General features: G+C 38.7%; 11 protein-coding genes and 1 pseudogene across 14 annotated transcripts in view; 6 read left to right on the forward strand and 6 right to left on the reverse strand.

Annotated features, from left to right (window-relative positions):
• Window positions 1-21459: 21459 nt before the first annotated feature.
• Window positions 21460-60850, reverse strand: LOC127650953 (3-hydroxyisobutyrate dehydrogenase, mitochondrial-like). Its single transcript, XM_052136628.1, has 8 exons — window positions 60737-60850; window positions 59515-59675; window positions 59275-59384; window positions 57636-57757; window positions 37652-37785; window positions 37130-37206; window positions 26305-26461; window positions 21460-22589 (listed from the first exon to the last, which is right to left on the reverse strand). The coding sequence occupies exons 1-8, from the start codon at window positions 60804-60806 to the stop codon at window positions 22431-22433; spliced, it is 990 nt and encodes a 329-aa protein (XP_051992588.1). The 5' UTR covers window positions 60807-60850; the 3' UTR covers window positions 21460-22430.
• Window positions 60851-63352: 2502 nt separating this feature from the next.
• Window positions 63353-97856, forward strand: LOC127650517 (tax1-binding protein 1 homolog A-like). The gene is made up of 17 exons (XM_052135974.1): window positions 63353-63461; window positions 64536-64762; window positions 68575-68677; window positions 71150-71340; window positions 71458-71565; window positions 78660-78778; window positions 80930-81020; window positions 81107-81262; window positions 81356-81595; window positions 81734-81916; window positions 82161-82236; window positions 86471-86826; window positions 88141-88227; window positions 91196-91379; window positions 91483-91634; window positions 94755-94840; window positions 95313-97856. Exons 2-17 carry the CDS (start codon window positions 64568-64570, stop codon window positions 95521-95523), a joined length of 2538 nt encoding a protein of 845 aa, XP_051991934.1. The 5' UTR covers window positions 63353-63461; window positions 64536-64567; the 3' UTR covers window positions 95524-97856.
• Window positions 97857-98566: 710 nt separating this feature from the next.
• Window positions 98567-127126, reverse strand: LOC127650796 (juxtaposed with another zinc finger protein 1-like; annotated as a pseudogene).
• Window positions 127127-149677: 22551 nt separating this feature from the next.
• LOC127650679 (cyclic AMP-responsive element-binding protein 5-like) lies at window positions 149678-165562 on the forward strand. The gene is made up of 12 exons (XM_052136268.1): window positions 149678-149772; window positions 151146-151216; window positions 151395-151488; window positions 153324-153424; window positions 155449-155597; window positions 157982-158057; window positions 158727-158807; window positions 160872-161180; window positions 162485-162544; window positions 162697-162918; window positions 163112-163211; window positions 164105-165562. Exons 2-12 carry the CDS (start codon window positions 151163-151165, stop codon window positions 164242-164244), a joined length of 1386 nt encoding a protein of 461 aa, XP_051992228.1. The 5' UTR covers window positions 149678-149772; window positions 151146-151162; the 3' UTR covers window positions 164245-165562.
• Window positions 165563-165962: 400 nt separating this feature from the next.
• LOC127650803 (TLR4 interactor with leucine rich repeats-like) lies at window positions 165963-168980 on the reverse strand. Its single transcript, XM_052136439.1, has one exon. It carries the CDS (start codon window positions 168754-168756, stop codon window positions 166435-166437), a length of 2322 nt encoding a protein of 773 aa, XP_051992399.1. The 5' UTR covers window positions 168757-168980; the 3' UTR covers window positions 165963-166434.
• Window positions 168981-182563: 13583 nt separating this feature from the next.
• On the forward strand, window positions 182564-182923 carry LOC127650856 (proline-rich protein 15-like). The gene has a single exon (XM_052136489.1). The coding sequence runs from the start codon at window positions 182564-182566 to the stop codon at window positions 182921-182923; it is 360 nt and encodes a 119-aa protein (XP_051992449.1).
• Window positions 182924-188330: 5407 nt separating this feature from the next.
• On the forward strand, window positions 188331-199456 carry LOC127650832 (WAS/WASL-interacting protein family member 3-like). Its single transcript, XM_052136473.1, has 8 exons — window positions 188331-188717; window positions 190592-190692; window positions 192771-192903; window positions 193913-194080; window positions 195405-196139; window positions 196298-196441; window positions 196693-196794; window positions 198008-199456. Exons 2-8 carry the CDS (start codon window positions 190603-190605, stop codon window positions 198046-198048), a joined length of 1413 nt encoding a protein of 470 aa, XP_051992433.1. The 5' UTR covers window positions 188331-188717; window positions 190592-190602; the 3' UTR covers window positions 198049-199456.
• A 91-nt stretch (window positions 199457-199547) lies between these two features.
• LOC127650374 (acetylcholinesterase collagenic tail peptide-like) lies at window positions 199548-215888 on the reverse strand. Its single transcript, XM_052135747.1, has 17 exons — window positions 215710-215888; window positions 214861-214985; window positions 214656-214766; window positions 211641-211685; window positions 211496-211522; window positions 208517-208588; window positions 208214-208276; window positions 208004-208030; window positions 207861-207905; window positions 207623-207658; window positions 205789-205869; window positions 204233-204329; window positions 203823-203959; window positions 203551-203670; window positions 203100-203226; window positions 202120-202222; window positions 199548-200901 (listed from the first exon to the last, which is right to left on the reverse strand). The coding sequence occupies exons 1-17, from the start codon at window positions 215810-215812 to the stop codon at window positions 200841-200843; spliced, it is 1380 nt and encodes a 459-aa protein (XP_051991707.1). The 5' UTR covers window positions 215813-215888; the 3' UTR covers window positions 199548-200840.
• A 640-nt stretch (window positions 215889-216528) lies between these two features.
• On the reverse strand, window positions 216529-227927 carry LOC127650373 (protein asteroid homolog 1-like). Its single transcript, XM_052135746.1, has 5 exons — window positions 227878-227927; window positions 221951-223327; window positions 221591-221804; window positions 221087-221279; window positions 216529-219185 (listed from the first exon to the last, which is right to left on the reverse strand). The coding sequence occupies exons 2-5, from the start codon at window positions 223310-223312 to the stop codon at window positions 218834-218836; spliced, it is 2121 nt and encodes a 706-aa protein (XP_051991706.1). The 5' UTR covers window positions 223313-223327; window positions 227878-227927; the 3' UTR covers window positions 216529-218833.
• Window positions 227928-228134: 207 nt separating this feature from the next.
• LOC127651084 (KAT8 regulatory NSL complex subunit 1-like) lies at window positions 228135-240245 on the reverse strand. 2 transcript variants are annotated; one of them, XM_052136807.1, is made up of 12 exons: window positions 238507-240245; window positions 237045-237186; window positions 236886-236959; window positions 235791-235953; window positions 235437-235590; window positions 234591-234785; window positions 233908-234023; window positions 233704-233825; window positions 232372-232495; window positions 232107-232210; window positions 231275-231440; window positions 228135-229727 (listed from the first exon to the last, which is right to left on the reverse strand). In XM_052136807.1, the coding sequence occupies exons 1-12, from the start codon at window positions 240108-240110 to the stop codon at window positions 229416-229418; spliced, it is 3276 nt and encodes a 1091-aa protein (XP_051992767.1). In that variant the 5' UTR covers window positions 240111-240245; the 3' UTR covers window positions 228135-229415. The 2 variants fall into 2 exon arrangements, with proteins under 2 accessions (XP_051992767.1, XP_051992766.1); XM_052136806.1 differs by having other exon boundaries at window positions 234591-234827.
• A 7778-nt stretch (window positions 240246-248023) lies between these two features.
• On the forward strand, window positions 248024-267504 carry LOC127650505 (SWI/SNF complex subunit SMARCC1-like). The gene is made up of 28 exons (XM_052135955.1): window positions 248024-248200; window positions 248860-248979; window positions 249215-249300; window positions 249475-249556; window positions 249634-249726; window positions 249827-249896; window positions 250015-250084; window positions 254449-254524; window positions 255358-255480; window positions 255602-255681; window positions 255834-255955; window positions 256057-256116; window positions 257877-257911; window positions 258005-258117; window positions 258634-258705; window positions 258791-258904; window positions 260075-260228; window positions 260618-260728; window positions 260914-260973; window positions 261073-261331; window positions 261413-261553; window positions 261827-261876; window positions 263865-263952; window positions 264407-264540; window positions 265941-266075; window positions 266667-266826; window positions 266985-267056; window positions 267186-267504. Exons 1-28 carry the CDS (start codon window positions 248024-248026, stop codon window positions 267230-267232), a joined length of 2904 nt encoding a protein of 967 aa, XP_051991915.1. The 3' UTR covers window positions 267233-267504.
• Window positions 267505-268822: 1318 nt separating this feature from the next.
• The window catches only part of LOC127650014 (chondroitin sulfate proteoglycan 5-like), a 37819-nt gene continuing 18283 nt past the window's right edge, over window positions 268823-288358 (forward strand). For all 3 annotated transcript variants that reach the window (XM_052135123.1, XM_052135124.1, XM_052135125.1), the window contains exons 1-3: window positions 268823-269310; window positions 278549-279422; window positions 283840-284028. In XM_052135123.1, the coding sequence (XP_051991083.1) occupies window positions 269217-269310; window positions 278549-279422; window positions 283840-284028 (1157 nt within the window). In that variant the 5' untranslated portion in view covers window positions 268823-269216. The remainder of the gene's footprint in view (window positions 269311-278548; window positions 279423-283839; window positions 284029-288358) is intronic.

The raw sequence follows: 288358 nt of genomic DNA on the forward strand, positions 1-288358 counted from the left end.
GGGCTGCTCAGATTGCAATTATGGATCCCTTATAAGAAAAAAAGATTATCATCAAATCTCAAAATACAAGCTTATTCGAACTAAAAGTTTAATTAATTTCCTTTTATATTGGTATTTGAAACACTGATATATTACCTTGTAAAACATTCAGTACATGAGATAATAGTGAGCCATTGAGTTAAACTTGGATTTTTTTGCAAGAAAAGTGCCATAAAAATTCTGCTCCCTTTCTTTCACTGAATAGTTTCACATAATCAAATAAAACTTTGTATTAGACGAGGGTAACCTGAGAACACACAAAGTGTAATATTTTAAGTATTAAATTTTTATACATTTATGAATAATATAACATTTTAATTATTTAATTATAGAAAAAGTCAACAATTACCATTGGCCAGGTTGATAAATAAGATATTTGTTTTCCGCTTAATCGGTCGGTTAACAGTTGTGTTTAGTGAAATGTATTAATACTGTGTAAAATAGCTGTTTAATTGTGTAAAATAAGTATTTTTTATTATTAAATTCATTATTACATTTCAGCAATTTTTCAGCAAAAATTTTTACTTATTGGATGATGCAAGTCTTCCTATATCTGGTGTAAAGTAAAAACAGCTTTCTACTGTAAGAACTTCATAACTTAGTGGCAGCAGTGTATGGGATGGGTGTGTTTTGCTGCCTCAGGACCTGGATGACTGGCTATTATTAAAGGAAGCCTGAATTTGGCTATAAATCAGATCATTCAAAAGGAGAATTTCCAACCATCTGTGTGTGATCTGGAGAGTAATGTGAAAGATGTAATTAGGCGAAGCAGTAGGACACATCTGAAAGCAAAATCTACTTAATGAATTCTGTCCAAATTTCTGAGATCATTCAATAAAGATCTTGTGTTATGCGAGGCAAGAAGTAAAGGAAGGCTTTTTTGGAAGAATCACAAAATGTTCTTGTTCCCAGACTTTGCGAATTCGACAAGGGAGAAACATGATCGATTCGAGAAATGCAAGAAACTCTTACATCAACGGAAGTTCACTTTTGCACTGATGTTCCTGGCCAATCTGAGAACAGATACTAAGGATTGACATGCCACAAAACATTGACATGCTCACAACAAGCATTGTCCTTCATAAAGTCAATGGAATGACTTTTGTGTAATGCTCTTGATACAGCCGAGTGGAGCTGACTCACTGAACATTAATTTGACCCTCCGAGGAAGCTGAGTGCCTTCATTGTTGCTTTTTGACTTGGATCAACCTAGTGGCTGGAGTTTTTTTTGTAAAGTAATACTCCTTTGGATAAGTCTGTGGAGGTATCTGCACATTCTTTGTACTTATACCTCCTATTGGATGGAGTTTGTTTTGTGGAATATTTCTTGCAAATCATTAGAGAGAGAGTAATTTATATGTATATATATTTTGTGTGTGTGTGTGTGTGTGTGTGTGTGTGTGTGTGTGTGTATGCTGGTTCCGCTAGAGGCTGAGCTTTTTATGTGGAGGAACACACATTCGGGACATTTATGTGAGTGGATGAATCTACATGTTCCTTGTGTTTATCTGCCTAATGGCTGGAGTTTGTTTAATAGATTATCTTCTGTTGTGTAAATCTGTTTTACACATTTTTTGTATAGAAAAACTGGATTTGAGCAATCTGACTGCAAAGTTTTCATGGGGGCTCTCATAGGTGTACATGGACTGTTTGAGTTTAGAGGGATGGTCACCGGTTGGCGCTGTCATGCGCAGGTTTTTCTTTTTTGGTCTGGGTAAATTTCGGGTGTTGATTGTTGCACCAATGTGGAATGTGGTTTTCATAATTTTATATTTGACACACAATTTTTTCTAATATGTCAAAATATAAAATGCTAATATGAGTGGATTATCTCTCCCCATGTGGAATGTGAATGGGTTGGGGCACTCATAAAAAGAAGGAAGGTTATTTCTTTTCTTAAACGTAAGAAATATGATATAGTGTTTCTTCAAGAAATGCATCTTTCTTCGCAGGAAGCTGAAAATTATTACATTGATTGCAATATTGTAATAAAATTAATTGAATTATTACAATGTCGTTACATTGATAAGTAAACATCTACAATTCAAATGTCTTATACAGATTAAAGATAAATTAGGAAGGGTCATTATTGTTTTAGCAGAAATTCTGGGGCAAAGGTTGATTTTGGCAAATATTTACGCAACTAATGTGGATGATCAGGGCTTTTTTTATTGATCTTGAAGGGACGTTGTAATATTGACGCTTCATAGGATGTGTCAAAATCTTGGTCTTACAGATATTTGGAGACTTTTGAACCCATCTGGTAGGGACTACTTTTTTCATTAGTCCATAAGATTTATTCCAGAGATTTATATATATATATATCTAAGTCCCTCATTTCATCTGTTGTTGATTGCTCTATTGGAAACATTTTAGTCTCAGATCACATCCTGGTGAGTTTAGAGGTGTTGCCACATATGGTGAAAAATAAATCATATAGTTGGTGCTTTAATGTATCCCTTTTGCAAAATCCTGAATTCCACCAAATGCAAAAGGCTGAAGTCAATGTCTATATGGAGACCAACTGGTCCTCAGTATCCTCTGTGGGTGTGGCTTGGGAGGCACTTAAGGTTGGATTATACAGTATGCCAAATTCATCAAAAAACCCAAAGCACAAGAACTTGTGGATTTGGAAGGGAATATTAAAAGTGCAGAGGCAGAGCTGAAGCACAGAATGTCGTCTAATGGCCTCAGAGGATTAACCCGACTGAAATACAGATATAATACTATTTTGTCATGGAAGGTGGAGTTTTGGGAATTCAGGACAAGACAGACATATTTTGAGTTGGGGGACAAAGCAGGGAAGTTTTTGGCTAGACATATAAAGCAGAGAGTCTTTTTCTACCATTCCCTCAGTGAAAACTGCTGGTAGTGAAATATTTGCTTTTAAGGAATTCTAAATTGATCTCTATAGTTCCACGTCTTCGTCTACTGATGAAGACATTAGAAACTTGTGTAAAAATTAGAACTTCCTAAATTGACGAATTAGCAAAAAAAAAAAAAACACTCTTGATTCGGAGATAACATTGGAAGATCTTGAAGAGGCCAGATGGTTTTACCACTGAATCTTTTTAGATCTTATGCTACAAATTGGCTCCCCTTTGGCAGAAGTTTATATGGAATCATTAAAGAATGGAACGTTTCCACCAACCATGATGCAAGCCCGGATCAGTCTGATTCTTAAAAAGGACAAAGATCCAAGTGAGTGTAAGAGTTACCATCCAATTTCCCTGATCCAGCTAGATGTAAAAATATTGTCAAAAATTCTGGCTAACTGATTCAGTTAGGTTATGACATCCCTTATACATATAGATAAGGTGGGGTTTATTTGGGGCCATAGCTCTTCTAATAACATTAGGCGTTTCATCAATATTATGTGGTCAGTGGTGAATGTTCAGACTGCGGTTGCGGCCATCTCACTTGAAGCCGAAAAGGCATTTGATATGGTAGAATGGGATTATCTTTTTAAGATTTTGGAAATAAATGGGTTTTGTGAATACTTTTATTAGATGGATTAAGTTACTTTATAGACACCTGGTAACGGCGGTAAAAACAAATGGATTAATTTCTGATTATTTTACTCTGGACAGGAGCACCCAGCAGGGTTGCCCTCTTTCCCCATTATTGTTCTGTCTTGCCCTGGAACCATTAGCAGCCGCGATAAGAAGGGAAGATGATTTTCCTGGGGTGGTGGCAGGAGGTATGATATTGTATTATTCATCTCGGACCCCATTAGACCTATGCATTGCCTCCATAGAATTATTAATTCCTTTTCTAAGTTCTTGGGATACAGAGTCAATTGGTCTAAATCTGAAGCTTTGGCTCTGACAGCATACTGCCCGATAATGGCTTTCTAGCCAGGTACCTTCCAGTGGCACAAACAGGGCATTAAGTATTTTGGCATTTTATTCCCTGGACATTTTTTCTGCTTTAGTTAGAGTTAAATTTAATCCCTTAATAAAAAGATTTTCGAGCGATGTGGGCAGGCGGGCTTCATTACATTTATCTATGATTGGGAAGGTTACTGTTATTAAAATGAATGAAATGGGGTAGCTGTGGCTCAGGTGGTAGAGCAGGTTGGCCACTAATCGCAGGGTTGGATTCCTGGCCCTCATGCCGAAGTGTCCTTGGGCAAGACACCGAATCCCAAGTTGCTCTCAATGGCAGGTTAGTGGCTTGCATGGCAGCTCTGCTGTCATTGGTGTGTGAGTGTGTGTGTGAATGGGTGAATGAGTCACAGTGTGAAGTGCTTTGAAAACCACTAAGTTTAAAAATGCGATATATAAGTACAGACCATTTACCAATTGTATTCCAAAATTTAACTACCTGCTACAATTTTTCTCTGCAGATGTCCCCCTCTCTTGTTTTAAGCAATTTGAAAGCATATTGAAGACCTTCATTTGGAATGGTAAACGTCCTAGATTGCATTTGAATAAATTACTTAGGCCAATTGATAAAGATGGGCTAAGCCTACCCAAGACTTTGTTGTGTTATTATGCATTTGGTCTCAGATATTTGGCTCATTGGTTGCTTCCACCTGAAAAAGGTTACTATACTTGGTGACCTGTATGAGAGTGGAGCGTTGAGATCTTTTGAGAATTTGGTTAAACATTTTTGGATTCCCTGCGTCACCTGCTCTGTATTGTTTTTGGGAATAGCACACACCCCCTAAAGTAGAAGATACTCTGGGAGAAGTGATTACTGCTTTGAAAAAGGTCAAGAGGCATCAGTGTATTACTCTCTGCTAATTCAGAGTCTGGGGGACAGAGCTTCAAATTTATGGGAGAAAGATTTAAATTTAGAATTGGAGGAGGGAGTATGTGCTATGATTCTATAAAATGCCATGTCTGCATCTAGAGATGCAAGGTTTTGCCTTATGCAATTCATAGATTCTATAGGCTTTGTCTTAAAGACACACCCACCCGCTGGCGATTACAGTCAGAATTTGGAGACACAACCTATATCTATTTTGGGGGGGGTGTTAAGATCCAAAAATTTTGGTTGAAGGTTCAGAGTGGTTTATGTGATGTTTTGGGCACTCAAATTTTACTTTGTCTCAGACTTTGTATTTTGGGTGATGGGGCGGTCATACATTTGGGAGATAAACATATAAAAAATTGGGTTCTGGCCAGTATCATGTTTGGCAGACAAACTATTTTAAGAGGTTGGAAATCGGACAGAGTGCCACCATTTCCGGAGTGGTGTGTGGAGGTTGGGATGGTGGCAGCTTTTGAGGAGGTGGCAAGTAGAAGGCTGGGGTTTGGGGACTTGATTGTGAGGAAATGGGGTAATTATTTAGCATTTTGGGGGGACTCTCGAGGAGGGCATAGGGAGAGATAAGTCTAGTTTAACTACGCATTTTTACTTATATATGTAATCATGATAGTTGAGAGTGAGAAACAGATCAATATTTAAGTCCTTTTTAAAAATAAATCTTCACTTTTCACTTTTTTGCTTTTGTCAGTTCACATTCATTGGGCATACTTGCACCTACTGGGCAGGGAGGAGAATTTATAGTAAAAAAGGACATAAATATTGATCTGTTTCTCACTCTCAACTATCATGATGCTTCTGAAGATATCTATTTAACCACTGGAGTCTTATGGATTACTTTTATGCTGCCTTTATGTGCTTTGTGAAGTTTCAAAATTGGTACCATTCACTTGCATTGGGAGGACCTACAGAACCTGACTATTACATTTATATTACATACCTTTTTTTCTCTCCACTTTTCTCCCCAATTTGGAATGCCCCTAAGCGGGGGCGTAGTGACTCGCCTCAATCCAGGTCGAATCTCAGTTACCTCTGCATGTGAGACCGTCACTCCACGCACCTTATCACGTGGCTTGTTGAGCACGTTACCACGGAGATGTAGTGCGTGTGGAGGCTTCACGCTATTCTCTGCGGAATCCACACACAACTCACCATAGGCCCCACCGAGAGCGAAAACCACACATTATAGCGACCACGATGAGGTTACCCCATGTGACTCTACCCTCCCTAGCAATTGGGCCAAATTGGTTGCTTAGGAGACCTGGCTGGAGTCATTCTGCATGCCCTGGATTCCAACTTGCGACTCCATGGGTGGTAGTCAGCGTCAATACTCGCTGAGCTACCCATGCCCCCACATACTGTTTATTAAAATAATTTAAAATGAATGAAAACAAGGACATCATGTATAAGCAAATCTTTGGGCTCTATGTTTTTTTATCATTATTATTATTATGAGATTTTTTTAATCAATCTACAAAAATCTTAAAGGAACAGTTCACCCAAAAATGAAAATTCTCAAAAAATATACTTACCCTTATGTCGTTTCAAACTCGTATGACTTTCTTTCTTTCGGAGAAAAGAAACAAAGATTTTTTGGTAGATATGTCTGTTTGTCCATACAATGCAAGTGAATGATAACCAAATCTTTAAAGATCCAAAAAGTACATTAACGCATGCATAAATGTAATCAGTGGTTTAATCCATATCTTCTGAAGTGATTCCACCGGTGTTGGGTGAGGACAGACAAAAATATAAAAGCATTTCATTCCTTGGCAATCATGATTTCAAGTTTGATTACACTACCTAGAGCCATCTAGCGCTCTGTGCATGCACCAAGCACTAGGAAGTGTAATCGAGCTTGAAATCATGATCGCACCTAGAAGACTGCAAAGACAAGATGTAATGCTTTACTTCAGTAGACATGGATTAAACCACTGGAGTTTTATGGATTACCTTTATGCTACCTTTATGTCCTTTGTGGAGCTTGAAAATTTGGTCAACATTCACTTGCATTGAATGTACAAACAGACATAATTTCTCCATTTAAATATATTTGTGTGTGTTCTGTGGAAGAAAGTCATATGAGTTTGAGATGACATAAGGTTAAATAAATAATGAGAGAATAATCATTGTATTTACAGTTCAGTTCATGTGTAATTATACTGCTATTGATATCACATTAAAGTGTACTGTTGCTAGTATTATTGAAGATACTGTTCACTTTACCAGACTCTTTTATTTTCTCCTGCAGCTGTAAGAGTGAGGCTCAGCCAAAGTGTGCCCATATCATGCAATGTTGTCTAAAATAATTTAATAAGCACTTTATATTATAGGAGTGAGTTATTGTTTTATGATGGCTCAGGGAGCCAATGGCTTTGCAGTGCTCTCCAGCTCTCTCCACACCTCGTTTTATTTCACAGCACTATACTTTATTACATGGCAACCATGCCGCCGAACCACATGGAAACCAAGCCAGACCCTCAGTTTTCCCATCCTTTCCTAGACCTCTGTCAGAGAAATGAAGTAGAGAAGTGTGTATGCAAGTACTGTATGTGTGTGAGGTGCAGCCGTGGGAACAAGTGATATGTTTTTCAGATTTCTGGCCCTTTTACTTGTGTCCGATATGCTCCAACCCCCAACCCCCAGAAGGCAACAGGACAAGGCACACACTGACAGGAGAATCATTGGCGCATGACAAGGGTGTCCTGGTTTCCCCCCTTCACACGCTAGCTGCTGTAAAAGATTCAAGACATGAGCTATGTACATTCAAGCTTTTATTAGATTTGATTAATTTGATACACTTTTATTCTTTCTGTTACCATCACCATTCTGACGGAACAATGCAAGAGTTTTGCAGACCCCAAGAAATTGTCACATTGAAAATGTTGTCATATCGATCTGTTTCATTCACATGACTTATCCCACACAGCAGCCATATTTGTGACCATCCATGGGCAGAAAGCTATGGCGGTGAATGCAAAATCGCTCGAGAAACGATATCAAGAAAACGTCAGTTATTCCTTTTGTTTAGCCAAGTTTTAGAAAACATTTATTTGACTAATAAAAACACTATTTGGAAATTGCAAATATCTTTGCCTGCTGTGGGCAACAATGAAACTGCTTCTTTCCTCACCTAAATGTTGCCGTTAGAACTCAATGCATTGGTTGGCACTGTGGATGCATGATGTTGTTAAAGGAATACAATTATTTAAAATGACTGCTCTACGATTCTATGTGTGAATGCAATTGAAAAATAAATTTGGTCATTTGGTTTTTCATAAGAAAAATTGGTTTAAAGGTTGAAGTTTGAATTTAAAGGGTTAGTTCACCCAAAACTGAAAATTCTCTCATCATTTACTCACCCTCATACCATCCAAGATGTGTACGAATTTATCCGTTGAACACAAACAAAGTTTTCTAGAAGAATATCTCAGCTCTATAGGTCCATACAATGCAAGTGAATGGGTGCCAAAAGTTTAAAGCTCCAAAATCCACAAAAGGCAACAAAAGTACACTAGATGACTTCGGTGGTTAAATCCTTTGGAGCAATATGAAGAAACAGACTAATATTTAAGTCCATTTTCCTTCACTTTTTCCTGTTTTTGATGAATCACAGTCTTTGTTCATATCGCCCCCTATTGTGCAGGGAGGAGAATTTATGATAAAAAAAATTACTTAAATATCAATCTGTTCATCACCCACACCTATCAAATGGTGTCTGAACACATGGATTTAACCACTGAAATCATATTAATTACTTTTATGCTCCCTTTATGTGGATTTTGGAGCTTCAAAATATTGGCACCCATTCACTTGCATTGTGAGGACCTATAGAGCTGAAATATTCTTTAAAAAATCTTCTGTGTGTTCTGCAGAATAAAGAAAAAAGTCACCTGGGATGCCAAGAGGGTGAGTGAATCATTAGAACATTTTAATTTTTGGGTGAACGATCCCATTAAATTGTAAATTTCAAGCAATCATTTACTCACTTTTTTAATGTGTTAGTCAACTACAAAATGACTCAAAATATCCATCCTTATTACATGACTAATAAGTTCACATTTAGTCTGTTGGCATGAATAAAGTCTGACCTTCATGATCTAAAGATGTGCTGTTTATTGACTAACATTAGTAAATACACATTAAATACAGTATATATTGTAAATTGACAATATAGTACTTCATTTATCATCACATTTATCACATACCTCAATTGCAATTATAGAGTCCGGGTGCATATGAACTTAACATTGTTCTTCGTGCATCACCAGTTTAAATGCATCAAACTCTTAAATGTTTAAAAAAAAATGTAAGTTATAAATGTAATTGACAAAGATAATGACAACTGACATGTCAGGGATGTTTAATGTGAAATTTTCAAAGCTTTAGGCAAAACAATTGAATAAATGAGCAAAGAAAAATAAGTGTTACAATTATCCCTGCACTCCCCCTTCATTTCTGTTGCATGGGTTTGATGAAAAGAAGCCATATGGCACTTAAAGTATTACTTTTTATTAATGTTACTTGTTGGGTAAGTAAAGAGTATCATGTTATCAAACGTTAAAATTTCACATCCGATCATGCAGCATAATAAAAGTGTATTGTTTGATTACAAATATGGCGATGTGGTCATACAGTGAGGTCACATAAAACAGACTAATATACTTCATAGAATTGAAGCCTTACAATAGTACATTAAGTGTCAATGCGATTCATTCAAAAGCAGCATCGCAATACATGGACAATAAAAACACAGCCAACTAAAGCCTACACCAGCAAGGCAGCAGGGGACACTCCACCAACCACTGCCACAGTTGAGGGCATAAAGACATTTTTCTTAAAGACATTTTGTATAACAATGCACATTGTAATACACAAATAAAAATGACTTGACTAGTAATGGCAATGACAAAACTTTTGGTGGCACTGTAAAATAATGTTATTAAAGGAAAAGTTCAACCAAAATTTATAATTCTCATCATTTACCTCATCTTTATCTCGTCTTAAACTCGTTTGACTTTCTTTCTTCTGCAGAACACAAAGATATTAGTAGCTACAATGTAAATATAGCCATACAATGCAAGTCAATGGGGTCCTGGAAAGTGTAACCCAATACCAATCATATCGCTTTAGAAGACATGGATTAAACCACTTGAGTCATGTCCATAACCTTTTCACTGACTTTGTTTTTGATGCTTGGAAGTGTTGGTCCCCATTGACTTAGATTGTATTGTATGGCTATATGCACATCATATCTCCATCAAAATATCTGAAGAAAGGAAGTCATTCAAGTTTGAGACAGCATAACAGATTATCATTTTTGGGTGAGCTATTCCTTTAATATCAATGAAATGACTGAAGTGAGCTAATGAAACCCTGCACATGGGTAAACTAAAAACATAAAACAAGGGCTCTGTTTCTAAGAGTATCTTTAGAAATGTGAGTGTACTAAGAATAGATTTATGAAAAGGAGGACTGTTTGCAACTTGAAACAAGGGATGAAAGAAAGAGGGATGGATGCAAGGAGGGTGGATCTGGGTTTCCATCTTTAATGAACAACTTAAAAGATAACTCATTGTTTGCATTTGAGCCACTTACTTTGAGCACGGGAGTCAAGCACATTAAATCATGCACATACAAACACACACTGACTGGCACACACTGGCGTCTCTGTGTTGTGACTCATTCAGAGGAAATGCAAAGCTTTAAGCTTGGCCAGATAAAGTAAGCCGAAAATAGCTAGGGTCTGCGTGTAACATGTGTATGTGTGTTAGGTTTTTATGGTGATGTTCTGTTTGTGGTAGTTGTCTGTAGCTAAGCTGAACAAGCTCTTAACTCTGAGCAGGTTAATGGAACTTTTATGAGTCTCTCTACAATCAGTTGACCTCTTGAGTTTCTCTCTTACTATTTTACTCCCTCTCTGTCTGTCTCTCCTTCTACAGGAAAATGTTGTTTCACAAAATGCCCAATGAAACTGATATGAAATAAAATACAGCAATTCCGACCCCCATCTCTCTATGCTGTAGAATAGACATGGCCCTTAAAAGCTAATTATCAATATTGATTTTAAGAAAGTGAGAGGGAATGAAAAGGCAATTGTAGAACAGAAAGACGGAGAAGGAATGGATGCATGGAACGATAGAAAAAAAGGTGTGCATGTAAGGATGGTAAAGCCAGAAAGGGGGAGAGTGAGATGGCTGAATGGTCTCCAATCCATCTGAAGTTTGACAGAATCAATGAGCTTTAGAGGATAGATAGAGCCTCAAGGTGCTCCACTAGACAAGAGTGTGTATTACTGTCAGTTAGACATGTGTGTGATAGGTGTGTGATTGCGGAGTTAAAGAGGTCTCTTTGCACCTATAAAACGCAAAGGGGTCATTTCTGTCTTGTTTTTTTTTTTGTTTGTTTTTTTCAATTGAGGGAAAAAATACAGTAACAAACAACATTTAATCACCAAGTCAGCAGTTTAGGCCTTCTGTCGGTTCCAGTGTACTCTAGTTCATAATGCTGCATCCATCCATCTTCACGTTTTTACAGATTCAATGCGATCTGTGCTCAAACTGGCTACATAAACTGATTGATGTCATTAGGGACCTTGTTTAAAATAAACTTAAGCCACTTTGTTTGGTGGGTGTCCTCTATATCCAACTTAATCATAACTTAAAAGCCATATGATATAATATTATCTTATTATTTATCAGAGCTAAAATATTCTTCTAAAAATCTTTATTTGTGATCTACAGAGGAAAGAAAGTCACACACATCTAGGATATCTAATGACTAGATAATTTTTTTATTGAGTGAATTATCCCTTTAATACTATTTAAAAAGCATCCCAGGAAGATACCACAAGAAATTGGTTGTGAGAACTCCCAGAGCTTGGAATAAATTGTAATATATGATGCATTTTATTTGTTTAACTGTTTGTGTTGAAATAATTCCTATACTTCAATTTGTGTTTTGAATTGATGAGGTACAGCAAAGTGAATACTAGATTCTGTGTTATTATAATATACCAAAACACACTACTGGTACAAACTACAGTATCGCTTCAAAGAACATTCATCAGGCTGAACAGGCTCGATAATGGGAAAGTGTGTGAATTTGTATCAAGCCAGTTACTTAATAGTCTGTTGATAATTCAAAATATCTCACTTTCAATAGAATTCCCTCATTTAGACTCTTCATTTTCACGTGAATGATCTGAATGCAACCGTTATAAATGAAATTTTATTCTGTAGACAGAACTAATTTATTTCTCCGACAGAAACATTGACAGCCTGATTTGAATTTATTTTGGATGATCAAATAATGTACATGTAACTAGTCAGAGGGAGCTAGCACTGAATACTTGAAAAGCCTTCAGAAGCCATTCTTCATATTCATTGTGATAACACAGAAGCTAATTAGCCTAGAACTGTTGATGTGGGGACCTTTTAACGGTTTCAGGATTGTGGATTAAGAAGCCACAACTTGATCCTGAAGAACTGGCTAATTATAGACCGATTTCAAATCTCTCGTTTGTTGAAAATATACGAAGAATTTCAATCAGGATTTAGGCCTCATCACAGTACAGAGACTGCACTTATTAGAGTTACAATTGACTTGCTCTTATCATCTGATCACGGCTGCTTTTCACTTCTAGTGCTTTTAAATCTTAGTGCTGCATTCGACACCATAGATCATGACATTCTCTTGAATAGGCTGGAGAATTATGTTGGCATTTGTGGAGTTGCATTAGCATGGTTTAGGTCTCATTTAGCAGACTGCTACCACTTTGTCCATGTAAATGAGGAATTGTCAAACCAAACAAAAGTAAAATATGGAGTTCCACAGGGATCAGTTTTAGGGCCTCTGCTTTTCTCCATGTATATGCTTCCCATGGGAGATATTACCAGTAATCGTGGAATAAGTTTCCACTGCTATGCCGACGATACACAACTATATATATCTTCGAAACTTTATGAGATTTCACAATTCATCAAATTAGCAGTGTATCAATGAAATAAAATATTGATTGGCCAGAAATTTCAGAGATACTAATTATTGGACCAAAAAACTATAAAAATAAGCCGCTAAAATATAAATTGGCTCTCGATGGATGTACTGTTACATCATCTTCAACAGCGAAGAATTTAGGTGTTACATTTGATACCAATCCGTCCTTTCAAAATCAAATTACCAATGTTTGTAGAACAGCATTCTCCCACCTAAGAAATATTGCTAAATTAAGGCACATGCTACCTTTACATCATCTTCAACTGCGAAGAACTTAGGTGTTATATTTTATACCAATCCGTCCTTTGAAAATCAAATTACAAATGTTTGTAGAACAGCATTCTTCCACCTAAGAAATATTGCTAAATTATAACACATGCTCTCTGTTGCTGATGCCGAAAAACGAATTCATGTGTTCATGACCTCAAGACTAAATTATTGTAATGCATTACTGGGAGGATGTCCTGCAAATTCAATAAATACAGTAAACTTCAATTGGTTAAAAATGCAGAAGCCAGAGTGCTGATGAGAACCAAGAAATATGATCATATTAGCCCCATTTTATCATTGTTACATTGGCTACCTGTTATATTTCGTATTCATTCTAATATTCTGTTAACTGCATACAAAGCTTTGAATGGTCTAGCTCCGCAGTACTTAAGTGACCTTCTACCATGCTATATTCCATCATGTTCATTACGATCACAAATGTCTGGCCTGTTAATAGTTCCTAGAATATCAAAATCCACAAAAGGAGGAAGATCCTTTTCATATTTGGCTCCTAAACTATGGAATAGTCTCCCATAACACTGTTCGAGATGCAGACACACTCCCTCAGTTTAAGTCTAGATTTAAGACTCATCTATTTAGCCAGGCATACACCTAATTTATCCTTCAAACCACAATTAGGCTGCTTTAGTTGGGTCTGACGGAACCAGAAACTTTGATCATGATCTATAACCTGCAATAAATTGAATTACATCTATGCTTATATTATTTTATTTGTTTCCCTGTCTCAACCTTGGGACTCCTATCCTGAGGTCACCAGAACCGGCTGGATCCAGCTCCATTCCTGCTTCATGTTGGAATCCACTGCTACGTGTGCTGTGCGATGATGACTAAATGCAGCCGGTACCAGCCAAACAATTCAGTATATTATGATGGACTTCAGAAGATGAACTGATGCCAACTCCAACCATAAGACATGAGACACTTCATATGCCATTGTCTGAACCACACCGAACCTCACCGAAATAACCGGCTGGTTTGAACTGCGATGCACCTCACTGATCTCTGCCTTCATCACATTGATGGATTACGATCTTGAAATGGAATACATAGACTATCAATTGCCAACAAAAGCCTTCATCAGCCAATTAACAAGGACAATTGCATCTATGTGAACTTCTGCAGTTAATCCAGGATGGACTTCACAGACATTGGTCATTAATCTTACAGTTCATGCAAAATCTATGTTTAAACAATGTCCCTTAACACTTACTTAGTTTAATAATTTTAAACCATGACTTGCACTATACATAAGTAATATTTACATTATATTCATGATGTTAGCCAGAGAGTAACTGACCACAACAGTGAGCCTGGTTTCTCCCAAGGTTATTTTTCTCCATTAATCAACATCTTATAGAGTTTTGTGTTCCTTGCCACAGTCGCCTTCAGCTTACTCACTGGGGTTATTAATACAATTATTATTTCATTACTTCTTTTATACATGATTAACAATCGTATTGTATCTAATTACACAATGATGACTCATTGACATTATAGACATTACAGTTTTATCTTCTGTTAATGCCTGATCTTCTGTAAAGCTGCTTTGAAAAGATGCGTGTTGTGAAAGTCGCTATACAAATAAAATTGACTTGAATTGACTTGATTTGGATTGAGGACTGAACACATGTAGTTCTACAGCTGAGGTAAAGCAGTAAAGCAAAATTTCAAAAGAATTCTACATGTGCAGATTTGATAAAGCTTATAGTGAGAAAAAGCTGTGTGTGTGTGTGTTTGTTTAGATAGGGAGTGAGAGGGCACCCCCCCTTGCCCATCTATCCTCTTTACCCTCTGACAGCCACACAGGAATGCACTGGCCTTTTCTATTCCAATCAAACCAATTCTATCTATATTTACTCCATCTGCCCAGCCCAATGCTCCACTGAGCTGTGGGTGTGTGCACCAGCTTTAATGGCGCAGGGTCTCGCTGATAGATGAAGATTTAGCTCAGTGGATGAGAGCGCCGAATTAGTGATGACATTGTGACAACCCTATCCCATCATTCCCTGTCCAGCACCGTATCCCAGAGGCCCCTGACCAGTTCCACCCCATCGAGGGTGCATGATGTGGTGATAAATGATTGGGGCTGTGGGAGAAGGGAGAGAGTACGAAGGAGAGGAGACAGCCGTCCTACGGCAAATGACAACACTGTGACCACCTTTATCCTCCTTATCTTTTCTCATGTGTAACAGAATTAAATTATTCAGCACACACATACTCACTATACCTTTTGTCTTCACACAAACAGCTTTTCATTGGTTATCGCTGCTAAACAACAGTGGCTAATCCCTGGATCCATTATCCACAGGCTCTTCCCATCTCTAAATGAGCCAGTTATGGGTCTTCATGTGTTTGTGTTGCTGTGATGAGGCTGAGTTAGCCGAGAAACACTGCAACGGTAACAGATAATCAATGCCGCTTTAGCGCTAAATCACTCGCTCTCTCTTGCATAAATTTTTTACCTTTTCCACAATGTCTCTCTCTCATTTTCAACATCTCATTCCTTCTTACCTCATCCAATTAACGGAGGCATGGATGAACTGCCAAGTCAATTGACCATGAAGCAAACATCAAGTGCAGCAGCAGTGGTATTGGAAACAGTTGTTCTTTCATTACATGATAGCTTGAAGAGCTTTAGTTCCATACTGTGAATTCTGCTGTTAAAGTGACATGCTAAGGTGTATTGATTACCATGTTATATTGCCTAATTTATACAACTTGATTGCCCTGGTTCATCCAACCTAATTAGTGTTGCCAAACAAGAAGCCACCATTAAAGACTGTCAAATTACATTTTTAAACAAAGAACTATAAAGCAAACATTATCAGGGAAATGTTGAGCTCATTCTGAGGCCACTAGGGTGTCACAGCAATGAAAAATGTTCTGATAAATGCAATATCATAGACTCTTGAGATTATTTGTGAAAGCATTTCAGTATTAGATGCATTTACTTCTGACTTTCCAAGTATCACAATGTGTTCACAAAGCATTTGAAACAAAAACAGACACACAGCTGCACACAACTCTGAAGTATTAGCTATCTCCACACTGCTGTGTTTGAAAAGCACTGTGGAATTTTAATGAACTTGTCTGAGCATTAGAGCCAAGCCTGGCATTGTCCAATGAATTGTACTTGCGCATGTAGTACTGGCTAGCAACATGCTAATGTTAGCCTAGCTTGTGCTATCATAAATAGATTTATCATAAATAGATCCACCCCATGGGGTACAGTGTGCTATCAGCCAGTACACTTCTGTCATCATTTGCCAGGCCAATTGTCATGGGAACCGGCTAGCGATGGATTCTGATCACCATGGGAACCAGCATGTGATGGATTCTGATTGGGTCAATGATCACTCTTCCAATAAGTGCAATTAATATAATGCAGACCCTCTGAACACATGCAGGAGAGGGTGATAAATATCCACGGCCATTGCTCGTTACTCATATATAACATAATACATGGAGCGAGAGTAAGACAGCAAGAGGGAGAAGGATTCACAATGCATAAAACTAACCCAAGGCTCAGCAATGCAAAGGCAGACCAAAAAAAAACATTCTAGGATCACAGAATTATACCCAATAGCTCTCTGTAAATAGGAGTACAAGTATATAAAGAGGCATGAGAAAATGAAAGATTTTAAATCATCTCTAGTTAAGATCCCTTGTTGCAATTGCTTGCAGCTTTTAGGTTAACTCACTATCTGAAAATTGCCTTCAAATAGTAAAAGCACATGTCTATTTCTATGAAGACGGCACCCATGTGTTTAGAATCACACATTGGATAGCACCAAGTGGTGCATTGTTTGAAATTACAGATTTCCTTTCAGGACACTGAAAATGCATCAAGGGCTCTTGATTCACTAGCCTGAAGCCCCCAACCACCTCCTACACCTAGGGCACTTTCGCATGCATCTCGCTCTGTAAAAGCAGCAGTTCTAGTTATTAGAGTATGATAATGAACACAGTGGAATGAACTGAGGGCTCACCACAGAGGAATCTAAATGAGTCTACATACACACACATTCACTGGGGAAAGGGCAATTAGTGTAGGCCTTTCTACCTGACCCCCATAACACACACTCACAAGAAGACAGAGAGGGACCTCCCACTCCACAACATGAGTACATATACAGATATGTCGCGGGAAGTGACTAATTGGCTAATCTAGTGCATTTCACACACTTAATCATCTTAAGCGCTTTTAAAGGGCTGAGCAACAGGAATGTAATGAGAGAAAACCATAGACTCCCAGTGGTGCAGAATGGCTCATCCTCCTTTGTTCCTCCAGTACATCCCTTGTTTTCACCCCCAACATTAATCAGCGTTTCCTAAACGCAGATGTTGATTCGCAAATGTTTCTCATCTGTACATCTCTAACAGGCTGCTTTTGGAATGCTGTTTCTGTAAAGATGAAGTATGTAACTTCTGTGCTGCTACCCTAACCACATGGAATTGCAAAAAATAATCATTATTTTCAAACAGATTCCAGAAAACTCTGGAATCTGAGGAATTAACTCTGGAATTAAAACGGAAAAAGAAAATTACAGAAAATAATAAAATTTACGGCTTAAATAATACATACATTTTAACAGATTTATTAATGTAAGTGCTTTTATAAAAACTCCCAAAATCAGTCCCATTCACAATAACCCCATATGCCTTTAAATAAAAAAATTATATTTCTATATTCTTTGCACCTATTATTTAACTACAAAATCTTCAGACATGTTTAGTAAGTTTGGTTCTCTGGTTTGTGTGCAGTTGTGTTCTGCTGTCACTATTGCTTTGGTGGACCTGTTATTAGATAAACAATACAGATAAACAAAAAAAGTTTTCACTTGAATGCCTCATTTCATGACAGATACTGCTCTCGTGCAGTCTCGTGAATGCAAACAGGAGAGCAACGGTCGGTTAGGAGTTTCACTAAATAATACATTTGATTTCAGTTTGTTTCTCACCAAACCTTATTGTATGCTTTTATAAAGTCTCATGAAATAATTGCTTAGACTTCTGAATTATACTTTTGAAGACTGAAGAGGTGGTCACCATAAATTGCTATTGTATGACATCACTGATCACAATTATTTTCACAATTTCTCTTTGTGTTACGAAAAAGACATATGAAGTTATAACAGCACAGGTGTAAGTAAACAATTAATTCACTTTCATTTTGGGGTGAACCATACCTTTAAGAAAAGGAGGGATGCATTGAAATAATTGAGTGGCAATCAATATTATGCCACAAATGCTGTTGATTACATTTGAACTTGTATTGAATATTGATGATATTGGTTTGTTTTATTTCATTCTTCATCGGTAAAGTACAGGGGTATTTTTTAGCAGCAATTTTTTGTCATTTAGACACAGAGTAGACACAAATAAAGGAATATTCAAAATTCCATGGCTTAACACAATCTATTATACACTTTTAAGGGTTTTGTTTATTTTTTGACACAATGTAAACTTCCAGCTGAATAAGCAGTCCAGTTTAGTGAAATGAGGTGGCCCGAGGTTTAATACAGTATATGCAGGGTTGGGGAGTAACATAATACATGTAACGGGATTACATATTTAAAATACAAAATATAAGTAACTGTATTCTACTAGTTACAATTTAAATAATTGGTAATTAGAATACGGTTACATTCAAAACTTATTTTGTTTACTAAAGAGATTACTTTGCATTTTATTGTCATTAATATTTAGTCCTTTCAGATAGAAAACATTTATACTTATAAAGGATGTGATCCAAAGTGCATTTGAACAGCGGTGAAACACTTTCTTATGATGTGTTACATTCATATGAGCAGACAGAGAAGTTTGGAGCAGAAGAAATAGAAATAAACCTTGTGTAAATAAACTATATGCATCAACAGATCTCAGTTTGCATGTCTAAAATGGCTTGATTGGCTAGATGGGTTGAGACACTTAAGATAGTTATGACCGCTGTAGTGGATGTGAGTCCAGGCCCTTCTAAAGGAGTCTATGTCCATGTGTGTGCGAGTTACTGCGGCATACAGACGTCAGTGTGGGCCGGTTTCACCGCTGCTCTCTTTACAGCTTCTTTCATGTCCTGTTAATGAGAAAGCCACAGCACCCAGCATTCCCCTTGTAAACACAGATAAATTAAAACCCAAACATGAATCACACTCAACATGGCTGATGCTCAACAGTTGTAGTTTTTCACCAAGGTCAGACTGGACAGCACATTGTCTGGGTAGCTAATGACGTCTATTCATGGCCCGTCCATAAGTCTATTGCTAATTCATTTGTGTAAAAAGAATAAATAGCTTTATTTGAAACAATCAAGGGATTCCTAATGACTAGCTCATGTAATTCATTAAGTATAGGTGACACAAAATTGTACATTGTTGCCTAACAATATGTACTACAGATGTTTACACATAGCTTTTAAGTTCAAAGAAGAACTATTTGGACTACGAACTCTGTGGTCTATAATTTGATCATGTAAACCAGACTATAGCTCTAATAACTCACATAAATCACTTCCACACTAAACCATTTAAGTTGGAAACTTAAAGTTGGTCATCGAAAGCACTTTCGACAGTCTGTTTTCGGTAGGAGAAAACGCCATTCTAGTTTGGATGAGAGGTGCAAACATAGCGAGATTAATGCGTTTTCAAACAAAAACATATTTGTGTGGATGTTACCTAAATTCTTTTAAATCTCTTTAAAAGTGTGTGTACATACACATCAATATGCTGATACAGGGGCGTAGATTCCAGGTGCAGACCACCCCAATATTAATTCAATATTAATTAATTCAAACAGTACACGCATGTAGAAATATGTACATTTCTATAGGTGTTAATACATAAAATGATGACATTTAAATGCTGTCAGTACATCAATATTGTACGTTTCAGTATTTATGCAAGTGTAAAAGAATGTACATTTGCTAGAACCAAACTTTACCTAAGAATACATATGAATTCTCATGAGATCATGTTGCCAGCCACCTGCATATTCAGTTGAACACATTATTAAACAGATCGAGGAGTCACAGTTAAACAGTTAGTGCACTTATAGTGTGTAGGACTGTCTGAGACTACAGCCACATAACAGCACATCACGAGCGTTGGTCATAAAATTAAGACCTATAATTAAAAGTTGAGGATAAGAGCAGTTTTAGCGACCTCTGCGCTAGTTCAGACTGGGTTTGCCTGTCTGAGGCTGTCTGCAGACACAAACATAACTGCCGGAATAATAAAAACACACAAAACGAAATACCAAAAACACAATTAAAGTGGAAAAAGCCTGTTTTGGGGGGTTTCTGATTGTGCTGATGGAAATAAGGGCATCATTTGAAGAGTGTGACTGAGTGTTTGTGTATGTGTGCATATAGGGCTCAGTGTCTGGACGAGAGCGTTTTTTTTAACAGAACAATGGAAAAGCAAGATGACCACAGAGACAGGAAGAGCAATCCCGACATCAGCAAAGCCAACTGAGGAGGACAGGGAGAAGACACACATACAGGGGATACAGGTAGCCTAATTAAATGTTACTACAACCTTTCTTATCATTTTGTAAACAATCTAGACTCTAATAAGGTCTCCTTTTATAACCATAAATCTTTTGGTTTGCATGTTCTAGCTATCCAATATTGACCTGTGAACTTGAAAGCGGCCAGCACATCCTTACGTAACCCAACCTTCAACCTAATGTTGATTACCACAAAATATAATTTTGATTCATACCCCATTTATAAAAAAAAAGAACAAAATTCACAGTTACAGTAAAGACTTACAATGGAAATGAATGGGGACATTTCTTAAACGTTCAAATACTCCCTTTTTCAGAAGTATAGCTTCAAGACACAAATTGTACTGTATGTATTAACATGATTTTAGTGATAACACCGCTAACCAACATTATCTGTGTAAAATTAGAATGAATATTACAACTTCGTTGCCTGTCAATCCGGTAAGCAAAAATTTTTTTTACACCAAAATCATGTAGAACACAAATTTTATCACACTAAAATCATGTTAACACATATGATGTCTTATGGCAACGTGTATTTTAATGTTTACGTGCTAGCCCCATTCACTTCCATTGTTAGCACCTTAATGTAACTGCAATTTATTTATTTAATATTTTAAATAAATTACAAAATAATTTTCTGTGGTAATCAACATTACACTATGGATTCTGTTGATTGAGGTCTACTTATACTGATCAAAGAACATTTCTTCAAACAGACATTAACACAAACAGGGTAATTTAACTTGCATAAAGATCAGTAATAAAATAATAAAGTAATACATGGCATAAAGGAAGACAGACAAGACAGACTGCTTAAAGAGATGACCGCTCATAACTCAGTTAGGTGTTTAATTTTCTCTTTATTGAGAAAAATGTTTGTATAGAGGACACAACATGAGTCTTGGGTGAGTGTGTGTGCCTTGCACACAGATAGGATCGGTCTCTTTTTAGAGTGAGTCTCAACAGACCTCCATTTAGCAGAGACTATTAACACTGCTCTTAATACAGCATTACAAATAAACATACATATTTGTACATACACACTGAGGAGGGATGGCTTAAAGCCCTTTGTTTAGTGGCCAAAGAAACAGAGACAAGTAGAACAATTATGGTTGGAATCAGTTAAAAGGAAGATGAAAACCTCAAACTGTAAATATGTAAAGTGTTGCTCTCTAGTGTAAATTAGTCAGTTTTCATGTAAAAAGTGCAAACACTAGATGGGATGTGTGGCTTTTTTCTAATTAACAGTATGGATTCAGTTTAAGCAAAACTGATATCGATGAAGTATGTCTTAAAGATCCATTAAAGATAAGTAATAGATCCATTTTCAGCAGCTTTTAATGAGTCAAGACCCAAAAACAATCTAGGCTCACAACTGAAAAGCCCTCATCGGGTCTGCCCAATGTAGGAAAAGGAGGATTATTCTCTTCCAATGAAACAGAAGAAAACAAAATGGACTGTATGTGTAAACATTTGCAGATAACCATTTGATTCAAGCAAGGTTATACATCACAGTAACAGTTTAAACGAGTCATACAAACCTGTGAAGAACAAATTAAAACAGAAGCTGTGGAGTTTGAGGTTGAGTTTAAGAGGTATAGGATCAGACGTGACAGTCACATTAAATCAGGAGCTTTCAAATTTAGATGAACTTTGCCTTCATTTTCATTAGCATCAGGCTAACACAGAAGTATTGGACACGCAATATTCCTTTAAAAAATAGACACACGTGCATATAAATTCTAAACCAGCTGATCACAATGTCCATTTTGCTCATACAGAGTCTGGGCCACTTTCACATGTATTGGGGTTACACAAGCTTACTGTACCCCCTCCTCTCGTAGGAACTGGAAGATGGAGGAAAAGTCTTTGTTAGCATAGCCACGTGCACACATGATGCGGTAGATCTGATGCACCAAGGAGCCAAGAGGAATTGGGGTTTGTGTATTGGTAGCAGTGTTCTGGGCCAAGCCAAGATCCTGTGGACAGAGAGCATTGCCATCCTAATATTTTCTGAGAAATAGGTAGTAATTATATATACAGTGGGGTTCGAAAGTCAGAGTTCACTTCTGCATCACACTACAGCCGTGGCCAAAAGTATTGGCAGTGACATTTTGTGTTTTGCAAAGTTTGCTGCTTCAGTATTTGTAGATTCTTTTTTTCACATGTTTCTATGGTATACAGGAAAACTATGATAAGCATTTCATAAGTTTTAAAGGCTTTTATTGGCAAAAACATTCAATATATGCAAAGAGTCAATATTTAAAGTGTCGGTCCTTGTTCTTCATAACCTCTGCAATTCACTCTGGCATGCTGGATATCAGCTTCTGGGCCAAATCATGACTGATGGCAATCCATTATTGCCACCTTAGTGCTCAGAGTTGATCACAATTTGTGGGCTTCTGTCTGTCCACTCGCCTTTTGAGGATTGACCACAGGTTCTCTATGGGATAAAGATCTGGGGATTTGCCTGGCTACGGATCCAAAATTTAAATGTAATGATCTCTGAGCCACTTCATTATTACTCTTGCCTTGTGACTTGGGGCTCCATCATGCTGGAAAATAACCTGCTGCCAACATTGAGCAAGATCTGCACTGGTGGTGACACGATTCCGTAGCTGACTCCTCAGGAGGAGACTGTCCTGGCTCCTGCTGGACACTCTGGGACGTCCTGAAGCCTTCTTCACTGTAGTTGAACCTCTCTCCTTGAAGTTTTTGATGATACGGTAAATGGTTCTTTCAGGTGCAATATTCTTTGCAGCAATTTCCTTGCATTTGAGGCCATTTTGATGCAAAGCGATAATGCCTGCACGTCTTCCTTTAGAGGTAACCATTGCTAACAAAAACACAATGATAAGAAGCACTTCTTCCCTCCTCTTATAGCAATCAGTCTGCTCTTATAATCCAATCAGAATGATAGAGTGATTTCACCTGACTAGTACTCGTTCACACTTTCCCAGGTGCTGCTGATATGATTAGTGAAATGATGTTAGCTGGTCATTTTGTGCCAGGGCCAAAAAAAGTGAAATTTGGGTTTTTGTGATGAAGTAAATTGTTTTGGCCAATGAAGCTTTTTGCAATTATTTAAAATACATCTGATCACTCTGCACAATAATCTAGAAACAATATGAATCAACACCAGAACAACTGAAGCAGAAAACTTTGCGAAACACAAAATGTATGTCACTGCCAATACTTTTGGCCACGGCTGTAGCTTCATAATATGAGAGTCATGTTTGGTTTTTGATTATTAATAATGTGTGCGTATATATATAAGTATATATATATATATATATATATAGATAGTTGAAGTCATAAGTTTACATATACCTTAGCCACCTACATTTAAACTCAGTTGTTCTCAATTCCTGACATTTAATTGTAGAACATTTTCCCTGTTTGAGGTCAATTAGGATCACTACTATATTTTAAGAATGTGAAATGTCAGAATAATAGTAGTGAGAATGATTTAAGCAAGCTTCATTTCATTCATCATTTTTGAGTAGCCTTCCACAAGCTTCTCACAATAAGTTGCTGGAATTTTGGCCCATTCCTTCAGACAGAACTGGTGTAACCGTGTCAGGTTTGTAGGCCTCCTTGCTCGCACATGCTTTTTCAGTTCTGCCCTCAAATGTTCTATCGTATTGAGGTCAGGGCTTTGTCATGGGCACTGCAATACCTTGACTTTGTTGTCCTTAAGCCATTTTGTCACAACTTTGGAGGTATGCTTGGGGTCATTGTCCATTTGGAAGACCCATTAGCGACCAAGTTTTAACTTCGTGGCTGATATCTTGATGTTGCTTCAATATATCCACATAATTTTCCTTCCTCATGATGCCATCTATTATGTGAAGTGAACCAGTCCCTCCTGCAGCAAAGCACCCCCACAACATGATGCTGCCACCCTCATGCTTCATGGTCAACTTGCAAGCCTCACCCTTTTTCTTTCAAACATAACGATGGTCATTATGGCCAAAAAGTTACATTTTGTTTCATTAGACCAGAGGAAATGTCTCCAATCTTTGTCCCCATGTGCACTTTCAAACTGTAGTCTGGCATTTTTATGGCAGTTTTGGAGCAGTGGTTTCTTCATTGCTTAGCAGCCTTTCAGGTTATGTCGATATTGGACTTGTTTTACTGTGGATATAGATACTTGTCTACCTGTTTCCTCCAGCATCTTCACAAGGTCCTTTTACTTGTGTCATGCACAAAGTAGATGTCCTAAATGACTTGCCAAATCTATAGTTTGCTAATATGAAATCTGTGGAGTGGTTAAAAAATGTGTTTTAATGACTTCAACCTAAGTGTATGTAAATTTCTGACTTCAACTGTATATATGCATGGCACCACATTAAGAGCCTCATATCTCTGGGACATAATCATTTAGAGTCTTAAAAATGAAGATGCCAAAATTAAAGTTTATTTTGAACAAGAATATAAAATGATATCAAGATATATTTAATACTTCTGGAATTACAAGCACTCCAATTTAGAAAAAAAATAAAAAATAAATATTTTTCAAATTTTTGGACTCAATCCATTGACATAAAACGCAACAAGGGGTGCTGAAGTTAGCAGATTTTTGTATTAGACCTCCCTATCTTTCAGTAAAAAAAATCTTTGTAAGGTTATTTTTTAACCAGTTTTGATCCAAATTCATAGGCAAAAATTTTACATTTGACCCCCCCTCTACATCATAATTACTCTGTAATAAAGGCAGAAAATATCGGTTTTGCCGATAGTTGCTTTTTGGAACTATTTGTTATAAGAAAAAATATTTTCCTATAGTTGCCGATATTTTTTAAAATTCCTCAGTGGCAAGTGCTGGAGGATTCTACAATTAGAATGGCTTGGTTCTACAGTTTAATAGTGGCCTCTAGATGTGAAATAAAAACAATCAGATGGGGATTTGCTGTAACTAAATCATTAATCAACATTATTCATCCATATTGTTATCCTCACTTCAATGCATATTTTGATTACATAATCAAGTGTTTTAAATTGAAGCGAGGGCATAGAAAGAAAACGGCAACTATATGGAAACGTGCCCCTTTAACACATGCATGATGTCTACAACTTCATACAGTATCTTATGAATAACAATAAATACCCTAATTATTCATCAAACATTATAATCTGGTAATATACTGCACACACACACACACACACACAAACAGACACACATACATATATATACACAAAATTTGGCAAATACTTAAAATATACAGTAGAGCATTATAATGGAGCCAACTCTCCATCACTGCAAAATAAGAGTCCCTGGTGCACAGGCTAGTTTATAGTTAAAAATCCCTAGTTATGCACCTCATTTTTTTTCTGACAATTATTGTTATTTTGGTTGACTAATAAACTGCATCTGGGATTTTATTTATTTTGGACTTTTGTAGCCTCCATGTCTGTACCCGGCCATCACAGTATGGAAAGACTAAGATGTTGTTTTAAACTATTGGCTGATTAATCGGTTATCAGCCCTTTAACCCATTTTAGTTATCGGTATCAGTAAAATCCACTATCCTCTGCTCAGTACTTATTGATCTGTGGCATTTAATACTTTGGCTTTGATAACTGATTTTAAAATTTTTGTATTTACTTTTTACAAGTTTATATATCATTAAAAGCTCAATTGTGTGCATAGGACCCCTGGATGGGTCGAAAAGCAATTACCCTTTTGCTTACTTTAGCCATTAGAGTAGTGCCAAATCCTCCCTGGTAGTTGTTTGCAGATGGCACTCCTTCCATGACACCTGGGACAGGGTTGTATGAGTCACTGGACCAACATCGCCCTGAGCTCATGTTCAGAATCTTTGCCAGAAGCTTTGGATCCAAACCCAGTCTGAACAAGTGAGAGATAGGAAGAGATCAAAGAGCAGAGGTCATAAAGACTGCTGACCTTAAGGCTTAGGATCAACTCATTCCTTTGTGGAAAAAGGACTTGGATTAAACAGTATTGATATTTAACAGGAGCAGCAGTTCATCATTTTCTTCTCTTTTGCTTGTTGTTCCACACAAACACACACAAATGCAGGGGTAATAAAACTCTGACACAAGCAGCTGTCTTATTATCTCGCCCCCACCAATCTGTCCCCCTGTAAGAGTAACAAGGGTGATTTCAGTGCTGCATTTAAAGTAGAGCTGAATTAAATAGGGTTTGCTGCTTCAACTCCATTATATTCGATTGTGCACCCAAATAATTTTGTATAATAAAGAACAGCAGCAGAAAACTGATAAGCAACTAATTAAATTAGATTACATTATCTGAAGAAAATATGAATGGTGCTTGCCCATGCAAAAGTTGGCCCCTCAGTGCAAGGGTGATATGGATGGTTTCCAGGGCATTCATATGTGGTTTTCAAGATATTCTGAGTGGTTTTTAGCCCATTGCTTTGTAGTTTCTTACTGGCCAACGTATTTGTTTTATCATCCACCAGATGGAAATTCTAAATCAGATCACAAAACAAAAGTAACAGCACACCATTCCTCAACAAGCCATCAGATCTGAGGTACCATTCATGAATCAAATCTGTAAAATAAAATGGCATGAGACGAGTTACATGCTGAAGTTTTATACTTCTGTTTGAATTGCTAACCCTAAGTTGAGTATGAGCAACAACTATACTTGTCTTGGCAAACACCACTAATAAAGAACAACAACATAAAACTGACAGATAGCAGAATGTTTACCAGAGACAAAATTGGGAGGCAGTTGACAAAAGAAAGCTAATTTGAAAGAAAATGATTACAAAGAGAAGAGGGAAATCTAGGGATGATGTGTAACTGGGCAAAGAGTTGCCATCTCTTGTTTTAACAAGAACATAAATAACCATATCAAGTGTGACTCGATCAACACATGCTGGAGTGGTAGTTGTGGTAAGACAGTAAAATGTCTATTAAAGTATGATGAGTGTTTAAGAGCAGTTATACAGTAACCCCACCTGTCTCTCATTCAGGGGACCGTGCCTTCACATACACAAACACTCAGACGTTTATAAATCTATGCAATAATTAAGAGACGAGAACATATACAGTACAGCTGTGAATAAAAGGGATATTTCATTCCCCTATGACACAGTCCATCCCACACCACCTATCTTTACAGACCGTTTTGGAAATTCTAATCTCAATTATGTGTAAGTATGTGTGTGCGTGTGTGTGAGCAAGCTGTTGTGCTACCCTGTCATTTGACAGTTGTTTTTGGGTGGTTTTAATGTCTGTAAACAGCTCACTGACTGACCCCATATCAATCACTTTCCCTCTTTATGTCTGTGTCTCTCGGGGACAACTGGTGACATATGTTCAACATCGTCTCCCTCCCATCCCCCAGCGCATGCTCACGCTCGTGCACACGCACACACGTGCGCGCACACACACACAAACACACACACACACACACGTTCTGGGTCAGTGACTGAAAAGGTTACCGCCTCAATTGCAACCTGGCTTCTCTGCTACAACACAAATCACTCTCTCAACACAAGGAATCAGAGAAAGAGATTGTTTGTGTGTGTGTGTGTGTGTGTGAGAAGGGGAGGTGCCTTCCCAGTAAAAATGCTAAACATAATTGTATAACACACGCTCTGCTCCTATGGACATAATCCAAATCATTTGCACAATTCGCAGTGGGTCAGAACTTTACATACATTAAGTTAACTGTGCCTTTAAGCAGCCTCGAAGACACAAGAAAATGATTTCAAGCCTTTAGACAATTAGCTTCTGATAGGAGGTGTACTAAATTGGAGATGTACCTGAGGATGCATTTTAAGGCCTACCCTCAATCTCAGTGCCTCTTTGCTTGACATCATGGGAAAATCAAAAGAAATCAGCCAAGACATTAGAAAAAGGATTGTTGACCTCCATAAGTCCATAAGAATGGAGATGGGTCGCCCCGTAGAGTCCTCCCAGCTGACGGAGATCCTCCAGTCCCTCGCGGCACTACACCAGAGCCACCAACAAACCCTGCTTGAGCTCCGGCAGGACCAGGATCGCCGGTTTGTTGAGATCATCGCGGGCTCAGGCAGAGGACCCGGCACGCCATCCGAGCCTCCTCAGCCAGGAGGCGCGCCCGGCCACAGCCGCGACCCGGACACCAGCTCCACGCTGCCCCGCCCACGTTACAGAAGATGGGGGTAGCAGGCGATCCTGAGGCCTTTCTGGATTTGTTTGAGTGGGCGGCAGAAATCTGGGGCTGGCCGCATGAACAATGGGCAGCCCGCCTAGTTCCTCTCCTGTCCGGGAAGCTCAACTCGCGGCTCAACAACTGCCGGCAACTAACCTCCTGGCCTATTCAGACCTAAAAGAGCCATTTTGCAGCGGGTCGGTCGGAGCCGGAAGAGAATCGTCAGCTCTTCCGGGGCATGAAGTTGGAAAAGTCTGGTCGCCCGTTAGCATTTGCCCAACGGCTCCGGGGCGCCTGTCGGAGGTGGCTGCTCGGGGGACCGCAGCGTCGAGGGTGTTATCGATCAGGTGGTACTGGAGCAATTTAGTCAGCGGCTGCCCGGAAAACGGCGAGTGGGTCCAGTGCCACCGCCCGGCGTCGCTGGAGGAAGCCGTTAGGTCTCGCAGAGGACCATCTGGCGGCGATCCGAGGGGGACGAGCCCTCTTCTTCGTCTCTCTCTCTCTCCCTTCCCTTGTGTCTGCCCTCGCCCCTCCCTTTGGTCTCTTCTTCTGTTCTCTCCCCAGGGCCTGTTCCTGCCCAGCGCAGGCGTGGAGGGTTCCAGAGACCAGCTTCCCGGCCTTGGGAGAATGTACCCTCCCACTCCCGTCTTTCAGCCGCTCTCCTCCTCAGGTGGGGAGCCCGCCAGCACAAGTGCGGCCGCAGCGCCTGGGCCGGCCTGTTGGAGGTGCGGAGACCGGACCACTTCCGGGATCAGTGTCGCTGATGGAGGTGGGGATGGTGGTGCTGGGTCTCCGGCGTCCGCAGGCTGCCCCTATCAGGCTGGAGCATACCGGATTCGGTAAGGATCAGGGGGTATTTACCAAGCTTTGCTGGATACCGGCTGCAATCAGACCACCATCCACCAGCGCTTGGTTCAACCCGAGGCTTTGGGTTTAGCTAAACTGGTGAGGGTGAGGTGTGTGCATGGGGATGTTCACAAGTATCCCATGTTGACTTTGGTGATTAAATTCAGGGAAAAAAACATAGTGTGGAGGCAGCGGTTAGTCCCGCCTCACCCATCCGCTAATCTTGGGTACCGATTGGCCGAATTTTAAAGATATTTTAGAGGGTATTTGTGCGGATGGGTCCTGCATAAAGAGGTGTCGCGGTGTCGCGATGCTTTGGCAGGGAGGCGGGCAGGGGCCGATCCTCGGCTGCTTTCGGGATGGCGAGGAAAGGGGCGAGGTGGCCGCCCCTCCTCTCAGGGAATTCCCTGAGGGGACTTCCCTCTAGAGCAGTCGCGGGACCGAAACCCTTAAGCATGCTCTTGACCAAGTGAGAGTAATTGATGGTCAACAGCTCCGGCCGGGCATCGCCCTTTCATACCCATATTTTGCCATGATTAGAGATCGGTTATATAGAGTGGCGCAGGGCGGCTCAAACAAAGGAGGAAGTAACACAATTATTGGTTCCACGGAGCCGCCAGGAAATGGTTTTCCAGGCGGCTCACTATAATCCTATGGCGGTCACCTAGGGGAGCGGAAAACACTTCTCCGTCTAATAGCCCGTTTTTATTGGCGGGCATTGGCGGTGGCGTCTGCAGGTGGTGTCGCGGCGTGCCGTGAATGTCAGCTGGTAAACCCACCGGCCACCCCAAAAGCGCCATTACGCCCTCTACCGTGTCGAGGTCCCCTTGAAAGAATTGGGATGGACCTCGTCGGGCCATAGAGCGGTCAGCACGCGGACATACGCTCGTGTTAGTCCTAGTGGATTACGCGAGCGATATCCGGAAGCAGTGCCTCTGAGCAACATCTCCGCGCGTAGTGTTGCGGGGCACTCTTCAAGATAATCTCCGGGTGGGGATTCGAAAGAAATCCTCACCGATCAAGGCACGACTTTTATGTCACGAACACTCGCGAACTTCACGAGCTCTTGGGCATTAAATCGATTCGCACTAGCGTTTACCATCCGCAGACTGATGGCCTAGTGGAGCGATTTAATAAAGCAGCTCAAGAACATGATTAAGTAAATTAGCGTACCGATGACGCTAGAAATTGGGATAAGTGGCTAGACCCCTGTTGTTTGCAGTACGAGAGGTCCCACAAGCCTCCACAGGGTTCTCCCGTTTGAGCTGCTGTGCAGGCGGCGCCCCGTGGTGTCCTTGGCGTCATCCATGGCGTGGGAGGAGGACCTTCTAATAGCAAAAATGAAATTCAGTTACGTTCTCGATCTTAGAGCAAAACTCCACACACTGGGGCGATTAACACAGGAGAATTTGCTCCAAGCTCAAGAACGCATACGCCTGACTGTATGACAGGGGTGCTCGGCTCACGGGAATTTGCACGGGGGATAAGGTACTCGTATTACTCCCAACATCGAGCTCTAAATTACTCGCCAAGTGGCAAGGACCCTTTGAGGTCACCACGACGAGTAGGGGATCTCGATTATGAAGTTAAGCGTACCGATAGAGGCGCGCGTCAAATTTATCACCTCAACCTACTGAAATTATGGAGGGAGGCGGCCTCTGTGGCGTTGGCCACGGTAGTTCGGAGAGGCGGAGCTCGGACCGGAGGTAAACAAAGACTACAATCTTAACACTCCGGTTACTTGTGGAGACCAACTCTCACAGCGGCAACTCACAGAGGTTTCCGAATTACAAAAGGAATTTGCGGATGTGTTTTCCCTCTACCGGGCCGTACAAACATCATACAGCACCACATCGAGACCAAGCGGGCGCGGTGGTGCGTTACGCCCTATCAGCTTACCCGAACATAAAAAGAAAATAATGCGGGAGGAATTAGATGCGATGCTTGATATGGGCATAATAGAGGAATCCCACAGTGATTGGTCCAGCCCGGTTGTTCTTGTTCCCAAGAGTGATGGGTCTGTTCGATTCTGTGTGGATTACAGAAAAGTCAACGCGGTGTCTAAATTTGGCGCGTACCCAATGCCCGTGTTGATGAACTGCTCGATCAGTTAGGTACTGCTTTCGATTTTATTCGACCTTGGATTTAACAAAGGGTTATTGGCAGATCCCTTGACACCAATGTCCCGTGAGAAAACAGCCTTCTAGCGCCGTTTGGATTACACCAATTTGTGATGCTTCCTTTCGGTTTGTTTGGGGCGCCGGCCACGTTTCAGCGACTCATGGATCGGACCCTCAGACCTCACACAGCGTGCGCCGCTGCCTATTTAGATGATATTATCATTTATAGCAATGATTGGCAGCGGCACATGCAACATCTGAGGGCGTCCTGAGGTCGCTGCGGCGGCGAGGCTCACAGCAAACCCTAAGAAATCTTGCGATTGAGCGTGTGGAGGTGCGGTATCTGGGGTTCCACTTGGGTCATGGCCAGGTGCGTCCCCAAATTGATAAGACCATGGCGATTGCGACTTGCCCTAGACCTAAGACCAAAAAGGGGGTGAGGCAGTTCCTGGGGCTGGCTGGCTATTATAGAAGGTTTGTGCCTAATTATTCGGACGTCACCAGCCCGCTGACTGACCTCACTAAAAAGGGGCTCCAGATCCGGTTCAATGGTCGGAGCAGTGTCAACAAGCGTTTATGCAGATTAAAGCCGCACTTTGTGGGGGCAGCTTCTTCATGCACCTGATTTCTCTCTCCCTTTTATTTTGCAGGCGGACGCTGCAGACAGAGGGCTGGGGGCCGTACTCTCGCAGGTGGTGGAGGGAGGAGCCCAGTGCTGTACATTAGCCGGAAGCTCTCTTTGCGGGAAACTAAGTACAGCACCGTGGAGAAGGAGTGTTTGGCCATCAAGTGGGCGGTCCTCACCCTCGGTATTACCTGCTGGGGCGGGCCTTCACCCTCTGCTCTGATCACGCCCCACTCCAGTGGCTCCACCGCATGAAAGATACTAGCGCCCGGATCACCCGTTGGTACCTGGCTCTCCAGCCCTTTAAATTCAAGGTGGTCCACAGACCGGGGTGCAGATGGCTGTCGCCGACTTTCTCTCCAGAAATGGGGAGTGGTAGGCAGGCGGATGGTGCCCGGCCTGAGTCGGGCGGTGGGGGTATGTGGCAGCGGGGCGTGGTCAAGCGCCCGTCCGGGAGAGGAAGCGGTAAGGCGCTTACACCTGAGCTAAATTATGCCTAACACCTGTCTCTAATTCCAGTGAGCACGAGGAGAGCGGCATAAAAGCAGACACCGAGCCTCCAGTCAGGAGGAGACGACAAGCCAACTCAGTGCGCTTGATCAATATTGTGATTTGTAAAAAGAGAATTAAAAGCTTACCTGGTGCTGAACACCTGTTCCCTGTCCTCCTCCTTGTGGGAAGCGTTACAACTACGTTCATCTGTACAAACAATAGTACGCAAGTATAAACACCATGGGACCACGCAGCCATCAAACTTCTCAGGAAAGAGATGCATTCTGTCTCCTAGAGATGAACGAAGTTTGGTGCGAAAAGTGTAAATCAATCCCACAACAACAGCAAAGGACCTTGTGAATAAGCTGGAGGAAAAAGGTTGCAAAAGTATCTATATCCACAGTAAAACAAGTCCTATATCAAAATAACCTGAAAGGCTGCTCAGCAAGGAAGAAGTCAATGCTCCAAAACCACCTTAAAAAATCCAGACTACAGTTTGCTAGTGCACATGGGGACAAAGATCTTTTTGTAGAAATTTTCTCTGGTCTGTTGAAACAAAAATGGAAATTTTTGGCCATATTGACCATTGTTATGTTTGGAGGAAAAGGGTGAGGCTTGCAAGCAGAGGAACAACCACCCAACCGTGAAGCATGAGGATGGCAGCATCATGTTGTGGGGGTGCTTTGCTGCAGGAGGGACTGGTTCACTTCACAAAATAGATGGCATCACAAGGAAGGAAAATTATGTGGATATATTGAAGCAACATCAAGATATCAGCCACGAAGTTAAAGCTCGGTGGCAAATGGGTCTTCAAAATGGACAATGACCCCAATCATACCCCCAATGTTGTGGCAAAATAACTTAAGGACAACAAAGTCAAGGTATTGGAGTGGCCATCACAAAGCCCTGACCTCAATACGATAGAACATTTGTTGGCAGAACTGAAAAAGCACGTGCGAGCAAGGAGGCCTACAAACCTGACTCAGTTAAACCTGTTGTGTCTGGAGGAATGGGCCAAAATTCCAGCAACTTATTGTGAGAAGCTTGTAGAAGGCTACCAAAACATTTGACCCAAGTTAATCAATTTAAAGGCAATGCTAAAAAATACTAACAAAATTTATGTAAACTGCTGACCCACTGGGAATGTGATGAAAGGAATAAAAGCCGAAACAAATAATTATTTCTACTATTATTCTGACATTTCACATTCTTAAAATAAATTAGTGATCCTAACTAAAACATCCTGAACTAAAATAAAGTAGTGACATAAGACAGGAAATGTTTTCTATGATTAAATGTCAGGAATTGAGAAAAACTGAGTTTAAATGTATTTGGCTAAGGTGTATGTAAACATCTGACTTCAACTAAGTGTGTGCAAGTTAATAAAATGGCAGTGAGTGGAAGCAAAAACAGATGTGCAAGTCTATTTAAATAGATGAGTAAACTACAGTAAATGGAGAGGAAATAAACTAAAGGCGTTTGATCACTGCATTAGAAGGGGGAAGTTTTTTTTTAAAGACTTATCTTTATAAACTATACTTCTTGTTCTCATTTCATCTTCATCAAACCTTGGTGATCTAAGGATTAAGCTGTAAACACGTACACTTTCAAGCAAACACACAGAGCCCACAAATGTATTAATGTTTTTAAGAGGCAAAGAACCAGTTTAATACCAAATGTCAATTATCTTTTTAAACATCTGTACACAGGCTGTGTGTGTGTGCACTTGTATTGTGGATGAACAGGAAATTTCAAAGGCTTTTCAATCTCTATTCTGCGTGTATGTGAGAACACCAGCATCATTAAAAACAGGGCTCATTCATGCTTGCAGCTACTGTTTTTAAAGTGTAGACAGCAGCATATGCATGCATAAGTGATGATAGAGAGAGAGAGAGAGATGAGAGAGAGAGAGAGAGAGAGAGAGAGAGAGAGAGAGAGAGAGAGAGAGAGAGAAGGGGGGCTGACCATCTTTTGGGGACACTTCTTTACCAAGCGAAACATCACGCATGGATAAAGATACCCAGTGCTTCTTCTGAGATGACCAAATTAGAAAGAAAAGAAAGGAATAAAAAAAAGGGAGTGATGAAAACAGATAGAACAGAAAGTAAAAAAGATGCAATGTGAAGGGTGAAAAAATATCAATAATCCTCCATAGTGAGAGATGAGATATTCTTTCAGAATGCACCCTTCCTTTCTGATGAAAGAAAATAATAATATCTTCAAATAAGCCAAACACACAGCCTCTTTTACATTCCCTACACAAGCTTTTTGCTGCATGAGAGGAAGCATGTGAGATTTATGATAGCCTAGAACCCAAGGTGTCTCAATGAGTCTGGATAGTCTATATAAGAGTGCATGTGCCTACACACTCCTGATATTCGAGAGAAGAGGGATGACATCACTTGGTGAGCACTACAATTCTATGGCTTCACTTGCGTCATAACCAGTAAATATGAATAGATATGAGATGTGTGTTTATTACCTCCAGACAACTATGGTGGTTAAATCCATGTCTTTTGAAGTAATATGATAGGTATGGGTGAGAAACAGATACATATTTAAGTCCTTTTTTACTATAAATTCTCCCTGCACAGTCAATCTTCACTTTAGGGTTGCATGGTATACCGGTGCTACGGTAGTATTGCAATAATAAAGCTTCAAAATACTGCCGGTGCCACAGAATTCTTTAAACGGTAGTACCGCAAGTTTGTTGCATGAGCGGTAGTAATCATTATTTTTGCTAAAACCTTCATTTGAATCAGACCCATGTCTGCAATAACAAAAAATGTGACGTTCCCTTGACACAGTGCCCTTTTAAATCCTTTTAGAATTTGCCCCTTATATGGTATTGTTTATTTTTCAATGGGTGGTTTTCCCATGCTGCAAACTCACACGTCTGAATCCCAGTGTGTTCATTTGTCGGTCGTGTCTCCTAATGGATTACATGGATTTAACTACACTCTCAAGGTGAAATCGTAAGGATTCATACGACTTTTCTTAATTTGGCTAATTCGTATGATATCATGCGACTGCACTCGTATGAAATCATGCAAAATAGCCAACTTGTAAAATATGTAAACATTTTCACTGGACCAGGTGGGGATCTAAATAAAACTTTGGAGAGTGAGAAGCTTTTAAATAACACAATTCATGAGATTTTGAATTATTTTGGGTTTTGACTGGTGAGACCGATTAACCACAGGAATATTGCAATAAAAGTTTCAAGCCGTTGCCTTTTGAACTGGCTGCTTTGATGCAGCAAAGGTATTAGGAAACAAGTTAGTCCATTTGAGCCTTCTCTCGGTTCATCCATCAGTTATTTTCATCACTTCCGGAGCAACAAGTGGAATGGCTAGTTTCTAAGAACCACTATGGCAAACTGTGTTAAGAATTAAACACACTATCTGTGGTATCATGATACTTTAGCTGGTATAGTATCGTAAGATATGATTATGGTATTATGACAACGCTACTCCACTTCACTTTCACATTCGCCTTATTCTGTTTTCAGTGATCCACATTCTTCATGCATATTGCGCTCTACTGGAAGGGAGAAGAATTTATGGTAAAAAAATGACAAATATTGATCTTTTTCCTCACACAAACCTATCAAAGCATGTCTGAACACATGGATTTAACCACTGGTGTCTAAAGAATTACTTATATGCTCCCTTTATGTGGATTATGCAACTTCAAAATTTTGGCACCCATTCACTTGCATTGTGAGGACCTACACAGCTGAAATATTCTTGTAAAAATCTTAATTTGTGTTCAGCAGAAGGAAGAAAGTCACACATCTGGGATGACATGGTGGTGAGTAAATCTTGAGAACTTTCAACTATCCCTTTACTTAAGTTAATTGAGACTGTCAATCCCTAACATTGTGCCTAACATCTATTTTTGTTTTTAATGGAAGAAAGTCATATGGGTTTGGATTGAGGGTAAGTAAATGACAGAATTTTCACTTTGATTGAACCATCCCTTTTAAATCGCTTTAATTTGAAGAGCCACAGCCAAGAGCAGGGTTTTCCAAACAAGGGTTCTTGAACCCCTAATTGTTTGTGATGGAACTGCAGAGTGTTGCATGTGAGATTGTAATAGAAAAGCCAATAGTGAATTAAATAAAAATGTTTGATGAATAAAGTTATATTTAATCAATCAATAAGTTGCATTTAAATGTAATAAGAAATAGTAATATTTGACAAATATATCATATACCCCCATATATCCTGTAGTTTTAGAAAATAACACACACACACACACACACACACACACACACACACACACACACACACACACATTCACCTAATTCCGAGGTTCATGGTCTCTGCTGTTCCAATCATGCCAATCGCTAACAGCATGTTGTTGCAGATTTTCGCAGCCTGAAAGAGAAAATTACAAAATATCAGTTCAGCCCCATCAGCTATTTAAATGCTTTGAAGTAACACATGGTCATTTATTCACAATGGACCAGGTTTCATGACCCATCTATAAACACATGGACAATCTAATTAGGTAATTTAAAACAGTTTCATTTATTCCTTTGAGTTGTCGATAGGCACACTAAAGCACATTGGCTGCAATAAATTTGAACTGCAATTTCATGTTTTTTGGACATTCTTTGAAGTACCATGTAAATACCTTGCATTATAAATATGGTAAACATTCATTACCATGGTATATCAAAGTACCATGGATGATACCATGTCTGTCACGTGGTGCTGCCACACTACATATTTGAGGGGAGTGTTAGTGTGTTTGCTGCTTGCATCTGGCACACAACATTAGGTAGCAGATGAGAGGATGTTCATATTTGCCTGCATTTACCTGTCCAGTTCCCACTTGGCCACAGTACACTACATTTGCACCCATACAGGTGAGCAACTCCTTGGCAGCATTAAACTCGTCTTCAACTCCGCCTACCATGAAGGTGAGTTTAGCCAGGCTGGCTGCACCAACACCTGAGAAAAAAAAAGTAATGCTAAGAAAATTCAATCATACTGTGCTCAGGACCATTGATTGTCAGCTTTTACTGTAAAACAATGTTTATAGTTGTCGTGGTAGCAAGGTACAATGATAGTATCCATTACTTTAGTATATAACAAGAAACTGAATGATAACCATACTCATTTCCCACAGTATTTACATGTTACTCCAAGACACATTTTTGTTAAAGAGATAGTTCACCCAAAAACTAAAATTCTATTCACATCTAGGATGGCATGAGTGTGAGTAAATGATGAGAGAATTAAAATGTTTGGGTTAACTATCCCTTTAATGTGGGTTGTGGTCCGAGGGAAAAGGATATCTCCTATAAAAACAAAAAACAAACAAAAATGGTGATTACTGATGTTTACATCTCTCAAAGAATTTAACTTCTGAAAATATAAATGTATATAACATACACACAATGCTATAGGAGTATCATACAGAATCAAACGTAATGCTGCAAATTTGAGTTAAGCAGGCCAGGATTTAGTAAACTGTGTGTTGAGGGAGAGAAGGGTATTAATGAGCTGTATGGCACCAGCGGGACAGCATTTGGGGGCTTGCCTTTAAAAGCCGATTGTCCCAAATCATTCCTCACAAGTCTCTGAGGACAAGAGCCCATTGTCCTCCTCCCCACAAACACATACACTTGCGTACAACAGCTGTGCCTGAAGCAACACTCCTCCCCTAAGTGAACACGCCCCCTGAGGTATGAGTGACAGCTCTAAGGGGCAATTAACTTTACACTTTATCATGTTCAATTAAGCGCCACGCCTTGAAGGACCAAGTGTGGCCAATCACGTTAAAGCGTGCCATGTTCTACATGGGAGGGGTCCTTTTCAAGGCATTTGACATAGATATGTGTGTCCGGGGAATTGCCAGATTAGAATGCAATTAAAGCAGTAAAATTGGAAAAAATTTGAACACTAAAACTCATCTTACAACTGGATACAATACGCCCCCCCCCGGTGGTCTGTTTGTGCATGTGTCAACACTAATGAATAGGCTGTTTATACTGAGAAGGTAATAATGCCAAAGTCAATAATTAAAGACCAAGAAAAAAAGAGCTGATGCTAGACAGATAGAGCGAAGCAGAGAGAAAGAAAGAGCAAGGGAAAGGAAAGAGAGAGACTTTATGACTTCCCCTTTAGTCTGCATTGATTTTTGTCGTACTTATCGGTCATCAATAATTCTCTCATTAGGTCAGCGTGTCTGCCAATTCCCTAATGTTACCTACTGCTTCAAAGTGTCAATGTGTGCATGCTTATTTTTAGTTTATATGAATAGGAATGAGTAATAATTTTACCCAAAAAAGTTTTTCAAAACAGTTTTAAAACGCTACATACTTCTACAAGGCACAAATGTGTGCGTGCTTACAGTATATGCCTAGTTTATAATGGGAATGGGTATACACGTTTTGTTTTGTTCTAATAAAACTGGTTGATCACAATGACGCCAACATTAATTAGCATACTTCAAAACTGCATTTTGAAACCCTGCGTACTGTGGCAAAGTGTAAATGTATGCGTGCTTATATGCATAGTTTATAAATAAATAGGAATGAGAATTCATTTTTCAAAAAACATTTTTATTTGTTTGGAAATTATTGTAATAAAACAGGTTAAATCACACATAATGAAGTCTTAACGTTAATTTCAATACTGTATATTTCAAAACTGCATTTGAATACACTACATACTGTCGCAAAGTGTGAATGCAGATATGCTTAGTTTATTTAATTTGTTTTTTTTAAATAAAATATTTAAAAAAAATGTTTATTTGGGAAATTACAGCAACAAAATTGGTTTATTGGTACTGAAAAACGTGGTACTGAAAACTTCTTAACATAAATTATCATATTTAAATATGCAAGTTCATGTAAAAACAATTAACGAAGATAATATACAGTCAGTCAGTCATTATCGCTAAATTAACACAAAAGGGGATCAGGAACCCAACGCGAAGCGGTCCATACATTATTAGAGGGGGGAAGATTTTACAATTAACATTGATTTAGACAAAAACGTTAGTATCATATAAAATAGTCTAACCTTTAAGGTATTATACTTTTGCGTATTGAAAGTAGGTTTGCACCGATCCGATACCTGGATCGGTATCGGCTCTGATACTTACATTTACATTTATGCATTTGGCAGACGCTTTTATCCAAAGCGACTTACAGTGCAATTATTACAGGGACAATCCCCCCGGAGCAACCTGGAGTTAAGTGCCTTGCTCAAGGACACAATGGTGGTGGCCATGGGGTTAGAACCTTCTGATTAAAAGCCCTGTGCTTTAGCCACTACGCCACCACCTCTCCAACATTGCTTTTAGACGGATTGGGAATCATTACGATGAGCCCGATCCAAATTCGATACTGTGTGTTAGTCTTGTTCGTTACTGTCAAGCTAAAAAATTACATAAAAGAACCATAAAAACAATTAAAAGTAGTTCATATGACTCGTGCGTTTTATTCAAAGCCACTTGAAGACGTGCAATAGCTCTGTGAATCACAAAAGTCTGTGTTTAATAAGAAAATATAAAATGCATGCGCAGCTCCAGCGCGTCAGTGAATGGCGGTGCTCGGTTTACACACAATAATTTTTAGCCTTCACACGGTGCGCAATATTTGAGCGCTACTCACTAACAACATCTGAGATGTAGATGCTCAATAGATCGGTTCACTTATAATATACATTTAGAACGGAACTGGAGGTGCATTTGATCAGAATTTGAATAAGAATCGAATTAAACTACTGTAAACTTGCCTACAAACAGACACACTTACAGGACTTCCTGGAGAGTTCAGAATGTCAAAATAAAAGTGTGAGGGTTTAAAAGATAAAAGGTGCACGATTGAGATATATTACTATTATAATATCTTATTTGTTTACAAATTATAATAATATTTATGTTGAATGTGTTCCAAAAAATAACTGTGAATGAAAAGTGAGCTGATATCTTACAACTAAATAGAACAACAAAAAAGGTCTGAATCCTTTAAAGTCCAGATACAAGTTGAAAAGATTTACATGAAAAAATACTGATGACTTAAACTGGAATTACTGTTAATTTTGCTGCTACATTATCCAGTATACTAGTTAACAATAAATGTTTTCTTAATAAGGTATACACTTATATTGAAATAATGTGTAGTTAGAGGTTTGTGTTTCTTTACATATTCCACAGAATAAATGTAAAGATATTCTAAACAGATATACACAACACCACTGGTATCGGATAAGGATCGGCCGATACGGAGATTTCCGATATCGGAATCGGAAGAGAAAAAGTGGTATCAGTGCATCCATAATTGAAACTGTCTCTATTATTGTATTCATAAACACCATCATTTATTTTTTTGGAAAGACTAGCTACATTGACCTATACACAGAAATAGGGAGTAAATATGCTTATGGCTTTGCATTGTACATTGATATTAGGAGAAAACAGGCCTTGTTTTGTAAACTGGCACTTTTATATTAATTTAACAATGCATTTGGTGATTTGGAAACAGTTCTCATAAGTCCAATGAAGACAAATGACTAAACATTGAGTGAAATATCTCAATAATTTGTGGTTTTGAATCGCAATACACCCAAATTAAAGAATCATAATAATATAGTATAATATTGTGATTCCCACCCCTATACATTATACCTTACTTAATAATGATATTCCAGTTTCTTGTATAGATTTGACTGTTGGCTCTTTTTCAAACACATGGACATAGACAGACTTACAGAATGTTCTCTGCAAAAAAAAAAAAAAAAAAGCCAGACATTAAACTCTATGTGTGATGCGAGTACTGACACAGACATATGCAGTTGTTTGTGGTGTCAGGTACCACAAACTTTAATTCCAGCACCTAATTAAATGTTCTTAAAAGCCACTTAAATGTTTTAAGTACTCTTTAAAACATTGAAACATTTCATAGTGGCAGTGTTACATTAAATTACATTTGTGGATACAAGCTTCGAAACACACTCTTTTCCCAGGCAAAATAAGATGTTCAAATAAACTATAAAATAAAATTGTATGAAGAAGCTTAAACCACCTCATCGAGTTGTATGTCTCTGATCCTTTACTGTGATCAGATAAAAACCCCATGCATCTCGTCTTCTTTCTACAAGCCTTACAGTAATAAAGACTCTAGAAATCAGTGCTTTTTCAGACCACCACAACAGACACACAAACCCTCGTCTGTTTTTAAATCTATCAGTTAGCCTCTTGAGCTGATCAATAACTTTTTCTTTTTGACTGTAAAAGCATTGATCGGGAATAGGCAATAGGTATTAAAAAGTGATTGTCCCTTTAAATGGCTGTACTGCCAAGCCATTAAAGAAATCTCTAGAGAACATTCTAGGAACCTTTCTTATTGTGTTTCCAATACTAGAAAAACATTAGGCAAACTTCAATAAAATATTGATTTTAAAGGCGTCATATCAGAGGATGTCAATGAATAATTCATTTTACGATCAAAGCAGCATTGGATAATCGGGCCAATAAATGACCACAGTCCTCCTAATGCCTTAACTGCTCGAACATAGTTAAGGCAGTCAAACTGAATTTTGATAAGTCAATTAGGTCTTTTTTTCATGCAGCACAGAATGTTAAAGCAGGTTTTTTTTTTCTTCTTTTCTTTGGCATTTGATGCAGTGGGAACTTTTATTTACTAGCTTCATGTGGTTAAACCTTAAAATTACCACAAAGAGCAGGCATTTTTCGAACAAATTAAAAACACAGAAATGAAAATAATATATTTTTGTCTAGATATAAAAACAACACATGAGAAAAATCACACAGATTAAAAAACATTCAACAGTTTATCTGCAGCAATGCTAAAATGGCGTACTGACAGGTTCACCAAGGGCAGAGTTTACAAGCCACCACACAAATGCAAATCTTCACACGGTTACATAAGAGTCTTATATAAACAGCGGGAGCTATGTGCTATTGGATCATCTCATTATCTTCATTATTTAGATAAGCAGGACTTTTAATCACCGTGATCCTCGGCACGCGACCACACTATTCCTTAGAGTGTGGACAACAAGTGAAGAATGATCTGGAATCAATTCAATTCCAGGGCAGGATCATCAATATATTGGCTCATAATAAGTGGCCCTTCACACATGCTCCTCCAATAAGTACCATAATGAGCATTATAAAAATATCCAGAAATAGAGGATAAGTACACACCATTTACACAGAAGACTGTTTAAGGGGGAGAAGTGATTTGGCTTTGATTTCTGAGTGACAGTTCCTCAACAAGGGTCATAAGTGCATACTAGATACCACAGAAAAATGATAAGACAGCATTTCATTCACTTTATCTTAATCTAGCAAACCTGTACGAGTCATGTTTCTGCTTCTAAGACTACACCAACATTACAGGTATAATTCAAGCAAAACTTACAAATCTGTCATCAGTAACTCACCCTCATTTTGATTCAAATTTGACTTTATTTCTTGCATGGAACGGATATTAGGTCAAATGTTAGCTTTAATCAACATTCACTTCCATTGTATGGAAAACGTGCAATTAAAGTAAATGGTGACTAAGGCTCACATTCTGCTTAACATCACTTTTTGTGTTCCACGGAAGACATACAGGTTTGCAACATATGCAATTGAGCAAATCATTTTTGGTAATTTATCCCTTTAAAAGAAATACTAAAGAATCTCTCCTCACTCAATGATTTTCAATCAGACTCAACAACATAAATACACACACACACATACGCTGCTATAAGAGGCCCTGTTAGACAGCTGCTATGGGTCTGTTTCCATCTGGAGTTCAGGACAGACACCGACCACCCCCTTCACACAAACGTCTCCCAGTCCCTGGCCTTCTCAGCTAGGACCTTGTTATGCTAATTCCTCTGTCACTCACCTATCTGTCAGCCAGCCTCATCCTCCCGACAGAGGGCAGAGATATTAATGAGGTGCCCAAAAACAGCAAAGGGAAAGCTGATCTACATTATGATATATCTGGAGTCCCACCTCTCCAGTGATCTTGTTTCTGGTCAATCCAAAAACCAACTTAACTATTGTGTGGGGCATCTGCTGTCCATTTACACATTTGAGTGTGTAAAATGTTAACAGGTTAACAAGCTTAATTAAAACCGCAGTTATATGAAATGTGAAAACGTTTTACAGAGATTTACAGATTTACATATAAACAAATGGACAAGTTGTTTCAGTGTTGGAGCAGGTTAAAAGTTGCATTAAAAATAATAATACAAAATATTAATAATGATGTTATAACAAAACATTTGGACATTTAAAGAGAGAGAAAAAAGATGTTACAGATGGTGCATACAGCCGTGGCCAAAAGTATTGGCAGTGACATACATTTTGTGTTTCGCAAAAATTTCTGCTTTAGTTGTTGTGGTGTTGATTCACATCGTTTCTAGATTATTGTGCAGAGTGATCAGATGCATTTTAAATAAATGCAAAAAGCTTCATTGGCGAAAAGACCAGCTAATATCATTTCACAAATCATATCAGCAGCACTTGGGAAAGTGTGAACGAGTACTAGTCAGGTGAAATCACTCCATCATTCTGATTGGATTATAAGAGCAGACTGATTGCTATAAAAGGAGGGAAGAAGTGCTTCCAATAATTGATTTCTTGTTAGCAATGGTTCCTATAAAGAAAGACATGCAGCCATCATCGCATTGCATCAAAATGGACTCACATGCAAGGAAATTGCTGCAAAGAATATTGCACCTGAAAGAACCATTTACCGGATCATCAAGAATTTCAAGGAGAGAGGTTCAACTGCAGTGAAGAAGGCTTCAGGACGTCCCACAGTGTCCAGCAGGCACCAGGACTCTCACCTCCTGAGTGAGTCAGCTATGGAATCACAACCAGTGCATCTGCACACACAGTAAGGTGAAGACGTTTGGACAATGGCCTGGTGTCAAGAAGAGCAGCAAAGAAGCCACTTCTCTCCAAGAAAAACATCAAGGACAGACTGAAATTCTGCAGAAAGTACAAGGATTGGACAGCAGAAGACTGGTGCAAAGTTATTTTCTCTGATGAATCCCCCTTCCGACTGTTTGAGACAGAAGAAAAGGTGAACGCTCTCGAGTCCTGTGTCGTGCCAACAATGAAGCATCCTGAGACCATCCATATGTGGGGTTTCTTTTCATCCAAGGGAGTGGGCTCTCTCACAATTCTGCCCAAAACACTGCCTTGAATAAAGAATGGTATCAAAACGTCCTGCAAGAGCAACTTCTCCCAACGTCCAAGGAGAAATTTGGTGATGATCCGTGCATTTTCCAGCATGATGGAGCCCCATGTCACAAGGCAAGAGTGATAATGAAGTGGCTTGGAGATCATTACATAGAAATTTTGGATCCGTGGCCATGCAACTTCTCAGATATTAATCCCATAGAGAACCTGTGGTCAATCCTCAAAAGGCGAGTGGACAAGCAGAAGCCCACAAATTTTGATAAACTCCGAGCACTAAGGCGGCAAGAATGGATCGCCATCAGTCATTCATTTGAAGTGAATTGTAGAGGTTATGAAGAAAAATATTGACTCTTGGCATATATTGTGTGTTTTTCCAATAAAAGCCTTTAAAACTTATGAAATGCTTATCATAGTTTTCCAGTATACCATAGAAACATGTGAAAAAATAATCTACAAATACTGAAGCAGCAAACTTTGCAAAACACAAAATGTATGTCACTGCCAATACTTTTGGCCACGGCTGTACAATATATATATATATATATATATATATATATATAAATATAAGTGTTAGAATAGAAGTGAATGGGCCATAAATGCTAAAATACAGATAGGTTCGAAAGTATAGTCACAAGACTATACCCAGTCTTATTAATATTGCAAATAATTTTCCCCATATATGGTTAGCAAGTGATTTTTGCGCCCTAAAATACATTACATGTATAATGTTTAATGTTTATGTTGAGGCTAAACTTTTGAAACGATGTGTATTTTATGGACTGGCCCCATTCCCCACCATTGTAAACACGTTGCAAAAATGTAGCAAAAAAAATTAAGGTTTACATTTTTGCTTTAAAACAAAGGAAAAAAAAGGGGACAAGCAAAATAAATTTCTGTGGAAAAAAAAAAAAACATGCTGTAGATTGAGCTTAACTTTTATTGAACCTGGAATATTCGTGAAATAACAAGCCTGAAAAAAAACAAAAAAAAAGTCGAACTTGCAAACTAGCCTATTTTCAAGACTGTTTGGTCACTTGAGTGACGTGAAACGGCACATTATATTCAAAATAAGATTTATCTATTATTTCTAATGCAGCTTAAAAAGTACCATCTGAAAGCTGCAGATTGTCCTTCTGTCCTTTATTAGTGCTGATCTATATAAGGGCCTGATTGGGTGAAGGCACAGTGATGGCTGCCTCATTGAGACGGCTCTCATGCATGCAGTCTGTTATATCAGTGATAATAAATGAGAAGAGAGAAGACAAGAGGATCATGTCACACATTTAGGAAAGGCCTAAATTTACATTGAATAAAAGATTAAATATTATACAACAGAAAGTTCCGGGCATCCAATTTGATTACAGTGTTTCAAGAGTGCTGATAATGGAGTAAACCTAGACAAAAAAAACTGGCCATATTGTGTCTAAAATGCAAGTCAACCGCATTAACTTCTAGTTTATAGGACATTTGTATAAAAGCAATATTACACTCGCAATGGTGTTGTTGTACTACTGATTGTCAGCATGGCTATGATTAGGCCATAGGCACGAGGCTGCAAGTACAACGCAGATATTAATGACAACAGCACTATTGCTTGTGTGATATTGCTTCCTTAAAGAAATTGGATGAAACAAAGGGAAGTTTCACGGTTGATCGTGGATATGGCAACTGACCACGTTACACAAATATACATCATAAGTTACATACGTTAGTACTAAGTACCACACTTGACTTGAGGTAAAGCACCATGGGAGCAACGGCCCTAAAACACAAACTAAACCGAATCCCACCACACACAAAACTGTGACACAAACACTCTTGCACAGAGAGCTGAAGTTTTCCCACAGTGAGTTTCAGAGTGAGTGTGGCCACAATCTCAGCAAAAACCAAGGAATGTGGGCAATTACTGTTAACTAGCTGAGCACTTGTTAGACGAGGCAATGGCCGCCGCACACCCCACGTGATGTTATCTGGGGGTTAGTTGTGGGTCCAATTCCGCAACAGCAGACGGTGAGGTTTGTGCCTTCGAATTTATTACAAATCTACGCAAAAGCGGACAAAGAGAGCGAAACGAGAGAAACACAGTCATCATTTTACGAGTGTATTATTTAAGAAACACAGTCTGATGTGCCAAACCTTAGTGACGCACAGAGAGACGAACACAGAGCCAAGACTATAAAATTATATCAAAAGAAAATCAGCTTTAAAAAATACAACATGATCTCACGCATGCAAATTCTGCCTTCCACAACAGAGACCATATAATCCGGCAGACCATGGGAGATCCTTGGGAATGGTCTGTCACACACAATGGCGTCACATTGGCTGGAGTGCCACCTTCTGGTGAGCTGAAGTGTCATGTTTACTCTGTTTACATGAGCACTAGTGCTGCTGTGTTTTGTGGACTAGTCTGATCCCCATTGTGCTGATAAAGAATAAAGGGGAGTAGGGAACTGTTCAGGCTATTGAACCGTTCACCTATGCACGATATGTTCTGGGACTAAAGAATGCACACTACTCATTTAAATACCGTCTTAAGGGACTGTTCACCCTAAAATGAAAATTCTGTGATCATTTAGTCACCCTCATGTTGTTCCAAACCTGTATAACTTTTCTCTCTTCCATGGAACACAAAAGGAAATGTTTCACCATTCACTTTTATGTAATAACAGATGACAGAATTTAAATTGAGCCATACCTTTTATGTTCATCTTTTCTCTCAGACTTTGAGTCTGACATAAGAGCTGTTTTTTTTTATTTATTTGTTTGTTTATTTATTGTATCAAGTTTGGATTTTATGGCTAATTATCTTCTATTTTTAATATTGTGTTTTTGATCTGATATAACATTTAAGGTGCTCTATATTTACATTCATCTTCATTTGGCTCGATTTTAGTTAGGTCAGATGTGTCAATGGGTAAGCCATGTCATCCCCTTATTCAAGCTAAGAGGACATAATTTGTCACGTGTCCACATATTTGGAAAGGGCCCATCACGTACATTTAGCTGTGATTAAGTGATGCACATAAGAACAGTGAAAAACTCTTTCTTTTTTTTTTATACTACAAACTTCTGTTTTTTACTGAACCCCTTTAGAGGACAGGGCAGGAAATACAAGGGAACGCAAAACGTACTGTGAGGGAACGCAAAACTTATTGCGGGGGAATGCAAAGTGTCTCGAAAGAATGCAAAACTTACTGTGAGGGAACGTGAAACTTACTGCGGGGGAATGCAAATAATTGCAAGGGAATGCAAAACTTACTGTGAGGGAATAAAAAAAAAACTTATAGCAGCAAACGCAAACTAGGAGGGAACTCAAACTAATTTAAGGGAATGCAAAACATATTGCAAAGGAACACAAACTTTTGCAAGGTCACGCAAAACTATTTCAGAAAAAAAAAAAAAAAAAAATCTCACCCTATCCTCTTAGGTTCTCAGTAGTTTTTTTTACATGTCAAAGTACATTTTCTACATGGCAGCTAAAATTTATTTTAAGTCAAAGCTGAGCCAGTGGCTCAACTATTAGTGAGAGTAAACTTTGAATACAATTACAAAACGTTGAAAATTGTTGCACTACATTTAAATATTCTGAAAATGAACCTTTTCCTGGCTAATTTATGGAAATCCGAATAATGTGAAACACAATAAGGCTTTGAAACAGGATTGTGCATTAGTAAAGTTTACCCCTTATGTGTGGTAAGTTCGGTCGACTACCAGGATTTAAGAAGTCATTCTGCCATTGCCCTGTTTTAGACACTTCTGATTTCAGTTCATAGCAGTCATCTCAAAATATAATTTGAGGCATTAGCTTTACCTCTCTCATTTCTCCTTGTCTGAGAACAACTTAAGAAAAAAGTGGCACATCTGACCCCTCTCTCCCCTATTTTTTTTGTTCATGGTGACACTCAAATATGCATAAAATGTTATTGTTACAAGTCTCAGACCCCTTTATTTGGCTTCCACCTAAAAGGAAAGAGGCATATAATCTGAGGAAATTGGTAAATCATTGTAATTGCTAAAAGGGTAAGAAACGATTAGATCACAGTGTAGTCCAATGGCTTGGACACACACCCATTCACTTTTTTATAGCCTAGTCCACACACACACAGGCTTGTCTGCACTGTAGACGCCAATCAGTAAACATACATCCAGGAAACCTTTAATGCCTTAAGAGTGAGGAAGAGTTTTGCAGCTTAAACATGTGCTTATGCAGGACAGTTTCTCAGCTCTTTATGGCCTTTTATCTACATCAAAAGGCACTGGAACTGGGACAGCCAACATTACGGCTCCATCAAAGTGAAAGCTACTGACAGCGCTATCCTCCATTATGTCTCAGGCCATTAAAGGCCCTGTCACAGAGCCTTCACAGAAACTCTGAATAATCTAACTGGGAGTGTGTTTGTGTTTCTTCTTCTCCATTAACTGCATTGGAAAAGATTCAGCTAAAGTGAAAGTCAAACCATTTTAAACCCAAACTCAGAAGATAATTGATATTGAAATAAATTCAATATTACCTTTAAACATTTAACAATTATTTTAATATTGCCATTTTTACAATCGCTTTTAGCTGTTCCCAATGTGATTTTTAGTGAATGCATGAAGTCAGTTCTCTTCAAGTTCACACAGGTGCCCAAGTATAAACTAACTTGAATAGGTGACTCTTTGGTGTAACTTGGTGTGCTTCAAAATACAACATAAAATGGCAATTAAAAAGGATTTGGCCTGAATGAAAAAAAATGTACTTACTGTGTAATGAAAGACTCAATTAACGTTTTTATGTGATGTGCAAAGCAAGTACACAGACACCTTTATTGCCATGCATATTAATTTGGACATAATATCCATTTATTTATTGTACCATATGCGACAAAATCGGTTTGCATTGTATTTATTCGGATTGCTTCTAATTAGCACAGTTTTCTTTTGGAGAAGGACATGTTCAAACACATGCTTATGATTGGATGCTGTCTCTGAATGCGCACTTTTCCTCCATCAAGCTGTTCGCTGCTGTCCGAGTGGATACAAAATTAAGTCATTTCAAGTTCAATCATAACTTCTGTCATTATTTCTGCATAACAGTAACTACACAAATATTAAATTGAGATGTATTTACATAAATATCCCAAACAGAACTTAATGTTGGAAGGAGACACACAGCAAGTTGCTGTTTTAGGTAACAGTTTAATTATGATATTTTAGGATATGTAAAATACAAAACAAACAGCAAAAGTTATCTAAAGAATGTTTTGTCCATCTACAGGATAGGATATTAAATGATGCAGTGCATGCTTAACTTAAACAGCTCCTCAGTGGCTCGACAGAGGTACAATTTCGACATTTTACAAGCAATTTAACATTGAGAAATTTTTGTTAGCCTGTGAAGTTAGCCTGTGATTCTTCAGTTTAAATCAAGTATTATTTAACATTACTGTTGTGTAATTTAACTGATATACTTATATATTATTTGTTTTTCTCCCCATTCTAAAGAATACTGAGGGCTCAAAGGACTTGTTTGGACTAGTTTCCCACCCTAGTTTGAACAAGGTGGATGTATCTAGTTGTTTACATGGTACAAGTTTACTAAGTAACAAGTGTGTGTGTGTGTTTACTGTGAAATTGTCATATATCTTTATTTGATCTAAATGGGCAACATTGAAATGAATTGGTTTTCCCCATTTTTTATGACTTGGATTTTGTTTGACTGCCAAGCAAGTTGAAGAGAAATAAAAATGTCCTGGTAAAACTGTTGTGTAAATGCACAAATTTGATCATTTATAGGGATGTCCTTCAATATACATTGTGAATGTAACTAGCCTTTCTTATATTTCCGTTTCAGGTGTTTGCCGAGTAGCGCTTTACAAACCAGAATATACCAAAAACATGTATGTAGAACTTGATAGGCACAGTCTTTGCTGATGACTTTATATCTCGTCAGAAGATATATCAAAAAAGACTTCTGGTGAGATTCTCTTGATTCGTTACTTAAAAGGCATTATGGTCTTAGTTGTTGAATATTGTTCTGTGGTTCAACAGACCTTGATTTTACACAGAATAATATGAGCCTGTCCCAAACTTAAAGGGATAGTTCACTCAAAAATAATAAAAAAAAACATCTCATTTACTGACCCTCATGTCATCCTAGATGTGTATGACTTTCTTTCTCCAGTACACAAGATTTTTAGAAGAATCTCAGCTCTGTCAGTCCATACAATGCAAGTGAAAGGATACTAACATTTTAAAACTCCAAAAAGCACATAAAGGCAGCAAAAAAGTAATACAGACGACTCCAGTGGTTTAATCCATGTCTTCAGAAACAAATCTTTGTTTATGTTCAGCAGAAGAAAGTTATACACATCTGGGATCGTATAAGGGTGAGTAAATGATGACAGAAGTTTCATTTTTGGGGGAACTTTCATTTTTAAGATGATGATTTATATAAAAAAAAAATACATAAACAAAAACCCAAAGCTTTAATCTTCCATGGAATAAATAAAGGCATACAGGTTTGGAACAAGTGAGTAAATAATTACATAATTGTTGTGTGCACTATTATTTTATGTAGGTGTGTATTTTAAACAGTTTTTAATAAATGTATCTTTAATTTTTCCACTTTTTGCTATTTCTGCATTTCAGGGCTGAAGTTTCAGAAGAGAAAAATGTTGGATATTCACCAGTTGCTCTTTTAACAGCAGTCAGAGGACTCACAGATTCACAGCTATTCACTACAATCTGGTCAGAAATGTCATGGTTCTTGAAAGTCATCACCCACCTGCCCAGACTTTTCAGATATCTTTTTTCGTGTGGACTGATTTATGCATTGGATCTGAGTTACCCAAAAGAGTTTTAAAGACAGGTGGCTCTATAGGTTTTTAACATTAAAGGATGTGCAAAATTAATGCAGCTGTAGACTATTTATCCTCTAGCTGTCAAATGTGTTTATACTTTTTCCCCCCCAAGCTGACAACTGAGCAAAAACATTTACTTGATTCTGTGATAAACTTGGAGGAGCTTGACGAAGTAATTAAGGCCTTGCAAAGGCTCTATGGGCCAGATGGTTTTACTGCTGAAATGTTTTGATCTTATGCTACATAACTGGCTCCACATTTGTTTGAAGTTTATACAGAATCATTCAGAATGGAAAGCTTCTGGCAACTGTGACATGGATCAGTCTGATTCTTAAAAAAGGACAAAGATCCAAGAGAGTTACCGTCCAACTTCCTTGATCCAGCTAGATGTAAAAATATTGTCAAAAACTGTGGCTAACCGACAAAGTTATGACATCTCTTATACATATACAGTGAGGAAAATAAGTATTTGAACACCCTGCTATTTTGCAAGTTCTCCCACTTAGAAATCATGGAGGGGTATGAAACTGTCATTGTAGGTGCATGTCCACTGTGAGAGACATAATCTAAAAAAAGTATTTGAACACCTGAGAAAATCAATGTTAATATTTGGTACAGTAGCCTTTGTTTGCAATTACAGAGGTCAAACGTTTCCTGTAGTTTTTCACCAGGTTTGCACACACTGCAGGAGGGATTTTGGCCCACTCCTCCACACAGATCTTCTATAGATCAGTCAGGTTTCTGGGCTGTCACTGAGAAACACGGAGTTTGAGCTCCCTCAAAGATTCTCTATTGGGTTTAGGTCTGGAGACTGGCTAGGCCACGCCAGAACCTTGATATGCTTCTTACAGAGCCACTCCTTGGTTATCCTGGCTGTGTGCTTCAGGTCATTGTCATGTTGGAAGACCCAGCCTCGACCCATCTTCAATGCTCTAACTGAGGGAAGGAGGTTGTTCCCCAAAATCTCGCAATACATGGCCCGGTCATCCTCTCCTTAATACAGTGCAGTCAGCCCTGTCCCATGTGCAGAAAAACACCCCCAAAGCATGATGCTACCACCCCCATGCTTCACAGTAGGGATGGTGTTCTTGGGATGGTACTCATCATTCTTCTTCCTCCAAACACGGTTAGTGGAATTATGACCAAAAAGTTCTATTTTGGTCTCATCTGACCATATGACTTTCTCCCATGACTCCTCTGGATCATCCAAATGGTCATTGGCAAACTTAAGACGGGCCTTGACATGTGCTGGTTTAAGCAGAGGAACCTTCCGTGCCATGCATGATTTCAAACCATGGCGTCTTAGTGTATTACCAACAGTAACCTTGGAAGCGGTGGTCCCAGCTCTTTTCAGGTCATTGACCAGCTCCTCCCGTGTAGTTCTGGGCTGATTTCTCACCTTTCTTAGGATCATTGAGACCCCACGAGGTGAGATCTTGCATGGAGCCCCAGTCCGAGGGAGATTGACAGTCATGTTTAGCTTCTTCCATTTTCTAATGATTGCTCCAACAGTGGACCTTTTTCACCAAGCTGCTTGGCAATTTCCCGTAGCCCTTTCCAGCCTCGTGGAGGTGTACAATTTTGTCTCTAGTGTCTTTGGACAGCTCTTTGGTCTTGGCCATGTTAGTAGTTGGATTCTTACTGATTGTATGGGGTGGACAGGTGTCTTTATGCAGCTAACGACCTCAAACAGGTGCATCTAATTTAGGATAATAAATGGAGTGGAGGTGGACATTTTAAAGGCAGACTAACAGGTCTTTGAGGGTCAGAATTCTAGCTGATAGACAGGTGTTCAAATACTTATTTGCAGCTGTATCATACAAATAAATAGTTAAAAAATCATACATTGTGATTTCTGGATTTTTTTTTTATATTATGTCTCTCACAGTGGACATGCACCTACGATGGCAATTTCAGACCCCTCCATGATTTCCAAGTGGGAGAACTTGCAAAATAGCAGGGTGTTCAAATACTTATTTTCCTCACTGTAGATATGGTGAGGTTTATTTGGGACGCAGCTCTTCTGATAACATCAGGTGTTTTATCAATATCATGTGGTCAGTGGCGAATGATAAGACTCCAGTCACTGCCATCTCACTTGACACCGAAAAGGCATTTGATATTGTAGAACGGGATTATATTTAAGATTTTTGAAATATATGGACTCGAGAATACTTTTATTGGATGGATTAAGCTACTTTATAGACACCTGCAGGGGCGAAAATTTCATCAAACATGTTGGGGGGCCAATAAACATAACAATTCTCAAGAGCAATTTTTGAAGGGGACACCAAGGTTTTTTTTGTTGTTGCCCCATTTGCATTTGTATTATTTTATTTCTTAAACAATTATTTTAAGAATATATCATTATATTATTTAAAATACACATATTTTTATGATATTTTAGGGGGGACAACCCTCAGATAGGGGGGGTCCTGACCCTCCCGACCCCCCGCGATTTCCGCCTATTGTCCTGGTAGCAGCGGTACAAACAAATGGATTAATTTCAGATTATTTTACCCTGGATAGGGGTACCCGACAGGGTAAGATCCAGGTGTTTTGGTTGAAGGTTCAGAGTCTTGTGTCTGATGTACTGGGCACTTCTCCTTCACACTTAAATTTTGCCCCAGACTCCGTATTTAGGGCGATGGGGCAGTCATCGACATTGAGAATAGACACAAAGAGTTGGGTCCTAACTAGCATCATGATCGCCAGACAGGTTCATTTAAGGGGCTGGAGCGCCATCATTTAATGAGTGGAGCTCGGAGATCGGGAGGGTGGCGGACTTTGAAGAAGGGTCGTTTAGAAGACTAGGAAAATTGTATTTGTTTATGGAAAAATGGGGTGGATACCTGACATTGCTTTACATGTAATTATTATTTATTCATTAATCTTTTTATTTTTGTGTGCGTCTATAATCATGTGTTCATTATATACTCTTATGTGACCACAGGGATGTTTGTTGGGTGTTTTGTTTGGCTATTGTATATGTTTTGTAGGAATCAAAAAAATATATAATTACAAAAAAAATTAAAAGGACAAGTCAAAACTCGTCCTCAACTCTGACACAAAATCTTTCGATTGAGCTCAACTTGTATTGAACCTGCAAGTTTCATACCATCTGCTGCCTCTGTAGTTTCATTTGACAGTCGATGAAAAATTTGAAAATAAAATTGACATTTATAACTGGCATTATACCTAGTTTTAATAAGTTGACCAAATCGACTTCATCTAACATGATATAAACATGTAGGCTAAAGACAAGAAGGCTTAAATGTAGGAGAACATAACTGATTCATGTTAAACTAACACCATTCATTCATGTTAAACACACCATTCATTCAAGTGAGTTTTACATGTGTTTTATTAGGTTTAAATTTATACAGTTTTGTTACGCGAACTTGTTTCAATCACATGGAACCACTGTCCATGACTGAATCATGTTCAGCCAAAGTGCTATTTTTTTGAGTGCATGCTGTGCTAAGTTGCTTCATGGCCGGGACAATCTGGAGCCTTCAGCAAACTGGCGGCACTTTTCCACTGACTTGAGATCTGAACGGTGAAGTAGCTGGTTACGTGGCTACGTGGTAGTTTTATGTGACCACCTCACTTGCACACAAACAAACATGACAAGTCATAGTGTTTGTGTACAGCTTTTACTCCTGTTTTTGAGGACATATTTAAACCTACGAAGAAATGCCATCCAGCATTATAACATTGCTCAACAAGACTGTCAGAGATGACATCTACACTCAAGATGACAGGTAACAATTATTTTGAATACATTTTTTAATATGGCTTAACTAGCTAATAGAGGTGTAAATCTGGAGTTTCATCATGATACAATCTTGCATCGATTCTCTTCCGATGTTTGCTGATACCTCAATGTCTGCAATGACACGATTTCGATTCAGGGGCCTGCGATCGATATTACATGTCTATATTACGGTCAAATAAATTTCAAATGTAAAAAATGCAACCAAAATACAATTTTTATATTTTATTGAGATCACTGAAAAGTGCAAATCCAGTATCCACATTGGGAAATCCACAACAAAATAAGGTACTAAAGAAATAAATACAGAAAATAAATAAATAAATAAATATATATATATATATACACATACATACACACATACACACACACACACACACACCGATCATCCTCAACAGTAAAACTACCTGCCTAATATTGTGTAGGTCCCCCTCGTGCTGCCAAAACAGCACCAACCCACATCTCACCTCAATTGTACAAGGCGGTTATCTGAGTTAATTTTAACCTCATACTCATATAACAATAACTCAATATATAATGATAATACATATTAATATCAATATATAATTATACATAGTTATCTTTAAATATTATATATAAATATAAATAAATATTCAGATAATTAAAATGCATTACATTCTTGTAGCAGAAGAGTTAATCATTGATAAGACAATACAAAAAGCGCTTTAGAATACAATGTATTGTTTACTACCATATTATTGATCATAAGTCAATCATTAGCATACTGTTCACAGCCATCCATTTCACAAGTAAATGTGTCAATCAGTTGGAGATTTATTAAGAGGGTTTGTTTAAGGGCCCGTCAATTTACACCTACGTCAGACGTCTCGGGCGTGTTGCGTAATAACCATAAAATGTTTAGGTCACTGTGTCAAGTTAAATATAGTTTAATACTCAATCTTTAAACACATCTTGAGATCCCTTAGATCGCATTTGCGCTCCTTTGAATGTTCTGAACGCAAGAACGTAACGCATGTTTGTGTTGTTCTGCCTACTGAAGTGTTGTCTTCACTGTATAAACTGTGCATTGCTCATACAGCTGAAATTTCACTTATTGCCCTCTGGAGTAAACGGGTGATTATTTTGATAAAGTCCTGCTTAAAGGTACTCACACACACACACACATTACTCCCATAGGCTGTCATTGGAAAAAAGCAATCATGTGTCAGAGTAATGGTGGCAGGGAAACAGTTGCTGAGACAGGATTGGTCAGAAGCGCTTTTAAGGTGGGGCTTAGTGAAGGGTCAATTCACATTGGCACAGGAACCCGCCCCCAAACCATGTCAGTGGAAAAGGTTTAGCAGAGTACCCACAAGTGTAGTTCATCACATTAACTATGGCTATGTTTCACTAACATCTGATAATCAGAAACTGCAAATAAAAATGTCTTCATTTTGAAAGATACATCTTTTATTTTATTATCTGAAACCTAACAACTTTAGTTTTTTGTTATTAACAATTTTTATTGATTCTATAACAAATATTATCTGGGAGAGCATGGAGATTACCTCTGCCAAGTCAATTTAATACAACATGCAAAAGAAATCTGTGTGTTAAAAGAAAACTTTACCTCAATTTAGGTAACACTATAAACCAGTTCAAGTTTTTCTCATGGACAGATCACCATTTGCAATAAGTTTCAATTATCATAATACTTTGTTTGTTAAATATAGGAGGTGAATATGTGAAGTTGTGACCTTATACATAAGCCGCTTAACCAGTGAACCATCTATTGGTGCTCATTTGTCAAAGGAAGTATGAAAAGTAGTGTCTAAAAGAAGTACGAGTTGCCCAAAATAAATATTTGGTTGTGTACAAGATACTACAGCACTAACCAAGCAGATGGACATGTTCAACACATATGTGAACCTACAGACCACAATAAAAGTAATTACATCTTCACAGTGAGCACTTCCAAGATATCTAAATAAAGTGATCCTGTCAATATAAACTGGGTGTGACATTAGGTTGGTCATACCTCCTGACACTGGAGCATCCATGAACATGGCACCCATCTTTTCAGCAGCAACAGCCATCTCTTTGGACACCGCAGGATCGATGGTGCTGGAGTCAATAAGAAGTGTGCCTTTTTTAACTTTCCTGAAGAGGAAGCACAATATCAAACAAAGGAGAATGTTGAATGACTGTCATTGGAAAGACTAAAAGCTCAGAAATCTTCAAAAGGATGCAAAATCCTTCTGTTGTGCATTCCATTTACAATAAGCACTTAGATATTAAAAAAAACATCACTTAAGTTAGGCATTGTACTATAAAAACATACTGTAAGATTCAGAACTCAACTTCCTCAATGCAAATAGAGCATTTGTTGAAACCCAGCTGCCAAAACGATTCATTCTCTTCTACTTAATAAATATTTGCATCTGACCACCTCCACAAAAACACATCAAATCCTACTTTACCTAATCACTTCCGTAGCCCCGCCCAGTAGTATTGAGCAGTGATATGGCAAGGAGAGAGCACGTCAGTCAAGAGCAGAGACCCAATCATAACATTGGGCGTTTAGTCAAGTCTTAAAAGAGTAGAAGCACCAAAACTAGCATTTCTGACAGAGGGTCAGAATGAGGGTGGAAAATTATAAATTGTACAAATATATTACCTTTTTTTTTTTGTTGTGCCCAAACCTCAAATATGTAACCTCAAGGAACATATTAAAATAAAAAAGGCATGTCATGACCGCTTTAAGGTAGACTTTTTTTATTGTCCAGTCAAATATGTTTATTCGTCCATTCACACATTTTGTTTGTACTGAAGTGTACTGAGAAGAGTTGATCAAAATGGATTACATGTGGGGGCACAGAAAGTATTTGTCCCCCAAGAGCGATGGCATTCGTCTACTTACCCCCTTACTACGTGAAAATGCTCACGAGGTGTTTTTTCTGTCACTCTAAATGTTTGTTTTCCTGACACCCGCAGAAGTAAACTGGACCTGGCAGATCACATTCAGACAGCTATGATACGCTGAACTTTTTTATCATACAAGCATTAAATTGTTATATGTGTAATCCTGTTTTATTTTGTTTTCAACTTGTTAATAAGGTGTAGACATGAAATTTCCAACAGTGACAGGTCGTATTATTTCACATGGAAGCAGGGGCGGATTGGGAAGAGATATCGGCCATGGATTTGAAATAAAAACCTCTTGCTATGGCCAGTCCACCCCTGCATGTTCATAAAGTAAATGATACTTTTTTAAATAAGTTTTTACATACATATTTTACAATTATACAATTTGTCCAACATATTTTAGAGGCTTAAATGTGATTAAAATGGTTGTAAACTGAATATAAAATAAAACATACACTTTCAAATGTTATATGTGTGTGTACAGATGCACCCTTCCCCTGTCCCTGTTTAAACTCAAAGGTCTGCTCACCCCAACAATTACAATAAAATATCTGGATATAAAACGAAGAAACAGAGAATACATGTGAAGTCTTCCACGGATCCCGCGTTTGTTATTTACACAAGAGTTGTGGCAAAAATACGTTGCTGTGGAGAAAGCTGCTTACTGAACAAGCCCCAGGATAGCATTACATTTGGAGGCAAAATGTAGATTTAAGCAGCTATTGCAGAAAGCTTATTCTGTGAGGACTTACTTAAGGATCCCGTTGGGTCCTGTGTAAACCTCTATGACATTGGGACTGGACGGCAGCATGGTGATGATGCGGTCAGCTTTATCAGCCACTTCGGCAGGGCAATCCAGGATCTGAAAGGAACAGCAAGAGCTTACAATAAATCACACAAAGATGTGTTTGATCTAGTCGCAGAAACAAAGCAAAGCATGGAACAACAGCAAGTGATCAAGAGTAGTGTGCATGAGACAGTGGCATTAATACCTGTGCTCCTGAGTCCTGAAGCTCTTTGCAGGACTCTGGGAAGACATCAGTAGCAATGACAGGGTATCCATGCTTTAGTAAGTTTCTAGCCATGGGTGTACCCATGTTACCCAGTCCAATAAAACCCACTGGGGTCTTGGAAGCCATTGATCTACGGGATACTAGAAAATCAAACAAAGAAATCATAATTTACAGTAAAATCTATTTCAGAAATAATTAATAAAAAACATTTAATGCTCAGAGATTCAACTTAAGAGTAGCAGATGCATTCCTGACTTCAGCAAAGTATGTAGTGTAAGCACAAGGGGAATTTCTGGCTACAATGTGCTAAATTTCCTTAAATACACAGAACAACCAAATGGAATGACAATAAGAATTTGGGGATGAATAGTTTGGAAGTTCTGGGGTCACACCTTATCTGCATACAGGAGGTAGGCATTCCTCCAAAATTGGTCAGAATTCCTCTAAAATCTCTAAAAAGGTAATGAGACCTTCATAGTCACACTGAGAACTTTTCAATGATATGAAACATGAAACATAATAATTAGACATTTGTTACCTACAAAACCGCCTTACAGTTTTAATGCAATTAACCATAATGTTACTTCAGTAAAATGGTGTTTATATAGTAACCTGAAAGGGAAGGTTAGGGTTTGAGGTTGGGGTAGGGTGTCTGTGGGACTCTATATAAACACATTGCAGTGATGCCCCTACACTGTTTGTTAGTATTTCATTAAGGTGCAAAGAACTGCACAGAAGATGCTTTTTGAACACTTCAAATTGTCAAATAGTCTCTGCCATAATAGAAATCTGTGACAGGGAGCAACATTTCAATGGTACATCACTGCCACTTTAATAAAAAAATAACCTTTCGAAACACTTGTTTGTATATAATGCACACATGTTAAAGAAGAAATACCTTTACTTGATATGCTTGTGAGCACTTTACAATGGATAAAACCCAGTTCAGTAACAACATTTTACTGTTTAAGAGTAAAATTGCATTTCCACATTGCTTAGCATGGATGATGTATTTTGACGTGATATTTGGCAAGAATCAGTTGACGTAAATCATCGCTGGACAATCTGCAGAAGGATACAGGCAGGGTGACAAACAAACCAGATGGGAAAACTAACATTTCAGATTAACTATTTGCAATGACAAGCGCGCGCTTTGATCCCCTTTACCTGGCAATAGAATATTAATAACCAAATAACGTACCTCGCGTGAGGTCCACATGTTTATAGCACCTTTTATAAAAATGTTGATATCCTCTGAACAAAGCGGCCATGCTTATTTTCCCTTGACCTCAGCGCCTCATTGACAATGTGCGAGCCAAGAATTCAAGGGGCGGTGCTTATGATTGACAGCACAATTTTACCAATCACTGATAAGGAGTTTTTTAGCAACCAATGAGATTGGGGATCTATACTGAGGCGCCGCACAGTTTCTCCCTCTGATTTCTTTGAATGAGATTAAGGTGATACTCATTAGAAGATAAAGAATGTCTAGACGTTTTAGGCTTCTAGGAGTAAACCTTTCCTTAAAGAGAGACAATCACATTTAGCAAATCCAAAAGTAACAGGTAAAATCTTAACATGGATCTAGAAAAGAAAGTAGGCTATTACATTAAATTATTTGACATACATGTGACAAAATGTGAAAAACTAATTAAACAATAAATTCATAAAATACTGGCAATAAATAAATAAAAATCATAAACCATATTTTAGTTTATATTTTAGTTTATTTAAGTTAATTATTATTATTATTATACATTTTATTTATAGTTGCCTTACATGACACTCAAGGACACCTTACAACAAAACAATAACCTTAAACAACAATTCATCATTATTACAGCCTGAACAGACTTAATACAAGCATAAAAGCAATCACATAAAAGCCTGCCTAAAAAGATGAGATTTAAATACCAGAAGGCTTTCACTATTTCTCACATCCAGTGACAATGAGTTCCATAAATAAGGAGCTGCATGTCTAAAGGCTCTAGACCCCATGGTTGTTGTGCGAACTCGAGGGAGAACAAGAGTGAGTGCAGAAGACGATCTTAAAGTGCAAGGAAAAGTGTGGATTTGAAGAAGGTCAAATAAGGGGCAAGATTATTAAGTGACTTGTAATAAAGAGAAGAATTTTAAAGTCAATGTGATATTTAACCGGGAGCCAATGCAGGGATTGTAATATGGGAGTAATGTGTTCAGTTATAGGAGTTCTGCAAATAATTTGTGCTGCTGAATTCTGACCTAGCAGAAGTTTATAGAGAAGTCTTGATGGCAGACCATAAAAAAGAGTGTTACAATAATCAATATGGGAAGTTACTAAAGCATGAACAAGAACCGTGGTGCTCTATACTGAAAAAGCTGGACGAGGTCGATTAATGTTACATTATGTGGAAATATGCATGGCGAATTACATTGTTTTTATGTGGTTCGAATGATAAAGTACTATCAAAGATGACACCCAAACGTTTATCCTGTTTAGCAACAGAGACTGGAAAATCATAAATATTCACTGAGAAACATTTAGACTTTGCCAAGTTGGTTTTTGAGCCAACAAGAAGAATTTCAGTTTTACAGCTATTTAACTTAAGAAAATTTGATGTAAACCACTCTTTCATCTCAACTACGCAATCTGCGAGGATAGATGGAGGAAAAGTAGAGGTAGGTTTGGAGGATAGGTAAACTTGGGTGTCATCAGCATAGCAGTGGAATAGAATACCAAATTTCCTAAAAATATTACCAAGAGGTAAAAGATAAATAAGAGAGGACCTAAGACGGATCCCTGTGGAATCCCATATTAACGTATGAAGGCTTTGATGGAAACTGCTTCAGCTGTACAAATTGAGTACGACCCGTAAAATAAGATCGAAAACAAGTCAGGGCAGTACCCCTGATTCCCATCGATTCCAATCTATACAACATATTATTTATATTTAGTTTCATATGTTTTTTTTTTATTATTAAATAAAGACATTACAATATTTGTAAGAGTCCAGTGTTATTGTAATGCATTACTAATTAAATAACTTTTTAAGTGAACAAAAGTAAATTAAGTACTCTACATTTTTCAGTAATTTAATTACAGTTACTTCTGATGTAATTGCATTAAATACTGTAAAGACTATGAAACAATTTTAGATAAAACAATCATGAATTTAAAATCGTTTTTTATGTCTTAATGAAATTACTGTCTAATGTTAAAATATGTGTTTTCTAATTTAATGTAGCTCCCTTAAATTCTTTGGCCAGTTCATAAATAATTTATTACATTTTATATGATTTATTTGAAAGAATTAAATGAACAGTTTCATGTCTATCCTTGTATTTTTCATCTGGTCCAGGTTGAAAAGAGTTTTAGAAAGTAATTAGTAATAAGTAATGCAATTAATTTTCAGACAAAGTAATTAGTAGAGTAATCTAATTACACTGTAGAAGATGTAAATAGTAGTTAGTAATTAATTACGTTTTTAGAGTAACTTACCTAACACTGTTAAGAGTCTCATTGTTGAGGATTTGTTTTTCTATGCTTTTCAATGTTTCTCGTGTGACTTTGCTTAAAATACCACCCACACTATTTCTGATCAAGAAACATCCCAATTATTAACAGCTGAGCAAATATATAATTTCACCATAACATATAAAGGAACCATATCAGAGATTACAAAAACAAAAATATTTCTATATAATGATATTTTCCCTCATCTTACATTTGTTTTGTTGGGTTTTATCAACAGCCAATGGTTAAACACGGGTTTCTTTGACAGGAAAAATAAACCAATCACCGCGCGGAACTGACCGGAAGTAATGTGACGTTTTCAGATTTCCAAAACATGTTGACACCCGGCTGAGCTACATGACAGCGCTGCGCTCATTCTGCGTTTTCTAGCTATGTAACCAGTTTATGACCTTCTGATAAACATGTATCACAGGTATTACTCACTTATTGAGCAATTTATATATATATATATATTAATAGTGGTTGAATCTTGTAAATGCATGTTTGCATTATACGTGGTGCATCCCGATGAAACGTGGGGGTGGAATTGCAGTGGATTACGCTGGAGAAATCAAAACTCATTTAACCAGCTCATCCTCTGAGCCGACCGATTGATATTTTTATTATATTAGAATATATTGTAAAATTCTTAATAGCACATTTATTTAATCTAATTTAAATGTTGCTGGCTTTAATCCCCATGTTGGCACTTAAAGACTTACCAGCTAGCAATATGAGGATGCAAGTGGAATTTCAATAGTAAGTATGGCACGACTGATGCAGTCATATTGTAACAAGCTGCAAGAGGGGTGTTTGGTTTTATTCCTTTATACTGCGAGTTTAGGCGGAATATGTAAAGTGCTGTATTTTTTTAGGTGTCAAGGCCTCTGTAAACTTCACCGCCATCAGCAGTGCCATTTATGTAGGCCTACTCGGCATCGCCCCATATGGCCTGAAATAGGGCAGGTCTTCTTCATGCAGCTTTTCCCCTCTCATATAATTTCATCATTGCATTTCACCTCTTGTTAGAGCAGAAACATTTCAGCACTTAAATTACATTGTTACATTTCCCCATTATGTAGTAGAATGCCAAGTTATTGGGTAAAACGAGATATATTGCTTAAATGTCATATTGCAATTTTCTATAGAAAATCATTGGCTACAGTAATGACATTACACTTTTAAATTGGCATCAGGAAATACATATAGGAAGCCTCTCAGAGGCGCATTGAACTGTTAAGCAGAAGGTTGTTGGTTCGATCCCCACAGCCACCACCATTGTGTCCTGAGCAAGGCACATAACTCCAGGTTGCTCCAGGGGGATTGTCCCTGTAATAAGGGCTTTGTAAGTCACTTTGGATAAAAGCGTCTGCCTAATGCATAAATGTAAATGTACAATGCAAGGTTTTGTAAAAGAGCATTTTGATAGATTTCAGTTGAACAGTAAAACTTGGTTTCCTTGTCATTCCCTTTCAAACTACTGCTCGCTCTTGTTTTATATTTGCAGGTTGATCACGTGCAGGCACTCTTAAAACACCTATGATGTCATCAGCTTGTAGTACAGGGACACATGCAGGTGGAGGAGGATGTGTTGCCATGGAGACTTCAAACTTCGCCCATGTCATCTTCCAGAATGTTGGAAAGAGCTTCCTCCCACAGGCAGCACTTGAATGTCATTACACACTCACCCCTTTCATCTCTCCTCATCCCAAAGACTGGGTTGGCATATTTAAGGTTAGTACTACAGGTTTTATTCATACCCAGAAATGCACCAAAATCCAGACAAATTCTGAATGACACATATACACACATTTATATTCTTTTCATTGCTTTCAAAAACTGTGCTGTTTTATTTTTTAAGGTGTGCGCATGGACATGAACACCCTAACTATGGAGTCAGCTTGGTTATATATGTATCTGAACACACATAGTTATATGTGTATTTATATACAGTATCTCATGAGGGGAAAAAAACCCTTCAAAACATTAACTTTTACATTTTTCCTCTTAACTCTGTGAACTTTTTTAAGAAAATGTTAGCGCAACTGTTCTCAAATTTTGTAAACAATTATCTCCATCCAGTTTAATCTCACTGTCCTTCTCTCGCTCCTTGCATCTGAAAATCTAATCTCTTTTTTTTAATCAAGAGGAAATGAGAGCACGGAAACTTTACATCTTGTTAAGATAAAATGACAGTTTATGGCTGGTATTAAAAGGCACTTCAAATCAACCAGATATTTCCAGACAGCTTTTAGTGATGGGCTGCAGGGGAAGATGTGTATTGGAAAAAAAAGATGGTTAATCCGCTCAATATCACTCTGTTTTGATGGTTAGTTTACGGGGGAATAGGGTTTCGTGTGTGTTTATTTGCATGTACTTTTGTACAGGCTGTGGGCATTTTATTATGACAACTGTAGACAGCTGAATCCTGCCTTATTTTTCCTTTATTTTCTCTTGTGTTTTTTAGGCAATAAAGTTTGGGTAATCACAGTTTACACCTACCTAGTCTTATTAGTTTCCCTACTGTACAAGATAGACCGTAGGTTGGAAGGATGATCAATAGATTCATAGAATATCTGATGACTCATGTTCAAGGAGTCATTGAGGGAGTATGGGAACTATACCTTAGGAGCTCACACACACACACACACACACACACACACACACACACACACACACACACACACACACACACACACACACACACACACACACACACTATAATACTCTGCAGCACATCTTAACGTGTTTTAGATTACTCAGCGAACCACAGGCTCCCTCTGGTGGTGTAGAGGAAGTACTGTTCCTTTAAGACAGTGCCGATTTGAATAAATGTTTACGTTACACTTTTCTTGTAGTACATATAAGTAGAATTCAGTTCTTGTAAGTGCTTTTTCTTTTAAAAATAAATTCATTTATATTTAAATTCAGTTACAAAATTTAAGGAACTGTATTCCGCTACAGTTACATGAAAAACGTATTTTGATTACTGAAGAGATTACTTTGCAATTTATTGTCATTTGTTTCGTTTAATATTTCGTACTTTCAGATAGAAAACATTTATACTTATAAATGATGCGATCCAAAGTGCATTTGAATAGCGGTGAAACACTTTCTTATGATGTGTTACATTCATACGAGCAGACAGAGAAGTACTTTTGAAGTAAGTTTGGAGCAGAAGAAATAGAAATAAACATTGTGCATATTGTCAGCTTTATGCTAAGCTAAAATGCTATTTCTAGCCATTTTACATGCACATGTTACAGACACGATCATATTTGTTTATCAAGAAAATTCACGTTGGTTCATAATTTCTTTTTTCTAGTAAGACCTTTGATATCAGGGCAAAAATCATATTCTTGATCATTTTTATTTATTGTTTTCCTGTAAAAATATCTAAAAATCCTTAAAATAAGATCAATTTGATTTATCTTGTTTTAGAAACAACACCTGCATAAGATATTTAGGTTTTTCAGAGAATGTATTTTTAACATGTGTCGTACTGTACTGTAAAGTTTTTATGGTCAAAACAAGTAAAAAAATGAAGAAGTAATCAAAAGTATTTAGAATACGTTACTGACCTTGAGTAATCTAATGGAATATGTTACAAATTAAATTTTACAGCATGTAAACAGTAATCTGTAGTGAAATACATTTCAACCCTCCCAACCCTGTTTGTGTATATATATATATAAGTCTTAAGATTTTCAAATGAGTGGTTGACATATGTATAACATGTCCTTAAACTTTAGTTATTATTAGGTTAAAATGTACATATATATTGGAGGGAAATGTAAACCTTAGATCCTGTATGTACCTGATAAAGATTTTTAATCACCTTTTTGCCTTCACTAGTTAATTAAAACTAGTAACAATAAGTTCTATATACTGTATATATATATATACACACACACACACACACACACACACACACACACACACACACAGTATGTATAAATAATCTATATTGACAAATAATACATCTCAGGCCATAGAAACAACATGTATAATAATTATAGAACAATTGGGAAAAACCATGTTTAAAATTGTTTTACAAGATAATTGATTGATTTTTACATATTACGCAGCAAGATATTTATTTATTTTTTAACCCTTGTTTATGCAAATCAGGTCAATAGTTTGTCTTAATACTAGGTAAAAAACAGGGCCATTGGATTTCAGTTAGAACAAACTTTAGTACTCTTTATAAGGAGGATGTTTAGGCATGTTAAAAACAGGCTACCTTTAAGCGATACTAAAAGTGCTGTGTAATCATGCATATACACACACATACAGTAGGTTCATGCACAGACATACAAACACACACACTTAGACAGGTACTATGTAATTAAGTTGTCGCACACATGCCAAGCATGTTCTTATGCACCTGATTTATTGTTACATCAGCCCTTTTATTATTTAATTTATCAGTCCTGTATCTACAAGCATGACTTGTTTGAAACACACAGATACTCTCTCTCTCTTTCCACTTGCTATCATCTTTCATTCTGTGTAATTAATAGGTTATTTCTTCACAGATGACTCTGTGTGCCAGATGAAAGCTGAATACTTTCCGTAAAAGAGATTACAGATATGATATATTAGAATCAAAGTAAATGTCAGATAGAGTTGTGAAAAATCATGATGACAAATTGCTGTCTGTAAATGTGTGTGTGTGTGTGTGTGTGTGTGTGTGTTGCGTGTGTCTTGTTTGTAATTGTGAAATGTAACAGTATGTGACATGTTTATGATAGTGGGTTTGGCCTGAGAAACATTCTCTACTTTACTTCCATCATATTTCAATTAAAAATACATAAAACCATATAGTCACTCATTTGCGGGCACACACACACAAATGTGGGTGATTATGGAGGTGAAAATTTTACATTTGCTTCAAAGGCCGAAAAGATGAAATTGACACACCAACACTTTTCAGAGTAACCACTAAATTTCAGCTGCCTTTGAAGCAAGTGTAAAATTTTCACCCTTTTTTCCATTACGCCTACTTTTTTGAGTCAGTTACACACACACACACACACACACACACACGCATTCTCCCCCTTTCACAGCTGGCAAAGAGGTGCAGAAGGGGGGCTTCTTTATTTCCATAGTATTTCCATTCCTCCTCATGCTTATTGTGATATTTATAACCTGTGAAATCGATACGAGGCTAAACATATTGGGATATAAAATGTTGCTCTCCCTCTGTCTGTTTTGATAGGAAGTAAAAATGGCAATAGTATGCTCATTATTGTTGCCCTTTTTTTTTCCCTGTCTGTTTTTCTTTCCCACAGTCTGTCTGTCTGTGTTTTGGATGGCAGTTCCTTTTAAGTATATATAGTTTCCTTTATTGTTACAGTTAGAGCACAATAGACTAGTGTGTGTTATATAAGTTTTACTGTAACTGTTACTGTTTTCATAGGCCTTCATATTTGTCTTCCACACTGTCGTTTTATTTCTGACTAGTTTCTTTTTTACTGCCTGTGTGTGTGTGTGTGTGTGTGTGTGTGTGTGTGTGTGTGTGTGTGTGTGTGTGTGTGTTTCAGGTGGGCTGGAGCAGTGCAAGAGACTACTACACATTCCTCTGGTCTCCAATGCCTGATAACTACTCGGAGGGATCCACTGTTCACCGAACCATCATCTTTCAGGGTATGCACACACACGCAAAATTAGTTTACTCCATCTAAAACTCAAATAAAAACTCTTTTGAGGATTGACAACCCATTTAAACTCCTATAATGCGATTTATCTCCAAATGATACAGAATATTAATGGGGAAATAATGTAGGGTGGGGCTTCATTTTATGCATCATGATTTGCTTGATTTATGAAAAGGGGGGTGCTTTTTATTAAAGGTTAAAAAAAAATCCACACCAGTGTGATTGTCAGAAAATTATTTTCTGTGGCTGAAAGGGTTTGATAGAAGATATTGAAAGCAAAGCTTTTTTTATAGAAACATGTACTGATGAATTGTGCACAATAAAACAATAAAACCAGGCATATATATATATATATATATATATATCTCGTCCAGCCTCAACATTAGCCACAACATTAAAACTGCCTAATATTGTGTAGGCCCCCATCTTGCTGCCAAAACAGCTCCAAGCTACATCTCAGAATAGCATTCTGAAATGTTATTCTTCTCACCACAATTGTACAGAGCGGTTATCTGAGTTACTGTAGACTTTGTCAGTTTGAACCAGTCTGGCCATTCTCGGTTGACCTCTCTCATCAGCAAGACATTTCCATCCACAGAACTGCCACTCACTGGATGTTTTTTGTTTTTGGCACCATTCTGAGTAAATTCTAGAGACTGTTGTGTGTGAAAATCCCAGGAGATCAGCAGTTACAGAAATACTCAGACCAACCCGTTATCTAATCAGTCAATTGTGCAGCAGCTGTGCAGTGCATAAAATCTTGCAGGTACCGGTCTAAAGCTTCAGTAAATGTTCACATCAACCATCAGAATGGGGCAAAAATTTATTTCAGTGAATTGGACAGTGGGATGAATGTTGGGGCCAGACAGGCTGGTTTGAGTATTTCTGTAACTGCTGATCTCCTGGGATTTTCACGCACAACAGTCTCTAGAATGGCCAGATTGGTTCGAACTGACAAAATCTATGGTAACTCAGATAACCGCTATGTACGGGTTGGCGCTGTTTTGGCGGCACGAGGGGGACCTACACAATATTAGGCAGCTGGTTTTAATGTTGTGGCTGATCGGTGTGTGTGTGTGTATGTGTATGTGTGTATATGTATATATATATATATATATATATATATATATATATATATATATATATATATATATATATATATATTTGACATACTGGTTGTAACAACAAAGACTGGAATACTTGAAGTTTGAAAACTCACACACACACAAGCATACTGGTCAAAAGATCTGAAACACTTATTCTTTATTATAATTTTTTTTTCTCACATTTTAGAATAATAGTAAAGTCATCAAAACTATGGAATAATAGAAATGGAACATAATTGGAATTATGTTGTGACTAAACAAAATACAAAATAAATCTAAACTGTGTGTTTATATTTTAGCATCTTCAAAGTTGTCACCCTTTGCCTAGAATTTGCAGACATGAACTCTTGACATTTTCTCAAGCAACTTTTTGAGGTATAACGCTGGGATGCTTTTAAACAGTATTGAAAGAGTTCTCATCTATGTTGGCACTTATTGGCTGCTTTTCTTTATTATTTGGTCCAAGTCATCAATTTGAAGAAAGAAAAAACATTTTTAATTACATTTTAGTTTTATGATGAAATAAATTACTATGTTGGCACAATTATATTTTTGCCTACAAATCTAATTTCAAACATTTAAGCATACACCTACAGATCAAAAGATTTTTTCAGATCTTGAGAAACATTTCAGTCAAGTGTTTTAAAAGTTTTGACGGATAGTGTGTGTGTGTGTGTGTGTGTGTGTGTGTGTGTGTGTGTGTGTGTGTGTGTGTGTGTATCGTGAATATATATATATATATATATATATATATATATATATATATATATATATATATATATATTAAATGCAGATATAGTGCTGTGCAAAAGTCTTCACCCAAAATATTTGTCTTTAGATGGTAAATAATTGATAAATAAATTTTTTTCATGGTATTATTTTTTTAAATATTCTCACTATACAACATTTTTGTGCCTAAAACTTCTGCACAGTACTGTTTACATACAGCATATGTGTGTGCGTGTATAATGAAGTCCCAGACTGACTCCCAGGGAACACTCAATCTGATAGAACATGTACCTTGATTGCACTGTAAGCTGCTTTGGATAAAAGCATCAGCTAAATGTAAAATGTAATACAAAATATAAAAAAAATTTGATATCCGGACTCTGTGGGGGCCTGTTGCAGGACTCCTTGTTCTACTTCTATTCTATTTGCATAAGTAATGTTTGGAAATCTAAAATTGATATCCTAAAGAGACAATTCATCTAAAATTAAACTTTCTTGCTCTGACCATCCATTGTTTATCAGTGCAAGTTGTGTAGATAACACACTTGGGTGCAGATTACTTTCCTAATGTAATTTTGTTGGCTGTTGTGTAGAGGCAAACAAATACTCTGTATGCTATTCCCTAGGTTATTATGTTCCCCGTAGTGATGGAGAATTTTATCAGTTCTGCTATGTCACACACACGGGTGAAATCAGAGGTGCGAGTACGCCGTTTCAGTTCCGCCCAGCCACACCGACCGGAGAGGAACTACTGACAGTGGAGGATGATGGGAACACTGACATACTGGTTGTGACAACAAAGACTGGAATACTTGAGGTTTGAAAACTCTCTCTCACACACACACACACACACACACAAGCATACACATGTATACATGCATATGTTATTTTTGACTTATTATCTCTGTGTGTGTGTATGCGTGTGCGCGCGCAGCAACGTGTAGAGGAAGTTCAACAGGAGTGCAGAGAACTGCAGAAAGCCCTGCGCCTCCTCACACAAGAGAGAGATCAGCTTCAGGAGAGACAGAGACAACAGAACCAGGTACTTAACACACAATCACATAAAAATGTGACCAACCGATGGAGCTACAAAGACAGCTAATGCAACACTTCTACTTTGCTATCCAAATGGAAACATACCATAGACTTTTATTATTTTTATATCATGCTAATTATAATTGCTATTGACTAACCCTAACCTTACCCCTAAAAGAAAACAGATTGCCTTATTTATAAATCTGTTTTCCAACTGGAGTGTCCCCAAAGGGAGCTTTGATAAGATTTCGCTCACTTTTGGGGACAATTCTGCCCCGAAAAACTATAGCTAAGCATGTACACACACACACACACACACACACACACACACACACACACACACACACACACACACACACACACACACACAAAATAGATAAGCCCTATATATTGGCCAGGTCAATTAATCGACTGATATTTTAAGATTGATTGGCCAACAAACAGAAGTGGTCATTTAGCTATTTACAGAATCAGAATGAGCTTTAATGCCAAGTGTGCTCACGTACGTACGTGCTCAGGAATTTGTTTTGGTGATAGGAGAAACAAGCAAGTGCACACAGAACATTACATTGAGACACAGAATATAAAACAAGGTAAGAGTATAAATAGACATACAAAGCAATAGGATAACATAGAATGGTGTATGTACATGTACAAGTGGTAATATATGCGCAAGGTAGGGGTACGTACATTGATTAAATTAAATATGAGTGAATATTCATATGTACATGACAAATGTATTTATTATTGCACAATGGGAGTCCTGACAGCAGTTTAATTGTGCATGTGGTAAATGGCCTGAGGGTAAAAACTGTTCTTGTGCCTGGTTGTCCTGGCACTGAGTGCTCTATAGCGCCAGCCAGAGGGCAACAGTTCAAGAAGGGAGTGGGCAGGCTGTGTGGGGTCCAGAGTGATTCTACCTGCACATTTGTTCACTCTGGAGAAATACAGGTTTTGGAGGGTGGGTAGGGGGGCACCACTAATCCTCTCAGCAGTCCTGACTGTTCGTTGTAGTTTCCTTCTGTCTGATGTGGTGGCTGAACCAAACCAGACAGTTATAGATGTACATAAGACACACTCAATGACGGCTGAGTAGAACTGAGTCTGTAGCTCCAGTGGCAGGTTGAGCTTCCTCAGTTGGCGAAGGAAGTACAAGCTCTGCTGTGCCTTCTTCACAATGGAGTCTATGTGGGTGTCCCACTTCAGGTCCTGAGAGATGGTAGAGCCCAGGAACTTGAATGACTCCACTGCTGCCACAGTGCTGGGGAGGGTGTGTAGGGGGACTTCTCCTGAAGTCCACTATCATCTACACTGTTTTGAGCGTGTTCAGCTCAAGGTTGTTGTGACTGCACCAGACGGCCAGCTGTTTAACCTCCCATCTGTATGCAGATTCATCACCATCGCGGATGAGGCCAATGACCATGGTGTCGTCTGTAAACTTCAGGAGTTTGACAGAGGGGTCCTTTGCAGTGCAGTCATTCATGTACAGGGAGAACACATCCCTGAGGAGCACCAGTGCTAATAGTGATTTTCCCCAGTCTCGCTAGCCTATCTGTCAGAAAGCTGTTGATCCACCGACAGATTGTGGTTGGCATGGAGAGCTGATTGCTCAGTAAACAAATTGAAGGGGTTTAGCAGGGTCCAGTGATGTTATTCATGTAGGCCAAAACCTATATTTTACCCGAAGGTTGAACACAACACAAAGCAGAGAGGAAGAAGAGCAACAACAACACAAATGTTCCTGCATTCCAAACAGGATAAATCAGCCTCTTATAGGGCACTTATATCACCCAACACCCCTCTTTGCAGTAACATCAGATTTCTCTTTCAAATGACTTCATGACCACGGACGTGTGGGCGACAGATCTGTAGACATTAAGTCCTGTGATTTTGGGTTTGTTTGGGACTGGAATGATGATGGAGCATTTGAAGCAGCAGGGAACTTCACACTGCTCCAGTGATCTATTGAAGAGCTGTGTGAAGATGGGGACAGGGTTGGTCAGGGCAGACTTTCAGACTGGCAGGTGAGACACCATCTGGGCCTGAAGCTTTCCTAGTCTTTGTTTCCAGAAGGCTCCACACATCCTCCTCACAGACCATAAGTATAGGTTGAGTAGAAGGAGGGGGGAGGTGGGGGGTTCCAGGAGGTGGTGTTGTTGTGTGTATGAAGTGAAAATCAGAGCAGGAGAGGGGTGTAAGAATGGGTTTTTCAAACCTATCACACATATCCTCAAAGAAAATGATATATGATGTCACAGTATATGTAAGATTGTCCAGGTCTGTGGCTGCAGTTTCAAAAATACTCCAATCAGTGCAGTCAAAGCAGGCTTGTAGTTCCAGCTCTGCTTCATTAGTCCACATCTTTACAGTCCTTACTACAGGCTTAGCTGATTTTATATTCTGCTTGTAGGGGGAGAAGATGAACCAGACATTGATCAGATAATCCTAAAGCTGCACGTGGGACAGAGTGAGATGCATCCTTTACAGTGGTGTAGCACGTTTTTTTCTCTGGTGGTGCTTGTAATGTTTTGTTTGTATTTTGGCAGTTCACGGGTGAGGTTAGCTTTATTCAAATCTATCAGAATAAGGATAAGAGAATCCGGATGTTGTTGCTCCGTGTCTGTGATGTGATCAGCCAGCTGTTGCAATGCTGCGTTCACACATGCTTGTGACGAGTTGTTAACACACCAGTATAAACGTGGAAAACTGCTGTGGTGTGTAGAAAGGCTTGCAGTTGAAGAGCACTTCTATATGAGGATAGCACATCTTCTTCAAAACTGTTACATTTGTAAACCAACTTTCCTTGATGTAAAAGCATGTTCCAACGTTTTCTCCGATGATTCCGAAACGCGATCAGCACTAAACAGCCAGAGGCATGGCAGATGTAGCGTGCTCTCCTGGATGGCATCATTCAGCTAGGTTTCCGTGAAATACAGAACAGCAGAGTTAGAAGTCCTTATTTGTTTGAGTGAGCAGAAGCAGTTCATCTGTTTTGTTGGTGAGGGTGTGGACATTTGCCAAATTAATACTCAAGCCACATTGACGAAGCTTCACAAGTGTGCTGACGTGGTTCCCTCCCTTGCGTCTCTTGGAGCACTTGTAGAACACCGCTGCACCAGCAACTAAGATGTCCAATAAATGTTAGAATAATCAAACACCGGCAAAAAATTATCAGGAATTCTCTGCCGAATATTCATCAAAAAAACATGACAAAGTAACAAAAATGCTGTTACTTAGAGTGCTGCACACCGAAGCGGTCATCTGTGGCACTAACTTTTTAATATTCTGTGTGCATTTTATTAGCTGTCATTAAACAATCAGCCATCCAAATCAGCCATCCTAGATATCGCTATCACACCAGCCATTTTAAAAACCCATATCGTTCAGGCATTACGCTCAAACACACGCACTCAATGTTTGAGCGGTGTGGAACACACCAGAGATCACAATTTCACAATCTCCACATCAAAGCGTGTGAGTGCACACATTTTTGCTTTAAGACTGTCTTCCAAGTATAAGATGGTTTTGTGTTTGACTGACACTGAACCTACTCCCACAGAGCACTTTATCTTATCAGTTAATGTGTGCATGTGCGTGTGTGTGTGCGTGTGTGTGTGTGTGTGTGTGTGTGTGTGTGTGTGTGTGTGTGTGTGTGTGTGTGTTACTGACCTTCCCCATACAGTGATGTGATTTATCCATACATTATTCTGAGAGTACTGAGGATGATTTACTGAGAGTTAGGGAACAATGAGTGTTTTAGAGAGGGAGAGAGAGAAACTTTTCTTGGCATCTATTGTGCCATGTCGGCCACAGAGAGGGTAGACGTGACGTCAGGCCAGATTAAATAGCCAGGAGTAAGTGTCCACAAAAACCACTCAACAGAAAGGGGGAGACCTGCCCCATCACATTGATGCAATGCCATGTATCTGTCTCTATTTTATTTCTATCCCTATTGCTCTCTCTTCCTCTTGTTTTATTTGCAACTTGGATTTTTATTTGAAATGTTTTCCTGCTGTGTCATTTCTCCTAATATGCTCTCCATAGATAGATAGATTTTCTTTTGTATTGCTTGGTCACTTGTGTGACTTATACTCTATTTATTATATGTGTTTTTGGGGTTTCACAATGCAGTATTCACATTAAGCTGTAAATGTATCCAGAAAACAACAGGATGTGATTCAATTGGTTTCTTAATCTTTTAGTGCCCCCTTGTGTTTCTCACAGAAACCCTATTAAATCTATACTCCTGAATTATATGACCTTGCACAAAGGACAAAGATCACCACAAATAAAACATTAACATGGTTAGAATTTTCTCTCACACCACAACCACACAAACCAATTCATATGCTGTGTGTGAGTGTGTGCTTGGGTTTTTAACGAGGACAATTTTTTAGGTTACAAACTGGTAATTACAAGGGTATTATGCTATAAATGTGGTTTATGAGGACATTTCTAGTGTCCCCATAATTCAAATTTTAAGAAAGAAAAACATACTAAACGATGTCTTATATATATATATATATATATATATATATATATATATATATATATATATATATATATATATATATATATATATGTGTGTGTAAAAATGCAGAAAGTTATTTGTGAGGGTTAAGTTTAGGGTTAGGGGATAGAATCTATAGTTTGTACAGTATAAAAATCATTATGTCTATGGAGAGTCCTCATAAGGATAGCCGCACCAATGTGTGTGTGTGTGTGTGTGTGTGTGTGTGTGTGTGTGTGTGTGTGTGTAATCTGTCAGCACATACATATGAAAATATACTTCCTCTTCATCGAGAGAAAATAAGTGTGTATTATGTGGCTGCTAATTTTACGACCACAGATTTTATATGCGTGTGCTTCAATTCTGGAACATCATCGGCTGTAAAATACCACGAGTCTCCAGATTAGCCTGAGGACAAGGGGTGTATGCATGCTTTCAGAACCAGATGTTGCTGTGATTTACCGATGACGACTATTAATTATGAACCGCCACAACTACAGTGAAATCAAAGCATGCCTTCTCTCAGCATCAAATTGCTGACATCATATTATTTGCAACTTAAAGGTGAATTGTGTAATTTCTCTGCCACAGGCATCACCAGTATAACATAAAACATTTATTGCAAAATGTTGATAAATACAAAAATGAATTTAGCTCCTTTTCTTTAATAAAATGCAAAATTGCAGGTTACAGTGAGGCACTTACATTGGAAGTGAATGTGGCCAATCAGTTTACATTAAAATACTCTTATTTTCAAAAGTATAGCCACAAGATGTAAACAATGCATGTGTTAACAGGATTTTAGTGTTTTAAAATGACTCCCTAACCCTTCAAGTGTAAAGTTATATCAGAGACTATTTAACAGAGACAGGCCACTTCTATTTAAATGAATGGGAGAAATTGAAACACCCAACCAAGAAGCTCTAGCACCCAATTTTTGTTTCTATCTAGAGTGACAGCTTGCAGCTGTGAATTTATGCTGTCGTAGGAGTCCCATTCAAAAATGTCAATAAACTACAGATTTATTAACACTTCTTAAATTAAAACCAGTAATGCAACAACAGGAACGCTACCCATTGTATCGAAGTAAAAGTAAAAAAATGTCATCAGAACTTTTCTTGAATAAGAGTGAAAAGAACCCACCATAAAACATCCTCATAAAAGTAATTTTCTAAAAAGTAAATGTAGTGTGTTACTACCCACCTCTGCATACAAGCGCTTTTATAAAAGTATTAGCCTCACATTTCTGCCTTTAAGTGCCTTACTGTAACCCAGATTTTTTGCTTTTTAAAGAAAAGTTTAAATTACTTTTTGTGGTAATCATCAATATGCCACATACTGTCAGCTAAGTTTAACTTGCATTGAACCCAGAATATTCCTTTAAAATGGGCTGGGAGTAATTTAACATAAAACATTACACCTCACCTTTAATTTCAGTGCTTTTTGTTATCTATGATAGACCGAATCAAGCAAATACCTGCTTTTTTGGTCATTTATTTTCATCTCTTCTGATTTATATCAGAAACTATGTCTAAGAGTCTGTGAGGTTGAAGTCTGTGTCATTTCTCACAGACTAGTCTGTAACTCACAGGTCACACAAAATCTATTGACTAAGCAGAAGTTACTTTTTAAGGCTCAGCTGACTATGTGCCAAGTAATTATGCCTTAAAGGGATAGTTCACCCAAAAATTTAAATTCTCTCATGATTTATACACATTCATGCCATCCCAGATGTGTGTGACTTTCGTTCTTCTGCAGAACACAAATGAAGGTTTTTAGAAAAATATTTCAGTTCTGTAGGTCTTCACAATGTTAGTGAATGGGTGCCAAAATTTTGATCCAAATAAAGGGAGCATAAATGTAATCCATTTGACTCCAGTAGTTAAATCCATATGTTCACACACGATATGATAGGTGTGGGTGAGAAACAGTAATTTAATTTGTTATTTTTTGTCATAAATTCTTCTCCCTGCCCAGTAGGGGGCGATATTCATTAAGACTGTGAATCACCAAACCAGAAGAAGAATGAAAATGTGAAAGTAAAGTGGAAATGTTCTGAGCAGGGAGGAGAATTTGTAGTCAAAAAGGATTGAAATTTTGATCTGTTTCTCACCCAAACCTATCATATCACTTCAGAATATATGGATTTATTTAGTGCTTATTTGGATTTTGGAGCTTAACATTTTTTGCACCCATTCACTTATATTGTATGGACCTACAGAGCTGAGATGTTCTTCTAAAAATCTTTATTTGTGTTCTGCTGAAGAAAGTTATACACATCTGGGATGGCTTTTGGCTTCTGGAGTAAATTACTTTTGCAATTAAACAACAATTTTAAGATATAGCACTAATGATATGATTAAATGTACAGATTGGTTAATCCATATTAACAGTGAAAATGTGTTTGTTTGTTTTTAATTTTTTTTTTAATTTTAGATAACAGAGTTAAATTGACGCTTAGAGTATATAACATTTTGAATCACTTTGGAATCAGTTTTGATCATTTCAACATTGCAATTAGATGAAATACCTGCTTGTGCATTGAGATTGGCTGGAACGGTATGATTGATGGCATTGCTGTCCAATGACAGGAGCTGCAGAAAGGTCTGCGCGAGGAGATGGTGGCGGCCCAGGCCAGAGTAAGGCAGCTTGAACAAGACCTGCTAGAAGTCACGCAAAAGGCCATTCTTAAAGAGGACGAACTAGATTGGTGAGGCCCACACACATATGCACACAACATAAAATACATGTAATAATTTAAAATACACATCAATTTGACATTTTGACAACACACTGCATGGCCAAAAGTAAGTGGACAACTGAAAACCCGTATTAACAGGGAGTTGGTCCTTCCTTTACTTCTAAAACAGTTTCCACTCATCTGGGAAGGCTTTCCAATAGATGTTTGAAAATGGCTGCAGGGATTTGCTCCCATTCAGACTCAAGAGCAGGTGTTGGTTACAGGGGCCTGGTTGGCAGTCTGCATTCCAATTCATCCCAAAGTTGAATAGGGGTTCAGGTCTGGGCTTTGTGCAGGCCAATCAAGTTCTTCCACATCAGACTATGCATTCAATTCTTGCAATTCATGCTTTGTGAATTTTGGAATGCCCATTTTTAATGTTTTCTGCAGAGATTGCATGGCTCTGTGCCTAGTTTTCATCAGATGTTATTAATAGGTGAAGCGGAAGTAGCTATCTTCTTAACTTGAAGGGTTGTTCACAGGTTTTTGGCCATGTAGTCTCAATCTCAAAATAAGAATATATTGCATACCAGGGTTATTATAATTTTGGATTTTTAATTTAGCTTTGACTTTTATTTTATATTCAATTTGTAATTTAAATATAGTTTTGTTTTCACACTTTGTCTGTTAGTTTGAGTTTAGTTTTCAGTGTATTTTATTTTAGTTTTAGTGATTTATGGCACCCAGTGCTAAAGTGTTCACTGGGATCATTTAAATATGTCTAACATCAATAATGTAATTAACATCTACCTCATTAAGGTAGATTGTAAATGTTTCAAATTTTATAATATAGGGTAAAGATAGGTAAACTGGGACAGTTTAGCTTGACTCCTATGTGTCCATACGGTATTTCTTTAAATGGTTCAAAAGAATTTCTAAACTAATCATTGAAAAGTAAACAATTCACTTTTTGAGGTTTTAAATTTATGATTTTACATCAGGATGTGTGGCAGAGCTTATTCCATGACCACCGGTGGGAAAAACAATGATAAAGAAAATTATAGAATTTTGAAGCAAATCTTAAAAAAGTCCAAGTTGACTTAATGTTTGTAAATATTATATATGATGATTTTATGATGTGAAAGAGTGTAAGAAAATATATAAAATGTATTTTCTTTCCAGTTTTGAGTATTTCTTAAAGGGGTCATATAATGGTACATGCACTTTTTCAAGTTGATTGTACTGAAATGTGTGTTGGCTGGGCCTGTACACAACCATCCTACTATGATAAAAATCCATCCAGGGTTTTTGTTTTAATCTCCTTATATATTTTCCCCTGCCTCAAATCGAGCCGTTCGACCGTGTGACGTCACATGGTCGGACGCCCCTCCCAGGATTGACAGCAGTGTTTCAACACAGACCCGCCCTCGCTCGTGAGCGAGCTGTCAATCATAGTCCGTCATCATTGTTGATACACTGGAGCAGAATGGCGCCTAAGCGATTGTGGTGTTCTGTTCTTCGGTGTAATAACGAACACAGCAGTCATTTTGATGTTCCTAAATCTGAACCGCTGAAGACGCAGTGGCTGAGTTTTGTTTACGATGGGAATATTCCCCACGAGCAACGTCAATGCGTTCATGTTTGCGCGAATCATTTTTCACCAGACTGCTTTATAAACGAGGGTCAGTATAAAGCTAGTTTTGCTAAGAAGGGGCGGGGTGACCAAAGCTCATTATCATTTAAAGTCATATGCACTGAAACGGCGTGCTGAAAACGGAGCTGTTTTTGAGCAGGTAAAATTAGTGTTTTCTTAAAATACTAATGAGAATTTTTAATAAAAGTATATTACAAAGTTTTCATTTAGACCCTAAAGATTCATATTAACTTGTACAAAAATGGCATTATATGACCCCTTTAATTTTTGCTTTTGACCAAGGTTTTCCCACCTTTGCCCATATTCACCCTACTGTGTTTTAAAAAAAAAAAAACAATTATTTTATTTTACTAAGTTTTGGCATTATGAAAAAATATTTGTTTTATTTTTATTTCACTTCACAAATTTTTTTTCATGTTTTATTTTTCATTTTAGTTTTAATTAATGATAATAGCGCTGCTGCATACTGTACTTTCAGTCTGAAGGACAGGGTTTACATGCTGAGTTCTGATGTTTTTGTCGTTCAGTTTGAGAGACAAGCTGCAGAACATGATTTCTGAGAGGGACAGTCTTCAAACTCAACTGAAGAATGAGAAGGACGAGAGAGAACTTTACAAAGTGAGTTTCATACTTCCAAAAGTGTGTGTATTTCATTTACAGTGTTAGCATTATAACCGTGTGTGATAATGTGTGTATTTGTACAGTCTCACGTGCGTAGCGCGGAGCTGGAGAACACTAAACTCAGCGCTGAGCTGCAGATGCTGAAGGCGGTAGAGTTGAACAGGGAGGTCAGCATCGCACAGTATCAGGAGGAACTGCACAGACTACGCACAGACAGAGATACACACTCCAAAGATGCTGTAAGAGACAAGCAACATTCACACTAGAAGTGGCGACACAGAAAATTCACAAACGTACCCACATACGTGTGTGTGTTACATGTGTATCTCCAGACTCTTAAAGAAAAGTTGCGTCAGGCTGAGGAGCAGCTCCAGGCCACACGGCAGCAAGCGGCCATGTTGGGCTCTGAGTTACGTGACGCCTCCGGCGGGCGAGATCGCACCATGGCTGAGCTGTATCGCGTCCGTCAAGAGGCCGAAGGCCTAAGAGCCCATTTAGCTGAAGCCCAGGAGGAATGTAGACATGCCCAGAATCAGCTGAACAGGATGAAGAGCCAGGCAACACAGGAAGCGGTAACCACAAAATGTTTTTACTGGAAATTGTGGTGCACCGTGTAACAATATGCAGAAAACATGGTTTGCGTTGATACAATGCAAAATAAAGTGGCTTCACTCTCTCTTTTGTTCTTGCCTTTTTTTATTTAATGTCAGGGCGGGGCTGGTGCGGGAATGGGCGTGGACTCTGAGCTGGAGGCGGAGCTTCAGAAGGAGGTAGAGGAACTGAAGCTGCGTTTAAATATGGCTGCAGAACACTACAAAGAGAAATATAGAGAGTGCCAACGTCTGCGAAGACAAGTCACCAAACTAAGCCAGCAACAGGAGGCACAGCAGGGGGTGAGGAAATAAAATTATGGCTGTGGAGAGTTTGGGAAACCTGTTTGAAAATGTTTTGAAATGCTGTTTTAAGCTGCTGGTGATACAGAATTTGTACCTTGCACTTTTAGGCAAGCTTACTCTTTGTCTTAATTTAGGTCCATCAGTGAAGTTTATTGTGACTGGACCATCTAATATTGAGCCTGTAGACCTTAGTATAGATCAGCAGAATTGTTCTACTGTGACAATGTTATGTGTGTTTCAGGACTCGAACAGGAATGATGCATCTACAGACACCACATTGGAGTCACACACCCCAGATGCAGAGGTGCCTCCTACAGGTAGCCATCATTTGAAGCCATTATGTTCTTGACTGTAAAGGGATAATTCACTAAAAAATGAAAATTCTCTCATGATTTACTCACCCTCCTGGCATCCCAGAAGTCTATGACTTTTTTTCTTCTGTAGAACACAAATTACAATTTTTAGAAGAATATCTCAGCACTGTATGTCCTCACAATGCAAGTGAATGGGTGCCAACATTTTGAAGCTCCAAAATCCACACAAAGGGAGCATAAAAGTAATCCATATGACTTCAGTGGATAAATCCATGTTCACACATGATATGAAAGGATTGGTTGAGAAACAGATCAATATCAGGGTTTGTACAAGGAGCTTGAAGAATGGAAGTCCTGGAAAACCCTTACAAATAGCAATTTTTACCAAGAGGTCCATAAAAAGTTCTGTAATTACAGAAAATCGTTTAATAAATGAAATTTATTTAGAACACATGGCACCTGTTACTTTTGGCAGCGCTCTTCAGAATGGGCCAATCACAATCAATTGTTACTGGAGGATTTTAAAATATATATTGCTGTGGCAGATTTAACAAGTATGAATCATTGCAGCTATAAGTTTTAATTAAAAATAACTCTCCAGAGTGAAAAAATGAGATGAGATGTAAATAGTTCTGTGATTTGAATGCAGATCAATGAAGGATTCAGTTTTGTGAGCCGTCTAGCACCCCCTTGTGTAAAGACAGATTTGTGTCTCACAATTGGGCTGCACGATTATAGCAAAAATCCTAATTGTTGATTATTGCTCTTGATTTTGTAATCGCGTTTATTAATGTCAATTAACATTTTTAATTACCTTGAAGTCACAAAGTAAGCAACCGTGTGGTTCTTCAGAGTAGCAGATTTCAATGGTGGATATGAGCTGCACTCCAAGCATTATATTGTATTGTATTTTATATTGTAATAATGTTTGTTAAGGTAAGGTAAATTACAATTGTTGTAAATGGATATCTTTGGTATATAATAAATTGAATTATTGCTAAATTACTGCTTAAATTGTTAGTCCATGTACAGTAAATAATATGGCATATTCAAACTTATTAACAGCTGATTTAAATTGACCAAGTTACTGCGTTCATTAAGCCCTTTAGTGGCGGGACAGGGGACCATTCATCCCGTTTGATCTTCACTGGTGATCTTGTTCACGCATGATCATCATTAGATCATTTTTGGCCTCAGTGGTTGCATGTTGGACATTTGTGATCGGAGTTTGTGCGATTCGTGAAAATGTTCAATCTACCAATACCAGCTGCGTGACAAATGGGTCTTATTAGAGCAGACACAATAACAATGACGGTGATTCCTGACATATGCTATTCAACAACATGCTATTCAGTTGGTAGAGCGGGTCGGCCACTAATCGCAGGGTTGGTGAATCCCGGCCCACACGACTCCACATGCCGAAGTGTCCTTGGGCAAGACACTGAACCCCAAGTTGCTCCCAATGGCAGGCTAGCACCTTACATAGCAGCTCTGCTGCCACTGGTGTGTGTATGGGTGAATGAGATGCAGTGTAAAGCGCTTTGAATACCGTTAAGTCTTAAAAAGGCGCTATAACTGCAGACCATTTACCATTTAGTCCTCCAAAACACAAGTAGAACAGTAAACTGAATTATTTTATTGCTATTTTGTACAAATCAAATTCACATTGGCCTACTTATTAACATGACAAAACAAAACTGGTATTACATTTTTAATCAATTGTTCACAGACATCGAGTAACGTGACGAACTCTCCCATTACAAAGACTGCTGTCTCTCACTGATGTGATTTACACTGTTTTAGATCTGCTTTTCGAGGCGAGCTCAATGACACTCCGCACACTGTTCTGCTCTCTCACGAATGCTCTTGTTAAAAACAAAGCTGTCTAATCAGCATAATAAATCAATTATTTACACTGTGTCTGTGCCTTGATTAGAACGGGATCATTTTAGTTTTGTCGGGTTGCTCATTTGCAGTGTATTTAACATCTACGTTCAAAGCAAGCGGTGTAATATGCAATGAATCCAAAATATTTACAAAGTGCTTTTTGCTCGCTCTACAGCTTCTCTTCAAGTGTCAGGTGATTTTTCTTCAGTATTAATTTTCGTGTGCTGCGCAAACAGAGCAAGAACATAAAGCAAGCATCTGGGCATTCAGACGATTTAAAACTTGTGCATTAGTATCAGTTGTCATTACAGATAGGACGGAGGACTAATATAATCGGCTCTGATTGTCCATTACCGTTTCATTGCTCAACGGACATGTTAGTGATTGGTTAGAATACTCAAACGCTGCAAAAACACGCTGTAAATAGAAAATATTGATGCAACAGGAGCAGACTTAAACTGAACGCTGTAATAATCAGTTTTCATGATTACATAATCGTGGCAGCCGTAATCGTGATCGCGATTAGTTTTTCGATTAAATTAGTTTTTCCTATCTCACAAAATAGGTTATTTCTGACAACATATAGGTCATTATCAAAATATGTTGACAAACATGTCCCTTAGTCATGAAAAAGCTTTCAAATGGATATTTAAATGGAATAAATAAAAGGAATCATTCTATAGCATAACCTTTAATGATATGAAATGGCTTGACTCTGTTTTTTGAAATTTTTTATAAAATAAATTTGAAATTGCCAATTGCCTGAAAAAATCCTTGTCCCCTTCATCTAGTACACCACTTCTATGACAATTAAAGTTATTTATGGACTTATTTTGTACTTATTTTTAAGAAAAGCCTTAGCAAGTCTGAACAAGTGAGCAAAAAAGCAAAACTAAATTATTATTATTATTAATAATTTAAAAAAGAATGTATGTGCCTTGATTTCATGGCATTGGTGTTATCAATATTTGTTTGTTTTTGTTTTTAAAAAACTATTAAAATACAAAAAGTTGTGGAAAATAGTTTAAGGTCAAAGTTTAGAGGCTGCTTAAATATGCATATAGGGATTTTCCCCAGCATGTTATAAAGTTATTTATTCACATTTTAACTACATTTTCACACAAAATGTTTTGGTGTTGTACCCCACTGAACCCTCCAAATGTGGTGTTGTAACCCATTTAACCCTCATTAGTGTTAACTTAGTGTTAAATTGCTTCATTCGTGAAACAAAAATAAAAAATAAAAGAAAGAACAACAGCCAAGTTGTCCTTTATGAATACAAATTAATGTCAACATGTTTACCCTCAGTGTTTAAAGGAAAAAACTGAACTGAATGGAAAATATCAATATTTTGTAAGTCGTCAACATTTTTTTGAGAATGACTCATTTGCAATTTGGTCAGTTCCTCACATAAATCTGTTGTTCGACTTTAGAAAACATGAAACACAGCACACGAGTCATATGGACAACTGTTTACGGACCCAGTTATTCACTTTTGTTGGAAAGCAAAGTGCATTTTAATGGAGCACACTACAATTGCACATATATTTTGTCATGAATGAACAAAGAATTGTTACTTTGAGAATATGTAAAGATGCACATTGAAATATGTTGTCCTTGTAATAAGGGGTGTTTTATAAAGGTAAATTAACTGAATGAATAAAATATTTTTATTTAAAATGAACAAACAAAACATTTGTTTTAATGACATCTTGAGAATAGTCCTTGAAAACAAATAAAAATGTGCTTGAAAAGTCCTTGTATTTAACTTTAAAGCATCTGTACAAACCCTGCAATATTTATTTGTCATAAATACTCCTCCCTGTCCAGTAAGGGTTGATGTGCACTTAGAATGTAAAGGAAAAGGACTGATCTGTTTTTCACCCACACATATCATATCTCTTCAAAATACATGGATTAAACAACCAGAGTCGTCTGGAGTACTTTTATGTTGCCCTTATGTGGATTTTGAAGCTTCAAAATTTTGGTCACTATTCACTTGCATTGTGAGGACCTACAGAGCGGAGATATTCTTCTAACAAACTTTGTTTGTATTCTGCTGAAGAAAGAAAGTCATACACATCTGGGATGGCAGTAAATCATGAGATAATTTCATTTTTGGGAGAACTAACCTTTTAATATTGCAAGCACTAAAATTGTAGGTGACTTCGCAGTGTTACAGTTGACATGAGGATTGCAGTGGTCTAGGTGTTTCTAGATAGAGGACCAACATACTTAATACTGAAATCAAATGAATAAATCAATCAATAATTACATTTTCCAGCTTAAAATAAAGAACTTAGTCTCTGTAATACTTTATTTTATATTAATTCTAATATACTGTTCACAGATCAATGTCCTGCAAAAGTAAACCTTGTGGTGCAGAGAGATGCAAGTAGACCAAGGGATGAAAATAGACCTGGACAGGAGGGGAAGGAAGAACAAAAGCAGGGGGATGATGAAGAGGAGGAGGAGCAAGATGAAGAAGAGGAGGAGGAGGAGGAGGAGGAGCAAGATGAAGAGGAGGAGGAGGAGGAGGAGGAGCAAGATGAAGAGGAGGAGGAGGAGGAGGAGGAGGAGGAGGAGGAGGACTGTAGTGTGTCAGTAGAGGCTGAGCTTGCATGCATGGAGGAGAAATGGAGAGAGCAGTGCACCATCAGTGAAAACCTTAAGCTCCTCCTTTCCAATGAGGAGAAGAGATTTAAAGTACGTAAACGCACACATACAGAAATGCATGATTTTCTTGTTCCCTCAACCCAACAGGGTTAAGTCAGCCAAAGATGTACACACATTAAACTGCATCCGACACAATGTTTCTGTGCTCACGCAGTGAGGAAAAATATGAGCGCACACAAGCGTACAAACACGCTTGAACATCCATGGGCTGATATTAGGTCATACGCTCTGGTTCATTGAGGTATCACATTTCCGTCAGTCTTGTGTGCGTTTGCACGGCAGTTATAAAGGACAGGGTTGGCCAAGTGGAGAGGAGACTGGATCATAAAAAACTCTTCTTGTCTGAGTATTTGGACAAAGCTGGAGACACCATCAAAGGAGAGACTCTTTTATTTATAGCATGTTTAAACACATGCACACATGTGCATGCACACACACAATAAGACGCGTTCAAACTGAATGCTTTATGAGTGTTTACTGCAGAACAGGGTAAGGGCCCTGAGCAAACCCATTTCAAAAGAACTTCAAACCCAAACAGGCATTTGCACAATAAATAATTCAAAGAAAGAGAGAGACTGTAAGTGGGAGATGCTGTTTTCTCTTTTAGATGAGAGACTTCTAGTTATGTAAACGCAGTGATAAGGTCACAGTCAGCCTATACATATGTTTGTCTTCTTCAGCTATACACATTATTCTAAGCTCCCCTTTAAGGCAGTCATCGACAGTGAAAGTTGCAAGCCCTAGAGACCATCTAAATGGTCTAGGATGGTCCTTGGCGAGACAAACTAAAAGTTCAACCAGAGCCATCTCTGATTTGGACCACATCTTTATATAGGATGGGATATGCACTTAAGGTTCACCCAGATATTCTCATCCTCGTGCACCCCCTTTTTCTCCCCAATTTTTGGAATGTCCAATTCCCAGTTTACACAATATGTCCTCGTGATGGAGCATTGATAACCAAAATATATATGTATATATATGTTTTAGAGTTTCTTCCTAAACCTGGAACTGCTTGCTAATTCATAAAAAAATTCTCATTTAAATTAGTGTAATTTAAAAGCTTGCAATTTGGTTAGAAGTTGATATAAACTCAAAAAAAGGCCAAAGATCACCCCAAAAGCACTACATTCCACATCTTCTAAAGCCATATAATAGTTTAGTGTAACAGAATTAAATTACTGAAAGTCCAATATCTGTAATACTCAAATATCACTATAGTGACTCACAATCCATGTTTACAAACACTTACATTTTATGCTGGGTTAAAGTGGTGCTCTTAGAGTGATTACAAAATGTACATCTAGATGCCTCTCAAAATAAATTCTATGAATTCCTCCTTAGGCTCAGGTAGCAGAGAAGGACAAAGAAGTTTCTGCACTGAGAGAGAGTCTTGTTGTGGTGACCAGGGAGAAGGAGAGACTGGAAGAGGTGAGACCATTTATAAAGCAGTTATTACACCTGTTATTTAATTCTTAGCTGAACCTCAAACCGTAGGGCCTTGCAACATGATCACACAGGAAGTCGGAATGTTGCTTCCTGTTATGCAGATTTACTGACATGCACCATCTCCCATTAGACATTTTTTCATCGGTTCAAGTGTGATTATCTTCTCCTGTGGCGCAACCATAAAGCCTGATTTATACTATGGAAGTAGTCAAACTTTTATCTCCTGGACGAACAAATGCACCCTAGGCAAACGAAGCTGGCATTTATACTATGCGCTGCGTTGTTTTAAAATGAGTTAGTTTAGGGTGTTGTCACTGTGTTTAATGTACCATTCTAGCCACAAATATAGCCAATAATGCAGGGTTTTCTCTCCGTGGACCGCCGCTTTTAGCGCTGTGTTGCTTCTTTGCTTTATTAAACTTGTCACAGAGCCCCTTCCACTTAAAAAATCCAATCACTCCTTTGGTGGTGGGGACATGGTCGAGCGCCGGCTTTTGAATGGAGATCGAGTTCAGGAGATGAGAACGGTGAGGATCATTACCCGGCAATAATTGTCTCTATCAGCTGTTTGTCATTGCAGTGAGAGTTGGAGATGAATTTAAGAGTGAGCCAGACGCCAGTGACAAGAGAGAGAGGAGAGGCATGTAGAGGAGTGTGTGTGCATTATCGAAGCTTCACTGTCTGACTGAAAAGCAGCAGTTATGTTGGCCGCTGAAAAGCAAGTTTGTTTTTTTGTTGTACCAATAAAGTACCTTTTGTGTTGGATCTCGCCATCTCCCACTTCCTCCTCATGTCATAACACTGAACTTGCTACATCCTCCTACTTATTTGTTGTATCTTTGTAGAGTTTGTTTTGCAAATCAGGTAAAAAGTATACTTCTGCACAATCTCTCCAGAGCTTCAGAGTTATTCGTTTTAACAACAGTAACCTTGGTAACAACTACTCAGCTGGCACGCACGATTGTAAATAAAAAGTGCCACATCCAAACCACACCCACGAATAGTTTTAACCAATCATCAGTGCTCTTCAACCATCCGAGTTGTCTTGTGTCAAGAATGTCAGAGATGTACGCTAACAGGTGAAATCTCACCAAATGAACACCTTGGCAGAACAAAAACGTCACTGCATTACATCCTTTAGAGCTAAAAACAACTTACTTTTTGGTGGCCCTCTGTGGGTATGTCATCTATAAATTGGAGCTCAGATGTGGAAGTAGGTATAGCTGCATGCCAGAGATCTCCAAATGGGGTTGGAATCTCCAAAAGGGGTGGGCTTACTCAAGAAGGTGCAGAGTTACTCTAAAAGAGGGCTGGGTCAACTCCAAAAGGCAGTGATACCACACACGGTTAGGGTTATGGAACGGGTTAGGCTAGGGGCTTTCACCCCTTTTTGGAGCTCTGCCTGCAACTATATCCTTCTCCAAATCTGCCCATGCGTTCTAAAATACTTCCCAATTCGGCCACTGGGGGCAATGCTTCGAATTTCAGTAAGCACATACAGAGTTTAGCTAAAGAAAAAATTACATACAGTCCTGTTTCTGAATTCACTATGAGATCAGTCTGGGATATTCTGTTCTAATCAGCCATTTCGTTATTGTAACTGACAAGTTGCAGTTTTTTATCAAATACACAAACATATTGTGCTGTTTATCTTAGGAAAAAATCCATTAAAAAGGCAATATCTTCTGAAGCTGGTATTTATTAGCTTGTGCTGTTGAATGTTAATGGGAATCTTTAAATATGAAATAATTTATTTAGATTCTAAGCTGGTAACATGCTGAAATCAGGTTGAGTGTGAATGTTTGAGCCCCAAGAGTCACAGCTAAATGCCACATTCAGCTCCCTGATTACCCATTAACACTTGTGTTAAATGTGGGAATAATTCCTATAATCATGGCTCACAGATATGGGGTCAAAGGTTTCAGAAAGAAAGGACAAGAAATAGAGTGGAAAAGGAAGGAGAGTTATACTCCATGTCAGTGCCATTTAAAACTGGTAATGTATTATCTTAAAATAGTCTTTTTGTGCTAAAATGGATGGCAAACAAAAAAAAATTTAACATTTCAGTTTATCATTTACCTTCATGCTGTGTCAAACCCAAATAAAATGTTTTTCATGGAACACAAAAGGAGATGCTAAGAAGAATGTCATCAAATTGTAATTTCAGGATCAAATTCCTTAATTTAGAATTGTCATACATAACTGCAGTAACAATAAACATTGCTTTAAGGCCGGTGCACAATGTTAGTAACTACGGCTTGATGCAGCTAGTCTTTGTCGCTACTAGGCATTCTTACTCCTGTCGCTCTTAACAAAATTATTCTGATCTCAAAACTGGCCACAGCTTAAGAAAATCTGATCACAGATGAGATGCATTGCCAGCAAAGCTACAATATCATTCTTATTTGACAAGGAATCATTTGTTTTGCCTCTTAAAAAGAAAATTTCTGGAGGAGAGTTTTTTATTTAAACTGCAGCAGTGCTCAATGCATCATCATATACAAGACGAACAATCTATCAATTTATAAATAAAATTTACTCCGCATGCTGACAATTTCTGAAAGTTTTTCCATGCTTTTTTATTACATCCACATATGTGGTTACAGACAAATGATAAAGAACAATAAAGTCAATGACAATGATAACTTCTCAATCTCTATCTTGCATGCACTCGACTCGCATGACGTATTTGTTGTCGCTGTGAAACATCTGTGAAACGCTGTGAAACATAGCTCGGCATTTGCATAAAGTTAAACTTTTCTCAACTTTGTTACTTCTTGACACGCACGCATCCTTACGCTAATGGCCGCACTTGTTTTGCCGGAAATTACCAGCTCTCAAAAACATTTATGGTCTCCTGTCGCTTTGTGGCTGCAAGTCACTGACAATGTGATCAGAGCTTTAGAGATTGGTTTAAGGTAACCACAGTGATTGTTGGTTTCTTTCAAAGGAGTTGCGGCAGTGTATGAACAGAGGGGCAGTGGCAGCTGGAAGTCAGAGGTTAGAGGTCAGCGGGCCATTGGTGTTGCGTTACCCGTTGCCATACCAACAAGACCCTCCTCCTCTTCCACTGGTACCACAACAACCTGCTGAACTTCAATACGGAAACCCCTATTCAGAGGAAGAGACTCGTGGTAGGGAAGCTCCTCATATTCAATACGTTTTTGAAGGCAAATTGTGGTTGAGTTTGTGAAACTGGATTTTGTAGTCCACTAATCAATGCTGCCTCTCCTTTAGATGGAGCAGATGGGGCATTATCCCCTGAACAAACCTGCCGGCCCCCTCCTGTGGCCCCTCCACCATGGGGTGGTCCTGTGGTCTGCAGCCAGCCTTCACGGAGTCTCAGCCCTCCTGATGGACTGGAGAACCCAGCCGAGGAGCGGCCTAACGTAAGGAACATAAAAGGAGCCTTGTTAAATTGATAGAGCATCTATGGAAATACAGAAACCACCTGCATTACAGCTACTTATACTAAAACAGATCATGTCTGTTGTATGTCCATCCTCGAACACCTAAAACTAGTACTAGATCTGATAACATACATATCTACATTGACGAGGCTTCAATTTGATTTGTGTTTTTTCATATGGACATTGGCATTTTTAGAGTGTTTTCTCATTGGCAATGTGTTGCTGAAACGTGCTCGGTCAGATGTTAAAACTAGGGATGTTAATCATTAATCGATAATCGATTAATCCTTTTTAATAATTTGATTGATTTAAGCTTATCGATTTTCGGTTAATTAATTTCATATGTGTTCAGTAATAATACCTGCAGACTTTGCAATGGCTGTCGATACAGTCGTCTGCCGCTAGAGTGCTTGCGCTGCATGCCATGTCTACATGACAGGAGAAGAACAACAGAGATGAAGATGAAACGGGCTCAATGTAATCAGTGTTGGAGAGTTTCTCTATAAATGAGCATTGTTTTCTGCATTCGCCGTGATGGTGTGTTAAAGGGCGGCTGTGGCTCAGGTCGTAGAGCAGGTCGGCAGTTCGATTACTGGCCCACATGACTCCACATGCCGAAGTGTCCTTGGCCAAGACTGAACCCCAAGTTGCTCCCAATGGCATGCTAGCGCCTTGCATGGCAGCTCTGCGGCCATTGGTATGTGAGTGTGAATGGCACACAGTGTAAAGCACTTTGGTATCCTCTAAGGTTAAAAAAAGCGCTATATAAGTACAGACCATTTACCATTTAAAGTACAACAGGACATCAAGCACTTTTGATCTGCTGGTCTCCTTTTTTCCAATCCAACCTACAATACGTCAGTGATCGTCAGGAAAGCAGATTCAGCTGGCATCTCACCAGCACCAGAGAAACGATAGACTATTTTATGTAGGCTACTGTGTTTAAACAGTGTGTTGTTATTTAATTTCAAATAAAAAAGAATATGTCCAAAGGTCCAAACTATCCCACGATCCACAACGTGAAGTTTTATTGAACTCAAATATGTATACAAGTTATATAATCTTGTTTATAGGCCCGGGTATATCAGATTGTACCCGGCCGACCACGTTTCTTTTCTGAGTGTAGTTTTCTGACAGCGAGCAAATACAAACTTGTTCGATGTATGCCCACTACAGCTGCTTTGTGATACTCTTTTAATATAGTCAATGGCCAGTGCAGGCTCTCTTACCTGTAAGGTGGGACTTCCTTTCTACCTGCATCGACCGTTGGGTGCCTTGGTTGGGCATTCCAGTTTCTCCCATTCATTTTAATAGAAGTGGCCCATCTAATAAATAAATGGTCTCTGATACTACTCACTTAATCTCAGTAACCGTCATATTATTGGGCACTTTCACTCTTGGATTAAATCAATCATGGCTGATTGTGAACAGTGAATTTATACAATGGCATCTGGAACCGAAAACGAATAATTTTGAATGATGCTGCATCCACACAACTAGGTGTCCCTGTAAGTCAAACAAAGTGTAATAATTTTAATTATATTTAAAAAGTAGGCTACATCAAAGTCTTTCTAGCAAGTCAGTCCACTGTCAGTCATATTTGGAATGCTCTTGAGAGGCTAATTCCATTGCTAATGACAGTGCAGCTCCTATCTACTTGAAAGGGGCAACACAGAAATGTCAACATCGTTTGATTACGTAAGATTACGATCAAAGAACATATATCAGATCAGCAATAAAATTTGACAACAATGGAATCTTAAATTGTGCTTCTTTACCTCCGATTACACGAACAAAATTCTGGCTTGTATAGCTAATGCGCATTCTTGAGTTTATTGACAGGTGATGTCTGTATCTAAATGGTGATTGGCTTTTTTACCTGTAAGGTGGGACTTCCTTTCTAAATCGGTTTAGTGCAAGAGCTCCTTGGTTGGGCATTCCAATTTCTTCCATTAATTTTAATAGAAGTGACCCCACTCTACTATATAGTCTCTGGCTATATGCACATATTATTTCGAGTCCTCCTCATGCGTTTTTCGGAATTAACATGAACGATTAATCAACTAATTGATAGTTAATTTCAATGACAATCGATAATAAAAATGTCTACAAATTGACAACCCTAGTTAGAACGACAATCAGCAGATGTTTTTATGACATTTAAAGCTTTGGAATGCAAGCTCTTTTAAGATACTAACTTGATGTTTACACAAGCAAAAATTAACTAATAGAACTCAATGATTTCCATACTATGTGCTTTACAACACACGTCTCATCATATACTGTACCTGTGCTTTTGGGAGCTGTATTGTTAATCGACACACACACATATTGGTAATAATGTAGGCTTTCTTAATTTTAATTATAATAACCGGGCATTAGTATGTTAGTTTTAGTATGTCCGTTATATATTGCCCCTTTAACTACAACACTGTTTTCTTCACAAATATCTTTACATTCTAGTGGTTGCCTTCTGTCTTTTCTCACTCCTCAGCCACCATCACTTTTCTTTCTTTCTATCAACTTTTCCTTCCGTGCTTTCAACCCTTCCTCTTGGTTTCCACCTTTGATTCAAACTCTTTCCCTCCCGCTTTCTCTCTTTTTCTTCTTTCCTTCTTCCCTGCCCTCTGCATTCCTCGCACCCTCAGACCTCAGTTCATAGGTTAATACAGAGGCGGTTAATTTGCATGAAACGGCAATTAAGGCTTTTCTCTTTTGAGCTCGTTAGTGGATTAGAGTGACGAGGGAGAGGCTCGTTAGAGAGAGATGTTGACGAGGGCTATGCTAATTGGCTGGGGGTGCCGGCCTGTGATATTTGAGGGTGCAGATCGGTGGTGACCTCTTTCTTTTTTTTCTCTCGTTTGCTGCGTTAAAAGCCCATTAACCTTTTGCAAGAAGCCGGCTGTGTGCAGACAGGCGTGGCTTTTCGTAGAATGTGTGGGCGTGTTGCGTGTCTGTGTGAGATCTAAGCTGTTATGTCTCAAAAGAGAGGTGACCGTTAAATGTTGCCGCTGTTGAAATATAGTGTTGTTAGGTCTCAGTCAAGAAGAAATTACGTTTATGTATGTTTAAATAATTTTTAGAGAATTTATTTTTTAGGGAGGTGATGGTGAGGCCCCTGCAGTCTGTGATCATCAGAGCCTTGAATCCAATGACAGCCTCTCCAGCTTCTGCTTTGACACCAGGTAAAACTTGCATATACTGTTCACAAGCACCTTGGAAATGTGGTATAGCGTACTACCGTACCATACTGCTTATACTTGACTTTCCATTTCAAAAGTGACTAATAATCAGAAGTAATATCAACTGTAATTTTTAACAACTTTTCCTTTACTCCTTATTGATTAGATTGCTAATTTTCTTTAAATAAAAATGCTTATTTCCCTTTACAAAAAGGGGTTATTTACAACAAAGTAGCATATAATAAGGGGTAAATTTGTAGCAAACAAAACAGTTTGCTGCAATCTATTGCTAGAAGTTTGCAACTCTTTACTGGTTTTGGTAAATTTGCAGTAAACCTTTTGCAAAAATTGACGATTCTAACACTTACAATGGAGGGTTTGGTTCAAAGCTCAAATACTTGGTAAAACAATGAGTGGTGAATTTGCTGCGTTTGCCAGAATTCTAGGTTTTTCTGGTCCTTTTTTCTTCATGCAGAGCTGACGTTCACAAGCGTTGTCCTCTCTGTGAGGTGATCTTCCCTCCACACTTTGAGCAGAGCAGTTTCGAGCGACATGTGGAGTCACACTGGAGGGTGTGTCCCGTCTGCAGCGAGCAGTTTCCTCTTGACTGCCAACAGCAGCTCTATGAGAAGCACGTGCACACGCACTTCGATAGCAATGTTCTCAACTTCGACGACTTTGAATAGAGAGAAAAAAAATATGTATGTCCTTTGCTGCTTTCTTCTTTGAGTTAAACATAAAATGCCTCATAAAATGGGGCTTCAGTGTTTTATTTGACATAAGTTGATGAGATAATTTGTTGCAATAGCTGCACAGCTTCCAGGACAATTCACCAGTCAGAATATATGATTTGCACAAAGATGAGCATTATTCAGATATTTTAACTTCAAAGGGACTGAAAATTATACTATAATATTGTAATTCAGGTGTAATGAATATATATATATATCAGTTGAAGTCAGAAGTTTACATACACTTGGGTTGAAGTCATTAATCTTCATTTTCTAACCACTCCACAGATTTAATATTAGCAAACTATAGTTTTGGCAAGTCGGATAGAACATCTACTTTGTGCATGACACAAGTAAGTTTTCCAAACAATTGTTTACAGACAGATTGTTTCACTTTTAATTTACTATTTCACAATTCCAGTGGGTCAGATGTTTACATACACTGTTAACTGTGCCTTCAAGCTGCTTGGAAAATTCCAGAAAATGATTTCAAGCCAATTAGCTTCTGATAGGAGGTGTACTAAATTGGAGATGTGACTGTGGGTGTATTTTAAGACCTTCAATCTCAGTTCCTCTTGGCTTGACAAAATCTAAAGAAATCAGCCAAGACCTCAGAAAACAAATTGTGGACCTCCAAAAGTCTGGTTCATCCATGGGAGCAATTTCCAAATGCCTGAAGGTATCACGTTCATCTGTACAAACAATAGTATGCAAGTATAAACACCATGGGTTCATGCAAAGATCTTACTTTTTGGAGAATTGTCCTCTGGTCTGATGAAACAAAAATGTAACTGTTTGGCCATAATTAACATTATGTTTGGAGGAAAAATGGTGAGGCTTGTAAGTCAAAGAACACATCCCAGTATGGGGGTGGCAGCATCATGATGTGGGGGTGCTTTGCTGCAGGAGGGACTGGTGCACTTCACATAATAGATGGCATCGAGAGGAAGGAAAATTATGTGGATATATTGAAGCAACATCTCAAGACATCAGCCAGAACGTTAAAGCTCAGTCACAAATGGGTCTTCCAAATGGACAATGACCCCAAGCATACCTCCAAAGATGCAGCAAAATGGCTTAAGGTCAAAAAAGTCAAGGTATTGAAGTTGCCATCACAAAGCCCTGACAAATCTGACTCCCTTACACCAGTTCTGTATAGAGGACTGGGCCAAAATTCCAGCAATTTATTGTGAGAAGCTCGTGGAAGGCTACCCAAAACATTTGACACAAGTTAAATAATTTAAAGGCAATGCTAACTAATACTAACAAAGCTTGACCCACTGGGAATGTGATGAAAGAAATACAAACTTAAATCATTCTCTTTACTATTATTCTGACATTTCACATTCTTAAAATGGTCATCCTAACTGACCAGGGAATATTTTTTTTACGATTTATTTTGTATTAATTTAAATGTTTAAATGTATTTGGCTATGGTGTATGTAAAGTTCTGACTTCTACTGTATATATAATATTATATATATATATATAATAACTTAATAACTCTTTATTTTTAAGCTCTGTGCACTACTGTCAAACTGATTGCGCTTTAAAAAGAGAGTTGAAGGTAGGAGGTTGGTGATTATAAAAATGAAGACCATTTTTAAAGGACCAATGATGCAATGATGTGTCACTTTATTTGGCCAAAAAGAAATGGCCACCATTAATAAACTTAAGAAGTCAAACCCTTGGTCACTAAACAGAGCTGAAGTGACTGGAATAGTGTTACCTTAGAAGCTCCTTTTCTGTGATGCAGCCTGACATTAATACATTAATTTAAAGGGATAATGATGGTTCACCAAAACATTTAATTTCTGTTATTTACGCTCTCATTATACAAACTTGCATTACTTTTTCTTTCATGGAACACAAAAGGATATGTTAGGCTGAATGTTAGGGACTGACAGCCTAAGTCTCAAAAAGTCATAAAGGTTTAGAACATGAGTGACTAAACAATGACAGGATTTTCATTTTTGGGTGAACAATCCCTTTAAATTTATAGCCAGATTGACCAAGTTTCAATGTTTCAGTGCATCATTGGTTCAGACATCTTATATTGAACAATTAAACATTACGATGCATGTACTGGTTTCAGCATTATGTACGTCTCATTTTACTAATACAGTGCACACTTCACAGATTTGATCACGTTCACAGTTGCTGCTTGAAATCCATTTATATGACACAGGTGAGGCTGCTCACTGTAAATGTGACAGCAAGTTTAACTTAGGGTTGCTCTGTGTTTGTATGTGTCAAGTGTATGTTTATTAATAAATTATGCTACAGCTCCAGTTCATAAAATCAAATGTTTGTCCTTAAATTTGTCATTATACATCAACATACCCATACCAGGGTTTTTACACCATTTCAACAATGAAATTGAACAATGAAAATCTGAAAAGAGTGAGGATTAGTGGAATTAATATGAAAGTAAAGAAGCATATCATTTGGCGTAAGCCCCGTTTTACAGTTCAGTGCTCAAATACCTTCAGATTCTGCCGGAGGCCAGGACAGCATGGGGGCAGAGCTTATCCCCACCCAGGACCTAAACTGGTAATGATGGGGTGGAGGGGGCTTAAAAAATGGAAGTATGCAAACTAGGAGAGACTGCTTTGCAGGCCAATAAAGCGGAGGCTGTATAGTGACTGGATGAGATACCTGATATAATGAATCCCGAAATCTTATAATACAGTTCCATTACATTTCCAGTTCAATGTCACCAAGGATTTTTTTATTATATTTGAATATATTATTTATGTATTTATAATTTAAACTATTTTTATCATATAAAATAATTTATTTCAACATATTTTTACATTATTTTTTATTTTTCACAGTGAACAATTTCAAGCTGATTAAACATGCTATAGAAATATCCACTGACCTGGAAATAAATGTTACAATTCCCTGATAAACCTATGCCAGTGCATTCAATGTTGATTTCTGTATGAACAATAAAATCACAGAAGCAGGGGTACCATTTTTTTAGGTTTTCTTTTCTTTATTTTTCTACCATTGTCCGAAGTTTTACATTGCAGCTTAAAGATAAAGACATCTCAAAAGAGTCTCTCATTCACTCACACAAACATTGTACATACATACAAATTGCCTCTGTTCCACAAAACGTTTTCCACAAAAACATACAGTACGAAAATATAATTTCAAAAGCACTTTACAAAAGACTTGCAATACGATACATTCACTATATAGTATATCAAACTCCCTCCAAAATAAATGCATCTCAGTCACATTACTCTACATTTTCAGTGTGAGAACTCACACGGGTCCTATCCATTAACATCATGTTTAACAGGTTCTAGTTTTTCTCAAAGCTGAGACCAAATGACACTGTAGCTGAAGAGAAGTACAAATGTACTAGTTCAGCATCCAAAAATACACACATAAAACAAACATGATGCCGAGTGAATTAGAAAGTAACAGGACGGTAAGTTATCTAGAATGAGTCACTCACGGACAGACACCAAAACATACTCCCTTATCCTGCTCAGAGTTATTTGGCATCTAAATTAAAGTGACTGTCCATTCATTCAACTTTAAGCCTCTTCTTTCCAACTGCTGTCAGTTTTCCCATTTTCCATGATGGAAGTTCACATGACCAATCTGGATATTAGTGTTTAACTGCAGAACCTGATACCCAAGAATAATCTAATGGCCAATCTCAAACTTTTCAAAGAATGAAACCATATGGAATTATCCTATATCGACTGAACACCACCAACTTATTTCTGGAATGTCCAGTCATAGCACCACTAACAAAGTATCAAACAGTACAATGGTATTACCATGGGTTTTGGCCAAGGTGCCATGGTAATACAATACTATGGCATTCTATAAAGTACCTTGGAGAACCATGTAAATACCATGATACACAAGTACAGTAATCATTGGATTCAATGGTAAATGTCAAAGAACCATGGAACTACCAACTGATTCCATCACTATGCCATTGTACCACCACAGTATGCTTCTGTAAGTTTCAGCACCTTACTTTTCACCTCAAGCTTCCTAACTAGAGATTTGGTAGTGCCATTTTTGGTCTATGTATTTAAATTTGACTAGAGTGAACCGAGAAAAACAGATTAGTGGATAGGAGAGCTTACTTGGTCCTTTCTCGGCACCAAAAGAGGTTAAGCTCTTAGCAGTTGCTAGTCTGGCTGACACAGCCTATAACCTTTCACTTTTGTAAACCATGGTATACTTATTTGGCTGACAACAGGACAGATACGAAATAGTTCAAGAATTAAAGTTGGAAAAATTGTATTCAGGCATAGCTATGCATCTGGCACTATCAAACTGTAATACTAACAGTAATAACAATATAAAAGTAATGATCTAATACTTTTGACAACAAAGACTGTAACAATGACTACAAGCCAAGAGACAGCAGAGCAGCTAAGTGATCGTGTCATGCTAGCAAGCCGTAGCCTACAATACAAGGCAAGCAGACGGCAACAAATACTTGTTTACAAATACAACAACACATTAAAATCAAGGACAATGTGTACAAAAAAAAAAAAAAACATCAACGGCAACGACTGAAATAAGGCTGACAGAACCTTACGAGCTAAAACAGACAAAAAATACTGCAAGGCTGAGTACACAAACAGAAGTTTAGGTCCTTTTTAAGGCTGCTCCGCTAACAGGCACCAAACGGATAGCCAGATGTGACCCGGAGTGTTTGGCAGAAACTCCATGTTTCTTCTTCAACAGTGGGAAAGAATTACTTGGCACTTCTGCACTGCTGGCATAACAGCAGGGTGACAGGGCAGAGTAAATCTGCTCCTCTTTGTCTCTCTTCAGGTCGAGGTTACACTTCGACAAATATGTATTTTCATTCAGGGATCATTCTGTAAAACATTGCTTGGAAATCAAATGCAACTAGATACATGATAAACCATTTCTACGCAATGAAACTGCTTAAATGCAATCTCCAGGCAGTAGAAAAGGCCACATGCAGACGATTTAATTTAACACAGAGGGTGCTGCATGCATGCCAGCCGCATGCAAACAAAAACGGGAATGTCAGCCACTTTGATATTCTGTGTGGAATGTTCTGGAACAGAGTGGAATTTCAATGTTTTCCTGTTTCCTGGTTTGTTTGTTTGTTTGAATGTTGGCAGCTGTAGTGTGACCTGAGATCAATATCCTTCCAATTCAGACAATAAAATACTGCTTCTCTACAAAACAAATAAAAATGAAATGTTGCTTTAAAAAAAAAAGTCCATAAAAATGAAATAAACTTTAACTTTCTATAAAACAATATAAAGTTCTGAAAAATATATGATGGAAAATAAAATGTTTGGATAATACAACTCAGCTACTAATATCCATATATAAATGTGTCTTTATATCATTTTCTATGCACACGTGTTTCAACATATCAAAGTATGTTTAACAGGCGAAAAACAATCTGCTCTTCTTTTCTGATTGTAAAAATGTTTCACTTATTTAAAAATCAGAAATGAATATTATTGTCATATCCTAATCTTCAGCAGAGTACTTTCATTCTCAATGCCTTTTCAGTCATCATGTCACTAAGATAAATAAAAAAAAACATGAAAGAAATATAAAGAATATCTTAAAAAAAATAAATGATATACATGGAATGTGCAAATGTACAAGTATATCTACATGCATATACAACCACATGCAAAGAAAAAAGAAAAGCATCATTGAAAAATCTGCATTTGATCCCAGTTTATGTGATCCAGAAATGAAAGAATGTTTAGGCAAACGTGAAAATAACGGGGTGTGTGCGCACGTGTATATATATCACAGAGGTGGGTGGAAGTTGATGGTGTGATGTCTAAGGCCTTGAGAGGTTTTATAGCTTTTCCCACAGCGACACTTGAAGGGCTTCCTCACACGGATCTGCGTCCTGTGCCCATTTTTAGCGTGGTACTTTATACCATTCACATTCTGAAAGCGAGAGTAGGTCGAAGGAACAAAAGAGAGTGAGAAAGAGTCCAAAGAACTCTCCAGAAATAATAATTACTGCAGCTTCCCAATCTGTTATGGGAACAACATATTATAAAATGCCAATAGCATGTATTGTAGGGTTAGTCTAAGTTCATTCTAATTAGCTTCATGTGATAGTTGTGATCTCATAATTTACTCACCCTCATGATATCCCAGATGTGTATGACTTTCTTGCCTCAAAAGAACACATTTGTCGGAAAATAGAAAAATATCTTAGCTCAGTAGGTCCTTAAAATGCAAGTGTATTGTGATCAGACTTTTGATCATTCAAAAAGAACAGACAGCATAAATGTCATTAATATGACTCCAGCGGTTAAATTAATGTCTTCTAAAGCGATATGCACGTGTGACGTAATCACGCTGATATGTTCACGCGAGAACTGCCACACGTGCACCACACCCGAAGAGCAGCGCTGTTTACTGCTGAGCAGCACGAATGCTGTACAGAAGCTAGGTTGGTTTTGGTTTAGATCAGTATTTGTATCCGTTTCTTTCCTCACAATGGTGCGTTTGTGTGCTCATCCTGGATGTCTCAACAGAGAGAAAAACGTGAGATTACATCCGTTACATGCCAACGCGAATATGTCACATGAGAGAACACGTAAACTCCACCCTCACGTGACGAGAACGTGCATACCGCTGCTGACTGGAAGGATTATAGTTAAAAAGTACTTAAATTGTGATCTTTTTTTCACATCAAAAGTGATCGTGCCGCTTTAGAAGACATTAATTGAACCGCTGGAGTCATATTGATAAACTTAATTCTGACTGTTTGTGATATTTGGAGCTTCAAAACTCTGATCCCCATCCACTTGCATTTTAAGGACCTACTGAGCTAAGATATTTTTCATTTTTTCTTCAAATGTGTTCTGGTGAAGAAAGAAAGTCATACACACCTGGGATGGCATGAGGGTGAGTAAATGATGGGAGAATTGTTATTTTTGGGTGAACTAACACTTTAAATTAAAGAGATATTCATCTAAAACTTACAATTCTGTTCATATAATTTACTCACCATCATGTTGTTCAAACCCTCATAAATGTCTTTCTTGTAATGAACACAAACGATGTTAGGCAGAATGCTGGGATTGCCATTTACTTTCAGTGCATTTTTATCCCAAACAGTGAAAATGAATGCGGACTTAAGCTGTCAAAAACGTCATGCCGGTTTGGAACAACATAAGAGTGAGTAAATAATAACAGAATTTTCATCTTTGGCTGAACTGTCCCTTTATCAACAACAAATTGTGTGAGTGCCTTTATGCTCTGAGAGGGTGATTGCAAGATTAGATTCTTTTAGAACTTCTTAAAAGTTCTCAGAAAGACATGATTACAAACATGTGTGGTACCTTATATCTCTTCTTGCAGCCTGGAACAGGACATGCAAAGGGTTTCTCATCGCCTCCATTCATGCACATGGAGCTGAGGATGGACTCTGAGCTGATGGCACTTTCTGTAGTCCAGGACTCATCGCTGTCAGAGTCCTCATACTCCACTTCCTCCTCATCACACTCACTGCCTGGGGCACAACAAGAAAGTTAAACTTATTAATTAGTCATTAATTTGCTTCATATATTTGCTGATGAAAGAGATAATGAGAACTGAAAAAGTAAACGTGCCCTTTGGTCCAATTATCCAATGATTCATCATTAGGGTGCTAATGAGTTTTTTTGGTCAGTTTAGTTCAGACTTAATACTTCTAAAAGAAGTACCACAACGTGAAGTAACAGGCAGTGATCAAGTGTACTTGATAGGTTTTGTTGCTGACTGTTGGCATGTTTATTAGAACAGAACATCAACTGATATAATGGATTTTTTTAAATGTCCAAATGATACAAATTGAGCTGCAGGAGGGGTGGACGGCACCCTGGCAAACTCTCATTTGGTTTAAATAAATAGAAACGTTTGAAGTCCAAACACATACACACCCACACACATTGAATTCATGCGGTTTTAGGTTAAGAGGAAATCTTACTTAGTTAATTTAGGAGCCAAATTATCTAAAAGGGATAGTTCACCAAACAATAAAAAGTTCTGTCATCATTTATTCACCCCCGTGTTGTTCCAAACTTTCTTGGAAAAGGAGATGTTAGACAGAATGTTAGCCTCAGTCACCATTAACTTTCATTGTATGGAAAAAGATGCAATAAAAATTAATGGTGACTGAGGCTAACATTGAACTATCCCTTTAATATGCAAGAAGAGTCTAATTTGGGTAATATTAATTAAAAAACTATGAAAAATCAGTAGCTGTTAAGATATAAATAACACGATTTTCATTGAGAATTAAACCACTAATTTACAGTACACTTAAAAAATAAATTACGTTTTATTTATACATTTATGTGTTGTAAAGTTATTGAAGAATACATTATAATGAATTGAAAGTTATTTTAAGTTATTTTAATGTTTTTCACATATAAATCTACATTTCATGTTTCCACACTCAAATTAAAATAAGATACACACATTTACATTTCAAAACTAAATTCCATCAAATAAAAAATAAATTTAAAAAAAAATTATCAGTAATTTAATTTTTTTTAATATATATATATATATAGTTCAATTTGATGGATATATATGTTATGATAGTTCAAATTTGAAAGAAAAATATTCCAATATATTTGTGTAACATTATACACCTAAACACACACACACACACACACACACACATATTCACACATATATTTGCGTACACATCATACACACACACACACACACACACACACACACACACACACACACACACACACACACACACACAAATAACCTGTTGGTGTACTGCTGCGAAAGGAGGATGATGGAGTAATTGGTGGAGTAACAGGTGGTGTTAGGCTGCCGTTGCTATGGCGAGGAGGTGTGGCAGTATTGTTACGTGATACGCCTCCTATTACGGATATAGCAATTTTGGGTTGGACCTTCTTCTTCTGAGTTTCTTGCTCTCTGCGTGCTGCTTCAGTCATGAATCTAATAAAAAACAGAATACATGCCATGAAAATGTTGTACCTGAGGTTCTAGGAAAGACAGTAGTTTAAACTACAAGACATGATTTAGACATTCATTAAAGTATGTGTCAAACTAAACAGTTATTCTTCTATACCAACCTCCCAAGGACCAAGCAGTTTAAAGGGGAAGTGTAATTTCTGCGACACACGTGGCACCACAAGCAACTACACTTTGTAACAGAGTCCAGGCATTATTACTAGTATAATTTTTCTGCCTTGTATTCAGAGTTGCTGCTAATTTCTCAGAAATTTTAAACTTCCTTAAATTGCTTTAATTCATTTCTAAAATAGATTTTGAAATATATATATAGTTTAGAATGAAAGCATATTTGTCATGAAGTGTGAATACATTCATCTTTTTGTTTAGATCATTAGTTGACAGATATTTCAACATGCGTGTACGCACCTATTAATGTAGCTCAGAGCAACGTATGTGGGCTGCTGTAGTTCCTGCCTCTCCAGAACCCTGGGATCTGTATCTGAGAGTAGGAGAGAATACAAGCACATAAGACTGTAAAATACATAGGACAAAGGTGAAGGAAAAGATGCATGTAGGTGGATAGAAGGGAAAAGTTATACTCTGTATGCATGCAGTATGACCTACAGTGGGAAAAGGGAATTGTGACTCTTGAGCCACATTTTAAAATGTGTGAAAGTATTTGTATAACAAAATATAAAATCAAGTGGTATCTATTTTAAAGAAAGAGAGCAAAAACTTTTCTAGCAAATCATTTCACAGAAAGTAATTTGTTAGGTTTCAAAATATATAACAGATAAATAGTTTAACATTAGCACAAAACATTTTGGACACTTTTGGGTTGTCAGATTTTGTGTAACATAGTTAATATGTAATGAACTACGACTTCATAAAGTGATAGTTCACCTAAAAATGATAATTCTCTCATCATTTGCTCACTCTCATGCCCTTTGACTTTCTTCTGCTAAACACAAAAGAATAATATAGAAGAATATTTCAGCTTTGTAGGGTCTCACAATGCATGTAAATGGGTACTACAATGTTGTAGCTTCAAAATGCACATAAAGGCAGCATAATGTAAAACTTATTCATAAGACTCCAGTGGTTTAATCCATGTCTTCCGAATCAATATGATAGGTGTGGGTGAGAATTTATTCCTGTTTTAATGTAAATTCTTCTCCCTGCCCAGTAGGTGGCGATATGCTTGAAGAATGCAAATCACCAAAAACAAAAGAATGTGAAAGTGGAGATTGATAGTAAAAAAAGGACTTATCTCTCACCTATACTTATAATCGTTTCTGAAGAAATTAATTTAACAACTGGAGTCATATGGATTACTTTTAAGCTGCCTTTGTTTTTTCGGAGCTTCAAAATGTTGGTACCCATACAGTATTCAGTAGAAGAAAGTCTTACACATCTGGAATGGCTTGAGGGTCAGAAATTATGAGAGAATTACATTTTTTAGTTAAATTATCCCTTTAACTGGTAAAAGAGGCCCTTTCACACCAAACACAAATTTTCGCCGCAATTACAATGGATTGCTTTGGGGCCTTGCACACCATGACCGAGCATTCGCACGACAACAAAGCAAGTTTGTTTTTATGGAAAGTATTGTTCCGTACACCCGCCCGGCAATTAAATGGCCAACCAATAAAATTTGAGTCTTTGATCGATTCAGGAGCCACTGAAGTTACCAAAACCAGTGCTCAAGTACATAATACAGATTTGCCCCTCAACATTAAGCATAAAAGTAACTCTGAACCAGCAATAATGATGTGTATTTTACTTACATCAAATGCCTTAAAAACAAACAAAACAAACGTGTGCTTTTTTATTTGGGTTCTCCTAACATGTAAATTATATCACAGCATCTCTGCCTTGCAGTTTTGCCTTTAAAACTTCTAATCTTACATGAGTTCTCTTCACAATAAAAATATTATTGCACCATCTTTGCATTTGAATAACTTTTTTGCCCTCTATTCTTGAATTATTCTAAAGTTAATATTGAGAAAAGTAATCTTTTTTTTTTTTTTTTTAAGAAGAGATCACACTCAAATTTTGTTATTTAATGAAATAAGTGTGACTTAAGCATCCAAAATGTTTTGGGGGGGGTCACTGTATATGATCACATTAGATCAAATTGCAGCTTAAAAAGGTTGCTTTGTGCTTACTGTAAACTTAGTCAAACAAGTAACTAATGCCACACCAGCCCCACCACACTTTTTCCAGTCTGCTTTTTGTGACAGCAGGCAGCTTCCAGTGCCTGAGGCACACCAGCCAATGCTTCAAATGTTCCTCTGCCAAGAGTGCATGTATGTGTGTCCTACTATAGTCTTTCTCCCAGCCTGAGACTGCCCCCATGTGGCAAAGAGCCCCATCCAATGGTATTGAGCAGTATGCCTATTTGCCACTCTCTTATACACATGTGCACACACACTTCCACAACATGTTACTTAATGAAGGCATTGTTTTCTGTATGCGTTTGTGTGGTTGTGTATAAATTGTAGGATGTTAATTGCTGCTTAGAGCTCATTAAAACATATATAGTGCACAACAGACCTCACAAAGAGAAAAAAGACATACAGTGGTGAGTGTGTGAGAGGCTGGCACATTCAGCACAATTATTTGGAGAGAAGAACAGAGTCAAAGAAAAGCAAGGTTTTTGTGTTGAGAATGGTTTGCATTGCATGTGTATGCACAGTTAGAATTGTGTTTAACAGGCATTGTATATAATAGGTCCCATACGTCTAAATGAGGTTTTGCCCAAAGCCATTAAAAGCGTTCCACCATGTTCACTTAACAATTATTCTCCTTTAAAATTAAGCAACTTCAACATGCTCTCTTAATGCTTTTGGAGAGCGTACCAGGTCTTGCATTTAAAAATAAAAACTTTTCCACTCGGTCAGATTTCACACAACTGGGTTGCAAATAAAACGTTTGCAACCCAGTCAGGTTTAAGCATAACATTGCAAATTTTATAATAGTTCAGAACAACAGAACAAAATGCCAAAAAGACTGCAAAAGACAAATACTTTGTACAAATTACACATAATAGTTACGTATTGGTCTATATTGTAAACCACTCCAGAGTGCCACCTGTATGCAGGGGCGGACTGGCCATCAGGAGCACCAGCCGTTTTCCCGGTGGGCCGCGGGTAATTTGGGCCGGCCCACTGCTGTGTAAGTACTGGCTGCCCTGGGCTCCAACATGCCCGCTCGAACCTAATTACAAAATGAATATTCAATAAACTATTATGTAAAAACAGTACAATAGCTTTTATTTTTAAAACTGAAATGTCTTTTATTTTTCAATTTTATACACATCGTACAGCATTTGCATATGTGTGCATTAACTCTGTAACCTCATGTGGACCTCATTACTTGACATACAAATCACAATAATGGTGACAACCAAAGACAACATTAAGTATAAGATGAGCTCTGAATAATCAAAAATGACAAATAACTGCAAGTTACAACAAATACAATAACAGCAGCATATAGAAAACTATATCTGCAAACAGTAAAGCTATGACCAGTACACAGTCATTTACATAATTTATTCATATTTCAGGGGACTGAAGTGTGCCTTGCTGAATAATGCTCACACCTGATAAAAATGCAGAAAATAATATTACTTTGTGGCTATTTAAGTCTTTGAGGCTGTCATAGTTTCCACAACTGTCTTGTGACAAGAACATTAATCTGGTCTATTGCATTTTTTATTATCATCAAACTGTGAACAATGAACATTTGCACATTCTATGGTTCATATTCTGCACATATTTTTCACATCCCTACACAACTGCACATATTTTGCACAACTGTACAGCTCAAACTAAAACCAGTCAGTTTACGTTTTCTCTATATATTGTATCTTAAATATAGTTTATTATTATCGTACTATGTTTATTGTTAGTATATGCATCAAGCACCAAGGCAAATTCCTTGTATGTGAAAACTTACTTGGCAATCAATTCAATTCTTCTTCTTCTGAAACAGCACCTGTCAAAGCATAAGGCTTTTCACTTTTTCTCAAGAATAATCTGGGGAAGGAATTAAAACACTGCAGATATGAAGACACAAACTCACTTAGAGTGAAAATATGAGCAATTCATTGCAAAATATATGCAAAGTTCTACATTTTAAGAGGCATGTTTATTTTGTTTTACATATATTTATACATGTACATATTCTGGCCAACTTTGTTTTCATTTATCTTTTTTTAAAATAAACATTTACACAGTTATGCGAGTAATTGACATGACATTTTAAGCATTGTCATGATCATTGTCCTGCTGTGTGACACTTTTAAAAAACATTTTATGATCATTTATAGCTACAGTATATATATATATATACAAATATATTATTATTATACTTCTTGTTTCCACAACCTCATATTAATGAAGACAATAGTTTATTTGCATTTCTAGAAAAAAGTTGAAAGGTGATGAAGATCTTTAAAGACTTTGAACAAATGCTGACTTGTCACGTCACCTTAAATACACCCTTTCCTCTTGTACTTTCATGTACATTTTAACCCATCATCTGTATGTTGGGAAAAAGTTTTTGGACATGTTATTTGTCTGATCTATAAAGTATTTTCTCTAAACAAAATCAACTCATCACATTTACAGTGGTTTTATATGTTTAAAGTTGACAATTTTGCACTGTGGGACCCGTTGTCATGACTACCAGTCAATAGAAATGTCTTTGGCTCATTGAATTCATTTTCCGGCTCAATTTCAGTGTGTTGTGGGCTGGGTTTGGTGGGCCACTCTGGGACAGAAAATCCAGGGCCACTTTTTAGTCCCAGTCCACCCCTGCCTGTGCATGTGCGCGTGTGCGTGCGTGCCTAAATCCAACCAGAGCTCTCTTTCTTGTGTCTGCATTGCATGGATTAGGCATTGCACACCTCATAAAGAGGACACACACCCTCAAACACACTTTTTTGTGTCTCAGGTGGTCCACAGAGGTGGTCTTCATCAGTGCTTTATTAGTGTTTCCAAATCATTTGACCTGCTGGTGTGCAAGTTAAACACATTTTTTTATTTAATTTATATTATCAACTTAAGTTTCAGAGCAGTAAAACATTTTAGTAATTACCTAAATTAATTACAAAATAATATATTATTATAATATTTTCTTCAATTAATCATTTCAAATGAGATATCACAAAACATGTCATAGTTTTATATTTCACATTAAAGATAGTCCGATACATCCATTTTACTGATTAATCTGTGCCAATAGTTGCTTTTTGGAACTATCGTTATAGGCAAAAGTCTTTGGCGATAGTTGCAGATAATTTATTCATCATTTTGTAATTTCAAAATATGCGTCCCTGGTGTGTTTCGGGCTTGTTTATACTTAAGTCTTGCATAATGCACCAAATCTTGTCATTTTTGGTTGAACAATAAACCTCATCATGGGATTTTGTTAATTTAGGACTATTTGTCCGTGTTCATCATAGTAAGGGAATAATAATACATTTTTATGACATTCCATAAATCCATTTTAAAAACTATCAGCCTTGTCCACCAGATATCGGTATTGGCAAAACCCACTGGAGGTCGACCTCTAATTCACATCCATTGAAAATCTTTAAATTTCAGCAACTTTTTTCTGATATTGAACGTGTGTGTGAGAGAGCGGAGATGGATAAGAAGTGTAATTAAATGTGCCAGGTGCAAAACAGTGTCGGGAGGGCAAAGTTAATGTTTTCCAATTTTATGATTTCCTTTAACCTACAAAATGGAAGCACACAAGGTCCTTCCACAACCACAGGAAAAGTAGCAAGGTAACACAAAACTAGAAACACACACAAGTCATTGCCCTTACACTGCACCCTTCATTTTCACATTTAGGAAAATCATAAACATTCACTAAGAGCCGTCATAATTCAACACAAACAACAAGCTCCAGTTGAAAGCAGCACTTGCCCCTACCAGTAGCATGTAGTATTGCATTTTAATGGGCCATGACCAGTATTCAATCCCTATGAAATCTTTATGTAGGGCTAATAATACTGGGCCCTGTGTGAAGACATTAAAGAACTTTCTGCCCATAAACATGCCCTTTATTCGCAACCATATCATTAAATCCTCACTATAAAACAAATCCTGTTGTTTTTACAACAAGGCAGCTGTGGTTGGCAGAATAATTATGTAAAAAATACAGTAAAAATTTAAAACAACCTGTAAATGTTACAGTTTAAAACTATTGTAATTTACATGACCACGATGGCGCTGTAAAATAACAAAAATAAATTAAATTTGTTACATTTACACAAAAAAAACACAAAAAAAAACCCCACTTCAAACTCGATATCAACCTTCTGAAAGTGTCACAATCAGCTCTTTACTTTATAATGTATTGTTAATCACTGTAGTAATTACAGAAAAGCACACGATGACATTTAGTTCACCAATAGTGACTCTTTCAGGAGCAATGACCAATAAATTCCTTTATTATACAGGAAAATATTTTTACATCTTTAAAAAAAATTTTTTTACAAAATGTTATTGTATTGTCTTTTAAAATATACTGTATATTTTACAGTTACTATTCATTTAATCAATTAAGTTAAATTTTTGCAGCAACTTTTACCATTAAAATTACAGACATTTTTTTACAGTGCTAAACAAACCTTACTGCTCTCCTGTACAGATGCAACACTGCTTTGGGATCAGGTGGATCTAAATTACATAGAAATATATCTGTAAAACAACATTTTATATAGTAGCTGTGAAGAATATGCGATTTTTGAGATGTCAAAGAGTAAATGTGCCACCTTGTGGTGGAGCTAAACAAAAAAACATCAGAAAGCTACATGTGGGTGTCCAAGTTGGTGAGTGTGTGCATCTGTGCCTGAGTGTAGAAGAGCCTGGCATGGTGCAGCAATGTAGGAATGCTGGGTTTGCTTTCCAGACAGCTAATTAAAAAGCAGGGGAGTGTTTTAATGTGCTGGAGAGCAGCAGGTCTCCGGATGGAGGGAACTGAGAGGAGGGGAAGACAGTAGGGGAGGAGAAAACTCTAAACGAGGCTGTAATTACACTTCTAAGAGCTCAGCAGGATATAACACTCCAAACATTTCCGTATGTACACACACACACTAAAATACAAGCACACACATGCAAAGGGAAACAAAAACATAAACATTCTCCCTCACACAAATGCACAAACTATACACGCAAGCACTACAAACAAACCCATACTGAGTGTTGGGTGGGACTAGGAAAGTTGGTATAATGGATTTTCCACTGGCTCTCACTAATTGCCTCATAAAAGGCTTGAAGAGTCATTTAATGCAACTCTCTCTTTTAAACACACGCGCGCGCGCGCGCGCACGCACGCACACACAACCAAATTATAATGATTTGAACAGAGCTGAATTGATTATATTAATGTGTATATTGATCACTTCTTGATTTTAGCCCTGCAGAAAATGCCTTAAGCCAGTCTAAGGTGGTTTTACTGGTCTAAAACTGGTTGGGGTGGTCTAATTTGATGGTTTAAGAGTGGTTTGGGTACTTGTTTGGCTGAGAGGCCAGCTGGCTGACAGCTAGACCAACTGAACAAGAGCTCCACCATGTAGCAAGACAAGCTAAACCATCTTGAACCAGAAAAATATCCATAGGTTAGTCTAAGGGTTTTTTCCCCCCTAGGAAGGAGTTTATTTTACATTTGGAAAAACTATTTTCCATTAATGGGAAGAACACCAAAATTCACCTTATAAGTGAAGAACATTATATACTATATATTCACCATAATATCTTTCAGCAAATCAAAAAGAGCCACAACAAGAACAACACTGTGACACTTCCCGTACTGGTAACAGCAAATGGATTTTGTGCTACAAGCCTGACATCTACTGGCCATTGAAAGTAAATTCGCTCAATTTCTAAAACAGACTCAAAGGCATATTCAAAACTCTGAATGCCTTAGTCATGGCCGGGTCTAAGGGGAGGGGGGGTTTGTCTGTTAGATTTGCGTCAAAATTTAAAGTTTTATATTTAAATCACCCTCATACCATCCCAGATGTGTATGACTTTCTTTCTTCTGCAGAACACAAATTAAGATTTCAGAAGAATATTTCAGCTCTGTAGGTCCAAACAATACAAGTGAATGGGAGCTAGGTCACCACAATTAATTAGGGCATACAAAATAAAATAAATGTAAAAAAAAAAAAAACATATCGCAAATACGATTACAGCTGCCACGTTTATGCATTCATGAAAACTTAAGATTAAGATAAGGCGGTTAATATGTTTAAATGATAAATATGCCATAGTTACTGTACGTGGACCAATCATTTTAGAGGTAAAGACACATATTGCATGTCTGAAGGTAGTTTTTTTTATTTTATACCACCTTTGTCAGGCTTTAGAGGAGTGTTAAACGTGATGTGGATGTGTATTTATCAACCTGTTACATGTCACACAGGCATACTGAATTAAGTAAAAATTTGTTTTGTCAATAGTTCAGAAAGAATATACATATATTTCTAATATTCCACAGATATCCATTTGAAATAACTTTTAGTAGGCCTAACATTAACAACCATTATTACAATACTTAACCTCTTAATCTCTGCGGACACACCCGTGGGGAGGCGCAATATGTTAAGCCGTTTTAACACATAACACCATGAAGTCCCTGTATGCATAAGTTGCACATTGAAAGCTTATAATCTGTCATTTTCAAAGAACCCAATCACTTTTGCATTTATTTACATTAAATAACAAAAATAAGGCCTTCAAAACATTTGTTGCAAATTGGCTCCACCTAGAGGTTACGTTGTAGTTTTATTTTTTTAAATGGAGTATGAAATCCCTTCACAAAGCACTTAAATAGACAAGTCATATATGAAAGCTGTCATTCACAGGAAGGTGACTGTATGGTTTATTTTTTTGCCATAATACAACCCCAATTCCAAATCCAATTCATACTGTCCCAATACCAAAAAGTTGGGACAGTATGAAAAATGCTAATAAAAAACAAAACAGGATATTGGGCATTTCACCCTCTACAGTGCAGAATATAGTAAGATCTGGTCAAATCTTGGTGTGTAAAGGGCAAGACAAAAAACACTTCTGAATGTGCATGATCACGGATCCCTCAGACATTACTGTCCTAAAAAACATGATTCATCTGTAATGGATAACTTTAACATGGGCTTGGGATTACTTTAGTAAACCTTTGTTAGGTCAACACCACTCGCTGCTGCAGCCACAGATGCAAGTTAATACTTTACTATGCAAAGCAGAAGCCATACATCAACACTGTCCAGAAGCACTGCCGATTTCTCTGGGCTCTGTCCCATCTTAGATGGACAGTGGAACAGTTTTTTGGTCTGAAGAATCCACATTTCAAAAAGTTTTTGTAAAACACAGCCGTCGTGTTATCCGGGTGTAAAGCAGTTCAATGGAAAGGAGGAGGCGAGAACCGGCCTGGCGATATAAACAATATTTTAATGATTAACTTAAACAAAAGACAAACACATACACAGGACGGACATGTCCATAAACGATATCTCTCTCGTCGCACCACCGTCCGCAATCGGCCTATATCCCTCTCAGAGGCTTAATTAGCCTGATAAGGGACCGGGTGTGTATCACGACCCGGCCCCGCCCTCCACCCTGTGACACCGGGCCAAAGAGGAAAAGGCCAATCCAAGTTGTTATTAGCATCAGGTCCAAAAGCCATTGTCTGTATGGGCCAGGGGTGTGTCAGTGCCCATGGCATGGGTAACTCACACATCTCTGAGAACCCCATTAATGCAGACAGATATGAACAAATTTTGGAGCAACATCTACTGCCATCCAGCATTTTTTCAAGGGATGTCCCTGCATTTTCCAGCAGGACAACTTCAAACCACATACTGCCCATATTACAAGTGCATGACTGTGTAATCAGAGAGTGCAGGTGCTAGATTGGCCTGCCTGCAGTCCTGACCGGTCTCAATTGAGAATGTGTGGCAGATTATGAAGCGCATTAGATGGCATCAAAGACCCCATACAATTGTGCAGCTTAAGACCTACATAATGGATGAATAGGGGAAAATTCCACTTTCTGAACTTAAACTTGTGTCTTCAGTGCCCAAATGCTTAAGACGTGTTATTAGAACAAATGGTGATGTTTCACAGTGGAAAACACTCAACTGTCACAACTTTTTTGAAGCATGTTGCAATCATCTTATTTAAATAACTGTACATTAAAAAAAATGAAATTCACAGGCTAAAACATCATGTGTAGTTGTAGTGCTTTCTATATAGAAAAGGGTGAATGTCATTTACAAATCACTAATTATTGTTTTTATTAGCATTTTTCATACTGTCCCAACTTTTTCGGAGTTGGGGTTGTACCACAGTTTTAATTATTTTAAGAAATAAGGCATAAAATGCAAAATCTTCTATGCTGCCCATTGATCTGTAAGCCTCAAATAGCCTCAAACTTCAAATTAAATCTCACCTTGGGTTGTTAGCTTTAAAACGAGTTAAAGAAATTACTTGTTTGTTAGCTTGCTTGGGTGAATAATCCAATGTTGTCTCAAACATTTTTTTACAACAAAATATGAAGTCTGGTAGAAAAAGTATGAGAAACAAATCATCAGCAAAATAGGTTCTCATCTATAAAAAAACAACAAAATGATACACATTGTAAAGATGGGATTATCTGCTTTCCAATGACACCTAGATTGGGCTTCTAGAAAATGTATTCAACAAAAAAAAGCGTGGAAGCCCTCAGCACTTCAAAACAGTCTATGGCTGAGCACTAAAATTCATTAGAGCACCAACTACAATTCAGATCAGTATTGTGTGATGGAAGGTGATGAGGAAAAAAAAATATATAGTACTTCCTGCCATCCAGTGCAATAAAATAAAACTTTTTGCTTGAAAATTGAGGACACCAAACTGAAATGGCATGCTTTTAAACTTTGGACAAAACAATACATGCATTTTTCTCAACAAAACAAAATGTCTATCATAAACAATGACAATGGAGTGGTGGTGGTGTAGTGGCTAAAGCAAAGGGCTGTTAATCAGAAGGTCGCTGGTTCGAACCCCACGGCCACCACCATTGTGTCCTTGAGCAAGGCACTTAACTCCAGGTTTCTCTGGGGGGATTGTCCCTGTAATGATTGCACTGTAAGTCGCTTTGGATAAAAGCGTCTGCCAAATGCATAAATGTAAATGTAAATAAATGTAAAACAATAATCGACAATTATTATTTTGGTCTTAATAGTGCAGCTTTAATGGCTGCCAAAATTTTTAAGCTCCAAAAATCACATAAAAGGCAGTATAAAAGTAATCCATGTGACTCCAGTACTTAAATCCATATTTTCTGAAGTAATATGATAGGTGTGAGTGAGAACCAGATCAATATTTAAGTCCATTTACGATAGAAATTCTTCCTGACCAGTAGGGGCGACATGCATGAAGAATGTGAATGATCAAAAACACAAGACGAAGAAAGTGAAAGTTAAAGCAGAGATTGACTGAGCAGGGAGGAGATTTTATAGTAAAATTGTACATAAATATAGATCTGTTTCTCACCCACGCCTATCAAATAGTTTCCTGGGACATTGATTTAATCACTAGAGTCACTTTTGAAGACCTACAGAGCTGAGAAATTCTTCTAAAAATCTTCATTTGTTTTCTGCTGAAGAAAGAAAGTCACACACATCTGGGATGGCATAAGGGTAAGCAAATTATGAGAGAATTTTCATTTTTGGGTTAACCATTCCTTTAAGTACTAAAACAATTTATCTTTCACCAAAGTTTAATTTCGTGTCCTGGTTGCCATGGTTACATGGGAACGGGACAGATGAGGTTTAGTAACCTGCAGCATAAACAAGATGCAATATGCAGATAATGCTAAGAGAGGATAACAAACAAACTCTGACAAATTAACTCTCTGTTGTCAATTGTTTACAATGATGTCATCTTACCTGCTACATGCAATTACAATAGATAGGAAACATACCAGGCACGTTCAAACAGGTTTCCATTGCCAAACAAAAACAACTTGGGCCTACTTAAAAACAGGACGAAATACCCGGAGCACCATCTAGCTGGCAAGGGGAGGGTATGACATTATTCGAAATTCCATTCGGCATAGGGAACCATAAACAGATATACCCAATTAACTTTCTTTTTCAGTCTCTGTCCGTATGTCTCTTTTTCACACATGGACAGATGCAGGTACATGTTTTTTTTCCCAGTCAGTTATCATTAGTTAAAGGAAAAAATATAATAAGATCTTGTATTTTGTATGGGGCTACATGACAGCTTGTTGTTGGTAGCATTTAATAATCCTCAGTCAGAGTACATGTCCACAGATCTTATGATATTCAGCAAACGTCTGTCTTGCCATGAAAGAAAAAAGGTGGTGTCTTTACCACCAGGAGGCAATGTTACTTAAAAGATTAGTTCATTTACACACCCTCATATCATCCCAGATGTGTATGACTTTCATCTGCAGAACACTAGTGAACATTTTTAGAAGAATTTCTTAGCTTTGTAGGTCCATACAATGCAACTGAATGGTGACCAAGACTTTGAAGCTTCAAAAAGCACATAAAGGTAGCATAAACGTAATCCATCATACTCCTGTAGTTTAATCCCCGTCTTCTAAAGTGATCCAACTGATTTCGGGTGAGAACAGACAACTCCTTTACTACAAATCTTGACATCAGCGGTCTACATGTCAATCATGATTTCAAGCACTAGGAATTATAATAGAGCTCGAAATCATGATCATGCCTAGACACTGCAATGGCAAGATGAAAAACCGCTTAGATCAGGGGTTCTTAAACCAGGGTCCGGGGACCCCAGGGGGCCACAAGGAGGTCCTTGAATTTAGAAAATAAATAAATAAAAATTGGACTGGATGGAAATCATGGGATCATGATTATTTTATTCTATAGACAGTTTTTAACCATTATATATATATATATATATATATATATATATATATATATAGAAAAAAAAATCTGCAAATAGGTTTGTGATGAAAAAAATATTTCTTGAACCTTTAGCTGTCATCTTTAGCTTGCTCACTGGGGATTGCGGCTTTTAAACGATACTTTATATTGTGAACAGTCTATACATATACACTTGAATTTATACAAACATTAAAAATGGAAATAAAACAATTATTAAAACAAAAAGAAAACACTATAAATCTGATACAAAATAAATGTATTTTGAGATAATATTTTACAGAAAGAATTTTAATATTTTTTGGCTTTAATACAATGCAATAGAAATTATTATTTTTTATTTCACTTGGATGTTATCTCTGTAAAATAACACTATTTTACTCAAAGTAATACTGGGTCTTTATACATGAAAAATGTAAAGCTGAATTTATATTTATGGAATGGTGTCCCTTGCAAGGGTATCATCATATTGTGGGTCCTTGGTATCAAAAAGAAAGGCATACATATCTGGCATGGCATGAGGGCAAGAAAATAGTGAGAGAATTTTCATTTTTGGGTAAACTGTTTCTTTATGTCCTATAGTCATATGTCTGAGTAAAATTCCAGACTGCAAACTGTAATCTCTATATATATATATATAAAAATAAACACACACCTCGGAAAACTTGTTCAACCTGTATGAAAACAACTAGGAAGCGGAGCTGAAAAAGAATAAATGAAGCATTTCAGATCTCTATTTGGTCAGACAATCAGCCATTTTGACTTTCGTGACAAGGAATGAAGTTGCAAGTTTTATGTTGTAACTGTAACCAAGTTTACTCATCACCACTGAAGATGGACCAGTCCCAAATTTTGAATGCAGGACAAGGCATTTTATTCAATTATTTCAGTGTCTGCTTGAGGCATCATCAATTGGTGAATCACAGACCACATTTTCTTTTTTCAGATTTAGGATTTTACATGTTTCACTAGACAAATATGCTAAAGACAAAAGTCCTAAAATCGAAATAAGGCTTCAGCTTATTTACAGCTCAGCAGTGGTTGCACTTCCTTCGCCAGTTGAGGAAGTTCAACCTGCCACAGGAGCTGCTGACACAGTTCTACTCGGCCGTCACTGAGTCTGTCCTGTGTACATCTATAACTGTCTGGTTTGGTTCAGCCACCAAATCAGACAGAAGGAAACTACAATAGACAGTCAGGACTGCGGAGGAGGATTAGTGGTGCCCCTCTGCCCACCCTCAAAGACCTGGACATCTCCAAAGTGAGGAAACGTGAAGGTAGAGTCACTATGGACTCCACACACCCTGCCCACTCCCGCTTTGAACTGTTGTCCTCTGGCCAGCGCTACAGAGCACTGAACGCCAGGACATCCAGGCACAAGAACAGTTTTTACCCTCAGGTTATTTTCCTCATGAACAATTAAACTGCATCAGGACTCCCCCACAGTGCAATAATATAAATACAAATCTCATGAGCATAGGTAAATTCACATATTTAATTCAATAATTGTACATTCACCCACCTTGCACATATATTACCACTTGTACATGTACATATGCCATTCTGTTATATATCCTATTATGTGTATGTCTATTTATACTCTTACCTTGTTTTATATTCTGTGTCTCACTGTAATGTTCTGTGTGCACTTGTTTCTCTCATCACCAAAACAAGTATGGAAGAACACTTTTTGTGTTAGAACACTTAGCAATAAAGCTAATTCTGATTCAGCATTCTGAACTGTGTAACGTGGCCTGTTGGAGGCAGGCCGCGGTTTGACCCCAAAGTAAAAAGTACACAGTCACATTTTCTCTCTTAGTTAGCCAAAGTGACATAGTAAACAAGTTACATGGGCTACCCAAATGAAGGCCTAGTTGGGCTTGATTTTCCAATTAAAACAAACGTGTAAGCAAGAGTTGTGTGGACAGAAGATTTATTGATATGGTACTTTTGCCGCTGTATTGAATTAACAGTCCTCAACCACAAATGTATTTGTTTATTACATTGTTATAACGTATTCTGTAAGTAATTGTGTAGTTGCAGTTGTGTAAGCCAGTTTGTTTGCCTAACAATCACTTATGAGGACCTTGAGAGCATGAGAACAAAATTTATTTGACCTGAATGCCAAACATTAGAGAAAACCTGGTAAAGCACGATAGTCAAAAGTGGGAATAATATAAATGTCTTAAAGAAAGTGGTCCTTAAGGAAAACCTGTTCCAAAGTGCACACAACCTTGACTACATGTAATTTTCCAGCTGTAATTACCATGACAACAACCAGGGCACACAGTCAGGACAACGCTGGAGTGCAGAGCTAGTAGAAGTGAACTCATAATACTTACAGTTATTGTAATTGCTACAAAAGATGCTCCAGCAACTGAATAAAGAATCTGAATATTTACATGAGGTGTGTTTTCATAATTTGTGATAAATTAGCAGAGAATTATGACAAAGTATTTTAACTTTGCCACTATGTGTTAATATATGATGGTTGTATGCCAAAAAAAAATACGTTAATACATATCTAATTTGTAATATCAAAAACATGTTTAAAAAATAAATAAAAATTTAAAGGGATGTTTTATCCAAAAATGAAAATTCTCTCATCATCCCAGATGTGTATGACTTTCTTTCTTCTGCAGAACACAAATGATTATGTTTAAAATAATATCTTAGCTCTGTAGGTCCATACAATGAAAGCGAATGGGTACCAAAGTTTTTACACCCCAAAAAGCACATAACGGCATCATAAAAGTAATCCATAAATAGTCCATGTTTTAATCCATATTAAAGCAATATGATAGGTGTGGGTGAGAAACACATCAATATTTAAGTAATTTTTCACTTGAAATGCGGTATGCATGAAGATTGTGAACCACCAAAAACTCTAGAAGAAGAATATGCAAGTGATTTGTTTCTCAACCACACATATCAACAGAGGGGTTACCAGGATATCATGTTTGGGGGGGCATTTGGCTTGTTTGGGGGGGCAACATAAACAATTGAAAAAATCGGCGCAAAATTAAGCTATACAACACACAATCTGTTTTAGTGCATATCTTTTTCTAAGCCAGGAACCCAGAGATAGGCACAGGGCCCCTATTAGACTATAGGGCTTAAACTGGATTTTTGTTGTGTCAGACCTCACTCATCTGCTAGCGATGGAAAAATATGCACAAAACAATCCACTTTTAAATTGTAATTTATCATCAGATGCAGAGGCGTTTCCAGCATTGAAGGACATCCGGGCTTAGCCCAGACAATTGTATTTTCACACTAGCAACCACTTCCCTGTAGTCCAAAGCTGGTGAGAGGGTATTCTTTGAGTTTTGCTCTGGCTGGGCCTGTTTCTACAGTTCCTAAATCTTCCACTCTAGTACTATCCTCAACATCCTCTCTCCTCCCTGAATCATCTGTGATGCAAAAGAACAGATACAGCACATAACTTATTGCAAATCAGCTTCAAACAACTAATTCATCAAGTGCTACATATGTCAAATTGTGGACCAATACCATTGAAGAAAATGTATTGGGAAGAGCAGATCAGTGGGATTGCCCTTAGATCTATCATGATTCTTGAATTTTCATGTACATTAACATAAAGTCATCACAAAAGAGTTATATTACAGTGAGTAAAGTGAGGTAAAAAAAAATACTGAATATAAACAATTTCTATTTTTTGACATAAATAGTCAAAATGATGTATAAGATCCTAAGTTAAAGCAATACATGAATGACTTTAGTCTAAGTTCATTGACACACTATGGCATCGAACTGTATATAATTCTCATCATCTCTATGAGAATAATTCATCTGTCAAAATCCTTTCATTAGGATCATTGAGATAAACAATGTTTCACTTTTAACTTTCTCTAAAGTAAAGTGACTTATTAATTGTTCCCAGTTTCCATGCCTGATTCTGGTACAGCTGCTGCTCCTCAGTCTGTTGCTCATCTTTGCTACACTCTACAAAACCATTTAATCAAATCAAAGTGTATATTTCCTACAAACTAATATCACAAAACAAGTCACACATACATTTTATGTTAATGCTTATTGGTTATCCTTAGTGAAAACAACACCTGATAAACAAGTACACCCCGAACTGGGCTCGAACCGCGGTCTCCGGCGTGAGAAGCGACTGCGTTAACTCGGAGCTACCAAACTGCGTCAATCTACACAAGGAGGTTAGAGGCTACAACTCTTGAGGTTTAGCCTACTGTGGGTGAAAGCCAGCTAGATGATGATCTTAAGACTTTAAGGACAAAAACAAATGAGAATTCTTACCCACTGACTTCTTTCGGAAAAATCCCCAAAGCCTCATTTGCTTAATTTTTGCTGTCTTTCCTGCTAATTGCCGTTAACTCGCCACTAAGTAACGTTAGTTGATGTCAACGACTGTGCAAGCTCCTCCTCTACCTGCTGCATATTCAACAGAGAGGAAGAAACGGAGTCGCCCATAGGCTACCGACAGCAAAGAAACTTATTCTATAGGCTAGATTATGGGTATGTCTATTTTTACAGGCTGTATGCAGTATGTGCAAAGCCAAAGCACAATGAAATAAGGCAACTTATGATTCCGGGGTTTACATAGGCTTTTGTCCGGTTTCATATTTGTCAGTCAACTATTCAAAATACATTCGGGGCTACACTCAAACAACAGATGGACAGATTATTTCTCAAATTCTCAGGGGAGGCAGAGCTTATCCTAGGGGAGGCACTGCCTCCCCCAGCCTCCCCCTACACACGCCCCTGCATATCAAATTGCTCCAGATTACATTGATTTAACCACTGGGAGTCTTATGGATTACTTTTATGGTGCCTTGTGATTTTTGGAGCTTCAAAATCTTGGCACACATTCACTTGCATTGTATGGATCAAAAGAGCTGAGATATTGTTCTAAAAATATTAATTTGTGTTCAGCAGATGGAAGACAGTCAGACACATCTGGGATGCCACAAGGGTGAGTAAATGATGAGTGAATTTTCATTTTTGGGTAACCTATTCCTTTAATCGAACTTTATGAAATATTTTTACTAGAAACAAGATCAAATTGAATAAAACTGAAGCTCTAATGCTCCAGCACTTACTTTAGTCTTGTCTCTATGCAAGGTCAAAGTCAATCAAGGTCACACACACACCACACTGTGTGAATAGTGAATTAAAATGTTTGTAGCCATTTTATCAATTACCATTAATACATTTTGTATCAGTCTATCAACGAAAAGCAAACAAATCATTAGTTTGTATCAAACAAACAAACTTACAAACTCATACTAAAACAAGGGTCTGTCACCAGTAATGCTTCAATTGTTGTGTGAGTCTGATTTCCTAAGGCTATGAACGAGAGGAAGAGTTGAAGACAACCATGGGATGTAAATCAGAAGTGGACCGAGACTGTATTCGGCTTTAAGTGCCAGCTTATGGAAGCCCAGGAGTGCCATTTAAAAAAGAATGAAGGAATAAATTATCAATCTACTAATTTGAAAATAAAACTGTGAATAAATACACCAATTTAGCCATGGACAAATAAATAGACACATTTAAATGGGTTTATTTAATTTAGGTTTTAAAATGTAGTTATATTTAGCAATAAAACAGCACCTAAGTCATTTCTAAAAGCACCTTTTAAATTGTATTTTAAAAAGGTATTTGCCCATTTCTTTTCTTAATAAATTTACCAATTGCTTTTCTTCATCCATTTGCCTATGGCTTTTATTTTTCCTTTTTCTGTTCCTTTTCTGTTCCTTTTCTTTCTCCAAATAAAAAAATGCCATTGGACTGTTGACTCATAGGATCAACCAATGAACTTTTGACCCTCTCTCCCACGTGCCACTCAAAGAGGATGTAAGACGGCCTGCCATTGGACGACGGCACGTACAGTTTACGTGATATTATTGGATCTGCGAATCCCACGCAAATGTAACGGATATGAAGCATTTAAGAAGTCACTGTTGCTGTGAAATGCTGAGTGCTACCCTACCCAAGCGTGCACAGTGATATGTGTCCAGGATGGGAGCTGGTAATCCTGATGCGGTCAACAAAACCAGCCTCCCGACCCATGCCCCGAACTGAAAGCATACAAGGTGAGCAAGGGCAACGGCTCGAGTCGCTGGAGAAAGTTAATGGACTTTCTAGAACATATACTGAAGAAAACACACATCACCTTTCAGTTATATCACATTCATTGTATGATCGAGAACGGTGGACTCTCGGAATGACGGTCAGCTGAGGAAACAGAGAAGGCAATATAAGCAGACTTTTGTAGAACAAATGGTAGTTTAAACTAATGTTTTGTATTACTTGTGTAATTCAAAATATATACATATTTTCCATACCAACCTGCTGTGTAAATCGGTTTATAATGTTGCAAATAAAGTTTGTGCTTAATCTTTTGTTTTGATCGTCTTCATAAAAAGGTTTATTGACTGACAGTAGCTATATACACAGTAAATGTACACATTCTTTTATCACATTCCTCTTTTACAATTGTAGTCTGGGTCTTAAGGATTTAACATTTTGAATGAATTTACATTTTAATTGTACCCAAATCGATTGTTATAGGCTAAATTTAATTGACACAGATAATGGCAATTAACATGTCAAAGATGTTTGAGGTAAAATGTTCAAGATTTAGGCCAGACATTTTCTGAGAGAAAAAAAAAAGCAATAACCAACAATTGTTTTTTTACCCATTCACTGCTGGAATTGTGTGAAATGAAACCATGTCACTTAACATGACTGTTTCTGGAAAAAAAAGACCTTCTGGTAGTGTAAATGAAAGATAACACATTATTAAGCTTAATAAACAGAAACAGTTTAGAAAATTTAATTGTGTCCCAGTGCTTATGGTCAATGATCTCACAGTGCATTGCACAGAAGTTACAGTATTTTGGCTTTTTTTCACAAATATGGCAGAGAGAGCATCATACAGCAATGCAACTGGTTAATAGCTATAAGGTCAGGCAGTGCAGAGAGGCAGTTGATTTAGTACAGGATCTGGTGGTATTCTTCATCGGCCTGGTACCTCAAGCAGTGAAGAAGGGTGAGGCTAATGGAGGATACTGTGCGTTTCAGTTCGGGGCACGGGTCAGCAGGCTGGTTCTGTTGACAACATCACGATTACCAGCTCGCATCCTGAACACATATCACTGTGCACACTCAGGTAGTGCTGCATTCAGCATTTCACAGGAACTGTGAACGAGCCACCATTAACTTCTGATATGCGTTGCATCCTTTTCTTATGAGTGTGATTTGCAGATCCAATAATATCACTTACAGTAAACTGATTGTATCATCGTCCAATGACAGGTCATGTGGGAGAGAGGGTGTGCCTTGTAACGGAGTCAAATGTTCATTGGTTGCTCCCACGAGTCAACAGTCCAATGGAATTTTTAACTCGATTCTCAATTGGAGAAAGAAAAGGAAAATAAAGGAAAAAGAAAAGCCATAGGCAAATGAATTAAGAAAAGCCATTGCCAAATACCATTTAAATGGTGCTTTTAAAGTACATTAAGGAGTGCATTTAAAAGACTCATTAATGTACTCATTTATTGCTACACTTAATGACAATTTAAACATTAAATAAATTATTAATGCACACTTTTATTGTTAAATATAATTACATTTTTAAACATGAATTAAATAAACTTTTAAATGTGTCTATTTGTTTGTCCATTTATAAATTGGTGTATTTATTCACATTTTTATTTTTAAATTAATAGATTGATAATGTATTCCTTCATTCTTTTTTAAATGGCACTCCTGGGCTTCCATACCGGCTGTCTAAAATATAGGTTAACCCTGTTAAGCAACAACATTATTTTTCAAACTAGTCAGTATCCAAACCTAGTATTAACTCAAGCAATGCTCAGTGATTACAGTTATATTATCATCATGTTACTATCCCTTAATGATCATTTAAAATCTTGAACTTATTTCATAATCATGCAAGATTAATTTTAACAAGCATCTTCATGTCTGGCAAACTGCCAAGCTTAGGCACAGTATGTGGTCAGCACTCAATGGGATTATTATTGATTAGTAGTATTAATGATCAGTGGTAGGGGGTCTCTCATTGTTGTGTTCATTAAACCAAGAGCACAGGGTTCAGAACCTTTAAGTCAGATCTCTGACCCCTGAGGGAAATCAGGCCAGCTGATCTTTTATGACACTACAGTGACACACACACACACACAAACAGACTGGGGTGCAGGTGTGTTTCATTGTGACAGAGGTCTTCCATGGTGACAGCTGAAGTCACTATGGAAACAAGCTGAGGGAAGCACCGCTATTAGTATGAATATGAGCAGATTGTAAACCACTATATGCCAGCACCTATGAATTCACTCTTTATAAAAAATAAAATAAAAAATACAAAAATTTTGCATCACAGATCTGCAAGTCATACAGATATTTTGGCAAGTACACATAAACAGTAAGGTAAAGGAAACCGATTCTGACATTATACAGAACTCATCTCATTGATTGTCATCCTCACTGGCTATTAAACAATGTCTGTGCTGATGTTCATAATGCAAGTCATCCTATGGAATAATTTTTATTATTTAACGTCCTGGTGAGTGTGTAATGCACACAAAGCATGCATAATTTTTGTGTCATGTGGTTTTATTGTAATTCTATACATGTACTGTATGAATTCTTGCATTTAAATTATTATATATTTGGAATTACTTTTGGGTGGTACTACTGGTATTGTGTGTAAATTATGTGGAGTGTAAGAACATCTGGGCATGAGGACACTCATCTCTTTATATGGAAGTTTTCAAGTTACTCTAGGATAACAATGCATTAGTTATTAGAGTATATTAATAGCCAAAATCTATAATGAATTTGCATAATTTCTGTAAAACACAAACTACAGAACAACTCTAATAGGATCATTCTGCAATATAGTGAATCAGTAACTTGAGATTAGTTTGAATTTAGAATTTTCTTTTTGAACCTTCACGTGAACCAACTTAACAGGCATTCACTCCTGCGGACTTGACAGACAGCTAGAATACACAACACAGGCATAAACAATGGCTCTCCGCAGTGAGCGCTAATTACGGTACATTCAGGCCTAGATTTAAACAGAGCAGAATCTGGGAACTCTGCACAAACCCGTGCACCCGCAGCTGAAACCTGCCTGTGACTATCTATCGCCTTATATTCAATCCGTGCAAATGCTAAAGCTATGTTGTGTTCGTGCGGGAGATTTAACGCCTCACTCAATGCAAACCGGCCAAGCGCGAGACGCACAGACGTGCCTTCTCTCGCGCTCGAGAGCGGCTGGTTAGCGGGACAGGAGGCCGAAACCGGAGCGCGACTTACCGATGTGGTTATCCTCGATGTGCACGATGAGCTCGCCCAGGGACTCGAAGTGCAACCCGCATCCGCCAAACCGGCAGACGTTGGAGAAGAAGGAGGCAGCCGCGACGCCCGTCATGATGGATGTGTTGGCAGAGGTCCGTGAGCTTGCAGACCGGCAGAGGCAGAGGCTGTGCGGGATGGGGTGATCAAATAGCAGGCAGCTTGTAGAAGCAGCAGCGGCGGTGATTGCAGCTGGAGCTGTTTAGACGGCTGGCAGCCAATGGGAGGGGGATGGGAGCAAAGCAGCATGACGGAGGAGGAGGAGGAGGGACCGGCGAAACAGACATGCTGCTGTTCACCTGAGCGGAGAGCAGGACGGGGAAATTGGAATGTTTCATAGTTTCAATAATAGGATTCATAGCTCCTATTATTTACCGTTTCATCGATTATTTCCACGCGTCTTTTGCTAGGTTTATAGAAGGGCTCAATTTAAAAGTCCTGTCAAATGTTAACCTATGCTAAGTTTTTTATTGTCTTACATTTTTTTCTTTATGAAAGTGTCAAATGCTTCTGTTGGTACAATGTTGTGTACAACACAAATGTTGGTACAACACAAATGTTGGTACAACACACAAGAAAGATGAAGACAACATCTTTTGTGCGATGAACAGTATTGGGTGTAATCTGATTACAAAGTTGTTACTGTAATCAAATAACTTTGGGTATTAAAAGTTAAATTACATTTTAAATTCTTGTAATCAGATTACAGTTACCGACTTTTAAAATATATATACCTTTTAAAACATAAATTATGTTAATATGTTTGTATTTCTGTGCCAGCTGAAGAGCATGCACTCCTTAAAGGGATATTTCACCCCAAAATTAAAATGATCTTATCATTTAACAATCCCAGATGTGTATGACTTACAGTGGCATGCAAAGGTTTGGGCACCCCTGGTCAAAATTTCTGTTGCTGTGAATAGTTGATTAGAAGATGAACTGACCTCCAAAAGGCATAAAGTTAAAGATGAAACATTCTTTTCAAAATTTTAAGCAATATTATTGTATTATTTTTATTTTGTACAATATTATAGTGGAAAAAAAAGGAAAGGAGCACCATTCAAAAGTTTGGGCACCCCAAGAGATTTGAGCTCTCAGATAACTTTTACCAAGATCTCAGACATAAATTAGTTTGCAAGGGCTATGGCTTGTTCACAATCATCATTTGGAAAGGCCAGGTGATGCAGATTTCAAAGCTTTATACATACTCTGACTCCTCAAATCTTGTCCCAACAATCAGCAGCCATATTCAAATAATTGAAGCCCACAAAGCGTGAGAAGGCGATAAGCAGATAGCAAAGCGTTTTCAGAAAGCAGTTTCCTCAGTTCATAATGTAATTAAGAAATGGCAGTTAACAGGAACGCTGGAGTTCAAGTTGAGGTCTGGAAGACCAAAAAATCGATCGATCATGCTTTGGGCTTGTGTTGATGCTAGTGGCACAGGGGAACATTTCACTGGTAGAGGAAAGAATGGATTAAATTCAATACCAGCAAATTCTGGAACATCACACCATCTGTAAAAAATCTGAAGATGAAAAGAGGATTGCTTCTGCAACAGTATAATGATCCTAAACACACCTCAAATTCCACAATGGTCTACCTCAAGAGGCGCAAGCTCAAGGTTTTGCCATGGCCCTCACAGTTCCTTGACCTAAACGTCATCAAAAATCTGTGGATAGACCTCAAAAGAGCAGTGCATGCAAGATGGCCCAAGAATCTCACAGAGCTAGAAACCTATAGCAAGGAAGAATGGGTGAAAATCCACCAAACATGAACTGAAAGACACTTAGCTGGCTATAAAAAGCTTTTTCAAGCTGGGATACTTGCCAGGGGGTGTTACCAAGTACTGACCATGCAGGGTGCCCAAACTTTTGCTTAGGGCCCTTTTCCTTTTTGTAATTTTGAAACTGTAAAAGATGGACTTAAATTAAAATTGCTTAAAATATTTAAAAAAAAATGTGTCATCATTAACTTCATGCATTTTGGAAATCAGGCCATCTTTTGCTCACTTAGTTATTTACTGCAACAGTGAATTTAGATCAGGGGTGCCCAAACTTTTGCATGCCACTGTATCTCATCTTTCTGAAGATTTAACCATTGGAGTCTTATGGATTACTTCTGTTTAGTTTTTTTGTTAGGTTTTTTTGTTGTTTTGTTTTGGAAATAAAGGACTGATCACCATTCACTTGCATTGTAAGGACCTACAGTGCTGAAATATTCTTCTAAAATCTTAATTTGTGTTCTGCTTAAGAAAGAAAGTTATACACATCGGGGATGGCATGAGAGTGAGTAAACGATGAGCAAACTTTCATTTTTGGGTAAACTATCCTTTAAGTCAATGTTATTGAGAAACTGGGAAATACAGACTTTTGAAGAAAAAAAATGGAATTTGAGTGGACAACAAAACATTTTCTACCAATGTATTTTAGAATGTAATTTAAGATTACTTTTTCAATTAAGTAATCAGAAAAGTCAGTAATATTATTACAAGTTTAGATAAGTAATTAGTAAGTTGTTGAGAATTACTGTAACTCATTTTACTTAACTTAATGTAAACCCCCATGTTATGTCATGTCTTGTCATGTCATATCGTATGTTTTGCTCTTGTTCTTTCCTTCTACTCTCATGCCATCTATTGGGCCTCTTTTGTTACTTCTCTCCTTTTCCCTCGCTCCCCAGCTGTCTCTCGTCTCCCCCTAATTCTTCGTCTAATTCTTCCCCACCTGATTCCGTTTTCCCCGCTGATTAGCGCTCTACTTCTTTCCCTGCTTTCTCTGCCTTCATTGTCTGAGTCTCACTAGAGAACGCTACACGCTGTTTCTGTCTACCGTCAGAATTGTCGCTGTCCAGTCCTGTCCTGTATTTGTTCCCGCTCCTCTGCACCCCTCTCTCCGTTAACCACCTGGATTTGTGTTCTATTCAGTTCAGCCCTCGCTGCTAGAGGTCTGGTGCCTACGCTCTCCCTCTATCCCTGCCAACCCCAGGGGAATCCACAGCCTGTCGGCGTCACACTGCAAGCCCCGGCAGCCGCCTAAGGGAGGCCCGCTAAGGAGCGCTGAGGACTGCTCCCTTCATTCTTCGATCCGCGCTGTGGATTGTTTATGTTAACCTTTTCGCCTCTCAAGGAGAAGACTTTGTGTTTTGCAGTGATCTAATTTTGAACTTCATTAAAGACTGCTTTCTGTTATATCGCTTTTGGGTCCTCACTTACCTCACAACAGAAGACTCAGACCAGAAATGGACCCATCGATCCCGAATCCTCTTCTGCCGGCTGTCAAGCTCCAAGGGGCGATGTTAGGCAGACACGAGGGGGAGTTATCTGCTGCCTGACATGCTATTGAGGCCCTGGCTGCTCAGGTCGCTGACCTCACCGGTCAACTCCAGACTCTTCGCCTCGACTCTTCGGCCACTTCCAAGTCTTCCGGACCCCCTGAGCCCAGGATCAACAACCCGCCCTGCTACGCTGGTGAGCCCACGGAGTGCCGCGCTTTTCTCACCCAATGCGATGTTGTCTTCTCTCTCCAGCCCACCACCTACTCCCTGAGCAGGGCCCGCGTCGCATATGTGCTTTCTCTCCTCTCGGACGGGCTCGTGAGTGGGGCACGACCATCTGGGAGGCGGAGGCTGACTGCATTAACCACTATCAGGACTTCAGGAGGGAGATGATCCGGGTTTTTGATCGTTCTGTGTTCGGCGAGGAGGCCTCCGAGTCCTGTCGTCACTACGTCAGGGTAAGCGGTCCATCACGGATTATTCCATCGAGTTCGGACTCTGCCGCCTCTTGCGACTGGAGCGAGCCTGCCTTGCTCGCCCGCTTTCTGGAGGGTCTCTGCGCGGAGGTCAAGGGCGAGATCCTCTCCCGTGAGGTTCCCACACGAGTGGATTCCGCGATTGAACTCGCCATCCGCATCGAGAAGAGAATCGACCTTCACCGCCGGACCCGTAAGGCTGATGCTGCTTCTCTCTCAGCCCCTTTCTTCACTGCTCTACCATCCTCCTCCTTGGCCGCGCCGTCTGAGCCCATGCAGTTAGGGGGTATCCGCATCTCGGCTACAGAGAAGGAGCGAAGAATTAACCATCGCCTCTGTCTTTACTGCGGCGCTGCTACCTCGTCACTTCCTGTCCGGTAAAAGCCAGAGTTCACCAAGTGATCGGAGAGCGACTGGTGAGCGCAACTACCCTGGCCTCTCCTTCAAGGTCCTGTTCCACATTCCCTGTCCATCTCCGTTGGACCGGCTCTTCCGCTTCCTGCAAGGCTCTGATTGACTCTGGGGCAGAGGGCTGTTTTATGGACGAGACTTGGGCTCGAGAGCACAGCATTCCCCTTTCTGATTTAAGGGAGCCCTCGGCCCTGTTCGCTCTGGACGGTAGTCCCCTCCCGGGATTCAGCGTGAGACGCTACCCTTAACCCTCACTGTCTCTGGTAATCACAGCGAGACCATTTCCTTTTTTATTTTTCAGTCACCATTTGCTCCTATTGTCTTAGGCCACCCTTGGCTAGTTCAACATAACCCCTCCATTAATTGGTCTAAGAACACCATCCTCTCTTGGAATGTCACGTGTTATGTGAAGTGTTTAACGTCTGCTATTCCCCCCATCTCCTCTGTCTCTCTCTCTCTCAGGAGGAGCCTGGTGATCTGACTGGTGTGCCGGAGGACTATCACGATTTGCGAGCGGTGTTCTGTCGTTCCCGAGCCGCTTCCCTCTCCGCACCGTGCATATAATTGTAAGATCGAGCTCCTCCCAGGAGCCACTCCCCCCCGCGGTAGACTTTACTCTCTATCAGTTCCCGAGCGCCAAGCCCTTGAGGATTATTTATCCGCCTCGCTCGATGCCGGTACCATAGTTCCCTCCTCGTCTCCCGCCGGGGCGGGGTTTTTTTTTGTTAAGAAGAAGGACGGCTCTCTTCGGCCATGCATTGATTATCGAGGGCTGAATGACATTACTGTTAAGAATCGTTACCCGCTCCCTCTGATGTCTTCAGCCTTCGAGATATTGCAGGGAGCCAGATATTTTACTAAATTGGATCTGCGTAACGCTTACCATCTCGTGCGCATTAGGGAGGGGGCGAGTGGAAGACCGCTTTAACACCCGTTAGGGCATTTTGAATATCAGGTCCTTCCATTCGGCCTTGTCAGCGCCCCAGCTGTCTTTCAGGCGCTCATCAACGACATCCTAAGAGACATGCTGAACATTTTTGTTTTCGTTTATCTCGGCGATATTTTGATTTTTTCACCGTCGCTCCAGATTCATGTCCTGCATGTTAGCGCGTACTTCAGCGTTTATTGGAGAATTGCCTCTACGTTAAGGCTGAGAAGTGCACCTTCCATGCCCCTTCAGTAGTTTTTCTTGGCTCTGTTATTTCCGCCGCGGGTATTGAGATGGATTCCGCCAAGGTCCAGGCCGTGCTCGACTGGCCCACTCCTGAATCACGCGTCGAGCTGCAGCGTTTTCTCGGTTTTGCCAATTTTTACCGACGCTTTATTCGTAATTTCAGTCAGGTGGCTTCCCCCCTGACCGCCCTCACGTCCATCAAGATGCGCTTTAATTGGTCCGTCTCGGCCCAGAGGGCTTTTGACCTCCTTAAGAGCCGTTTTACGTCCGCACCCATCCTTCTTACCCCGGATTTGTCTAGACAGTTCATCGTCGAGGTAGACGCGTCCAAAGTAGGCGTGGGAGCCATTCTCTCCCAGCGTTCCGCTGCTGACAACAAGGTCCACCCTTGCGCGTTCTTTTCCCATCGCCTGTCCCCGTCCGAACGTAATTACGATGTGGGGAACCGTGAGTTGCTTGCCATCCGCCTTGCTTTAGGCGAATGGCGACAATGGTTGGAGAGGCGACTGTTCCTTTTATCGTTTGGGCCGGACCATAGAAATTTAGAGTACATTCGTTCCGCTAAGCGTCTTACGCACGCCAGGCTCGCTGGGCTCTATTTTTCACTCGATTCGAGTTTGTTATCTCCTACTGTCCGGGCTCTAAAAACATCAAGCCTGATGCCCTGTCGCGCCTCTTTCCTTCCTCGGTCCCTACGGACTCTAAGGAGATCCTCCCTAAGGGTTGCGTCATCGGGGCGGCGGTATGGGGAATCGAGAGACGGGTTAAACGGGCGCTTGGTAACATATCTTCTCCGCGTAACTGTCCTAAGCATCTCCTTTTTGTTCCTACCTCCACTCGCCTAGCCGTTCTTCAGTGGGCCCACTCGGCCAAGTTGGCAGGCCACCCCGGCGTCCGGGGCACGCTCGCGTCCATTCGCCAGCGCTTTTGGTGGCCCACTCGAGAACGTGATACGCAGCATTTCATAGCAGCTTGCCCCATCTGCGCTCAGACTAAGTCCGGTAACTCCCCGGTGGTCTCCTTAGACCACTTCCCATCCCCTCGCGACCATGGTCCCATATCGCCCTAGACTTCATCACTGGCCTTCCTTCGTCGGCTGGTAAGACTGTTATTCTCACAGTTATTGATCGTTTCTCCAAGGCGGCCCATTTCATTCCCTCGCTAAACTCCCCTCCGCCAAGGAGACGGCACAAATTGTTGTCGAGAATGTCTTTCGCATTCACAGTCTCCCGTCCGACATCGTCTCAGACAGGGGTCCGCAGTTCACGTCTCTATTTTGGAGAGAGTTTTGTCAGCTTGATTGGAGCGTCCGTCAGTCTCTCGTCCGGCTTCCACCCTCAGTCTAATGGTCAAGCCGAGCGGGCCAATCAGACTGTTGGTCGCATTCTGCGCAGCCTCTCCTTCCGCAACCCCGCGTCTTGGGCTGAGCACCTCCCCTGGGCCGAATACGCCCATAACTCCCTTCCGTCGTCCGCTACCGGTCTGTCCCCCTTTCAGTGTTGCCTTGGTTATCAGCCTCCGCTGTTCACGTCGCAACTCGCCGACTCCAGCGTTCCCTCCGCTCAAGCTTTCGTCCAACATTGCGAACGCACTTGGCGGAGTGTTAGTTCGGCCCTGCGCCGTTTTAGAACCCAGACAGTTAAAGCTGCTAATAAGCTGTGGCAGCGGGGGCGTGGTCAAGCGCCCGTCCGGGAGAGAAAAGCGGTAAGGGCGCTCACACCTGGGCTAAATTATGTCTAACACCTGTCTCTAATTGCAGTAGAGCGAGGAGAGCGGATAAGAAGCCAGCAGCCACAGAGCAGGGGGAAGAGAGATCGACAACGAACTCAGCGTTCGAATACAGAGACATTGTAAATACTGTGTGACTAGAAAGGCAAATTAAAAGGCTTACCGTGTCTCGGAGTCTTGCTTCCTGTCATCCTTACAGTAGCATTACACTGGTGCCGAAACCCGGGAAGATTATTAGGAACACCTGTCTTCCAAAGGATGGAACAGAATCGCCCCGTAGAGTCCTCCCAGCTGGCGGAAGTCCTCCAGTCCCTCGCTACACTCCATCAGAGCCACCAACAATCCCTGCTTGAGCTCCGGCAAGACCAGGATCGTCGCTTCTTCGAAATCATGCGGGCTCAAGCAGAGGACCGGCACGCCATCCGGAGCCTCCTCAGCCAGGAGGCCGCTCCAGCCGCAGCCGCGACCCCGGACACCAGCGCCACATTGCCCCCACCCGCGTTACAGAAGATGGGGCCGGCAGATGACCCAGAAGCGTTCATCGACTTGTTTGAACGAACGGCGGAAATTTGGGGGTGGCCCCAAGACCAGTGGGCAGCCCGTCTAGTCCCTCTCCTGTCCGGGGAAGCACAACTCGCGGCGCAACAGCTGCCGGCAACAAGCCTCCTGGCTTACCCCGATCTGAGGAAAGCCATCTTGCAACGGGTTGGTCGGAGCCCGGAAGAAAGTCGCCAGCTCTTCCAGGCCTTGAAGCTCGATAAATCCGACCGCCCGTTTGCGTTCTCCCAGCGGCTCCGTGATGCCTGTCGGAGGTGGCTGCTCGCGCGGGACCGCGACGTCGAGGAGCTAGTCGACCAGGTGGTACTGGAGCAGTTTGTCCAGCGTTTGCCCCGGAAGACGGCCGAGTGGGTCCAGTGCCACCGCCCGGCGTCGCTGGAGGAAGCCGTCCGACTCGCGGAGGACCACATGGCGGCGATTCCCAGGGCGGATGAGCCCTCTCTCTCTGTCTCCCCTTCCCCTGTGTCTTCCCCTGTTTTTTTTCCCTCCCCTCTTCCCTCTCGCTCTGCTCTCTCCCCAGGGTCCGTTCCTGCCCCCCGCAGGCGCGGAGCGTTTGTGAGACCAGCTTCCCGGCCTAGCCCTTCCCCGTCCTTCAGCCGCTCTCCTCCTCAGGTGGGGGCACCCGCCAGCACGGGTGCGGCCGCAGCGCCTGGGCCGGTCTGCTGGAGGTGCGGAGACCCGGACCACTTCCGGGATCAGTGTCTGCTGATGGAAATAGGGGCAGTGGTGCGGGTCTCCGATGTTCCGCAGGCTGCCCCGATCGGGCTGGAGCGTGCAGATTCGGTAAGAATCCAGGGGGTACATACCAAGCTTTGTTGGATACCGGCTGTAACCAGACCACCATCCACCAACGCTTGGTTCAACCCGGGCTCTGGGCTCAGCTAAACTGGTGAGGGTGAGGTGTGTGCATGGGGATATTCACAAGTATCCCGTGGTGACTCTGGCGATCAAATTCGGGGAGAAAAACATAGTGTGGAGGCAGCGGTTAGTTCCGCCTCACCCATCCGCTAATTTTGGGTACGGATTGGCCGAATTTTAGAAAGTTATTGGAGGGAGTTTGTGCGGATGGGTCCTGCGTGAAAGTGAAGGGGTGTGTGATGTGCGATGCTTTGGCGGGGAGGCGGAGCCAGGGCCGTCCTCTGCTGCTCCGAGTGGCGTGGGAAGGGGCGAGGTGGACGCTACTCCTCTCCGGGAATTCTCGGAGGGGACTTCCCTTGGAGCAGTCGCGGGATGAAACCCTTAAGCACGCCTTTGACCAAGTGAGAGTAATCGATGGTCAACATCTCCGGCCGGGTGTCGCCGTTTCATATCCGTATTTTTCGCTTATTAAAGATCGGTTATACAGGGTGACGCAGGACGCCCAAACAAAGGAGGAAGTAACACAATTATTGATTCCACGGAGCCGCGGAAATGGTTTTCCAGGCGGCTCACTATAATCCCATGGCCGGTCACCTAGGGGAACGGAAAACACTTCTCCGTCTAATAGCCCGTTTCTATTGGCCGGGCATTGGCGGTGACGTCCGCAGGTGGTGTGCGGCATGCCGTGAATGTCAGCTGGTAAACCCACCGGCCACCCCAAAAGCGCCGTTGCGCCCTCTACCATTAATCGAGGTCCCCTTCGAAAGAATTGGAATGGACCTCGTCGGGCCATTAGAACGGTCAGCACGCGGACATCGCCGTGTTAGTCCTGGTGGATTACGCGACGCGATATCCGGAAGCAGTGCCTCTGAGCAACATCTCCGCACGTAGTGTTGCAGGGGCACTCTTCAAGATAATCTCCGGTGGGGATTCCGAAAGAAATCCTCACCCGATCAAGGCACGACTTTTATGTCACGGACACTTCGCGAACTTTACGAGCTCTTGGGCATCAAATCGATTCAGCACTAGCGTTTACCATCCTCAGACAGATGGCCTAGTGGAACGATTTAATAAAACGCTCAAGAACATGATTCGTAAATTGCGTACACGATGACGCTAGAAATTGGGATAAGTGGCTAGACCCCTGTTGTTTGCAGTACGAGAGGTCCCGCAAGCCTCCACCGGGTTCTCCCAGTTTGAGCTGCTGTACGGGCGACGCCCCGCGGTGTCCTTGACGTCGTCCATGGCGTGGGAGGAGGGACCTTCTAATAGTAAAAATGAAATTCAGTTCGTTCTCGATCTTAGAGCAAAACTCCACACACTGGGGCTGACTAACACAGGAGAATTTGCTCCAAGCTCAAGAACGCCAACGCCGACTGTATAACAGGGGTGCTCGGCTACGGAATTTGCACCGGGAGAGAAGGTACTCAGTATTACTCCCAACATCGAAGCTCTAAATTACTCGCCAAGTGGCAAGGACCCTTTGAGGTCACACGACGAGTGGGGATCTCGATTATGAGGTTAAACGTACCGATAGAGGGGCGCGTCAAATTTATCACCTCAACCTCCTGAAATTATGGAGGGAGGAGGCGGCCTCTGTGACGTTGGCCACACTAGTTCCGGAGAGGGCGGAGCTCGGACCGGAGATAAACAAAACTACAATCCCAACACTCCGGTTACTTGTGGGGACCAACTCTCGCCGCGGCAGCTCACAGAGGTTTCTGAATTACAGAAGGAATTTGCGGACGTATTTTCCCTCTACCGGGCCGTACAAACCTCATACAGCACCACATCGAGACCGAGCCGGGCGCGGTGGTGCGTTGCCGCCCCTATCGCTTACCCGAACATAAAAAGAAAATCGTACGGGAAGAATTAGATGCGATGCTTGATATGGGCGTAATAGAGTAATCCCACAGTGATTGGTCCAGCCCGGTTGTTCTGGTTCCCAAGAGTGATGGGTCTGTTCGATTCTGTGTGGATTACAGAAAAGTCAACGCGGTGTCTAAATTTGACGCGTACCCAATGCCCCGGGATGATGAACTGCTCGATCGGTTAGGTACTGCTCGATTTTATTCGACCTTGGATTTAACAAAGGGTTATTGGCAGATCCCCTTGACACCAATGTCCCGTGAGAAAACAGCCTTCACCACGCCGTTTGGATTACACCAATTTGTGACGCTTCCTTTCGGTTTGTTTGGGGCACCAGCCACGTTTCAGCGACTCATGGATCGGATCCTCAGACCGCACACCGCGTCGCCGCTGCCTATTTAGATGACATTATCATTTATAGCAATGATTGGCAGCGGCACATGCAACATCTGAGGGCCGTCCTGAGATCGCTGCGGCGGCGGGGCTCACAGCAAACCCCAAGAAGTGCTGCGGTTGGGCGTGTGGAGGTACGGTATCTGGGGTTCCACTTGGGTCATGGCCAGGTGCGTCCCCAAATTGATAAGACCATGGCGATTGCCACTTGCCCTAGACCTAAGACCAAAAAGGGGTGAGGCAGTTCCTGGGGCTGGCTGGCTATTACAGAAAATTTGTGCCTAATTATTCGGACGTCACCAGCCCGCTGACTGACCTCACTAAAAAGGGGCTCCAGATCCGGTCCAATGGTCAGAGCAGTGCCAACAGGCGTTTACGCAGATCAAAGCTGCACTTTGTGGGGGCCGCTTTGCATGCACCTGACTTCTCTCTCCCTTTTGTATTGCAGACGGACGCTTCAGACAGAGGGCTGGGGGCCGTACTCTGCAGCTGGTGGAGGGAGAGGAGCCCGGTGCTGTACATTAGCCTAAAGCTCTCCTTAAGGGAGACTAAGTACAGCACCGTGGAGAAGGAGTGTCTGGCCATCAAGTGGGCGGTCCTCACCCTCCGGTACTACCTGCTGGGGCGGGCCTTCACCCTCTGCTCGGATCATGCCCCACTGCAGTGGCTCCACCGCATGAAAGATACTAACGCCCGGATCACCCGTTGGTATCTGGCCCTCCAGCCTTTTAAGTTCAAGGTGGTCCACAGACCGGGGTGCAGATGGCTGCCGCCGACTTCCTCTCCAGAAATGGGGGAGTGGTAGGCAGGCCGGATGACGCCCGGCCTGAGTCGGGCGGTGGGGGTATGTGGCAGCGGGGGCGTGGTCAAGCGCCCGTCCGGGAGAGAAAAGCGGTAAGGGCGCTCACACCTGGGCTAAATTATGTCTAACACCTGTCTCTAATTGCAGTAGAGCGAGGAGAGCGGATAAGAAGCCAGCAGCCGCAGAGCAGGGGGAAGAGAGATCGACAACGAACTCAGCGTTCGAATACAGAGACATTGTAAATACTGTGTGACTAGAAAGGCAAATTAAAAGGCTTACCGTGTCTCGGAGTCTTGCTTCCTGTCATCCTTACAGTAGCATTACATAAGCGTAGATCCAAGAGTCCCAGATACTGCCGCGGTCAAAGGGTGTGGCTCTCCACCCTCAACCTTCCCCTTAGGTCCGCCCCTCGTAAACTGACCCCACGCTTCATCGGTCCGTTCCGTATTTCTCAGGTCATTAATCCCGTTGCGGTACGACTTCTTCTCCCCCGCTATCTTCGCCGTGTTCACCCGGTTTTCCACGTCTCCTGTGTCAAGCCCGCTGCCCGCGCTCCCACTCGTCCCTCTTCCCCCCTGTTCACGTTGAGGGCGCTCCCATCTACAGGGTCCGCAAGATTCTAGACATGCGTCCCCGGGGCCGTGGTCATCAGTTTCTGGTCGATTGGGAGGGATACGGTCCCAAGGAGAGAAGTTGGGTTCCCTCTCGGGACGTTCTGGACCGTTCGCTGATTGATGATTTCCTCCGGAACCGCCAGGTTTCCTCCTCGAGAGCGCCAGGAGACGCTCGCTGAGGGGGGGGGTACTGTCATGTCATATCGTATGTTTTGCTCTTGTTCTTTCCTTCTACTCTCATGCCATCTATTGGCCCTCTTTTGTTACTTCTCTCCTTTTCCCTCGCTCCCCAGCTGTCTCTCGTCTCCCCCTAATTCTTCGTCTAATTCTTCCCCACCTGATTCCGTTTTCCCTGCTGATTAGCGCTCTACTTCTTTCCCTGCTTTCTCTGCCTTCATTGTCTGAGTCTCACTAGAGAACGCTACACGCTGTTTCTGTCTACCCTCAGAATTGTCGCTGTCTAGTCCTGTCCTGTATTTGTTCCCGCTCCTCTGCATCCCTCTCTCCGTTAACCACCTGGATTTGTGTTCTATTCAGTTCGCCCCTCGCTGCTAGAGGTCTGGTGCCTACGCTCTCCCCTCTATCCCTGCCAACCCCAGGGGAATCCACAGCCTGTCGGCGTCACACTGCAAGCCCCGGCAGCCGCCTAAGGGAGGCCCGCTAAGGAGCGCTGAGGACTGCTCCCTTCATTCTTCGTCCGCGCTGCGGATTGTTTATGTTAACCTTTTCGCCTCTCAAGGAGAAGACTTTGTGTTTTGTAGTGATCTAATTTTGAACTTCATTAAAGACTGCTTTCTGTTATATCGCTTTTGGGTCCTCACTTACCTCACAACATGTTATTAGATCTCATTAATTTCATTAGATGAAAACACAAATCTCATAAGCTCTCAATTACTTAAAAATACAATCGTGAAATATTTTCAGCTGTAATAATAACGAATACACAATTACCGTGTCAACATACATATTTGTAAGGGGATAATTACTGGTATTGTCAGTTTTGTTACATGGAGGAGGACTCAATAACAGGCAGAACACGTGGCTACTCTTTAATAAAGAAAACTCAAAAGGCATATTATCACAATCAAAATGGGTACAAAGACCCAAAAACTAGACAAGACAGACTAAATAAAAAAACAAAACATGCAGCTGAAAAATATCATCACAAAACAATATAGCAACAACCAGATGAACATAGACAGGTATAAATAAACACATAGGGTAAATGATAACAGGTGGGACCCATTAAAAAATGACAGAGCAAACAAGGAAGGCATGTGACACAAATTAATTTATGAGCCTCAAATGAGTAAACTAATAACAAAGGTAGATGAGAAGGGTGGAGTAAACACAAGAAACGGTGAGGAAATGGGGAGTAAAACACACACAAGAAATTAAATGTTTTCTGATAACAAATTACAAACCTTAAATTGTAATCCTTTATGTAACCTTTCAGATTGTAACCATTGTAACATTTCATTTTAACCTTTCAGATTACATATTTTAGGTAATCTAATCTGTTTACATTTGGATTACTTTTGTATAACCCATTTAATAATTTGATGAAAATCTAATGATTAATTTGAATTAAGAACCGATTAACACTCCTTTCATTAAACATAAGTAAACAGAAAATCAAACAGAAACTTGCAATTTGTCAGTTGCTGAGTTAAAAAAGGTGCTTAAAGGGTCATCAAAATGTATGTTACTCAAGATAAAAGACAATGAGGAAATGCTTGTATTTGTCATTTTTAAAGAATATTTGTTATTTAGGAAATTGGGATTGGACTTTTAATTACCATGCTTGAAATCAATATTGAGAGAATGTCTCTAGATATGAGGTTGAGATGTACAACTTGTACATACACCTGATTAATTAATGAGAAGGTGTGCCACCTTAAACTAATACTGCCATGGACAGAAGTGCATTTAAATGGTACAAAAGAACATGTGACCGACACCTCTAAAATATTTGTTAGCAAAACGTTTTTTATGGAAGAGTCTAGAATTATGGATGTGGACAAGGGTTTGTTGGAAATACATTCTTATCAATACAGGGTGCAAATACTGTACAAACAGTTTAGCATTTATTTGTGCTCTAATTTACAAACAAATTTTAAAACTGAAACCAAATGCACTTTCAATGTAGTGTATCAATTTCATCATGCACACATGGCTAGATATTGCATAAAATATTTAAAATACAGATGTTTTTTTTTATTTTTATTAAGAAGCATAATAAGTAAATTATGCACTAGTTATTGCCTTTGTCTGATTGATAATTTAATCAAGAATGTAATCATGTAATCCATGAAATGTAAATATAATCTGATTATGCTGTAACCCGCTCACACACACACAAGACGAGACAGTCACAATGTAAATCAAAACTGCTTTTATTTTTAAAGAGCAGACGAAGGTACAGTGGGGAAAATCCAGAGGGAGAATGGTCGAGGTAAGCGTAGGGTCGAGAGCCGGGGAAACAGGATATAAGAATGACGAGACTAGTGGGAGCAAAAGACAGGGGAACAAGGGGAGCTGGCAAGCTAAGAGGAAGACAAGAGGAGTTCAAAACTAGATGAGACTAGCGGGGGACAAAGATACGGGAAACTAAATACAATAACCAACCCCCGTGAAACGGATGTGCTGTGGTATAGGGGAAGGTGCAGGTGTAAACAATGAAAGGTGATGAGACGAGTGCAGGTGAAACTAATGTGCAGGAGGATTGGAAGCGCGTGAGAAACTCGAGGAAGGGAGATAACCTACGAGCATGTGAGCGAGTAGGAGCAAAAGTGGGCGTGAGGGCTCGAGCGAGCAAAAAGAGCTCGAGGGGGCGGAGCGAGGGAGTGAGTGTGTGTGCGACGAAGCAGGGATGGGGCAGAGGAGCGGGGTTCGTGACATATGCATCTTATAAAATGTAATGTAATTAAATTACAAGTACTCGATTTTTGTAATGTTATTCTATAATCTAGATTACAAATAATAAGCATGTAATAATTACATGCAATAATGATCATGCATACATGCAAATATTACCACCCAGCACTAGTCATCACTTCTCTAAATGGAACTGCCCAATGTTGGCCTCCTTACCCTTTTAAAACCTGACAGATTGAGAGAATCTGTCAGGTTTGAGACAAGCATCCATTTAAGGCATTGTACTAAATTCACAAAAAGTGAGAGGAATGTCTCTTTGATCAGTCTGTGACACTGTCCCTGTTATAAATGTTCACTGCTGTTGTAAATAAGTGAGAGACTAAATGGCCAAATATTTTCCATGGCACTGTATCCATACAAACACATAGACAGACTTCATCTTCTGTGCTAATACAGTGCATATATGACCAAATTCCCAAAAGCTTACAAACTGTACATTCAAATTGTACTGAAAACCATACTCGCACAGACCACTTAGTGACATTCTTTATTACGTCATTATCTAAAGCTGTGCAGATTTTTGTAAATGCAACCATCTGCCTCACCAAGACAGACCCAAGCTAGGTAGACCCATTGCCAGATGCCAGAAAATGTGAGGACATACCAGGCCAAACCAATTGACTGAACAAAACTGATGTCATAGAGTGCAGGTTTTATGTTATTCCAGATTCCAGAGTCTCATCCTTATCTTTCTGTATGCAATGAATTCAGAGACCTATCAAGACCAAAGTACTACAGAGGATCATGTGCAAAATTACAAACAAATGTGTGACCTGCTACAAGCATGGTCAAACATTCATTTACACTTAAATGACTCCACATATAGGAACGATATCAGTGTCAAAGGTTCATTTGTTATTTTTTTATTATCTTGTCACATGTTGTCAATTATTGACAAACGGTCATCATGAGTTTTCTTTATATAGCAAAATGGGATGAATTTGAACTTGTGAATTATCTCATGGGAGAAATGTGGATGATGTCATATGAGACCAGTAGGTGCATGCCCTCAGGTGCAGTGTCTGTGTGCATGAATGATTCATGTTCACAGACGTAGGAGTCAACTAAGGTTGGGGCTTTATGTGAGATCATTACCACTTCCTGTTTTTTGGTGTTGCATGCTGAGGAAACAGCTACTAGCATTCTGAGCTAAAGCAGACTAATGAATCAATCCCCTTCTCTCTCTTCTCTCTCTCTCTCTCTCTCTCTCTCTCTCTCTCTCTCTCTCTCTCTCTCCATCTTATTTCAACTTGTTCTGTTTATAATATCCTAAAACTTACCACAAAAGGACCACGATGTTCTGAAGACACACCCCTCACAGAAGGATTTAGGAGAATGTGAAACGCTGTTTTGACACATTCTCTCAAATATTGTAAATCATGGGTGTATGTCACAAAGAGCATAAATGTGATTAATCATAAACTCCAATTCAAAACAAAACAGTGAAATGCTAATTACAAGCTGTTACTTATATTAACACCTGTTCTTTACTGCATTACCTGAGGATCAGGTTGATATCAACCAATAAATGGACAGAAGAGGTAGGCCGATTAATCTGTGCCAATAGTTGCTTTTTGGAACTGTCGGTTATTGTCTAAAATCTATGCTAGAGGATTCTTTAGTTAGAACAACTTGGTTGGTTGGTGAAATAAAATCACTGACTGACAATAATTGTCCATATTTTATCCTAACTTCAATGCATATTTGGTTATTTTGATAAGATAAATCAAGAGTTCTAAATTCAAGCATAAAAGAAAAATGTGAATATATATGGAAACACATACAGGTGAAACTCGAAAAATTAGAATATCGTGCAAAAGTTCATTAATTTCAGTAATTCAACTTAAAAGGTGAAACTAATATATTATATAGACTCATTACAAGCAAAGTAAGATATTTCAAGGTGGACGCCAAAGTGTTTGTAACAATTGGATGTTATCTATGTGTTTGTCAGCAAAGTTGAAAAGGAATCCATTGGTGGGTGATTCAAAATTGGTAAGAGTCCTTTTTCTCTGCTTTTTTTTGGCTGTTTTTGCTCTTTTGATGTGGGAAAGATTGGGGCTTTATGGAGTTTGACTTACTCGCCTTTACATTGCTTCCAACTTTGGAAGTATATAATCGGTGTCGTAAAAAGGATTTAATTTCCATAGCAGACTTCTTTAATGTTAACATACCAAAAGAGGCACGCAAACAAATTATCAAAGAGGAATTGTATGAGGAATTAGTAGGAGCTGGCATTTTGGCAGCACCAGATGGGAGTGTTGAGGATGAATCTGAGGCTGCTGGTTCTGTTTTTAACATAGAGTCAAAAGAATCTGTTTCTGATGCTGGTTTAGCAATTAAACTAAAAGAATTAGAGCTTGAATTGAAACGACAAGAATGTGAGGCTCAGCGCATCAGGCTCCGAGTGATAGGCGCTGAACGAGCACGGGATAGTGAGCGTCATGGGAATGAGATGGAGGCTCTGAGATTAAGGGGTAGACCCGTTCCATTACCTCGTAGTAGATCTTCAGGTTCATCGGCTGGTATGCCGATAGTAGATTCTGTGCACACCTCTAATAATAGTTCCGCTGAGTCACCATCGGTTTTTGATGTCAGTAAATATATCAGACTAGTACCACCATTTAGAGAGTCAGAAGTAGACGCGTATTTTACCGCATTTGAACGTGTGGCTGCAAAACTACTGTGGCCTAGGGATATGTGGACGCTACTGCTGCAGTGTAATTTGTCGGGTAAGGCGCAAGAGGTTTCAGCTGCGTTACCCATTGAACAATCTCTTGATTATGATGTGATGAAGGCTGCTGTGCTGCGAGCATATGAGTTGGTGCCAAAAGCTTATCGGCAAAAGTTCAGGTCCCATGTAAAAACAGCCAGACAAACTTACGTTGAATTTGCACGTGAGAAAAAGGCACTGTTTGAAAAGTGGTGTACTACTAGTAGGATTACTACTTTTGAGCAGCTCCAAGAGTTGATCTTGTTAGAAGACTTTAAAGCATGTGCCCCAGAAAGCGTTGTTGTTCATTTGAATGAACAGAAAGTGCAAGCTCTGACTGATGCTGCGGTAGTAGCTGATGAATTTGTTTTGACTCATCGTAATGTTTTCTCCTCTACACGTCAGGCCAAAAGTCCGTTTTCAGGTACGGAGAGTTCAGAACTATTTCAGTCTTCTCGTAATGCTAAATTGGATATGGCTGCTGTGGTTAGACGTAAGGTTAGTCCTAAACGTTTAGGGGACAAGCGGGTCTGTTTCTATTGTCTTGACCCTAGTCATATAATTTCAGAGTGTAAGGCTTGGAAACAGAAAAGCGCTTCTGCCAAGCCCAAACATGTGGCTTTGGTACAATCTGTGCCAGAGGTAAATTCTTTGGATGCTGTTGCTTACCAGCCGTTTCTCTCTTTTGGTTTGGTTTCTTTTTCGTCTGGTTCTGATACACAGCAAGTTAGAATTTTGAGGGACACAGGAGCCATGCAGTCATTGATTTTAGAGGAGATGTTACCTTTTTCACCTGAGTCTTATACCGGTAGCGATGTGTTGATCCGTGGATGCGAAATGGGATGTGTTAACGTTCCCCTCCATAGGGTGTATTTGGAGTATGACCTTGTCACTGGACCAGTGTTGCTGGGAGTATGCTCACGGTTACCTGTAGAGGGTGTTAGTCTTATTCTGGGAAATGAGCTTGCAGGTGGTGAGGTATTTCCTAGACCCATTGTAGTACACAAACCCGATGTTGATGAGTTGCCTGATCTCCCTACCCAATTCTCAACAGTATTTCCTGCCTGTGTTGTGACCCGTGCACAACACAGGCAGGAAATACTTTCAAGCCTTTATTTGATATAATTTTGATGATTATGGCTTACAGCTTATGAAAACCCCAAATTCAGAATCTCAGAAAATTTGAATATTGTGAAAAGGTTCAGTATTGTAGGCTCAAAGTGTCACACTCTAATCAGCTAAACACCTGCAAAGGGTTCCTGAGCCTTTAAATGGTCTCTCAGTCTGGTTCAGTTGAATTCACAATCATGGGGAAGACTGCTGACCTGACAGTTGTGCAGAAAACCATCATTGACACCCTCCACAAGGAGGGAAAGCCTCAAAAGGTAATTGCAAAAGAAGTTGGATGTTCTCAAAGTGCTGTATCAAAGCACATTAATAGAAATTTAAGTGGAAGGGAAAAGTGTGGAAGAAAAAGGTGCACAAGCAGCAGGGATGACCGTAGCCTGGAGAGGATTGTCAGGAAAGGCCATCAAATGTGTGGGGAGCTTCACAAGGAGTGGACTGAGGCTTCAAATGTCAGTATTCCTCTTGTCAAGCCGCTCCTGAACAACAAACAACGTCAGAAGCGTCTTACCTGGGCTAAAGAAAAAAGAACTGGTCTGTTGCTCAGTGGTCCAAAGTCCTCTTTTCTGATGAGAGCAAATTTTGCATCTCATTTGGAAACCAAGGTCCCAGAGTCTGGAGGAAGAATGGAGAGGCACACAATCCAAGATGCTTGAAGTCCAGTGTGAAGTTTCCACAGTCTGTGTTGGTTTGGGGAGCCATGTCATTGGCTGGTGTTGGTCCACTGTGCTTTATTAAGTCCAGAGTCAACGCAGCCATCTACCGAGACATTTTAGAGCACTTCATGCTTCCTTCAGCAGACAAGCTTTATGGAGATGCTGACTTCATTTTCCAGCAGGACTTGGCACCTGCCCACACTGCCAAAAGTACCAAAACCTGGTTCAATGACCATGGTATTACTGTGCTTGATTGGCCAGCAAACTCGCCTGACCTGAAACCCATAGAGAATCTATGGGGCATTGCCAAGAGAAAGATGAGAGACATGAGACCAAACAATGCAGAAGAGCTGAAGGCCGCTATTGAAGCATCTTGGTCTTCCATAACACCTCAGCAGTGCCACAGGCTGATAGCATCCATGCCACGCCGCATTGAGGCAGTAATTAATGCAAAAGGGGCCCAAACCAAGTACTGAGTACATATGCATGATTATACTTTTCAAAAAGTATCCTTTTTTTTTATTGATTTCATGTAATATTCTAATTTTCTGAGATTCTGAATTTGGGGTTTTCATAAGCTGTAAGCCATAATCATCAAAATTATATCAAGTAAAGGCTTGAAATATCTTACTTTGCTTGTAATGAGTCTATATAATATATTAGTTTCACCTTTTAAGTTGAATTACTGAAATTAATGAACTTTTGCACGATATTCTAATTTTTCGAGTTTCACCTGTACATTATCAGAACTTCATATCTTGTCAATGGAAGTGAATGAGGGCCAATTTTTGAAGGTTAAAATATTCACTGTTTCAAAAGTATAGCCACAAGACATAAACAATATGCCTGTAAACATGATTTCAGTGTGAAAAGATTGCTTCCTAACCTTTTCTGTGCAAAGTTATGGCCAATTTTACATTGTTATCATGACGATGTAATGTCAGCAAACCGTAAAATGACTGTAAAAATTACGATTTAAACAAATTTACAGATCAAATAATACACAAGTTTTAACAGAAGAATTCATGCAAATGCTTTTATAAAATTAGAAGCTTCACATCTGTGTTTAAACCCTCTAAAAATTGGCTCCATTCACTTCCATTGTAAGTTTCTCACTGTAACCCAGATTTTTGCTCTTTTAAAATAAAAGGGGGGACGAGTTAAAATAAATTTTTGTGGTAATCAACATTATGCTACAAATGTTGTCGATTGAGCTTAATTATACTGAACCCGGAACATTTGTTTTAAGCACCAAATTTGTTTTAGTTTTTATTATTTCCAAATGGCTTATGCCTCAAAAGTAGAGAAACTGGCTATTATTCCCCACAACCTTTGCTTTTGTGACCAGGACAGTGATATTTTGAAATGTACCTATTTTCCAGAACATTCCAGATAAATTAATTGCTGAGTAAACGTGAAGTAACTTCTAGAACTTTCTAGAACTTTCCAGAACTTTCCAGTAATATAAATAGTAGAATAAATACAGGGGCCTTAAGCCCACCAGTTCAGATTAGTTCCAGCTGCCTAAGTGCATACATATCAAGACCTTGCTGGACGCCTTGAAGTATGAGGTGTAGGGCTTGGAGGTCATAGGAGACTTCAAAATGGTGGCATTCATGATGGGTCTCCAAGGCAGTTTTACCAGGTTTCGCTGCTATCTTTGCCTTTGGGACAGCAGGAACACCAAGACGCACTACCACAGGCGGGACTGGCCACAGTGGGCCGAGTTCTCTGTGGGGAGGAGCAACGTCAAGTGGGAGCCACAGGTGGACCCCCGGAAGGTGCTGATGCCACCCACCACTGCACATCAGATTGGGCCTTATGAAACAATTTGTCAGAGCTCTAGATAAGGAGTTGGTAGCCTTCAAGTACCTTCAAGACTTCTTCCCTAAGCTGTCTGAGGCAAAGGTCAAAGCCGGTGTCTTCGTTGGACCACAGATAAAGAAGATCTTGGAGTGCAATGAATTCTTCAAGAAGCTCACTAGTAGGAGAAAGCGGCTTGGAACAGCTTTGTCGCAGTGGTTCGGGGCTTCCTGGCCGAAAACTATGTGGAGCGGGTTGAGACACTGGTGAAGAACTATGGCACAATGGGATGTACGATGTCCCTCGAGTCCATATCATTGATGCTCATTTTGATACATTCAAGGAGAACGCTTCCAGCAGGATATGCTGGACTTTGGACGCCGCTACCAAGGAACATATACTTTTGAGGGCTGATTTGTGAAAGTGATTTACAGTATAATCGTAAAACTCGAAAGAAAAACACTTCTAAATCTTTGGTAGTCATTTTGTATTACTTTAGTATAAATACATGTTCATTTGGATTCATACGTTGTTGTTTTTTCAAACTTTATGTGAACGAAAAGACACAAATTCCCTTGTTTTCTCTTTCGAAATAGGTACGTTTCAAATTATCACTGTCCTGGTCACAAAAGCAAAGTTTGTGGGGAATAATAGCCTTTTGATGCATAAGAAATTAGGAAATAACACTTACGACCCAGGAACAACAATTGTGTTACATAGTGTTATTATTGGGATTTTGGTTGCACAAACTGCATCTGGAATTTTGCTCATTTTGGATTCTTGTAGCCTCTCAGTGCCAGCCATAATAAGGCAAGACTCAGAATTTTTTTCTAAATAAAACTAATTTGAATAATAATAAAACGAATCGCCCAATTAAATGCTTGTTGGCCTTTTCCATCACCTTGGTTATCAGTATTGGCAAAATCCACTATCGGTCGACCTCTAATGGACAGTGACACAATTATTTGAGCTTTCAGCTGACCATTTTACTTGTAGCATACAACAGACACAGATTACATGCATCCTAAACGACAACAGCAATGCCCTTGATTCTGCATTTTTACTTGTTTGTGTCATTATGTTTATCTTGTTGTTGAACAACGTATACTCGCATCAAGACAAGAGCTAACACGCTCATACATGTCATGCTCACTCTCTCACTCTCTCTTTCACACATTCGCTTCTCGGGACCGTCCCGCGCACAGCTCGAGACAGCTGTTGGCGCAGCACGCATTGGGCAAGCGCCTCCTTTTCTCCCTCGACGAGCCAATAACCTTATCGGACGCCCGCTACATCCTCTCTGTGGGCGGGCGCGCGTGATCTGAAAACCCCTCCTCTTTTTAAAAAGCGAACCGCAATGATTTAGAAGTTCAGGAATCCCACGTGACGTCACCATGAGGTGATGTAATGCTTCTGTAAATAGATCATATTGTAATCGTGTTTCAGTTCAGCGTGCTTCGTCCGAGCGCGAGGAGCGTTGCTGGTCTCAGTCTGCGCGCGTTTAGGTAAGTTAGTGTTACAGTTTAATGCTTGCGCGTTGAGGTATTATTTCTCTGACAGTTTCTAAACACAAACGAAGGGCTTATCTGGGTTTTTGGTTGGTGTTGTTGATGTTTTTTAGTGCCTGTCAAAGTGCCGGGTTTTCACAGTGGTGTTGATTAACTGTTTGAGTGTCTATTTGAGGGGGTGTGACACCACCAAACAAACATGGTACGAGCATAAAAAAGGTTTTTAATGATCTGAACTGTCCTTGTAAAGTGTTAAATCTGAATTAATCCTTGTAAACAAAAACACATTTTTAGAGGAACGCGCTTGACATTTAGCTGTTTAAGACTTTTTTTAAAAAAAAAACACATGTAGGCCTATTTAAATGGCTGGGAGATTGTGTGTCTGCGTTTGCTTTGATTAACTCAAATAATTTTTTCTAATAGACCTTTCTTTTTTCTTTTCTTTTTTTTTTTTGGAAAGATGCCAGTTGAGCTTTCTCCAAAGTTGGAGGAACAGTGCTTTAGTTTTCACACCAAACTGACACATATTGCCTCTGGTTAGGAGCTCCGCTCTCAGGTGTTTGGGTTCGTAAAATTCGTGTCACCACGTGAGTCCTTCGGTTTCGCCATTACGTCATTCTGCAGGCCGGTTAGACGTTTTGATTTAGCGCCGTAGACGTTTTCAGCAGGCGCACCGTTAACCGGCGGTCTTGTTAATTCAAACCGTCGCCTCGTCTGAACTGAACGATTATGTCATGACTGCGGTGACGTCGATATGATTTGGGGAATGATCACGTTATGAGTAATGACTGGGCGAGTAGCAGGTTTTTTTGTAAGGCGCGACTATGACGTAATACTTAGCCCTAATGTCTAGAGAGCACGTAGATAAGTGAGAGCAAGAAGAGACTGACCAACAGAACATAAGTTTGAAAAACACCCAAACTCAAACCGGGAAATGTGAGCAAAATATAGAGAACTGAGAAACTTAGAGATTAAAATCTTTAAAACTATATTTCATATGAAATCGTCATCTATCTGTCTGTCTATCTATCTATCTGTCTGTCTATCTATCTGTCTATCTATCTATCTATCTATCTATCTGTCTGTCTGTCTGTCCGTCCGTCCGTCTGTCTGTCTGTCTATCTATCTGTCTGTCTGTCTGTCTATCTATCTGTCTGTCTGTCTGTCTGTCTGTCTATCTATCTATCTATCTATCTATCTATATATATCTGTCTATCTATCTATCTATCTATCTATCTATCTATCTATCTATCTATCTGTCTGTCTATCTATCTATCTATCTATCTATCTATCTATGTATCTATCTAATCACTTTTTAATATCATATTTCCTGTGTATGTGTTTGTATGTGTGCTTATGTGTATGTCTAGGTTTTTAGGCCTTAGTGATGAATGTTGATCAGGACAGGCCATATGTATGCACTGCACCTGGATGCTCCCAGGTAAGGGACGTCTGGTTGCCCCTGGATGTCCAGATGTTGATTCATAATTCATTGCTTTTAAATATGAATTTCGTATTTGAACAATGATCTGTCTCAGAGAAACTGATAATAAAAAGTATTGCAGCAGATTAGCCAGTTCAGTATGTCACAGATTAATCCATGTTTCTTGTTCTTGCAGTGCTTCCAAAGAGAAGATCACCTGATTATTCACAGACACAAACATGAGATGACCCTAAAATTTTCTTCTATTAGGTGTGACAATATACTTTCAGGTAAGGGTGTGTACAGAAAGATGCACAGATATACTGTAAATATATACACAGATACATATAATGTATATAAATATATATTTGTTATTAAAGGTTTGATCCTTTTTTTGCTTTATTTTTCACATGAAGAGGTTTTCATCTGACATTCCAGAAATTACTCAATGAAGGACCACCTTTAATTAATTGTTAAAAACTATATTAATTCACCATAATCATACTGATTTTGTACTGACATCTGTGAGTATGTGTCCACAGTTTAAAACTTAAATAAATATGCCTTAAAAATGATTTAAATATGGTTAACAGAGGAGATTAGGGCGTGAGTGTGCAGTGAGTTTCTCTCTCTCTCTCTCTTTCTCTCTCTCTCTCGCTCTCTCTCTCTCTTCATCCTCCTCCTCTTCTTTCTTCCTTCAATGGCTGGTTCAAATCAGCTGGCCTATAGTCTTTTTACAAGGCAATAGCAAATTGGATGATGCATAATGGCAGTAAGGCTACATGTGTACAGTACCTTGAACTCTAACCAGATGATCTATTAATATTTAGACAGGTCTATAAGTAGTTCAATACTGATGCCCGTCATTTTAATCCTGTTCTGTGTGCATTTGTTCAGTTTCCAGCCAAAGGAACAAACTTTAGGCTACTTGAGAGCCCCTTATGATTCATGTTGCATAAATTCATGTTACATGCATTTATTGCATCACTTGCATTAACCTCTATGATAGAGCATCAGTATATATGAAACACTGTTTAACTACTGTAAAGCCAACATTATTACTTTAATTAAATTCTGTAATAGGTAGGTAATACATTTCAGCGCCTCGACAAGGTTATTAACAACTTCCATGTTTGTCAGTATTTCCATCATATTTTCATTTTGAGAAGACAAACACCTGGACATACTGGCTGTTATTAGCACATTTGGACTGAACAGCTCCTGTAATGAAGCACTTAAGTTCTACTTTATAATGATCGATATACGTGCTGGTTTGGGAAATAGTCTTTACTCCATCGTAAAATAATGAGCGATGTTAGTTAAGATGATTGTTAAAGCTTAAGTTGCAATGTTAACGGGAAACCCAGCCAATGTCTGTTACCCTGGAAACGCTATGTCTGACATGTAAACATCAGCTCGACCTTTGACCTCTGGGGTCTGTGAGCCATCACTACAGCGACAGAAACATTTATATAAAAAACAAAAGACAGACTATACCCTCAACCCCTTTCGTGTTAGTCCAGAATAAAATCACTTTAGTTTAGACTAGATTTAAATTACCAAAACAACAAGAGCAAAATGAGGCTCATGTGCATGACGCAGGGTTAATTTTTTCAGCATGCCACATTAGTACTTTAGAAAAGTTAGGTTCATGACATTGAGAAGAAGGCAATTTTTATTTATTTGTTTGAATGCCTGGAGGTTATTTGATACTGATCTACTGATCCAAAGTTTCCATACTATAACATTGAGAAATATCCTTTGCCTACTCAGTTAACTGTTTACATGTATTTAGTCTTGATCTGTACTGAGCTTTGAATCAAAGCTTTCTTATTGTCACTTTCTAAATGATACCTTTTCCTACCTTACTCTTTTCCAATACTTTTCCATGAACAATAACAATTCAAATATTGACATTATTATGTGGAGATGTTTAAAATGTGCATAGATAGCTCTAAATATATTTGCAAAGCTAATACACCATCTTCTTATCTTTGCCTATTGTGTTTGTGTTCAATTCCGTTATATTGTGTATATAAAATGACCATTAGCCAATGTCCTTTTGTGTGTATCTATTAAAACTGTTTGAATTTTTGATAAATGTATACTTTAATTTCATCTGTAGATCAGACTCCAACTCCGACCCGTTTCTTGCAGGATTGTGAGGAAGTGGGCCTCTTCACTGACTTGGAGCTTAACCAGTCACAGGAGGGGGACACCAAAGCGGTGAGAGCAAAATCAAGCTTCAATTCAAATGCAATTTGTGTAAGACCTTTTTTTTTTTATACAAATTGCATTTGAATACATGTTTGAAGCATTTATTATGTATTTTATATTACTAAAACTTGAAACTAAGCAATTTAAATACTGTTAACAAAATCTGTATATTCTGTAATAAACGTCCCTGTGTTCTTTCATGTAAAGGTGTACATGTGCGTGTATACAGTGTGTGTCCATTTGGACTGTAGTAAGGAAAAACAAGCAATCAGATCAGATTTTGAATATCAAACAGTTCTTGTATATGCACACACACAAATACACAGATGGTGGGGTCCATAGGAGGTTGAGCACAGACAGATGGAGACAAGGAAGCAGATATGATAGAAGTGTTTTTAATCAGCTTCTATATAGAGGTCAACTGATAGTGGGTTTTACCGATACCGATAACTAAGTTGGGCTGTACCTGCCGATAACTGATTAATCAACCGATAGTTTTTAAAATTGATACTGAATGAAAAAATAACACTCAAAGTAAAATAGTGTTGAATTTTATTACAAAAATAAAAAGTACTGACTGAACCACGAAAATGTATTGTACTTTTTTAAACAAAATAAATATATAAATATTAATATATATGAAATATTCCATTGTATAGGTCAGCTTATTTTTAAATTGACGTTGTTTCCTTAGTCCACAAGAGAGTGCAATAAATACATAAACCATTCAGCAATTTTATATTATTGCATAGAACATTCTTATCCTGGCTGTTAAAAAATAGCATTTAATTTTCAACTAATGTGCATAAAATGAATTTATAAAATGTTTTAGTCAGTCCATATTATCAAAAGTTAAAAGTCAAAAGTAAAATGAGGGTGGAAAACACTTCAATAGACAGTTCACATGGTGTTACACTTCCTGTGATTCCTACTACTCCAGACTCAAGCTTCATAATAACAGTGAAATACCACATTGTTTTTATTCAGTACAGTTGTATGTAGATTAGCAATATTCACAGACAGCAGTGGCATTCGTCTGAACTCAGTGGTGAAGCGGCTCAGACTATGAGCCAAGGTCAGGGCCTGTTCAAACAGATGGAACAACAGACTGGACACATATTTCCAAGTTGAACATCTTTCCTGACAAAGCATTTAAACAACACATTGCTTAATCTGAGAAACACTTATACGAGAGCAAGACACAACAGCCAAAGACATCCACCAACTGTAAGGGGCTGTTCACATCGAACACTTTTGCAACCATCCATTTATTTTCAATGTAAATGCATGCTAGACGAATGTCTTTGTTTCCCTTTGTTTTTGTTTATTCAGCGTCTCATGCAGGTGTGCTGTTTTTAGGTGATGTGTGAAAGCATCATCAACTTTAAAAGCATATTGAGGCACCTGCTTTCTTTTAAACTGTATTTTTTGTGATATTACTTTGCTTTCTCAAGTCACTAGCTTTAAATATGCAACTTAGCTGTCTAACGAATGCATAAACGTGACCAGCTGGATATAAACAAATGCAAATAGATGGTACCTAATAGATGGTAACAATTATGACATCTAAACATTTGAGTAGGACTTGAGTTCTAACCGCTTGAGGTTAGCTTAATGTTAGCGTCCTCTCAGCCTTGTTGGCAAACATACTGCTGTTCTCTGCTAATGCACCATCTAGTCAACAAATTAATTACTTTACAATGATATGACAACATGTACATGTGTACATACCTTTTCATTGTTGATTTTAAATCTGCATCTGAAGTGTTTTGCTCCATGCGTGTAGTCTCACGTGTCAAAACAAACCCCACAAGGCATCAGTGAAGTGCTGCTCTCATACTGTATAATGACAGCGGACCCTTCACAGCCACGCCAGCACCGGATACAACAGGGAAAATCTATCAGAGTGGATTTTTGCCGATAACCGATTTTGTTTATTTTTACAGAAATAAGTTATCGGTGCCGATTAATCAGCGAAACCGGTTGACCTCTACTTATAAATATGGTCTAATTTCCAGATATTTTCTGTACAGGCACTGGGTCAGACACAACCTCATCAATTTCAACCTCAACAGCAGCAGCAACAATGTGCTCTGGCCCACCTGAACCAGAACCAGCTCCACACACACAGCTCACAGCCACAGTCTCAATGTACTGCCACATACTCCACTTCTAATAAACAGTGAGTATTACCATGTACTTACTCACCACACTGTAAAAAAAAAATTACATTGTTATCTCAATTTAAAATGAAATGGTAACATGCTACACAGTTTTTTTTTTGTTTACTCAACCTAATGCAAATAGTTGTACTTTAAGTAAAAAATGTTAAGTTGGATTGACTCAATCAATTAACTCACATATTGAATTTCTTTTTCTAGGGAGATCTTAATTTCCACCAAATAGCATGTACAGTATCAGTCCTGTTAAATTACCAATTATTAAGGCAATTTTCAAAAGGATTAAAGAGATGTAATTTTAGTGATGTCACCAAGCACAAGTTAAATCAGTTGTATAACTGTAGAAACTTCACCAAAGCAAACAGTAATTACCCTGATGGTGGTTTAAAACAAAACACTTTTGACAACTCAGTGCAATTAAAAAGACCTAACACATCTATTAAAGGGCACCTATTATGGCATTTAAAATGTTCCTAATATTGTTTTGGGAGTCCCCAACAACAGTGTTACATGCATGCAATGACAAAAAACACTTTTGTTGTCTTATAATATGCATTTATGTTTACCTGATTTGCTCACCGACTCCCAAATGATTGGTCAGATGACCCAGGCAGTTGTGATTGGTATACTCTGTGCAGAGATTGTCGGAAACGGAACGCCCATCACCGCTTTGTAGTAAAAAAATCAAAATCAGAGAAGGAATTTGAGTTGATTTATGTTAGCGATCATAGCCCAAAGTTCGGTGGTAAACACCCAATCAGTTATTATTTGCGTTAGCCCAACGCATAAACATATTGGTAAAGCACTGCATTACTACAAGTTATTGCTCTATTCTTTATGACAACTCCAATAACATCGACAAACATTTCACATATTTCAAAAAAATTAGACCTAGAAGCTGCGCTGAGCGTAACTTACACAACACACACAAATACTTATTAAGCATGCTAAAAAACACATAAAAGCAACAATTATTAATAATACTTACAGGTTGTGATTCGGAGGAGGAAGCAAATAAACTTGGTTCTGAACCTTCCTTCAGTATCAACCGGCTCGCGAATCCACACTTGAAAGCATTCATGTTCGTAAAGCAATCGTCATTAAAATGACGCGAACTCAGCACAAGGTTCGGGCTATACTTGTGTGATATAGTTGTAAATATAAACTCTAGCCACTGATTCTTCACATGCTCGTCCCTGGGCAGTGAAAAAAAGGTTGCTTTTGATATGCACTTCAGAACACAGCGTCTTGTTGTCGACATGATGTTTTCAAGTTTTCCCTGGTGTCTGCGCGCAATGAGTGGGCGCGGCCAATTTGATAATCTTTTGTCTTGACGTCACAACGAAAAGGAAAATGACTCATTGGAAAAACGATTCATTACATTGACTCAGAGATGACTCCTACTTTTGAGAGACAATAACTTTTTTACGGTGAACTTTCATATATAAAACTTTGCAGGATGTTTTTGTTCACTTAAATCTATGTTACACACTACATGAAAGGTAATTTTCAAAATTCCATAATAGGTGCCCTTTAATTCTAAACAACAATTATTTAAATGTTCTCATAAGTCGCCATGCTTTAAACAAACACACATAAATTCAAGCGCAAAGGGTTGTAGGTATTCACCCCTGCCACAACCGTAGTAAAGAGGATATGAATCAAAATCACAGTTTTAAAATTTACTGAATTTCACAGATTTTCCATGTCTGAGGGAGCTCTGGACCTAATAGATTTGCAGTAAACTTTAAAGAATGTTCTGGGTTCAATACAAGTGAAGATCAATCAACAGCATTTGTTGCATATAATGTTGATTACCAAAAAAAAATATTTTTATGTGCCCTTCTTTTCTTTAAAAAAGCAAAATCTGGGTTACAGTGAGGCACTTACAATGGAAGTGAATGGTGGCCAATATTTGAACGTTAAAATTCCTTTTTAAAGAATTCCAGATTGAAAAGTAGATTTGTGTGCACAGCTGACATAAAGCACGACACCCACTGATTGTTGACAACTGTATGCCGAAGTTTAAAATTAATTTGATGCGGCATTACATTTACTAAAACAGAGCTGTGTCACAGCTGCCTCTGATACTAAGGGGTGAAGCAGATCATAGCCTTCATATTTCAGTACTGCTTTTGAGCAGCATTGCAGAATTTGGAGGTGACAAAGAGAAAAAAATTATTACATTATTTATTTTTGCACAAATTGCTGGGGGACTTAGTTGGCCCCCTGGTCGCAGGGCCCTGAAAAACATTCCTAGCTGTCTCCATGTGACATCAGCCCTGTTTAAACTTTCTGCTGACCCCATGAGTAGGTATGGAATTGTTTGAATGGAACTTAGTCTGTTATCCACTCCTAATATATATATCCATTTGACTGATTATAGATCTACACCCAGCTGTCTACACAGCAGACAGATGCACTCTGTGGCTAACACTTTGCTTGGGACATCAACTATGAATGTAAGGACTGCATTGCAAGCATTCACTGTCACCCACACAAACTGTACACACTTGTGATTGTGTATTCAAAACCATCAGCAAATAACAAATATTTCCACTTTTCTCTGTGACGTATACTAATGTTAGAATAGATGATGACGACTCAATTTATTTGTAACCCTAGCTATATTTTATATCATTGCTCAATTGAATTAGTGATGCTTGCAAAAGGAAGAATTAATATTGCCATCGCTCATTCTTTTTTCAAAACCCCAAGTGTCAAACTTCAACACATAACTCATCCCATGCTGTGCTATGAACATGACTGATACCAAACTGATGATAAAATAGACAAAGAAATGTTATAGACTTACTGTATATTTAAGGAGGATTCTGAGCCATATCTAGGGATGAGAATGTCATAGAGACTTGGGGTGGGCTCTTTTAACTTGGCCAATAAGTAACCTACTAGTAACTACTTAGAAAACCCTAGCAACCACCTAAACGCATAGCAATGTGGTAACAACTATACGGAATGCCTTAGCAACCACATAGCAATGCCCTGACAACCACCCAGAACACCCTAGTATAATGGCAGCGAGTATAACTGCTTTGCACAGCATTATTGAATTGTTACCATTTAGTCTTATGTCATAATAATTATCATTTTATGATATTATTGAAATACAGATGGAGGCACAGTTGTCCATGGAGTCCAGTATGATTGGCATACCAGGCCCCGCCCACTCTGGCTCATGCTCATCCCTCCAGGTACATCCCCATACCACTCACTCTGTTTGATTCCATGGTTACAGGATAATGATGTCTCTATAGAAACATTACAAGTCAGACTGGGTCATAATCCTACACTGTTCTGTAACCACCCTTACAAAAATTTAAAGTTCACTGCAAACGTGCGACAAATTGTTCATTGTTGCCAAAGGTTTGCCGGAGGTTCACCACTACTGGTGAAAAGCTGCAAATTTCTGGCAAACATTTGCAGTGAATCACAAGCTCATTTGCATGTTAAAATAACAAGTGGCAAATTTAGATTTTTTTGTAAGGCCAATGTAGATATTTTGATTGAGTTATCCAATTTATATGAATGCCCTAAATCTAGAGTTCTTGCCACAAATTTGCCCCTGTTATTTTCACATGCAAATGAGCTTTCTTTGCCAGAAGTTTGCAGCTAATGTTTGGACAATTGACAACAATGGACAATTTCCACAAGTTTGCAGCTAAACTCATTTGCCTGTGAAAATGAACAGTGGCAAATTTTCAGTGAACTCTTGAGGCAGTGTTGTGGTCTCGCCTGTTAAAAAAGCAGCATTCTTAAGAGATCTATCATATTTTACACACATTAAATATACAAACACACATTCATAGGGTGTGCCTCAATCAGCTCCCTAGTTCAGTAGTCAGGGCACTGATCAGGGAGACGGCTATTTTTAGGGCTATCTCTATCGCAAAATCATTCCAGTGCACTGAAACGTTCGATCAATAAAAAATCCCACAATGCAACATAAAAACTCATTCATAATTACCATGAAAGTGAAACAATCTTTTAAATATTTGAGTTGTTGAAATAACTACAATATATATTTATTTCTTTATTTATGCCAGTTATCTGTTATAATAACAGATTAACAATTCCTTACAAAACAATCTAAGCTTGCCGCAGATTTGCCCCACATTATTTTCACATGCAAATTAGCTTTTGATTCGCCGCAAATGTTTGCCAGAAGTTTGCAGCTCTTGGCCATTAGTGGTGAACCTCCGGCAAACTTTTGGCAGCAATTGACTATTTGCCGCAAGTTTGCCGCAAAGCTCATTTGTATGTGAAAATTCTCAGTGGCGAATTTGCAGCAAGTTTGCGGCAAATTTGTCATCAACTCTTGATTTTTGTAAGGAATTCATGACATAGGGAGCTAGGGAGCCGATTGAGACAAGGGTATATCATTTCACACATGCACACACACACATGTAGGAGACGAAGACTCACACACTGATTGTCAGCAAAAAGTGGAGCAGATACAATTTCAAAGGCTTTGGGTTGACCTGGTTGTCATCTGACTTTTCAAAGGGGTCTTTGTAGATTGTGTGTGTTTTGAAAAAGTTTAAAGTGACAGGTAATCTCACCATCACAAACAGTCACTTCACACAGGAAACCTTAGAAGCAGAAATTAAAAACACATGCATATGATACCCTACCAAGATTGGTAAAAAACCCTTGCTTTAGGCATTTTTTTTCCTTTTAAATACATTAGGTCTCATTTACTAATAATTGCATGCAAGTTGCATACTTATGTCTGAAGAAAAGGTTCTTATGCAAAACTTCTACCAGAATACGTTATGTACAAACATAGATTTGTTCTTTTAGGTATACGTGGTTTCATTTGGTTCTAAATTCTATCTTGTGATCTTGTCACATTCCAAGTGTGATCCTCTTGATGAATCACTTGAATGAACGTTCACATACATGTTTATGCACAAATATGATCACATGCACAGTAATAATAAGATAATGATACCCATTATCCCTAAAATGAACATATTTGTGCATATTTGCACTTACTAGTGCACTTAACCTGCAATTAATGTACAGAAAAAGAAAATCCTTGTATGTCTCTTTACTATTCCAGCTTAAACTTTGTATGACAAATTGCTTGCTAAGTCACTTTGGATAAAAGCGTCTGCTAAATGACTAAATGTAAATGTAAATTTGCGTACATGTGAATGCTTAATCAGAGCATTAATTATTTATACATGACAATGATGTTGACAATGACCCTAAGAGCCAGTCTGATCCATATCGTCTTGTCTTTAATCCTTCAGAGGTCAAAGGTCATACCTAATCACAGCCAACCTACAGTTTCCAATGGGAGTCCGAATACTCTTTGCCACATTATGGAGATGACTTCCTCACAACAGCAACCACTGTTGCATTTACAATCCGCACCTCATCATCATGCATACCAGCAGCACTGCCACAGCCAATCGCCACAAAGACTTACACATCAACATCAAAGCCAAGACCAATCCCATCACAGCCACGCTCACCACTCGCCACCTGCACTGCACTTGCATCCTGGCTCCTCCCACCAGGATGCCCCTCCCCTTTCACATCAGCCAATACCTGGACAGGTATGGATTTTTTTTAAAACCATGATAACAAAACAAATCATATGTTAGAAAATTAGGGCTGGGTAAAAATGTACATTTTCGGATGCACCGCAAACTTCATTTGAAAGATCTTGTTGTCGATTAATAAATCCCACGATAGATTGCTCACACTTTACAATAAGGTTCCATTTTTGAACACTAGTTAACAACATATTAGTTAACATGAACTAAGAATGAACAATACTTTTAAAGCATTTATTAATCTTGGTTAATTTAATTGTACCATATACTAATACATATTTTAAATCAAAAGATGTATGTGTAAACATTACATAATGCAAAATGAACTAACAGGAACTAACAATGAACAATTGTATTGTGTTGTAATTACTTTTTTGAATGTACATTGACAAAGATTAATAATTGCTGTAAAAATATATTCTTCATTGTTAGTTCATGATATCTAATGCATTAACTAATGTTAAAGAATGGAACCTTATTGTAAAGTGTTACTGATAGATCTTTTTTTTAACTTTAAGCGCAGCCCTCTACAAAGCAAGTAAATTACTAGCAAAGTCAGTAGCAACTGGCTCGTAGATTTTCAGATTTCATCTGCCAGTGATTGAGCAGTATAGTGTCGAAGAAGTTCAGCACATTTGTCACCGTTCTGTGTAATGTGTGTCCAAAGATGAGATCCATGAGATCCAAAGATGACAATCCATTTGTCATTAATGTTTATTTTACTGCCCTTTCTGCTTTTTAAAGTTGTTAAAAAAATAAACATTTAATTCTAATCACACATTGCCAGGATGCTGTAAAGAATCTGTAAAATCCTTTCTTGTTAATGTGTGCTGCTCAACCTACTTCTGTGAGACGTTCGCTGAATTGTGTGACCAAATGTGACCAAAACAATGAAAAACGAAGGATAAAATAACATTTGTCAAATTAATATTTGTTTTTAATGCACCTATAATTGGTAGGTACAATTAACAGTATTACCTGAGAGAGAATGTCTTTCATATGTAGGCAAAATGGACACTGTAATTGAAATGTACCCATATGAATCAGAATCCAATTGAATCAAGAGCTTGTGAACTGGAATCGAATCCAATCAGGGAATCTGTATCAATACCCTGCCATAAATTAATTTAACTTGTCACAATAATCTGTAATTTCTACTCAATTTTAAGAGTTTTCAGAGCTTGAATTTGATGAACATATCAATGAATTGAACATTAAAGCACTAAAGATTTTTTACCAACAATTTGATTTTGATTGTTATTGTTAAATTCTTTAGCATAACTGAGGGTGTTTGTGTTTTTCAGATCTCCTCTGCACCAAGACAAAGTCCGCCTCCCCTTTCACATCAGCCAATACATGTACAGGTATTGATTTATACAACATCCACAATAACTTCTGTGAATTGACTTTCCATAATAGAGTTTTTCCTTCTCAACTTTTATATTCTTTTTTATTTTATACATTTATGATTTGTGAAATCATTTAACAAAACTCAAATGGTGTTTGTGTTTATTAGATGTCCTCTGCCCCAAAACAAACACACTGTCCACAGTCTCCTCCGCAGGCGACTGGAGGCAGACGCAGAAGGACAGCAGAAGAAAACCCAGATGAGCGCAGACGGAAGTTTCTGGAGAGAAACAGAGCGGCTGCCACGCGGTGCAGACAGAAGAGAAAAGTCTGGGTGAGCTCAATAGAGAGGAAGGCTGAGGAGTTGACACACACTAACTTACAACTACAGGTACATTTCAGAGTTACTCTTAATTTGTATTTATTTTAATTAGTTTTTATGACTATTTGTCCTTTTTTGTATTTAGTTTGGCGTGTGTTTTTCCCCCTATAATTGTTAGTTTTAGTTTTTTTTCTAATTTCATTTTGGTTTCATCCATTTGTTGCTTTGTTTAAAATAATAGTTATTTTTTATTTGATCTTAGAATGAGGTGACATCACTCAAGACAGAAGTCACTCAACTCAAGCAAATTCTGCTTGCACATAAAGACTGTCCTGTCTCAGTGAGACAGAGAGAAATGCAAAGTGAGTATGTATAATTTTCTTGTTCTCTCTTTCTTTCTCTCACACTATCTGGCCTGAATCTCATGAAACCTGTCAAGAACATATTTATAGACCTTGTATGCTAATCTTTATTTACTGTCTTTATGCTGGATTCAAGACAAATATTTTTGTGAATGTGAATGAGAAATTAATGAATATCACTTTTAAAGAAACAGTTCACCCCAAAATGAAAATGATCTCCTCATTTACTCACCCTCATTTAATCCCTGATGTGCAGGAATTTCTTTCTTCAGCATAACACAAAAACATATTTTTAGAAGAATATCTTAGCTCTGTTGGTCCATTCAGTGCAAGTGAATGGTGGCCTGAACTTTTAAGGTCCAAAATGCACATAAAGGCAGCATAAAAGTAATCCATAAGACTCTGGTGGTTAAATCCATGTCTTCTGAAGTGATAAAATAGGTGTAGGTGAGAAAGAGATCAATATTTCAGTCTTTTTTTAATATTAATCTCCACCTTTGATCAGCCCCACCCAGTAGGTGGCAATATGCACGAAAAACATGGAACTCAACCCAACCCCCTCAATTCAAACACTGCATACACATCTGAGATGGCATGAGGGTCAGTAAATGTTGAGAGAATTTTCATTTTGGGTGAACTTTTCCTTTAAGAATAATGAGACTTACAAAAAATAGTTTTTTCACAATGCAAAAAATATTAATGTTAAATATGAATCCTAAAATAAATAAATTTTTCTTCATGCAAAGTACAATCTCTTATTGTTTTTATTTTTTTAAATTTGGGGTGATATTTGACCTGGATCTGTTTTTGTGAGATACACACAAATAATCTTCTTTCTGACAAACATAAAGTCTGAAATTTGATTGTTTCATTTCTTTCTGATTCATGTTTAGGTGGAGTAAGTAGCCCAAAAGGAAGTCCTGTCCAGCAACATGCCATCCAACACAACAGCATTTCAAAATCAAGTTTGAATCTACCACGCACTCACCTCACCACACACTCACACCCTGCTAACAACACACACAAACCATAACACACTTCTAAAGACACACACACACACACACACACACACAATGAGATAAAAATGCAAAATACATATCTATTATGAGAGCCATATGATTAGGGCACTTATGGCCAAAAATGAATCCATTAGTGCAAAAGCAAAAATGAACAGTAAAATGTCAAATCAAGAGTTTGAAGTTTGGATTTCTAGACTTGGATTTCGTTGATTTCTGTATGCACCACATATTGCACGTGCTGGCGTAGGTGTCAGTTATGTTCAGTCAACTGTAAAAATAGAATATTTCATAAAAAAGTCTGTTCGTACAGTATTTATGACCCTTGACATCTCAGGTAATCAGCTGAGGGTTAGATGGATGTTTCCAGGGGGTTTGATTGTAACTCACTGAGATGAATTACAATGCTGGAAAACATACTGGCTGCTTACACTTAAATCTCTTTCTCGCACTGTATTCGTACCTCTCTGTCTTTTTCTCACTTTCTTCCTTACTCTTTCTCAGGGATGCTCATCAAAGGTTTCACTCCTGGAGTATGTGTGAGGTGTGTGTGTGTGTGTGTATCATGTCTTTGTTTCTTTTTTTTTTTTTTGGCTGCTTTCTGTGTAAAAGCTTAGATAGATTCAGTGAGGGCTGTGTGCTAAATTCTGGAACTAGCGGCAAAGCCGCATGAAATACATTGAATCAGGGCAACTTGTAAACTTGTAATTGTAAATAGGAAGCTCTAGTTTTATAAATGTATGATGATGCAGCTAAAGCTGTTGTTACATGTTTGTCTTCACTGTAAATATTGTCAGAGGGCCTTCAGTAAATTAGCAGGAATCACATTACCTATGAAATACTGAGAGAATCACATGTGTGAATTTTGGGTTCTATGTACTAACAAAGAAAAATATGTTATGAGAATAACATTCAAGTTAAGATGCATTATTTTATATAGATAGCAAACATCAGAAATCCATTGACCACATTCTGTCCAACAGTAAAGGAATCATGTATAACTAATCACACAGAGCATTCTGTATGTCGTACAGTATTTTCCTAAACAATATGGCATAGCAAAATCATTCACACTAACTGGCTCTGTGACAATCAAAATGTCAAGACTGACATTTCCTGGAAGTGACATGCAAGCATGAGTTCTATCTCTAATGAGAAATGCTTGTAAAAGCATTCATGTATGCCTATACATTCTGTGTAATATGGGATTATGAATCTGGACATATGGAATATGAATGTCAGGAAACGCTGCAGGTTGGAACTGCGTTATGCATGTACAGTTTTTTGAAATATTTATCTATTTTTGTACACATTTGTTGCCATTTTTAATTAAAAAGCACTTACTATCTGTACGTCTACTTGTTTCTCTCTTTTTTCAACTTTCATCTGAATCAATTCAAAACGTAGAAGTGCTGCTTCAAGTGTACTGACAGGTTCATCTTTGCATGTACATTAGTAGAATACTATCGAAACTTGACAATCATCATGATCATCATGGGCACATCTGTTATCAAGTTATTATTTTGGCAGCTCTGATGGTTGAATACATGCAGTCTAGTGTAGTAGAAATATTTATTAAGGTTGCATTTTAGGTTACAGATTTGAGAAAAACGAGTATATTGCGCCCTCTACTGGTAAGATGTAAAGGATGTTTTAGTAGGCATAAGTGTAATATTAGGGTGCTGAAGAGCTGAATATTTGATGGAAGAGACTAACAATTAGGTATTTTCGACTTTTTACTGTAAGATGGGAGTTTTGTTGAATTACTTACATAGAATACACTTTCATTAGTATGCACAATGTCTACAGTTTACTTATTTATTGAACAAAATAAGGGGAAACAATGGTAAAAGTGAAACATATAAAATGTAACAAAGGCATTTTGTTGTAATTCAAGTAATATACATCACCTGAATATTTCAGTATATCTGTATAGAGTAAAATAAGTAATATAATCTATAAAAGGACAGAAATACATTAATTTCAAAGCCAGGCAATTCTGCCAACCAGCAGCATATGCATAGACAAGAAAGAAAGAAAGAAAGAAAGAAAGAAAGAAAGAAAGAAAGAAAGAAAGAAAGAAAGAAAGTGCATGTTTTTGACAATAATGGTATAATCTAGTGATGTGTCATTGGTGGCCAACATGATTTAGCAAACATTGTAGATTGTTTGCGCACGCACACACACACGCACACAAAACAACTCATCTAGTCTGAGTATCTAACCATTATGACATCATCATCTCTTCTTGAAGGGCTGTTGTCAAAGAAACGGTCACCATGGAACTGGATGAGGTCACCTTCTTCAGCCAATTGTCTGCCACTCTGGTAACCACTGAATTCAGAGGAGACACAAGTGGTGGCCATGGTTGAACGAAACGGGTGTCTGGTAGAGTACATATGACGCACATGTGCATGTGCAGATGACTTCCTACTTATGATCCTCCTCTTCAACACACGCCCCATCCAGACTCCGCCCACCAGAAGGAGGAGCAGCGCATTGACAGCCAGAGCTGCAACTGTGATGAGCTGTAGGTTGACCTCACTTGTCACTGAAGGCAAAAGTGTAACAAATCCAGTACAGTGATCTCTGGGAGCTACCTGGCACAAAGCCCCACCCACTACACTCTCCACACAGGTGATATAGGTGGAGTCTGGGCGGAGCTCTTGGAGGGTCACTGCCTGGTCAGATCCATCTGTATAAACATAACGTGGGAAACGGAAAGCATGCCCAAACCGGTCAAATAAAACACGGAATAGAAGTTCTTTCCCATGAATCAGTGCAATGTCAGGAGCTGTGCTCCAGCGAACTGTGGCTGTATTGGAAGTGACATCTTCCACACTAACATTCAAGATGGAATAACGGTTGAACTGACAAGAATCTGTGATTACTACAATCCTTGAGTCATGATGCTTCGCTCTTTCCTGTAAGGGCAGGTTGAACTGTTCCTGTGGGTCCAGAGCTAAGGGAAAGTGGGTAACAGCATTTTGGTTATGGTTGCTATGACTTGTCAAGGTAATTGTCTTGGTTGTCAAATAATTAGTACTATTTGCCAATGCGGAGATGTTCCCTGTATTCCTGAGATTTTCAGAATCCCCAGTTGTGGGACGTGGCCTTGTGCTACCCATTTTTCTCTTCTTCTTTCTCTCTAGAGGTGTCACATGCCCTTGCTCGCCTTCATCCCCTTGGATCCCATCTTCTTCATGTTTCTCTCCTCTCTTCCCTATTTCCTCCTTGAGTTCTGCTCCACGGCTCTCCATTGCTTGAGATAGAGGTGCAGACTCGCAATAGCCACTCAGATTACCCAGATGAGAGTTATTGACGTAGTCCAAATATTTTCCCGCCAAAACTGGGGGGTGATGGCAGCGCACAAAAACAGTCAACAGCTTTCCCTGAGAATGAGCTTCCGTCATCCAGCTTTTCAGCTTCTCCATCCGACAGTCGCACGTCCAGTTATTTCCATTCAGGTCGACGTGAAACAGAGCGCCGTTGGTGGCGAAAATACCACCGGACAGATTCGTGAGACGGTTGTTTTTTAGTTTCAAGGTTTTCAAATGTGAGAGGTGACCGAAAGCACCAGGGTCAACTCGAGATATGTGATTGTCACTGAAGTCAAGGTGTTCAATACGCTCGAGAGGGTCCAATAGACCTGCAGGGATCTCTATCAACTCGTTTCTGTCAATCGTGAACTCTTTTACGCGCGAAAGCCCTTGTAGCGCCTTTTTGTCCAGCTTTGATATTTTGTTTCTGCTTAGCGATAGGTTTGTGAGCTTTTTCAAGTTCTGAAATACTTGGTTTCCAACGTGCCTTATTTCGTTGCCAGCGAGCAGAAGAGTTGCAAGGGACTTAAGATGAGAAAACATAAAAATATCACGCAGTTCTGTTTGTTTATTGTCTGATAGATTTAAAAACTGCAGTTTATTGAGTCTAAAGAAGGCATTCCGTTCAATGTACCAAAGTTGGTTCGATTCTAAGTGTAGAAACATTAAATTCGTCAGACCTTTGAAGGCAGACTCGTTTATAACTTCAATAGAATTCCCATCAAGTCTTAGCTTGACTAGACTATTTAAATTGCTAAACGATTCGGAAATAATATCCTTGATTTCGTTGTTATTACTATATAATATTGTGAGTTTTTTCAGCGACTGCAGAGTGCCAGGTCTTATTGTCGAAATCAAGTTGTTGCCCAGATACAGTTCCTCCAGCTTGGACAGTTTCTCGAATGCTTTAGGGTGTATATTCCTTATTTGGTTAAACTGGAGATTGAGCCTCATTAGGTTGCCGTAGCGCATGAAGTCGAACGCGCTGATGTTGTGAATGAAGTTTCCCGCGAGGCCGAGTATTTGCACGTCTCCCGCGCGCTCCACTTGAGGCGCTTTGGGCACCGCGCGCAGACCGCGGTTTGTGCAAAGGATGTGCTGCGCGTGCTGGCAGTCGCATCGCTCGGGGCAAATGGCGCAAGCAGGGGCGATGAATATTAGCGCTCCACCGCAGGACAAAAGAAAGCTATAGAGCAACAAATGTGCCATTCTGATGCTCAAACAAAACGCTCAGCAGCTCAATGCATTCCTTTGTTTCAGCCCAGTTTCGCCAAAATCCTCCTATGGCTGACAGATTTACGAATCCAATGCCACCTGAGTTAAGACATTTAGCGTGCGTTTAGGTGTCATTTTTAGCTGCATTGAGCTATCCATGTAGAACCATGGCGAGCTGCTTCGACTCCAACCGAGGGAACATTTGCCTGTCATCCCCCAAGAAGTCATCTGTTGCAGATTACGCACACGTACACACGCACACACACACACACACACACACACACACACACACATCATAGCCTATCTCCGAGTTCAGGCACGGATCACTCCGCCCTACTTCCCTCCAGATGTGGATAGTGCAGTCACTGAACGAGAACAGCGTGCACAAACATTCAATGATAGAAAAAGCAGACTTTTCTTCCCATGAAGATCCCTCGGGGAATCAATCTGGGACTCCACTGCTTGTTTAAAAGGCACCGGCAGTGAAGAGAAAAATAGAAAAGTAAAGAAATGGAATTTCAGACCATTTTTTTTGTCTCATGCCGCGTGCCAAGTCGTGGGAAGAAGTGAGGCGCGCGCTCTCTTGGGTGCGTGGGCTGACTACACTCAATTACAAAAGCCTTGAATTTGTAAATGAAATGTATACGCAAAGAAATGCCTTGTCAACGAAACGTTATTGTGGAATATTTTTTCTCTCATTACTGTTCTACATCCAACTTGAACACAGTAAATAACGTCCACTCAACCAAAAGTCCAGATGTTTTGTATTTTCTTTTAGGTAAAAACACAGAGACAACGTGGAAGAGGAGTGAAGCGAGAAGTGGAGAGAATTTTTGGACTGCACGGAGAGAATCTTGTCATAAATATTTATATACAGTTGGTATATATATATAGATAGATACACACACACACTATACATTGTATAGTGTATATATTACAATATACTCTCGGAGCCGTTGGGCAAAGGCGAATGGGCGGTCAGATTCAGGTTCCGGAAGAGTTGGCGGTTTCCTTCCGGACTCCGACCAACACACTGTAGGATGGCCTTCTTCAGGTCTGCATAAGCCAGGAGGCTAGTTGACGGCAGTTGTTGAGCTGCGAGCTGGGCTTCCCCGGACAACAGCGGGCTAGCCCCAAATCTCTCCGGTGCGCTCAAACAAGTCCAGGACGCTTCTGGATCGTCCGCTGCCCCCATCTTATGTAACGCGGGCAGGGGCAAAGAGGGGCTGGTGTCCGGGGTCGAGGATGGGGCCGGGGCGGCCTTCTGGCTGAGGAGGCTCCGGATCGCATGCCAGTCCTCTGCTTGAGCCCGTAGGATCTCGAAAAACCGGCGATCTTGGACTTGCCGGAGCTCAAGCAGGGTCTGACAGTGGTCCTGATGCAAACCAGCGAGGGACTGGAGGACCTCCACCAACTGGGAGGTATCTACGGGATGACTTCCTTCCATCACCTTGAATAAATCACCCGGGTTTCGGCACCAGTGATAAGCAGTTCAATGGAAAGGAAGAGGCGAGAACCGGCTTGGCAATATAAATAATATTTTATGAAAAACTTAAACAAAAGACAAAAACACACACATGACAGACATGTCCGTAAACGATCTCTCTCTCCCACACCATCTTCCGCAGTTGGCCTTTATCCCTCTCGGAGGCTTGATTAGCCTGATAAGGGTGTGTAGAATCACGACCCAGCCCGACCCTCTGCCCTGCCACAAATGAATTTTATCAAATAGTGATGGTGCTGTTTTCAGCTATTAGATTGTTTAAAGGCTGATATGTGAAGCTTATAATTTTATAAAAGCACTTAAACAGTGAGTATTTAAACCTTTACGTATTGGCCCACATTCACTTCCATTGTAAGTGCCTCACTATTTTTTGTGGCAATCAACATTATGCCACAAATGCTGTTGAATGAGCTTAACTTGTATTGAATATTCCTTTAAGCAACATAAATAAACAGAAGGAAACAAAAATGCAATAGCTGCAGTAAAAACAGTTGCATACCTTTGCACATGGGAGTGTGTGTTTCCATATGTTTGTGTGAGGAACCCCCACACCCCCAGAGGGTAATTTCCTGTCTAGATCTAGATATAAATTTGTCTGCTGACACACGCTAAGCCAGAGACGAAGACATTTTTTTTGTCCATTTAAATTTTGCCATGTCTATACACAGCAGCACCACATATATATAAAAACCAAATAAGGACAATGTGACTGTCTTAAATCCAGATGTATTGGAAAGAATAGACAAGAGGGAGCAATTCAGAAGGAATGAGAGAAATAAGTGATGGGAGAAAGAGAATAAATTCATATGGTCCTATCCTTAAAGTATTAATGCAGGAAAATGAAGAAAGAACAAAATACATATTGTTACATATAGTTGATACATAGCGCTGTTTACAACTGAGTAGGAGGAACGCTGTACAGATCTTTGTTGGTTTTGGTTTATATCTGTATTTGTATCTGTTTGATTACTCACACTGGTGCATTTGCGTGCTTATCCTGGATGTCTCTTCCGAGAGAAAAACGCGAGATTACGTCCGTAACATGTCTATGCGAATTCATCACACGAGAGACCATGTGAACTCAGTGCCCTCGTGAATGCGTATACTGCTGCTGACTAGAAGCGATGGTTTGTAGTTAAAAAAGTACTTAAATATAATTACATTTATATTTAGTCTTTTATCCAAAGCAAATTACAAATGAGGAATGAATCAAAACAGCCTGTATGTAGTAAAATATTTGAACTGACAAAATGTGACTTACATTTTTTTTTCAAAATATCTAATATTTTTGTAAAACTTTACACAGTCTTGAGGGTCTAAAGGGGTCCTCTCTGTATTGTATGGGTTTTTGTTCTTAATTTTTTGGTCAAATTTTTTCAGCCTTTAGTGGGACTTGTTTTTTTATTGTCTCCAGACTATTACACCTCATGATATGTTTTGTGGGTCCCAGAAAAGAAATATCAAAATTACTTTGAATTCAGGAACTGAAAATAAGTTCATGCAGCAGAGCTGTATTCAAGTCTTTGCTTTGTTTGAATAACTAAATAGATCTGGACGAAAAATAAATGAGCATCACATAATTGACCCACATACATACAGTATATGTGCACACACACACACACACACACACACACACACACACACACACACATGTTGTGTTTCCATGTTTTATGGGGACTTTCCATAGACATAATGGTTTTTATACTGTACAAACTTTATATTCTATCCCCTAAACCTAACCCTACCCCTAAACCTAACCCTCACAGAAAACATTCTGCATTTTTATCTTTTCAAAAAACATAATTTAGTATGATTTATAAGCTGTTTTCCTCATGGGGACCGACAAAATGTCCCCACAAGGTCAAAAATTTCGGGTTTTACTATCCTTATGGGGACATTTGGTCCCCACAAAGTGATAAATACACGCTCACACACACACACACACACACAAGTACATTTCTTTCTCAGTCTCTCTTCCTTTCATGGAGGTACGTCTCTTAGTAACGATCACCCTCTCAGCGAAAGCATGGGGATTGCCTATTGGAAACACATGTTGCCTTATTGATGAACAACAGCTTGCCATAAAAACACACCACTCATTCACCATCCCTCATTCACTAAAACAAACCAAATGTGAGATGAGCAGCTGCCAATCCATCATAAAGTTTACAATACCATATTTATGAATGCATGCATTTGTTTTACTCTGTCTGTCTGTGAAAAATGTGTGTATAAATGAATTTGAATTCCTGTCTTTCTGCAGGTTTTTTGGCCATTGCAAATGTGTATATCTCGGTTTCGGTATGTCGTGAGAACAAGAGAAAGAAGTGGGTGAAAAAGTGAGCAAGAACAGAAAAAGAGAGATTTGGGGGTTGACATGAGCAGCAGCTGGTTGGGTCATTAAGTTCTTTAACCTAGTTCTGCTCTACAGGCATTAACTCTCCACTGCCCTTTACAAAAAGTGTGTCTGGGTTTTATTAAATGCACAAAATCTTAAAAAATATAACTGAACATCTGAAACAGTAAAACAGGGATAAACTTTTGTCACTTTAATCCTTATTGTGAATATGCGTTTGCATGTTTTAGTATCATGTTAAAGGAGGTTACAGCTAGAAACTTGACCTCTTACTTGAACTCAGCTCTACAGCCCAGATGGTATTTATTGAGGTAGAAGTAACTCCCAAATAACAGTCTGTATACTAGACTGATCTCACAGGGAAATCGGAAACAGTAGTTTGGCTTATACACATGCAATATCTGGATGTTTCTTCAACTTTGGACACTTTCAGCTCTGTGGACTCAATAAAAAGTTTTTACACTCTCACCAGTTCAAACTCTACGGTGGAAATGACAGTGACAGAAAAGACATCTTTAACGTCTTTGAAATAAAATGTCAGATTCCTTTGTCTTACTAAGGCTAATTTCATAGTGAATATTTTATGCATCCTATACATACAATTTAAATAATATTTTTTCACATTTTGCATAATTTGGCAAAATTATTGCTTGATAGGAAAAGATGCCTTCTAAAAATATTCTGCTCACAAATTATATTTACATAGAATTTTCTTTAAACATCTCATTTTTCAACTCAACTTCAAGTCAGCTCTTCACTGGCAATTTCGTCAACAAGTACTCTAACTTTTGGAAGAAAAGAATATTAGAGGTAAAATTGTTTGAACACTGTGGGACAGGTAGAATTTTCACACAATAAATATTGAAATGGTTTATGCTTATTTAAAACTTTATTTAGATTATCATAGTTTTAAACATGTAATAAATGTATTTTATAATGGATTCACAGTTTAATACTAAAAGTCTAGGTCTAAGACAAAGCTAAAACAGTCAAATCTATACAAAAAAGTCATTTGAAAAGTACCAGAAGGCCCTGTAAAAAGTTTCGAAGTCATTTCTAATGTGACGATCATAAAAATAATAATAATAAAGAGATCAAATATGTTTGTTTGTATAAAAATCAACCCCTGGAACATGTTGAACCCCTTCAACAAAGTTGAAGAAACACCTATACATGTACTCTCTTAAAAACCCTCAAAACTCTGGCAGCATTGATGTTGCAGGGACAGTGAGAATTCTTCTGCAGGAACACACCTGATTAAATATTATGTTTCCTGACTTTAGAAACAACTGTATTGGTGTGAAGCTTTACAGCAATTACAGTCATTTTTGTTAAGCATAGAATAAATGAGCCTACAACATTGCAACGGTCAGCCACAGATGGTTTAGAGACAAGGATCAGTTGTTCTCCTGAGTATTACCAGTGAATGGGGGTTACATCTGGAAAAAATTTTAACAATTAAACCAAGAAAGAAGTGAAGGGGACAGACAGAGAGAGAGAGAGAGAGAGAGAGAGAGAGAGAGAGAGAGAGAGCGAGAGAGAGAGAGGAGGAATGCAAGCAGTTCATGTGAGTTTGATGTTCCACATCATTGCACTGTACCAAACGACTCCTTTCATCTCCTCTAACTCTTTTGGATAACAGAATCACTCATACACCCATGCAAGACTAACTAAGACAAAGTTATTTATATAACGTTGATAAGAATCCAAGGTTGTTCCAAAAGAACAATCTTCAAGATGTTGTTACTTGTGCTAGTCCCAGATTTGCTAAGTAAATGTGAACAGTGCCATCTGCTGGTTGTTTTCTGATATTGACAGAATACCATGTCTGACCTTTGACACTACAGAGTGCTACATCATAATCATTTTGAGGTTGTGTAAGAATAAAGCATTTTAATAAAGAGCTGCTGATGATGTTGTTGCCTCATGTGGTGCTTCCAATCATAGTGATTATTCACTATCACATACAAGAGAGACTGTGTTTATGTATTTCAGTTGCGAAAATAACCATTTAAGCTGCCTTACAATAGCTATGGTACGTCAGGAAGATGTGAAAAGTATTTCCTGACTTCCCTCACGCTGTCTGTTTTTGATTCTCTTTCTTATGTACAGTGGCCCCAAAAAGTACTTTTGGGCATTTAAAGGGATATGTAACCCAAAAATTATAATTCTCTCATCATTTACTCACCCGTATCTCGTTTCAAACTCGTATGAGTTTCTTTCTTCCATGGATCACAGAAAAAGATATTTTAAAAGAGATATGAAGTCTGTTTGCCCATAAAGTACAATGCAAGTGAATCGTAACCAAATTTTCCAGCTCTAAAGCACATAAAGGTAGCATTAAAGTAATTCATTAGACTTCAGTTGTTTAATCCATGTCTCCATAAATGATCCATTCAGTTTTGTGTGGGAATAGACTAAAATATAAATCCTTTTTCACTATAAATCTTGATATTAGCAGTCTACTTGGTGATCATGATTTCACGCTAAATTACTCTTTTGTTATTTTCTCAAACACTACTCAAATAAAGTGCACAGTGAGCTCTGAGCCTTAAAAGCACAATACATAGATCTCCAAATTAAATTTCACATTAAAGTGAAAAAAAAAATGTATACAGTATAAGCTCTGCTTGGTTAGGTTCCCATTTCCATGAGGCAGCAAACGCAAGTATTGTCATGCGCATAGAGTTACACTGCTGTAGTTAAAGGTGCACTCAGTAATTTTTTCACCATTAAAAAAGTTTCTCTCCTAAAGAAATTAACTGTAATTTTGAAAAAAAAAAAAAAAATATATATATATATATATATATATATATATATATATATATATATATATATATATATATATATATATATATATATAATTATGATCACTCATGTGAGATGAGTCATATCAGTAACCTTATAAAAGCTGTTTTATTCTACATGGGGCAGGGGCGCCCTCATGGGGGCAGCCATTTTTGAATCACATGACCAGCAGAATACTACTTGCTTAATCTTGGTAACCCTCTTGTTATTGGCACCTTCAATCATGTCTGATTGTTTAATAGTGAATTTCTACAATGGCATCTGTAACTGAAAACTATAGATTTTAAATGATGCTGCATCCACACCACTAGGTGTCACTGTAAGTCCAAGATGACACACAAAAAAAAAGTTATTGTGTGCACCTTTAAAGATGTATGATATATAATTACATTAGATACAAAATATAAAACCAAGTAGCATCTAAGAACAAATTATGTTAGAACTGCTCTCATAACTAACTTTTCTGAGCCATTTTCAATTATTTTTAACCAACCTCAAGTCTACACAAATGGTCCAGCAAGAGTAACCACAGTTGTTGTTCATCACATTAACTACCAAACCGCCCTACGAGGTCCATGTCAATTCTCTCGAAAGGGGCCTCAATCAAAGGAAGAGGGTGCAAAGGTGCTCTCATGGTGGCCGGTGGATTCACCAGCTGACATTCACGGCATGCCGCACACCACCTGTGAACATCTCCTTGAATGCCTGGTCAATAAAAATTAGATGGTTTCATGTTTTTTCTTGCACTAAGTGACCCGCCATCGGATTATGATGAGCCTTCTGGAATAACATTTTCCGATGGCTCTTCAGTATCAACAATTGGGTCGTCTGAGTGTCCTGTGTTACTCGATACAACCGATCATTTATCATAGAAAAATATGGATATGAGAGTACAATATTTGGCTGAAGAGGTTGACCATCAATCACTTTCACTTGGACAAGGCCTGGTATGTACCTCCCTTAATACTCACAGGTATGCGGTATGTCCCAACTTGCTAGGGGGTGGCCTGTGGTGTATCAGGGACCTGAACCAATGTCCCCACCTCCATGACCGGGCATTGGTCCTGTAAATGCCTGGGCTCCCCGCAGCACCAGCAAACCGGCCCAGACTTCAAGCCAGTGCCCATGGCAGCGGGTCCACCAATCTGGGAGTGAGAGCAGAAAGGGACAGTGGAAATGGGAGGAACAGACAAACCCCTGGTACCCCCTCGTCCTGAGGCCCCATCTTGGTCAACATGTGCTGGGACATGGTCATTGCTGCCTCCGGGGTTGCGGCTGAGGACTTTTCGGGTACCAGGCCCGCCGATCCTCTATTTGATCTTGGAAGAGCTCCTGGAAGTGCTGCTCCTGGGCCAGGGGGGCCTGATGTTGCATCTGTTGCATGTCTGCAAGGGCTGGAATGAATTCGCCCAGTGGTGAGGATTCCATTTTTGGATGAGCTATCCCCTTTAAGTGTCCATATACTCTTTGGGGCCACTGTATATCTCTCATATACAATGTACATAAATATATTTTACCATGAAGGACTTTATGGTATTTTAATCACAAGCGGATGAACATGCAAAAATGTAAACGTTCACCGGGATGGCTCATCCACACATTTATACAAAGTATATTGAACAATGAGCAAAATGTATGTTTCACAATAAGGAGACCCACTCTACCAGTCCAACAGGATGTTTTTCTCTGTCCTCTCTTCCTCTCTCACGTTCAAAGAGAAAGACAGTGAGAGGGAGTGGTACTGCAGAAAGAGAGACATGACGTACTAACCATATTTCAGCCAGACCTTTTTTGTTTCAATGTCCATTTGAAATAAAACACCTTGAGGTAAACATTGAATGGAGCACCTGTTACTACTTCAGCAGTGCATTATGCAGGCCAGTACATCTGCGGCCCGATGTTGTGATATCCTGGTACAGTATATACTGACAGATATCTATTATTTCATACAAATAATAGTATCAGAGCATATCGAAGAGATAGTATTGCTTTATTCTTTATTCTTTATTCCAAATATAAATCAATGAATCCATCGGTACAGCAAGTTTCACACACTTATACTTCTATTATTATCTTGCTCTTAAGAATATGCAGGTATGTCCCTGTACGTCACATGCAGAGAGTGAAATGATTTAGCAAAATCACTCAGTGTGTTTGTTTATATTTCGGCTCCCTGTTTTCTCAATACTGAAAGATTGGCATGTCTCTCTCACTCTCAATAAATATTTTACTCTTGACCAAACAATTTGTTGTTTATATGTGTGCACGGTTTATGTGTGTTCTTTTTATGGATTTATTTTCCCAACAATATATATTTAATATTATTTTATTGAATTTTCTGTAATATTACACATCTATTTAACTATCTATATTGTGTGCAGTGTATATTTATTGAAGGTAATATGTGTGTGTGGTTTCAAACCCTGTGAAAGACAGCGAGTCCCCCAGGGCAGGACAACCTAACGCACTTGTTAAATAAAGTCTTCCAAGGCGATTCTCACTCATACTGTTGACAGATACAGCGGAAACCACTCCTGGATATTTCCTCTCTCTCACTCTCTTTGAAACTTCTCGTTTCACAAACACATACCCCTGAGGTCTAGCAAAAGTTGTGAAACTATTACTTGTGACATTCCTCACTGAACCTGGCACCATCTCACTGTGAGCAGAGACTATTTAACATGGCATTCCTTAGCTTAACCCCCTGTCTGGTTTGCATTGAAACTACAACTATAACTAGAGAAGAAGTCCTGGTAACCACTCTTCCAAACTTCTGCTGAAACTTGGAGATTTCCATGTGTCTCTCAGATAACCCCATGATGCCCCCATTCAAGCCACCCAGAAAATGCTTTTGCAGAATCAATTACAAAAGCACATATAAATCAGCATGCTATACAACTCTATGCTTCAGAATGATCTGTGTGTGTCATAAAATCACAATGTTTATCGCAATCATGGTCTTTAATTAAATATAATGCTATTTTCCATAATTGTATTATTTTGTCTTCTTCAGTGCTTCATATAAAATTTCATTTTTGAATAATTAAATAACAGATTAATTCAATAATATTGCCTCCAGCACCACCAAATTGGCCAATTTGCCAAAAATAGGCAAAGCTTAGTAAATAACCTTTTCTTGGGGTTATTAACATGCTTTTAAACAAAATGATGAAGCAAGTATAGCAACAGTATTTTCTTTCTCTTTATAATTTTAAACTTAAGTATTTAATACAATGTATTTCTTATGTAAATAATTGTTGTTGCATTATAATTACATTTAAAATACCTGCATTTTAGGGAATAGTTAACCCAAATATGAAAATTATCCTATCATTTACTTACCCACATGCCATCTAATTTGTATGACTTTCTTTCTTATGCTGAACACAAACAAAGATGTTTATAAAAAAATCTCAGCTCTGTAGGTCCATACATTGCAAGTGAATGGTGACCAAAACTTTGAAGCTTCAAAAAGCAGATAAAGGAAGCATTAAAGCAATCCACATGTACTGATATGTAATCGAGCTTGAAATCATGATCAAGCTTAGACATTGCAATGGTGAGATGTAAGTGAAAAGTAATTATATTTTGGTCTGTTCTCACCCCAAACCCCAAACCAAACTCCACTGACACCCTACACCAACCCCTACGCCTAACCCTACCTTACAAAAATTAACCATGGTATTTTTCAAGTAAGATCATAGTAACCACAGAATTAAACATGATTACTATTAAATACATTTAACAACATGTTAATGTAGAAACACCATGGTTAGTACATCAGAACTATATATTTTCCACCAAACACACGGTTACTACAATATTACTACAAAACAATGGTTAATTTTATCCAGATCAAATCCTTCTCTCAACTCCCTGACATTCACTGTGACCAAATAACTGTGAGGAATATCTTTTATTTATTATTATGGAGCCACTTTGTTATCCAATCACTTAATCCACTAAATGCCTAACCTGTAAACCAGTTTAATGTCTCTACTCCATTGCAAAAAATTAAATATGTCTGCCTTCATTTGATCAGCAGTTGACCCCAAATAAATCTGTTGTGGCGGTCTTGAGTTTGGTCTGAGCAGTGGTGGGTGGAGTTAGTGTAAATAGCCTCTGCCAACAAGATGGGTATGTAAATAGACACACATTTTAGGGTGAACAAATTCCTTTAAATACATCTGTAGTTATACTGTTAACCTTACTCCTAAACTTAACCCTTTCCCAACCCTTACCTAAATGGCTAATCCTAAATCATATTCCTAAACCTATATCCTGTACCGCAACCTCAGTGGCAGCAAATGTGAATATTGTCGTTACACAATACATTGTATTGTGTGTATTTTAATGTTAGTACATAGTAGTTAAAGACACCCAATATAAAGTGGGACTGTTTTTAAACCAAATATGGCTCAAGAGGGGCTCCCCTGATGCTAAAACAGAAACCTGTAGGAAGCACTGAATCTCGTTTTCTAAAGGTCCTTTCAAAGTTGCAGTATACACTTTTATATTCAATGCATATTTACCTATACGTGTGTGATTGTCTGTGTGTACAACGGTCAGACAGAGAGAGATGGAGAGAGAGTGAGAGAGAGAGAGAGAGAGAGAGAGAGAGAGAGAGAGACTGAAAGAGATTCCACACTGGCACCATTCCACACTTCTGCTAAACACTAAATTCCTACTTCAGGACAAGTTGGGAGTGACAGATTGTTGCAAGGCTTAAACCCCACAGGGATTCCCTCAAACAATGCAACTATGAGGAGGTCTGCTGAGACTATCTAGACATGTAATCTATACTGATAAATGTAATATGCATAACATACAGGCCTTGGATTGTTCAAGTCCAAAAGGCCTGAGAATCCATGATTCTCAGATTCACAATGAAAATATAACTTCATACCACAGTTGTCCTACCATTAGTAGTCCATTCACAATCCATGTTGGGTGTAATGCATTACTAAGTAATTAATACTGTAATTAAATTACTTTTCATTGAAAATGTAAGGGATTACTCTTAATTTTTCAGTCATTTAATTACAGTTGCTTCTGATGTAATTGCATTAAATACTGTATAGATAGAACAATTCTATATAAACAATCGTGAATTTAACATTTGTATTTAATGTCTAATGTTAAAATGTATGTTTTATAATTTAATGCAGCCCCCTTAAATTCTTTGGCCATTTCATGAATAAAGTATTTGATTTTATATGATTTATTTGAAAGAATTACAAGAACAATTTCATATTGTATTTTTCATCTGGTCGAGGTTGATGAGTGTTTTAGAAAGTAATTAGTAATGCAATTAATTTTCAGACAGAGTAATTAGTACAGTAAGCTAATTACACTGTAAAAGGTGTAATTAGTAATTAATTACTTTTTTAGAGTAACATACCAACAATGTTCACAATAATGTGGGGTCAAAAATAACACAAGCCACTGTTCTAACGATAGCCTACACACTGCATTCTACATGCGTGTGGGACTTTAAGAATGACAGCCAAGCATAATATTTCCATTGTCCTCTCTGCAACAAGTACAACTGCAAGTGGCATTAGTCAACTATTTCCCAGAGGTTTGCCTGGTATGAAGTGGGAACATTTTTCTACGCAATATTGATTGAGTAATTGTCAAACATGACATTCGTATTTAGCCACATGCTCTCAAATAATTTTTACATTTCGTCTATCAATAGCCACTGACATAGTAGTTAAGGGTTGGGCTCATTTGTTTAGATCACACAAGAATGCTCTCCACCTAGAAAAAAAAAGAAAAGAAAAAGTTTCACTGAAAAAAAAGCGACTCGCAGCTCGTTGCCAAGGCAACCCAAGCCCAACCTACCACCATAGTAGAATTACCTGAATTCTTCTCACGTGACCGATCCTCAGCCCTCGCGACCAATGACAACAGAGGACAGGTGCACTCATTGTAGTTTCGGAGGTGGAATCTCTGGTACTCTGGTAAACTGTGACGGCTCTATAAAGTCCCAACGCAGGTTCACATTTTTCATGGCATAATCCGAAGCAACTCAAGGTGATGTTGTGCAAAGGATGTTACTTTTTCTAAAAGACGGAAATAGATTCATCTTAACAACAGCGTCCCAGTGATTGAAATCTTTGTATACGTGAGAGAAAGATGCACGCACAGTGATTTCTTTAGTGGATTCAGTGTCTGAAGTTCGTTTCCTCCAGTCGATACACACCTTTCATTTCTTCGGGCTGCGTTTATCTGGTTCTCATCATTTGTGACCGGCTTGTCCAGGTGAGTTGCTCAGGCTGATGATCAGGTTCGCTTTTGTGGCATGAATCATCACCTGTGAAAGACTCTCTTGAGGTTGTAGCGCTGTAAACCTGTTCTACATCACAGGGAAATATGATGCAGGCCTGTGTATAAAAGCAAAACACATGCATTTTTGTTTTCAGATTTTACCGTGTATATATCCAATATAAGACTGCATAATTGGTGTATAGGCTCTATTTTAAAAAAGCCTATTTTCACGAACCTTTTTAGCTGCACTAAAAAAATTGGCTATTTCTAAGATTTACGCATTTCAGTTAGCCAATATAACACATTCCAATCAATTAAAAAGCGCAGCAATTAACGAAATTAAATTAATAGCTACAACTTACATTTATTCAATCATTCATATTATTTGTACGCAGTTCAGCTTGATTTTATTGTGAAATTGAAATGCGTAAATCTTAAAAATATAGGTTAAAATAAATTTTATTGTTGTTTTAGCTGGCCGTCCAGTCTGTTGATAACTTTTATCAACAAGACTGGGGGGGGGGCTTGGGGCATGACATTGAGACTGTAGGTATCTTTATCTCTCTCAGCCTCGTTTTCATTTCTGTCACAAATAATAATAAAATGGCGCTACTCTGGATAAAGTCTATTCAATTGTAACTTAATTCATCCCAAGTAAGCTACATTTATTTTACATTATGTTGTGCCAACCAGTGTCCTGCTGAAAATAAATAAATACAATAAAAAGCCAAGAACAGCTAAGGCCAGCTAAAAATAAATATAAAAATCCCTCAATATGTTCAAAACCAGAATAGACAGGTTTAAGTTGGTCTTTTAATCATAGAGGATGCTCATTGTTTGTGATCTGTTTAGATCACAGAATGACGGAGAAAACTGCTCCCTGGTGGAGGTCGTTCGCGGGCAAGAGACGAAAAGCAGCCAGAGAATCTGCCGCGATACTGGAGCAGGACTTCCGTAACCAGGCTTCACCTGGGTCCACACATCACCCCTCCGCTGAGCCGGACCAACGACACAATTCACCAGCACGTCCAACGGAAGAAAGGGGCAATGGCTTACCGAGCGACGAAACATATGACGACTCAACTGAGCAGTCGACTTTCAGTGAGAGCTCCAACCGTCGCAATCTCCGAGTGTCACGCTCTGGTCGTTTCAAAGAGAAAAGGACGACGCGCGTGGGTCTTCAGCAGAACCGTGAGGAGGCGGCTAAATCAGGAGAATAGCCTACACGTCATCACGCTAATTGCACTACACTGAGACAACAACTGAAGTTTACGCCAGTGCTAGAGCACCATATTAATACGACACTACCTCCAGACTGACATTGTGTGTTGGAAAAATTGACTGATGAATGCACTTGTAAAGTTATGGGGATAGTCTTTTTGCTATGAATATGAGTAAGTTCATATATATTCTTAAAATGCTGGAGATAATGCCATATATATTGAGCTGTTTAGTTCAATAGAATTATTTTTGTGAAGGAGACAACAAAATGTTTGTAGAGCTTTGCCATATGTACATCATTTGCACTGTACACATCTGTGTTAGTTTTACTGTGTGGTGTTTTATGAAGGACTTTACATTAGAAGGATTTAAAAGTGATCAGTGTGCTGGAGCTGTTTTTAAACGTTTATGCATGCAGCAGAAAAAAAATGGAAGGGGCTCGGGTGGTGGCAGGCCCGGCTTCTGACAGCTAGGGTGGGCTGGGGGATATCATTGGGCATTTGGGATGGAGAGGGTTTACTCAGACTACTAATTTAATGACTTTAATTGGCGCAACATATGGCGTAATTGTCAAGATCATAACTGCCTACATTTTACACTTTTTCACCATATTAAAAATATATTCAAATAAATAAACTGATAACATTTACAGTTGGCAGACGCTTTTATCCAAAGCGATTACAGTGCACTTATTACAGGGACAATCCCCCTGGAGCAACCTGGAGTTAAGTGCCTTACTCAAGGACACAATGGTGGTGGCCGTGGGGATCGAACCAGTGACCTTCTGATTAACAGTTATGTGCTTTAGACCACTCCACGTAACTGCGTATGATTACAGGCTATACAATGATGCTATACCATGATAAACATCATGGTATAGCCTGTAATCATACGCACTTACGTAGTTTACAAATTTTAACCAATAATAGTTCTGAAGAATTAATATTGGCATTATATTCATACATTTTCTGTTATAGCATAATTTCATGTAGTACAGCTGCTTTGAAACAACGGCTGTTGTGAAAAGTGTTATAGGCCTACAAATAAATTTGACTCGACTCATAATATTTATGTAATGGAGGTAGTATAGTACTTTCTTTACTAAGAAACAAAAATAAAGCTATACAATTTTAGGTAAATTATAAATTAGAATTACAGCCTTAAAGCAAAATGCAAAGACAAATGAGAGTCCTGATGCAAGGATGGATTGGACAGAAATAATATCATGGAGTGAAATAAGGATGGAGTGAAAGGAAGTATATTGGAGAGATCAGTAACATATAAGACATATGGCACAGATCTGAACTGCTAAAAGAAGTAATATAATATTAAATGATGGCAGTTATTTCTGTTTGACAGAAATGTAATAAGCAATGATACTACCCTACAAAGACAAAACGCCAAATTGACTGTAACAAATCTCTTATGATTTGTCCGGTGACAGACGATTTGTCTCATTCTGATATTCAGAGAAACTATTGTGTGAAAATACAGTAACAACAAAATCCACATCAAAATTATACAAGTAATTTTTTCTCAGTTTCAATGTTATTTAACGAGTATGGCCTTTGTAGGGTAGCAACGGGTATTTATATTTTTACCACTGAAATTATATGTGTAAAGTAATTTAGGGAACACAGGAATTTGGATGGATGGATGGATGGAAGCGCCAAAGATTATTTAATAGAGTAGTTTAAAAAGCAATGACAAACAAAAAACAAAAAACGATCACAGCACTGTAAAAAGATGTATAAGAGATGTAAGAATCTCTCATCGACACCGAATTTACAACAGGGAAATCATGGATCCCACAACAGTGCACTGCGGGACAAGGTGCGGGCGGGATGATGTGTGCGGGAGAAAGAAATGAACGCATGACTCCCGCAAAATATAATCTATTAAAAAAATTAAAGAGATTTATTCATGTTCAATTTATTCAAGGTACAGAGCGTTATTCGTGTTATCCGTCTATTGTGCAAAAGCAACAATCAAAGTAACGATTTACAGGTGCAGGGTTGATTCAAACTAATTCTTCCTTGTGCTCCATTCAGCAGAAAATCCAAGTGCTATAATTTTAACGTTTTATTAAAGAAAGGTACAAACAAAACTTTGAACGCAACCAAAGGTCAATCACATATTTGGCAATGTCAAACATAAATATATACACTCACCTAAAGTATTATTAGGAACACCTGTTCAATTTCTCATTAATGCAATTATCTAATCAACCAATCACATGGCAGTTGCTTCAATGCATTTAGGTGTGTGGTCCTTGTCAAGACAATCTCCTGAACTCCAAACTGAATGACAGAATGGGAAAGAACGGTGATTTAAGCAATTTTGAGCATGGCATGGTTGTTGGTGCCAGACGGGCCGGTCTGAGTATTTCACAATCTGCTCAGTTACTGGGATTTTCATGCACAACCATTTCTAGGGTTTACAAAGAATGGTGTGAAAAGGGAAAACCATCCAGTATGCGGCAGTCCTGTGGGCGAAAATTCCTTGTTGATGCTAGAGGTCAGAGGAGAATGGGCGGACTGATTCAAGCTGATAGAAGAGCAACTTTGCCTGAAATAACCACTCGTTACAACCGAGGTATGCAGCAAAGCATTTGTGAAGCCACAACATGCACAACCTTGAGGCGGATGGGCTACAACAGCAGAAGACCCCACCGGGTACCACTCATCTCCATTACAAATAGGAAAAAGAGGCTACAATTTGCAAGAGCTCACCAAAATTGGACAGTTGAAGACTGGAAAAATGTTGCCTGGTCTGATGAGTCTCGATTTCTGTTGAGACATTCAGATGGTAGAGTCAGAATTTGGCGTAAACAGAATGAGAACATGGATCCATCATGCCTTGTTACCACTGTGCAGGCTGGTGGTGGTGGTGTAATGGTGTGGGGGATGTTTTCTTGGCACACTTTAGGCCCCTTAGTGCCAATTGGGCATCGTTTAAATGCCACGGCCTACCTGAGCATTGTTTCTGACCATGTCCATCCCTTTATGGCCACCATGTACCCATCCTCTGATGGCTACATCCAGCAGGATAATGCACCATGTCACAAAGCTCGAATCATTTCCAATTGGTTTCTTGAACATGACAATGACTTCACTGTACTAAAATGGCCCCCACAGTCACCAGATCTCAACCCAATAGAGCATCTTTGGGATGTGGTGGAACGGGAGCTTCGTGCCCTGGATGTGCATCCCACAAATCTCCATCAACTGCAAGATGCTATCTATCAATATGGGCCAACATTTCTAAAGAATGCTTTCAGCACCTTGTTGAATCAATGCCACATAGAATTATGTAATTAGTATTAGTATGGTGTTCCTAATAATCCTTTAGGTGAGTGTATATATGTCTCTCTCTCTCTCTCTCTCTCTCTCTCTCTCTCTCTCTCTCTCTCTCTCTCTCCATTAGACATATCGAAATCAAAGATTCTTATACCGTCTGCCAGTTAATGATATGGTCATCCATCATAAGGGTCAGTCTTTTACTGAATGCAGAAGACCTTGATAACTGTTAAGTCACACCCATAGCAATAAGTGTAATAATACTTTTTTATTAGACAGTCCAAAGATTCTTATTAATTGTTAAATATATAAGAGAGTAAAGATATGAAACAAAGAAGTCAAGATGTAACTAAAAGTGAAAGAGCTGAATCATAAGTTGTTAGTTTACTTAGCAAACTGTTTGTGGCCTAAAATGGCCTTGGGAAGTGTTACTACATCAGATTTTAAATAAATAGATGATTTTCCATCTAAGGCATCCATATGTATTTCATGTGCTCATGAATGTGCTTATGTTTTTGTGAATGTTTATTATGGGTGGGGTAAACAGACAGCGATAGGTCATTATTAATTACGTGTATGTTTTAATCCTCGCCAGCTTGCCTTAGGCTGTCATCTTTAACCTCATCAACCCTGTGCCACAACATTCCTGACTCTTAGAAGACAATTTTTATTGTATCAGACTTGAGAGGTTAAGGTGCTCACTATCTGGCTCACTCCAATCTTTCTATGAGACTTGGGATCCCTTTTTAAACTATGTAAAAGGCTTACCCTGCTCACATCAAACTGGCAGTGATGCATAGCAATTAACTTCTACTTTTTCTTCCTTCTCCGTTTGTTTGTTTGTTTGTTTGTTTGTTTGTTTGTTTGTTTGTTTGTTTGTTTGTTTGTTTGTTTGTTTAAGTTAAGGGATTGTTGAAGTGATTAAAATTGGACAAAGTTTTACTGTTTACCTTTTTTATTTTACCTCCCTGACCAGTAGGTGGCGATATGGACAAAGAATGTGAATTGCTAAAAACGTGAAAATGGACATTTATAGTAAAATTAATGATGTAATTAGTGGTCTCTTTCTCACTCACACCTATTATACTGTTTCTGAAGACATGGATTTTACATTGATTGTTTTTATACATCCTTCATGTGCTTTTTGGAGCTTCAAAGTTTTGGTCACTATTCACTTGCTTTGTATGGACCTACAGAGCTGAAATATTCTTCTAAAAATTCCAACACAAACATCAGGAATGGCATGAGGGTGAGTAAATGATGAGAGAAGTTTCATTTTTGGGTGAACTATTTACTATAAATCTGGTTTGGAGGTCATCTTTACTTAGCCTTCCCTCTCTGCTCTCTACACACACATACACACACACACACACACACACACACACACACACACACACACACACATGTTGTGTTTCCATGTTTTATGGGGACTTTCCATAGACATAATGGTTTTTATACTGTACAAAGTTTATATTCTATCCCCTAACCCTAACCCTACCCCTAAACCTAACCCTCACAGAAAACTTTCTGCATTTTTACATTTTCAAAAAACATAATTTAGTATGATTTATAAGCTGTTTTCCTCATGGGGACCGACAAAATGTCCCCACAAGGTCAAACATTTCGGATTTTACTATCCTTATGGGGACATTTGGTCCCCACAAAGTGATAAATACACGCTCACACATACACACACACACACACACACACACACACACACACACACACACACACCTGACCATGACAAAAACTACCACTAGAGAGCGAGCTCGTACTACACAGCATTCAGCAGCCAACGTTTCAGCTTCCAGCCTATAATAAACCAGATTTATGATGAGTGATTTTATTGACTAGTCGAAGAAAGATGACATATCCTCTCTATACTATTTTAATCAAAGGGTGTGATGGAGAGCCTGCGAGTTGGTTCCAAATCGTAAATCATACAAGATATGAAATGTTAAAGCCAGGGGGTTCACGGATCACGGTCAAGATAACTTCCCGCTATGCGCCGCCTGCAGTGTTGTCATTTGCGTGCAATGCGAGACGCAACAGGCGGACTCTGTGGTCTAGTACAGTTCAGTTCACTCTCAAATTCCAAGCACAGAAAGTGGGACAGCATCTGAAAAGTATATCACTATCACTAACGCTTTTGATAGACAAATAATTTTTATTTGACAGCAAGTTCTATTTTTATGCATTTAGGCTACTTCAAATGGTCATGTGATTTTGAACTGTAAGCACGGACAGTAACATGAACATGAACTTTACTAAACGGAAAATTAAACGCGAATGATTCTCGTGAAATCCTACAAACTTTGCTGCGTCCTTGGCTTCAGCCTAATTAAAACCCAAGCTCGCGGTCAGACAGTAACAGTATCTCGTGTGTCAGAGTCGCGCGCCATGCGCACACAGTCTCGCGCCCCGACTGGCCTCTGACAGCTTCCCTGGGTCCACTGAAGGAAAGAAAAAGCGCACGAAACTTCAGCTTTTAAAGGTATGGTGGTTTCTTTTAAACCTGAAAACTAAACTGAAGTAAATTAGTTTTTGCATATGACCATTAAAGCAGTACCGTTATGTTAATTGTGGAATGACTACACGTAATTGGTTTGCGCTCTCTGCTGAACTCGTCCTGAGGTGTCATTGGCACAGCGCTGACAAATAGCTACAAGCCTTAAATGTGAACCATATACACATTTAACGCCTTTCGAATAGCACAGTAGTATTATTTGCAATAGCATATGGTTAAAATGTCATACTTTACAGTATGGCTCCATTTGTTCATTATTTATTGTAGTAGGTATCATGCATTAATAATGAACAATATATTTTTTGCAGTATTTATTCATCTTAGCTAGTGTTAGTTTATAAAAATACAATTGTTTATTGTTAGTTCATAATGCATTAACTAATATTAACATATACAACTTTTTAATTTAAAAAATGTATTAGTATATGTTGAAATTGACCTTAACCAAGATTTAAAAATGCTGTAAGAGTATTTTTCATTGTTAGTTCATGTTAAATAATGTTGTTAACTAATGTTAACAAATGGAACCTTATTGTAAAGTGTTACCGGTTAAAATGGTGTCCATGGCCCTTAAAGAAACTAGGCCTACAGTATATATTTAAATATGAATGATGCATTTACACACAATTATTTAATGATATTAACTCTCGTTTTGATATATAAACAGAATCCAGATCATTCACATGTGTCATGATTAGCATTATACAGCATGTCTCACCTCAGGTGGATAAAACATGTATTCACATGAGTGGACCAGCACAACCGTGAGTTAACATCTCCATGGGAAAGCTGTTAATGGGACTCTAGGGAATGAGCAAGTTATCCCCTCAAGATTTTATACAATCATATCATAAAAGAGGCCAACAGCTGAGTTGCAGGATTTTCACGCAACTCTCAATTAAGTTACAAATTGTGTTGAACTTTTATGTCCATTAATGTTCCATGAATGTGCTTTGAAAATTCATTTCAGATTACCAGTTTTCATAATACTTGAACTTTGTCCTTTTGTGCTTTCTTTCTCACCCATAATTCTCCTATAAACCTTCCATTGAGTATACCACTATTACAGTATGTCTCTCTATTTTGGCAAGAATAAACATTCCAGTATATTAACATATTAACTAAATTCCTTCTACATTGCTAAGTTTTTTTTTGTGTGTTTTTCTATTCCTCACATAGTAACTCTTAGTGGCTGCTGGGCTTGCTAGAGGTTGAGTATAGCTCTACTTCTCAAAACAACTGACTCCATTGTTAGGTCTAGAGCCCTACAACTCTTGATAAAAGATGCCCATTTACTCTGATCTTATTATTATTTAATTTTTTCAAAGGAAAAGTTCAGAAGTTTATTGCAGGAAGACAGGCCTAAATTGGTGTTAAGAGCAGATAATATACAGCATGATATCTGGAACCTTTCACTGGCCAAAGCAGAAGCAAGAGATTGGCTTTCCTAAGAGAAGGGAGGGTTCCTGTTTGGAGCATCTTGTGATGAACAAGCTTGCTTCCAAGTGGAACATGTAGACTCACAGAGAGAAAAGGGGAGGAGAGAAGAGAGACCGCTTTGTCACGTAGAAACCACAATGAACCAATGAAATGTTCTTGGTGTTTTTTAATACTTGTGAGCTGGAGCCCCAACTGAAGGTCAGATGTGTTTTGAAACACAAAACCATACAAAGAGATAGAGTCAGACAAAACAGCAGCTAAGAGATACTAAACTTAACTCTAACTTAACCCGGTGTGGGTATATTAAGACTTAACCCAAGTGGATCTGAATAGGGGCTAAATCATGCAAAAATATGTGCTGGGGTTACAGATCAGTGAATGAATTTGTGGCTGTTTTTCAGGTTCCTGAATTATGCCTGTCCCTCCACCTCCTCTGCCACCTCCTCTGCCACCTCCCCCAGCACCACCACCCCCAACTCCACCTGCGTTGGCTTCAGCACAAGTGAGATACACACACACACACACATGTAAGATAGTTCATAATACCAAAGCATTCAAAGTACTGTATTGTTGCACATTATTAGATGCACACAAGCACTATGTATTTTTCTCTGACTGTCGCTTTCTCTCTCTGTCCACCTCTCTCTTTGTTTCCCATCACCCAGTTCCTTCTGGCAACCACCTGGCTAGATTTGCATTATTAATTAGAGATAAAATTACACACACAATGTACACTCACATGCACACTTGGCACACATGTTCGGGTTTGGCTTTCTTGTTTAATGCATGTCTTTTGCAAACAAATAACATTTAAATAGTCTATCCGACAATTCTCATAAACATGTGACATTGAAACTAGAAAAGGAAAGTTGGTTAAGACGTCATGTTAACTTAAAGCTGAAGTATGTAATTTCTGTACCACTAGTGCCAACAAATGGAATAGCAAAAATAAACTTTGTTTGCAAAACAGCTTTCTGAATAAGGCTCCCTTCTGACCTTGGCCAAACAAAGAGATAACCCCGCCCCTAACTCACACCATTAGTTGAGTAATGGTGTTGGGGCGGGTCTAAGCTGGTCGCCAAAACAAACAAAGCAATTTTCAAAGCAACACATAAAGACAGTGCTCACTGTTTTTGAGAAAATTAATCTATGCATGGCTTATATTTGTCTCTACATATTAAGCTGGGATGGGAGAAAGTATTTTAACACAGAAAAATTTACATAATTCAGCATTAACAAACCCTTGTCTAAAAGCTGAAAACCTTTAGACAGGGACGGAAAGGGACTGTGCAGAGTTTAGTGGACATGAATCTTGAAAGCTCTAGAAAGAATTACAGTCATACATTTTCTGTGATCTATTGGATTTTAGATCATCCAAAAGATATAGCACAATAAAGCCATCTTTACACTGCAAAGGTTGCACAGAAGCTGCATCTGAGGTGGCATACTCTATATACCAAAACAAGGTGTATTTACACAGACCGTTTAATGTTGCTCTAAGGTGGCATAAATGCATTTACACAGTAATTACAATAATCGTATGAGATAATGTTTTAAAACTAATATTATGAATATGAAATAAATGAAACAATGAAATTGAACTTTTAAATATGAAACAAAAATTATTAAATAAACATGTCTGGCTTTTATGTTGCATTGCATCTTTACACAGCATTTTGAGCAGGTTACATTGACTGTGTAAAGATGCCTCAAAGGAATAGTTCACCCAAAAATGAAAATTCTCTAATCATTTACTCACCCTTACGCTATCCCAGATATGTATGAATTTCTCTCATCTGCTGAACTCAAGTGCGGATTTCAAGTGAATGGGTGCTAAAATTTTGACTCTCCAAAAATCACACAAGTCAGCATAAAAGTAATCCATATGAATCCAGTGCTTAAATCAATGTCTTCAGAAATTATGTGATAGGTGTGGGTGAGAAACAGATCAATATATATGTCCTTTTTTACTCTAAATTCTCCTCCCTATCAATCAATTTCCACTTTAACTTTCACATTGTTCTTCTTTTGTTTTTGGTGATTCATATTTTTCATGCATATCATCCCCTACTGGCAGGGAGAAAAAGTACTCACAAAAAAGCACTTAAATATGGATCTGTTTCCCACGCACACCTTATCATATCATATCTGAAGATATGGATGAAAACACTGGAGTCTAATGGATTACTTTTATGGTGTCTTTATGTGCTTTTTTGAGTGTCAAAATCTGTGCATAGGACATTCATTTGTGTTCTACTGAAGAAAGAAATTCATACACATCTGGGATGGAGTAAATGTTGAGAGAATTTTCATTTTTGGGTGAACTAACAGACTGAAGATAAGATGTAAAGAATCAGAAATATTCAAAATTCACACTAGGATGAGGATCACACCTAATTACTCATGCTAGAAATCAGTATCTGTCTACTGTCTCCATTTTATTTTGGTGTTTCTTGGATACGGTTTAAAAAATTATACCACAGTAAAAGCAAAGGCAAAGTGATCCTCAACTGAGTGTGTGTGGACATGCACTACCTACATTTAAAACATTTTGGTGACAGTCACAGCTCTGTTTTACAGTCACGGATAGACCCTCCTAAACTCCAACGTTCTGAGGGAGGAGGTCGTAATGCACTTCTGGATGACATTCAGAAGGGTGCAAGGCTGAAAAAAGTTGGACAGGTCAATGACCGTAGTGCCCCCATCCTTTACAGTGAGTCAAAATCACATTCATTCAAATAATCTTGTTTCTAATCACACAACTTCTCCAGTACTATAATGTGGTATTAATAACCCTGAGAATGCTAATCAACTGTAAATTGAAAAAGTCAGGGTCACTTAGCAACAATCAGTCTGTTTTTAAGCTTGGGTACTCTAGATACTAAACTGAAAAAGTTTCAAGTTCATTTCCAAATTGGGGTTGATGTGATTTGGAAGACCAAAACTTAAATCTTTATCTCCTCTATGATAGTCAACACTGGAATGTTGTTTATTGGTGTAACCAGAGCTACCCACATATCAGTTTCAGTTCTATTGCTGTTATTCACATTGTTCACTGTGGGAGCCTGTACAAAATGAATCTCTCATAAAGAAAATAAAGGAGTTTTAGAGAACAAACGAGTGCCAGAGAAAACCAGGCGTCTGAGAAAGTCTGAATTGCTGATAAGCTGTAAGCACTTATCTGTGGCAGAGCAATATTTGAGTTCAAGGTCTACAACAACTGTTCTTAAACTTCAATATGCAGTAGCAGATAAACAGGGTTAAGACAGACTTTAGGAAGTGGTGGAGTGAGAATCATTTAGAGAGGATGGGGTCAAAATGCTCCTTGTCTTCCTCTTTATTACAAAGGACAGAAGAATTCTCTGCTGGGCTCAGGACCTGCTTTAAAAAGCTATTGGCTTACGTTAGGTCAAAGTTCATGGATTTTTTTGCACCATCAGTATTTGTCTTGATGTTTTGAGGTCTTTTTTTTGTTGTTGTCTTTTTGGTTCTTTTAGCTATGTTGGTTCTGAAGCATTTCTGTCAAAAAAACATGGTCCTAATCCCATCCCTATCTATCAACTACCACTAAAATTAGAGGGAAATGAAAGGTTGAAAGAGTATTGTTCTAGCCCTAACCCCTGCCCTAATCCTGAAATCTGAATGGTTGATAGAAATGTTGTTGATCCAGGAACAACAAGAGAGATCACAGTAGCCATGATGGTGATTCTATTTGTCTGCAGAGCCTAAAGTGAGCAGTGTGGATGACAGTGGGACTGTTGGGAACTCTGCAAACACAACAGGGTCTGCTGCACCTGCAATGGGTCCAAGTCTTGGAGGACTGTTTGCTGGGGGATTTCCTGTACTCAAACCAGCTGGACAAAGAGACAAACAGCCACAGCACAACACAGGTATTGAAGTTAGATATATTTATGCTCAAACAATCTAATTTACAATGGCTGATGATGACTTAAGTGATAGTTCACCCAAAAATGAAAATTCTGTCATAATTGACCATGTTGTTCCAAACTCGGAAGACTTTCTTTCTTCCACTGTACGAGCACTGGCATATGCAATTTAATGCCATATCATGAACAGGTGTGTTTACAGGTGATTTATTGCAATGTAAATTACTTAAACAGCAAACACAATGGTGGGAAACAATAATCATGTACTCGAATGTCATATTATTTACTAAATTCTGCAGTTTCAGTTCCCCTGATTTTGATTGGAAACATGACAGAAGATGTGTGCAAAGTGTCATTTATTTTCCTTGACATACTGTGTCCCATTTGGTTTTTAATATGGAACACAATTCTATTCCCTTAAATATGGGACGATTACGTATTAAAACATGAGGGATGTTTGACAACCCTAGTTCCGTGCCACCTGGAATTGAATTTGATTCTGATTGGCCAATGACGCCATCTAGTGGTGTGATATTTCTGCGTAACAACCGCACATTTGGGAATTAAGTGATATGAGACTGGTAATTCGGGTATTGCAAGGCTTTTCTAATTCTTTGATTACTTCGCAATCTCTGTAAGTAAGTGTGGCAGGGTGGAGGGAGGGGCCGGGTCGTGATCCTACACACCCGGTCTCGTATTAGGCAGGGTGGAGGGCGGGGCCGGGTCGTGATCCTACACACCCGGTCTCGCCCTCCGCCCTGCCACAGTAAGCTAATAAAATAATTTCAACTCAATGTTGTTAACACATTTCATGTCCATTTATTTATTTATTTGGCAAGTAGTTTTGTAATAAGCTGGATAATTATCAGTAAGACAGTCATTGTTTACTAAATAAACACCAACAGTACTTCAACGCGAACCGGAGGTGGACTTCAATCTTCTTACATAGTTAAATAATTTCAACGCAAATCTATATTTTTACATCCATTATTTTATTTATATGGTTTGTAGCCATGTAATAAGCGGGATAATGTACAGTCAGCTGGTTGATATCACAAAATAAACCCCTTCGGGGCCAGTCAAGGTTTATTTTGCGATAACATCCGGCTGACTGTACATATCCCTTAAAGAAGCTGAGCTACAATCGCATTACAGTGGTCTGATTGAAATCGAACTTTGTGAATGGTGACTGAGGCTAACACTCTGCCAAACGTATCTTTTATGTTCCATGGCAGACAAAGTTATGAGGGTGGGTAAATTATTTCTTGTGATATAACTTGTGATATTTTGGTTGTGATAACTCAAGATATGGTTGCTTCTGTTTCAGTGTCTCGTTCAGGCTCTACCACCAGTCTGAAGCATCCTCTTTGGAATCCTCCATCACAGGGAGACCGATTTAGAAGAAGTGCACCTGATCTTTCCCCACCCCACAAACCTTTGGACAGAACTCCCTCTTTGTCTAAAGCTCGGCCCGTTTCCTCATACACGGCTCCACCCTCCCCCAGCCAAACAGCACATCCTACTTTCAAACTTCCATCTACACCTTGTTCTGCCCCTCCCCCTCCTCCTCCTCATAGTAATAAACCCCCTCCTCTACCCTCTGGTCCACCTCCTCCCCCGCCTCCTTATATGGCCAAACCCTCTTGGTTGTCTGTCAAGTCACACTCCATTCCCATGCCCACAACTCCGCCTCCTCCACTGCCTCCCTCGGCATCTGCATCCTCACTTCCTGACAGGTCATCTTGTGTCTTTTATCCTCCACCCCCTCCTCCAACCTCTCTACCTGACAGGTCATCTGGGGTCTTCTACCCTCCGCCTCCTCCACCTCATCCATCATTACCGCCATCCTCACTCCCTAACAGGTCATCTGGAGTGTTCTTCCCTCCGCCCCCTTCTCCAGAACTGTTACAAATGAATGACAGTCATTTAGGCCCTCCTCTCCCACCTCCAAAAGTACCTGCTATGCCTTCACCCACATACAGGCCCAGTGTACCACCATTGCCACCCTCCTACCCTTGTTCTGCCCCCAGTAGACGACCCCCTGCAGTGCCTCGAAGTGCAGGTAGATAATTAATAACTACTATTTGACTTCCATTAAGTGCATCTATGAATTTATATGACCATGAGAATTAATGGCAAATGACCACAGTAAAACACTTTCATTCATGTGTTGGATATGTATTTGAAGTGGTGTATCTGTTAAGATTGTTGAATTAACAGGTGCTCCACGGCTGGCTCCACCTCCCGCTCCACCAGCTCGTTCTCCTAACACTGAACTGTCCATTAGGATCCCGCCCACACTTCCCCTCCCACCATCAGCCCCACCCAGCTCAGTACGGAACGGACACCTGGTCACCAGTATAGGTGAGACTCTGGGTCGTCATTAGACGTGAACTATACAGGAAAGAAACTAAAGGCCTAAATGGTCTATTAACAACAGGTACTTGTCAATGTAAATAACAATAAGCAGTTAATCTGGAAAAGCATTAGATTTAATGCCATAATTACAGGCATTGAATATATAATGTCTATGTACAGTATATATTTGCATATCAAGTGTAAGATGCCGCTTCTGTTCTTTTCAACTTACAGAAGTGTTTTTGTCTACTTTTCAGATGACTTTGAATCAAAGTTTCATTTTCATCCAATTGAGGACTTCCCCCCTCCTGAAGAGTTCAGGCCCTTCCCACGTATCTACCCCAGCAAGGAGAACAGAGGTACAAAAACCTCTTTGTGTGAGAGTGTATGAGTGGAAAGGTGAAGTCTCTGTTCAATGACAGTGCTCACATTGTGGCTTCTGTTCATAGACAGGCCTAATACAGATGGTCAGATGTACATTACTCACTGTAATGCAAAATCCACAAATTCCCTAAACATACTGCTGCAGGGCGGAGGGCGGGGCCGGGTTGTGATTCCGCACACCCTGCCCCTAATCAGGCTTATTAGACCTCGAGAGGGATAAAGGTTGACTGAAGACGGCAGTGCGACAGAGAGAGAGAGAGATTCACGGACAGCTGTCCGACACTTTGTGTGTTTGTCTTTTTGGTTGAGTTTTATATTAAACTATATTTATATTGTCAAGCCGGTTCTTGCCTCCTCCTTTCCCTTGAACCCCCTTTACACTGAGCCCGGCTGCCTGAGAGTGGAGGTACGGCCGCTGACCGCGAGGGGAGGAGGGGCTCCTAACTTACAGCCTGGAGCAGGTCAGAGCCACAGCCAGGGGACGGAGGAGACCCCTAGCAGCCGCTGAAATGCGGCGGGTCTGAGACAGGCGACTGCGAGGGGATATTTTTATGGCCGACCGCCTGGAGCGGGAGAACTGCTGCTAGGGAGGGGGGAGACCCCTTCCATCCATCGGAATACGGCGGGGCATTCCGTCCACCAGGGGCCAGAGGACTGCCACTGATCCTCCCAGGGAGGTGCAGCTGTAGTCCATTAGAGGGTGGACGAGTGGCCGAGGACCAAGCTACGGCATATTGGTGAACCGGCTTGACAATATAAATAATAGTTTAATAGATCTGAACCAAAAAAGACAAACACACAAAGGTGTTGGACAGCTGTCCGTGAATCTCTCTCTCTTTGTCGCACTGCCGTCTTCAGTCGGCCTTTATCCCTCTCAAGGGCTAATTAGCATGATTAAGGGCCGGGTGTGCAGAATCATGACCCGGCCCCACCCTCTGCCCTGCCACACATACATAAGTCTCTGTTACAATGAAAACCTGGTTGTACCTGGTTATAAGGAGATGTAAGCCAAAACATTACACATAATGTACTGCATTTTGTAGAACTGCATTTACCATGTTTCTGTGAGTTTCTCAGAGGATTGGTTTAATTTAAAAAACATCTGAAACTATGCCCTTTCAATGGAAAACTTACCTTTCCTCTTGGTAACAAGTGGCAAAATGAACTCTTCCTGTTTTGTTTTCACAGTCAACCCACAACCTCCTGCCATGAGGACTCATATAAGATGAAATGTGACAATACCATGTTTGGTGCTAACCTTTATCTGGACATTTATAATCATCATCAACTCCATTATCAGTGAAGAACAGCAGCCAAAATTTTAGTTTTATTCAATTCAATCACCTCAGTCAACCAACTGACTCTGTGACAAACTTAATGTTTCATGTACAATGAGCATTAAACGTTTCCACATTTCAAAAATGATTGTTACAGCTATAGCGTTTTTACCTCTGCATTAAAAGCGTTATCATTTTGTTTGACTTAATAACCAAGAAAGTGCTTTGATATTACAGTTTTTGTAACAAATGTTATTAATCGTTAAGAGTGCTGATCCACCAGGGGCCCCCCATGTTGTCAGATACATTATAATCAGTGATAGGAACATACTGAAGGGAACCCCCACACACATTTTTGCTTAGGGCCCCCGAAAGGCTGTTCGCTAACAATAAACCAACAGCATGATTACGAGTGTGAAATTGGTTGTTTTTCCCAACAGTTTAACAGACAAGTAAATAATATTAAATAACTTAACTTTCAGACAAAAAATAAAGTTAATTTGTTCATTTCTTCACTGGCAGTGAAAATAGTTCAAAAAGAGCCCAAAGCATTAAGCACAACTCCGTTCTGTTTCATTCGTAAACAAATCTGTGTTGTTGAATGAATAGTTCTCGTTCACTTGCATTGCTTCGATTGTGAAAAAGTGTTGTTTAACAAATCACTTGAGACAAAGATTCATTGACACAATCACAACATAAAACATGGTATTTTTCACCACCTGCCTGTGGAAAAACATACAATCTACACAAATGGAAAATGTATGGAAATATTTTGAAAGGCCTGAACACAGACAAGGGAAGTGCTAAAAGTAGCGAAGCATTGCACTGCTTTTAAAAGTATTAGCACTGTTGGAACATCGTTTGGCCAATTACATTTTTGGAGTGGAACTAACTGTTGTAAAATTGTGCTTATCATAGCAGTTTTCTTTTCATTATCCTATCATCATGCCTTGAAGAAAGTAAAAGGGCAAATTATTGAAAAACATAATAGATAAAAGCATAGGATGGATGAAAAGAGATGCAGATGTACAGTAACTTGCAACACTGTTCTTTTTATTATTATTATTATTATTATATATAATTTATTATTAAAGTAAAAAAACACATTCGTTTTTATTATTATTATTATTATTATTATTGGAGCATGACAAGAATTGGGGAACTGGATCATGACATACTGTAATTCTATATAGTAAAACACTAGTAGGGATAGTTTGCCAAAAATGGTCCCATCCCACATGCCATCCCAGATGTGTGACTTTCTTTCTTCTGCAGAACACAGAAAGATTTTTAGAAAAATATCTCAGCTCTGTTGGTCTATACAATGCAAGTGAATGGTGACCAGAAGTTTGAATCTCCAAAAAGCACAAAGGCAGCATAAAAGTAATCCAGATGACTCCAGGGATTTAACCCATGTCTTCAGAAGTTATATGATAGGTGTGGGTGAAAAACAGATCAATATTTAAGTACTTTTAATATACATTTCCACCTTTGACCAGTCATAACCAGTAGGTGATGATATGCACGAACAATGCAATCGTCCAAAAAAAATTAAGAATGTGGAAGTGAAAGTGGAGATTTATAGAAAAATTTACTTAAATATTGATCTGTTTCTCACCCACATATCATATCACTTCTGAAGACATGGATTAAACCCCTGGAGTCGTCTGGATTACTTTTATGCTGCCTTTGTGCTTTTTGGAACTTCAAAGTTCTGGCCACCATTCGCTTGCATTGAATGGACCAACAGATCTGAGATCTTTTTTTCTAAAAATCTTAATATGTGTTTATGACCAGCTTAATTCAGCTGGCTACCATGTTCCAAAACACAGCTATCATTTTAAAGGAATAGATCACCCAAAATAGATCTGAGTTTCTTTCTTCATCAAAACAGAATTTAAGACTTTTAGGATTTCATTTCAGACCTCCTCCTTTAAACAATGCAAATGAATGTACTCTTTGATGGTCCAAAATGCATATTTAGAGGCATCAAAATCATCCACATGACTCCAGTTGAAAAAAAAAAAGTTTTTCTGAGCCATTTGTTACTAATTTGTACATCTAACTTGTAAAATCAAGAACTTTAAGGCACCAAGCAAAAAAACATTTTTTTTTTTTTTGTCACATTATGCATGTTTCATGTTCACTTCTATCTGTTTTTAAAATCTGTGCCACCTCGAAATGCTGTATTTCAGTTATGTTCAAAGAGAAAGAGTGCCACCAGCTGGAGTTAACATACTTGCAATTTTATTGCCATGACTGAATAAATTATTGTCTAACCCAAACATTACAAGGCATACTTGTTTCGAATAAATAATAATAATAATAATAATAATAATAATAATAATAATAATAATAATAATTGTATGTACTCATGCATTTGCAAAATCAAAAAATGTGTTTCATATAAATATATTATACATTCATTCTTTTCATTTAAATAATTACAAATTTTATGATCTTCATAATGACATCTCCTTACTTGCTTCAAACATTTATCCACCAGCTCAGCTGCCATTAAAAGCATCCTAGATTCAAAGAGCAGATACTGCAAATAGTGCATATTCCGCCAAGTTGTGTGTAGCCTAATTTTAGCCTAGTGTGTGTGAGTCATGAGCCAGAAAGAAACACAGCCAAATCCTCTTGGATAGCCTGCTAAATACTTTGATCTCAGGAGACTGTTCCACATCTGTGTGTTGTATGTGCATGTGTGAATGTGTAAACTTTTGTGGGCCTCAGGTCCTTTATTTACAGCCGGTTGAGTCGATGGAACAGGAGTCAGTGCACCTGAGCTGCCCAAAGGTACTGTACAAACAAAAACATGGAGAAATCATAAGGCCTGTTCACACCAAGTCTGTTTTTTCGGTACATTTGTTTGTTCCTAACAAGCTTTTGTACAATAACAATGTATTCCTATGGCACTATCCATATTGGGTCCGAAAAAATTGTCCACCGACAATCCAAAGATTTTTATTTATTTATTTATTTTTTTACAGAGAACGTTCCGATTTTTTTTTGTACCGCTATGATACACCCCTGAAAATGATATCATTAAAAATAAATAGTTGCAGTTCAAACATAAACCCGGTCTGTTTTTGAAAGTCTGCTTATGTTTCTTATTTAGTAAATGTTTTTATTTAGTTACATTTTTAATATGTACATCTCTATGCCTGTTATATTCTTATGGTTTTAAAAATAGCAGCGAGGTTCAGCAATTCATTTGCACTGAGCTCATAGAAAATCATCTGAAAAAGACTCTCTACATGCTATATTTTACTAAAGGAATAGCAGAACCACACTGCTATTTTTATAGCAAGTGTAATATAACAAAGTATTGCAATAACGTTTATAAAGACTGAGAGCCAGGGTAATAGGCCTACCTATTTAAACCATCATATTTTATAAAACATTATTGTACATTATTCCATATGTTTTTATATCACTGTACCTTGTGTTATATTAGCCATTTTAAAAAGAGTAGTTGGCATCAGGTTTTTGTTTTTAATATACTCCTAGCAAAATACATGTGCAAATAAATATCAAACAGTGCTTTTTATTCATCTCACGCCGCCTACAGAGTACAGGAGTGAAATCATTTTTAGTTGACTTTTTTACGGACTCTGTGTGAATAGACGAATAAAGGTTCCGTTAACGGTTCGTCTCGCAAAGCATCACGGATTTGGTGTTTACAGGCCTTTAGACAAACAGTGTACAACTAGTTTACATTTGCAGGAGGTCAAAGTTTGTGTGAGTGTAATACGGGGGAGGGGTGTTTGATCTACATGAAATCACAACTTAGTAAATATTCTTAATATCTAAATGAAAATCTAAAAATGCATAAAGGTTAGATTTATATGTAGGGTATTACTATATATTAGTAGCTCAGTTTAAAACAAAGTCAATGGAAAGTCCATATTTATAAAAACAAAAACCCAAAGGTGTGTGTGTGTGTGTGTGTGTGTGTGTGTGTGTGTGTGTGTGTGTGTGTGTGTGTGTGTGTGTGTGTGTGTAGGTTGTACATACCCTGGCAGATACGATTTGCAGGTGTAGTAGCCAAAGTCCTTCCCATCACACTCCTCCACATGCTCATTACGATATCCGTCACCACAGATCGCCTTTTTACAGCCTACACACAGAAAGAGATACAGATAAAGAAATGACAGAAGCAGAACAGGAGAAACAAAAGGTTTCCAGGGTGTTGCTTGATATTCTGGTCTCTAGATATATCTCAAGTCCCTCCTTCAATGTGCATTCATTACATAATTAGTCTATTAGGGGCTTATTTAAATCCCTAACCCTAAATACAAGCAATAGTAATAGTGATACTTGCCACCAATTCATTTTATGTTAATTAATTTGTATTGTTAGTTATGTGATTCTAGTTATGTGTGTCGTGTTCGTTTTTCAGGAGACGAAGTCAAGTTTTCAAGGTAAAAATTGTATTTATTAACAAGAAAGAATAAGTACAAAAATCATTCAGCCAGCTGGGGGTCTGCTTCACCCGTAAGCTCCGCTCAAAAAGACCCTGTTTCTCCTGTGTTCCCTTCTTTTCTACATTTCTGACCCAGGATGTGTTCCTTTGTTCTTGTTTTTTTACTCTTTTGATTGGCTTATTTTTGCCGCAGGGGCATCTCCAATATTTTAAGAGATAAGTTTCACTCATCCCGTTGGTTAGTTTTTGCTGCAGTGGGATTACTGGTTTTGCCTTCTATTGGTTTGTCCTTATCAGTTTCCTGCCTAAAGATACATACATTTCCAATGTAGGTACTGTTTCAAGGTTCCCCTGCCTAAAGAATTTCCAATGTATAAACTGTCACTAGGTTCCCCTCATATCCTGTGTCAGAAATGCAGCTGCAGTTTCCTTTTAGCATTTTTGGTTTTACATATATTTTCTAGTTAGTTACACACATCATTCATCATTTGTTAACAGGCATACTTTGGTTAAGATTTGTTACACACACATATATACTGATTAAGATTGCAACACACAACATGTGACTCACCCACACAGTTGTCCGTTACAACCTTGTTTCCATCGTCGCATTCCTCCCTGTTGAGTTCCTGCACCTCCCCATCCCCACAGAATCCATTCTCTCCCATCAGCCTCTCTGTTGCCTGGAGCGGCATCAGCTACAATGCAAACCACAGTTCCTGCTTTCATAATGCCAATTAATGATAATTCAGACAAACATTTTAATTCTGTCATCGTTTATTCACCCTCATGTTGACTTTTAGGCAAATGGAGATTTAGAATGTTAGGCCAAGTCACCATTCTTTTTCATTGTTTAGGAAAAAAGATGCAATTGAAGTGAATGGTGACAGAGGCTAACATTCTTTTAAAATACTTTTAGGGTTTCAAACAACACGAAGGTGATCAAATAATGAATGAATTTTCATTTTGGGTGAACCTTTAAATATGGCAGCATGTGACATGTATTCAAGTCGATCATGTACCTGAATGGGCTCCCATCCATTTTCATTTTTAAAATAAAGAGACCTCTGATCTTTCCTGAAGGTGAGTACGTTGTCTTCGTGGAGCCCTTTTAGCTCTTCCTCGCTGCTTACAAGAAATATCTGGCCAGGAAGATCACAAAACAGACTGGTTGAGAGTTGATAAAAAGCATAGAAACTAAACATAATGATTCCATTCGAAAAAGGCAAACTAAATCGGATTATTCTGTAAAATGTGTAAAGCTTGCTGGATGGGTACACTGAGTGTGACTTACCACTGGAACTCTGTCATATTTGCTCCGGTGTTGTAATGGGGCACTGGCTGGGCTGCTGAGAGAAGGGAAGCTACAGTCGCAGTCTCCAAGGGGGCCTGGCAATCCACTCTCACCCTTTTCTCCAACAACAAACAGTCCTGCACGTCATTTCCAGACACATATTAACAACAGCAAATATACAAGATTTCATTAAAGGTCAATATTACACTGAGTAATACATTCATAGAAGTTACTGAAATGTTATTGCATGTGTCCCTGATTAGTCAATGTGTGTGTTTAAATGATTTAGGACATGCTGAAAAATGTCCTCCAAAGTTAACTGTTCATTATACTGTATAACTATACAGATAAATCATTTTCAAAGGGAATTTTTGATCTTTGTGCGTGCGTGCTTGCATGTGTTATCTCACCTGATGCAGGTACTCCTGGAGGTCCAGGGTGGCCTGTGGGCCCAGGTGGACCATTAGGTCCCATGGGCCCTGGATAACCTTTCTCTCCTTCAGGCCCCTACATCAAGACATAAACATAATTAAGCTAAACTCAAAACCAAAACTACACACTCACAAGACACCTACTGGTGAGGTCTATGTATTCATCTTACAAGGTGGTTGCACTAAATTAGTTAGAGTCAGAGGCCTGTTCAGGCATCTAGAAGAAAACCTTAAAGCGAATGTGCTGGGTTCAATACAAGTAAGCTCAATCGACAGTATTTGTGGCATAATGTTGATTACCACAAAAATAATTTAGACTTCTCAGCTGTTTAAAAAAATAATAAAAAATTGTGGTTACATTACAATGGAAGTGAATGTGGGCAGTTCATTACAATCCAACATTACACACTGTTTCAAAAGTATAGCCACAAGACATAAACATATGTGTTAACATGATTGTAGTGTGATAAAATCACTTACTAACCATATCAGTGTAAAGTAATATCAAATAATACAACTTTGCCAGTAAACCCTTGTTGATTTTATCACACTAAAATTATGTTAATGTCTACATGTTTACATCTTAGGGGTTATATTTTGATTTCACTTTATTTTACAGAATGTGTACATTCAGTTTACTTTCAGTGTACTTACCAAAGAAAGTACTGAGTAATATTAGGTAACTACATGTATTTAATATGGGTTACGGTTAGAGTTGGGGTAAGGTTTAGGGTTAGTACCAAGTAATTACTGTAGTTGTTTTAATTATATAGTGTGTAAATGTAGAAAAGTACTGTAAAATAAATTGCTACCTATACTTTTGATACAGTGTGTACTTTAATGTTTATAGACTGGCCCTATATATTTTCACTCTAACCACCTTACTCTAACTATGATTTTTGCTTTTATTTTTAATAAACGGGGGTCCAGTTGAAAATTAAGCTACAAATGCTGTTTATTGATTATATGCTTAATTTGTATTGAACTTAGAACATTCCTTTAAATTTCTATTTGTCATAGTGTTGGTATGATTGACTGTAGGAATGTATGCTGGGTAATGGCTATGGTCACAGTCACTTGGTATTTCCCAGGAACTGGTAAAGACATTCATAGGAAGTGCCTACACACAGTGTAATACAAGAGCTTTGAAACAGGAGAGGCAGGACCCAACTTCAGAGGCTCTGCTGGTCCAAATCCAGCAACCAACTCAGTGAGATTTACAGGTCCTACAATCAAAATATATACAGAATACATACAAATATACATCAGAGTAAAAGTGACACAGGCGCAGTCAGACAGATGGCTGATGAAGAGCAAGTAGGACACTCCTGGAATGGTTAAGCATGTGTGTCTGTGTTTCAAATACGCCCAAATAATCCTCTCCCTTATCATCACTCATACACTCAAGGTCTCAGTATCAAAACAAACTAGAGGAACACTGATGTAAAGCAACACCCAGAACAAATCAACAACACAGCATAATATATTTGATTGTTTATGTCTGTATGCTTGTAGAGTGGTGTGTGTGCCCTCACCTGTTTGCCTCTTTTGCCTGGTTGGCCTGTAGGGCCACGTTTCCCTGATACACCCAGCTCACCCTTGGGTCCCATTTCACCCTAGAGGAGTAACAAGGAGAGGGAGAAGTACAGAGAGGCAGGCAGTCATATATAACAACCAAAGCATACTGATGTTAAATTCATGTAATGACAACTTAAAGACTGTGTAAAATCGAAAAGGGAGTTTTGTGGCTTTAGTCCATCTTTTAGCATTCAAGCATTCAAGCCATCTAGTATATGGTAATGTACTCCTAAAAGTAGATACATGTACATTAACTTTATGTATATACACTGCAGGCATTTAAAATAGTATTTTTTTATCTTCTGCGAAAAGGGAACAAAAATAATGACTCATCATGCAGTACAAAGTTTTGTCTAATAAAATTCTCTCTAGAATGAGAATGCCCCTGTCCCTGATACCACCAGCCTCTGCCTAGTAATAGATCGCAAAAGTGCCTGCCTCCTTTTTTAGCCTTGGTTCCGGAAGTGGTTTTCCCCATTTGATTCTTCCATAGGGATTATATAAAATCCTCTGTAAAAGTGTTCTAAGCCATGAACAAAACAAACAATTCTGAGGTGAATCATAACATTGCAAACTTTGATTTGAAGCAAAAAATTATTTAAAAATTGGACAAAAAGACAAAGGCACAAGGCTGTGTAACATCTTTCATGAAGTAAAGAATTCAAATCCCACGAAGCATTGCTAATGAAGTAATATAACTTAAAAACTATGGAAAAATATAAAACTATTGCTTTCAAATTGTTGATTAAAAAATTTGATTTAAGAATATGAGCTCGGTTGGCGGGCTTTGTTGTCCACAATTCTCTAATTGGTGTCTTTTATTTGGGATCATGTTTAGTGTAGTTCATCACCAGGAATTCCACTATTTAAGACGATTTGTTTTAAATCAAGTTGAAATAAGGCAGACTGATGGCTTCAATAGAAACAAATACCATTGATTTGTTTCTCCCCTTTTTCTCCCAATGCATTCTAAGTCCTCGTGGTGGCATAGGGTGCGGAGGACGAATCTCAGTTGCCTCCATGTCTGAGACATCAATCCACGCATCTTATCACGTGGCTTGTTGAGCGCGTTACCGCACAGACATAGCACGTGTGGAACTTGTGCGGCATCCATGCACAACTGACCACATGCCCCACTGAGAAGCACATTATAGTGACCACGAGGAGGTTAATCCTTATGACTCTACCCTCCCTAGCAACCGGGCCAATTTGGAGTCACTCGGCACGACCTAGGATTCGAGCTCGCAAACTCCAGGGGTGGTAGTAAGTGCCTTTACTCGCTGAGCTACCCAGACCCCCACACATTTACCATTGATTAAAGATTTCTAACTTATTGTTAAAAGTATAGTTCAAAAATTAATACAATTAAAAAATATTTTCTCTTCATTTACCATCCCAGATGTGTATGACTTTCTTTCTTCTGCAGAACACAAACAAAGATTTTTAGAAGAATATTCCAGCTCTTTAGAAGACACTGATTAAACCACTGGAGTCATATTGATTACTATTATGGGCCTTTATGTGATTTTCAGAGCTTCTAAGTTCTGGCCACCATTGTCTTGCATTGTTTAGACCAACAGTGCTGAGAAATTCTTCTAAAAGTCATTGTTTGTGTTCTGCAGAAGAAAAAGAGTCTGGGATGGCTTGAGAGTAAATGAGGAGAGGATTTGCATTTTTTGGTTGAACTATTCCTTTAAAAATAATCTGTGGGGAAAATGTATGGGATTTTCACTTCTGGAATTAAAGTCAACCCATAATATTCCTTTAATGGTTAAAATGTAACATCACAACCTTCTGTCCCAGCATCCCAGGCAGACCATTTTCACCCTAAAAAGAGAAGACCAGATTTACTAATCAAATAAAGCTTACAATTGTGCTATTGTGCTATTGTGCTTGAGTAACAAAACATGCTAAATGATAGACCAATTCTACAACTTTATCACAATTAAAAGAGCACAGCTAATGGAATCACCATCTGAGTGTCATCTAGAAGAAACAACCATATCAGATTTCATACTTAGTCTCTAACCATGTCTCCTTTAGGACCTGCAGGTCCATAATCACCCCGTACTCCCTGCAAAGATTATAATTATTCTCACTTAAATTTACGCTTGTGTGAGTGTTAAGATGGTGATGATAATAGAACCTTTAGGTTGAGTTCCACAGAAATACCTTCTCACCCTTGTGTCCTGGCAATCCCTATGGGAACAGAAATTATTCAAATGTACCAACTGGTTCTTTTCTCATTAAGAGAGGAAGTACTTGTCTGAGAAACTTAAGTGAATGGTACATATCACCACACACATCATTCTTAAAACCGCATTACATTACATTACATTGACCACACCCCTTACAACTGGAGAAGGCAAGAATATGACTCACTTTAGGTCCGGCTGGTTCCCTCATCCCAGGTATTCCCATCAGTCCTGGGTCTCCTTTCTCTCCCTGCCAATGAGGTCACATATAAACAATCAAAAGGGCACTGTGCATTAATGAGCTATTCTTAGGCCTATTTGTTTTGATGGCAGTGGCAACAGTCAAGGGTGACACTTGACTCTGATCATGGCCTTGGCAGTTAGCTTGATTCCATCATTTACCATTACGTTGAAGACTAGATACAGGGAGTGATAACAAATGTCTTGTTATTAATGAGGTAAGTGCAGCCTAGTGACTAAACTCACCCACCTTGGGTCCCTCTGAGCCGGGCAATCCTGGAGCACCTGGTTTTCCAGACAGACCTGGACGCCCAGAGCGACCCTAAATGGAAGAAATAGTTGATGTGCAAATTTGCTCGCACATCCACAGCAGCCCCAACCCCCCCAAAAATCTGGTTTTGTGGCTGAAGTGCTGAGTATACAGAGCAGCTTTAATCAAAGACAAACCCCTAGTCAGCATCTCTGCCTCTCGGCAGCCCTCCAGGCTTCTTTAAAATATCAGCCCATCTAATCTCGCTCCTTTTCTGAGAGCCATCCAGGTTTCATTTCTCTAAAACATTTCTAGGGAATTTCACTAAGAAGAAATTCCACCTGCTGTAAGCACCATTTTTGTTGTTGTTATTGTTACACGCACTTTAGTGCCATGTTCACCAAAGGAATTATGGAAACAGGTAGCAAGGTTTTCTGAATCTTACTTACTGCACCTTTAAACCTTTACCTATTTGTATTGAATTCAAGGTTTCTTGTATGTGGTGAGAAAAAGTGCACCGTTACAGGAATGTGTTATTTTATCCTCGCAGTAAAAACAGCAGTGGGGTTTGGCAATTTGTTTGTTTACCCTAGCAGTACAGTATTGCATTTAAAGAGTATTTTTTGGTCATATTTTACAATGAAACATAGTCCAAATGAATGGCTGAACCTCACTGATACTTCAGGTCCAGACTACTAAGAAAACGTTCCTTTTGTCAGCACTGAAAAGGATGGGCCAATCAAAGTTTATTAGTGGATGAGGATTTTATAAATGCTTTTATAGATTCTGCTGAGGTGGATTTACATTCACAGGTATTAATCCTTGCAAATATGCATTTTTATTAAAACATTTCTATCCAGAGTAAAAACATCTCCAATGAAAAACAAAACGGTGTAAGACTTTAAAGGCGAAACAGCGCATAGATGGCGCTGTCACGTGGTACATGTTCCTTTTCTCACCGCAGAATAGAATGAACCAATCAAAGTCATTTATTCTTATTGGATGAGTATTTAATACATTCTTTGTTTTATAGGTCCTGCTGAAGCAGATTTAATGTATATCCACCTGCATGAATCCTTGAATTTATCAGTTTTTATTGAAAATAACTATCCAGCATAAAAATGTCTCTAATGAGAAATAAAACATCCTGTTAGAAAAGCTGACCTGTCAGTTGATATATTTAAATAAGCTGATATTTCACAACTAGTACTCAGTTCCTATTTTCATAGTGTGTGTGTTAGTGTGTGCGCGTGTGTGTGTGTGTGTAACGGAAATCATGTGGAAAGGGATCCCTGTTTTTCTTCTCTGAGTGTCTCGATTTAAATGTCAAATATCAATCCTCTATTCTAGAATATTTTGTTTCATTTACATAATTAATGCAGAATCTTTATGTATGTATTTCCAAATAAGACAATGTTTAATCTCATTGGATAATGTAGTTAGTGTACTGCTTTTCCTGTTCTTACAAAGATATATAATGCTGTGCTGAACAATAATCTCTGATGCACACTTAAGTGTCTGTGTCATTAATTTCTCCCCTCATGTGGATCCGGATCGAGACAGCGACTGCAGACCTGACTTGATACTTAGGGGCCAATCCTGAAAATTCCTAACAGCTTCTGAGGGGGCTTTCACACTGGGCACATTTGCTGTGGTCCGATTCTGAGTGCGATTGTTCCCGGTGCCCCCCGCAGCGTTGGTCTGGTTTCACACTCTCTTGATTCTATCGAACCCGGTCCATTTGCGTTCATCTCACATCATCACAAACACGCATGGTGAACACAACGTGACTCATCATACATTTTTTAAATATTTTGTTGCCATTATGCACAGCAGAGTGATCGACAACTGCGTATATGTGCGCTTCATGGCGTAACTCATCAGATGTCCAAGGGAAGGCAGCTTGCTACTGCTCGCAAACAGCGTTTTTTGAGGAGACAGCTGATTGCAAGGAATTAATTTGCATCTTTGTTGACACTGCAGGCTTACTCATGCTCGTGTCCAAGGTGAAGTTATCGCCACTGCCATCTCCTATTATACCCTAGATTTATAACCTTTAATAGTATTTATATACTGGAGAAACGAATGTGGGTGGGACTTCCACAGGATGTTGTTCAATACTATAGCATTCCCTAGCTCTAGCTGCAGTCTCTTTAAGACCCTGTTTACAGCTGGTAATAAGAGACGTTTCGGATGATCTGATCGCAAATGGTCAGTGCTAAATATAGTCGTAAACGGGTTGCAAAATGTTTTGTGATTGGATCACAAAAACACATACAGATGTAGTCAAAACCACATCGCATTTGAGGTTTAAAACATTGTGTTGATGTGTTCTGGATGGCAACGAAACACCACCTCTCACCAGTCAATCCCCCTCCGAACAAAAGTTTAAACTTATGTGCGAATTTAAAAAGGAAATATCCATCCCATCGGACAACTTGAAAAAGCGATTACATACCCAAGTATTAGAACTTCAAATCTTTTCCTCAGTGTGTCTGTCTGATTTGAACATGCAGGGTGACAAGATGACAAGCACACACATCTAAAGCTGAACTAACACAATTCTGCTCGAAAGGTTGCATTTTACTTAGATTCAATCTCAACAACATCTGGGAGAAACAGCACCCTGGTTTTGTTCACACTTTCTTTGTCTTTATGTCTTTTCTGCAGTTTATTATCGTTCAGTAACACAATGATATAGTGATTGATGTATGTCCATGTGAAATCATACACGCTCTCCTCAAAATCCAAACACCACAATGAAAGAATGAATGGACGTACATCATAACAACAGCTGTTTACTTGACAACGGAAGTAACTCCCACATTTCTCTCTAAGCAACATGGGACATAGGAAAAAGGTGGATACGATGCCTTAAAGTGCTACCTTTAGAGGAAGCTCAGTTGGTTTTGGAACAGACCCATAAAATGCATGCATGTTGCCCACATCAATGAAGAAAATGAAAGAACACATTCTGACCTTTGACCCTGGTCGTCCTATGTCACCCTAAAGAAGAAGATAACAATTATTTTTCATTCAAATTTTCATAGTAAGAGAGCCTGAAGCAATATTTCTTTTTTTCTTCTTCTTTTTTTTTTTTTTACAGAAAGATTAGCCATCTCACCTTATCTCCTTTGGGTCCCTGTAGCCCTGGGATGCCACCATGACCCTAAAATAATGAACATTTCAATCTAAACATGAAAAGCTAAAGGACTAGTTTGACAAAAAAAATTAAAATACAATAGCTTTGTTTGAGAAAGAGACTGAAATTTCGAGCCCCACAGCCACCACCACTGTGTCCTTGAGCAAGGCACGTAACTCCAGGTTGCTCCGGGGGGATTGTCCCTGTAATAAGGGCACTGTAAGTCGCTTTGGATAAAAGCGTCTGCCAAATGCATAAATGTAAATGTAAATTTAAATCGATATTCATTGATAATCTTGCCTTCTGCCATAGCTCTCAAATCTCATTCACACTTTGGCATATTCAAAACTTGCCATATTGTGTTCGGGTACAAGCAACATAGTCTCATAGAATAAATGTTAATATAACTACATTTTTGTAAACTGACTTTTACATGCCATGTTTCGCAGCAGTTTCCTGGTGAAATTTACATTAGAGGCGCTACAACAACAGTACGTTTTATTCACTTTAACACAAATCACGAGTTCAACGGCTGATTATGACTTCATAGTCATTTATTTTTCCCTCTTTCACTTGAACGCTGCTATGTTACAATATCGAAACACTTTTACTCTAACGCATCATTTGAAAAACAAATCTTATTCAATGTGATTGGCCTCCAAGTTAGCTCACCTCATAGAGTGTTGGAATTTGGACTCATAAATCCGCATTTTAAGCCCAGCCAAACTTGCAAGCTGACACATAAGATCAAAGTATCATAGAAGCAACGCAAATGAAGAGGATGCTTCAATAAATGTGCTTTTAATTTCGCTTTTGGTTTTTGGGTACTATCGGTTAGGTTTAGACAGTTGTATAGTCTAGGGCATACGCAGGCATACGCCATATGCCCACCTATCTTTCTTAGGATTATGCCCAACTAAAATAAGTGATTATACGTATGGCAGCCAGAACAACAAGTAGTCTTTTGACCCGGAACTTTCAATCTACTAACGTGATGTCGCAGCACCATTGAGTGGTTTTTATTTTATTTTATTTTATTTTAAGAAGTGTACAGAGATTCTCTCTTAACGTGCACGGAGCTGCGGGAGCGCAACTGATGGCACAGACAAGGCTGACAGTCCGACTAAGCTGATCCACCAATCAGAACGTCCATTTCAGACATGAGAGGACTATGGCCATTCCCCCCAGAAATGTCCGGGAACTTGCAAGTGCCTTGGTGGAAGAGTGGGGTAACATCTCACAGCAAGAACTGGCAAATCTGTTGCAGTCCATGATGAGGAGATGCACTGTAGTACTTAATGCAGCTGATTGGCCACACCAGATACTGACTGTTACTTTAGATTTTGACCCCCACTTGGTTCATGGACACATTATTCCATTTCTGTTAGTCACATGTCTGTGAAACTTGTTCAGTTTATGTCTTAGTTGTTGAACCTTTTTTGTTCATACAAATATTTACACATGTTAAGTCATATGCTGAAAATAAAAGCAGTTGAAAGTGAGAGGACGTTTTTATATATATATATATATAGTAACTTATGCAGTTAAACTGAAAATACTGCATATTATTCCACTCCTGCTAATTTTTGATGCTCTTTTTTTTTCTCTCGTGATATCAAATCATTTCAATTTATATTTAAATAGGAAAACAGTTTCACTTTTATGTGGGCTATATATGATAACGAGATAATGTGAACATTACTACACTCATATTATCTGTAATGCTTAACGGTTTATTGCATATTATGAATTACTTACCCTAATATACATTTTGTAAGTTTAATGTGGGTGTCACGATCCCCTGTTGTCTGCCCTGTGTTTCTCACTTGTCAGCTGTCCCGAACTACACTTCCCACAATTCCCTGCCCTCATCACTGCCAGTTTCATTGTTCTCACCTGTGTTTAATTTAACCATCATCCTTGTGTATTTAAGCCCTGTTGTTTGTTCATTCGTTGTCGGTCGTTTTATGTAATGGTTGTCCTTGATTGTGTTCCTGCCTGTGCTCTCCATGGATGTTTCTCGTGTTTATATTTTGTTTTCCTCTCATGGATGTTTTGTTTGTTCCCTGTGTTGTTCAGTTATTTTGAGTTATCCTGTTCACCCTTTTGTTCCTTCATTAAAGAACTGCATTTAGATCCTCACTCCTCGTCTGCGTCATAACAGTGGGACTCTAATTACAAGAGTATTTTTGTTTTTTGTTTTTATGGAAAAAAAATTCTTACACATTTTACATTCTGTATGTACTATATATAAATGTAAATTAATTTTAGAAATTGGGTGCATGTGTTTTTTTTATTTTATTTTCATAAATTCACAGTATGCCCACCTCTTCAGACACTACTACAACACTGGGTTTAGGTGTTGGTTTAGGGTAATGATTTCTGCTTTGTTTACCTCTCATTTGATCTTAGATCACTACTGGTTAGGTATAGGTATACGTTTTAGTTTAGAGGGGTACGTTTTACTCATTAAAAATTCCATTTAATATTCACCTTAAAAACCTTATCTGATTACAACACTATTTCACTTGCTTTTGATGCTCCCCGCTGGACATTTCACTGGGATTCTGCAGCAAAACGTGTAATAAGGCACCTAATTTAGTTTATCAACAATGTTGCCATCCCCACATAATGTTCGTGAGATCACAAGATTGGTTACAAGACATTCAAGAGCCAAAGGCTTTTGGTGCTATTGACATCCAACAGTAAAGGCTGTTCCTTAAACAAAGCTATATATGACTCCAGAAGACTTATAGCACACAAATCGTGCAGATGACATTTATGGTAATTCTCAGTCAATTTTGCAGCAATCAAGCCCCCTAGTCACTCTATGCTTTTGTTGTATGGGAAAGAGAAGTCAACATTCTTGAACATTTTTCCTGTGTTCCACTGGAAGTCATGGGTTGCAGACTTTTCAATTTTGGGTGAACTTTAATTTTTCTTTCTCATTGATTTAGCTGTGGATGACTTCATTATCTCTCTATCTCTTTCCCTTACCTGTGGTCCAACAGGCCCAGGAGGTCCTGGTGGTCCCACCACACAGTGCTTTGTCACCTGCTCCTCATCCTCCACTCTCACTATTACCCTCTCCACAGGCCCAGGGAAGACCTCGAAAAACAGATTAAATAGACTTCAATGTGAAACAGACATGCTGTCATTAATCACAGCTGTAAAAATTATTCATGCAATTATCATTACTCACAGAACTCATTTTCCACATACTGGGAGGAGGTAGGAACAAAGGAGGGGGTGGAGGGACCACCAGACAACATGGATCAAATCTTTTCAAGCCATCATATGGGCCTGGGACCTGGGCTACAGCATAAACTGTACAACCAATCCGAAGCCAAAGAGTGATTAAAATGAATGAGATAATCAACAACTTTACAGCATGACTGGCATGAATGAACTGCAGCAAGTATTAATTACACTGATTAACTGAAGCATTGCAGTCTAGTAAATGTGCTCTTCAGATGCTCTGTTGCCATTAAAGATATCACCATACTACACATATTTCACTCATGAATGACCTAAACACATAAACGAGCATGTAGGCCTATTGTATATGTGCATGCATGTTTTTAAATGGCAACATGAAGAAGAAAATGATTATGCAGGTAAATTTAAACAGATATGAGCCTAGTCTTGGTATCATTTTAAATATATATGCAAATTGGTTATACACATATATATTAATGTTGAACAGTATTTCATGATGCTGAAATGCAAACTTTATTGATGCCTTTTTAAGCATTTTATGTGGAGAATATGGAAAACATTAAACAGAGCCAATCAATCCAAATATTGGTGTATAACCAAATATACACCTATAATTATGCCTATAATTATACACACACACATTTATGTTTCTAATTATATTCATTGATTAGAAATATGCATATTAATTAAAATAAATAGAAATAATATACATTAAAATTTTACAAACATAGTTGACACCACCACGTGCTCTCGTAATCCCAAACAAATATTCACGCTCGAGCTCACACGCGCACAAACATGCATCCGCGCGCTCAATCTTTCTCTCGCATACCTGTAGGAATCGGGATAATATTGTCCAGATTGTACTGTGAAAGATATGCTGACACAGAGTACAGCAAAATCTGCAGCTGCATCCCAATCCTGCTCACGGCCATGTTCCTATATCAGTCAAAAAATACATGAGCCTGTGCCCGCCATATGCTCTCTCATTCAGTTTAAAATACCAGCAGCTCTCCCTCTCACCCTTTTCTGCGGCCTCTGACTCGTCTGTCAGTGTGGCTGTGTTATTAAGTCGTAAGAATGCTTCCCACTGAGTTTATGGGAATCTCCGGGCGCGAATAGCCTACTATTACAGTCACGGAGCTGACATCTGATCCAGCCTCTCCAGTCCCTCATGCCCAATATTAGACCCCGTTATTACCATGATACATTCAAAACACGATTACAGACGGTACGGTTATAATACAAGGCAGGTATGTAATTAATTAAATTATTTTAATGTATCTTTAGATAGATTTCTTTCTGAAATTCACAAATTCACATCTTTCAGCAGTAAAAAAACAAGACAGAAAACTGCACCTGTGAACCTGTCAGTCAGATTTGACGGCAAGTGACGATGCAGGGTGAAAATATTTGCAACGGTTTTAATAGACAACAGGTCACTTGAATGGTAGATTTAGTGTCCATAAAATGAACCAAACGTTTGTGAAATTGTCTGGTAAGGGCAATGTTTAGAAGGTATTTATTAGCAAAACATTGCCCTTGTTACATGACTATATATGTTTCTGAATGAAAGTTTAGATCCAAAATGTAGTGGGAAAAAAAATATTTTATTAACACATGACTTAAATCACTTTAAAAGTGCATTTTATTTGGGTTTGCATTTTAATACAGCAGAGGAGTATGCAATCAAAGTTACAATCAGCAAAACTTAAAAAAGCTAGCACATAAAAGGAAGCAATAAACTGAATCTCACTGACAAATCAAAGCAACCACAAGATTTTAAAAAGGAATATCCTGGGTTCAAGTTAAGATTAATCGACAGCATTTGTGGCATTATATTGATTACCAAAAAAAAAAATACATTTGGACTGACTTATTGGCTTTAAAAAAAAAAAAGAAGCAAAAATCTGGGTTACAGTGAGGCACTTACAATGGAAGTGAATGGGGGCCAATTTTTCAATGTTAAAAATACGCACTATTTCAAAAGTACAGTCCCAAGACAAGACTTAAACAATATGCGTGACATGTTAACATGATTTTAGTGTGATAAAATCACTTATTACCCTTTTCTGTGTAAGTTATAGCCAAGTTTACAACTTACTTGACATGGTGTTGTAATGTCAACAAACCCTAGAACACTAAAATGTCTAAAACTGACAATTTAAACAATTTAACAGCTTAAATAATATATGAGATTTAACAGAAGAATGAATGAATAAAGTGCTTTTATAAAATTATAAGCTTCACATTTCTGCCTTTAAACCTTGAAAAAATTGGCCACATTCACTTCCATTGTAAGTGCCTCATTATAACTTTTTTTCTTTTTTTTAAAGGAGGGACAAGTCTAAATACATTTTGTGGTAATCAACATTACGCCAAAAATGCTGTCAATTGAGCTTAACCTGTATTGTACCTGCTATAATGTTCTGCTTTGTAGAGTCATCATATGATATACTGTAAGTGCAATGATGATTAACTTGTGCAGTGATAACTAACATAAGCAAATCTTATTCGTGAATTCATACATCCAGTTCGGACATGTTGGCTATTTTTAAAAGTTCAATCAGAAATCTTTGGAAAAACACCTTTGAAGAATAACAATGATCCAATCTGACAACTTCTACTATAGAAGGGCTTAACATTGTTATTCTCACTGATGTTCTTACCTCTAAGACAAAACATCCTATCTATGGGGTGGAATTTTATGAAACATGGTCTTCCACCCGCCAAGACATATTGTATTATATTGTACTAACTACATATGGTAATCTCCAGTAAGTATCTGTCTTGATTTGCATCCCCTTGATTTGCAACAAAATATACGTAACTGTATTCCACTAAAGTTACAATTTAAATAATTGGTATTTAGAATACAGATACATTCAAAAGTATTTTGATTACTGAAGAAATTACTTTGCATTTTATTGTCATTTGTTTCATTTAATATATCGTAATTTCAGATGGAAAACTTTTATACATATAAATGATGCGATCCAAAGTGCATTTGAACAGCGGTGAAAAACCTTCTTATGATGTGTTACATTCATACGAGCAGACAGAGAAGAAAGTTTGAATTAAGTTTGGTGCAGAAGAAATAGAAATAAACCTTGTGTAAATTGTCAGGTTTACGCTAATTTAAAATGCTATTTCTAGCCATTTTACATGCATGTTTAAAATAAGATCAATTTGATTTATCTTGTTTTAGAAACAACACCGCATAAGATATTTAGTTTTTCAGAGAATGCAGTTTTAACATGTGTATTTTGTCTCACTGTACTGGGAGAGTTTTATAGTCAAAACAAGATGATTACTGACCGTAAGTAATCTAATATAATACGTTACAAATGACATTTTACAGCATGTAAACCGTAATCTGTAGTGGAATACATTTAAAAAGTAACCCTCCCAACCCTGCATTTAAGTTCGGTACTCACAGTCAGGATATGTTCTGCATAACCCAACAATCAGCGATATACATTTCAAATGTTTAAGATGATATATATGAGCACCTACTGATGTTGACAAAACAGGCACCATATAACATCACATTAAAAATATTGGTTCCAAATGTAAGATTTTATAATATACAAAGTCAACACGATTCTTTATTAAAATTAATTCAATTAAATAGAATAAAAAGCTATATTAAATACAAAAATGTATATGGTGTAGCTGTAAAACATTTTCAGTGCAAGCGCAAGTCTAGTATAAGCAAGTTAATAATGATAGCGGTCATGATAATACATTCATGTTGCCTGAAATCATGTCGGCCTACACTGCAAGCTGCTCTCATTATACAAAATATGGCTAGTTACATATTCAGCCACATTAATAAAAGGCTCTGAGAGAAAAGTTAAACTTTCCCTCAAAAGAAACGAATGTAGTTAAAAATAGTTTATTTTATCCTACCTTCCTAAACTAGCTTCTTTCAAATATAATTTCCCTCTCCTCTTTCAAGCATAATATACATCATTACAGGTCAACAGAGTAAACCTGTTATCGAAATCACTGTCTGCAGGCATCATTCCCCTGCTTCTGTTATCCCTCCCTCTTCCTCCATAGCCTCTCCCTCTCCCTCCACTGGCTCTTCCTCTTCCTTCATTGCCCCTCCCTCTTTGCTGTGCTTTTCTCTGCCCCCCTCCTCTACTCATTCTTGGTGTTCCTGATACTGCTGTGCCTGTTATCGCCTTCAGGAGGATGGAGTATAGCTGCCAAGCTTCAGTGTCCCCTGCAAGCAGAGACTCAGGCTGGTAACCCCCTCTTATTGCAGCCTCAAGCCCATGTAACAGAGTACCACTGTATAGACTTAGAGAAAGAGAGAGCGAGTTGAGCAAGTAACTGGCATTGGGCAGTTTTTTCCCATATGACATCTGATCAATACGGATGGGATTTGAGCGATTCTGGTTCCCCAACGGTTCCATTAACGATTCTTTCAGTACTTTTGAGAAATAATTATTTGGAAATAAAAAAATAGCATTCTTTTTAACAGCCCTCAGCAGCCTGTTGCCAAATGATAATTTCAGATTTTGCAGAGCAGATATAACAAATCAGACATACATTTAATACAATTCTAGTAGAAGGCTTGTTTGCATGTTTTTTGAGGCATAAATGCAATCCAGTAACTGATCCTAACTACTGTATATATTCAATACAAATTCCAAACAAACAAAAAATGTGATCGCATATTTCATTCCTTTTTTCCACTTATTTCAACAAAACTCACAAGTATCTTTAAAGGGATAATTCTCCCAAAAAATGAACATTCTGTCATCATTTACTCACCCTCATGTCATCCCATATGTGTATTACTTTCTTTTATCTGCAGAACACAAAAGAAGACTTTTAGAAGAATATCTCAGCTCTTTAGGTCCATACAATGCAAGTGAATGGTGGCCAGAAATTTGAATCTCCAAAAATCACATAAGGCAGCATAAAAGCAATCCATAAGACTCCGGTGGTTAAATCCATGTCTTCTTAAATGATATGATAGGTGTGGATGAGAAATAGATCAATACTTTTTTAACCTTAAAATGTAATCTTACTATAAATTTAACCTTTGACCAGCCCAACCAGTAGGTGGCAAAATACACAAAGAATGTGAATTGAAAAAAGCAAAAGAAGGAAAATGTGGATGTGAAAGTGGAGATTTACACTAAAAAAGGACTTAAATACTGATCTGTTTCTAACACACACCTATCATATCACTTCAAAATATACAGATTTAACCACTGGAGTCTTTAGGATTACTTATATGCTGATTTAAATAAATTATGTCTTCTATGTAAATTATTAAAGCAAGCAAAAGAAAATAAAAAAAATGCTGACTTTTCAGATTTATGGACATTACAAATTTTAACCACCTACGTTGGATTGAATGGGCCTACAGAGCTGAGATATTCTTCTAAAAAATTGAATTTGTGTTCAGCAGAAGAAAGAAAGTCATAAACATCTGGGATGACATGATGATGAGTAAATTATGAGAGAAATTTCATTTTTGGATAAAGTATCTCATTAATTACACATTGTTAAATGAACAACCGGTCAGTAATACATTACATAATTCAGTAACAGTTCTTGCTTCAAGTTGGATATGATGATGTTTAAGTGTTTTTGATTCACTAAAATGAGCCAGCTCAAAAGAGTCATTTGTTCAGAAACCACACTACACTGGTCACACTGTGGTTGTTTCTCAATGGCAAGAATGCAAAGAACAGACTTATGAAGACCAGTCTTGTCAAGCTACCTTGGAATAACAAACTCAGAAAGAGAGGGGGGATGTAGAATGCATCTTCTGCAAGCTTTGAAAAGTGCTGTGAAGTCCAAGCACATTTGGAGCCAGTGACCAAACTACTGGCATTATCACACACCAATTACAGCATTTTTAATCATCACACAAGTGAGGATTTGCATTAAGTCTGTAAACACTCGTTTCCCCCAGGTGTTTAATGCTTGATTAAAATACACACAACAAAATATCTGTTGAGGGAGTATGACGACTCTTAATTTTAGAATGTGTTCCACACACATCAGCAGGAAATTGAACGTTTGTGAATCGTTAATGGAACTAAAAGCCATGAAAATCATATGGTTCTGGTATTAAAAAATAGTTTTGAACCCGTTCTCGGTTCCCACCCGTACTGAGAAATAGTAAAAGTATCAGAACTATTATATATTTCAGTGAAATAATTATTTTGGCAAATTCATACCAAGCATATCTAGGATCAAGTAGTGGGAAACACAGTAATTGGTTCAGGTAAAGCCCCGCCAACATACAGGACTGCCACTGGCTGAGCAAATGGGCCACACCCAGATCTAGGCCCCGCCTTTGTCCTGGGTTGACCCTCAACACAGACAATCGCTGACAGACAGAGGAAGCAGCTTTGCTGCCATATAGTGGGTCTGCATGAGATGATAGAGAGAGCAAAACATTATGGCTCTAGATGACTGTGCAAAGTTCATTCAAAGTGCATTCTGCACTAAAAAAAATTATATGGCTACTAAATAATACAATTAACTGTTGTCAAGCAATTGATATTCTACAAATACTGTATAGCCTCCTTCAGCCAGGTGATCAGTTTAACAGTTTAAAAGATTAAATGTGATTTCCGGCAAATCGATTGAGTAAATCTGGTAAATTCACTGCAATTTAATGGGTTTCATGTGTGAAAGTGGCTACAGACATTACAAAAGAAGATCAGGTGTCCTCTTACCATCAGGATGTGCCGTTCTCCAGCTGAGCTCACCGTATACCAGTCCCAACAACATGGCCATTAGTAGCGGTTGACTGGGCTTTGGTTTAGAGTTATTCATCCAAAAATACGTCACATACACTGGCAGGCAAAATTGGGGAGGCAATGGTGGCAAAATATGGTCCAACATACCCAGTGTTCCCAACAACACCTGCAGTCTCACCTGTACAGGCGCCTAAAATTTAAGAAAAACAATTGGAGGAACATACAAATGCAGACTTTTCCCTTGACAAAAATTTGAGTGCCAGCCACCAAGTTTATATAATTTAAATGGGGCAAAAAGTTTGGCTGAGGCATTGGAAACATTTTACCAAAGCTCACCTTGTCAATTGTAGTAAGATTCAGCTGTGGCACAGAGTTGGGTAGGTGAACCTCCACTGTGTTCTTCTTGAGATTGAGGTCTTGTCTGTCATACTCATCAACAACACATGGAGTGTCACACTGTTGTCCTCCCATACTCTGTCTTCCCCTTCCTCTGCCTCTCTGGGTGACATTTTGTTGCCTTTGACTATCCTGTCTTGTCTTTTCCAACAGCAACAGGCTGTAGATGGTCTTTCGGATACTCAGCGAGGTTCTATGACTGCTGAGCTGGTGACTATTCTCCACTTGGACAGTCAGCAGAACTTTCTGGAGGACAAGCACATTCAAGACCAAGGAGGGCAGGTTACCTGATGCAAATGCTTTTAAAAGCCACTCTGGTTGAGAAATCAGTGCTGCAGGGAGGCTTTGGGTATTTGGTAGTGCAGGTTGGGCACTTGAGAAGTATTGAGCTAGAATGCTAGTACGAGGGAGCTGGTAGTCCTGTATTCCTACCGAGAGCTGCATACGAAGGTTTCCTTTGTGCTGTCCACCCAAAATCTCCAGAACTTCCTCAAAAGCATCTAGAGGACTAGTAAACTGAGACAGCCAGAGCAGAAAGCCCTCGATTCGACTATGCCCAGACTTACGACCCACTGGTACTCTTTCAAGCTCCACTCGGCGGAAAAACATATCGGTTATTTTATCAGGAGTGTAGTCGTTGCCAGTCACGACAGCAAACAGAGGCAGAAGTTGTTTGTTCATATGGTTGAAGTGCGAGCAGAAGCGGTTCACGATGAACTGCCGGGCAGGAATGTATCGTTCTGTGGCCCTACCACTGACATTTTTCCACTGGAAGAAAGAAAATGGTAAGTAGCCACCACGCAAGTCAAAGATGTAGAAGTCACTGTCATTGGTCAAAACCGGACATCCCCACTGTTTGGCAAGAGAAGCTATCTCAAAATCAGCTTCGGAAATACACTGCACCAAGGGCACACCAAGCTCAGAGAGGACCTGTATGAAGACTTCGTGTGTAAGCAGAGGAAGTACAGAACCGTGAGATCCTCTGGAAAGAGTGTGAGCCGCTTTGATCTTGCTTTGGGTTCGTTCCAGCAGCGTCTTGAACTTTTTGTCCGTCTGGTCCATCCCACCATCTAACACGACGAATGGCTGCACCTTACATTCTGAAAGTGCTGCAAAAAACTGTCGCACCAACACTGCAAATATGTCATAATCTCCACCCCTTGCTTGATCCAATCCAGAGTTAAAATACAATTGATAATACAAGCTACACCCATCGATCACAAGGCGGCAGTCTCTAAATCTCATGTCTGTGAAGAAATGGTGATTTCCTTCAACATAACTTGTAAGTCCATGTACCCCCATGATGCAACAGAAATTCTTGCAAGTAAAACAAAATTGCGTTAGTCTCTACACATTTTAAAACAAACTGCAGCTACAAGCCTGAAATGTAACCAACAAAATAGGGTAGTGATAATTATGTATTACTCCATGTATTACTATTCAGCAATCATTTCATTCTACATTGCCTACTTCAGTCACCAATATTGTAATATGTCCTTAAGCCTACATTTGCCCCATTTTCTTATATTGTGAATATAAGTTGTTTTATAAAAATATTTAGTTTGTTTGTTTGTGGTCTGTTTGTTTGTTTATGCCATGCCAGGTTCTAATGCTATTCTTATGGCGAAAAAAGTTACATAAAAGGTATATGGTGATTAAAGTTCGTTACACCTACAAAAGGTTTTTCAAACCTATTTTTGCTAAAAACTCAAACTGATTTAGGCCAATAAATCTATTCCAAAATGTCAGCTGAACAAAACAATTTCCTCAAGGAGTTAATCCCGGCACAATCCAATAAAACATGCTTAAAAGACAATGGATTCTGGCATGAGGCACATAATGTTGTATCTTCTCCTGAAATTACATACTTACACTGAGGAGCCAAAACATTATGACCACTCGAAGGTGATGTAAATAACGTTGATCATCTCTTAACAAGGGCACCTGTCAAGGTCAAGGATTGTTGTAAGCGAACAATCAGTTCTCGTTGTCAATGAGTTGAATGCAGGAGAAATGGGCAGGAGTAAACACCTGAGCGACTTTGACAAGGGCCAAATTGTTATGGCCAGATGACTGGGTCAGAGCATCTCTGAAACAGCAAGGCCTTGTGGGGTGCTCCCGGTCAGCAGTAGTGAGTACCTACTAACAGTGGTCCGATGAGTGACAAACCACAAACCAGCTACAGGCTGTTGGGCACCCAAGGATCAATGCGCGAGGGCAACGAAGGCTATCCCATCTGGTCCAAACCGACAGAAGGTCTACTGTGGCTAAGACCAGTCAGAAGCACCTACAATGGACATGCGAGCAGTGGAAGAAGGTCGTCTGGTCCGACGAGTCCCATTTACATCACATGGACGGCCGTGTACATGTGCGTCGTTTACTTGGGGAAGTGATGGCACCAGGATGCACTGTGGGAAGATGACAAGCCAGTGGATGAGTGTGATGTTCTGGGCAATGTTCTGCTGGGAAACACTGGGGCTGGGTCTAAACATCGTTGCAGACCTGGTATTCCCCTTCATGGCAACTGTATTCCTTAATGGCAGTGGCCTCTTTCAGCAGGATAATGCATCCTGCCACATTGCACACATTGTTTGGGAATGGTTTGAGGAACATGATGAAGAGTTCAAGTTGTTGCCCTGGCCTCCCAATTCCCTTAGATCACAATCCGATTGAGCATCTGTGGGAGGTGCTGGACCAAAAAGTCTGATCCACACCGGCTCCACCTCGCATCTTACAAGACTTAAAAGGATCTGTTGCTAATGTCTTGGTGCCAGATAATACAGGACACCTTCAGGGGTCTTGTAAAATCCATAACGCTGTTTTGGCAGCACGCAGAGGACCAACATAATATTAGGCAGGTGGTCATATTGTTTTTGCTCATCAGTGTATGTGATAGTGTCCAATTCAACAGAGGATACAAATAATTTGAAAGTGAAAAAAATATATATTTTTTCCAACTACAGGTTTGATGTCATGTAGATTGTGATGCATTGGTACCATTCAGTTTGCCATTTGTTAATAGTGTAACATATAATGATTGGTTTAAGATCTGAAAGTGGTAAAGAGCACTTTGAGGATAGGTGCCATTAAAATTAATGAAAAAGACATTAGAAAATGGGTTAACAGCTATTATTTTGTAGATTGTGTCCACATTCTCTTACATTGCATAAATGTAATAATTTACCAATAAAAATATAATAAAAGAGATTGAGTCATAAAAAAGGGAAAACATTGTTAATGAAGCCCAGTAGCTTTTCTGTTCTTAAAGGAATATTCCAGGTTCAATACAAGTTAACCTCAATCTACAGCATTAGTGGCATAATGTTGATTTCCACAAAAATTATTTAAACTTGTCCCTCCTTTTCTTAATAAAAAGCAAAAATGTGGGTTCCAGTGAATCACATCCACAGTGAAGAGAATGGGGCCAATACGTAAATGTTAAAATACTCACTGTTTCAAAAGTATAGCCACAAGACATAACCCGTGTTAACTTTTCTTTGTAATATAATATATAGGGATGCGCTGATTCGATGTTTTTAAATGACATAAGAGAACCATTAAAACACTAAAGTAGTTCATATGACTCATGCATTTTATTCAAAGCCACTTAAAGACATGCAATAGCCCTGTGAATCACAAAAGGCTGTGTTTTATAAGTAAATATATCAAATGCATGCGCAGCTCCAGCGTAGCGTGTTATTGAATGGCGCTGCTCCGTTTACACACACTCGCGGCTATTTTGAGACTTCACGCATTTGCGCAATAATCGAGCACTACTCACGAACAGCATCTCAGATGTAGATGCTCTATAATTTGGTTCACTTATTTGCATTTAGAATTTTACCAGAATTAGAATAAGAACTGAATTAAACTACTATGAATTTTACTACAAACAGACACATACAGGACTTCTTGGAGAGTTCAGAATGTCAAAATTAAAGCGTAATGTATTAAAAGTTAAAGGTGTCACAGAGAGACTCACGGAGGCAGAGATTTGAAATCCGTAGCAGGGTTTATTGAACAAATAATTGAAACAGTGATGTAAACATTGTAAATTCAGTTGAGCAGAGCGGCAAACAGCAGATGAGTAATATCCAGAAAGGTTATAGACACGATGAACGGATAACTCACAACAGTCTTGTGAAACTTGCAGGCAATAATGAAGACACAGGTATGTTTGCCATAGTAGAAAGGACTAGAGTCTCAGAGATACTATAGATGAGAACAGACAAAGCGTGTGTGAAAGCGGGTTATATGCAGTCCTTGATTAGCCACTAATGATATGCAGGTGCATGTAATCAGAACTCAGGGGAGAGTGAGTGCTGTGACACAGAGTGTGTGTGTGTGTGTGTATGTGTATGTGTATGTGTGTGTGTTACCTCAATAACTGAACACTATCTCATAGTATGTTATGTTTACATTTTTAGAAACTGTCATCTTTTTGCACTACTGTGTACTGTTCAGCGCTACACTGTCTCTCGCTGTGCCTATTGTCCTGTCCATTGTCAGAAATGTCTTGTACTGTCCCGTACTTTTTGCACATGTTAGCACGTGCACTTTATATAGGTATATAGGTATTTTATATAGGTATTTTATTTAGTTGTGTAGTCTCATGTGGTTCTGTGTTTGTCCTATGTTGTTTTTATGTAGCACCATGGTCCTGGAGGGACGTTGTCTCGTTTCGCTGTGTACTGTACTAACTGTATATGGTTGAATCGACAATAAAAACCACTTGACTTGACTTGAGTGAGTGAGTGAGTGAGAGAGAGAGAGAGAGAAACTGACTGACCAGTGGATCCATGAGGTGCACGATTCAGATATATTACTACATTTTACTATTAGAATATATAATCTTTTTTTTTTTTTTTAACAAATTATAATAATATTTAAGTTGAATGGGTTCCAAAAAATAACTGTGTGAATGAAAAATGAGCTGATATCATACAACTAAATTGAACAAAAAAAGAGATCTGAATCCTTTAAAATGCAGAAACATGTTGATAAAAATAGCAAAAAAAAAAAAATGATGACTTACACTGGAATTACTGTTATGTTCATTTTGCTGCTACCTTATCCAGCATACTAGTTAACAATAAAGTGTTTCTTAAATTTATATTGAAATAATTAGCCGATACTGAGATTTCCGATATCGGAACCGGAAGCGAAAAAGTGGTATCGGTGCATCCCTAGTAATATAGAATTTTACAACATTGTTGCCATGACGACATTCTGTAAACCCTGTAATTCCACAATAACGACGATTTAAACAACTTTACAGCTCAAATAATGCACAAGATTTAACACAAGAATTAATGCAAGTGCTTTCCAACCCTCCAACACTTGTATTTAAACAGCGATTTGTTTTCTTAAGAAAAGGTGAAACTAGCCGAAATTAATGTTTGTTTTGATTACTCTTATGTTGTTGTTGTTTGAGTTCAACTAGTATTGAACCCAGAAGATTCCTTAAAAATAAAGTGGATCTCAGTTATATCAATATATTCAATATAAATAAAGCATGCACACATCTGAATGAGCTATTCTAGTTTTTAAGTTTTAGATTAGTGAAAGAGTTTACAAAATTAACAGGTTTTACACGTCTTGATTTTGTCAAATAATATGTTTGCTGTCCGTTCGAAAGTAGTAATGTGCGAAACAGTTTATTTGTGCAGCGGAGATGTTTACAGATGTGCAAATATTTAACTATGTATTGCATCATCATGTGACCACACGAGCCTGCAAGACTTTGAAATAAGCCATTATAACGATGCTGTCAAAATCATTTCTTTAGCTAAGTAGCACATCAATACAATTTTAAAGAATTACATTTTAAACTAAACGGTCCGAAAGAATTGTGCAGTATTACTCACCAGCGTCCCGTCATGTGTCAAGCTTTGAATTCACTTCCTGTATTTTGTCCGCCTCGCCATTAACAAAGTGGGAGTGCACTTGGACCTTAGAGCATTAGCGCCACCTATTGAAATGAGCTCCTAGGAAATAACATCTGTAATGAACACACAACGTTTAACTAAAACGAAGTTTAAGTCACATTTGGAAGGAATGCATGTAATTTTAAGGGGTTTAAGATAGTAAATGAACTAAATAGACAAGAAGCATTATAGTCCATTTGTGTTTATTCCTTTTATTATGTCTTTGCATTGAGAGCATCATGTGCGTTTAAATACAAAAACTCTCATTAACATTTTTTCTTGTGTTTTCCAACAAAACAATGACTTTTATTCACCAACACTACCCTCTAATGCAGCAGTACAGTGGGCCTGTCTAAATCAAACACACGCATATACTCTCTGCCAGATATGCATAAACACAAGAGCAATCACACTTTCTTTTACAGATCGTGTGGAAATCAAAGCATAATTTTGTGGAAACACACAGGCAGCCACTGCAGAATCCACATAGCCAGTAACAGACTTTCAATGCTATGATTTGTGTATTCAGATTGGTGACTGGCAGTATGCGCACATCTCCATGAAATACATACAATACAACACATGAATAAGGTAACCCAGTAAATGCGATCACGCAAAGGGTAATATGAGGTGCCTGTATATGGAGATCAACCAAGAGCTTACATCTGAAGATCTGTTTGGATTCGAGCTCACATTGTCGATTGCAAAGCAAGTAGATCTCGAAATGTAACGATTCAACAAAAACACAAAATGACAGAGAGCTTAGCTATACAGCTGAAGAAAAAAAACACTTTAGGCAGGTCCAAAAAAATCAAAATCAAAATACACAACAAAACAAACATGAGTAGTGGACAACCCTGCAGGAGAAAACAGCTTAACCCATCTTAAGCTGGTTTGTTGGTCTAAGCAGGTTTCCTAGACTGACCAGCAAACCAGCTTAGGTTGAATGGATGATGGTTTGGGAAAAGATTATAAATAATAGGCTTTGTGTTTTTATGTAAGCCTCCAATGGGATTCAGGGTGTCAGGACACAGGAGGGCTTGTGGTTAGATTAGTGTGAGGAATCATGATAACAGGGTCAATGACATAAGGGTGTGTGGTCTTGTTGATTTGATATTAGCAGAAAAAAACCCTTAAAAGGGATAGTTTCCCCTTAAATGATTTACATTTACCCTCATGTGGTTCCAAAACCAAATGATTTTCTTCATTTCGTGGAATACAAATGGAGATGCTAGGCTTCATTTTCATTGCATCTTTTTTCAATTTAAATGGAAGTAAATGGTGACCAAGGCTAACATTTTGCCTAAAATCTTCCTGTGTGTCCCATTGAAGAAAGACAGACATACGGGTGTGGAACAGCATGAGGGTGAGTAAATGAGGGCCCTTTAAGCTGGTTCTTACAGGACTCTACTGGGCCTCCAAACTAAACTGCTGGGTGGAGAGGACGCAAAGACAGGTGGAGAACTGATGCGATATGATCAATGAGTGAGTGAGTTAAACGAAAGAGGAAGAGTGGAAGAATCCTGAGCTGTAGAGTTTGTTTTCGGGGTGGCTGGTTTGCAGGACAGTGTGTGTGGGGTGGGTTGCTCGCTGCCTGAGTGCTGCTGACAAGGCTGAGGTGTCTTCGGGGAGAGCTCCAGGCTGCCCACGGAGATGCCCGAGTCCGTGCTTTGGCTGCGGCCACTGGCTGAGCATGGGTCCTCATCAGGCTCCGTCTCTTCCTCCTCCTGCAGCCACCGAAGTTCAGATTCCTGCAAGGGGAACGACCGGCATTCCCATGGCAGCACAGCCTGCAAACATAGAAGAGGACGATGATTTATTAAAGCTTATTGAATTATTTTCCAAAACATTGGGTTAATTGGTTCTTATATGCTCTCATATCTCTTAGAATTTTAAATATGTATATATGTCAGGAAAAGTTTCATGAACAAGTACAACCAGGCTCCGAAATTGCGAACTGTCAGAGTATGTACCGTATCTGATGAAGAATGCACTTCTTGGCAGGTAAAACAGTGCATTCTTTAGTTATGCATGGGAGTAGTATGAATAGATTTTGGAAATACATATTCCGGGAAAGTGGGTATTGACCCGTTCATAGTTTCAAATGGATTATGGGGTTATAAAGTGACCAGTTCACCTGCACTTCAAAATCTCGCTGAAAATAGCAGGTCATTCAGGTATTTCTCACTTACTGTTTTATGAATACTGAGGATTTGGACATACCACTTCATTGGTGTACTTTTGTGGCATACTATACTGTATACAATTGTAGTGAAGTATGGATAATTGGACACGAAGTGAAGGAATTAAAGGGGTAGCTCACCCAAAAATGATAATTCAATCTCGTTCTAAACTAGTGTGATTTACTTTCTTCAGGCTAATTTATACTTACTGGCCAAACAGGCTTCGCTTAGTTCACCTACAAATGATGACGAAGTGCAGTGACGTTTATGTTCTGCCAATGTGTTCGCTTTGTGATATTTCTCCTGTTCGCGTACATCTCTGAAATTCTTGATCAAGGAGAACTCGGCTGGTCGAATAGCACTGATGATTGGATAAAACTATTCGTGGGTGTGGTTTAGATGTGACTTTTTTTTATTTACAATAGTGCATGCCAGCTAAGGAGTTGTTGCCTAGGTTACTGTCGTTAAAATGGATATGTTTAAAGCTAGTCTCTGATAGATTGTGCAGAAGTATCGTTTTTTTTTTTACATTATTTGCAACCCAAACTCTACAAAGCCAGAGTGGCCATGACAAATGAGTAGAAAGAGGTTTGAGTTTTAAAAAGTGTAAGGAGCTGGGACAAGTTTAATAAGGCAAAGACGTGATACAGCGCTTAAAGATGTGGTCCGCGGAGAGAAAAACCTGCATTGTTTGCTTTAAGTGTGGCTGGAACAGTACGTTAAACACTGTGACATAACCCAAAATGAAATAATTTAAAACAACATTGCTCGCAGTTTAAATGAATGCTTTCTATGGACAAAAAAGGAAATGTTAAGCAAAATATTAGCCTGAGTCAGCATTCAATTCAGTGCATCTCCTTTTTCATTCAATGAAAGTGAATGGTGACTGAGGCTAACATTTTGCTTAACATCTCATTTTGTGTTCCACAGAAGTCATAGTTGTTTGCAACAACATGAGGTTGAGTAAATGATGACAGATCTTTCATTTCAGGTGAACGATTCCTTTTAAATGGCACCAGAATTCTCAGAACTAGAAAACTGCAGATGTTTATTTTTATTTTTATTACTGCAGCATGTTTAAAATAATTCCCATGGTTACAGAAATAATAAAGTTGAACAGAACATTCAGTGCTCTCCCTCAAACACACACACACCTGCTGTTCTTCCTCAGCCTGGCTGAAGGGATCTTCTGCTGCAGTACAGAAAGTGCTGGATGGCGATACGTCTCCTTCTGCACAATGAATCTGCCTGGAATCTGGAGAGTCGGGTGTCTGTTCCAACCCCCTGGAGCTCTTCCCATCCCCATGATAGGAGGAAGATCTGAGAGACACAAATACAGGGATTTTCAGGAGTGGTCTGTATAAAGGTCATAAATGAGATGTGGTCTTCACTTGAATTGAGGTAACCTTCATTGCCTTCATGAGCCTTATGTCTTTGCCTTTTCAATGGTCCAGATATATACACTCAGTGACCACTGAAATTACTTACTGATGTTATCATGTAATCAGACAATCGTGTGGCAGCAGTGCATTGCGTAAAATCATGCAGATATGGGTCAGGAGCTTCAGTTAATGTTCAAATCAACCAACAGTATTGGGAAAAAAAAACGTGATCTCAGTGATTTGGACCGTGGCATGATTGTTGGTGCCAGATGGGCTTGATTGAGCATTTCTGTAACTGCTGATCTCCTGGGAATTTAACGCATAACAGTCTCAGTTTACTCAGAATGGTGCCAAAAACTAAAAATGTCCAGTGAGTGGCAGTTCTATGGACGGAAACATCTTTTATGGCATCGATAAATAAGTGTAAAGGTGTACACAATGGTCAATAAGTGTATCTTTCATTTATTTATTAACTAACAAATGATCACTGTTGAAAAACAAATGTGTTTCTATACTAATAATTAGAACTGCTTAGTTGGTCACCTGTTTGAACATACTTCATCACATATATACTCCCTCTATAACACGCATTAATTACTCTCACCTGCCCCGGCGACGTCTACGAGCCCAACTCCCCCACCGACTTCTCTCTCTACTCTCACACAAAGCATGGCGACTCAGAAACACGGCATCAGAGAGATCTTCCTCCTATTGACCAAAAATATATACAAGTTCAGATACAGACTCCACGAGATATTTTGAATCATCAATGAGGTAATAGTAAACATGTCATATGTCAAAGAGTTTTGTTGTGAGAAAGCATGTCAAGATGCTACACATCTAAAAACACATATTAAAAGCATTCACACCTCCTCTTCATTTTCCAGTCCTTCCTCATCGGGCTGGTGGTGTTTGTTAATGTAATTTAACAACTGGGCATGTGGCCCCTCCTGGTTTTCAAAGACCCCTGAGAGAGAGTCCAGCTCTCTCCAGCTAAACGCAAGACACAGAACAGTTACACATTTTTATTAGAAATCACATTCACTAACTAAAAGAAATAGATCACCCAAAAGTAAAAGAAACTCTCTCATCTTTTACTCACGCACATGCCATCCCAGATGTGAATTACTTTCTTCTGCACTTCACAAATGAAGATTTTTAGAAGAATATTTCAGCTTTTTAGGTTCATACATTAGGTCCAGCATGTAAAGGCAGCATAAGAGTAATCCACTAGACTCCAGTGGTTAAATCCATGTCTTCTGAAGTGATATGCTACTTTTGGGTGAAAACAAACACCTTTTTCACCATAAATTTTGATGTCATCAGTCTGCTTGGTGATCATGATTTAAAGTTTGATTACACTAGTGCTTGAAACATAAGCAGAGTGCAAGATGACACTAGGAAGTGTATTTAAACCTGAAAAAATTATCACAAAAGAGACTGATGATGTCAACATTTATAGAGAAAAAGGAATTACATTTTGGTTTGTTCTTCCCCAAAACCTATTAGATCGCTTCAGAAGACATGGTTTAAACCACTGGAGTCTTATGGCTTAACTTTATGTGCTTTTTGGAGCTTCAAAGTTTTGGTCACCATTAATATGCATTGTATAAACTTTCAGAGCAGAGATATTATTTAAAAAAAAATCTTTGTTTGTTTCCTGCAGAAGAAAGAAAGTCGTACACATCTGGGAAGCCATGAGGGCGAGTAAATGATAGACTTTTTGGATGAACGATTGCTTTAGCAATAATGAGTGACTGATATATATATATGCACTGGTAACTATATTCAAAAATTACAAACAGCCTGGTCAACCAAAACATTTATATTTTATGCATTTAAAAATGTGTAAAATTTTAAGTAAACATTCTGTAATATAAACTTTTACTGAAAACCCCATATTGGTCCAACACAGACCAACCGATATAGGTAGCATGGCTTTGTTTTTGCTACCTCTTGACATAATGACACTACACATATATTGCCAGACTGGCTCCAGTTTGGAATGTACATGCTCTATGGTATCACAAAATGGGACACTAGAAACAGTGGATACTTGGCACTATGCTTGAATAATTGATGGGAAATTACTTGAAACCAAAGCCAATTTCCACAATGCCTGACCGAAGGACCACAAAAGTCAAGCAAAAAGTTTATAATTGAATCGCTTAATCTCTCATTCTTGCATTTTTTTTTTTTACCTTGGTGTGATAATCTCTTTGTATTGTAATCTCTGTACTCGTGCTCGTAGTCCAGCCAGGCCCAAAGGCATCACTAAATTGTCAATGTCAAACGAGCTTTCCACTCTCCTCCTTCGCAAAGGCTGAGAAACAAGAACAATTCAATAAATTACTGCCAACATGTAGAATATGCATATTTGTAAATCTCACTTTTTTCTTTTTTACCTGAGAGGGTGTGTCTGTCGCTGGGGGTGTTGCCAGCAGGATGGGAAAATCTGTGGCTCGCTGAGGAAGACAGATTGGGCTAATCACACCTCTCTGGCTTCTGCAACCAGAACCACCTACAAAAAAAGCAGTTTGTTAAATTCCTGAAAATACAATTACACACTTAGTATTGTTCGCTGGTATAAGTAAGCGATGCACTGGTTTACTAGATGACTCTCTTGGAATATTTGATTGTGGTCAATTGCACTAAACTGAATAACAGACTGTTTCTTGACCAGATTTCCTACATAGCTGTATTAGTTACATACTGCATCTCTAGTCTATTTCTTCTCACATAATAAAATAATTATGAAAAAGCTTCTACGTTTTGGCGCCCATTCACTTGCATTGTATGGTCCAAAAGAGCTGAGAAATTCTTCTAAAAATCTTAATTTGTGTTCTGCTTAAGAAAGAAAGTCACACACATCTGGGATGGCATAAGGATGAGAAAATGTTGAGAGAATTTTCATTTTGGGAGAACTATTAATTTTACCTATTTGGCAAGTAGCAATGTAACAAGTTGGATTATGTACATTCAGCCAGTCAGGGTGATACAAGACCACCCTATTGTTTACAGAATTTTGCAGCAATGAGCAGCTCACAGTACATTATCCCTTCCACAAATAAGCAAATATTTTACCCACCGGGTGCATTAAATAAAGGAGGCAGTGTATTGGGTGGGCGGGGACAAACTAATCTCCTCCTCACTCTCCCAGCTCGTCCTTGGCCCCGCCTCCCCAGCCAAGACAAAGAAGTTGACTTGTTCATCCACTGCATTGAATTATAAGAATGATGCCCGACCAGCGGGCGGATTCCACAGTGCAGTGTGAAGGGTGAATCTGCAATGGGGGAAACCCAAAGAGAAGTGCTACTTTCAAGGCCTGCAATTAAAGGGCACCATTTAAACAGTTTTTCTAAATTTAGCAAACATTCAACAAACTGTAATATTGAAATACAAGCTAAATACATAAATTCTGTAAACTGTCTAATTGTTATACAACATGAATTTCTAGCACCAAACTAAAACATATTTTAAAATACTGAAATTCTGTGCAGCAGAAAAAGAAACAATTAAGATAGATTTGAGGTGCTCACCCATCCAAAGCGATTGCTTTAGTCTTTAGTTTGTTGCTATAAAATTACTTTAGTTTTCGAGAAGGATATAGCTGCAGGCATTGCTCCAAAATGGGGCGGATGCTCCAAACCGCCATTAAAGATATAGGGAGCCCTTTACCTAACCCATTCTCTAACCTTAACCATGAGTGGAAGTGACGCCCCCTTTTTGAGTTGACGCAACCCCTTTTGGAGTAAACCCACTCTCTTCTGGAGATTCCGCCTCCATTTGGAGGTCTCAGGCCTGCAGCTATTCCTATTTGGGGTTTTCAGGGTGGGTGATATTCTGGTTCATAGATATGTCTTGGGTTGCAAGTCTTAAGGTTTTTTTTTGCACATTTTATCATCGGCCAGGTGAGTATATATTAAGAGCTCACCTGATGGCATAGAGAGAACGGGGTGAACAGACATATCAAGCCAGGCCTGACGTGTCGAGTTGTCCTTCCCCTTGTCTGAAGTGGAGCAAGCAGGAGCACCACCACATAACACACACACAGTTGGGGGTTCACACCAGCACTGTAAGGAAACCGCCTGAGAGGAGGACACACAAAGTGTGTGAGAAATCGATTCAAGATCAGTCTGTACTCTTGAGTGTTCAAGAGTGAACGCTTTTATTTTCCATCCCCTCTTCAGTACACTATAACAGAGACTGATGTACAAGTGAGCAGCGGTTAAGTATCTTCACATAATAGAAAGGGTAACTGCAAGGCCAACTCCAAGATTCTATTCACCTTTGAGCCCAGCGCAGAACAATCCTCAAGGCGAATAAATCTGTGACGCCGTTGCCGGAGTAACGGTTGAACCCGTGCAGCAGAAGGTGAACTGGGCACAGTGTGTGGCATGGGGGCGTCTTCTGTCTGCCACTTTTTGTTTGGGTCACCAACAGAGGACAACCTAGAGGTGAGCATAATCTTGCTCAGTTTAGATTTATAAGAAATCAAATGAGTAGAGTTGCAGCAAAACTGTACAGGCACTCAATGATACTGTCACATTTTTCATACTGTATTACAACATGTTCTCAGACCTGTTATTTGCAAAATAGTTAAAATGTATAATCTTTTGACATTTGAAAATGTTCTGTTTATGGCAAATATTGGCTTACTGTATAAGATAATTTACAATCTAGCACCACAACATCTTAGATAGTTTATAACTGATTAACAAGAGCTTCCGCTAGAGGGTACTAATATGTTACATTTCGGCCTACAACATTTGGGCAAAACGGATTTTACTTTAAGGCAGCTGGGACATGGAACTCTTTACCAATGAGTATCAGACAGTGCAGTCATTTTAAACATTTTAAATATAGTTTGAAAACGTGGCTGAAGGATACTCAGGTCTGCAGTCATTGATCTAGAGACACAGAATGTGGTTAACATTGGTACTGGTTGGAAATGTAATGTACTGATGAAGTGTTTGTTTTTTAAATGGTGTTGGGAGGGTTGAAAGTGTGCCCCCTAATTGGAAACCATTTAGTTTTAGGTTGTTTTTTTTCTTTTTTTTGGTTGTTGTTTTTCTTTTTTTGGGGGGGAGGGGTGGGGGGTTGTTTTTGTATGGTGTTGAATTATATTTGTTTTTCAAAGTGTAAGGATTTGATTTACTACAACTGATTGTTTTTTGTTTTTTTTTATCTCTGTAACCTGCTGAAAATTAACTTTTAGCTATATCTGGTACAATATACGTACTGTGCATTGTCCCTGCCAAATAAACAATAAATAAATTAAATTATAAGCAATAGTACATAAAATGTCAAATCAGAAAAATATAGGAGTGTGTGTGTGTGTGTGTGTGTGTGTGTGTGTGTGTGTGTTAAATCTGTTACTGACTTGCAGTTGTGTGATGTGGGGGAGGGATTTGATGCTCTGAGGGGTGTGTCAGGCAGAGAGTAAGCAGTCCGCACCTGCACATAAAATACATTTTAATCATTTATGAAAAATGACAATGAGAACAGTTCTTTAAACTAGACAAATGAAAATGTAGTATACCTTTCCCTGTCTGAGCTGTGTGTAAAGTTCATTCAGCGCTCGGATCCGGAACTCCAGCTCTGATACTTGAGTCTGCAGCCACACCCATCTGCTTCCAAGCCACGCCCTACTCTCTGCCCACTGCCATTCTTTGCCAGTGACACTGGAAGGAGGAAGAGAATGGATTAGAAACAGAACCTATGACAGTGAGAGCCTATTGGAACATTCTGGTAATGTTAGTTTATTGTTATAAAAGTTCAAACCTAAACAAATATTCCTAGAATTTTATGAATTGTTCCCAAACAAATATAACCAAGCATGAACCATATACATTAGGTAAGAATGGGATGTGTGAAAGTGTCAAAGGCTAGTTTAATTAGGAATTAACATATTGGGGACCCAAGACTATAATTAATAGATATCGTAGTGAATGAAGCAAGTTTACTCCCAACAGCCCAGTGAGAAATGGCTTTGTATTCTCTGAATGTGGTAGCCATGAATCAACTTCCAGTACAGGGATGAATTGTACATTGTACAGTGAAGCAGTGATTCAAATGGTGACACCAACATACAATGACTCAGTTGTAGCCTTTGTACATGTGTAGGTGTAAATACATGTTTACACAGGCAGGCTGAGCTGAACATCTGGGCTTTAAATTGTTATAGGGATATTTCACCCAGAAATTTTAATTCTCATACCATTTAATCACTCTCATGCCATCCAAGATGTGTATGAAATTTTTTTCTTCTGAAAAACACAAATGAAATTTTTTTGAAGAATTTCTCTGCTCTGTTGGTCCATTGCAAGTGAATGGTGTCAGAACATTGAAGCTTCAAAAAGGACATAAAGCCTGTATAAAAGTAATCCATATGACTCCAGTGGTTTAGTCCATGTCTTCAGAAGTGAGGGTGAGAAATAGATCAATATTCAAGCCCTTTCTTTACTACAAATCAACACTTTCACATTCTTCTTTTGCTTTTGGCAACTAAAATTATTTATGCATATCATTACCTACTGGGCAGGGAGGAGAAATTTGTGTAAGAAAAGGACTCAAATATTGATCTGTTTCTCCTACACCTATCATATCACTTCAAAAGACATGGATTAAACAACTGTAGTTTTATGGATTACTTTTATGCTGCCTTTAAGGCTTTTTGGACCTTCAACGTTCTGGCCACCATTAGCTTGCACTAATTCGATCTACAGAGCAGAGATATTCTTCTATCTGGGATGGTACAAGGGTGATTAAATGATGAGAAGATATTCATTTTTGGGTGAACTATCCCTTCAAACATAATCCTAGGTTGGAACTCTTGTTCCATGTTTCACAACATCCATAATTTGACACTGTACAGATATGACACTGGTCCAGGTTTAATGGGTTTCATAACCCAGGGTTAAAAGCAGTGCACCTTTCAAAATCAAATGTGAAGCACTGTTTTACGTTAAGTGCTGTGTTAAAAGCCTAACAGTGAAGCTTACATTGACTTTGTCGGGAGGGGTCGTAGGCGGCGACCACCTCTCACCAATCCCTCATCATCCTCACTGTCACCTCCTGAGCTGCTGGCTGTGTGGTCCGAGTCCAGGGCACTCTCTGCGGTTCGGAGAATCTCACTGCAGCTGCGTGCCAGCCTGCTCAGATCTGCTGAATTTCGAGGTAGGGCACCAGGCCTCCTGCTGCAGCTCAAACCTGGGCTCCTGTACAGGCCACGAAGCTGCTGTGTAACATGCCTCTCCACTTGCTTCACCTGAAAGGCCTGCAAACGCCTCCAAATATGATCCGTCCGATCTTCCAGCTCTACCTGCCGCCGTTCAGCTTCCCCCTTGACTGCGTCTATCTGCTCTGTGCTGAGGCCCTCCAGCTCTGAAGGACCTTCACCTGTACTGTCACACTTGGATGGGTTATTATTCTGTTCAATTTCAACTTTATAGTGTTCTGTCCCATTAGGAGGCCCACTCCCTGACTGAGTACTTTCAGTGTGAGAAACGGCGCACAGGGGCTTTTTTACGCGTCCGTGTATCCGTGCATGTTGCGGCTGAGGCTGTTCTTGGTCACGCACAGGTTCGGGGGCTTGGAGAGACAACGAGGAGGATTGCGAAGAAGATATATTGTTACTACCTACGTGAGGGGCTCCGTTTCCGCTCACCCCGTTGTTATGGTTGGCAGAGCTGGCAAGAAATGAGCGAACCCTGTCCAGTCGAACGCGCCCCTTGGCCGTTCTGTATGTGGGCAGCTCGGTATTTTCCATGCCGTTGCCACCCCCCGCTAAATTGTTTTTTTGAGCCCTGTTCGTGTTCACGGATTGGACTCGCCTGTTTTCGGGGGTGTCCGTCTGACGTCCGGATTTGAAAGTCTCTGTGCTGCACGCGAAGCCCTTCACATCAGCTTCCCCATTGGAGCTGCCGCAGTATGTCACCGAGCTGATCCCGGAGAAACACACCCTCTTGGAGGCTCCCGTAGAACTGCATCCCCGGCGCTTGATGACCGCAAGCTCGGGAGTCCCGTGACCACACCTTGCAGCGGCTGTCATCATCGCACCCTCAGTCTCGGTCCGTACCGTCTGTCCTCGTCGGGTTCTCCCGGTGCGCAGTAGCGGCAGTCTCGCACTCGCTCTGCACCCGTCCCTCCGCGTCATAGCGCTCATAAAACACCGACGCTCGACCTCTTCGTGGTCTATTTTAATGCTGCTATCCTCGCCCGCTCCCGTGCTTTGTCTACAAAAACGCTCGCGTCCGTATTTTCCCGAATCCGCAAATTCTTCTCCCTCCCGTGTGATATCAGCAGTACCGTTCGCAAAAAAGCCCACCTTGTTCATTTTCTGTGACGGATCCGCATCGATGGAGGTTTTCGTGGCATCGTCCCATTCGCAGAACGCCTGGGCCTCGGCTACGCTGGGGCTCCGCGCAGAGGCAGCGCTGGTGGCTGTAGCCGCAGCGGCCGATCTTCCGTCACCACTGACGGGCTCACCGCAGCCTCCTCCCCCGCAGCAGCGGCTGGCGCTATGCGGACACCCGGCCCCGCAACTCTCCGCTCCGGGCCCGGCTGCACTGGCGCTCATTTTATTCCGATTGCAGTAATAATACATCGCGTGTCGTTGGCATGGCCGGGTGTGAAGCGAGGACACACATCGAAGCTCCGTTAACGTATTTTTTTCTTTTCTTTTCGAAAGGAAGACGGGTTTCTCGTTCTACCCGTCTTGCCTTTCCCTGCGCCGTTGGTTTTCTCCAACACTCCCTATTCGTACTGAGCATGCGCCATTCACTGGCCCAACCTTCAGTAAAGAATTAGGGGCGTTTCAAAAACTAGTTCACGCAATTCATTTGTCACAAATGCATGTTTCATCCTCCTTGCGTGAAAGTATGAAACATTAAATAAAAAACAAATAACAATTTCTTTCCCATTTTTTCACTTTTATTAAATGTGCCATGTATTGACAGCATATAGCACAAAAAAGAACAAAGGCTGTCTGTGTATAATGAGGGGCTGGGCTGACAAAGCAATGTTCAAGGGCAGCTACATTTCGACATTCTTGTCAATGAGGCTAGAAAGAATTTAATATGGTTTATTTGCTTATTTTAAGAGCTTTAACACAAACACAGGCAGGCCCAAAGCTCAATAAATGTTATTTAATAAAATGCTATAATATTTAACATGTGTTTGTGTTGTTATCTGCCATTTCTAGTGTTATATAACAATGTGGTGGAAGTGTACTGAAGAATAAAAACCATATAAGAACCATCTAAGATGGTCAGTAGATGGCTGTGGCCTTTTCCAACACCTTAAATGTACGCTCAGTAATGAGATAAGACTCTACTCTAGTAAGATCAGTAACTCAAAGTTGTTTTATTACACATGGACAGGGATGCCCTCATGGGGGCTGCCATGTTAGAATCACATGACCAGCTGAAAACGACTTGCTTAATCTCAGTAACCACCCTGTTGTTGGATATTTTTGCTCATGGATAAAATTAATTATAGCTAAATATGAATAGTGAATTTCAACAATTGCATCAGCAACTGAAAACTATTGTGCTTGAATGGTGCTGCATCCACACCCCTAGATGTCAGTCTATGTCCAAGATGACATATTAAGAAAATTACCGAGTGCACCTTTAAGAAATTGTATTGAATCTACAGCTCTCTTACGACTCAGTACACTTGACATTGCGTTTATTAACGCATATGGGGATTGCCTTCTTACACAACCTATTTGAAACCTCTCTACAATAACGCCACTATTCTAATATTGACTATGGTGTTTAAGCCCCACCTATTTTGGCGCAAAACTGTCTGCTATAAAAACAGGTGCACAATCACCATTTCTTCAGAATTTCAGAGAGCAGGGGGTTCACCCTCAGGCAATCTTCCCTCATTTAATTTGGACAAGGAACAATCGTTGCATTTGTTATGCCCTGTGCGGGAACTATGCATACGTTGAGCGTACACGCCAGCTCAGACTGTCTGATCAGCTCTTTGTGCTATGGAGGATGCGTGAAAGGAATGTCCATCTCCAAGCAAAGACTTTCTCACTGGATTCTCGATGCAATTGCCATAGCTTATGAGTCGCATGGTAAGACTTGCCCAGTTGGTGTTAAAGCACACTCAACTAGAGGCATGGTCTCCTCATGGGCAGGGACGAATTGTGTGTCCTTAAAAGACATGTTTTGCAGCAGGATGGTCTTCTCAAAACACATTCACAACCTAAATGTATCATCTCTCTCTTCACAAGTCCTCTCTGTTTAGAGAGCTTGCTATTTCATTGGCCAAATATACTTATGTTCCTCCCTTTAAGGATGTGCTCACCATCTTTTTACACAACTTCCCCATATGTGTAAATATATGCAATGTCTCATTCCCTTCATCTCAGGAAACCGAAGTTACAACCGAGACGAAATATAGCACCAACAACTGGCACTCAAGCGGTTATGTTCCGAATAGGGCTGGGCGACACATCGAATACCCACGATATAATAGCGATGATTTTGCTGAGGATGTCAAACTGAACAATATTGTGAACATCGCGATGATTTTAATGAGCCTTTTATTTGGCCATTAACTTTCGTAGAGTGCATCAGTAGACTAATTTCCCTATCCCTCAGGGTGGCATAATTAATTAAAACAACATCAGGATGGAGATATGTGGTTATTTAACTGCCAAAGTCTGCGATTAAAGACAGATATATATGTCTGACTCTGTGCGCGATTCAGAATGAACCGGTGACGCGCACATGTGTGTGCACGCGCGGGGAAGGCGGGGCTCATGGGCTCGTGTTTTTAGCGCAGTTCACCTGCCTTGTGAAGTACAACAGGTTCATGCATTCGTACAATTCCAAACTATAAAGTTATTATACAAATCTACAAATGCGGAACAGTAAAGGAGTGTTTGACAGCGGTTCACAAGAAGCGAAACTCATAACATTGTATTTTCCGTTTCATAATAAAAGCGCCTGGTGAAAGTGAACACTATGGAAGCATTGCCATTTTACATATTGCATTGTCATTTTGCATATTAAATGTCAAATTGAATATTGCTACCCATATGCTTCCATAGAACACGACTGCACTTGCAGTGCCAAAATAAAAACCCCAGTTTAGGGTGAACTAAATAGGACAGAAATATATTAACTTATCTTTAAAAAATCCTATCCTGAAAATAATAATATGTTTTATATTATAATAATAAACTTATAAATAATTATAAGTAAATATCAAAAAATAATTTAGTTCTATGCAATATTCATCTGATTTCCAAAAAATAAGAAAAGTAGTTTTTGCTCACCTTGTTCATTCACAAAGAAAAATTATTTAGTAAAAATATATGAAGGTAAATTAGCATTGTATTAAACTTCCATTTATGATTGTATGTTCAATGAAAATAATGACATTGTCCCTTGTGTTAATTTAAAAGAAAACTGCTTTTAGATTTTTATTTAATACCTTTGAAATATTAATTATACATGGCTACAGTGGCTGTTTAGATGAAATGATGGTTCCTCTGATATAAAAACAAAAACAAAACACTTACGCCATTTCAGAGCAAAAACATAATTATCGAGATATATATTGAATATCGTCAATATCGAATATCGAAATATAAATTCTGAAGCCATATCTCACAGTCCTAGTACAAATGTTTTCTGTCTGCTTAGTCTGCATTCCATTCAAATTGGATGTGGGATATTCCTACTTGATATCTCCGATCTCCAACCATAAATGCATTCCATTGCCAGATGCTCGGAAGATGAAACCAAACTCTGTTAGCTTAGCAGGTGTTTGACTGTCACCAGAGATGTCTCCAAGCAACCCAATTCATAAACAATTTCCAACGCTAGCATTTGTGCTACAGGTGTACGATTATCAAAAGAGAGTATCATTTACCATGAACTCCTGCTACTTAGCTAACGTTTGTTAAACACGCTTTAATATCATGTAATGTAGGAACTTTGACTCATATATAGATATTATTTTATACTAGTGAACCTTTATCACATGTGTGAAGTCATGCACCTGCATCTCGGCGAAATCGGAGTTGAAAATTTCCAAGTTGGAAATTCAACTTCAAACACACACACACACACACACACACACACACACACACATATATATATATATATATATATATATATATCCTCTTTTATATACTTTGAAGCTGTCTCCCAAATGATGCACTATATGTTGTGCACTTTGCACGTGGCAATGTATGAATTTTCAAAGTGTTGTATTGTAATAAGATTTTTGTTTCTTTATAAGTTGTTTTTCAGCTGATGAAAGTAATGTATGAAACTAGCTTTAGCATGCCCGTTGTGTCCAGCAGTGCATAAAGTGTCCTGTAGTACTCTTCTTTTCATTAAATCTTTAGTGAACACACTACTGACACCACAAAATGGCAAAGGATAGTGCAGAAGTATGCAATTTGGAACATATACAGGGCATCAGGAAAGTATTCACAGTGCTTCACTTTTTCCACATTTTGTTATGTTACAGCCTTATTCCAAAATTGATTAAATTAATTATTTTCCTCAAAATTCTACAAACAATACCCCATAATGACAACGTGAAAGAAGTTTGTTTGAAAACTTTGCAAATTTATTAAAAATAAAAAAATTAAAATGTACATGTACATAAGTATTCACAGCCTTTGCCATGACACTCAAAATTGAGCTCAGGTGCATCCTGTTTCCACTGATCATCCTTGAGATGTTTCTACAACTTGATTGGAGTCCCCCTGTGGTAAATTCAGTTGATTGGATATGATTTGGAAAGGCACACACGTGTCTATATAAGGTCCCACAGTTGACAGTGCATGTCAGAGCACAAACCAAGCCATGAAGTCCAAGGAATTGTCTGTAGATTGTATTGAGGCACAGATATGGGGAAGGGTACAGAAACATTTCTGCAACAATCAAATCACTTTATTGTCACACTACCATGTACACAAGTGCAACAGTAGGTGAAATTCTTGTGTGCAGTTTCAAGCAACATAGCAGTCATGACAGAGACGAGACATATACCAATTTACAATAAACAACATATTACACAACACAATTTACATGTCTAATGTACACATACCTACACAATACTAATATATTATGTACAGTATAGAATACACATACAACAAAAATAAAAAATAAGAGTATATAAAAATAAATATGCAGTAGTTACATTGTGGAGAATATATTTGACAGTCCAGTGTGAGATAATAAGATTAATAAAGTGCAGTGCTGATGATTGATCGTAAGAGATCAAGTGTTCAAAAGTCTGATTTCTTGGGGGAAGAAGCTGTCATGTAGTCGGCTGGTGCGGGTCCTGATGCTGCGATACAGCCTGCCTGATGGTAGCAGTGACAGCAGCCCATGACTCGGGTGGCTGGAGTCTCTGATGATCCTCCGAGCTTTTTTCACACACCGCCTGTTATATATGTCCTGGAGGGAGGGAAGCTCACCTCCAATTATGTTTCTGGCAGTTCAAACCACCCTTTGCAGGTCTTTGCAGTTGTGGGAGGTGCTATTGGTGCTACTATCCCAATGAGCACAGTCACCTCCATCATCCGTAAATGGAAGAAGTTTGGAACCACCAGGACTCTTCCTAGAGCTGGCCGCCTGGCCAAACTGAGCGATCAGGTGAGAAGGGCCTTTGTCAGGGAGGTGATCAAAAACACGATGTTCACTCTGACAGAGCTCCAGCATTTCTGTGTGGAGAGAGGAGAACCTTCCAGAAGATCAACCATCTCTGCAGCACTCCACCAATAAGGCCTGTATGGTAGAGTGGCCAGACGGAAGCCACTCCTCAGTAAAAGGCACATGATAGCCCGCCTTGTGTTTGCCAAAAGGCACCTGAAGGACTCTCAGACCATGAGAAACAAAAATCTCTGGTCTGATGAAACAAAGATTTGCCTGAATGGCAAGCGTCATGTCTGGAGGAAACCAGTTACCGCTCATCACCTAGCCAATACCATCCCTACAGTGATGCATGGTGGTGGCAGCATCATGCTGTGTGGATGTTTTTCAGCGGCAGGAACTGGGAGACTAGTCAGGATCGAGGGAAAGATGAATGCAGCAATGTACAGAGACATCCTTGATGAAAACCTGCTCCAGAGCGCTCTGGACCTCAGACTTTGGCGAAGGTTCATCTTCCAACAGGACAACGACCCTAAGCACACAGCCAAGATAACAAAGGAGTGGCTACGGGACAACTCTGTGAATGTCCTTGAGTGGCCTAGCCAGAGCCTAGACTTGAACCCGACTGAACATCTCAGGAGAGATCTGAAAATGGCTGTGCACCGACGCTCCCCATCCAACCTGATGGAGCTTGAGAGGTCCTGCAAACAAGATTGGCAGAAACTGCCCAAAAATAGGTGTGCCAAGCTTGTAGCATAATACTCAAAAAGCCTTGGGGCTGTAATTGGTGCCAAAGGTGCTTCAACAAAGCATTGAGCAAAGGCTGTGAATACTTATGTACATGTGTTTAAAAAAAAAAATAATGTTTTATATAAATTTGCAAAGATTTAAAACAAACTTCTTTCACGTTGTCATTATGGGGTATTGTTTGTAGAATTTTGAGGAAAATAATTAATTTAATCCATTTTGGAATAAGGCTGTAACATAACAAAATGTGGAAAAAGTGAAGCACTGTGAATACTTTCTGGATGCACTGTATGTACAGTTGAAGTCAGAAGTTTGCATACAAAGCCAAATACATTTAAACATTTTACAATTCCTGACATTTAATCGTAGAAACATTCCCTGTCTTAGATCAGTTAGGATCACTACTTTATTTTAAGAATGTGAAATGTCAGAGTAATAGTAGAGATAAATATTCCTTTCATCACATTCCCAGTGGGTCAGCAGTTTACAAACATTTTGTTAGTATTTTTTAGCATTGCCTTTAAATTATTTAACTTGGGTCAAACATTTTGGGTAGCCTTCCACAAGCTTCTTACAATATGCTGCTGGAATTTTGTCCCATTCCTCCAGACAAAACAGGTTTAACTGAGTCAGGTTTGTAGGCCTCCTTGCTCGCACACGCTTTTTCAGTTCTGCCCTCAAATGTTCTATCGTATTGAGGTCAGGGCTTTGTGATGGCCACTGCAATACCTTGACTTTGTTGTCCTTAAGCCATTTTGTCACAACTTTGGAGGTATGCTTGGGGTCATTGTCCATTTGGAAGACCCATTTGGACCGAGCTTTAACTTCATGGCTGATGTCTTGAGATGTTGCTTCAATATATCCACATAATATTCCTTCCTCATGATGCCATCTATTTTGTGAAGTGAACCAGTAAGCACCCCCACAACATGATGCTACCACACCCATGCTTCATGGTTGGGATGGTGTTCTTCGGCTTGAAAGCCTCACCAGTTTTCCTTCAAACATAAACATTTTTGATACAAATTTTGTTTCATCAGACCAGAGGACATTTCTCCAAAAAGTAAGATCTTTGTCCTCATGTGCTTGCAAACTGTAGTCTGGCTTTTTTAAGGTGGTTTTGGAGCATTGACTTCTTCCTTGCTGAGCAGCCTTTCAGGTTCTGTCGATATAACACTCGGTTTACTGTGGATATAGATACTTGTCTACCTGTATCCTCCAGCATCTTCACAAGGTCCTTTGCTGATGTTCTGGGATTGATTTGCACTTTTCACACCAAACTACATTCATCTCTAGGAGATGGCTACGTGGTCCCATGGTGTTTATACTTAAGTACAATTGTTTGTACAAATGAACATGGTACCATCAGGTGTTTGGAAATTGCTCCCAAGGAAGAACCAGACTTGTGAATGTCCACAAGTTTTTTCTGAATTCTTGGCTAATTTCTTTTGATTTTCCCATGATGTCAAGCAAAGAGGCACTGGGATTGAAGGTAGGCCTTCAAATACATCCACATGTGTGTATTTAGTACTTAATTTAGTGTAATATAGTACACCTCCTATCAGAATCTAATTGTCTAAAGGCTTGACATCGTTTTCTGGAATTTTCCAAGCTGCTTATAGGCACAGTTAACTTATTGTATGTAAACTTCTGACCCACTGGGATTGTGATAGTCATTTAAAATGGATCTGTCTATAAACAATTGTTGGAATAATTACTCATGTCATACACAATGTAGATGTCCTTAACAACTTCCCAAAACTATAGTTTGCTAATATGAAATCGGTGGAGTGTTTAAAAAAAATAGTTTTAAGGACTAAGTGTATGTACATTTCTGACTTCAAATCTACATTATATTTTTAAAAATGTTCTTCAACAGTGTGTATTAGTATTAGTATTAGTATTAGTTTGGGATGAAAAAACTTGCTGCATACAAGATTTTAAACCATTTATAGTAGCCTACTGTTCCATTACAAAAACAAGAAGGCAGCATACAATGTGTAGCATGCAGAAGGCAGTTCAGTAGTATTCCAAGAGTCCCCAGAGTCGTTTGGCGCCATCGTCAGTGTGACCGCTAGAGGCGCTCTAGAGGATTCAGTCATTTTCTGTAGCGGAGGCTAATTAGCATGTAACAATGGCCACACAACCTCCAGGATCTGCTTCTGCGGGACCTACCACAAGTCAAGCCGGTTGTAGCTCCTCATTGAGCCGAAGAATGGATGGTGGACCGTGTTGTCAATTCTGGGAGAGCTCAGAGATAATCTATCAGATGGAAACGGTCCGCAGCTGGATCGGAAAGCATTATAAAAAGGTTTGCCAGCTGAATCGGGAAACCCCATATGATGTGGTGGTTACCTACATCTTTCTTTGATTGCTTTACAGACACTTCTATTGTTCTTTTAGTGTTTTCGGGTTCTCGTCTGTGTCTAAAAATGCCAAAGGCTCATTTATTTGGTAATATATTGGCTTTTGTTTTGTTTAAGATACAGAAGTTAACAGCTAGCTAAACAGAAAACTGTCTAAACATATACGACAGAGCACAAATTACAACGTTCATCCAGTAGTCATGTTTGTTGTAAAGTTTGGTTTAGATCAGACTCTACAACAGCACCTTTTGCTTAAGGGTTAAATTAAATGATGGTTTTTAGTTACCGCGTAATGTGAGTAAATATTCATTTTAGCATACTAGCACCTTTGAGGTTGAGGAAACTGGCGCTTGTTGTAGAGATGTTTGTTTAATTGGCCTAAGTGACACACCCCCTCTCGGTGTCCATACTATCACTGATCACCCTACCTACACTGTGTAGGTAACACATGTCATGTTGCATATGATATCCTTAATTAAAATGTATAAATTAATTAATATTGCTAGTATTGTGTGTGGAAGGTATAAATCCAGTGGAGTAAAAGTTTCAAAGTTAAAACTACAGGCCTTACTTTCAATCTCACTAATCTGTTTTTTATGTCAAGTATGTGCAGACTGATGCTCCCTCCAGCAAGTTACTGTCTGGGCTGGTCACCCAGCTGCTGCAGTTTCATGAAGACTCTTTTGGCCGCCAAGCAAATAACCCAGGCTTTACAAAACTCCCGGTGAGACTGCTTTTTCCTCACTTTTATGGGCATTGTCTTTCTCTGACTCTTTCAGTCTCTCTTAACAAAAAAAAAACCACACATGGTGTCTCATGCATACAGCACAGTTTAATGTAATTCTCTTTCAGTTTCTAACCTGATTGACTGAGGAAGGAAACAACCATCACCAAACCCAGATCATTCATTTCATAAAAAGTTCCAAATAATCAATATGAATTTGTTTCTTTGTCCTCAGGCAAAGTGTTTTCTGGATCTGCAGCCGGGCGGTGCTCTCTGCCATATTCTGGGATCAGTGTACAAGTTTAAGGCAGAACAGGGCTGGTTAGTATTAACAGTGTATTTAAGCTCTTTGAATGTATGTTGTTCTCAAATATACAGTTGTAATTGGATGCGAGATGGATATCAAATCAGGTGATCCCTAAGCTAATAAAATTGTTTACAATAAAGTTGCTTTCAGACGTAACTCATCCAGTGTGTATTTTTGTTTTATCAAAGGAGACGCTTTGATCTTCAGAACCCATCCAGAGTGGATCGAAATGTTGAAATGTTCGCTTGTGTGGAGAAAACACTAATACAGGTATTTGTGCTTGGATCATAGCAAAGACATGAGAGTCTTTATGGACAATATCTGACTTGTGTGTTTGTTTATACTAGAATAATCTATTAAGAAGACCTGTAGTGTACCTGTCCCCTGACTTGGAACAGAAGCAGGCTCTCAAACTCAAAGACATTGTCATGCGACACCAGGTGAGTGGAAAAAAAGTTGTAATGGCAAAAGAACTCGGGAAATCTAACCTGTACACATATTGATGTTCATGTATAATACTTTTCTTACTAATTTTTTTAGGGCACAATGGCAGAAGAGAAGTCACAAGCCACACACCAGATATACCCATCCCCCTCCACAGCAGATGAAGGTGTGTTTAGGTTTTTGTTTAATTTCTGAATGTGGAAGCCTGGTTTTATCTGCTTTAATAGACATATTTGTGCATATAATGTTTATTATAGATGGTTTTGTTTATTTACCTTTTACAGAAGAGTGGCTAAGACTAGTCATGCCATTAGATCAGCAAGTGATGGTGCATTGGGGCATGTGCCCAGACAGGTAGAAAATACATCACACACGTTTACTTAAAGCTGCACTCAGTAGAGGTCGACCTATAGTTGATCTTACTGATAACTGATCAGTTACCAGCAGGAACTGCCCAACTTAATCAACCAATTGATACTGAATGAAAAAATAACACTCAAAGTAAAATAGTGCTGAACTTTATTACAAAAATAAACAGTACTGGCTGAACCATGAAAATGTATTGTACTTTTTAAAATGAAATCAATATATTAAAATATATATATATATATATATATATATATATATATATATATATATACTAATATTACAATTTTTAAGTCAGCTGATTTTTAAATTGATGTTGTTTCCTTAGTCCACAAGAGAGTGCAATAAATACATAAACCATTCAGCAATTTTATATTATTGCATAGAACATTCTTGTCCTGGCTGTTAAAAAATAGCATTTCATTTTCAACTAATGTGCATAAAATGAATTTATAAAATGTTTTAGTCCATATTATCAAAAGTTAAAAGTCAAAAGTAAAATGAGGGTGGAAAACACTTCAATAGACAGTTCACATGGTGTTACACTTCCTGTGATTCCTACTACTCCAGACTCAAGCTTCATAATAACAGTGAAATACCACATTGTTTTTATTCAGTACAGTTGTATGTAGATTAGCAATATTCACAGACAGCAGTGGCATTCGTCTGAACTCAGTGATGAAGCGGCTCAGACTATGAGCCAAGGTCAGGGCCTGTTCAAACAGATGGAACAACAGACTGGACACATATTTCCAAGTTGAACATCTTTCCTGACAAAGCATTTAAACAACACATTGCTTAATCTGAGAAACACTTATACGAGAGCAAGACACAACAGCCAAAGACATCCACCAACTGTAAGGGGCTGTTCACACCGAACACTTTTGCAACCATCCATTTGTGCTGTGTCTAGCCTTTTTTAGCACAAGAATGTGATTGATTTTAATTCATATTACAGTGACGATACACTTTTCTTTTATGTATTTCTGATTTGTTTATACTCTCTTGGCTGCATGAAGATATTACTTTGCTTTCTCATGTCACTAGCTTTAAATATGCAACTTAACTGGCTAACGAATGCATAAATGTGACCAGCTGGATATAAACTAATGCAAATAGATGGTAATAGATGGTAACAATCATGACATCTAAACATTTGAGTAGGACTTGCATCTATATTTGTTATAACAACAAATTAATTACTTTACAATGATATGACAACATGTACATGTGTACATACTTTTCATTGTTGATTTTAAATCTGCATCTGAAGTGTTTTGCTCCATGCGTGTAGTCTCACGTGTCAAAACAAACCCCACAAGGTATCAGTGAAGTGCTGCTCTCATACTGTATAATGACAGCGGACCCTTCACAGCCACGCCAGCACCGGACACAACATTGGTTGAACTATTGGTGTGGATATTTGCCGATAACCAATATTTCCAGAAATGTGATATCGTGCCTATTAATCGGCAAAACCAATATATCGGTCGACCGCTAGCACTCAGTAATTATTTCCCCATAAAAAAAGATTTAAGGCCATTGCACACTGAGTCCGAAATTCGTATCCGAAATTTTCGCACGTTAAAAAAAAAAATCGACCTCACGTTATTTCAATCACTTTTGCACACTGCCTCCGAAACTTTCGTCCGTAATAAAAAAATTCGGATCGGGTTCGATTTTCTGCGTTTTTCGCATCCACAGCCAGCATTTTGAGAGGTTTTTTGACAAATCGGAGCCACCGTACAAGTGACCGGCAAAATCCAGAATGGAGTCTGACAAGTTGATACACTTCGTGAATGAGTCCCCAGTGCTCAGATACCTGAAATTATACATATATTATTATAGAGCACAACTTAATGTTGTTTCAATAATGTGTGTGTGTGTGTGTGTGTGTGGGGTGGGGGGAGAACAGCTCGTTCCGCACATCATTGCACATGCGCAGTCCTTTCAGTTTCGGTGTTCAACTCGATCAAGTGTATGTTCTCTCGATCGGAATAGAAAAGGAATAAACCTCCCCTTTCAATCAGATCGAAATTTCGGATTGATTTAGGTGTGATTGAGCAGCCAATTCGATTACTATTGTATTATTAGGGTACAAAATATAACCTGTATACAGCTGTTCTGTCTGCCCAGCGCTTTCGCCGGCTGTGTGTGTGTGTGTGTGTGTGTGTGTGTGTGTGTGAGTGTGTGTGTGTGTGTGTGTGTGTGTGAGTGTGTGTGATAGCTACCTTAGACATACTGCCAGTCTCTGTTCAGGATCGATTGGCTCACGGAAATTTGTAGTCTTCTTTTTAATGTGTGGCTCCAGTATCGCTAGCAAAGCATCAAACTTTTCCACAGACATTCTGAGGTAAATTTTGAATCGCTCGGGATAATTTCACAACTCCTTGATAAGGAGCTGAAACTCTCCTTCCTCTCGGCGCAATCTCAGGATTGGATGGACCCAATATTTCCTCTTTCTTTTTCTCTTTTTAAGAAGAGAGAGGGCAACAAAATCATCCTCACTGCTTGACGAATCCATTTTGTAATTTTTGCGTTTTTTTCCGCAAAGGTTTAATAAATACGCATCAGACTCAGTGTGCAAGGTTTCTGTGCGTGACGAATTTTTAGGCTGATGAACACGGAAAAACGCATACGAAAATTTCGGACTCAGTGTGCAATGGCCTTTACTCCTAAAGAAGTTAATTGTAATTTTGAAACACATGTATAAAATCATGACCACTCCCATGAGATGAGGGCTCTAGTCATATCGTAACCTTATAAAAGCTTTTTTAATCTACATGGGGCAAGGTGTCTGGCCTCATGGAGCCTGCCATGTAATGATCACATGATCAGCTGAATACTACTTCCTTAATCTCAGTAACAGTCTTGTTATTGGACACCGTCACTCTTGGATTAAATTAATCATGGCTGATTGTGAAGAGTGAATTCTACAATGGCATCTTTAATTGAAAACTATTGATTTTAAATGATACATCCACACCACTAGGTGTCACTGTAAGTGCAAGATAATACAAACAAAAAATTACTGAGTGCACCTTTTAAAGCTGCACTACAGAACTTTATATTTTAAATGTAAAATTGTAAGCAATTTGTGGAAGAACACTTTACGTGAGTTTACTTGCTTTTCTGCGTGGATGAATCTCATGATTTGAGTTTACCTGGACTTTGCCTGTGTGTGATCATGACTGGGAGATATCCAGAGCTGGAATCATAACATCATTTTCATGTTGATATTTTGTTATTCGATGAAACATTTAAAACCAAAATATGACTTGCTTTAAAGATAAACAACACTCGTATTTAAATATTTTTTCAATCTAAGACATTTAATTTACTGTATATTATATTGTAGAGCCTCAGCTGATAATGAACCGTAAAACCGTAATACTAGTACCTCAGTAATACTAGTGATTCAGTAATGATGGGGTTGAAATATACTTTACATGAAAATAAAATGTAGAAATATGCATTATAACAAATACAATAATAAGTTTAACAATTTTCTTATCAGCAAAGTTATAATGGAGAGATGGTTACACACTAAACAAATTAAAATGTACATTACTGTGCTATGAAATTGGTACATTTGAACAACTTGTGATTATTATACATTTCATGGGGAACTACCTTGTAGTAACGTGCACCTAAAGTGACTTTTAAACATATTTGTAAAAAGGCAATCTGCTAAAAGGACAATAAGTTATTTGTGACTGGGTCAAAATAAATGAGAAAACAGTGGCACACACATTTGGAGAACCTGGAAGCTACAGTGATGTTATAAAATACTCAGAAGTCATGAATAATAGTAAACATGTTAAAGTAAATTCACCAGACAATGTACATTGTGATCTGTTACCACACGGGTAATGTTTGATTCATAAAAGCATGACAAGCAATATAAGCTTCAACAACCCTACCAGGCATTATATCCAAGCATTATAGAATGTAATGAAATTCACCAAACAGTTAACAGATAAACATCCATCTAGACTGCTGTAATGCTGTTCAGAACTGTCTGTAAGTGACAGGCTGAATAGCCAGCCGGAACACATGACAGCCGGTACTTCTTTTCTGTGTTTACGAACATGACATAATGTCGTATGGATTAACAACATAGGCCTGCAATTTCGCACTAAATCCGACCCAGCAGCTCAAAATTCAAATGAACACTTTTGAACACTGTTTTTTGATGTACTCAATAAATAATGACATTTTTTACATTTTGAACCAAAAAATCTTCTGTAGTGCAGCTTTAAAATTCACAGATTAGAAATTGCTACATTTCATACTGCATTTCCTTATGATGAAATTATGATTTATTCTTCTAAATTATATATATTTTTTAGTTATGACTCTCTAGTCTCAGCAAGCGATGTGATTGGAAATGTGGAGGAACCCCCCAACACAGACAGGTGCTGGAAGGTAAAAAAAAAAATTATAGTTCAACCAAAAATGACAATTCTCTAATCATATGCTCACCCTCATGCCATCTCAGATGTGAATGCTTTCTTTTTTCAACTGAACAAACAATGATTTTTAGAAGAATATTTCAGCTGTGTAGGTCCTCACAATGTAAGTCAACAGGGTCCAAAACTTTGAAGCTTAAAAAGCATAAAAAGGCAGCATGAATGTAATACTTGAAAGACTGCAGTTTAAATTCATATCTTTAGAAGTGATATGATAAGTGTGAGTGAGAAACAGAACAATATTTTAGTCTCCACATTCACTTCCACACACTTATTCTTTTTTAATTGCGATTCGCATTCTTCATATCGGCACCTACTGGGCAGGAAGGAGAATTTATAGTAAGGAAGGACTTTCTTCAAATATTTATATTTTTCTCCCACACCTATCATATTGGTTCTGAAGAAATAGATTTACCCGCTGAAGTCTTATGGATTGCTTTTATGCTGCATTTTTGGAGCTTCAAATTTCTTGCCACCATATACTTGCATTGAATGGACCTACAGAGCTGGAATATTCTTCTATATCATTTTTGTTTTGTGTTCTGCAGAAAAATTAAATCATACACATCTGGGATGGCGTGAAGGTGAATAAATGATGAGAGGGTTTTTATTTCTGAGTGAACTATCCCTTTAATTCCTTGAATTCCCATGAATCTCTACTCTAACCTCAAGATCACTTTGTCTGTTGTTTACCCCAGACAATCATTAAAATATTGAGATGGGCTTTAATTTGTAGTGACATTGTAAACTTAAGTGAGATTGTCTTCTAAAATGCCTGTTTTTTTTCAGGTTCATGCCAAATGGGTCCTTGACACTGAGAGATTTAATGAGTGGATGAATGAGGAAGACTATGAGCTAGACGAAAATGGGAATAGTGTCATCTTCCGGCGGCGTATCTACCAAAGTGAAGAGGTATACTTTTCCCTCGACTCTGTCATCTCATTCTTTGAGGTTGTTGTTGCTGTTAGTTTAGGTTTATTTCTGATTATCCTCTTAGATTGAGTCTTTTTTTATTTCCTTTCCCTTTCAGAAGGAACGGAAATCGGGGAAGAAGCGGCGGCGCTCCCCTTCTCCATCATCCTCTGACTCTAGGAAGAAGGGAGGAAAGAAAGGGTAGAGTTACATTTCTCTCTCTTTATATTCTTCCATTTGCATCACTGTAACGTCACTGCTTGATTTATCACACATTCTTTCCTCTGAAAGTCTCCTGTAGTATGATAAGTGGCTTTTATCTATAGCTTATTTATTCTGGTATAAACCTGTAGTTCAGGGGCATATAAGAGACGTGGACAACCAGAAGAGGTGGAGCCAGAGGAAGACCTCACCAAAGACATGGAGGATCCAATACCTGTCCCTAACATGGAGGAAGTTATTCTGCCTAAAAATGGTAACTTATTTTAGTTTTTCTGTTTTTCTTTTTGTGTTCCGTTCTTAAGTTGTCTGTTTGGTTGGGAGAGTATCACCATACCTTTTTCTTATTGGCTACAGTGAATCTGAAAAAAGACAGCGAAAACACCCCAGTCAAAGGAGGGATAATGGCTGACTTGGGTATGTTTGTGTTTTCTTGTCTCTATGCAATTTTCAGGTGTCTGGCCATTCAGTAATAATTATATAGCTATTATAACATGTCATTATAAATCTACATATACAGTGCATCTGGAAAGTATTCACAGCGCTTCACTTTTTCCACATTTTGTTATGTTACAGCCTTATTCCAAAATTGATTTAAATTCATTATTTTCCTCAAAATTCTACAAACAATACCCCATAATGACAACTTGAAAGAAGTTTGTTTGAAATCTTTGCAAATTTATTAAAAATAAAAACGAAAAAAATCACATGTATATAAGTATTCACAGCCTTTGCCATGACACTCAAAATTGAGCTCAGGTGCATCCTGTTTCCACTGATCATCCTTGAGATGTTTCTACAACTTGATTGGAGTCCCCCTGTGGTAAATTCAGTTGATTGGACATGATTTGAAAAGGCACACACCTGTCTATAAAAGGTCCCACAGTTAACAGTGCATGTCAGAGCACAAATCAAGCCATGAAGTCCAAGGAATTGTCTGTTGATTGTATCGAGGCACAGATATGGGGAAGGGTACAGAATTTTTTTTGCAGCATTGAAGGTCCCAATGAGCACAGTGGCCTCCATCATCCGTAAATGGAAGACGTTTGGAACCACCAGGACTCTTCCTAGAGCTGGCCACCCGGCCAAACTGGGCAATCGGGGAAGAAGGGCCTTTGTCAGGGAGGTGATCAAGAACACGATGGTCACACTGACAGAGCTCCAGCATTTCTCTGTGGAGAGAGGAGAACCTTCCAGAAGAACAACCATCTCTGCAGTACTCCACCAATCAGGCCTGTATGGTAGAGTGGCCAGACGGAAGCCACTCCTCAGTAAAAGGCACATGACAGCCTGCCTTGTGTTTGCCAAAAGGCACCATGAAGGACTCTCAGACCATGAGAAACAAAATTCTCTGGTCTGATGAAACAAAGATTGATCTCTTTGGCTTGAATGGCAAGCGTCATGTCTGCAGGAAACCAGGCACCGCTCATCACCTGGCCAATACCATCCCTACAGTGAAGCATGGTGATGGAAGCATCATGCTGTGGGGATGTTTTTCCTCGGCAGGAACTGGGAGACTAGTCCGGATCGAGGGAAAGATAAATGCAGCAATGTACAGAGACATCCTTGATGAAAACCTGCTCCAGAGCGCTCTGGACCTCAGACTGGGGCGAAGGTTCATCTTCCAACAGGACCACGACCCTAAGTACACAGCCAAAATAACAAAGGAGTGGCTACGGGACAACTCTGTGAATGTCCTTGAGTGGCCCAGCCAGAACCCAGATCTGAACCTGATTGAACATCTATGGAGAGATCTGAAAATGGCTGTGCACTGACACTCCACATCCAACCTGATGGAGCTTGAGAGGTCCTACAAAGAAGATTGGGAGAAACTGCCCAAAAATAGCTGTGCCAAGCTTGTAGCATCATACACAAAAAGACTTGAGGCTGTAATTGGTGCCAAAGGTGCTTCAACAAAGTATTGAGCAAAGGCTGTGAATACTTTTGAACATGTTATTTTCTTCATTTTTTTTTATTTAAAATTTTTTTGCAAAGATTTCAAACAAACTTCTTTCACGTTGTCATTATGGGGTATTGTTTGTAGAATTTTGAGGAGAATAATAAATGTAATCAATTTTGGAATAAGGCTGTAACATAACAAAATGTGGAAAATGTGAAGCGCTGTGAATACTTTTTGGATGCACTGTATATGTTCGACAGTATTTTTAATATTTCAGATGACCAGGAAGAAGACCTTCTCTCTGGCGTTAGAGTAAGTCAGTTTTTGTATTTTTCAATTGTCATAGTTCCATTATGTCCATGTGCTTTAACAGTTTGAGTTCTGATCTATTGTGTGTGTGTGTAGGATGAAGAAGAGCAGAGGGAGTTTGGCCGTGGGATGGAGGCAGAGGAGAGTGCCACAGAGCAAACACATCACATCATTGTACCCACCTATGCATCCTGGTTTGACTACAACTGGTAAGAGTTTAATTGAACATCTGTTAAGATCTCTTTCATGCTAGGTGTCCTCAGTTTGACATAAGCTGGACATTTGACATTGTGAAACGTAAAATTAGAAATAATGAAATTCAACCAAAACATAGTTAGTTACTGCATGCCTTGGCCCAATGTCTTCAAATGTATCTAAAAAAAAAACTGAATTCTTCAGGAAGTCTTTTGTCTTATTGAAATTAAAAGACCGTTTCATACTCAGACATACAACTTTTCCTGTTCTCAGCTTTTTGTGACTACTGAGATGTCAACTGCGGGGGAAAGTTTAAATGTAATAGATGATATTTAATATAATGCATGCCCACCATTCCTTCATGTCTTCATTTTTAAGAGCTTCCTGTTGCAAACATTACCCATGAACTGTACTTCAGTGCCAGATTGATTATAAAAAAAAAAATCTCTTTGTACAAGAGATTTAACAAACCTTGTTAATACATTTTGCAAAGAGCGACACTGGATTTCTATTTTTTTTCTGTCTGGTAGTGTTCATCAGATTGAGAGACGAGCACTGCCCAAGTTCTTCAATGGGAAAAATAAGTCCAAAACACCCGAAATGTAAGTTAAAGCATGTATGCTCTCCGGCACATACCCTCTGTATCAGACTCATCATATTTAATTTGTTAATGTTTGTCGTTTGTAGATATCTGGCATACCGAAACTTCATGATTGACACGTACCGGCTAAACCCTCAGGAGTATTTAACCTCAACCTCCTGCAGACGAAACCTGACGGGAGATGTTTGTGCACTTATAAGGTGTGTATATGTTGTATTATGTCTTAAAGGAATATTCCGGGTTCAATACAAGTTCAGCTCAATCGACAGCATTGGTGGCATAATGTTGATTTCCACAAAATTTTATTTTGACCTACCTCTCCTTTAAAAAAATGCAAAAGTGAAGCACTTGCATTGAAAGTGAACTGGGAACTGCAAATATTTTTAACGTTAAAGTATTCACTTTTTTTTAAAGTATCACCACGAGACATAAATAGTATGCCTGTAAAAAAAATGTGTGTGATAAAATCACTTACTAACTTTTTCTGTGTAAAGTTATGGCCAATTTTACAACTTTGTTGCCATGATGTCAACAAACCCTAAAATGACTAATAATGACAATTTAAACTCTCAAATTATATATAAGTTTTAATAGAAGAATTAATGTAAGTGCTTTTATAAAATTATATGCTTCAAATTTCTGCCTTTTAAACCCTCCAAAAAGTGGCTCCCATTGTTCGTTCTTCTCTGTAACTCAGACTTTTGCTTTTTTAAGAAAAGGAGAAATGAGTCGAAATACATGGTATTTTGGTGTTTTGGTAATCAAAATGATGCCACAAATGCTGTTGATTGAGATTAACTTGTATTGAATCCAGAATATTCCTTTAATATATTAGTATGTTTCTGTAATTGCAATTTACATTAAAATATTATAATATTTCAAATATGTTTATATTAAAATATAAAAAAAACATATTTTTTTTGTGTGTGGCACAACTGAATACCATGTTCTTTGTGGGCTACATATCCAGAACTGTTTCTGAATTGCTTTATTATTATTTTTTTTATACATTTTCATGCAACAAAGTGAGCATGCAGCAATACTAGAATACTAGTTTGTTGTTTCTGATATGCTAATAGACTAATTTAAATGCCTCCAATCTGCTATTGCATTCATGCATGCAACGGACCAAAAATTGTGTTGTAAATAGAAAATGTTGATGCTAGGGGAGGAGACCTAAACTGAATAATGTAATAGACACTCTTTTGCAATTGTATTTTTTCAATGAATTGTGCAGCCCTACTTTCATGTTTCATAATTTTCAAAGTGCTATCAAGAAGCATTTAGCCACTTCTAATTGCATTAAGGATTTCACACCTGTGCAAACATCATTTAAAATTTATTTATAAACCAATGTGCTTGCATTTTAGGGTTCATGCATTTTTGGAGCAATGGGGGTTGATAAATTATCAGGTGGATGCAGAGAGCCGACCCCTCCCTATGGGCCCACCCCCAACACCACATTTCAATGTTCTATCAGACACACCTTCAGGACTCGTCCCGCTACAGCACAGACCCTTACAGGTAATACACAAACACTCTTAACACAAACATTTATTCGCTCAAACATCAAAATCTTGCCTTTTAAAATGTAAGGGAAAATGTACAATCAAGTGGTCCTTATCACAAAATAAACCCAAAATGGTGATTGGCTGACTGACCATTATCCTGCTTGCTAAACAGCTACTTGGCAAATAAAATCAATAAATGGACATGAAACATTAATTTGTTGAAGTCATGTCATTAACTCATCCTCAAGTTGGGTGATATATGTTGAAATCATTATATTATCAGTCCATCAAGTATTCCAGAGGGCCATTTTACTGACTATTAGTGTTATTACTCTGATGTGATGAATAAATGAGATATCTTGTAACATGGTTCTCATGTGTCTTTTTATTTTGTGTTTTAAGGTGTCAGCCTCTCAGCATATGTTGCATTTCCCAGAGAAGTCCATAGAAAAGCCATCTGACCTACAGAACTTTGGTCTGCGGACTGACATTTATGCCAGGAAACATCCTAAGGTAAAACATGCATACGCACAAAAATACACTTCTCTGCTTTGTCTGCAGTTTCAATTTGCAGTGTTCAATCAGAACTTTCTATAATCGATTTGTGTTATTTTTGTCCCTTGAGCTGTCCATGGTTCTGAGCAAATGTCACCTATGTGCTCTCTTTCTCTTCTCCCCTTTCTCTTGTTCATCTGTAGAGTAAAGGAGCAAGTGCAGGACAAGAATGGGCAGAACAGGAAACACTGTTGCTTTTGGAGGTGAACAAACCAATAGTTCAAGTCAAGAAGATTGTAAATGCTTTAAACTGTACTATATTGTCTTTGTTATTCATTTGTCTTTCTTTCTCCTCTTCTCAGGCTTTAGAGATGTATAAAGATGACTGGAACAAGGTGTCAGAACACGTGGGCAGCCGTACGCAGGATGACTGCATTCTTCACTTCTTGCGGTTGCCCATAGAGGACCCGTATCTAGAGAACTCCGAAGCCTCTATGGGCCCACTAGCCTATCAGCCTGTTCCCTTCAGCCAGTCAGGGAACCCTGTAATGAGCACTGTTGCTTTCCTTGCATCTGTGGTCGACCCTCGAGTGGCCTCTGCAGCCGCCAAGGCAGCATTGGGTAAGAGTTTGTTAGTATGTGCATGGCTGATATTTGAGGTACAGGAGAATATGTATTTGATGCTGCTTGCCTCTCTTTCAGAGGAGTTCTCGAGAGCAAGAGAGGAAGCCCCACCAGAGTTCTTCAATGCCAGCTTTCACAAAGCACAGAGAGTTGGGCATAATTTAGAGGCTTCCTTCACTGGTATTGCAGGGCTTGAGACAGACCAATCAGAAAAGACTGGTACTCCAAATCTATCTCTCTGTCTCTCACGCATTCACATGAGCACACACACACGTTACGTTTTTAGAGTATTTAAAGAATGATTGGAATAGTCATATTACTTAGAACAACCTGGGGAGGGCAGTAAAGGAAAGGAGAAAACTTTCATGATGTTAATGCAGTTTAAACAATCACCTTCTATGCATTCTAAACACTTACAAATGCATAAGGCAGTTTATCATTTTATATGGTGTACAGATTTTACATGATCATGGTGTTTGTCTGTTATTTTAGATGAGGCTGGTATAGAAAAGATGAATGCCGAATCTGAGCAGCTTGAAAAGGTACGAGAAGCTGATTTGGAGACAAATTATCATCCATTCTGCTGTTTGTGTTCCTATTTCACAAATCCGAATGAAAAGAGAATACTCTTATTCTATTGTTTCTTACAGAATTTTCCTCCAGCATCCCCATAATTGGTCTGAACTACATACTAAACAAATATAACTATTTTTTGCAGCATATTTAGTTTTTGGTAACACTTTACATTAAGATTGTATTCATTAACATTAGTTAACTACACCAGTTAACGTGAACTAACAATGAATAATACTTCTATAGCTTTTTTTATCTTAATGTTATTTCTAAACAATCTAATAATTAAGTAAAAGTTGTATATATTAACAGTACTTTATGCATTATTAACTAACGTGAGTTAACAATGAAAAATTTTATTTTTTATATATTAACATGAACTAAGATTAATATATACTGTAAATAATTATTGTTCATGATAACTAATGCATTTACAAATGTCAACAAATACTGTAGAACCTTATTGTGAAGTGTTACCCTTTTCTTTTTTTAAACCGTAGATATTATATCCAAGGTCGTTTCTAGCTATAAGCAGTGTAAGCTGGTGCCTAGGGCCCCTGAGCCACCAGGGGGCCCCAGAAAGCAAGGTCTTTTTTGTTTTTGTATTACATTTTTTTTGTTTAATATTCTAAAAGCTTTGAGTAAGACTCAGGCATCTGTTATGGCTCAAATAGATGGGTGTAGGGGGCCCCCTTGTGGCCCGAGAGGGAAGGGAGAATGCAATGACCCGAGATGCGGGTTTTGTGTGGGGTCTTCAAGTGGGATTTCACTTGAATATATGCTCAGAAATGGCCCTTTTGTATATTTGTATCTGACTACACAGTCAGATAAAGGCCCAGTCATTAACCCTTGTGCATCAATTAAAAAATGTTACTCGGAGGTCCTTAGAGGACAAAAATGTCCACGTCAAAAAACTGCCATAATAATATTATGTATTAATATTATTTTCCACTTTCAATGAGTAAATTGTTTTTAACCAACATCAGTCCTGATCATAACTATCAAATATTCATTAATTATCAGGATTTTAACCCTTTAAATGTCAGTTTTATCCACTTTTTTTCTTTTCTTTTACACACACACAAATTTGTCAATACACACACTGACATCCATATCAACACACCCACACAATTTTAGCTGTATCATTTATTCAATTGGCCTGCAGTGCTCTATAATGCAGTAAACAGAAAATTGGAAAAAGCATGCATTTGCTCCATAGGCTAAACATGAGAAAAATGGCACCATCTGATTTTATGCTTTAATGGCACTGGGATCAAATATGGCAGTTTTAATGGGTTTCAATGGGGACATTTTTGTCTTGAAGTTCCTGAGTGTAGCCATTTTGTGTACACATTGTATTATAGGAACTGAGGTTGAAATATCAAAATTTCCCAAAAAATATACACCTTTGGCAAAATGTATGCCATTGGCATTAACACATAAAAATAACATAAAAAATTAAAAAGACAAAAATGTCCCGAAGGTCGCACAAGGGTTAAGTGAATCAGATGTTTATTCGGTTGCGATTCTGACGGATTTAGCAAGTAATTTGTTAGACTGATTTGAACTGATAACTTGTAAGTTTGTGTCTTTTTGATAGATTAATGAAAAGATTAGGCTCCTATGAGTCATTCATTTGGGAATCAGATGACATGTTGTCTATTGCTACCAAGTCTTTTATCTCATTGCATTTAATTCAAACTGCAAACTCTTACCTTACAAAAACATAATTTTAACCATAATTATTTTTTCTGTGACACAAAAAGCACTGCTATATACGGGATCATATGATTACAGTTATTATTTTCTTTATGTGAGCTTCTAGGAATGCCTGTGAAAGCTTAATTTTTTTTATACCACTGAGTTCACTTAAAGGTCAGGAGAATGTATCTATGAATTGATGTATTATGAGAGGCTGATTGTGTAATCTTGACTGATTCTGTAATATCTGTTGTAGCCTGAGGGTGATGGTGTCTTGGGAGGGCACGTGAAGAATGAGGAGAAAGAAGAGAGTGAAGGAGAGAGGGGAGAGGAGAGCATTGCAGGTTAGTGAAGTACAGATGTTCTGATGACCGATACAGTCACGTTTGCATGTTAACACTCTTAAAGTGTCACACGCTCGCACTCTTTATTGCCTATTAGTTTGCATCAAGTAAACATAATCCTGAAATGTTACTAAAGATTTGATGTTGATCATGAAAATGTAGTTGTGGTGAAAGCCTAGTTACACTAAATCTGCAGTAGACTACTACCACACTACCCATATTACATTTGAAAGGAATTCAGTATGCATTGGATGCAAATTTTCTGTATGCATTTGTACCCACATGACTTCACACATTCACCTAAATTTGAAGTCTACAATGTGATGTATTTCAGTAACCCAGATTGTTTCACACAACCTCCATTGCGGCTTTTTGTGTACTGTATTTTATTCTGCTTAGTAGGTTGTGTGATTGTATATGATATCTCCTTTTTCTCCATTGTTTGTTTATCCAGAGGAGAGTTTTGAGTTGGGCCATGCCCAAGGGGAGGGGGAGGACATGAGGGGGAGGGCGGAGCTTGAGTTGGTGGAGGGAAACATCGCCACAGCCGCTGCTGCAGCGTTAGCATCTGCAGCTTCCAAATCAAAGGTAAATGTTGAATTTCCTGAATAATAACAGACCTCTTTCATGGCACCCACCAAAGAACATTAAAGGGTTAGTTCACCCAAAAATGATAATTCTGTCATTAACTGACCCTCATGTTGATCCAAACATGTATGAATGTATGGATTCTTGAATCACAAAAAGAGATTTTAGGCAGAATGTTAGCCTCAGTCACCATTCACTTTTATCGTATGGAGAAAAAAAAAGATTTAAAATAAAAGTCAATGGTGACTGAGGATGTGAGTCTCTAAGACCCCGTTTGCACCTGCTATTAAGATGTGTCTCGGGTGATCCGATCACATGTGGTCAGGTGAGACACATCGCTGTTTACACCTGGTCGCATAAATGCATCTCCTGTGGCCAATTGTGATCGGATTTGGAGGGGAGGGACTCTGTTTAATGACGACATAAAATAGTTTTACAAATGCATAAATTCTGGGGGCCTGGGTAGCTCATTGAGTATTGGTGCTTACTACCACCCCTAGTGCCGTGAGTTCGAATCCAGGGTGTGCTGAGTGACTCCAGCCAGGTCTCCCAAGCAACCAAATTGGCCCTGTTGCATGGGAGGGTGAAGTCACATGGGGTAACCTCCTCGTGGTCACGATTAGTGGTTCTCGCTCTCAGTTGGGTGGGTGGTAATTTGTGCATGGATCGCAGAGAGTAGCATGAGCCTCCACATGCTGTGTGTCCACGTGATAAGATGCGTGGACTGACAATCTCAGAAGCGGCGGCAACAGAGACTTGTCCTCCGCCACCCGGATTGAGGTGAGTAACTGTGCCACCACAAGGACCTAGTAAGCTGTGGGAATTGGGCATTCCAAATTGGGGAGAAAAGGGGATAAATAAAAAAATAATAATAATGTTTTAAAAATGCATAAATTCTGATTTCTAAACTTTGTGAATGTGCTGCTTCCCTGTTGTAAAAATATGGTTAAAAAAAAAAGCAAAATTGGGCGAAATCTTGGCCCATCCATTTTTTATTGAGGCCCACCCAATATTTCCTGGCTACAACATTGATCACTATGTCAGTGTGTTACTGCATGATAATAAACCACAACAAATAAGTGAAAATAATTTGTGCACAATTACTACCCCCAAATGCATTTGAAATTTAATCAAAGCACAAAAGCAACATTTGGATGGGGGGGACGCATCTTAATACCAGATGTAAACAGTCTTCTTAACATCTACTTTGTTCCATGTAAGAAAGAAAGTCATGAGGGTGAATAAATGACAGGAAAATGTTGTATTTTATTTTTGTAAACTATCCCACTAATAGTGACGAAACAAAACTATGAACATAAACCAACTGAAAACCCATTAATCTGAACTCACTTCCACTTTCTCCTTTCTTGCTCTTTCCTGTTTTTGTCCTATTCCTCTAGCATTTGGCTGCAGTGGAAGAGAGAAAGATTAAGTCTCTGGTGGCTCTGCTGGTTGAGACTCAGATGAAAAAGTTGGAGATCAAACTGAGACACTTTGAAGAACTGGAGACCATTATGGATCGAGAAAAAGAGGCTGTGAGTTAATGTGACTCTTTCTGTGAGATTTATTAAAGCAGACAAGCAAGACCTGGCATCTGTCCAAGGTTATACGATAGATTCATTTGTGAAAATTGGGAGACTTTGAGAGGACACTAAATTATTTCTAAATGTGGTCTACAAAGATCTGGCTTTGTCAGCCATTGATCTATATTTGACCGTTATATGTACTGAATAATGCATTCATAATATGTTGCAAACAAGAAGGATATTTAAATGGAGAAAGATCAAGTATTTTTATTTAAAGGTATAGTTCACCCAAAACATTTTAATTTGATCATCAACTCACCCTCATATCGTTCATTTGAATGTTTTTGACATTCCTCAAATCAAATTTCTTTATTTTCACTCAACCACATACACAAGTGAAACAGTGGGTGAAAGTCTTGGGTGCAGTTCCAAGCAACATAGTAGTATGACAATTACAATAAACATCTGAATATCTTCAAAATATTCTAAATATCTTATAATGTGTTATAAAGATGAAAGAAAGACATATGGGTTTCGAATTAAATTTTTTTTTAGTAAACTACTATTTAAAACTTGGATTTTTGTCTGTTTCTTTTGTAGTTGGAGCAGCAGAGACAGCAGTTATTGTCTGAGAGGCAGAACTTCCACCTAGAGCAGGTGAAGTATGCTGAGCTGAAAGCACGACAGCACATGGAACAGCAGCAGCAAGCAGGAGCCTCACAGGGCAGCAGCAGCACAGCATATGACCCTCTTCAGCATGGTACAAACACTCAATGACTGATCTGTTGATGATTGTGCGTAGTGCGATTATACACTTGCACACACAAAAATGTTTCCACATTCACTGCCTCTGTCTTTTGCTCTATTTTGCCTTTTTAGCTCATGCATATAACATTTTGGTTTTCGCACCCCTCTCAGGTCGTTCGATGGGCAGTGCTGGTACTGGTCAGGTGATGGGTGCTCGGCAACCCGGAGCTCCCAATGGCATGTGTGAGTAACACGTCTCAACCCAAATGCACACTGAACATTTATTGATCAACACTGGCACAATCAGTATCCTGTGACAGCGGAGCTGTTGTGCTGTAAAGTTTTAAATCTGGCTACCTTTTTCCTTCATAGACCAAACTCCACCTTCCTCACAGGCTGATGGGGCTGCATCCATGTGACGGCCACTAATGGAGAGTTAAGTCTACACTGCCTTAAATCCCAAACTCCTTCAACAACATCAGATAAAAGACACCGTCAAGTCTTGTACAAGTTGCTCATATTCACCTCTACAATAGTGCTTGTTTTGTGTATATTTTTAAGCGTTTATGATGGCGTTTGAGAGTGGGATTTCAGGCTTTACATGGCCACATCTGTCTGTACGTAATGTTTGTAGATCTGTTTTGTATTGCCAGCAAGCACTAAAACAATTGAGGCTGAATAAATCTTTTATATGAACTTAATACCCTGCTTGAGTGAGTTTTTGCTCATTTGTGGATGAATGCACAATTATTTCAAATGTTAATTCATTAGAGCGTCACTTACAATCCTTTTAAATGTGTAATTTATCCAAGTTGTATTTACACAGCACATTCTGAAAAGTTGTAGCTTCGTCTCTGATAAAGTTTGGTTTTGATGAGCTTTGTTTTACCTGAAGAGTTTTCTATTTTTGTATCTGAGAGATTTTCTGTTTGTATTACAAATATATGTGGAGCGGACTATCCACTTAAGTCTTTCTAGCATTAAGATTATAAAGCTTTATTGACTTTCTTTTAATATATAGTTTATTTGAACAAGACAGCATCATAAAATGCAGATTTGAAAATTTGAACTCAGAATCTCACATTCATGATAGTATTATTGATAATCTTGTTTTTAAACAATATCCACAATTTTACAGTATTAAACTGGTTTTTAACTATGGAGACTACTCACAAATGATTTGTGAGGAAGGCAGAGGGGAAGACTTTCAGAAAAAAAATATTTAAATGTTCTGTTCCCCACACAGCTATATGGTTTCAGAAGTGCAAAATGTTCAGAGTCTAATGCAACATTTGTATTGTACTTTTCCTGTTTTTATTTTTGGAGAGGGACACTTCTGTACCCATGCACGTTCATTATATGAAAAAGAGCAGCCATGACATTGTACAAAATATCCTCTGCTCTTTTTTTCCACATCAGAAAGCCATACAGGTTTAAAACAATCCCTTAGCCTGAGCAAATTATAGAATTTAAAATTTTCAGTGAACTATGCTAACTATTTGAGTCTTCCGAGAATTAAACTAATTTGCTTGGGATGTGTTGCATCTCATCTTTGGAACAGCAACGATTGCTCTGATTTAGTAATCCAGAAGCTAGTTAAGGACGGTCCCTCCCACACACAAACAAAAGCACATATGTGTGGAGTTATTTTGAGCCGATCTTTGGTGTCTGTGACCCATTTTCAGGCGCTTTGTTTGGGGGAACCTCCTGCTCTGCACCCCTTTTTAGTCTCGGGCTGGAACAGACGCCTCAGTTCCAAAGCATGCGCGCATTAACATGATACAAATCCTGTAAACATGTATCATAAACAAATGGAAATTAATAAGAAACTGGCTATTTTATTAGCATTTTATCATACAATTTAAGGCCACGTTCTAGTATACTATGAGAAAGGTTGAAACCCTTCAATAAGCAATGCTGACCGACTTTTTCAACGATTCAATCACAGATGACACAAATGCGTTTGACAATAACGCGCATGCGCACATATCTTCGCATCAACCGTGAATTCGACTGGCACATAAAACTGTCTGCGGGCTCGACGTGCATATAAATGTGTATACAGTTCTCTTCCAGTGTGCAGTTATACTGAAACTATCCGCTTCCTTAGTGGACGTCTAATATTGGCTCTCAGTACAAGTTTACGCTCTTGAGTTCAAACCAGGTGGACCCATTTATCTGTCTTGTGTCTTTCTGAAGTTGGATAAGAGATGACGGGTTCATAGCGGACGCATAAGGTGTCCTGAATCGCGACCAAATAAGGAATAACAACTGAAGACAACATCCGAAGTTGGCATGAAGTAGCGCGCTTTTTAACACAATCAGTCTAATGAGGTTTTATGTCCAGGATTATTGCTCAAATACTATACAATATTTCCTGTAATAATTATAATTTGTTTCACGATGAACTCCAGAAGCGCGCCGTTTTGTTCAGCTGTTTGTGAGTCAATGGTGCTGTCCAGCGTCCTGCTCTTTCACGTCGCTCTGTATGCTAATGGTGAGTAGATGATTGAGTTACCATTAAACCCTCTTTCTGTAGAGTGCCATTCAACAATGATAACAGCTGTGACCTGTTGGAATTAGGGATTGAAGGCAGATTGCTTGCTTTCCAACCTTTAAAACGCATTATTGCCGTTTTAATATACCTGCCGCTAACTGTAAACATATGTGTCATAATTCAATTAGGTTGTTTCTGAAACAAGAGCGCAAACTACTGCGCATGCGCCTTATTGCCAAAAGTGTTTGTGTCACCTGTGATAAATGTAATAAAGACACGCTAACAGACTGTGTGCCAAGTAGACCTCATCAAACAAGTTGACACATCAATCAAACATGAAATCAAACACAACATGTGCTCCTTCCTTAATAAATCATCGAGCAACGTGAAGAGGTCAGTTTTTTTGCTGCACGCAGGCAGCCAATTGTCACGATGGCGCGAGCTCAGCCAAACTGTTGCCCATTTAAACAATGCAGGAAATGATCATTTCATAATTTGACTGAACCTGTTATCTCCTAGCCGACTTTCCAAAGCGTGTATTTGTCACAGGCATGCCTTTAAAAACATACCAATGTTACCTTTTATTCCATATAATTTTAGTATGATTAGCCTATAATAAACCCATTTAACAGAAATGTAGTGCTTTCGTAGCTTCAGCAGGTTCTCCTGCTTTGTTGATCCTTTCACAGAGTTTGGTTTAGCCATAGATCTCTTGTCCCACTAGACCTTTGTGGGGGTGGGGACATGTACATTTCATGCCTAGGACATGTTGCCTGGAATAATTGATTAACACACTTCCTGGTTAATGATGATTTACAGTATTGATCAGCCATATACAGTACTGCAGAGGGTGGGATTTAAAGGCAGCATGAAATCAAATTTGACATTATTTATTGACTTTATAAAAGTACACGTTCCTGGTCTTACTGTTAATGATTCATTTGCACACATTATTTCAAAGGGGAAAAAAGTTTGTCTTGGTAATCTTGCATCAAAATGTAATAACTTGCTTAGCCTTTTTACTTTTCAGCCTCTCCCCTCAACCACCTGTCGTAGACCATTTTTACGATCTAATCAATTCCCAATGGATAAAGTTCCAGCCCAAATTGTAACCATGTTAAAGGAATAATTCACCAAAAAAATTAAAATTTTCTCATTTACTCACCCTCATGCCTTCCCAGATGTGTATGACTTTCTTTCTTCTGCAGAACACAAAGCTGTTTAGAAGAATATTTAAGAGCTGTAGGTCCTCACAATGCAAGTGAATGGTGGCCAGATCTTTGAAGCTCCAAAAAGCACATAAATGCGGTATAAAAACAATCCATACGACTACAGCTGTTAAATCCATGTCTTCATAAGAGCTCTAATTGATTTCGGGGTGAGAACAGACCAAAATGTAACTCTCTTTTCACTGTACTTGCCATTGCAGTCTCTTGCCATGATCATGATTTCATACTTGATTACACTTCCAAGTGTTTGACGCATGCTCATAGCGCTAGTTGGCGCAAGGAAGTGTGATCGAGCTTGAAATCACGATCGCAGGGGGACTGCTGATGTCAAGATTTAGAGTGAAAAAGGAGTTATATTTTGGTCTGTTCTCACCCAAAACCGATTGGATTGCTTCAGAAGACATTGACTAAACCACTGGAATCTTATGGATTACTTTTTTGCTGCCTTTATGAGCTTTTTGTAGCTTCAAAGTTTTGGCCACCATTCGCTTGCAACTGTGATATTCTTCTAAAAATCTTCGTTTTGTTCTGCAGAAGAAAGAAAGCCATACACATCTGCATGGGATGGCCCGAGATGAGTTAATGATGAGAGAATATACATTTTTGGGTGAATTATTTCTTTAACCCAATTTCAATAACTTAATTAAGCCACCTGTCAAACAGACACAACATTTCACAATTGAATCAGTTCACAATGGATAAAATCGAGTTCTACCCCACATTTTATTTTCTCGTTGAAAATCATCACGCATCAATTATGGAAGTAAAATAGGTTATATCATGAACACTGTTTCTTGTTGAATTTAAACACTGTGATTTTGATGTCAGGGACAGTGTCACTTGATCCATCACCGATATACACTCTAATGCCTATGCTGTAACTAATGCAACATCTGTGCAGTTAAAGTCAATTTAAATATGCACAGTCAACTGAGCAAAATTGTACCAGTTGCATAATCAAATGATAGGGAAAAGATTTGTGGAAGGATTAAAAAAATATCTGTATATTCTCATCTGATTTATACTGGCAATCAGTGTGTCCTCGGAATTAGTTCAGTCAATAAAACATAACAAAAACAAACTAAAAACAAAAGAGTGTTTAGCCAAATGAATACCTAATTGAGTGTATGTGGTTGCTATTTGTCAGTAGGTGGCAATTGTGCCTTCTGTTTGTCTTTTCTGTTTTTAATATGGTAAATTAGGTACAATCATTTCTATAAAATTGAAACACATTGCTAGTGCCTGGCTGAAATTGCATTAGTGGACATGTGGTGACAAAAGGCTGTTATTTACTTTGTTATTTTTGCCAAGACTTGGCTGCATTCCTAGCTATACACTCACATCCTCAACGTTAAGAGAGAGAAATAAAGACAGGCAGGATGCATTTAAAAAAATCACAAATTCAGTCCTTTATCTTTAAGGCATGTCTTGAAACTGGTCGGTCATAATGTTTATTTTAAAAGTCTTAAACAAATTTAAAATCATTCCTTTTGGGCACTAGAGTTGCTAAGATCCTTTTAATGGACAGCACAAGAAAGCCATCTGCCACCGAGTTCTCCTAACAGCAGAGACTGTCAATGAGCATTAGTGTCAATGCGCTGGTGTTAGCGCCCACCTAGTCAGTCCGTATGGAGCGTCCTGTGAGGGCTAACAGTATTTATCCTGCCGGATGCTAACACTAGACCTGCCTACGCTGTTGGACTCTTGCTGGTTTGCAATGTCTGTGCAGACAAAGCACACATTCAGAATACTTAAAGTAGAATCTATACAATTTGACACTCGTTAAATTCAACGATAGAACAGTTGTAGGCACACTGGGTTGTGCACAAGGAGACCAATCTCTTGATGCCTTGCACACACATTGACTACATGCACAGCATATTCCAATATTAATCAGAATTTGATCATTCTGACAGGATAAGCGGTTGACGATGGATGGATGGATGGATGATCATTCTGATTATAAATGTATCATGTAAATTGCTATAACCTAATTAAGCCAAATTTCAGCTTCCTAGATATATGAATAAGACATATGGCAAATGTTTACATCAATCTGAATTCTATATCCTTGTAAATCCTTACTCTGAATAATTACTTTAACAGAAATGTAATTCATATGTGTTAGTGTCTGAACAAAAGTAATTCCAGGTGCTACAAGACACAGGGAGTGGTGAAAAGTCCAGTAATTGAAGAAACTCATTTTTGGAGTGAGAATGAGAGAAAAACATTTAACAAGTATTAAAAGAAATGAACCTTAATAAGGCATCTTAATCATGGCCACGTGATGTGCTTAGAATACTTTGGGGGTTTTGAAATATTGAAACCACTTTAACGGCTCAGGCCCTACTCCTGGATAAAGTGTATATCTGATCAAATATATATATACCTTACATTATAAAATATACATCCCTCTGACTAAATTATATTTACTTCACTAGGATATAGGGGAAGTTAGTCATTTTTAATAAAGCCATAATCCATCAAAAATGGCCTCTAACCTTCTCTGTACAGCTAATGACCTATGAGAGATTGTGTCTCTCATGCAGAAGCTACAGAATTGTATATGCAAAACTCTTCAAAGAGACTTTCTTCTTAACCCATATATTTTAAAGATGTTGCATTTTTATTGCAGAATCTAAAACCTATACATTTCATAAGTAACAAAATACCACAGTAAACCCCTGTGAAGCCATAATATTTATAGAAAACAAACATTTGACTTTAATAATGAAAGAGTGAACTGGAAAATGCATTTGTTGAAATGCAGTAAGACAGCATAAAACGTTCTGCTTTTGTACTTATTATGCTCTAAAAATTTTATTACATGCTCATGCATGCACACAAACTAAAATTCAGTCAATCTGATACATTTTCCTAGCTCATGGCTTGACCATTGTTTTCAAAATAATTTCTATTAATTTAAAATTAAATGGTACATCTACAGTTTTAATGTATCATACTTTACAATACAGATCTAGGTGTTTTAATAGAAACTAGTTCATGTTTCATGGATGGGGTGCAGAATGGCGTTGGTACTGTTAAACAAGCAGGTCTGGCATCTCTATATGTCTGCTTGGCTTTGCCCTGTCACTGCTGTGCACCTACACGCCATCCCTGATGCCAAGGACAACCATGCCAGATACCTCGCCAAGCAGCATTACTGTATTTCTAACAAAACAAAGAGTTCGGACTTTATTCAGCAGAGTTTTAGTTGTGTCATTCTAAGTCATTTAGTCAGATTTTAAAATTAGCTGAGGTGAGTTAAACAGATAGGTTACCCACAAATAAAAATACAAAGGGTGAGTAAATAAAAAGGACTAAATATTGAACGATTTCTCTTGTACATTGATCATATCGCTTCTGAAGACCAATGGAGTCTTATGTATTACTTATATGCTGACAATGTGATTTTGTAGATTCAAAGTTCTGGCCACCATTTACAGTACCTGTATTGAATGGACCTACAGAGCTGAAATATTCTTCTAAAAATCTTAATTTGTGTTCTGCAGAAGAAAGAAAGTCATACTGGGATGGCATGAGGGCGAGTAAGTGATGAGAGAATTGTTATTTTTGGGTGAACTATTCCTTTAAATGTTAGGTTGTCAATTAAGTTGGTTCTACAAATGTTCAATGGCAGTTGAGGGTTGAATGGAGGCCATGACCTCATCTCTTAGCTCAGAGTTTGGCTAGTTAGCATGGCCCAGTTAGCCTCTTCTGGCAGATGCTGTAACTACACCATTCTGTGGCAAAAAGCATCTCTCACCATTGACATTAGCCAATATTACATTTAAACTAAAGGGGAATGCTAACTGATTGCACTTTCCAGGTATTATAGACCACCTTTGATAATACACACTGAAAAGCAATCATGAAGCTCCAGGAAAGACATTTTACCTCAGATTCTTCTCCAGATTATAGGTCTGCTTAGGTCATCAGATTGCAGAAGAGATGATCTAGAACAATTGAGGAGAGAGACCATGATAATTTACCATGTTTTGCAAGAGAGTATTTCCCTCAAGTGTGTTACATAAGGAGAAATGTCAGCTAGAGACTGTAAGGATGATTTTGCCATGCTCTGCTTTTAAATTAACTGGTAAAGTTGAGTGGAGGGTTCTTAACACTTCATTGTCACAATTACAGTACTTTAGTTCTCTCTCTCTGCCCCTAATATATATATATATATATATATATATATATATATATACACTGATCAGACACAACATTAAAACCACCTGCCTAATATTGTGTAGGTCTCCCTCGTGCTGCCAAACCAGCGCCAAACCGCATCTGATATTCTTCTCACCACAATTGTACAGAGCGGTTATCTGAGTTACTGTAGACTTTGTCAGTTCGAACCAGTCTGGCAGTTCTCTGTTGACCTTTTTCATCAACAAGGCGTTTCCATCCTAGAACTGCCACTCACTGGATGTTTTTGGCACCAGTTGGAGCAAATTCTAGAGACTGTTGTATGTGAAAATCCCAAGAGATCAGCAGTTACATAAATACTCAGACCAGATCCATGCGATTATCTAATTAGCCAATAGAGTGACAGCAGTGCAGATATGGGTCAGGAGCTTCAGTAAATGTTCACATCAACCATCAGAGTGGGGAAAAAATGTATTTCAGTGATTTGGACAGTGGCATGATTGTTGGTGTCAGATGGGATGGTTTGAGTATTTCTGTAACTGCTGATCTCCTGGGATTTTCACACACAACAGTCTTAAGAATTTACACCGAATGGTGCCAAAAACGAAAAACATCCACTGAGCAGCAGTCCTGTGAATGGAAATACCTTGTTGATGAGAGAGGTCAACCGAGAATGGCCAGACTGGTTAGAACTGACTAAGTCTAAAGTTACTTTGTACATTTGTGGTGAGAAGAATAGCACCTCAGAATGCTATTTGGGGGACATACACAATATTAAGCTGGTGGATTTAAAGTTGTGGCTGATCGGTTTATATATCCTGTAAGTAGTGCTGGCAAAGGCTTCTACATTGCAATCACCCAAGACACCCTAGCAACCACCCTAGCAACCACCTACTGTAGCAATGCCTTGGCAACCACCCACAACACCCTCATATTGTAGTGGTGACTTGTGGATGAGCAAACACCACTCATATGTTCTTCAGAAAAAAAGTATTTTATTCATTTTCATTGATTTATTTCACATGATATTGGTTGTAAATAGAGGCTATGAGCATGTTAAGAGAACAAAGACAACAACATACTTTCACACGTTCAAATTAAAATGTCGTACTGGTGAGCTCATGAGAAAATAGTTTGAAAGCAGCACTTGCGCCTATTTCTTTTTCTATTCTTGCTCTTCAAACCCCCTTTTTTTCCTCACTGTCCTCTCTCTCTTGCTGTCTTGACATGTTTACTAAACAGGGAGCAGAAATTCCTCTCAAAGGCTTTGCTGCTCTTTAAATAGGCGGAAAGAGAAACAAACACTTTCACTTTTTCCTCATCTTTGCTCCCTTTGTGGACAGCACAAATATGTGTTTGTGTGTGTGTGTGTGTGTGTGTGTGTGTGTGTGTGTGTGTGTGCTGTTTTTCTTTCAGTATCTTCCTTTCCTTTCCCCTCACCTCACTTTTCTGTCAGTTGACCCCTTTCTAAAGATTTATGCAAATGAAAACTACTGTTTTCCTCTTGTACCCTCTCTCCTGCTCGCTTGCTTTAAGAGGGGGCAGTGTTTTGTTCAGTTTTACCCTTGTCAGTCCATTGGTTCAAAAACATTTAGCTATAAAAATAGTATTTCACCTTTAGATGGACAATTTTATTGCATTCCTATTAAACTCCACGCTGGTAAGACTTGAAAGTCATGTGTGGGTACGTGAGAAAAGGTTCATTCATACGCAACAATCTCCGTTACCCTCTCATGGGGGATTTTATGAATGAATGAATGGGAGAAAGAGAGGAAATGATTTGAGAGGGGAGAACAGAGGGGTCTCTGTTCTACATAGCTTTTGAGATGTTCCAAAATGGCAGCCCCTTTACATTGCTTCTTGGCAAGTGTGTTTGTGAGTGTCTGTTAGGGGTAGATGTGTGACTCACATTTTATTTACAAAGAAGAGGAATTAAACCAAGAATGCCCCATAGTAACTGGATTTCACACTATCAATCAAATATTGAGAGTTATAGATTATTATTTTCCTCTTTGTCACTCTCACCTTCCCTTGCTTTGATGGCACAAAGTTTAAACAAGAGATGCAATATCTGTGTTCTTGTTTGTTTCCCCTGTATTATGTACACCGAATATTCAGTTAAACTTGTTTTTCATTGTCTAAATATTTTCATCATCTCCTACTGATTCTACGAACATCAATATCCAACAACCAGTCTTAATGGTGATTAATCAAATCATATATATCTGTAAATAATTTGGTTTTTGACCGTCCCTATTTAAGGCAATTTGAGATTATTTCATACAATATTGTCAAATAATTCTAGTGAGCCCATCAAAGAATCAAATGAGGAAAAATGGATGGTATTTCCATGTTTGTCCACATATTCTATTGTATATGTTTAAGGGAGACTGTATTAGACTATTTACTCCTCTTGGCCACCTCTATAGGACAGTCAATTAGGCCAGTGAGATTTTGCAGTGTGAAAGAGGAATTCCCCATTATGTGTGTCCAAGCTTTCCTTACCCATCTCTCTGTCTCTCTAGATTGACAAATGCAAGTCTCAGCCTACAAACCTTAATCCTACACTCAATCCCAATTCTGGCCATGTTCAGGGAGGTACATTAGTAAATCAAAGCTCCTAATCCAGCTACCACAAGCAGCTTTGGAAATAAATCTGGGGCCTTGGTTCGTACACATTAGGGTATAATTAAATAAATAAGCAGATTTGTGCAAGTATATGATACAGAGTATATTCTGTGTCTTTTGTTCTCTTTTTGTATGACTGTAGATTTGCTGATTTGCAGTATGGTAATAAGATAACTGATTGCTTGTGGAGGTACTCTTATACTGCTTGGATTTATCTTTAAAAAACCCTCTTTAGGGATTAGATTTCACCTTCATTATGTGAATCTGAACATAGTATGTAATAAATGGCTGAATGGAGAGAAATGGGGAATATGAATATTTATCATTAGACAGCAGCCACCTGCCAGTTCTGAAACATTGATTCTGATCGGACAATCGATATTCTGAGGCCAAATACTTGGTATAATGACCACTTTCTGTACAACTGACCATTGTCCCAGGCAACTGATTTCTGTATAGCTGTGCTTAAGTTAATGTCTCTCCTATCACTTTACAGTCTCTTTCTTTTCCCATAGTAAAATCATTTTAACTTTCAATATTTCAGGTTTTTTTTGTTATTGTTGTTTGGTTAGTTAGTTAATAGGGTAAAACAATGTAAATCCTACCCCATGTATAGATTACCTAAGTCTGTGAGCCCATATATGCTTGTATAATTGACAGTATGGTGTCTTTCGAATGGCGAATTGCTCGTGACCCATCGCCCTCCATCACAGAATTAATGTGTAAATACAACACCAGTGGGGTAACATGTCACATTAAACGTCACATAAACATATCACATTAGTTTTACATGTAGTCTCCCTTACAAAAAATCTAAACTGGCTGCAAACTTGCTGCTAATTTTCACGCATGTTATATTCATTTGCAAATTAGTTTTTGATTTGCTGCAAATGTTTGCCAGAAATACCAGTAGTACACAAAGCTCATTTGCATGTGAAAAATTATCTGTGGCGATTTGCATCAAGTTTGTGCCAAATTTGCAGTGAACTCTCAATTTTTGTAAACAGCGACAACAGCATGCATCTCATTTAAATGCTCCTCTAAATGCCAGCCCCAGAAGTGTGGGCGGTGTCTGAATGTGTGTAAACAGTATACCGTTGCTCAACCATTCTAGCTCTGAATGAAGAAGAACTTTGGAACCTTAAAATGCTTTGAAAGAAAAATATGTGCTTATTTCTCCAAATTGCCCACTAAATAAGGTTATTACTTATCTTTTGTTTCTTATTTTTCAGGCAGTTCATTCATCTCCAATTCTACCCTCACTAACTCCTCTAACTTAATAGGGGTGGGGCTTAAGTCTGCACTTCCTGGCGTGGCCACACCCATTGCCCTAGCACAAGTTTACTCTCGGAATCTGTGGTCTGGGGAGGAGTCTGGTAGTGTTGAAGAAAGTGGGACCTCAACCAGTGCTACCATTGACATCAGTGCTGTTTCTGCTGAGCGAGAACACCCGACAGATCTGACACTAAGTGGCATGGCTGCCAGACTGCCAACTCTGGCTGAAACCTGGGCACATGGCCTGCTAGACTTCAATGAGGAGGGCATTGGGGACAGCACCCCACGTTGGAAGAATGAGAGACTACAAGCAGACGGGACATTGTTAAATCTTGACCAAACACATCCAGTTAAACATCCTCCTCATTATGAGTCCATCCATTCCCAATCAGAAGATATTATCACAGTGAAGTTTTACAATCCTCCTCCCCATTATATAGTCCCTGATACTCCTGCTCGGGCGCAGATGCTCCAGGGAGGAGATCCAACATCGTGGACACTTTCTAACTTTTATGATTATTTGTCACCAGACTATTCCCCATCCGAAGTTTACCCAGACGAGAGTGAACCAACATCCCCTGACATGCAAGATGAAAATGTTCGTCTTGTTGCTAACACAGTGCCCTCTAACACTAAAACTTTTGCTTCTGATGACGGTGCGTCAGGAGGTTATGACCCTGCAGGAGCAAAGGATCTGGCAGACAACTCTGGTTGTCTTATTGGATTTGTAAAAAGCAATGGCACATGTGTCTCGCCATGTGAGATCAACCCCAGTTACTGCTTCAATGGAGGACAGTGTTATGTGGTTGACAGTATTGGTGCTTTCTGTCGGTAAGATGCACACATGTACATATAACTGAATGAAGGGGGTTATAATGTGGTTTAGATGAAGCCATGTTGTTTTTAACATGTAGGCCATTCCCATTTGAGAATCAAAGTTTGAGTGTTGCTTGGAGACCCTGCTGAAAAAACAGCATGGCTCGGCTAGACCAGCACCAAACTAGCATAAACCAGGCTGGACCAGCAAGGAAATTCATGCTGGTGTAGGTTGGTCTTTCCAGTAGGGCAAAACAAGACTGGTCACTTGTGCATACCCATACATTTACTATATATCATACAGTAAAACATGAACCGCTACAACAGATTCTAATCTTTAAAAAAATCGGACCCTACTGATTTTCTGCCATACAATATCAAAAAGAGTCTGAAGATGACATTTTTTCAGATATGTCCACTGTGCATCTGTTCATGGTGTGGGATTATGTTTGTTTTTACATTTTCAAGAGAAGATTAGTGCTAGTCTCTCAAATGTCCCTAAATCAAATATTAGGGGATTGAAGACAGATTGAGCCTTAGTTGTAGGCTCTTCTTGAGAACAGTAGTAAACTCCATACCCTCAATGATCTTGAAACTGGGCTAATCTCATGCAAACATGTGAAATGGGCTAACCGGGTCATGCAAGCCTTTTTACACTGTAAATCAATTGCCATAGGGTTTATAGGAAAGCTTTTAGGCCTTCCACTAAATACTGATTATACAAGACAATAATCTACAACCACTCTGACATTATTTATATACATTGTACTGTATAGCGTAAATTAATAGGTCATACAGGCCACACCATTGATGTTGGTTAAATTGTCCAAACATTATCCTAGAGTTGCTGCTGCTTGCATAAAATCAGCTTCTCATGACATTGCTATAGAGTGGTGGAATATTATGCCTTAGTGAGCCAACAGTGTACTTAATCATTTTATCTTATCTGCTAGAAGCATCAAAGATTATTGGCTGTTACTTAAACATGCTTGGCCCAGTTCAGTACAGTATAATGTATATCTAGAGAAGAGTTGTATAGAACAGAGCAATTCACCAAGTTTTTCTTATGGTCACAGTTACCTTCCTGATAATGGTTTGGTAATTCATCTCAGGCACAATTTCAGAACCATTATCTTCCAGTTTGACACAAATAAGGATTTATAGAGAAGGAAAGTGTAATACTGATTGACATAGTTCATTTTGTTCTAGGTATAAATCCTGTAAGCGTAAAAGCTTTTGCATCTTAGTGCAAGTGGGAAGAGTCATGCTATACTTCATCTAAAACAATTTCAAACATATTTTTAATGCATTAATAATTATTATAAAAGTTTTGATGTCCTCATATATGGACTTGCACTATTCATCGGTCATAACCCAGGACCTACAAAAAAGTAAAAGTATTGTATATTACATATACAGTATATATGTAATGTAATATAAAACTACGTAATTATATAATTAAAATATTAATTAATATAAGTAGTATATATCATATAATATCATATAATATAATATAATATAATATAATATAATATACAACTATTATTAAAAAAATCCAACCGACACATAAAAACACAATTTGGCTCAGTATAAGCTGCAGAACACATTCAAGACTGGCACTACATGCCGCAGGGCTAATGTGTCGATCGCAGAGAGAGAGAGAGAAAAAAGAGGGTGACAGAGGTTTGCTCTAGTCTGTCCACATTAATGGGGTCAGTGCTATTAGAAAGTCCAGGTTTCCATCTGTAGAGCATCTATAGCCTATTAGATGAACATTAAAAATATTTGTTGGATTTTAGGTGCTCCAAAGGGGATGTCTATGTAAGTCAATGTGCGTCTAAATGTCCCCACTACGATCGTAAAACTTGATATTGCCTACATTAGGAACCAGCCAATGATCGCCACAAGGAAAATGGCCAAATAAAGATGCTAGTATAGTCTTAATGAAAATATAAACATGCAAAGCAGTTTATGGGAGGTTTAGGGGAAGTGTTAGAGGATAGAAATTGTCAATAGCACAGAATATCAACAACAGATGTCAATTGAAAGTACCCAACCATAATAGAAAAAGTAATGTGTGTAAGTGCGTGTATGCAGCTCAGCCCAATACACCAAATGGAAGTAGTAGAACATTCAACCAAATTTCCAGTTGATCTCACTTTTAGGCTAGAGAGTAAGTATGGCCTACATACAGTATTGATCAGCCTTTAACACACTGTATGCTTTCAGAAGCCTCTGGGTAAACTTAGCCTATTGTGTGTAACTGTATGTTTAAACAGTATTTATGGTTAGTGGATAACCAACATCCCACTAAATGCCTATAGTCTGATGAACATTAATAATTAGTGATGCTTACCTAGGCATATTGCTCATACTTAAAGCTTAAGGACATCATATTAATACCCTAGTTTTAAACTTTGGGACATAGCTTTTCCCACAACAAACGGTTGTGCTACAGGTATGAATGAGACGTCAAATCACCCAGCTTGTTGAAAAGAGGTATATGTGACTTTTTCACGCAATCTGATTTCCGTCTGGTAGTTGATAAATGTGAGGGGGAAAAAATCTCATTGACTTGGGATGAAAATAAGAGGCTTGGGGATAGGATCTGTTAAATTGGGACAGTAAGCCAGCAAATTAAGTCATTCATCCATCCATTCATCCATCCATTCATTCAATTATTTACTCACCCTCACGTCATCCCAGATGTGTATGACTTACTTTAGCAGAACACAAACAAAGATTTTTAGAAGAATATGCAAGTAAATGGTGATCAGACATTTGTAGCTCCAAACATAAAAGTAATCCATATCACTCCAGTGGTTAAATTAATATCGTCAGAAGCTATGTAATACGTGTGGGTGAGAAACTTAACTAAACAGGCACCACATGTGTCTTTCAGATGTAAAAGTGAAAGTGGAGAATTTTAGTAAAAAAATGACTTTTTTTATCTTCTTCTCACCCACACCTATTATATTGCTTATAATAGTATATAACCATAATCTTATGGATTACTTCTATGTTTTCTTTATGTGATTTGTGGAGCTACAAATATGTGATCACCATTCAGTTGCATTGTAAGGACGTACATAGCTGAGAGGTTCTCCTAAAAATCTTAATTTGTGTTCTGCAGAAGAAAGACATACATACACATCTGGAATGGCATGGGGGTGAGTAAATTATGAGAGAATTTGTATTTTTATGTGAACTATCCTTTTTACACTGAAAATAACCAATTTCTTTGGCCTATGCACATTTTTAGAAGCTGCGCACTTCATCCTGATCACAGCTCAGGTGTTTTATTGTTACTGGGACAGGCACAAATACAGGAACACATATACAATACGTCCTTGACAGGGCCATCTGTCCAGTGATGCAGCTGTAAGCTGTACAAGAGACTAACTTTGCTGTCAAATCCTTGTAATGATAAATGGGTCAGCAGGCCATGCTCACACACATAGTGAATCATAGTGAACAAGGATACTACCTTCCTACTATCTATAGCATATAATGGTCTCTTTTATCTCTGCACAGATGTGTGTGTCATGGCCAATTTGTGTGGATCCCAGTGGAAAAAGATAATGTTAGGCAACATCTTCAGCCAAAATGTCTCTCGTATGAGCAAATACACACACACACACACACACACACACACACACACACACACACACACACACACACACACACACACACACACACACACACACACACGTTGTGTTTCCATGTTTTATGGGGACTTTCCATAGACATAATGGTTTTTATACTGTACAAACTTTATATTCTATCCCCTAAACCTAACCCTACCCCTAAACCTAACCCTCACAGAAAACTTTCTGCATTTTTACATTTTCAAAAAACATCATTTAGTATGATTTATAAGCTGTTTTCCTCATGGGGACCGACAAAATGTCCCCACAAGGTCAAACATTTCGGGTTTTACTATCCTTATGGGGACATTTGGTCCCCACAAAGTGATAAATACACGCTCACACACACACACACACACACACCCAATTCCCTTTGCATGTTTTTCTTTTCTCAGCCAAATCTTTCTTTTCTTTTTTTTGAAGATGAGATCTCTTTAACATCTCAATTTTGTTCACCTCAAAAAATAAAACCAGTGTCATACAGGATCAAAACTGTATGATTTCTATCTTTCATAGATCTCAAAACAAGATGTTAGGCAGAATGTTAGCCTCCATCACTTTCATTGTATGGAGAAAAAAAATATGTAATTAGAGTGAATGATAATTGAGGTTCTAGTGATACAGACCTCTTGATCAGGCAATGCATATGCATAGAGTCTGCAATGTCCCAAGATATATAATAATGTATAACTTCTATAATGTAAAACATATTCTTACATATAAAATTAAATTAAATTAATTGTCTTCTCCAACACCCCTTTCTTTCTCTATTTAACCCTGTGTAGGTGTAATGTCCAGGAGTATATCTGGAACAAGGGTTCCAGGTGTGAATCTGTCATTTCAGACTTCCAGGTGCTGTGTATAGCAGTGGGCGGAGCCACAATCATGTTGCTGCTCCTCTTTATGGTTATCATCTTTTTCTCCAAGAGGCTGCACTTGCTTAAGACTGAAAACAGACGACTTCGCAAGCGCAGGTGAGACTGTTCCTCTAATATCAGTGATAACATCTCAGATTTGATGGTCTACAGTCCTAATTTCAGATTTGACAGTGTAAATATTGACTGCTTGTGCTGAATACATTTCATTGCATGCACTGCAGTACAATAAAATGTAAAGTGTTAACATGGGATTTCACTACACAATGATATCACCCTTCTTTCCTGAAAGTAGGCCAATCTGTGAGAGGGTGACCTATATACTTTGCAACCAAAGGCATTTAAGCACCAGTCCAAGAGCGGGGTGAGTTTGCGACCAGAGTTAAGTTAGTTAAGAGATAGTTCACTCAAAAATTAAAATTTTGTCATTTACTCAATCAAGTTTTTTCAAACCTGTAAGACTTTCTATCTTAGTAAATGATGACTGAATTAAAATTTTTGGGTGAACAATCCCTTTATGAGAAGGGAGGATAAAAGAAGGTGAGGAGAGAAAAGGGAACACAGTGGTGAAGAAAAGAGTGTTTTCCAACTGAAAACAATGAAGAAACAGGTGGTAAATGCAAGAGTAAATGCATGACAAGTGTGTATATTCTGAACTTGTGCACTCGGTATAGTTTACATCAGCACCATCTGTTGCAGGTAACAGCTGTGTGCGTGATGCACACATGTATTTCAGAAATGAGATGACGGTTTAATACATTGCATTCATTATAATATCTTGCCAAGCTGCTGTCTATTTCTGTTCAGGACTGGAACACATATTCAACCAAAATAACATTTAAGGAATGTTTATTTCATCCTAACACTCTAACAGATGTCCCCTCCCATATGGTCCAGTGCCCTCGCTGCTGCTGGCTGACTGCCCTAAATGTATACCCTTCCTCTTCAATCCGAAGTTACTTCTGTAACTACCATTGCTTTCCTCTGTTTTCGGAAGGCTGCTGACCACAATTTGGGAGCCACCCCCCATCCAACGCCTGTTCTTCCTGACTGTGTTCTTTCAACAATCTCTTGATGCTTCAGTCTTGAAACCGCCTGGTTTACGACCTCCTCGGCCTTATAAGTTATGCATGTTCGGACATGGAATTGACCTGCCCTCACTGCCTGGTCTGTCATTTCCCATTGCTCCAAAACAAGCCTGGTCCTTTGTTGTTTGCAGCCAAGAGTGAGTGATTTTAGAGGCAGTTTTTAAAGCATTTCTTCCAAACAATGCCAATGTTGCAGCCACTTCCTGATATAACTATTGGCCTTGGTGTCCATCCTTGCCACTTCAGAAATTTGACACATTTTTTGTGGCCACATCAGGCAATGGTAAAAGATGAATTAGTAACACCAAACCGTGAAGATGCCTGGGAGATGACAATTGTCTACCTTATCCAGACCCTCTTTTAGTTGCTTCAGGACCAACTCTGCCATGTGTTTGTCTGAAAGATCTGCTGTGTATTCTCTCCCTAAACTTCGAATAGGCTGCTCTGCCACAACCGGGATTCTTTCCCCCTCCACCTCAAACAAAATCTGATCGTCCCTCACCCCCTTTCTAATAGAAATACTATGTGATTTTGTTAGCTTAATCTTCATTATAGCCCATGCCAATAGCTCTTCCAGCCTTTTCAAGAAACGGTTAGTACATTCAGCAGTCTGGAGGATGCTTGTGACATCATACTGTAACTGTGCAGAGCTGGCAATCTCACCCCAGATTGTGCACGGATTCCTCGGACCATTTGTCTTGCACCAATTAGGATGATCTTGAATTCAGCTGTGAACAGAATGGGAGAGATTGAACATCCCATCGCTATTCCTTTTTCCAGTTGCTGCCATCATATCGTGTAGTCCTGTGTTGCATGACATATCTTCAGGTCCCCATATGGAACATGGAAAATCTCCAGTGCATAGCTAGCAAGCTGGTCCAAACTGATCCAGACTACATGGATGTCTTTCTTATCTCTCTTGGCAGATTGGATCTGCTCCCATATTATTGACGCTTGTTCCACACACCTGCCTTCTGGAAGCTTGTGTCTCTGTACCGATTCTTCAGGAGGTAGTCAGACATCCACCTTGCTACCACTGAAAAAAAAAAAGCTTTCCCTCCACGTTCAATAGAGTAATGCTCCTAAACTGACTAATGTTGGTGGATCCCTGCACTTTGGGTATGAAGATGGCCACTGCCCTTTGCCACTCCATGAGTATGCACTGCTTCTTCCAGGCAACCCTCAACAGTCTCCACAACATTTTAAGAACCACAGGGCTCTTCTTTTGCAGCTTTTATGGTTTCCCATTTGGGCCTGGGGCTGAGGTTGTCCTGGCTTTTTCTACCGCCTGACTCAACTAACTCAGCTTAGGTGGATCTACGTCAAATTCCACTACTTTTATTCCAGCAGGTTTCTGGCAAACTTAAACTCTCTCTCCCTCACCTCTCTTCATCCTCCTGCTTCCTCTCTTTCCCTAGTGGCTTTAGCCTTCTCTGGCACCCCTCAAGTTCCGTACAATGTAGAGTCCAGGAAAGCATGGAACGCAAAGTTCCGAAGAAGCTTTTCTCCTTCTCAGCTCTACAAATCATGTACGTGATGGGAGTCACAAGTCTTCCATGTGGAAGGCCTTGCTTTATAGCCGCCTCTTCATTCCATCAACAAATTGTCCACGATCTTAACAAAGGTCCAAAACATTGACGGAACAACCAGAACTTTCTACAAAGAGCCAAAGAACCAAAGCAACGTAAAGAAACACAACAACATGCAAGTACATCTCCAGACTTTTGCTGAAAGTGCTGCTGTTTTAGTTAAATACTTACGGTAATCCGATTGCAAATCAAGGTATACTAAAAGAAGTATCAAATGGTTCTCATGGCATTATCTATAGGCTCCATGAAGTTAATTTTGTCTGTACAGATCATTTCATTCTCCTTCTGTTACAGCTCACTCACCAACCTGTTGTTTATTTTTGTCTATATCTGTAAGTTAGTTTGATGTTTTAGATTAGCAATAAAGTCTTGTTTGTACTCAAGGTTAATTTTGACAGTGGTATATTTTGAATAATAATTTTGTCACTTGATTTTTCAAAGATCTGCAATCTGAAGCTGGAACCTTATCTAAACATATCTGTGATATTATTTTCAATAAGCCACGAGAATAGTATAACTCCAATAAGTGAATTAGTCATAATTCTTATATTAAAGCCAATTCCTTGCAGTATAAATTATGAGTGGATACAACGAGTCATTATATTATGATTTTAATAGTGGAGAATTTTATTCAGACAAATAATCTAATTATTTGTCATTTATCCTTCTTATAATGGTGGTCGAACACGGCTAATCCCATTATAAAATTCCTTTCATATTATGGTGAAGGTAAACTTTAATCCATACCATTTATACAACTAAATTTCCCTACCCTGTCCTCTAGTCTTCCCTGGACTCCAAAAAACTAAAAAAACTAAACAGATGCTCAGTTATCTGTAATAACCTGCCAGGCATTATTGCCTGCCACACCTCCACCACTGCCTTCAGCCCAGTTGCGGGGTCATCAGCCGGGAGCCACCTGTCTTCAATGTTTCTCCCCATTAAACATAGTCTTATGTCTATATTCCAAGACATTACGATGGGATAAATATACTGTACATATAACTTAAACATTTTATATGATATATGAGTGTAATGTGATGAAATCACTTGCTAATATATGTTTTATATATCAACAAACAACTTAATCATCAAATAACCCACATATTTACTGAGGAATTAATAAATACATTTCTGCACAAGTGTATTTAAAAAGTAGTCTCTATTAAGTCTCTATTAGTATGATTTTTCTTTTTATCAACATAGTCTCATGACAACTCATAATTATAAAAAAAGGTTTGACTTTTATTCCCAAAGAGACCAGCCAATCAACAGACAGAATTTCATAACGATACAAAACAGGCATTACATTTTAACTAGCCTCCATTCCAACAGGAATGTTCTGGGTTCAATAGAAATTAAGCTCGCATTAAGACATATTTGTGGCATGATGTTGATTACCACTTAAATTAATTTAAACTTGTCTGTCCTTTTCTTTAAGAAAAGCAAACACTTGAGACACTTACAATGGAAGTGAAAGGGAGCCAATTTTTTATGTTAAAAAGTCTACAAGCAGAAAACGTTAGTAAGCAATTTTATCACACTAAAAATCACAATTACACGCATATCCTTTATGTCTCTCCACAAGAGATATGCGTGTAAATGTGATTTTAGTGTGATAAAATTGCTTACATTTTCTGTGTAAAATTATAGCTTTACATAATTTTATAACTTTGCTACCATTAAGAGATAATATAAAAGAAACGACTGTAAAGATGACAATTGAAACTTCAAATAATACAAACATTTAAC

Source organism: Xyrauchen texanus, chromosome 10 (genome assembly GCF_025860055.1).
Source record: "Xyrauchen texanus isolate HMW12.3.18 chromosome 10, RBS_HiC_50CHRs, whole genome shotgun sequence".
In the NCBI taxonomy this organism is placed as follows: domain Eukaryota; kingdom Metazoa; phylum Chordata; class Actinopteri; order Cypriniformes; family Catostomidae; genus Xyrauchen; species Xyrauchen texanus.

Excerpts from the sequence above, each read along its gene's own strand:
- LOC127650953 (XM_052136628.1), bottom strand. The coding sequence starts at position 60,806 with ATGGCCGCTTTGTTCAGAGGATATCAACATTTTTATAAAAGGTGCTAT. Across the intron at positions 37,786-57,635 it reads GGATGCTCCAGTGTCAGGAG|GTGTTGGTGCAGCCAGCCTG; the intron begins GTATGACCAACC and ends TTTTTTTCTCAG. Across the intron at positions 26,462-37,129 it reads ACCATGAACCTCGGAATTAG|ACTGGGTTTGGATCCAAAGC; the intron begins GTGAATGTGTGT and ends TCACTTGTTCAG.
- LOC127650517 (XM_052135974.1), top strand. The coding sequence starts at position 64,568 with ATGATGTCATCAGCTTGTAGTACAGGGACACATGCAGGTGGAGGAGGA. Across the intron at positions 81,021-81,106 it reads ACGAGAGAGAACTTTACAAA|TCTCACGTGCGTAGCGCGGA; the intron begins GTGAGTTTCATA and ends GTATTTGTACAG. Across the intron at positions 91,380-91,482 it reads TTCAGAGGAAGAGACTCGTG|ATGGAGCAGATGGGGCATTA; the intron begins GTAGGGAAGCTC and ends CCTCTCCTTTAG.
- LOC127650679 (XM_052136268.1), top strand. The coding sequence starts at position 151,163 with ATGAATGTTGATCAGGACAGGCCATATGTATGCACTGCACCTGGATGC. Across the intron at positions 153,425-155,448 it reads AGGAGGGGGACACCAAAGCG|GCACTGGGTCAGACACAACC; the intron begins GTGAGAGCAAAA and ends TTTTCTGTACAG. Across the intron at positions 155,598-157,981 it reads TACTCCACTTCTAATAAACA|ATCTACACCCAGCTGTCTAC; the intron begins GTGAGTATTACC and ends GACTGATTATAG.
- LOC127650803 (XM_052136439.1), bottom strand. The coding sequence starts at position 168,756 with ATGGCACATTTGTTGCTCTATAGCTTTCTTTTGTCCTGCGGTGGAGCG.
- LOC127650856 (XM_052136489.1), top strand. The coding sequence starts at position 182,564 with ATGACGGAGAAAACTGCTCCCTGGTGGAGGTCGTTCGCGGGCAAGAGA.
- LOC127650832 (XM_052136473.1), top strand. The coding sequence starts at position 190,603 with ATGCCTGTCCCTCCACCTCCTCTGCCACCTCCTCTGCCACCTCCCCCA. Across the intron at positions 190,693-192,770 it reads CTGCGTTGGCTTCAGCACAA|TCACGGATAGACCCTCCTAA; the intron begins GTGAGATACACA and ends TCTGTTTTACAG. Across the intron at positions 196,795-198,007 it reads CCCCAGCAAGGAGAACAGAG|TCAACCCACAACCTCCTGCC; the intron begins GTACAAAAACCT and ends TTGTTTTCACAG.
- LOC127650374 (XM_052135747.1), bottom strand. The coding sequence starts at position 215,812 with ATGGCCGTGAGCAGGATTGGGATGCAGCTGCAGATTTTGCTGTACTCT. Across the intron at positions 214,767-214,860 it reads GTATGTGGAAAATGAGTTCT|GTCTTCCCTGGGCCTGTGGA; the intron begins GTGAGTAATGAT and ends CTGTTTTTCGAG. Across the intron at positions 208,031-208,213 it reads GGGAACCAGCCGGACCTAAA|GGATTGCCAGGACACAAGGG; the intron begins GTGAGTCATATT and ends CTGTTCCCATAG.
- LOC127650373 (XM_052135746.1), bottom strand. The coding sequence starts at position 223,312 with ATGGGGGTACATGGACTTACAAGTTATGTTGAAGGAAATCACCATTTC. Across the intron at positions 221,280-221,590 it reads GAGAACGGCACATCCTGATG|ACCCACTATATGGCAGCAAA; the intron begins GTAAGAGGACAC and ends CATCTCATGCAG. Across the intron at positions 219,186-221,086 it reads CTTGATCCTAGATATGCTTG|TCTATACAGTGGTACTCTGT; the intron begins GTATGAATTTGC and ends TCTTTCTCTAAG.
- LOC127651084 (XM_052136806.1), bottom strand. The coding sequence starts at position 240,110 with ATGTATTATTACTGCAATCGGAATAAAATGAGCGCCAGTGCAGCCGGG. Across the intron at positions 237,187-238,506 it reads CCCCTCCCGACAAAGTCAAT|TGTCACTGGCAAAGAATGGC; the intron begins GTAAGCTTCACT and ends TCCTCCTTCCAG. Across the intron at positions 235,591-235,790 it reads GTTCTGCGCTGGGCTCAAAG|GCGGTTTCCTTACAGTGCTG; the intron begins GTGAATAGAATC and ends TCCTCCTCTCAG.
- LOC127650505 (XM_052135955.1), top strand. The coding sequence starts at position 248,024 with ATGGCCACACAACCTCCAGGATCTGCTTCTGCGGGACCTACCACAAGT. Across the intron at positions 248,980-249,214 it reads CAGGCTTTACAAAACTCCCG|GCAAAGTGTTTTCTGGATCT; the intron begins GTGAGACTGCTT and ends CTTTGTCCTCAG. Across the intron at positions 249,727-249,826 it reads ACATTGTCATGCGACACCAG|GGCACAATGGCAGAAGAGAA; the intron begins GTGAGTGGAAAA and ends TAATTTTTTTAG.